This window comes from Dromiciops gliroides, chromosome 1 (assembly GCF_019393635.1).
Source record: "Dromiciops gliroides isolate mDroGli1 chromosome 1, mDroGli1.pri, whole genome shotgun sequence".
Taxonomy (NCBI): domain Eukaryota; kingdom Metazoa; phylum Chordata; class Mammalia; order Microbiotheria; family Microbiotheriidae; genus Dromiciops; species Dromiciops gliroides.
In genome coordinates this window covers 618,815,364-619,025,317 of record NC_057861.1, presented here as the reverse complement: position 1 = coordinate 619,025,317, position 209,954 = coordinate 618,815,364, and the positions used below count along the sequence as shown (strand labels likewise).

The 209,954-nt window shown below is 41.0% G+C and overlaps 2 protein-coding genes across 5 annotated transcripts; one reads left to right on the top strand and one right to left on the bottom strand.

Moving 5' to 3' along the window:
- The first annotated feature begins 12,717 nt into the window (after positions 1 to 12,717).
- On the top strand, positions 12,718 to 145,736 carry ARHGAP17 (Rho GTPase activating protein 17). Its single transcript, XM_043999715.1, is given in 22 exon segments — positions 12,718 to 12,934; positions 74,839 to 74,878; positions 93,266 to 93,370; positions 97,917 to 97,990; positions 103,165 to 103,219; positions 103,222 to 103,262; positions 105,521 to 105,683; positions 106,254 to 106,322; positions 106,511 to 106,555; positions 106,558 to 106,594; positions 113,269 to 113,396; positions 113,806 to 113,917; positions 115,250 to 115,331; positions 116,206 to 116,286; positions 119,266 to 119,379; positions 120,065 to 120,156; positions 120,301 to 120,454; positions 124,243 to 124,482; positions 128,970 to 129,139; positions 131,146 to 131,724; positions 131,727 to 131,780; positions 141,717 to 145,736. Coding segments are annotated over 22 exon segments (2,619 nt in total). The 5' UTR covers positions 12,718 to 12,881; the 3' UTR covers positions 141,848 to 145,736.
- A 2,734-nt stretch (positions 145,737 to 148,470) lies between these two features.
- Positions 148,471 to 192,877, bottom strand: SLC5A11 (solute carrier family 5 member 11). Of its 4 annotated transcripts, XM_043977419.1 has the most exons (17): positions 192,792 to 192,877; positions 191,018 to 191,231; positions 184,016 to 184,189; positions 182,949 to 183,020; positions 182,094 to 182,198; positions 180,462 to 180,521; positions 176,922 to 177,026; positions 176,110 to 176,215; positions 172,194 to 172,274; positions 164,239 to 164,444; positions 161,947 to 162,082; positions 158,354 to 158,461; positions 157,727 to 157,877; positions 156,821 to 156,989; positions 155,102 to 155,317; positions 154,570 to 154,735; positions 148,472 to 150,210 (listed from the first exon to the last, which is right to left on the bottom strand). In XM_043977419.1, exons 3-17 carry the CDS (start codon positions 184,148 to 184,150, stop codon positions 150,005 to 150,007), a joined length of 2,022 nt encoding a protein of 673 aa, XP_043833354.1. In that variant the 5' UTR covers positions 184,151 to 184,189; positions 191,018 to 191,231; positions 192,792 to 192,877; the 3' UTR covers positions 148,472 to 150,004. The 4 variants fall into 4 exon arrangements, with proteins under 4 accessions (XP_043833355.1, XP_043833354.1, XP_043833352.1 ...); XM_043977417.1 differs by lacking the exon at positions 192,792 to 192,877 and having other exon boundaries at positions 191,018 to 191,560; XM_043977421.1 differs by lacking the exon at positions 192,792 to 192,877 and having other exon boundaries at positions 150,072 to 150,210; positions 154,570 to 154,730; positions 191,018 to 191,562.
- Positions 192,878 to 209,954: the final 17,077 nt, after the last annotated feature.

Below are 209,954 nucleotides of genomic sequence, written 5' to 3'. Positions count from 1 at the left end.
TCTGACACTTGACACTTACTAGCTATGTGACCCTGGACAAGTCACTTAACCCCCATTGCCCCGCAAAAAAAAAAAAAAAAAAAAAACAACCAAACCAAAAAAAACCCTATGTGACTGCTTTACAGTGCACTGTTTCTTGGCTCTATGTAATGGCTTCAGATCCTTTGGATCAAGTTCCCCCATACCCTGGGCAACAGCGCTCAGTCATTCAATAAAAACTGATAACTGCCTAACTGTTCCTTTCCCTGAAAAGCCTTTTTGCTCCCTTTCCCTTCCATACTGCCTTGGATTAGCCAGCCAGGAAAAATATGTAGTTAAATCCTCCAAAGGTACTCAGTCTCTACTACAGCCTCCTCAATAGAATGCCCACATATCACACTGACATCAACAGAAACTAACAAGCCACCTTTGTTTTAAATCATGCACAATAGACTGTAGGCTCTCAAGGTCCCAGTACACATTGGTCCAATTTTAGCCAAAAGGTCCTATGTGTGGGCCTGACTCTATAAGAGTGATTCTTAAGGGCTCTATAAAATACCAGAATACTGAGGACAGAAATGGGGTCAAATATTATATTCCAAATCATTCCAGTTTTTTTCTTTCCTGATGAAACAACTATTGATTTATGACTCTGAATGTACTTAAAAAAATATACCAATTCTGAGCTGTAATAAAAATAAACAGATTCACAGGATGTTCAAGGGACCTTAGAGGTTTATAAGATCATATTTTTTATAACTATACTGGACCTTAGAGATTATCTAGTTCAACCTTCTCAACATATAGATTAAGAAACTGAGACCCAGAAAAGAAAAGTGACTTGACTAAAGTCACACATGTAGAAAGTGGCAATGCCAGCATTTGAACCCAAGTCTATCTGAATCCAGAGCTACCGGCCCTTCTATTGTAACCTACCACCTTCAGTAGGAATCCCCTCTAGAACACATACAGACTTTTGTCTTCATTTACGTAAAGACCTCTTCCGATGATAAGGAATATATTACCTTACATGGCAACCTAATCCATATGGGACAGCTCTAATTAGTAGAGACCTAACTAGTCTCCCTTTGTCCAGTTTTTCCTTTCTCTAAATCAGTAGTTTTCAGACTTTTTGGTATTGATACGCCTTTACATTCTTTTTTTTTTTTTCTGAGGCAATTAGGGTTAAGTGACTTGCCGAGGGTCACACAGTGTCAAGTGTCTGAAGCTGGATTTGAACTCAGGTCCTCCTGAATCCAGGGACAGTGCTCTATCCACTGCGCCACCTAGCTGCCCCCTTTTACATTCTTAAAATTATCGTGGGCAAAGAAATGGAAATTGAGGGGATGCCCATCCATTGGGGAATGGCTAAACAAGTTGTAGTATATGAATGTAATGTAATACTATTGTGCTGTAAGAAATGATGAGCAGACAGATTTGAGAAAAACCTGGAAAGACTTATATGAATTGATGCTGAATGAAATGAGCAATAGAGAATAGAGAATACTGTATTTACATTACACACAGATATTGTACACAGTATCAACAGCATTGTGTGATGATCAACTGTGATAGACTTAACTCTTCTCAGCAATAAAATGATCCAAGACAATGCCAAAAAAGTTATGGTGGGAAAAGCTCTCCACATTCAGAAAAAGAACTGAGAGGGACATAGGGATATGCCCCTCCACTGAGATGGAAAGTGCCTCCCCCCCTTCGGCCTAGTGATCTGATCTCAAAGTCTTAAAGTCCCTTAGAGCCCCCTATTTCTCTCTCTCTCTCTCTGTTTTTTCTCTAGAGACAGGCAATAATGGGAAGCTACTATCCCCCTTTCTAAATATAGGCATATCAACTTAAAAATTGCTTCATAGAGTCTGCAATGAGACATTATATAGACATGATACATTGTTGCAGAAACAGAAAATTTTGCAAAATAATCTAACAACCCAGGAGAGAGACTTATCGCTGAACATTCCAGGAGAATGATTTATTGCTGAACCCAATTACCGTATTTTGCTCAAATTAGATGTCTGTAAAGAGTATAAAAACTGCTTGGTTTCCTAATCCTGGTGTGTCACACCTCCTGGTTGTCCCAGTGAGTGTGGTGCATCTTTCTGTCGAAAGAAATAAAATCAATGCTTTGGCCTCCTTTCTCCTCGAGTCTCTATTACAGGGGTCAGTGGGTGTACTTCCCCTCCCACTCAGAACTATGGAGTCTGAATGCAGATCAAAGCACACTATTTTCACTTTTGTTATTTTCTTGTTGTTGTTGTTGTTTATTCTTTCTTGTGTTTTTTTCCTTTTGTTCTGATTCTTCTCTTACAATATGACTAAAGTGGAAATATGTTTAACATGATTGTAATGTATAACCAATATCAGACTGCTTGCTGGCTTTGGGAGGGGGGAAGGAAGGGAGGGAGGGTGGCAGACAAATTTGGAGCTCAAAAAAATATTTTTACATGTAATTGGGAAAATGTTTTAAAGTAAATTAAGTTTAAAAAATTATTGTGAACCCTCCAAAGAGCATATATATGTATGTATATATGTATATATATATACACTATAATATATAATATAAAAATATAATTAATTACTATATTATTATTTGATATATGTTATTAATGATATATTATTATATATAACATATGCTCTTTGGAGGGTTTGCAATTGGTATATATATTTCATATATACAAATATATAAACACATATACATATAGATAGATAGATACTTATTGTATTAGAACTTAAGATGTCTTAGTATTATCATGAAAATAATTTTGACCCTGAAGACTTTCTAAAAGGATCTCAGGTTGCTGCAATGGTTCCTGGACCACACTTTGAGACCCACTACTCCAAATCATCCTTCACAACAAAGTAAACTTTCTAAAGAACAGATTAAATCAGATCACTGCTTTAAACAAACAAACAAAATAAATAAAACCTTCAACAACTACTCATTGCCTATTTCATAAAATAAAAATTTCTTAACCTGGCACTCAATCTTTTCTCTCCTCCTCCCTTACAACCACCTGGCTCCAAATAATTTTTCTAACCTTCTTTTATTGGCCTGCCCTTTATACACTTACCCTTCCAAACAAACTGAACTACTCACTGTTCCCTGATTCTGTCTTATGATTTTCTTGGCAATTCTGCCAGAAGTAGTACAAATGTCTCCCACTTACCTCCATTTACTGAAATACTTCTCCTTCAAGGATCATTTGTTACCTCCTCTAAGAAATAAATCCCTAATCCTCCCCAATTAGAAGTGACACCTCTTGGGGCAGTTAGGTGGAGCAGTGGATAAAACACTGGCCCTGGATTCAGGAGGACCTGAGTTCAAATCTGGACTCAGACACTTGACACACTTACTAGCTGTGTGACCCTGGGCAAGTCACTTAACCCTAATTGCCCTGCAAAACAAAACAAAACAAACAAACAAAAAAAGAAGTGACACCTCTTTCCTTGAATATTTCAGGCCATTCACATGCACTTAATAATTTTCTAATTTATAATTAATATATGTATATATGCATATATAGAGAGAATATTAGGAAATACGGTTGGGAAGGAACTCTGAAGTCTTCTAGTCTAACCTCATTTTACAAATGATGAAACTGGGGTTGAGAGAGGTTAAAGAAACTTGCTGACAAAATGTAAAATAGATAATTTTGATTATATAAAAATTTTAAAAGTTTTTGCACAAACAAAACCAATGCAACCCAAATTATAAGGAAAGCAGAAAACTGTGAAAGAATTTTTGAAACAAGTATCTTTGATAAAGGCCTCATTTTTCAAATATATAGAGAACTGAGTCAAATTTAGAAAACTACAAGTCATTCCCCAATTGGTCAAAGGATATGAACAGGCAGTTTTCAGACAGAGAAATCAAAGCTATCTATAGTCATATGAAAAAATGTTCTAGATCACTGTTGATCAAAGAAATGCAAATTGAAACAACTCTGAGGTATTCCCTCACAACTGTCAAGGTGACAAATATAACAAAAAAGGAAAATATTGGATTTTGGAGGGGATGTGGGAAAAATGGGACACTAATTCATTGTTGGTGGAGTTGTGAACTGATCAAACCATGCTGGAGAGCAATTTGGAACTATGCTCAAATTGCTATAAAAATGTACATACCCTTTGATCCAGCAATACCACTGTTAGGTTTATATCCCAAAGAGAAGAGGACCTATTTGTGCAAAAATATTTATTGTAACTATTTTTGTGGTGGCTAAGAATTGGACATCAAAGAATGCCCATCAATTGGGAGAATGGCTAAACAAACTGTGGTATATGATGGTGATGGAATATTATTGGGCTATAAGAAATGACAAGCAGTATGATTTCAGAAAGGCCTGGAAAGACTTATATGAACTGATGTATAGTAAAATAAGTAGAACCAGGAGAATATTGTGCACATTGACAGCAATATTGTTCGATGAAGAACTGTGAATGACTTAACTATTCTTAGCAGTACAATGGTCTAGGACAATCCCAAAGGACAGTTGATGAAGCATACCATCCACCTCCAAAGAAAGAACCTGATATTGACTGAACATGACTGAAGCATGTTATTTTCACTTTCCTTTTTTTCTTTTTATTCAAATTTTCTTGTACAAAATGACTAATATGGTAATGTTTTACATAATTGCACATGTATAACCCATTCTGCTGTACTGCTTGGTGGGTGTGGGGGGAGGGAAGAAGGGATAAGATTTGGAACTCAAAACTATAAATAAAAATGTTCATTATTAAAAAAAAAAAGAAACTTGTCAAAAATCATATAGATAGTAAGTAATTCAGCCCTCTGATCTCAGAACCTGATCTCTTTCCACTCTACCACATTGGTTTATCTTAGTATTTGCTGAATTAAACTGAAAAAAAAAAGTTATTTATTTTGAGGCCAAATTTATTTATTTTGTTTAATTATTAATTTAATTGTTTAATTTTTTGTTTAATTTTAATGTATTTATTCAGCTTCACTGTAATTTTCATTCATTATTCATATTACCCTTTCTCTTTTCATCCTGTTGTTTGTTTTTTATTTAATGGAGTCTTAGGAAACTTTTATGATAGAACCCTTTTTGTGTCTCTGTCAGAGGGCAGAAGAAGAGGATGGGAATTGTGTTTCTTTTCCCTCATTTCCTAGCTTAGCGTTCTAGTGGGGATGGATTCTGAAGATAGTGGTGGTGGTAGGATCATAGACTTAAAACCAGAAGTAGTTCTTTATACTACTCTTCTCAATGTTGTTAAGGGTTAAAATTCTAGCTAGTCTGTCTAAAATATCTAATGAGTGGTCGCCAATCAATTACAAGCTTTAGCAAGAGTTAGACTTTTAAGCATTTATTAAGGAGAATAAGAATTTGGTAAAGAGAGAGAGAAAGGCCTAGATTCCTATCTATTAAAGGGAGAGCACATTTCTAGCTCCCTTCTCCACCAGAGTCCAGAGGAAAGAGCGCGCGCGAGACTGAGCGCCAGTCTCTTCCTTCCTCCTCCCACTATCCCGCGTCACTTCCTGACTCCTGGTCTTGCCCTCAAAGACCTTCCCTTCATGGGCAGAACTCTTCTACAGTAAGTATCCAGCAGATGGCGTCATTCCAATCGTTACAGTCCCCCCTGTTGTTCCTCAAGAAACAAAATGTTTCCTTGACGGAACAATGTACAGATGAGGCCCAGAAAGGTTAAGTAATTTACACTAGTAAGAAGGAGGAGAACCAGAATTCAAGAAGTCTGACTTCTGACTTCTGATGCCAAATTCAGCAGTCTTTCTACTGCATCATTGATGGCTGTATTAAGCATAAATGCTTGTTTACAATCTCTGTAGAAGTAAAGAATCACAGAATCCTTAAGACTGTGAGGGCCCTGACAGGTCAATTAATAAGACAAAAAAATAACATATCATATGTTGCCTTCTTAATTGTCAATGTAACGAGATAATTTTTAAACATGGTCTCTGATGCTACATTCCAAAATTGGTAGTTATGTTTACGTTATGATTAAAAGCAGAGCTTGAACATGAAAATAATTACAGTAATGAATTTTCTACTTCATATTTTTTTTGTAGTTGGGTTGTTTTTGGTTTGTTTGCGGGGCAATGAGGGTTAAGTGACTTGTCCAGGGTCACACAGCTAGTAAGTGTCAAGTTTCTGAGGTTGTATTTGAACTCAGGTCCTCCCGAATCCAGGGCCGGTGCTTTATCCACTGTGCCACCTAGTTGTCCCCCTACAGTAATGAATTTTAATCATTTATCTCATCAGTATTACAACTTCCAGAATGTATGTCATGAAATAACTTCATTTGGGGGCAGCTAGGTGGCGCAGTGGATAAAGCACCGGCCTTGGATTCAGGAGTACCTGAGTTCAAATCCAGCCTCAGACACTTGACACTTACTAGCTGTGTGACCCTGGGCAAGTCACTTAACCCTCATTGCCCTGCAAAAATAAAAAAAATAAATAACTTCATTTTAAACTTTAGTCAAGTTCAGATTAGTTGACTGTTTCACATTCAATAAAATCTGGATTATACAGCATTTCCTGTTGAGAAAATGGCTTTGTGTTCTTATCTAAAGAGTTAAAGCTCATATCTGTTGTACTTTGCAATCATTAAAGTGGAAGAGTGGTAAAAAAATAATCTGAAAGCATTTTTTAAAAAGAATGTTTAATGTATAACGATTCTTCCAATAAAATCTTATTCAGATACTTCATGGAGACCATAGAATAATAATAAATCTAGAACAAGAAGGGACCCCCAGAGGTCATCTGGTCTGACCTTCTTATTTTCCAAAAGAGGAAACCGAGGTCAAGGGAGGATAGGTGGTTTGGCCAGCTTCATACATGTAGTATCCAAACCCGTATCTGTTGATTGACAATCTCCTGGTTGATCTAAGGGGCACAGTGGTTAAAATGCCCTACCTGGAGTCAGGCACTCTTTCTGAATTCAAATCTGGCCTTAGACACTTACTATCTCTGTGACCCTGGGCAAGTCACACTGAGCCTGTTTGCCTCAGTTTCTTCATCTGTAAAAATGTGCTGGATAAAGAAATGGCAAACCACTTTGGTATCTTTACCAATAAAACCCCAAAAGGGGTCACGGAGTCTGACATGACTAAAAAATGACTAAACAATAATAATAACTGTTTTCTGTGAATGCAAAGGTAAATAACTTTGGCTTCTTTAAGAATAAGCAGAGTACAAGTTCTGATGGTACCTACCAAACTGGAAAGGCTTTGATAATGAACCCAGTGACAGATTGTATGTCCCTGTAATCTGTGGCCTGGCCTAGCTGAGTTTGGAGAGGTTGATAGTTTTCTTTTTGCTTGCATTCCCAATATTTAGCACAGTGCCCGGCACATTTTCTTTCTTTGTTTCTTTGTTTCTTCCTTTCCTTCCTTCCTTCCTTCCTTCCTTCCTTCCTTCCTTCCTTCCTTCCTTCCTTCCTTCCGTCCGTCCGTCCGTCCGTCCGTCCGTCCATCCATCCATCCATCCATCCATCCATCCATCCATCCATCTATCTATCTATCTATCTATCTATCTATCTATCTATCTATCTATCTATCTATCTATCTATCTATCAATCTATCATTACCAAGTTGACCATAGGGTCATGAATTTTTTGGCCACAGCAACCTTGGAAGACTATTTAATAAAGTTGTAAATGGCTATCATTTGTGAAAGTTAGAAGGAGAATCCACACCAAGGAAATTACAGGTCCTTTACATTTTTAAGTAGATATGACAATTATGGGAAACATTAGGGAAATCTAGAAAATGGAGAATCGTTCTTCTTAGAATTTCACATTGCCATCCAGGTCTTGAATATTACTAGACGTCACAATCCTAACACTGCAAGAGATTAAATGTTCATTATCAGATATCATTCTCTGACCACATTTTGCACAGGAGTCATTTCACAGTTAGCCAGCTCTCTTATTTAAAGGTGAATTCTAGTAAATGTGGAACTTTGAGTTTTTAAAATCATCTTAAAACCAAGTGAGATGCTATTTGTGAGAGCATTTTGTAGACTATAAAGGGCTATTCAAATGCATGGTATCATTATTATTAATAACAACTTATAGTCATCTGATGTATCACCTTCAAGTATTAGTCAACTTTAAATTACATCCTCTCTTGGATTTCTGTCACTCTTATGCCATTTGGGTGTCCAGGCAAACACAATTAATTAGTAGGAGTAGTAATAGTGATATATGTTTAAAGTTTATAGTACAACATCTATGCTTGCAACACATTTTCCATGTGATTCCTGTCAGAATTCATATCATTATCTAATATTGAAGGTAAACAGGACTTGACTAAGGCTCCTGTGAGTTAGTGGCACAGCTGTGATTAGATATTTTAGTTCCTGATTCCAATGTCTGAACACAACTCAACAGGTCACATTGCTTCCTACACCGAGCAGACAAACGTAAAGGAAAACTTACTTATCTTTTACTGTATTTCAGTCTTAAACCCATTTGCCTTAACACCTTGATTGATAAAGAGCTGAAAGTCTAACTCCTAGTTATATAGTACTACTCCTTCCTTTTATAGAGGAGGGGAAACTGAGGCTTAGGGAGACTAAGTGACTTGATCAGAGTCATAGTTAGGAAGCAACAGAAGACAGGACTCATACTTAGGTTATCTGACTCCAACTTCATTCTGTCTACTATACAATTTTTCTAGCTGTCTCTGGGTAGGATTCAGCTAGTGAACAGATTTCTGGGTCAGCAGTTGTGAAAAAGTTGTGCTTTGGGATGTGGCCCCTGCAATTTTCAAAACTTGGCAATGTTTTGCAGCTCTGACCCTTGGACTTAGATGGTAATCCCTTGCTCAAAAAAGAACCATCCCAGCTCTGACTGTAGTGTGATTACGATGGTTGCTGGCATTGCTTCCCGATGTTCCACAGAATTATATGAAGTTGTGTCTCAGTTTACCCACAAAATGGGCTGGGTTTTTTTTTTTTTTGTAATAAAATGGAACAAGTTGGTCAAAATGAGGCAGTGCCAAGAAGTTTTTGTTTGTGGGTTTTTTTTTGTGGGGGGGGGCAATGAGGGTTAAATGACTTGCCCAGGGTCACACAGCTAGTAAGTGTCAAGTGTCTGAACTCAGGTCCTCCTGAATGCAGGGTTAATGCTTTATCCACTGTGCCATATAACTGCCCCCTGCCAAGAAGTTTTTATTGGATGTTTTCAGTTTGGTAAGTCTGATTAATCAGTGTAGTTTAGTGGAAAAAATGGTGTATCTGGAGCAAAGACTATGGGTTCAAATTTCAGCTCTCTCATTTCCTTGCCAGAGTGACCTTAGGTAAGTTACTTTATCTCTCTAGACCCTAGTTTCTTCGTTTGTGAAATGGAAGGATGGGATTAGATGTCCTCTAAGGTCCTTTTGGGATTTACAGCAAAATCCAATATACTCATCTCTTTATTTAACAACCATTTATTAAGCAAATAGTCTTTTTTGCACTTAATAGTATTTTTTCCAATTACATGTAAAGATAGTTTTCAACATTTATTTATTTATTTTGTGTGTGTTTTTTTTGTTTTTTTTGTGAGGCAATTGGGGTTAAGTGACTTGCCCAGGGTCACACAGCTAGTAAGTGTTAAGTGTCTGAGGCCAGATTTGAACTCAGGTACTCCTGACTCCAGGGCCGGTGCTCTATCCACTGCGCCATCTAGCTGCCCCTCAACATTTATTTTTATAAGAGTTTGAGTTCCAAATTTGTCTTCCTTCCTTCCTTCCCTTCCTGCTCCCCAAGGCAACTACTCTTTGCAATGTGCTATATTAGGCAACCAGGTGAGCTATAAAGGTACATAAAACATAGCCTCTGATCTCATGGAGCTTACAGTTTAGTAATGGGCTATGTTATAATACTTATATAAATATCCAGTAGCCATAATATGAAATAAAATGCTATGTGAGATTGGAAGAAGAAAAGATAATGAATGTCTAATGGGTACAGTGGCTGGAACACAGTAGTCACTATATAAATGCTCATTCTCTTCCCCTCTCCTCAGTGAGAATAATCAGGCAAGGCTTCATTGAAGAGAGGGTATTCTATTTAATAGCCAAAGGTTGAGATGGGAGAGCTAGGAATGGGTGAATCTTTACTGAACATAGCAGCAAATCATTAAAACTGGTGGAGATATGGAGGAGGTGAAGGGCAGCTGTATGAATTAAGGCTGAAACAGGAGGAAGGTGCTTTGTAATAAATCGGGCATTTTGTGACCATCTGTGATTAAGGGTTTTGCTCTAAATCTATAACTGGCTCTGATTCACTCCAGGAAAAATCCCTTGGTGATCCAGTTTAGTCTAAATCTGTCAGAGCCTTTTAGAATACCTAAGGAGAAAGTAGGGCTTTCTAATTCTGAGCAGGGACTTAACAACCAACTTGTCAACCAAACAATAGGGAAGTTTGAATATATAGGGCTAACTTGGACTTGGGGTGCACCTGTAGGCCAGAGGTGATCCCTCTACCTCCTTTTCTTTATCTTTTCCCTCCAGTACTTCTATTTTTAAATTTTGTTTTTTTTGTTTTTTTGAAGGGCAGTGAGGGTTAAGTGACTTGCCCAGGGTCACACCGCTAGTTAAGTGTCAAGTATCTGAGGCTGGATTTGAACTCAGGTCCTCCTGAATCCAAGGTCAGTGCTTTATCCACTGCGCCACCTAGCTGCCCTCCCCAATACTTCTAAAATCCACCTTATACTACTGCCTCACCAGCAAGTTATTAATGTAGCCTAGATCCCACATCTATCTTTCAAAAAACATTTCTTTTTGTTGTTGTTGTTGGGCAATGAGGGTTAAGTGACTTGCCCAGGGTCACACAGCTACTAAGTGTCAAGTGTCTGAGGTTGGATTTGAACTCAGGTTCTCCTGAATGCAGGGCCAGTGCTTTATCCACTGGTCCCCTAAGTTTCCTCTTTTTTGAAACTAAAAATCCCTTACAGCTATTACTCTTTTAACCAGCTTCAATAAAAAGAAATGCAAAAGAAGCCCATGAGTTCCCTCAATTTAATTCAGAATTTAACCTCAGTCTTTTGAGATATGAATGTTTGCTTTGCCTGTAACTTAAACTCAACAGTCAGTAATACCCTCATTTTTTTCTCCGAAATAATATTTTAAAAGAGTACCGGAGGGCAGCTAGGTGGTGCAGTGGATAAAGCACTGGCCTTGGATTCAGGAGGACCTGAGTTCAAATCCAGCCTCAGACACTTGACACTTAACTAGCTGTGTGACCCTGGGCAAGTCATTTAACCTTAACTGCCCTGCAAAAAAAAAAAAAAAAAAGCATACCAGAGGGCCTGGATCCTAGATTGGAGGAAGTGGAAGATGGGACCTGGGCCACTGAGGGAAAAAAAAAAATCAAACTATTCTGCAGCTATAATGATTCTGCTTTAAGAAGCGTGGTGAGGCAGATATATACTTGTTTAACAGCTCCTTCCTTGAAGCAGCAAAATTTGCTTACCTAATAATGCTGTCAGTTCCATTTATAAGGTCAAGCGGAGCAGAGATTTACTTATTCTTTTTTTTCTTCTCCCCTCTTTTTCCTTAACTTCCTCGATTCTTTTTCCTCCTAACAATTTCTCACCTCCATCCAGCTCTTAAGTAGTCAGCCAGTCAAGAAAATTTTTTAAGCACCTACTGTGTGGCATAACACTGTGCTAATCCCTCGGGATACAAAGAAAGTTGCAAAAACAACCCCTGCTCTCAAGTCTCAGTCCAATGGGGGAGACAACACACAAACAGCTATGTACAAACAAGACACGGAGAAGTGGAGATAATTAACTGAAGGACAGGGGAATTAAAGGGAGATCAGGAAAAACTGGAAGGAAAGGCAGGATTTTGGCTGGGAAGAAGCTGACACAAAAGAATTCCAGGCATGGGGGAATTTCCTTTCCTAGACTGATATGAATAATCATGCATTCCAGTTGTGTAGCACTGAAGAACTTTCGAAGCACTCTGACATCCATAATGAACCTCATGATGACCCTCTCAGGAAACTGAGGCAAGCCATAAGGCTAAGGAAGGGGGAGGAGGGAAGCTGGGACTGAAACCTTCATCACCTGACTTCTAATCTGGTGTATCACACCACCTTTTATTACTGGAACAGAAGCAGGCCATGCAAATTGGGTTACAGGGTCCATTCAACCCAGGACTGTCTCCTTAACCTCAGAGTTGGGTGCCTCTAGAAAGCATCCTCATGGAGGGAAGGGACTTTTTTCCTCTCTTTTTGTATCCTCCGCGCCTGGCACATAGTAGGTACTTAATAAAATGTTTATTGGACTGATCTGTCCAGACCCCATTTCATTGCATTCCAGGGAAACCTCAAACTCGACTCCGGCCCTACATTTCTGTGCAGGGGCTTTCCTCTGAAGTCTTTGCCACGGTGTCCTCACTTGTGAATTAAGGGTTAACTCTCTTTCCGAGTGTGGGGAGGGAAACGTTTAAATGTCCACCAGGGGGAAAGTGCTCGCGGGTCAGAGCTAAAACTTCCTAGATCTAATTTTAAACCGTTCCTATCCGTGCATATCACCTCATGAGAAAACGAAACTGCCCCAACCCTCCGGCCGGCGGGAGGGAGGGGGGGCGTCTCGCGGCTTCTCGGCTCCAGCCCCGGGGCCTGGGGGAGGGGCTGGCGGGCCCAGTCTGCGGCTCCCCGGCAGGCCTCCCAGACTAGCTCGGAGGCGGCCCGACCGGAAGTGACGCGTACTAGGTCCCGGCCGGGGCGGACCGGGGGGCGGGGCCGGGGCGTCGGCTGGTCCCGGGAGCTCAGTGCGAAAGTCGCTGCCGCCTGGACAGTATGTAGGAGCAGGCAGGGCCCGACCGCACTCCCACCTCTCTGCCCGCGAGCACCGCCGCGCCCCCTTGCCCAGGACACGCTGCCTCCCCGGCCCCACCAAACGCCACCATGAAGAAGCAATTTAACCGCATGAAGCAGCTGGCCAACCAGACCGTGGGCAGGCGAGTGACCCCCCCCTTCCCTCCTCCCCGGGCCACTGCCCCGTACTGCCCCGCCCTGGGCCGGCGTGGTCCGGCGCCCCTGCAGCGGGCTGACCCGCCGCCGCTGCCCTCCCCTTCGGGCCTGGCTGTGGACGCGAGCTAGCCCCAGGCCGGCTCCCAGGCGGGGTTCCACCTCGGGCGCGCTGGAGCCTGGCGGCCCCCCTCGCCACCATCCTGCGCCCCAGGGATGGTCCATCCCCAGGGGCCCCTTCCCGGCCCGGGACAGGCACTGGGGCAGCCCGCCAGTCCTCCTCGCTTCCCGCGTGCACCGCGGTCTCTGACCCTTCCCTGCTGGAGTGTCTGGGGTTTTTGTTTTTCTTAAGAGGGGGTTTGGGGGGGGGACTACAGAACTTTGTTTCTCACCGAGAAGGAGAAGCAATGCAGCTTCTAGAAAGTTTAGTGTAGGTGGAGGGCAGCACTGGTGGGAGGGGGTGTAGGTATGAACCCGAAATCCATTAGAGAAAAAGTGAGGAGGAGGAGGAGTGTTTTCAGAAACTTAGATTTCTCTAAGATGCTGCCAGCTGATAGGGCCTTATGGTCTAGCGGCTCCAGTCCCTTTCTTGGGGCAGGTTCTTGTCAATTTCACGGTTAATACTTGGCAGTTTGAGAAATAACAACCTTACAACCACACACTCGGGGTCCCAATGTTGCATTCTTTTTGTTATTTGTTTTCTGGAGATGGCATTTCACTGCTTTTGAGTTTTGTACCCCACCCAACCACCCCACCCCTCCCCACCAGAAAGGTGAGACTTGTACTTGCCTCCCAAGAGAGAAATTCAACTCAGCTTTACCGTGACCTGATGTTTTTTGAGTTAACTCTCTGAGCTCCTACTTTGTGCCTAGGAGTACGCTGTTGATTTCTTGTGTCTTAATAGCGCCTGGTGGTACGAAGTTTATTTTTTAAAATTAAAGAAAATTCAGACTTTTTCCTCAAAATTTGGGGAGGAATTTTATAGCACTTTGGAAAATCAGACTGCTTCATGGTCATGAAGTCAGGACTGAGAATCTGTTTTAGAACTAACTGCTACGAATTACTGACTTTCGGAATTGCTGAATCACAGATATATCATTCAGAAAACTTTTAAGTGTCAGATTTGGACAGATTCAACTCTTTTTTTGCCCTTTTACTATTTTAGTGGTGATGCCAATGAATGATTAACAGGGAATACTGTAAATTATTAAGTGTCAGAGGATAAACACATTTGGAGAGGACAGAGATTTTGTGATCAGGAATCTCATCTGTACGTTCGTGTGTTGTTGTTTTTTTAACTATTGGAATTATGCACTTGATATTTTATATATGAAAGTGTCTTACTGCCCTCTAAGTTGGTGTTAATATTCAGAGTGAATACACAGAATGACAGAATGGAAAGGACCCTAGAGAACTGTTTGTCTAACTTCCAATTTTACAGATGCTGAAAACTGAGGTCTATGAAAAGGAAATTAAAGGTCACAAAGCCAATTAGTGAAAGAGCTAGGATTAAAACTGAGGTTGCTTTAATTTTTAAGTCACCACTCTTTCCACTACACCATACTGGTTGGCTTATAATAATTATATATTGCTTATTCTGACAAATTACCCAAGTCTGTTTTTTGTAAATATTGTCTTTTATAGTTAAATGAAATCTATGATTGGGTTAGCTGCAGCAAGCATGATAGACTTTTGTCTGAATTTAACATTTGTTTAAAAACTTCCTCTTTGTTTTAATTTGATTTTTACTGTTTCATTTCCTTCAACTTTTTTGCTTAGCTTGGTTGTTAAACTTTTCTCTTGCTCCACCCTGCTGTCTTGGTATGCTTCCATCTTATTTTCAGAGTTAACCCCTTCTTCTAAAGAATGTTGGTTCATTTTTGTGTTACCAGAAGAAATTCAGGCAGAGTACATCAACTATTCTGATCCTCAGTTTTCCTTGTCTGTATAAAGTGATGGTCTCTAAAGACCATTCTAACTCTTAACATTGTGTGTTGTAAGGTCCTTTTCACTTCTATCATTGTGTGACTTTAAGAATTTGGTGAGTTGCAAGACGTCCTCAGAAGCTCTCTTCAGGCTTTATTTATTATTTACACCAACTTTCAAGTGTATCATTGCTGGGTATTATGAAAACAGATTGTTTAATGATACAAAGAGCATCCAGGTCCCCTAATTACTCAATTAAATGCATATTGCCCATTTTGTTTGGGTTTTGTTTTGGTCTGGGTTAGAAGTATCATAATAAAGGAAAAAGAGTGCTGGACTGGGAGCTAGGAGACAGGTTCTCATCCCATTCTATCATTAACTAACTGTATGATGTTAGACAAATTGCTTCACTTCTCTGATACTCCCCTCCTTAAATTGAGGTTGGGCTAGATGGTAATTTAATTTAGCTCTGAAATTGATTGATTACAAATTTTACAATTTTCTAAAGTAAGACTAGTGGAAAGAGCAGTGAATTTAGAGGCAGCTCTACTTACTACATTTGTGACCCTGTTTGAATGACTTCACCTCTCTGATCCTCAGTTTTCTCATCTGTAAATTGAGGAAGTTAAGCTAGATGATCTCTAAGGGCCCTTCCAGCTCTAAATTCTGTGAACCTGTGAAGTCTTGTGTGAAGACATGACCTCTAATATTTTTTTGCTTTTTTTTTTTTTTTTGATGAGGCAATTGGGGTTAAGTGATTTGTCCAAGGTCACACAGCTAGTAAGTGTCAAGTGTCTGAGGCTGGATTTGAACTCAGGTCCTCCTGACTCCATGGCCATTGCTCTATCCACTGAGCCACCTAGCTGGCCTGACCTCTAGTCTTAAATCTGTTGTTAGCTTGGTGTGTGAACTTGGGCCCCTATTATTCTATAAAATCATGGATTGGACCACCTTTTCTAGACTGAGGATACATCTTTTTTCTCAATTAAAAAAAAATCATTCCTCACAGAGTAGAAATCTTATCCCACCCATAGTAGTAGTTACATCAGAATCCTTTGGTTGAAAAAACACGGTTATGAAAAGCAACTATGAATTCAGTAACACCTTTAAATGAATTTGTATTTTATCAACCACAAGGGAAGAAAACATTCATATTTCATTCTGAAAGACTAGGTGGGGGGAAATTCCCATTAGAATGAAATGGGTCATCAATAATATAGACTAGATACAAAATTCATCATGCTGCATATTTTGTTGGAACTAAATAAAGACCAAAATGATAATGATTGGTACTTATATGGATTCTCAGATCTTTTGCAGTAATTCCAATTGACCCATAGGTCAGGAACCATTGGACTAAATAATTTCCAGTGTCCCTTCCAGTGCTAGGATTTTGTGGTTATGTTCCTTAAGCATCTGGGAGAGAAGCCCAGATACCAGACTAAATTGGTTTAATACCCTTTTGGTAAGTGGGATAAGGAAGATGCTATGCTTTATGCTTCCTGAGAATTGGGACATTGTGGTGTAGTGGACAGGACCCAGTATTGACCAGCTGTGTGACAATTGGAACGTCACTTCTCACAATTTCCATTTTCCCATCTGTAAAATGGGACTATTAATACTTGTTCTACCACACAGGATGGTGAGGACAGTGTGTTTTAAAACCATCAAGTGCTATATAAATGTGAGCTGTTATTTCTGGATTAGTACCAGTAGTTTTGACCCAGCCTAATTGTGAGCTACTCTGGGAATATTGTGGCAAAAATGTATGAGAACTGTGGACTGAAGCCATGGAATGATTCATGGGTGGACCTGAAGCATAATTCTGGAACTTGACCTTTGACTGTTTCTATGAAAATAAATCTTTATTGCTAGATGCCAGCGGGAAGCTGTAGCCATTGGAAAGTTGTTAAGGGTGTGGCTCTTGCATTTTTATTTCACCAGGGAATCATTTATTTCTTATAAATTAGCATTTAGCAATTTAATTTAAACTATTCTCCATCATCTGCTAAGAGGATCAATAAAGCACAGAGCTGGGAATTCACCCAGATGTTAAGAAAGATGGTGGGCATCTGGTGGTCTAGAGTCATTGAGACACTAGGGTAGATGGGCAACATGCATTTAAAAAAGACTCGTAAGCATATCTTGAGATTAGTCATGTATTGTGAGACTGCCACTCATTGGTAAAGGGAGAGAAAAACAAGAGAAGACCGGAGAAAAAAGGTGTTGTGATGTAGCAGATAGAGCACTGGACTGATCATCGGGAGACCTGGGCTCTAGTTCTGGCTCTGCAGCTAATTCACTGCGTGGTGTTGGGCAAGTCACTTTACTGCTCGGGACCACAATATTTTCTGTAAAATTAGGTGGTTGGATTGATTTGAAGTTCCTTCCAGCGCCGACTAGGCTCTGGGGTCCTTTCCCAGTTCTCTCTGTGGTTTTATGCAGAGGTAATGGGAGGAGATGTCCACCGGGGTAAGAGTTTACTACTCTTTGTGTAGAAGGTGGCCAGTTCTTAGGGGTGTGGGGATTCATCTTGGGAATAACACAGAGAAGGGGACCAAAGAAGGCTGGAGCTGGAAGGGCCTTTCCTGATCATGTAGTCCAGCTGTCCTCAAAGGGTGGCCCAAGGGGCCTTGAGACCTTTTGGACGTTCCACAAGGGCCAACTGTTTTCATAATACTGTTTCTGCAACATTTTAACTACTAATACAGGAAATATCTCATCAGCAACAGCTTTGGGGGAGGGTCCTCAGTCATTTTTAAGAGGTTACAGGGACCCCGAGACCAAAAAGTTTGAGAACTACTTCTAGTTCCCTCCTCTTCAATGAAGAAACAGAACCCTTCTGAGATCATATGCCTTGCTGGTTAAATGACAGAGCAGGGATTCCTTCAGGTCAGAGCGTGCTTTCTACTCATGGCCTTGGTCCCGAATAGCGGGGGAGGTGTTGCAAGGTGGAGTATGGGTCTCCTTGATGGGAGAAGGCCTCTGTCCCAGAGGCTTTAGCCGGCCCGGGGTTCACATTCCTTCTCCTTACCTTCTCTTGTCTTTCTTTTCCTCCCTTTATCTTAAAGTCTGTAGGAATGCAAAAGAAATTGGCCCAGCTGATGGTACTTTGGGGAAATGGGTAATCCTGAGTAAGGGTAAGACTTAATAGGATAAGTGTAAGTGTAAAGTACCTTAGAGAGGGGAATAGATAGGTCATGACTGTGGATTGGGAGACCCCACGTGGGGTCGCGAAAAATTTGGCAACAGTAAAAGTGATATAGACCTATTTTATGTACTTGTTTACTTGAGTCACAGGAATTTCTCAGGCATAAAGGGGTTGCAAGTGGAAAAAGTTTAGGAAGCCCTAATCTAGTGGAAGGAATGCACGATTAAAGACAGCCCACCTAGATTCAAATCCAGACTCTGCTACTTGCTACTTGTTGGAATAGGCAAGTCACTTTCCTTCTGGCAGGTCTCCATTTTATCATCCAGAAAGTGAAACAATTGGACATGATGATAAAGAGGGTCTCTTTTAATTCCTTTTTTTTTTTTTTAGTGAGGCAATTGGGGTTAAGTGACTTGCCCTGGGTCACACAGCTAGTAAGTGTTAAGTGTCTGAGGCCAGATTTGAACCCAGGTCCTCCTGACTCCAGGGCCGGTGCTCTATCCACTGCACCACCTAGCCGCCCCTGTCTCTTTTAATTCTACATCTGTGATACTGTGACTTCTGGGCCAGGGATGATTCGGAGCTTCTCAGAATGGCCGGGGACCAAACTTGGTTTGCAGGGACAGAGATGGTTTTGGGGACTTGTGCATTAGAGAAAGTCTTGGTGAAGTTGAATGCAAGTACATATCCTAAGAGGGATGAAAGGCCCTTAGGCTTTGCAGCCTGGTGTTAGTAATTGGTGATCACAGGATCATAGATTTTAAGCTGGAAGGGAAATCACAGGCCTAGATCTAGTCCAGCTTCTTCGTTTTAAAGATGAAATGTGGCAGATTCATCCTTCACACCTCTCTTAGCCTTTCCCCTCCAATGGCCATTTTGTCCTGGGTGGCTCATGTGGCCAGGAGCCACAGCTGACAACTGGTTGCCTGCGTACCATTTGCCTGGTTTTTACCAGCTGGGCGGCAGTTCTGGGTAGTAGAAGTAATTCCTTTTGCCTAGGTAAGACATGTAATGTGGAATTGCAGGATGGAGATATGCCAGGATCAGTGAGGGTATTCTTTTTCCTACAGCCCTAAGTAAAGGGATTTTGTAGTAAGTCCTCAATACCAACCTCCACATCTCAGTGACTTGGAAATAGCTAGTATGTATGGGGCCTCACTTAATGAGGGGATGTGCTGTGTTTAGCTGAACCTTTCTGCATGCTTAGATGGGAGGGAGGGATGGATACTGGAGGCTGTCCAAAAGACATTGTTTCAGTAATTTTTATAATGTGGAGACCTCTCGATCGTGAAAAGATACTTATTTGGCTTTCCTGGGTCAAAGCGATATGTGGGATTTTCTTCTGGGGTTGTCTATGACAAATCCATGTTACTTGGTTTAGGGAGGCAGATGTGGTACATACAGTCCAGAGGTCTGGATCAGAATGTGATACACTGAGCTGTGTCATCCTGGGCAAAGTCATTTCCATTCCTCTGGGCTTCAGTTTCCCCATATGAGACTAAGTGAGCTCTTAAGTTCTAATATTCCAATTACCTGATTTTGATAGTGGAGAGTCAGAAGGTAGTGCTGTATTGTGTGCCCGAGAGCAGAGAATTCTTTTCTTAGGCTTGAATCCTGTTAAAAGTAAAGAAGCACCAGCTAATGTTGTTGGACATTGTTAGTATGTTTAAAAGCAACTCCACCTTTAAAAATTATGGCATTTTGTCTTCATGTTTATATAGTCCACTTTAACATGAAACACATTTTATCTTGGTTCTTATTGATCCTACTAGCAGTTAAGGATACTTGGAGCAGATCTTCTCTCTCTTTTTTATCCCACAGACTTCTAGCCTGTGCCAGGAAAAATGTGATGTCAGAAAAGAGCATGACTTAAAGAAGGAAGGCACCTCACCTTACTCTGGTGCTTTTGCATTAGTCTAAGAGGGAATTGTTGACTGCCCTCTTCCGGACAGCTTCCCAGCTCCTGAGTCACATCTTTGCATAGTGGTTTTATTGTTGCATTTGATGTGTTGTGAAGTCTTCCAACTTCAGCTTGGCTAGAGGTGACAAGGGCAAATAAATTTACTACTGGGGAGGGAGGAGAACTCCCAAACAGCTGGGTCAGTGCCATATATGTATTTCAAGATACTTTATATAGCACTATTTTAACATGCCAGTCACCAAGCATTTATTAAGCACCAACTATGTGCACCTATCTTCAATGAATTTGATTCAGAGGACACTTCTGGTATATACATTAAACATAGACAAAATAAATCAAAAGTCACTCGGGTGAGAGTCGGGGGAGGAAGGTAGGCACGGTAACTAGGTGGAATCTGGAAAAGTTTCATGGCTTGGGGGGCTCTTGAGCTAAACTTTGAGAAAAACTAGAGATTCTAAGGAGGTGAGAAGGAAGTGCATTTCATTGTTGTTTTTAGGCTTCTGAAAAGTCGAGGATCACTTTGTATTTGTAATTGCCTTATTTATCACCTACTGCATATTTCTTAGGCATTTTGTCATCCATGTCAGGATGTTCTTGTATCAGAAAAAAAAGATATAAGTGATAATTAAGTTAACAATTTTCTAGAATCTTTAACAGATTCCCAGTGGGTTATCTTCCAAGCAATAATATTTGCTTTTTAATAATATTTAAAAAATTTTTTTAGAGGCAATTGGGGTTAAGCGACTCGCCCAGGGTTACACAGCTAGTAAGTGTTAAGTGTCTGAGGCTGGATTTGAACTCAGGTACTCCTGACTCCAGGGCCAGTGCTCTATCCACTGCGCCACCTAGCTGCCCCAATATTTGCTTTTAATCCTGGCATTTATGATAGACCGAGAAGCAGCTGTTTCTCATATATCAATATTACACTCCTGCAGATATCAGTACACCTTTGGTTTCTCAAGAGAAGTCTGACAGAAACTTCTAGGTGATAAAAAAATGGTTAAGTGAGTATATCCTCAACCTTTTTTTTGTATTGAGGCTTTTGTTTGTTTTATTTTGTCTTTTGAAGCTAGATGTGACTTTAGAAGTAATTTAGGCAATCTTGTCATTTAATATATGGGCAAACTGAGCCCAGGGAGGAGAAGTGAAGTACTGTGAGCACGTAGAAAGTTGAGGATAGCTGTAGAAGAACTCAGGCCTGCCTATACATAATTCTTTCACCTTCACCCCAATAGGGAGAAGCTTCCACTCATTACAAGACATAATTGCTGGTTTCCTATCCCAGGCAGAAAAACAAAGGACATATACCTGGTACATCCCTACCACAGTTCCCTAATTTTTGTAATGCTTTGGATTTCCCAATGAACTAACAATTCTTCCTAGCTTCCTTTATAAACTCTTTCATAAATTGTCTCTGTGGGCTAGAATTTTGTGTTTTATGTATGTATAGGTGACTAATAATTTTATAATTAAATATTGGAGGAATACATTTGGAGAGATGAAAACATATGCTTTTCTCTTAATGTATCTTATAACAGTGATTAAGAAAGGACCAAGTTCTCTTTTGGCCCTAAGATCAGAGCTTTTGACTCATATCTCCTAACCTTGGGACTTAGGAGATATTCATCATTTGTCCTTTTCTGGACACAGAATTAGTTTTCCCACTAAGTGTGTTTGGTAGCTATTTACTCTAAAGATCAGTCGAGTAATTTTGCTCAGAAAACAGCATAACCATTTCATTTTACATACTTCACGAACATATGGTTAACTTCTTAATCAGGTTGTCAAAAAATATGTAAAATACATTAAGATAAAAGCAGTGTTTTGTGATCCTGGCTTTAGGGCTCATTTTCCTCCACTATAAAATGAGGTTCATAGATTAAGATGATCTCTAAAGTCTTTTTCAGCTCTTGATTCTGTGCTCCAAATTGAAGACTTAACAACCTTTGTTGTTGTGATACACTCCTTTCACTTGCATCTGTCATTTGAGCTTGATCTTGACTTAGACCCCTCTGTCTTCAGAAACTCTGAGGCTGTTTCCAATTGGTAATTAGACGTTGCTTTTAAAAACTCAGAATACTGATTCTGTGGTAGGAACACAGTGGACAGAAGAGCAGCCTCTGGGTCAGGAGACTTTGAGTTCAAGTCCTGCCCCTAACATATTTTAGCTCTGTAACCCCAGGCCAGTCACGTAAGTGTGTTCTCAGTGAGCTAGGCAAATTCTCTAAAGACTATAAATTACAGAAGTGTTATCAAGCTGCATTCTGCAAGGGAGTTTCCAGCCTATGAGTTAGCAGACTGATATAAGCATAGATTCAGACCTCCCCAAATGTCCTGAAACTTAGAGAGAAAATCTGGTTAGCTTTTATTTGCACGTTAGGGGTAAAGAAGGAATGGAAGGAGCAAAATGGGAAATGGTAAGAAATGTGATGAAATACATTCTTTCCCTTCCTCTTTTTTTTTTTGTATACAGTATATATGTTCTTCTTTTTAGGAAAGTTTTGAAAATAAATTATAATTGACTCTAGACTTTATATCCATCATTCCATCTTTGGGAGGGTTTCCTGATACTCTTCTATAAATTTAGAAAGATTAAAGAAAACCGTTCTATCTGTAAGAAGCTAGTGTTTAGATAGTCTAGGAGATCACATTAAGTATTGAAGCAATGCTTCGTTTCAATTTTCAAACTGTGGATTTTGTCTCCAGAGATAACAAGCCTGTTTACAGAAGTCTATCGGCTATCTCTGCTTACTCTTGTTAGGCTGCTAGTCTCCAAAACATATGGTTTAATTTTAAAGATGCACTTTCCACATGGTGAATCGAACTATGGTTCTTTCCATGATCAATTTTGATGAATTTTTGCTTAATGTACTGAGTTCCTTAGCAGCCAGTTCGGTCACTTTTAAAAAAGCTTTTAAGGTGGCATATTTTTTGGAAAGCCTTTTAAAAACAATATGAAAATATTTACCTAAGATAGTGTTCATAGTAAAATCTGTTTTTAATAGCAGAACATGAGGACTGTAAGCTTAGAAACTATCTTCCCTTCTAAATTGGAAGGGGTCTGTGGAATTGGAAAAGTGGGAAAATCTATTTTTTCCGGTCTATGAATAAGCGAGAGAGGAGAGTAAGATTAGCCACACAAACCACCATTAAATATAATAATCTGTAGAATATTAGCTTCTTGACAGTTACCCTGTGTCCTTAGTACTTAGCACTCTACCTTGCTCATAGTCTACCTTTTAATAAATGTTTGTTAAATTAAGCTGAAAAAAGTGTGGGGGTAGGGAGGTGTTTTTGTTTTTGTATATCCAGCACTTGGCATAGTACTTTGAATTTAACTGGCAGATTAAATATTGAATTAAATTATAATGAAGTCTCTTGTGTTGATTCTTTTTAAAAAATTGTGTTTAGGTGTTTATTCCACATAAGGTTTCCCTGCCCCGTGTTGTTTCACATTAACGTTTTTAGTGCGTATATAACCAAATTCCACCTTTAAGTCATGGGCCTTCTCTAAGTTCAAAGAACCCATTTATAACCTTGCTCCTATGGGACTTGTTGTTCCATGTAACATATTTCATCTAATGTGTTTTCCTAGATCTAACTGTAGGTATTAGATAGGGAATGTCTGTATGTATAACTTTCTTACAATAAATTAGAAATATTCTATTAAAAGTAGAAAGTCTATTCTGTTAAATTCTATTAAATATTCTATTCTATTAAAATAATTGGTTTTCTCTGCTTAAAGTTTTTATTAAATACTTAAGCTTTTTTTCCTTTTAAGTTGAGTAAAAATATAATTGAGAGGTTACAACATGTCTGAGTCAATAAGACCTGGGTTCAAGACACATAAATGATTTGTGACTCTAGAATAAAGTTACGCGATGTCCTAGTAAACTCAAAATTTCATTTGGATAAAAATCTCCCAAATATTACCTGTTGAGTTTGAGATGTTTGTCAATCAAACATTTATTCTCCTTCAACGTGCTATGATAGGAATTATATTACCTATACTATCATACAGTTTTATACACTCACATCCAAACACACCTTACCCCTGAAATAGTGGGAAATCATGGGTTTGGGACCAGAGGAACTGTAGTTCTCCTATTTGCTGTGTGATCTTTAATAAACCATTTTGGGGCTCGCTTACATTCAAATGAATAGAGTGAATTGAGTGATACGGTCAGCTCCTCTCAGTCTGTGATGTTATGTCATCATACCCCCATATAACTCCCATCAGTTTTTTTTTTGGTGAGGCAGTTGGGGTTAGGTGACTTGCCCAGGGTCACATAACTAGTAAGTGTTAAGTGTCTAAGGCCGGATTTGAATTCAGGTCCTCCTGAATCCAGGGCTGGTGCTCTATCCACTGTGCCACCTAGCTGCCCCACTCCCATCAATTTTAATAGAAGTATTAACTCTAATCAAGAGCAGTTAATGGCAAACTAACCTCATTTCCCTTTTAGACTGAATAACTATATGGTATGAGATTTAAAATTGGATATTAGATCATAAATCTCCCCTACTTAACTTTTCCCTTAATTTATCTCCCAGACTAGTAAATGGAAGAAGCTTCTGGTTTTCTAGATAGAGCCTTTATTGTATATAAGGTGTTGTTGATTAGAAGGATAGGAAAATAGAAATACAGTACAAATCGTCTTAAATCTAGGCTTAGTCTATATTCCTTATAAAAACTCACCAAACCGAAAAGGCCACCTTTGGAGTGAGGGAGACCGTCTGTGCCGCGCCGCCAGGAGTCCCGCCAAGCAGGCAAAAAAGGCTCCTCTCGTTCTCTCCACCCCGGAAGTCAAAAAACCCGGCAGGCAGTCTGACATGCGCAGCAGGCGGACTGTTCATCTCCTCCCCAAAAGGGTGGTCCTTGAAAAACTGGCGTCTTTCAGTTATCCTAACCGACTGTTAAAAACTTTCATATTTTACCACAATGAGTGGATAAGGGAAGTATTGGGGAAATACTGGCATTCAGTAAAACATTTGACAAAGTATTAAATGCTGCAGTAATGGACAAGATGGTGAGGTATGGACTAGAAAATAATAAATTTAGGTGGATTTGGAAATGGCCAATTCAAGACAGCAGGTGATTAATGCCAAATGAATTGTACAGAGATCTGGAAGTGAACCCTCCCTCTTCCATCTCTCATTACATTTCTGACTTTTCTGCATGTAGGATATTACAGCTTGTAGTTTAGTAAATCACGACTCTAGTAAATGGTGGATATGCCTCATCAACCTATTAGATTGCAACCTTCTTGAAATTAAAACTCCCCCTCCCCCTCTCCCCCATATTTGTTTCTCCAGTGCAGTCATATTGGTATAAGACTTGTATTATAGCATCTCTAGGACCTTGTATTATAGGCGCCATGTAAAATGTATTGTTCCCTTCTGCCTTCCTCACCAAGACATTTTGCAGATATGTCCTTGTCTTTAAGAATAAGCTGGCATTGTACAAGCATTGAGGTAGAGAGTCCTAACTATAAAGCATTGTCTTTATTGGGTGGGTTAATTGTTAAGAAGATAGGAACATGGTCTGAATTGCATTTATTATATAGGTTTCCTCATTAAAATAGTGTGGCATGAGGTAGGGGAAAGAGCCTTGGAGACCTTGATCTGCCATGTTTCCTCTGAATTTTAGCTTACCAGTTTGTAGAAAATGTAATCAAATTCAACAATGATTTATTATATTCCTACAGTGTGCCACATTACTGATCCTTGGCACTGGGACTAAGATAATGTCCTTGTCTTCAAGAAGTTTACAGTCTAATAGGAGAGAAGACAGACAGATAATTATAAATCAGAATGGAATGTGTCCAGAGGAGAAGGGCAGAGTTCTAAGAGAAAGTTGAGGAGAGGATATCTGGTGTCTCCAGCTAGATTGTAAGCTCTGTGAAGGCAGGTATTGTCATACTTCCTCTTGCACAATAGATGGTTCTTATTGTTTCTATCAAACCTACAGGACTCCTGTCTTCCAGTTCTGACAGTTTCTCCTCTTCCTTATTTCCCTACCTCCAGAAAAGTATCATCATATTCGAGTCACTAGTGACGTTTTATTTTACTTTTTAATCTGATTTCCTTCCTCACTCTCTTCTTCCTTCCTTCCTTTTTCCCTTACTTCCTAATTTTGTTTTTAAAAAATGAACTCACTTGTTATAGGAACCTTGCTCCATCGACATAAATTGCAGCCTGTGACTTAATAGATAAATCCTAGGGAATTGCCTGAGGAACAGAGAGGTTAAGTGACTTGTTCTGGATCACACAGCAACTAAATGTCAGAGCTTTTACTTGAACTCAGGTCTTTGTGTCTGCAAGTCCAAGCTTTCTTCCAGTAGAGCTTTCTACCTCTTTTAGTAAAATAATAAAATCTCCAAAGATAAGGTGAGCAAAACAGCACCAAAGAGTGATGTAAAATTGCACACCACTGTTATTTACTGATTACTGTAAGAAATAATGTAAAATTTTTACTTAGCTTAAGTTAGTAAGAATAGTTAAACTATGTTCATTTGAACAAAGAAACATTGCTTGAATTCAGATATAATTACCACTTAATGAACGGGCAGTTGTGGACATATTTGTTACATACAGTTTTGTTTTGGGGAGGAATGGGGTTGTTTCACCAATTTTACTGTTTTGATATTAACAAAGCATTGTTAGTGTACAGTCAGCTAGGACATGAAAATAGCTTCATTCTAAAGACCTGGATGTTTAGGTAATTTTTTTTAAACTAAAAAAGGGGTTCTGCCAGTATTATTAATTTATGTCAAAGTATATTTTCTTTTCATAGATACACGCTAGAAAGGGTTGCTTCAGACATAAGTTGGTAGGTATTCACGTATCCCCATGTTGTTGTTGTTGATGATGATAAAAGCTGACAGGAAGAGTAAAACACAGCACATTTCTTCCTCACAACAATCCTAAGCAGGAGGTAGTGCTGAGAAAACAGAGGTTTAGGAGGTCACAAGTGACTTACCCAGGGTCACACGACCGACCGTCTTCTTACCACTGAAATAGTGCCATTTCTCTCCACTCTATCACAGCTGTCTTACTTCTGAACATATTGCTCGTAAAACTCTTCAAGGATTGGCTTGAGGAAGAAAACGGAATCTTTTTCATCCATAGCAAATACTGCTTTCAGCATATGCTGTAATTTATTTGCTTATTCCAGTGAGGCTGCCTTCGTTCTAAAAATGCTTTGTAATTTATTTTCTGCTGCAGACCAGTAAAATCTGTAAAATCACTAACAGGGACTTTGCTCGGGAAGTCCCCAGGCCCATGGTGGGATGGGGTGGGGGTGAGGTGGAGGTAGGATTCAGAGAGGAAGATGAAGAAGTAAGCAGCCTTTGGTAGTAAGAGTTTTGTGGACTGTTTCAGCCTTGCTGGGGACTGTGGATGTGCAGTTGGGAAATATGGTAAGTATCTTTGGAGCTCCTCTTTGGGGAATTGCCTTTAGGGTTTGCTTCCTGTTCTTTTGAATAGACTCGGTGGCATATCTGGAAACATTCTTTTCATGTATGGCCTAAGAAGAATGTGTTAATAAATGGACAAGGACTGTAACTGAATTTTACCTTTGTGGTTCCGATGGGGAAGAGGCGGGGGAAACTTTTGGTAAGAAAATGCATAGAGTAGAATAAAGCTTGTAAGGGGACTGTTTGGTTTACTTTTATGGTATTACTAGTATTTAGAAATCACCTATTTATAACCAAAAGGTATGTGCCGATCACAGAGCATCAAAGTAGATCCCTGAAAGAATGATACTTGGCAACCCATAATTTGTTTCTTAGCTACAAGGGATCTATGCTTGGCCCTGTGTTGTGTAACATCTTTTAACATCAGTGATTTGGATGAAGATAGGGATGGCATGCCTATCAGACTGGCAGATGACAAGAAACTAAGAGGGATAAGGGAGATAACAGACGCAGGCTCCAGAAGATTACAAGCAGAAACATTGAGCTAAATCTAATAAGATGAAATTGAATAAGGATAAATAGAAAGGTTTTGAGGCAGTTGATCATAGTGGATAGAACACTGGTTTCAGAGTCAAGTCCTGGGTTCAAGTCCTAGCTGTGTGACCCCTGGGAAAGTCTCTGAACCTCTTATTACTCCAGGCAAATCTCTAAGACTATTTCTACTATGAATAGAAAGAAGGAGGTCCCCCCCCCCCATTCAAATAGGAGAGGGAAGTTCATTTTCCCCATGCTATAAGTCTCTTTTTAAAATCGACTTAAGCTCCATTAACAGAAGTGTAATGTCTGGCACAAGACAGGTCAAAAGTTCCACTTCCTTCTGATATAGTAAGAGCATGTCTGTAGTGGCTCCAGTTCTTAGCTTCTAGTGGGTTTCAGAGGTCTCTCCCAACTCCTGAGATCCTCTAAAATCCAAAGAATTTAAAGAGTCTGTTTAAATTTGTTTTGTTTGTAGATGATATATATTTTTTTTAAACTGGAAATTTTTTTTATTGTAGAGGAGTTTATTTAATAATTTTTTTTGCAGGACAATGAAGATTTAGTGAGTTGCTCAGTGTCCCAGGGCTAGTAAGTGTCAAGTGTCTGAGGTCACATTTGAACTGAGGTCCTCCTGAATTCAGGGCCGGTGCTTTATTTACTGCACCACCTGGCTGCCCTGGATACTGTTTAGATGATTCCAATTTTGTTGGCAACACCCAAAGCATCATAGTCTGGAGCCAGTAGGACATAGGCCTCCTTCTCTCCATTAGGCCTGATCAGTGTGTTGACCTTGGCCACATGATGTCGTAAAGCTTCTTTACAGCTTGCTTAAAATGATGCTTGTTGCCCTTGACATCCACAATGAAGACATGGGTGTTGTTGGCTTCTATTTTCTTCATAGCAGAATCAGTGGTCAAGGGAAACTTAATGATGGCATGGTGGTCAAGCTTGTTTCCCCTTGGGGCACTTTTCCGAGGGTCCCTGGGCTGCCTTCAAAGTCTTAGAGTCTTGGGTCACCCCGGACGGTGGGGGTGTTCAGATCTTCTTTTTGTGGCCGTAGACACCCTTCAGTACTGCCTTCTTGGCCTTCAAGGCCTTGGACTTGGCTTCCGTCTTGGGGGGAACAACTGCTTCCTTCATTGCCTTTGGCACCATCTTGGGGAAAAGCTGTAGATGATATTTTTAAAAAATAAAAAAGCTGTTAATCAGCTTTGAAAAAATATACACGCATATATTTTTGGGATTTGAGCCTCAGAAAGTTTTAGGGCTCCTGAGTTAGGAAGGACCCAAAATTCCAGAGATCTATTTTGGGGAACCTCTCAGTTTCTCAGGACATTTTTAATATTACCCCAGTCATGCAAGCAGGAATTATACATTAAGGCTACCCTTTATTTTGCCCAAATGAGATAACACATGTATACTGCTTTACAAATGCCAATTATCATTATCATTGTTGTTACTACCCCGCAAATAGGGGGCATTACAAAACGTACCCCAATTACCTGAGTTCTGTCATGCTTGGTGCTAGTTGGGAGCTGGAGAACCACCTTTTCTTGTGGGACAGGAGGGAAGGAAGAGGTAGAATGATTGAAAAAAGCTAAGATTTTCCACATCATTTTGAAGTATTTCATATTGTAAAATGAAGGGTCTGGACTCGATGAATTGTTCTATGTTCTAAGGTCCCTTCTACCTTGAGTACTCTGTGCTATGTACATTCCTTTTACTTGTGCAAATCATATTTACACCTTTCCTTTCATGACATTTGTCCCTGTCTTTATGTAATTCTCCATAAAAGATACTTTTAACATTCCCAGGATCTTTCTCTAATTTTTTGGAAAGCAGTACTGTGCATCTAGGTATCCATCTGGTAGTCCATTACTCACTCATGACTTTAATGATGCCCTTTTCATCACTTCTTTATAACTCATGTTGCTAATATGCTATAGCAAACTTAACCCTACAGTATCTCTTTCCATTGCCATTTGAGTACTTTTGAATTCGTGGTGTTCCTTAATCTTAGCTGTATAACATCACTTGGTGAATATTGGTGTTAAAAGATAGGCTTTTGGATCATTGAAATTAGTTGTTTCCCAAATGGGATCTAATCTGCTTTCCTCCTCTTATTTAATTTTGATCAAAGGTGCCCATGGGCACTCTCTCCCCAGAATGTATCTACTGATGGACTAACTCAATGGGGCATTTATCCAACCACATACAGTTTGGACACTCTGTCTTGTAACATCATAAATAGACAGGTTTCAGACTTTTAAATGGGATTTGGTCATTAACAATGGGGAATTTGCTTGTGGTCACTTTATTTTTACTTAATACAATAGTACCCTGTCCTGAGTGTTGTGTATTGACACAACTTTATATGGGGGTATGTCTGTTCTTTACTTCGACACTGTGCAGAAGCTGAAATTAGGCATTAAGGCTGCTCTTGTAGTTTACCCAAATGAGAAAACATACATAGCTTTGCAAACCTTAAAAGTGCTATATAAATTCCAGTTATTGTCATCATCATCATACCCAGAAGAATGGAGGAAGGCATTGTGATTTGTATGTATGTGGCAGGTTTTAAGAATACCTAAATTCTTTGTTCACTTATATATATTCACTCTCATCCAAAGTAAGCATTTGTTGCTAAAGGGCTTTAGGTGATAGGGGGGAAACTGTACTCAACTGTTCTTGTTTCCTTTAGGTAACTTTTAAAATAGAGAGCCTCTGAAGGCGTGCACAGAGTGGTTTGTTAAATGAGTGTTAGTTAACTGATTAGCCCCCCCCCCCCAAATAGCCTCCTGATAGGGGAAGAATACGTGGGTAGAGGGAGTTATTGGGGGCTGCCTGACAGAATCATAAGTTCATAGATCTAGAAATAGAAGGGCACTTGCCACTGAATCAGTGAAGCTCAGAGTGACTCTTAGGCCATCTAGTCTAAACCATTTGTGACTAATGATCCCTCTTCAGCCTTCTCTGTAAATGGCTGTCTTTACCTTGTTGGAAGACTTCCATTGGTGGGGAAACATGTTACCTCACAAGGAAGTCCATTCTACTTTTGGACTGGATTCTTTAGACATTTACATGTTTTCCTCTCAAAACTAGCTAGAACAGAAGAACTGTGTGAGGAGGGTAAATATGGTGACAAAACCTTTGCCACTGATTTGCTGTGTAGCCTCGGGCAAATCTCTGCACCTTTCTGGGACTCAGTATCACTCTTGGTAAAATGAAGAAGCTGGGCTTTCGCTAGATAGTCTTTCAAGTATCTCTGATGGCAGAGTTTAGTGCCCTGAGTCAGGGATGATGAGCCTTTGGGCTCTGATGTTTTTAAGCCTCTTGCCCAGAGTCACTGACCATCTCAGAGCCTCAGGGCTTTTGTGGACCCCATGTCCTTTCCAGTTGTAACTTCCTCTGATTCTGGGGCTTAGGAATGCCTTCACATCTTGTTTATATCATTTAAGTGTTTTTCTTAAGGGACTCTCTGTGAGCAAAATTGGGAATATGGGAAAAACATTAGCAGACAGTTGTGGTTTGGGGTTTACCTTAGATAAACATGGCGCGCCATTTGTTTTTGTTAACCGCCTGGACTTAGCCTTGAGAAGACACAGATCCACCCACTTTGACCGACAGTGGAACATTTGCTGTCCTTGGGAAAAGGATGCCTGTGGATGGCAGGGGATGTATAGGTTGGCCTGAATGTTTCTCTCTGCTTACACTGCTGCTGCCTCAGCAGCTAGCTAGCTGCACATGGGTGAAGATGATCCCAAACTGGGGACTTGCCAGTTTTCACACAGTTGCTCTTCTTCCTGTTTCTGCCTTTGCCACTACCCTTCACCCAGTCTCCTGTGTCAAAGTCTTGATGACTAGGTGAGTGTCAGATACTCTTCACCTCTTATATCCACTACTATATGTTATGAATCTTATCTACTTCCTTGTTGTCACCTGTGTATCCCCCTGTTGTCACTAACACCTATCTTAGATGGTAGGGATTACAGTTGGGTTTTGCCTACATAACTTTTCCCTTCCTGCTACTGCTAGGCTTAGCATCCTTGTCTTGTCATATCCTTCCTCTGCTCAAAAGTCTTCAGTGATTCCTTATTATCCATGAGCCAATTAAAGGATCCTAAAACTTAGATCTTCAAAGGACCTTCGAAACCATCTGGTTCAGTGCTCTTGCTAATAGAGATGAGGAAACTGAGGCCCAGAGAGCTACAGTGACTTGCCCAGAATTGACAACTATGTGGTACAGTGAATAGAATGCCAGGCTTGGAGTCAGGAAGATCTGAGTTCAAAGGTGACTTCAGACACTTACTAGCTTTATGACCCTGGATAAGTCACTTCACCTTTATTTGTCTCAGTTCCCTCATCTATAAAATGGGGATAATAACAGCCCCTTCATCCCAGGATTGTTATAAGGCTCAGATGAGACAATATTTAACTCTTAGCAACAAGCCTGGCCAACAGTAGGTACTATATAAATGACGAGGACAACGATAAAGATGTGGGGTTGGAGTTCCTCTTCACATTTCACCACACTGCTTCCATGCTGGCTTTGCCTAGACTTCAAGGCCCTTCACACTCTGCTAGCACCATACTTTTTTAGATTACTGTCATACTATTCCCCTCCATGTACTTTGTGTTCCAGTCCAAATTGAATTCCTTACTGTAGCCCCTTCCACTGTCTCAGAGAAGAACCTCTGCAGCCTTCAGATTCGTCATACTGTTGTCAATTCCACTGAATAAATATTAAGGACTTACTTTGTGAGGTACAGTGCTAAGTGCTAGGAATACCAAGATACAAACCAAGTAATTCTTGCTCTCAAGAAATTTGTACAGAGAGGAGATAAGAAGCACAAAGCTAAGTCAATAGAAGCTAATTTGAGGGGCCAAAGAGCACTATTAGCTGGTGTAATCAGGGAAGACTTTGGTAGGAATTGGCCCCTGAACAGATTAAGGTTTCCGATGAAGGTAAAGGTGGGTACCAGTGCATTGTAGGCATAGGGGACAACTTGTGCAAAGGCGTGGACATAGGAGAGGGGAGGCTCATGTGGGGCACCACTGGTGAACTCGGGGAATTCCTTTTTTAGGTATGATTTGGGTTGGATAACCATTGAGGTTTCTTATAGTTTGGGATCCTGTGACTCCCTATGGAATTTCTTCCCTGTTCTTTTCCCACTGTTGGTAGATCTGATGAAAAATAATTTGAGATAAGAGTTAGCATATTTACAAAAATATGAGCTTGAGCCTTTGCCTTGAAGTGGGGTATTGGTATAAGGTGGGGGTTTTTTGGCCCGGGCAATGAGGGTTGAGTGACTTGCCCTAGGTCACACAGCTAGTAAGTGTCAAGTGACTGAGGCTGGATTTGAATTCAGGTCCTCCTGAATCCAGGGCTGGTTTTTATCCACTGTGCCACCTAGCTGCCCCGGTATAAGTTTTTTTTTTTTTTTTTTTTTTTTATGGGGCAATGGGGTTAAGTGACTTGCCCAGGGTCACACAGCCAGTAAGTGTCAAGTGTCTGAGGCCGGATTTGAACTCAGGAACTCCTGAATCCAGGGCCGGTGCTTTATCCACTGCGCCATCTAGCCGCCCCCGGTATAAGTTTTTAATAAAGGCTAGGGGAGCGAAAAATCACCATGAATGTGTTTGTATTAGCTTGTTAAATGTAGTTTATTGAAATCATAGGTCCAAAGCAGTTTTAACTTCCTTGATGGGGTTTCACTTCCTAGGAGTGGTATTGTGTGCGACAGAGGATAGAGGGTGAAGAGCACCAGACTTGGTCAGAATGTCTTTGCTTAATCCCCGTGACTAGTCGCTGCACCTCTAGAAGTTTCTTCACCTAAAACTAGGAGGTAATTTCATTTGCACTGCCTCCCTCAAAGGGCTGCTGTCTCCAAAAGCCTTGGAAAGCTGTCAAGTGCCCCAGAAATGTGAACTGTTTGTGCCTCTTGACTACTTTAAGATTCATTGATGAAGACACTGTAGTTTTTCAATGCAGTGACACTGACTGACCTCCTTGCCTTCCCTCAAACAGGACACCCCATCTCTTGACGTTTTCACTCACTGTCCTCCATTTCTGGAATGCTCTCCACCCTCCTTTCTGCCTCCTGGCTTCAAGTCCCAGCTAAAATTCCACTTTCCGCACGAAGCCTTTCTCAATCCCTCTTCATTCTAGTATCTTCCCTCTGTTGATTATTTCCTATTTATCCTGTATATAGCTTGTTTGTATATAGATGTTTGGATGTATCCCCCATGAGACGGTGAGATCCTTGAGAGCAGAAACAAGCTTTTGTCCTTCTTTGTATCCCTAGCACTTGAACAGCGCCTGGCACATAGTAGGTGCTTAATAAATGCTTGTAGACCAGTTGACTGACTATTGAGATGCAGTGGAAAAATCACTGGATTTGGACCCAGAGGATCTGAGGTTGAATTTTGATTTGGTCTTTCTGGGATTCAGGATTGTTGTTTTTATCCGTAAAATGGAAGTGCTTGGACTAACTGAAGTTCTTTCTAGCTTATAATATATGATTTTAGGAGACTTTGGTTTTATTCATATAGGTTGTTGTTGTGCTGACAAAAGTCAAAATCACTCCCTGTGGCTGAAAGGATGCATAGCTCAGGGGCCATCTTTCTGGTGATGGATAATAATTCATTAAATTTAAGTATTAAAAAGAAAACTGAATAAATAACATTGAGGCTGTAGTTATTTATTTGGATGTTGTCCTTATTTACATTAAGCTTCCAATCTGCCTTGAGTCTTGAACGTTTCTTAAATAGCTAACTGTTGTCTTCTACTTTTTCCCGGCAGTGATCAATTTAATGGTCTTCCTAATTTCCTCTGCTTCTGATATGTGTAGTTTCCACTTTAAAAAAATAAAGCTAACTATCTGTAGTAGGGTAGGAAGTTAATATAGCAGTGTTTAAGCCAGCCTTCCTGCACAATACTGAACTGCAGATTACTTGATGTGTCTTGTCCAAATTGTAAAACGTTTATGTAACTAACCTGACTACAGTTTTAGGACATGACCCTGTGACAGACATTCAGGGTTAGGAGCAGTGTGACAAGCTCAGTCCAGGTGTATGGAGTCAGAAGATCTGAGTTCAAGACTTGACTCTGCTACTTTCTAGCTATGTGATGTTGGGAAAGTTGTTTTTGTGACCTTTCCTTCTCCCTCTGAACTTTTTCATTTGGAGATACTATCACCTCCCATAGTTTGAATGATCATTTTTATGCAAATACTCTCAGATCTGTTTGTCCAGCCCTAACTTATCTCCTGACTACAGCTTACCTTCTCTAACTGCCTATTACATGTCTTGAACTTCATGTCCTGTAGACATCTTACATTCAACATGTCCAAAACAGAATTCATTATTTTACTCCCTAAACCTTGCCCTATTACTGTGAAGGCTACCTTCATCTGCCGGTCATGGCGGCTCATAACCTTGGGGTCATCTTTGGCTCCTCCCTCTTTTGTCCTCCATATCCAGTCTGGCCAAGTCTTGTCGATTATGCCTATGTGACATTTTTCTTTTCTCACCACCCTGGTGTAAGCCCATAGAAGCTTGTATCAGTTCTCTTTAATTTTAGTGCCTCGTCTCTGAGATTATCCCCAATTTATCTTGTATATATCTTGTTGGTATAGTTCTTTCCATGTTGGCTCTCCCATTAAACTGTGAGCTTCCTGAGGACAGGAACTGAGGTGGGTTTTTTGGGGGGAGGGGGCTTTCTTTGTATCTCAAATATGGTGCTTTGAAAATAGTAGGCATTTAATCAATGTTAGTCTACTGACTTTTGCTTTAGTTTGTTCCTTCTGTAAAATGAGAAGGTTGGACTACATGGGGGATTCCCCCCCCCCCTTTTTTAATGGTCATGGCTCTCTGGCAGTCTGTTAAAACCTATTAGCCTCTTCTCTGAATAATATTTTAAAATGTATAACATAAAATACATAGGATTGCCAGATGAATCAAAGGTTAGTGAAAATACAGGTGTGTATTTTTGTGTGTATATGTGTACATATACATATATACAATGCATGGGCCCACACACATGTATATTCTTTCCCTCCCCACAATCCAACTGAAATCTTGGTGTCTTTGGACCTCAAGAAACACCTTCCATAAGATGTCTAGTTCCCTGTACATGGCCTGATTGTATGTAGTCGTTTGTATGTTGTCTTCTCTATTAGATTGTGAGATTCCTGAGTGCAGGTACTGTCTTTTACCCTTGTTTGTACCTGCAAGTTTTAACACAGTGCCTGGCACATAGTAGGCACTTAGTAAATGCTTATTGACTGACTGCAAACCTCTGAGGTCTCTTGTAGTGTGACATATTATGGTCTGTGTCTCAAAGACACAGACTCAGGAAGCCTGAGTTCCATTTTTGGTTTCACTTTTTACTGCTTTCATTCTGAAAATATTAAGCACCTGTTATGTTCTGGGCACCTTTTTGAGTACTACAAAGTACTAGGTCCTTTCCAACCTTTATGATTCTTGGTTCCAAGGTCTCTTCCAACTCATAGGTCTATGCTTCTATGAAACTGCTTTCTAAAAGTAGAAGCAAGATAGTTTAGAAGCAAGGATTGTCTCTAATTCACCAGCTTATTATTATTAGCATGTGTTGTTGGTCTCCTCATCCTGCTTGTAGCCCAGAGAGGCTTCTATTTTTGTATCTCCCTTGCTGTCTTCTCTGTACCTGTTTAAGTTGATTACACATAAAGGGATCAAAAACTTTGTTGTACTGGATGGGTATTTTCTTGTTTGCTAAGTCCAACATTAAGGTATTGGGAATGGTGTAATTTCTCTTCTCCTTTATAATATTGGGTTTTCTAGTGGTAAATGTAGTAAAGAAAAAAAAGAGAGAGCGCTCTGCTAGGGTTCTGTCTCTTACTGGCTCTGTGACTTTAGGCCATTTACTGAGCCCCTATGAGCCTCAGTTTCCTCAGGTATAAAATGGGCATAGTAATGCTTACACTATCTACCCTGCAGGAGAGTTGTGACAAGAGTGCTTTTAAACAGAACAGTATTTAGAAATGTGACTTGTCATACTATGAAGGTGATAATACTGACTTACCAGGGACTAGGTTCCATTAAAACTTCTGGGCTTTGTCTTCCTTTGGGACCAGCTGGCTGAGCCAGACTAGCGTTGTCAGGGAAGAAGCCTGTGGCTGCTGAGCAGAGTTTTCTTCCCTCAATCAACAAGCACTTATTAGGAACCTACTACCATATGCCAGGTGCAGTTTTTGTGCTAGGCAAGTAGAAAGAATGAAACAAGCCTCACTCACAAGGAGCTGGTATTATATTGGGAGTGCATATGCGACCTAAAGTGAATACATTCATGTTTATGTATATATGGATTGCACAGTTTGAGAGGGAGGACACTAGTAATTGGGGGAATCTAGAAAGGCCCCACACAGAAGGTGGTGCTTAGACTGGGTTTGCATTTTTTTTCGAGGTTATTATTTGGTATCCCTTTTATGTTTTTTTGTTTTGTTTTGTTTTGGCAGGGCAATGAGGGTTAAGTGACTTGCCCAGGGTCACACAGCTAGTTAAGTGTCAAGTGTCTGAGGCTGGATTTGAACTCAGGTCCTTCTGAATCCAAGGCCAGTGTTTTATCCACTGTGCCACCTAGCTGCCCCTTGGTATCCCTTTTAAAAATTCTTTCCAGGTCTTTATTCATCTTGGTTCAGACCTTAGTGCCGCTTCTGCTGAAGGAGCATCTCTGTTCATCTTGCCTTTTGCTCCAGCAGGCTCCCATAGCCCAGTGGAGCATCCAACACTGAGAACCACTGTTTGTGTGCCTGAAGCTGGTGGTGATTTGATAACAAACAGCCCAGCCGCTTGGCCGGCAGGAAGTAAGAGTTTAGTCTCTGCCTCAGGCCCTCCTCCTCCTGTTTTTGCTTCTCTTCGTTGAGGGGCGCAGGACGTGTTAGCATGGGGAGGTCTTCACTGCCAGAAACGCTTGAGTTGTGTCTTAAAGAAAAGAGGGATTCTCAGGTGGAGGCAAGGACAGAGTGAATTCCAGACACGTGAGATGGCCAGAGAAGGGAGATGGAGTGTGTGACGAGCAAACTTCAGTCTGCTTGGGCTGGATCACAGTCTATGGGAAGGGAAGTAATGGCCAGTAGGTCTAGAAAGAGAAGTTGGGGCCAGGTCATGTAGAGCTTTAAAAGTTTAACAGAATGTGAAGCTAACTAGCCCCAGAGGAGTCTGCAACTGTGGCAATAACCAGATCAGACTAGTCTGTTAGGAGAGATCAATTTCCTGAAAAATACCATCAGCCAGAACTGGTACCATTCATCCCCTTGCCCTTTGCTTCCTCCTCTCCCGCTCTTCTGCCTCTTTCAGATACTTGCAGGATGAGGCCTCTGAGAAAGGGAGCGGAGGGATAAGGGTCACAAAATTTTTTTAAAAAGCTCGAAGCAGCTCAGGGCTGTATATGTGGAAGCAGAGAGCTTGCTTCGCGTGTTGTTCTGCTGCATGTTCAGTCATATGATCTCAGGCAGGTTGTTTCCACTTTTTGGAAGGGGGGGTACAGTGGGAAGGTATATTTTCAGTGTGTAGAGCTGGCATTAAACAGGTATTCTGAGGATCGGATATTTAGGTCTCGGCAATCTGGAAGAACCCAGTTCAGCACCTGCTTCTGACATATTCTGGCTATGTAACTATGGATGAGTCACTTACATTCTCTGGGCCACAAGCAACTCTATTTTGTTGAGCTGCTAATCTACATCTGTGAAGGGAGTTCCTTATACTGATGACATAACAGCTCTAGGCCAAAAAAATTTGGGATGGCAAGGGGACAAGCACAAATCAAACCAACTGAATGTGTTCTTTGGGCATATAACGACACAGTTTTTCTCCCTACCTTCACCCCCCACCTCCACCACCCCCCTATCCCCCAAGCAAGCATTTTCTTGAAAATGGAACTCATTCATTTCTGAAGGACTCAAGATGAAAAATGCTCTCCAGTGACAGAGAAAGAACTGATGGAGTCTGAATGCAGATGGAACCATTCTGGTTTTTTTAATTTCTTTATCTTCCTTGTTTTTTTTTGTCTATGTTTTCTTTTGTAACATAGCTAATATGGAAATATATTTTACATGACTTCACCTGTATTATCTCTATCAAATTGCCTTCTTGGAGAGTGGAGGAGAGGGAAGGAGGGAGAGAATTTGGAACTTAAAATTTAAAAAAATGAATGTTAAAAATTTTGTACATTTGTACAATTGAGAAATATTTAATAAAATAAAAATATGTTGAGAGTTTTTTTTTTTTAAAGAAAATTGAGGTAATTTAAACATTGAAAGTTGCATTATATATTCTGAATGACCAAGAGACGGCATAATACAGGCTTTGGAATTAGAGGAGCTAAGTTTGAATGTAGGATTTGGTACTTACTACCTGTGTATATATAACTTGACTTTTCTCAGCCTCTTTAAAGATCAGGTGTCAAACTCTCTGGCTGGGCATAGGCAGCCCACAAAGCTCTGCAATATGAACTGAACCAGATTAAAATGTAATTGGGAAGTATTTAACAAAATAAGTAATAATACAGTACAACATAAATAATATTAATTTGTGGGTTTTTAAGTCATTGTCTCTATGTGCCTCCTCTCCCTCCCCCCCCCCCCCCATTTTGACATGGCTGGATTGGATGACTCTAAGGGTCAGATCTAAATCATCTAGGATCCTATAACCCTAAATATTACATGAAATGGGTCAGAAATGACTTTTCTTATCCACCCTGCACATGTGAACCGTGTTTCTACATACTTTTAGGTCCACCTTCCTGAAGGTAGTTGCCTAACTTCGCTGGCTGGGTAGATCAGGGATTAATGGCAGTGGTTATCAGTTCTAATAAGTAATTGCATTCAGGACCTATTAGTCATTACTGAGGCAGAGTTCTTTGGGTTTGTTGTTGTTTATTTTGCTTTGCTTTTGCTTATCTATAGTAGGGCCAGGTTGGGAAATGTGAAAAGCCCAGTGAATCTCCCACCAAATATTTGCATCACTGAATTTGCACAAGGCTTTTTTAGGGGTCTCTGGACCACTAAGGGAGTAGAAGTGCCTTTCTGGACTTGGCTCTAGTACCAATCAGTGGTGTATTTGAAGTTCCTATGTGAGGAGAGGACCTAAGCTTCCATTCGGCAAAAGATACCTGCAAAGCTTTGTCACTTACTGTCTAGGGAAGAGTGAGTTGGACTTCGTATGTGGTGGGATGGTTAGCTGCTATAGAGGTGGTGGCAGCAGAGCTGTTTCTAGTAGCTGGACCTGAATATGAACGTCCTGATGTCCTGAGCACCATGGGCTCATGCAGTTCCAACCACCAGACCTTGAACACCACTGAAGACATGACTGACCTTGTGAGGACCCTAAATGAGGTTTCCTGGTGGTCTTCTATCTGTATTTAAAATAGAATAGGCTTGTAAATATGGTATAAAATAAGTTCTCACCCTTTTTTTGTGTCATGTACCCGCTTGGCTGTCTGGTGTAGCTTATGAATCCCTCAATAATGTTTTTAAGTGTGTAAAAAAAATAACACCAGATTTCAAAGGAAACAATTTAGACTGAAATAGTTACCAGAATATTAAAAAACAAAACACAAGCTTGTGGGCTACAAGAACCCCTGCTCTCAAACTTCATTAAATTTTCATTCAACGTGTTTGTATACCTCCACTGATGATGGGTTTATTACCTTAGTAGCCTGCTGTTGGGCACATAGTTGATACTTAATAGCCACTTGTTAAGAAATTTATTTTGAACAGACCTAATTATTCTAAAATTCTCCTTAAATTGAACTGAAATAAACTTCACTGTAACTTGCCTCCATTAACCCTTTGTTTTGCCCTATGAGGTCAAGGCAAATAGAATCTTTCTTCTTTATGTCCTGAAGCTGTTTGAGTAGAGTGATCATGTCTCTCCCCTGTCTTACCTTTGCCAGCTGGGACATCCTTAGTTCCTTCAGTTTATTCTTTAAAATATGAATTGGGAGTGGGGGACTTTTGGTTTTTAGGTGTCTTTCCCTATATTCCACTGTATACAACTGGGACCCTACGTTGTAAGGCAAAACAGTTAAAGCAAACCGTGCTTTCAACAAAAAAGGATTGTTTGACATTGTCTGCAATGTTTTGCAACAATAGTTTCTGACCTCTTTTCTGATTGAAGCCTCTGATTAATTCTTCTGTGACATAGTTTGCTGTCCCAACTTTTGATTTTAGGTACAAAAGCTTGCATAGATTTGGGGCATTTCTGAGTCCCAAGAACAAACAACAGACCGTGCCACATTTCTGTTCTGAGAATCAAAAAAATGTCTGGGTTTCAACATTTACATCTATAAACACTTAAAGGAAATGAATTGGTACTTCAAAGAACCTAGGTTTTATTAGTGTGGTCCCACCTCCACCAATGCAAGTCTCATCTCCTCCATGCCGTAGCACAAGGTTCTTCATGAGTTGCTGTGACCGTTTTGTGTTTGGTTTTTTCCTAAATCATCCTCTAATGCAGGGCTTCTTAAACTTTTCCCACTCGAGACCCTGACCAGGATCACACAGGTGGTGTAATAGCAGTGGTTGAATTTGAACCCAGATCCTTTTACTCCAGAGTGAGTGCTTTCCCCATTCTACTGTGAGGATACCTTCCTGAATTGATGATACCTCATTAAATCTTACTTTTACTCATCTGTAAAATGAGTATGATAATATACTCACTTCTTGCTTCTTGGGGTTGTTTTGAGGAAAATTACATGACTTAGTGGATGGAGAGGATTCAGGGCCTCTAACACACATAGGCCCTGTGATTCTGAGCTAGTTGCTTAACCCCTCAGTGCTCTAGGTAACCCTCTAAGATTATAAATTGCAAGAGGCGGCTATGTGGTGCAGTGGATAGAGTGCCAGACATTACTAGCTGTATGACCCTGGGCAAGTCATCACTTAACCTCTCTTTGCCTTACTCTCCTTATCTGTAAAATAGGGGTAATGATAACACCTACCTCCTAAGGTTGCCATGAGGATGCAATGAGATATTTGTAAAGTGCTTAGCACAATGCCTAGGACAAGTAGGCACTTGGCAAATGCTTGTTCCCTTCTCTTTCTGCTTCTCTAGAGAAGATTTTGGCCTGCATCAGTAGGGGTGTTTCCTCATCCAGGATCAGGCAAATCCCAGGTCCTGTCCTTGTCCCTTATTCCTATGAGTGTGAATATGTTTCTGGGAGCTTCTTTGATCAGGTTGGAGTCTGAGTGTGAAGCTGAAATTCTTTTCAAAGGGAGTAAAAAGCTTTCTGAAGATGTTGGCTTCTGGGACTTTGAAGAATAGCTACCTCTTCCTTATTTCTATCTCCTTGAAACACTTAATGTTTAATGCTTAAGAGATTCTAAACTTAAGTTCTTAGACCTTTTCCTGTATTTTCTTTTGTCCTGGCCTTAGGTATAGTCGAGTTTATAATTATCTTTTATGTTTTATGTGGCAGAATGACATAATGGATAGAGAGCCAGCTTCTGTCACATATTGTCTCTATGACCCTGGGAATGCAATAACTTCCCTGTGGCCCAGTCAACTCTACGAAACTATAAATGGTAGAACAGCTGTCAGTCTGCATGGTTAGAGGGACTCTCCTCCCCAGAAATCCCCGATGCCAGCGAAATCATCAAATCTATCACCAGTCACCAAAAAAATGTTTATAATGAATAAATGGAAAGAAGGGGCCTTAGAACAGCCTGGCAGAGCTGAAAGGAACCTTGGGGCACGTTCAGTCCATTCTTTTCATTTTACAAATGAAGCCCAGAGAGGGAAAGAGACTTACCAAAGTTGTTGTATTTAAAGTTAGGGCAGAGTCAATAATAAAAATATATCAACTTAAGCTATTCTACATGGATGTGTTATTGTTTGCTCCGTAATTTGGCCTTTTTTTTTTTTAGTGCCAATCAGAAGCTTCCTATAGATTACCTGGCAGCTTCAAGGCTCTGATTTGAAGTTTACATTTGGTTGAAATAGAATCACTGTGTAAAACAGAGACTAGCAATGCTTTAAACTAGGAAAGCAATTTCCTCTTTGATTTCCAAAGGCTTACTAGTTTGAAGCAAGTTATTAGACTACCCCACCCATGAACTTCAGGTTAATCTAGAAGTTTGTGGGTGGAATGATGTGTGTATGGCACCTGAGAGGCAGGGATGGCAGGGGTTGAAGGAGAAGAGAAAGCGCTCCAAGGAATACATCACAGAAGTGCATCAGTGAGCTGAAGCTATGCAGTCAAATACAAGGCCTAGTGAAGGCAGTCCTTAGGAACAGTATCTTGCCCCGAGCAAGTGTCTGTCCTGGCCACCAGCCACCTCACTTAAGCTTCCAGATCAGAAGTCACACCAGGGATGTGATTGGTTCTTTAAGCTGAAGGCCTGCTATGAAGTTGCTGCCTGAGTCTTGGGCAATGGACTTGTCGGCTGCCTGCCTCTGCTATAATAATAATAATAATAATAATAATAATAATAATAATAATAATAACAATAATAACAATAATAATAATAATGCTCTTGTATTCTGAGGGCATTTTTCCTTTCAGAAGATTCCAGATTTCCTGTTAATATTCTCTTAAGTCACAAACGACTCAATGCAGTCAACAATTCCTCTCGCCCGGAAAGCAGCCGTATTTTGCCCTAATACAGCCTGTTTGTTTTCCTGTGAAGATGCTAATTGCATTGCAGCAAATGACAGAAATAGTACAGTATGTAGCACTGTCATTCAGCCTGTCTAGGAAGCCCAGAATTTGGCACGGTGCTTTTATTGACCTTTGGAGAAGGGCAGGTGATGATGGATGGACTTTGCCCCACACAAAATTAGTTTATCAACCCAAAGCAGCTTCATGCAGACTTCCTTTTTGGAATGTTTTGGTTTGTAGTAATAACAGCTCTCATTTCTATACAGTTTTTCCCTTTCCTCACAACAACCTTGTGAAGTAAATTGTGTATTGTTATTCCCATTCTCAAATGAGGAAACTGAGCTGCAGAGAGGCTAAGATACTTGCCCAGGGGAATACAGTAAGTGGCGTAGCCAGGGCACACACCGAGGCCTTCCAAATCCGATGATTTCTGCTTGTATACTAGGCTATCTCCTTATTGTTTGTCCTAATCATGAAGCTAGCTGAGCATTTGACAGTTGTAAAAACCAAACAGGGACACCAACATACTAGTAAATGTACAGTAGATTATGTCTAGTAGTAAAATGCATGACAGAATCATTTGTGAATAGCATATAGTTCTTAACTTTTCAAATTGCTTTGACAACTAGTGTTCTCAAATAGAGAAGCAGCTTGGTACAGTGGAAGGAGCATTGGTTCTGGGCTCAACCCAGCCTCTGGTGCTTACCACCTTTGTGACCTGGGCAAGTTCCTTCCTTAGTCTCCTGAGCCTCAGTCTCCTCATCTGTAAAGGGAGGGATTTGAACTAGGGGGCCTTTGAGGGGCTTTCTTCCCTAAATCTACCTTATAAGCTTCCCCATGTGAAGCTAGTGGAACAAGCAGGTTGTGGGTGGTCAGTTCATTTTTGTAAGGAACTGTGCTTGGCACCAGAAATGCAGAGAGTAAAAAAGTGAGCAGTGTCTGTACTCGAGGGCATTAGATTCTACTGGGGTACAAGCTGGAAGACATAAACAAATGCAGAATGGTTTGAGGGACAGAAAGCTAACAATTTAAGAGGATCAGGAAAGGCTTCCAGTAGGAGAGGATTCCTAAGGTGAGCAAAGCTTAGGCTTCTGATACTAATACTGATAGCTAGTATTTATATAGAGCCTTAAAGTTTGCAAAGTGCTTGACAGAGATCTCATTTTATCCTTACAAATCATCTCCACTTTACAGATTAGGAAGTTGTAGCACAGAGTAAGTGACTTGCCCAGGGGTCGCACACCTAATAAGTATCTGAGGCCACATTTGACCTCAGGTCTTCCTGACTCTAAGTTCTATGTAATACTGCACCCAGCTGTCATAAAGAGCAAAGGTGAGTGCACTAGCACATTGCAGGGTAGATCTTTCCTAGTCACTGATATTTGGCTCTACCATATTTTACTTTTGACTCAGGCATACACAAAGATATTTACCTGCTTTGTGCCTACATATTTCCCAGCTAGGTCCTGTTGATTCAGCTGGGGACCTAGATGGACAACAGAGAACATGGGAATTGTAGTGGATTGTAGGTTCAGTAGTCAGAAAAGCTGATGGTATGGCGGGTTGTGTGAGTAGTGAAGAAGGAGGGAGGTATCATTGTCCCAATGGAATCTCCCTTCCCTGGTCAGACACAGGTAGACCGTTGTGTCTGTTTCCCAGCCCCATACTTTAGAAGGGACTTTGACAAGTTAGGAGAATGTGAGTGGGATGTTGAGATATTCAGAACCATGTAGGAGTTGATGGAACTGGGGATATGGAAAAAACATTGTTTTAAGAGTCACAAGACATGGGTTCAAAACCTGACATTGATGCTTTACTGCCGGTGTGATCCTCATTAAGTCATTTAACTTCTCTGGGCCTTAGTTTGCTTTTGGAGGGGCGGGGGGGGGCTGGGCAATGAGGGTAAGCTAGTAAGTGTCAAGTGTCTGACGCCGGATTTGAACTCAGGTCCTCCTAAATCCAGGTTCAGTGCTTAGCTGCCTCCAGTTTGCTCATCTTTAAAATGATTGGCCTAGCTGACCTTGAAGATTCCTTTCAGCCCTGCTTTTGTTTAAGGGAGATATTTTATCCAAATTTTTGAAGGGTTGGCAAGTAGAAAGAGAGATTAGATTTGTTCTGTTTGGTTCCAGAGGACAAAACTCCAATGGACACAGGGACACAGATTTTTATTTACTGTAAGGAAAAACCATTTCAGTTATGTCCATCCAAAACTAGAATAATGTCAAGGATCAGAGACTTATTCCTGGAAGGGAACTGGGAGGTCATCTGGCCATAGATTCTGTGATGGAAGGGTACTGAGAAATCATGTTATTAACCAGGAACCGAAGCCCAGAGAGGAGCAGTGAGTGCCCAAGGTCACAGGCACTGAGTAGCATAGGTTGGAGTCAAATCCTGGGTCCTGATTCTAAATGCAGCTCTCCTTTTCCTCTACTCCACTGCCTTCCCTTAGGCCAACTCTCATTTTACACATGAGCAAACAGGCCTAGGGAGCCAAAATGACCTGGTTTTGGCCACACACAGGTTATTAGTGGCAGAGCTGGGTCAAGAGGCCAGTGTCTCTGATTCTAGGGTCATTGTTATTTTCACTCTTGTACCCTAGCCCGGCAGCACTTCCAGGTAATGAATGACCCTCTTTACCACCAGAGGGATTCAGTTAGAGACTGTATGACTTTGTCATCTGAGTATCATAAAAGAGGCTTATGCTTCTGATCTCTGAGGGTGTTCTCAATGCAGACTGCAACCCCTCTATGCTTTAGAAGGAGATTGCTTAGTGAATTACTCCAATTAAAATAAATGCATCTCTTGGTTGTAGACATACTATTAATAACCTTTTTTGCCCTTAGGTAGTGTGATACTTAAAAGGTCAGTTTGTCAGAGGGCTCTTATCCATATCCTTTTCATGTTGTCATAAAATCTGTCACCATTTGAGTTCCTGGCCATTTAAAGAATCCAGGATCACTTCCGTACTATGACGAAAATAGGGCTTTATTGGAGGATTTGGATACTTGATGATAGGTAACTGAGACTACATTGTAGGTAGTAACTATTTTTAATTTACTTGCTTGGAATCTTAAGTACTGTGTGATTTTAGTGTGATTTGTAGCTGCTAGTCTTTTTACAGTTTCCTTTTGTGCAGTCTGAGTCAGGGAGACCACAGCATAAATATTGTTTCACACTTAAGTCATTTTGGTTCATGTTCTCAAGATTATTACATTACCTATGAAGGTATTTTGCCAGTACTCATAATGAGATAACTTTTAAAATCTCAGCCATCTGGCTTAGGCACCATTTCAAATTTAAATTGAATTCAGTTAACAAAACTTTAAATGTTTATGGTTAGGGAGCCTTGTGTATTGGAGCACAAGACTTAGAATCACAAGAACTGGGTTCCTAGCCAGGCTTTATCACTAACTTTGTGGCTTTAGGCAGGCACTTAAACTCCTCAATCCACCCTCATCCATCCTTTGCTTAAAGCACCTTTAGTGGTAGGGAGTTTACTACCTCATGAGGCAACCCAGCCTTCTGTAAAGCCTCCATAATTTCCTTGTCTGTGAAATGGAGATATTAATACCAACTTTGCTTTCTTTTCAAGACTGTTGGGAAGAAACCATTTCCCAATACCTCCAATTGCTATATAAATGCCAGTTGTTTGTCTTATTCCTGAACAAAGATATTCACTTGAACCAGTAGGTAAGTAGATCTCAGTGACTGGAGATAGTGAAACCAAGTGGGATTAAGGAAGGGCTTCTTTTATTTTAATTTTTATTGATAACTGCAAAAAACCCTACCCCATTTATTTATTTTGAAGTGATGAACATTTTTCTTTATAGTTTTGAGTTCCAAATTTTATCCCTCCTTTCCTTTCCTCTGCCCTACCTGAGGTGGTAAGGTGATATGGGTTATACATGTATGATTATGTAAAGCATTATCATATTTGCCATTTTGCACAAGGAAACTTGATTAAAAGAAAAAAATGAAAGTGAAAAATAGCATGCTTCAGTCTGTGTTCCAACAATCTCAGTTCTTTCTTTGGAGGTGGATAGTATGTTTCGTCAATAGTCTTTTGGGATCATCTTGGATCATTGTATTGTTGAGAATAGTCAAGTCATTCACAGTTCTCTCATCAAACAATATTGCTGTCTCTGTGCACAATATTCTTTTGGTTCTGCTTACTTTATTATACATCAGTTCATACAAGTCTTTCCAGGCCTTTCTGAAATCATCCTGCTTGTCATTTCTTATAGCACAATAATATTCTATCACCATCATATACCATAGCTTGTTTAGCCATTCCCCAATTGATGGACTTTCCTTTGATTTTCAATTCTTAGCCACCACAAAAAGAGCTGCTATAAATATTTCTTTAAAAATAGGTCTTTTTCTATTTTGGAGCATGTCTTTGGGTTATAAACCTAGAAGTGGTATTGTTGGGTCAAAGGGTATATATGCACAGTTATATAGCTCTTTGGGCATAATAACTTTTTTTTTTAAGTGAGGCAATTGGGGTTAAGTGACTTGCCCAAGGTCACACAGCTAGTAAGTGTGTGTTAAGTGTCTGAGGCCGGATTTGAACTCAGGTACTCCTGACTCCAGGGCCGGTGCTCTATCCACTGTGCCACCCAGCTGTCCCTGGGCATAATAACTTTTGGTTTTACATGACCTTAATTTATCTCCTTCTCTTTTCATTACACTGAGTTTTTCCCTTTTAACAAAAATTTTAAAAGGATAGGGAAAAAAGTAGTTTAGCAAAACCAACCAACATATCAGTGAGTTTGAAAGTGTATGCCACATAACTTACCACATACACAAACCTCTCAATCAAGGGAGAGAGGTGTGGGGTTTTTGGGGTGTTTTTGAGGGCCAAACTTTAGTCATAATTTTAAAGCATTTTGCTTAATTTAGTTTTGTTGTTATTCTAGGAAAAATTTCTTTTAAAAGGCAGATTTTCAGCAAATATTTGAAAAGGAAAGATGTGATTTGACTCAGAAAGGAAAGCAAATATTCTTAGCAGAAGACTAGTGAACTTGAAGCCTTGGAAGTCAAAATCATCTTTAGGGACATCAGGATTTTTGAATTTGATAAGCATTGTTTGGAGCCATTGTAAAATTCTAACATACCTAGTGGCATTTGCAGGTATGTTGTCACACCTGACTTCAACCTTGGCTGTACTCTAAAGTAGGGGTGTCAAACTCTAATGGAAATGATTCTCACATAAGGATACACTTAGGGATCTTGGGCTGCAGTGGGGCCCATTGGCCACCTGGTTTTACACATCTATCCTAAAGCTTATCTAACAACCCATTTTATTTTTATTATTGTAAGTCTTGGCCCTATAATATAAACACCTGTATTTTCTGTACCAAATTTCATTTGTTTTACATCTTAGGCTTTGTAAGCAAAGCTTTCTTAATCCTCAAACCCTTGTATTATGTATAAAACTTAAGCAGGAAATAATTTGGAACAAAAAATTTCACAGATGGAAAAAATATGTTATATATCAGTATGTAGGTGAAACCTATGGGAAATTAAGTTTATTTTAGCAAAATTGGCCTGGGCCTATATTGGGTTAGGGAGAATCCATCTTCTTCAGAACTGTGTTGGTAGTGATAGCAGAAGGGAAGGAGATAGAGATGGTGTGGTGTGGTGTGGTGAGGTGAGGTGTAGTATAGGCTTTTTTGGATGGGTAGGGCCAAGGTCAGACTACAGGACAGTGAGTCTATATTCCTGGCAGGCTGGCATAGTGCCCAGTGAGTCAGATATCTGGATATGCCCTTTCTATGGCTAGCCAAAGGACCACATCCCCAGAGAGATAGGAATGCCTCCCTTGAGAACCTAGAGAGCCTCTGAAACTTAAGTTGGATAAGGGAGTATTGGGTTAATTGTTCCTCTTATGGAATCATAGAATGTCGTATTTGAAAAGAAGCTCAGAAATCATAGAGTCCAAATCCTAGCTGAAGAATAGTCCTGACAAGTGGCCCATCAGACTCTGAACATCTTTGGTGATAGGGAGCTTGTTCTATCACAAGAGAGGACAACTTTTGGGAACCAACCCTGTTACGCAGTTTCTACAAAGGTAGGGACAAATATGTCTCTGGAACACATCTTCCTCCTTAATGAAAGTGACTATAAAGCCATCACAACAATACATTCTTAAATTGTGATTGGGGAGATGGAAAGGTCAAGGAGAGATAGAGCTTCCAGAATATAAAGACAGACTCATTTCTCAGAGTAGGAAATGTCTGGGAGAGCTGAAAAAGAAAGCCTGAGATGCAAAACAACAAGATTGAAGGCTTTAAGTCATCTCAAAGTGAGTTGGAATGAAAACATTAAATCAGAAACTTTTGACTGTTCCAAGGGATAAGATCAGAAGTTAGGACAAGTCTAAGCAAAAGGAATGAAACAGATAAACAACAAACCAACGAAAAACTAGAGCCTGCCTTTTGTGGGGGATAGTAAGTTTTCATTTGTGTTTGCTCTGAAAGATCTTGAAATTTCTAGTGGTTGATTCAATTAACCTTTTGGTTGTTTTAACCACAGTTAATCACAGCTGTCAAAATTACTAAGCTTTTGGAGGCTTGCTCTTATTAAAATAGTGTAACACCTGTCCACTGTTGTCTTTTTTTTCCACTCTCTTCCTAAGTTACAAAAAGCACAAAATAATGCAGACCTAGTTTTCTGTATTTATTTTGTGCAGTGTTCTTTTATTCAGACAACATAAAATAATTGAGCTGACAGAAGGTTTAAAATCCATTTAATTCAAACCTATAATAAGAAAACTGAGGCTCACGGCTACAAATCTATGTTGTGGCATTGTTAGGCATATATGCTAGTTCTCTTCACATGTGCTACATGCTGTAAACTTCCTTGATCATTATTTTCAGTTTTTGGAAGGTGTATACCATTCTCCCTGCATGCCCCTCCTACCCAAACAATTACCCCCCCCCCATCCCTACACCCCTTCACACTTCTTTTTTCTTCCTAGCTCTCATAGGATAGCAAAATCTTAGAGCTGAAGGAGATCTCAGATGCCATCTAATTCAATGAATACCTGAGCTGGAATCTCCTCTACATTACCTTTGATAAGGAGTCATTCAACTTCTTGAAGATGTTATATACACTGGTGGGCAATCTGTAGCCTGTCAAGGCAGTCTATGCCATCCTGAACAGCCCTGATTATTGTTATTTTTTCTCTATATTGAGCCAAAATCTGCTTCTCAAAGCTTCCATGTTTTGGTCCTAATTTTGCCTTTTGGGTCCAAGTTGAACAAGCCAAATCCCTCTTCCAACTCAGTTTATTCAATGACGGACATTTAGGAAATGCCTACTGTGTGCAATATGCCACTCTAGAAGCTACTAGGAAGACAACAGTAGAGAGAAAAATCTCTTTTGGAGTTTACAGAGCAACGATTGCAGGAGAGCAGGTGCAAGCATGAGAGTTGTGTCAGAGTTGTGACATGTGATATGAAATGCCCAAAGATTTGAGTTTGACTTGGAAGTTCTGTGATCTTTAGAACAATTAGTGTGCTGGTGGATTATAGGGCAGTGATATGTGAGGTGGCCACTTGTACTTAGCTGTTTAAAAACTTATTTTTCAAGTTGCTTACCATTTTTTCAGAGGAGAAAGAAAGGTAAAGCCCTTTAAAATGTTGGGGAGGAATTACCCATCTAGTTAATGAATCATCCTTAATAATCTATGCAGAAAAACTTTTATAGCAGCTCTGAGCTCAAAGATCAAGGAAGGAGGAAATAAGTGAGTGTAGTCCCCAAGGAAACACCTTTCTGATTGGAATAAGTCTAATATGTGTGTGTGTGTGTGTGTGTGTGTGTGTGTGTGTGTGTGTGTGTGTGTTTCTCTTTCACTTTGCCATGAGAAAAAATAAGTAAGAGTGACTGAAGGGATTTTTTAATGTTGTACCATAAGTTGCAGAAAATAGTTTTCTCCCTGGAAGAACCTTAAATAGTTCTTCTTAGATCCAGGAGACTCTAATAATCAAGTGATTTAATTCCTTTTCCTCTTCTTAACTATATCCATATTATTAGGGGTTTTTGATTCTACCCGAAGCACTCAAGTTTACTAGAGTTGTCTAAAACAAGCTTAAGTAGGTAAATTTAAAGCAGGCAAAGGCGGACAGTTGAGAGCAGCTTGACCTCCAAATGTATAAGGGCACGAAAATGAGAAGCTTTTACTCAAAGTAAGAAAGAACAACCACTATTAGATTGAGCAGTGATGTGACAAGTGTTGAAGCTTGGTGGGGAAAATTACTTAGCTAATAGTTCTTTGAATTAACATGCTACTGATGGTGAAGCTGGATCTGGTTTAACTAGTTTGCAAAACAATTTGGAATCATTCAAGAAAAAATTGCAAAATTGTTTATACTTTGACCCAGTGATTCTACTATTGTATAGCTCAGGGAGGTTATTGACAGGCAAAGAAATATACGCACACAAAATATTCATAAGCAGTCTTGTTTGTAATAGCAAATAGGACCCAACAGTTGGGGAACGACTAAAAGAATTATGTTTTGTGAATGTAATGAAAAGTGAATAGTCAAATGAATGTGTAGAACAGTGGATATTTTTTGAAACATGAAGAGCTTGTAGGACATGATCCAGAATGAAGAAAACATAACCAGAACAACAGTGTGCATCGTGATTAAGAGGTGGTGTAATGGATAGACCACTGGAGCAAAGTCAGGAAGCCCTAATTTTAAATTCTGCTTCAGACATTTACTAGCTGTGTGACACTCATTTAACCTCTCCCTGCCTCAGTTTCCTAATCTGTAAAATGAGAATAATAGCATTTCTTGCAGAGTTGCTAAGAGGGCAAATTCACATACACTTATTTATCTGTGTATATGTGTAAGCTACTTTACAAACCTTAAAATGCTATGTAAATATTTGTTATTATAAATGAAAACCACTTTAAAATGCATCTAACTTCAGATCTAGGTCATTTGATTCCAGATCTTTCCATTATCCTCATACCACCTCTCCTAACACCAAGGCTATAAGGCAGAACAGATTAAATATAAAAAAGAAGCCCAGACAAACAGCTATGAGAATCTTAAGGAGTTATTCTCTTATCATTTTTGAATATTGTATTTATTTTTTAAAATATTGATTTTTCTTATATCACCTTTATCCTACTCAATCCCCCCCCCAAAAAAAAAAAACCCTTCCCCTCCCTCAAAGAGACATTACTCTAACAAATAATAAGGGAGGGCAATTCATCAAAATTAACCAGTATAATAAATGTCTGACAAATATATTCAGTTTCATACCCATAGTCCTCTGTATCATTCAGGGAGGGAAGAAGGTGAATTCCTTCTATTCTTTGTGGTTGGAGGTAGACCTATTCCTTGGGGACAGGACCGGGAAGAGAGGTGAGAAAGAGGAACTGGGCCTAGAACAGAGCCTTGGGGAAACACCCGCAGTTAGGGTTTAAGGCATGATGATCCAACAAAGGAGATTGAGGAGCAATTAGGTAGAGGGAGAAGTATCATGAAAGCCTAAAGAGAGTGTCTGTTCAGGAGGAGAGCATGGTCAGCAGTGCCAAATGCACCACAGAGATGAAGGATGAAGAGGCAGAAAAGACCATCAGCTAGGGTAGAAGTCACATTGCAAAGAGTTGAGGAATGACTGAGAGATGTGGAGGCAGCAAGTGTAGAAAGCTTTTTCTAGGTGTTTGACTGAGAAAGGCAGTGAGAGGTAAAGACTTCTCTCCCTAGCCTTAGCCATGAAGCACAAAGGTATCTGACCTGTTTTTTCTTCTCAGTTTTTTGGTGTTGTGACCTTTAATATTCTGGTCACATTTCCATTTTGAGCTTGATTGGGGTATATAAGGTATAAGATATTGGGTGTTTCTGATTCTTAATTTAAAAACCAAATGAATTGAGTAGTTTACCGTTTTTGAAAGAACATTTTTAAAAGCTAAATCTGATAGCTTTTTTACTTCACTCCTGGCTCGAGTAGTAGGAAGGTCAGGAATGTTGGGGAGAGGTGGAGAAGGGCTAGAGTGTACTATTTCACTGGTGGCACCAAATAGTGGAGTCATGTTATTTACCCCGAATGGGCAGGGGGAAAGTGAATATATCTAGCCTGTACTGTGTTCTGGCTTTTCAGATTGGAGAAGTACAAGCAGGGGAAAATCCTATCCTTCCAAAAGCAAGGTGTTTAAAAAGTTGTCTAAAGCATAGGGCTCTTTAGACTGGGGAATGATCTGGGCAGTAGATTTCTAAGGCCTAAGTGACACTAGAATAATGGTCAGAGAGAACTTCCTTCCTGCTTAGCATTGTTTTTCCCATGAAACATTGAAAGTCCTTGAGTAATATTATTGTGCACAACAGTGACCCTAAGGACTCTGACCAGAGTAAAAGAAATATTCACATGCAAAATAAATCCTAGTTATGGCGGCAAAACACCAAACTTAAAAATAAAAAATGCCATTGGATGAGATGGGGAAAATGATTTTGATTCTTGAGACCCCTTTACATTTTTTTTTTAAATCTTGAACTTATACACCACAAAACAGTATTTCTGTACACACAGCAAAATACAGAAAGAGAATTCTGTATGACACCATCAATCTCCATTTTGCACTGCTTTTTTTTAAATCTTAAAAGTATTATTTTCCAGTTATATGTAAAGATAGTTTTCAACATTTGTTTTTAGGAGATTTTGAGTTCCAAATTTTTCTCCCTCCCTCCCTTCCCTTCCCCATTCCCCAAGACAGAAAACAATCTGATATAGGTTATATATGTACAATCATATTAAACATTTCTGCATTAGTCATGTTGTGAAAGAGGAATCAGAACAAAAGGGAAAAACCTCAAAAATGGAAAACAAAAAACAAAAAAAAGTAGAAACAATATGGTTCTATCTGCATTCAGATTCCACAGTTCCCTTTTTCTGGATGTGGAGAGCATTTTCCATCTTGAGTCCTTTGGGATTGTCCTGGATCATTGTATTGCTGAGAAGAGCTAAGTCAATCACAGTTGATCATCACATGGCGTTTGCACTGCTTTAAAAAAAAATATGTAATAAATTCTTCACAATGCTTTCTATCTTGTCTTTGTTCTGTTTTGTGCCTTTAAAAATATTTGAATATCATTTTTGGCATCATTATTTTTAATTGCTCTTTTCTCCCTTTCCCTACTAAATATTGAGAGAAAGGAAGGAGGGGAAAACTTGAATGAATAAGCAGTCAAATGAAACCTTAGAGTGCCCACGTCATTAAATAAATAAATAAACAAACAAACAAACAAATAAATAAATGTATGTATGTATGTATGTGTATGTATATGTGCCTTATGCCTTGGAATCCCTTTTCCCCAGTTTATTCTTTTAAATAATGTCTTGACACGTCCTCTTTTAAAAATGTTTTATATAGAACATCATGAAGTACACTTGAGCAGAATAAGCCAAAAGATTGGGCATGGCTGCATCTGTGCATCACCACAGCCCTTTTTAAAAAAATTTTTTTTTTATTTTTTGGTGAGGCAATTGGGGTTAAGTGACTTGCCCAGGGTCACACAGCTAGTAAGTGTCAATGTTCTGAGGCCAGATTTGAACTCAGGTACTCCTGACTCCAGGACTGGTGCTCTATCCACTGCGCCACCTAGCTGCCCCACCACAGCCCTTTTAAAAGGAGAGAGGTATGTTTCATAACAGTCCTCTAAATTTGGAAATTTGGTGATGATTTCTATTCAGGTACAGGATTGATGAACTAAATGACCTCTGAAGCCCATCCACCTCAAATCTTTATGCATTTGTACATTAAACCAAAAGGCAGTAAATAATGTTGGTTTTGGAATTCTATTAATAATGTAGGGAGGATTATTATATTCAATGTTCCATGCCCATAGTCCTCCACTTCATCTAGGGAGGGAGGAAGGAAGGAAAGTTCATTTCCTCTAGGTGGAACAGCGGATAGAGTGCTGGACATACGGTCAGGAAGACCTGAGTTAAAATGTGGCCTTAGGTGCTAGCTTGTGTGACCCTGAGCAAGTCACTTAACCCTATTTGCCTCAGTTTATTCATTTCTTTCCCAAGGAAACCCAAAAAGGAGTCAGAAAGAGTCACGTAACTGAAATGATTGAACAGCAATTCTTTGTAGTCTAAGAGAGACCTATCCTTGGGAGGGGCCAACTTGATTGTTAGTTTTCTAGAATCTTATTAGAATTAAAAGAAGCCGCAGTAGTCTCTTAATCAAACCTTGTATCTCAGTAGGAATTCCCCTTATGGTATTCTCTACCAGGGACCATCCTGTCTCTGCTTAAAATCTTTAAAAAAAATTTTTTTTAGTATTAAATTTTATTGATATCTTTTGTTTTTTACCTCACCAGAATTTATCCCAAGATACCTTCTCCTTTCCAGAGAGCCATCCCATATAACAAATATTTTTAAGGGGGAAAAAAAAGATCAGTTCAACTGATCCATACACCCAAGAAGTCTGAAAATATATGTAATGTTTCATACCATTTGAATAGCTCCTTTGATCAAGACTTTACTTCCTTCCATTGCAGCTTTTTAAAAATGACTACCTGTTAAATTCATAATTTAAGAATTAAGTTGAAACTAGTTTCCTTAAAACTTTTACTTAATAGCTTAAAAGGATCTTACATATCATTTAGTTTTTTTTGTTTTGTTTTTGCAGGGCAATGGGGGTTAAGTGACTTGCCCAGGGTCACACAGCTAGTAAGTGTCAAGTGTCTGAGGCCGGATTTGAACTCAGGCACTCCTGAATCCAGGGCCGGTGCTTTATCCATTGCACCACCTAGCTGCCCCCTATATCATTTAGTTTTAACTCTCTTAATTGTAAAATGAGGTTCAGAAAGATCAACTTACCAAAGGTCATGTTTGTTTTCTAGTGGAATTTGAAAGTCGTTCTTCATTATAACTTGAAAGGTCAAATAAAGTTCCTTTAAGGATTCTTTAATTCCTGACAAGTCAGTGTACTTTAAAAAATGTTTTATTCCATATTGGTGCTATTCCCTCTTTACCCTACCTCAGCAAACAGACATTCATGTCCAATTACAGGCATGCCCTCACTTGCATGTGCACACAATACATTAACAAACTGACTGTCCATATAGCCCTTACTCTCTATCTATAGCCCACCACCTCTCTGGAAGAAGAAGGTATATTTCACCAGTAGTCCTCTGGAAGAGGTTATTTGTTCATTGCATTGATAATAATAATAGCTAACAAGAACCCCAAACCAAAAACAAACAAATTTTTAAAAAACCCCTTACTACATACTACTGTGATAAGTGCTTTACAATCATCATTTCATTTGATCCTCACAGCAACCCTAGGAGGTTAATATAATCCCCATTTTACAGATGGGAAAACTAAGATAAACAAGTGAAGTGACTTGCCCAAGGTCACACAGCTAGTAAGTGTCTGAGGACGTATTTGAACTCCATTCTTCCTGATTCTAGGCACAGTGATCTATCCATTTCACAGTAGAGTTATGTCTTCTGGTGCTCAGGCTGTGTATCCTTTGTGGAAGGAGCATTGTATTTGGTGTCAGAAGGCTTGGGTTTGCCTCCTGACTCTGCCATTTTATAAGTTAAATGATTTTTCTAAACTTTTATTTACTCATTTATAAGATGAAGTCAGTTGTGCCTTTGCAACAGAGTTCTTAACAGAACTCTTTACAATAGTGTAAAGGGCTATTTTTCTAGTTTTCTTATGCAAATGAAACATTTTCAGGGTAGTTTAAAAATATCCATCCAAACTTGTACATTTTATTTTTTAAAAATTTCAAAAATTTTCTTTTTTATTATAAACTATTTGCATATCAACAAACAGGAATATGCCAATGTACAAAGAACAGACAAGAGGATTATATATGAAAGTGAACTTGGTACATTTTTTTAAAGTATCTCTTATACTTGTAACAAAGCTGGCCTACCTGTTATTGTTCCCTTCTGAACTGGCTGCTTTCCTCCATATTTTACAAAATGGCAATCCTTTTTTTCCCCCTTGACTCACTGTCATTACCCATTGATTCCCTTCTTCTCCAAATAGGAATCCTCCCTAATAATGAATTAGTGTATTCAAGCAAAACAAATCCACCCATTCATTATCCATGTCTGAAAATGTATCTAAGAGAGGGGAAACATGCTTCTCCAATAATCTTCTGAAGTCACAGATCACAGTCATAGATTTAGAACTGGAAAGAACCTTAGAAGTCATTGAGCCCCACTCCCTCCCATTTTACAGATGAGGAATCTCAGGTACAAGTGGGTTGTGACTTGTCCAGGGTCACACATCTAGTAAATGTCTGAGGCCAGATTCAAAGCCAGCCCTTCATAGTCCCTTTCTCCCCCTCCCCACCCTTTTCTTTCTTTCTTTCTTTCTTTCTTTCTTTCTTTCTTTCTTTCTTTCTTTCTTTCTTTCTTTCTTTCTTTCTTTCTTTCTTTCTTTCTTTCTTTCTTTCTTTCTTTCTTTCTTTCTTTCTTTCTTTCTTTCTTTCTTTCTTTCTTTCTTTCTTTCTTTCTTTCTTTCTTTCTTTCTTTCTTTCTTTCTTTCTTTCCTTTTCTTTCCTTTTCTTTTCTTTTCTTTCTTTTCGCTGCAGGGCAATGAGGATTAAGCGGCTTGCCCAGGGTCACACAGCTAGTGAGTTTCAAGTGTCTGAGGCCCGATTTGAACACAGGTCCTCCTGAATCCAGGGACGTTGCTCCACTTAGCTGCCGCAAAAGCCAGCCCTTCATGACTCCCAAGTCATTACTTTGGTCATTGATCAGAATTTGGTCATTTGATCAGAATTCCTTTCCACATCCTGTTCTCTTTTTTTCTGTAACACTTCATATAGGTATTTTCAGGTTTCTCTGAATCCTTCCCTTTAGTAATTTCTTATTGTGCAATGATATTCTGTTAACATTTATATGCCATAATTTGTCCAATCAACTCCAGATTGATAACTTACTTTGTAGTTCTTCTCTACTGCAAAAGGCACTACTGTACATATTTTTGTACACATGGGTTCTTTCGTTCTCTCTTTGATTTCTTTGGGGTATATGCTTAGTAGTGATATGACTGGATCAAAAGGCATGCTCATTTTAGTGGCTTTTTCAGTATAGGTCTACATTTCTTCCTTGAAGGGTTTATAGCCCTACCAGTACTTTATCAGTGTACCTGTTTCCCCACAGCCCTCCCAATGATTGCCTTTTCTCTTTTATTTATTACCTTTGCCAATTTCACCTATTTTATTTTAATTTCTCAGATTATTAGTGATTTGGTGCATTTTCATGTATTTGTTGATAGCTTGCATTTCTTTTGAAAACTACCTATTTGTGTTTTCTGTCCATGTTTCTGTCTATTGGGAAATAGATCATATATATTTGTTTCTATTCTCTAGATACTTGGATAGTGTGTCTTCATCAGAGAAACTTGCTGCAACTTCCCCCAACCCCTCAACTATTTGTCTTTTCATTCAAACTGCGTTTATTTTGTTTGTACAAAGGCTTTTTAGTATAGATTTTCATCGTATTCCTTGCTGAGACATTTTCAGTTTCAAAACTTGCCATTCAGAAAAATTTTTAAATGGCTTCTTAACATTTTGTAAATGACCCGCTTCTACGTGGAAAAAGGTGTTTCCTGGAATCTGTTTCCTGGTTGGAAATCCTTTCCATGAGGAGTGCCCAAAAGTATGACAAGCCTGTCGCTGGTATAGTTGGCAGTTCAGACCTGCTATAAAGTGTGTGCTGGAGACACTAGTCATATTGGCAACAACTAGAGACATTTCTTTTAATGAAAGAAACAGCAGAAGCTGGGAAATGACTCGACTCCAGGTTTTTGTGAGGAAAGTGCTTTTAAAGCGTTATAAAAATGGGAGTTGTCCAGGTCCTTCTCCTCATCACCTGACTGTAGTTTGTCAGCTGTAACAGTTTCATCTCACTTTTTGTGTGGGCAACAAATGATTTGCCAGTCAGGGTGGTATTTAAAATCCCAGATGTTAAAGTCGTCTTTTTCACACAGTCAGAAAAAACAAAACAAAACAGCAAAACCTTTCCATCCCTTAAGCGCTCTTATGTGACTAACACTTAGGATGCCGGGTCCATGAATCACTGGTTTCCATGTGAAATCTGAACAATCACTTGTTCTCTTGTGAAGGCCTTCCAGATTCTTAAGTCCTTGGGACACATCAGAATTGAATTCTCTTTCTTCTTCCTAATAGAAGAATGTCCTCTGGAAGACCCTCTAGGAGGCAGCATCTGGGAGTACATAGAGTGGGTAGGATGACATTCAAAATTCATCTCTTATGGACTGGCTGTGTGGTTAACTTCTTCCCCCCAGCGCTTGGGAGGGATGCTTCCTTAGCTACTACTCAGGTGCCACGTTGTATCAGAAACCTTTCTTATAACACCCCCACCCACCCACCCACCCCCTGCCGCCCCTGGTTGTGGTTTTGTGTGTCCAGTGCCTACCACAGTGCCTGGCACATGAGAAATATTTTTTTTTTAATGAGGCAATTGGGGTTAAGTGACTTGCCCAAGGTCACACAGCTAGTAAGTGTTTAGTGTCTGAGGCCGGATTTGAACTCAGGTACTCCTGACTCCAGGGCCGGTGCTCTATCCACTGCGCCATCTAGCTGCCCCCGAGAAATATTTTTTAAATGGTGTTGAATAGTCCCTTAGATTTACTTTACTCATTGCAAAAAGCACTTAATCAGGAAGAATTTATTAAACACCTACCAAGGACAAGAGGCAGCTAGATGGCTCAGTAGATAGAGTGCTGGTTCTGGGGTCAGGAAGACCTGAGTTCGAATCCATCCCCAGACACTTACTAGTTGCATGATTCTGGGTAAGTCACCTAGCTTTTTTTTTTTTTTTTTTGCCTTAATCAGCTGTAGAAGAAAATGGCAACCCAGTCTAGTTAGTACCTTTGCCAAGAACACCCCATGGACAGAATGATCCACAGTCTCAAAGAGTCTGACATGGCCGAACAACAGCTATGTGCAAGGCACTGATCCAGGGTCTCAGGATACAAAGACAAAAATGTAGCAGGCCCTGCCCTCGAGGAGTTTTACATTGTCTTGGGGAAACAGCTCACAAGTCAGTGCAAAAGAGAAGCAAGGAATTTCAGAAGGGCAGGTAGTGGAACTCTCCACTTTTCATGGTTGATGTGAGAGTCAGATAGATGTCTCTAAAGCACTCATAGACCTTCAGACGCTATATGAATGGGCAGGACTGGCACAGGATGATGCAGATGGGGGGGGGGGATGGGGAGTGAGCACTCCCATCCATGCATTCCTTCCTCTGTGTCATTCTAGTTTATGTTATGTCAGCCACTTAGAGGACTCTGAAAAATTCATCAAATCATTTGAAAATCTGAAGCCCGATTTTCAAGTTCTAGCTTTTGACACTAACTTGTGGGATCTGTGGAAATTTATTTTGATTTGGAGACCCTACCTTTGGGCTGAGTAGAAAGCCTTAGGCCCTCAGGGTCTCTTCTGTGTGGGAGGGGCTGGTGTCCCTCCCCCATACCTTCAGCTGAGCCAAAAAGGCCCTTGGGCTGTATGAGATGCCAGGTCAGACAGCTGGGGGGGGGAAAGCCCCCAGCTCCCTCCGACCTGAGCGGATCTATCCCAGAGATCCTGGGCTTGTTCAGGCCGGGCTCTGGCGTAGCCTGTGCTAAGGCATGTGATGCTCAAGCGTCCCCCCAGCCCCAGCTGCAGCCCTGGCTGTCGAATTATCTTGGAGTCTGTGGGGGCACAAAAAGCCCTGAGATTTGAGTGGAGAAAAGGAAAATATATATAGACCTGGGAATTAGACTCAGGGGAGGCCGAAGAACTAGATTCAGGGGGACTGACAAGGCCGGTGGACAAGATTAAAGGGGGCTGATGAGATTAAGAGAGCAGAAAGGCTGGAGCACTAAGAGACAGGGACGGAGAAAACCCTGAGAGCAAGAAGGAATGGAGGCCGAAGGACAAGATTAGGAAGCCGGTGTACAAGATTAAGAGAGGCTGAAAGGAGGAGAGGGACAGACAGAACAGGAGGCAGCAGAGAGCACAGAAGCGGTCAGCACAGGGTACGGGTCGGAGAAAGCGAAGATTAAGAGAACAGTAAGGAGAGGAAAGTTAGAAGCAGGGGGATAGACAAAGTGAAAAGGGCTCAGAGTTAGAATAAAGGACCTGAGTAGTGAAAGTGGAACATACCCTAAGGCAAGAGGCTGCTAAGGCCCTTATTGTATTAAAAAAGTTCCAGGCCCAGCAGGTGGAAAGAGACCACAGGAACGCAGTCAGGTTGTACATTTTATTTCCCTGTATTCTTAATTTAAAATAGTATCTCAGGGGGCAGCTAGGTGGCACAGTGGATAAAGCACTGGCCCTGGATTCAGGAGTGCCTGAGTTCAAATCCAGCCTCAGACACAACACTTAGCTGTGTGACCCTAGGCAAGACACTTAACCCTCACTGCCCTCATTGCAAAAAACAAACAAATAAGATAGTATCTCATGAATAAACTCTGCTTTGATTATTTAGTTAAGAGGCTTCTTAATCTTTTGCTTATCAATTTGGGAGCCTTGTGGGGAACTTTTTAAATGGCCCATATTAAATTAATAGCAGTCAGATAGCCAGTTAGCCAAAAGTCCACAGATTAGTCATCTACACATTAGTCCCCCTCAAATTAGCCAAGTTACTCAAAATATTTTTACAGATCTAAAGCAAATCACTTTGCCTCTCTGGGCATCTGTCAAATGGGGACAGTAATACACTTGTACTCACCAGGTTTTTATGAGGTAAGTTCTTTAAAGCATTGCAGAAATGTGAGATACCACCATCATCATTATCATCATTGTACCAGAACAAAGTTAGTACTTGGCTAAAAGATGACCCTAAACTCATATTCTCTTTCTTATGTTTGGGAAATTGCTGTAGCTCAAAGTAGCTAGCTGGTCTTTTGACCCATTGTCTCTGTCCTTCCCATTTATGTAGCCCTGCCAAAGGTCCCCCGCCTAGTCACGGGTAGGTCTTGGCCAGTTCTCTAGATTTAGATTTAACCCCTGACACGTTTGATTTTGGAATGTACAAAGCTGACTTGGGAAAGCTGCAGGCCGCCAAGCAGTGTTTATGGGGCAGGAGGAAGGTGGGAAGTCTCAAAGTACAAATTGCCCTTTGTACAATAAAAACGGATCTGTCAAGCTCTGGAAATCAGCATTTCTGATTCCCAGCCCCTCCCCAAAGATACATCTTGAGGTACATTACACAAGTTTATGGCGTACCCATTCTGACTAGGCATCACAGTGGTCATGGAGGTGGCTCCTGAGATTGGGTAAGAGCTGAGCCTGACCCTATGGATCTTCTAGACCACTGGGGAGGATAAAAACGGGTAGGGAAAGATAAGGCCTATCAGTAACTCTAGTATTATGGTTGTGTGAATTTGGGCAATATACCTAACTGCTTGGGGCCACATTTTCCTCTTCCGTAAAATGAAGTTGGACTAGATCAGGGATTGGCAAACTGTAACCTTTGAGCTGAGAAGGGTTTTTACATTTTTTAAATCAAATGAAACTTATAAAGTGTAAAAACTGGGGCAGCTAGGTGGCGCAGTGGATAAAGCACCGACCCTGGATTCAGGAGGACCTGAGTTTAAATCCGACCTCAGATACGTGACACTAGCTGTGTGACCTTGGGCAAGTCACTTAACCCTCATTGCCTAGCAAAACACACATACACACAGAGTGTAAAAACCATTCTTGCTTACACAAACAAGACAAAAATAGACATAGCCAACTCCTGGACTAGATGATCTCTAAGGCAAAGCCTCTTAAACTGTGGGTCATAACCCCTTATGGAGTCAGGTAACTGAATGTGGAAGTTGCAAAAAATTTGGCAACCATAAAAGATTATGTATATCTATATTATATACCTATATACCTGGGGTTGGGTAAAAATTTCTTGGGCGAAAAGGGGTTGCAAGTGGAAAAAAGTTTAAGAAGCCCTAACATAAGGCACCTTCTGTCTCCATTGAGTGTGAAGGTGAAGAGGAGTGGGAAGCATGAAGAGCATTGGGAATGAGTGGTGAAGGAGACAAATCAGCATTTCCACTTCAGTTTGGAGAGAGGAGGGCATTAGAGATCTTTTTAGCTAATCCTCTCATTTAAAGACGTGCTTTAGGCCAGGGCTTCTTAAATTTTCTCCTTTTCACCTGAGAAATTTTTACATGACCCGGGGTATATTAGTATTTAACATAGGTATGCATAAACTTTTACTGGTGCCAAATTTTTCTCAACCCTCCCCTTCAGTTACTCACACTGGGGTCACAACCCACAACTTCAGAACCCTTGTTCTAGGCAATATTCTAAATGCTGATTTCCATAGCCTTTTCAAGTTAACAAAGTCTATCTGTCTTTCTCTCTGTCTCTTTGTCTCTCTCCCTCCTCCCCTCTGTACCATGCCCCCCCCCCCCCAACACCACCACCAGTCTAGCTTTGGGCAAGTCATTGAAGGTCTCTGGACCTCAATTTCCTCCTCTATGGAGGGAGCACTAAATGACGTTGGAAGTCCGTTTTGGGTATGAGCTGTGGTCATATAACCTTTCTTTATAACACAAACATAACCTGTCAAGTTCAGTATATCAGGAGCAAGCACAGTAACACCAAAGCCACACTATGAACACACTTAGAAAGAGGCAGAGTGGTTTATGCTGTGTTATCAGAAGGGGAAAACCAAGTCTTTACCCAAAAGCTATAGACAGAAAATTTTAGAAAGCAGACAATCTACAGGCGGTTTGGAATGCCTGCATTCTCAAACCTCTCTGCCTCTGATGCTGCTCTCTCTAATACCTCGGGCAGGTTACCTAACTTTGACTATGTCTGTTTTCTCACCTATTAAATTGGGATGAAAATAGGGATCCTAAGTATTTCCTAGAAACAAAACACTGAGTACTGGCTCTAAGTTACTTTCCCTATGTAAATCCTGGCTCTCTCAACTACTACCTATGTGACCTCTGGCAGATCAGCTAACCTGCTTGGTCCTCAGTTTCCTCATTTGTAAAATGAGGGGATTGGACTAAGTGACCTGTGAGATTCTTCTAGCCTTATCTCAGTGATCTTAGATGCTCTCTAAGGTCCTTTCTAGTTCTGTATCCCATGATCATGTATGAATCAAATACCATGCATCCCGAGCTAGCCCATTTTATTTTGCTTGTACCGCTTGTTACAACACCTTCCTGATATTGAATTGAAATGTGTCTCCCACCTGAGTTCCACCCTTTGACCCAAGTTAAGCCCTGTGGAGCAGAGCCGGGCAAGTCCAATCCACCTTCTGTATTGAGTGATTCTCTTCCCCCTAAGCCTTCTCCTTTTCTTCTTCTGTGCTCCTCCACCTCTGCCTCTTATTCTCTCTACCCTTGCTGGATGATGCACTCTTGCTTGTCATGGCCAGACTGTTATCACCTTTATTACTCTGAAAGCTTTTTGAATGCACGCAGCACAAACTCACATTGCTTTTTCAGCTGCCTCTCCACACCTCTGAGGCATCAAGCTTAGAGTCCATTACAATATTCAGGTTTCTTTTCTCCAAATCCCCAAATGTATGGCTGCTCCAGGCCCTTCCTCCTCCTGCTCCCTTGGACTAGTGGCTCTTTAGACCTTTCTCTTCAGAAAGCCTTCTTCCTCCCCAGGGCTTTTTGCATTTCCAGTTTTGCTGTTCTTTTCTTTCACATCCTTCCATGTAATCAGCTGAGCTGTCAAGTTGTTATTTCTGCTATTGCAAAAGTCTCCCCTGTGCTGTGGGTAGTTCCCCTGGTCCTGTCCAGAGAATTCACTTTGCCTGGCTTTTCCTTTCCTTTGCAATGTTGGCTTTGTGGCTGGCTTTTTTAAAGCTCAGTGGCTTCATTTTCTTTTGCACTCTGTAAGTCACAATGGTGGTTGGAGTTACAGACTTGGAATATTCTCTAGCCTTCCACTACACTGGGGAGAGGAAAGAAAAGAATGTCTTTTTTCCAGTTGTTGAAGGGACAGCTACTCTCCACGAGTTTAAAGATCAACTTGGGAGGCAGCAGGACAGGGTAGGATAAAAACTGTCCTGATGATCCTTGTTCAAGTCTCAATTCAGCCACTAGGATTGTGGGATTTTAGGGTTGGAAAGAACCTTGGAAGTTCATCTAGTCCAATTCTCCCATTTGTTAGATGAGAAAACTAAGAGGTGAAGTGACCCCACTGGGGTTCAAACAGTCTTCTGACCTGATCCTTTTCACTAAATAATTGAGTGACTCTCATTGTTATATAGCTGTAGATCTGCTGTGTGTCCTCAGAGTTGGTGAAGTCCTAAGCATTGGCATTATTGTCAGAGTTCAGTTGCTCATGGTTATGGGGGTCAGGCCCATCTCCCAGACTTGCCTGGGCTTCCAGCGACATGAGCATGGCTGGAATTCAGGGTTATAGATTTCTTCTGCTTGGCTTTTACCAAAGGTACTTTTTCTTTAGGGAAAACAGAGGCCCCAACAAATGGTAGCTGCAACCTGAAGGAAAGGTTAAGTTTCAGAAACAACTACTTCTGAATTCCCCCCTCTCCCCACCAAGAGACTCTCCAGAGTAGTCTCATTTACAAATTGGCATTCACAAAGCTGTAATCCAGTCACCCTTTTCTTCAACCTGCAGACAGTAGTTTTGAGGGGCCACAGAGTGATCATGTTTGTAAGACACTTTAAAAACTTTGAGAGGGGCTACAGAAATGCTAGTTCTCCCCTTGAAGGCCACATGGAGGGTGCGTGAGGTCCTCTCCCCTGGGCAGGCAGCAGCATGCTCCTTCCACCCCTTGTTCATCCTGCTGGACTCCTCCAGCCTTGGCCAGCACCTGTCCTTGGGCCTCTTGATCTCAGTGACCTTTCCATCAGACAGTGTAGACACTTCTTTTTTCTCTCACTCTCTCACCTTTCAGAGTTAGTTTTCTTAAGAGATCTTCTTTGTGGGAATCCTGACTTTTCCAAGAGAGCAAAAAGAGAGCCAGCTCTGAAGTCAGGAGGGTCTGGGTTTAAGTCCTCCCTGTGACATGTCCTGGCCTTTTGACCCTGGAGAGGTGTAAGACTCAGTTGTGGAAGCAACGGTGACCTGTATTAGTAGGAGTTGAATCATGGGGGAGCTCCCTCTACAATCCGAGATTTGGTTCCTGCCCTATGCAGCGGTAAGTATTCTTAGACAAAGAGGGTTCTGTGTTTTCTGGTCTGGTGTAGGGAACTGCAGGTGAGGAAACCCTCACTACCAGTGTTCTCTGGCTTACAGACTGGGAGAGTTTCCTGGGGGCTCTGAGAAATTCAAGTAGCCTGCCCAGAGCCTCTCAGCTAATAGTGTCAGAGGCTAGACTGGCCCTGTGAGGCCGCATTGCTGCTCCTTACTTTGAAGTAGCTTCAGTAAATGAGAGATGCAGAAGGTCCTTTAAACACATCTAATCAAATCCCTCTTCCCCCAGCTCCACAGAGGAGGAAGCTGTGGCAGAGGAGAAGCAGTGGGTTCCACTACATCTGACTGCTCTGTTCTTGGTGACGAGGCTGCTGGGTCCAAGGTTACAGCAACCAAGGCTAATAAGCCCCTGATGTGAATTTCCATATTAGGCTTTAAAAATTTCACCACTTTGTATTGGCACTGGAGGCAATGTATTAATGTGCCCAAATGCCATCCAGTGTTGGCCAACCATCAGTTTAATGAATGTTTATAGAATTGAATTTAAATCTCACATCATTTATTTATTTATTTATTTATTTTGCTGCCTTAATGGATGGGCAGTGCTCATTATGGTGGCTTTTTAGCTGTTATGCTTATTGATTGCTAGTGAGGTTGGATATTTTACTTGGTGTTTTTCATTTTTATTTCATCTTCAACAAAGAGGCTTATTTTCTGGTTCAGTGAACAGGGAATCGGGGGACCTGATTCCCTTCCCTCTCTCTAATGCCAGTTCCCTATGTGACTTTGGCCCAAGGCCTCAGGGTGGTATGAAAGAAAGTACAGTAGATTTGAATTCAGAAAGACTTAGTTTGAATTCCATTACCAATTCTTAATAGCATGGTGACTTTGAGCAAGTCACTTACCTTCCTTGGTTCTCAATCTCCTAATCTGTAAATTGGTGATAGTATTTAGACTGCATGTCTTACCAGGAGATTTTGACAAATATGTTTTATGAATCTTCAAACACTGTATAAAAATTGAATTTGGCTAGAAGTGTTCTGAGGATGTCATTGCCTTGCTCTCTCATCTATTTCATGCTCCCTAGAGTCTAGGTGAATAAAGTGACTATTTTTGTGGCTTAATAAGTGGTTTGGGATGTAAACTGATCTTCTCTAGACTTGTTGAATGAAAGTGTCTTTGAGGCAGGACAGTGGAAATGATATGTACTATATCTTTTTCCCATATGGTGTGAATTTTTTCTGCTTTATATTTGAAAACTCTTCTTTTTATGTAGTTTGGATATTAAGTGTTCAGTGTGGCAGCAGCTATGAAAAACAATATTCTTAAATTTTTATGAATTTTATAATTTTTGTAAATATTAAATAATTTTTATTCTTTAAATTTTTATATCCAGACACTTGTGAGCAACAGTTAGGTCTGTAATAATGTTCCTGTGCTGATACAGTTAGTTTTGAATTCTTAAAGCTATTTTAGCATCTGTATTTTTCATATGGAGATTTATCATATCTTTCTAGGTATTGGGGTAGGTAAATACTGAGATGGATTTTTTTGCAACCTTCAGTAAGAGGTTGCACAGTTTCCATTATTTCATTAAGTGTTATTACTGACAGTTACATGTGACACCTAGTAACTGTGTAATTTAAAAATCTAAGTGTGGGTTCTAATCTGTTTCCCCCAGTTTTGGGGGAAAACTGGCTAAAATCACTGATAAATGAGTTTAGCTTTTTAAGGGTTTATTAAAAGATGTAAGATAGTAAAGAAAGAGAAAGATTGGGGCAGCTAGATGGCGCAGTGGATAAGGCACCGGCCCTGGATTCAAGAGTACCTGAGTTCAAATCCGGCCTCTGACACTTAACACTTACTAGCTGTGTGATCCCGGGCAAGTCACTTAACCCCAATTGCCTCACCAAAAGAAAACAAAAAAAAAAAAAGAGAAAGATCAAGAACAAATTTCTTATAGCATGGAAATCCTAGCCTTCCTAAACCTCTCACTTCTGAAGTCCTCTGCTACCACGCCGATGTCTCACACCAAAAAAGCATGCCTTCCTCCTCCAGCGGCCACTTCCTCCTTCATGTTCTCCTCCTAGAAATGGGAGGTTCTTCAAGCTGATTGGCTAGCGTCATTCAAATTCATTGGTTCACTGGACCCAAAGGTGGTCTCGATGTAAAGTTCAAAGTTTTTAAGCTTCTGAGAACAATATCTTCTTAAGTACCAGCCAGATGTGCTTACAAGCCAGTCAGTTGCTCTCACCCAATTCAATCCGTTTAGATCAGTCTCCAGGTGGGCCCCTGAGTATCTGTTAAATCCCCTCATCTACCACATTCCATTATCTTGACACATAACCCAAGTACATTAGCACATGCAAAATCAGTCAGCATGTTATTTTGTCTATTGAAGCCTTAGTCTTTATGGAGGTAGAATTTGGCAAGTCTTTTCAAATGTAGAGTGTCACCTCTGTTTAAAATTGTGGGAGTGATAGACCATGTTCAGAAAAGTGGTCCCTTGAAAAATAGAAACAGTTGTATTTTTCTTTGTACTTTGCCATTTTCACAAGATATGGCTTGGCTTCCAGTGTAGTTCTCAATCTGAAATGGACAAAGCTCCCTTTTCAGGAAATACACCTGCCTGAGTAGCATTTGTTTATAAAAACAAGAACAGCTACTCTTGTCTTTTCAGTGAGCTGTGGGCCAGAAATAGGGGCTCCTGCCTTCTGGTCTTTTCACTGAGAACTACTGATAGAGAACTTGGTTTTACACTTAGGTATAAACATATGCAGAGATTGGCTGTGTCCAACAGCTTTGCATAATCCATTATCTGCAAAGAATTTGATCCGATAAAGTGTCTTGGACTCTCAGTGTTAAAAAATATACATCACGATATGAAGAGCCATCTACTCCAACCCATTCATTTTATATTTGTAGTGATCCATTTACATTTTCTTACGTTTACCCTTTGAAAGTTACTTGCAGACCTCTTTCGAAGTTTGTCCAGTTGTCCTACACTTTTTATATCTCTGTTGTAGATTAGTTTCTCTGATAAAGATCTGTTTTGCTGTTCGTGTATGTACTACTCTATAACCCGTAGCATTTTGTTATCATTTTTTTAATATTTTATTTTTCCCCCAATTACATGTAAAAACTTTTTTTTTTTTTGGTGATGAGGGTTAAGTGACTTGCCCAGGGTCACACAACTAGTGTCAAGCATCTGAGGTCATATTTGAACTCAGGTCCTCCTGAATCCAGGGCCAGTGCTTTATCCACTGTGCCACCTAACTGCCCCCTAAAAACAATTTTTAACATTTGGGGTTTTTTTGTTTTTAAGTTTTGTGTTCCATATTCTATCCTTCCCTCCTCTCTCCCCTCTCTGAGACAGTAAGCAATTTGATAGTCGTATCATTCTTTAATACTTCAAAAACCCAGTTATTTCATCTATAAGTATTCCCTTTCTGGATGCAGATTGCAACCTCTCCATGACTCACCAGTATCTCTATGATGATGAGGCATTGGAAAATGAGTTGAGGCAGAGGTTTGTACTGTCAACAAGAGGAAAAATTGAATTCACTCAAATTTTTTGAGAGGGGAAAAAAATTGAATTACTTTCAGTTTAGAGGCTCATCACATCTGTAATCTCTCTTACCTCCTGTTTGTGGTATTGTGTTTGGGGAAGCAACATGGTACTGTGGAAAGAGTGCAAGCTTTGGCGTGAGATGACCCAGATTCAGAAGCCATCTTTGACACTGGCTGTCTCTGTAACCTCAGGGAAATCACTGAGCCTCTGGACCTCCGCTTTCATCATCTATGAACAGAAAAGGTTGGACTAGGTGGACCCAGGTCCCTTTCAGCTCTGGAGCAGTGATGCTCGAGTCTGTGAGGCATAGGCAGAATGCATGCTCTTATAGTCCATAGAGTTGGGAGCTAAAGATGATGGTATCATAAATTCACATCATAGCCTGAGACTACTGTGCTTGACCTGCTTTGCCGCCTTCTCTTAGAAGGGCTAAGGATCATTGTTTTTTGTCTTCCGCTCCCCCCTTTCCCCCTCTCCCTTTGATTTCTTTGTCCTCCTTTGCCTTCTCCTCCCCATGTACTGTTATGTTTTGGTGTTTTCAGAAACACTGCAGGGACCTTGAAGGTTTTCTAGCCTAACCCATCCCTGCCTGAGGATCTTTGTAGCATTCTTGACCAGCAATCATCTAGTCTTCCCTTAGAATCAGCCAGGAAGTGTGGCAGAGTGGAAAGTGTGCTGGCTCTGGAGGCAGGAGACCAGGGTTCAAATCCTACCTTGGATACATAATATTTGTGTGACTTTAGGTGTCACTTAGCCTCCCTGGGCCTCAGTTTCCTCGTCTGTAAAATGAGTGGGTTGGAGTAGATGGCTCTTCCTTGGCTTTCCACCTCTAAATCTGTGATCCAGTCATGGAGAGCGGATTCACTACATAGAAAGGCAGTTAGATGGTAGGCTTGGCCCCGTCCCTTTACACTACTCAAAGGGCTCCTGAAGAGTAAAGCTTCTCAACAGTTTGGGCAGCCCTGAAATGGACTTCTGGCAACAGCACAACTAAGCTGACTCTAGAGACCAGTTCTTCTTTTCCTAAACTTTCAGAAAGTCCCTCAGAACCCTTTGCTCATTTCCTCCCAACCCCATGCAGTTCAGTGGTACACAGCCACCACCATCCAGACCCCCAGCCTTGCAGGACTTCCCAGAATTGAAGTCATATGACTGGTCTGAAACACCCATCGGTTTCCTCGTGATAGGCCGCCATCATCTCTGTTTATTTCCTTTACTTCCATGCCTCAGACATTCAAGCAATGACCAAATTGTGCTGCTTATAGCATCATAAGATTATCCATTTAGATCTGGACTTCAGAGGCCATCCAGTTCAACCCCCTTATTAGACATATGAGGAAACTGAGGCAGAGAGGTTCAGTGACTTGTTTAGGGTCACATAGCTGCCAAATATCTGATGTGGGATTTGAACTCAGGTTTTCCTGACTCCGGGTCCAGTGCCTTCTCTCCATATCATGTCCCATCATACTCAGTGTCATTTCTGCCTCCACTATTTCTCCATCCCTTCCTCTCTAGTTCCATTTTTACCATCCTAGCACAAGCTCTCAGTACTCTCTGCCTATTTTGTTCTTGTGACTTTCTTGTGCAGGAGCTGTGGCAATCTTATGTGATTTTAGTACTTTTAATATGAACTCACCTGTATTATTTAGTAGTCTCCAAACAGGGGTGCCACGCAGCTTTTATACATCTGCCAGACTTCCTTCTTTGGTTCTTATACCTCTGCTCAAAAGCTTCCAGTGACTTTCTGCCACCCAACAAATGGATTTCAGACTGCTTAGTGTAGCATTCCAGACCCTCCCTCCCCTGGCTTCGTCTGCTTTATCCATCTTACTCTCTTGCTAATCCCTTGTGTGCTCATTCAACTCCAGCCCAGCAGGTCATTTTGCTATCTCCTCTCCATGCCCTATGTTCTCCCTCTGTGCCTTGGCTGATGCTGTTCTTCATACCAGGAATGCTGCATGAGTGGGGCACAAGCTCTGACAAACTCACCATATACATGCACGCCTGGGCATGATGTTTCTGTCACCCAGTGACCGTCCTAGCTAATTGCATAGAGGTTTTTGATGAATATGTTGGCTTCTCGGTGACAGATTAACCCAAGTACTCTATCTGTTAAGGCTTAGGAGAGACACTGTTTTGAGTTAGTGAAAGGTTCACCAAATCTTTGTCCTTTGAAGGAGTTGAAGTCAATTCTAAAGTGCACTTGTGTGTGTGTGTGTGTAAATAAAAATAGTAGTTCAACCAGCAGTTGCAAGTGTTCTCTGTAAAATGTGAGTATGTTTAGTTTTTTGTCTCTTTTTCAGAATTCCTTTTCCTCTTTGACTCAAGTGATCACAGCTTTTGACTGTTTGGGAAGAGTTTGAATTTTAAGTGATAGGCAATAGGGAGATGATAGTTTTTGAAGAGAGGTTTAGTGTAAATAGAGGCAAGTTATACCAGGAAGCCAAATTTGGGACGGTTGTGACTGAATGGGAGGGTCTGAGGAGCAACAGTTGCCATTGTATGTGGTCCATGGACCTCGGGAGACTCTGAGACTCTTTCAGGGGGTCCAAGAGGTAAAAATATTTTCATTTTCATCATCATCATCATCATCATCATCATCATCATCATAATACAATGTTATTTGTCTTTTAAAATACTTCCTCCCCTTTTCAACTAAGTATGCAGGTAAGGCCAGATTTTCTCTATATACTTTAGTGAAATCAGCACACCAAAACTGATTGAATGCAGAAACATATATGAGAATCCAGCTGTCTTCTTTAAGGCAGACAGAGATATGCAAAATATATTACATCACTTTTCTTGCTAAATTGTTTTTGTTTTGAAAATATACTTATTTTTCATAAAAATGTTAACTCACGTTAACACATCGTGGTTTTATTATTTTTGATGGACTAATGAATATTTTTAAATTTTGTCATTTTAATTTCTAAAATAGCAAATATTGATAGCCCACATCTTTGAGGACTCTTGGGGTCTTCAGTAATTTTTACGAATTTAGACAGGTCTTGAAACCCAAAAGTTTGAGAACTGATAGTACAGAAAAATGTCTGCACTAAGGTAGCAGCAATGCACGTTGGGGAAAATGGGCTAGAGGAAGTAGAGCAGGAAAACGATGTCAAGAGCAGAATTGGAGGAAATTGGGGAGTGTGTTGATGGTGGGATTGGGGGGAGCTGCAAACCAGGATGCACATGCCTTCTTTCTTGGTTTACAGCCTTGAACACTGATAATTCTTTTTATCTAAGTGCTATATGTGGACTCGGTTTTGAATCCTGTTGTAGGCACTTGCTACTTGGGGCAGGTCATTTAACCTTTCTGACTTGTTTCCTCATTTGTAAAAGGGGAATCATGGGGCAGCTAGCTGGTGCAGTGGATAGAGCACCGGCCCTGGAGTCAGGAGTACCTGAGTTCAAATCTGGCCTCAGACACTTAACACTTACTAGCTGTGTGACCCTGGGCAAGTCACTTAATCCCAATTGCCTCACTTTAAAAAAGGGGGGGGGGATTGAGCACTTGCCTCAAGGTTTATTGTGAGGCTCAAATATGATAGTATATAGAAAATTCTTTGGAAAATTTAAAGTGCTATGTACAGGCCAGCTACTATTAAAATAATGTATATAATAATAATAATAATATTAAAATAATCTGCTGGGGAAAAAAGTCTGTTTGCACTCTCTAAAGTTTAGCATCTTAGTAAAAGCTCTGATTGTTCTACCCTTGTTATACTTGTCACAGTCATAGACAACTTTTTTAAGGTTGATCGCTTGCTAGAAATTGTTTTTAAGATGAGAAGGAGAGTAATTATGAGGAGTAAGTGTTATTCTTGATTTTCTTTTAAGTAGAAGTTGGGGTAAAACAGGAAGAAATTCTGGAGGAAATACATGACAAATGCCAGGTGGTTTGTATTTTTCATATATATAATGTAGAAGAATAGCTACCATTGTATGCTATTTGCCTTTAAGTTGAACTCTTCTACAAAAGAAAACCTCTAACGCTTGGAGAGGTGGGATTTAAAGTCCAAACTTTCATTTACATAGGGGTTCCCTACTTCACCCCCCCCCAACTCCCATTCTCAGCTGCTTTTCAGGAACAGTAAAAGTTGTTCAGTTTGAGGCTTCTTAAAATAATGAGTTCCCGTGGTTTTTCCCTTTTGTTCTGATTCTTCTTTCACAGCATGACTAATGAATGGGGAAATTTGTTCAGCATGATGGTACACGTATAATCTTTTTCAGATTGCTTGCTGTTTTAGGGAAGGGGGAGGGAGAAAAATTTGGTACTCAAATTCATACAAATGAAAGTTAAAAACTATATTTACATGGAACTGGGAAAAAAGAACCCACTACTAAGTTAAAAAAAAATTAATGAGTTTCCTAACACTGGTGATATTGAAGGAGAGACTGGATGACCACTTGTTAGGAATTTTTTTTAGAGGGAATGCTTGCTTCAGGTGGGGTAACTAGATAATCTCCTCTATTCCCTCTGTGGCCCTAGGGATGACTGCATTTTATTATGCCCTATGCCTCTTTACCCTCTCTGTTTGAAATTTGGAAGAGTTGTGAATTTTATTCCTATCTCTAAATGACTTTTTTTTTCTCCCACAGAGCTGAGAAAACAGAAGTCCTTAATGAAGATCTCCTACAGGTAACAAAACGTCACCTTTTTCTTGAATGCCTCATTGAAAGGCAGCAACTCTTTGAGCTTATCGGATACTTGCAGGAATGGGGTAAATGAAGTCCTGTGTTCTTCCCCAGGACCAGAGAAAAGAGGGAGTACGTTTTTGAACAGGAAAGCAAAGGGACTGAGCTGAATTAGGATAAAAGAGGATCGGGAACATTGAGGTCATGTAATAGGATCAGAGGAGATGTGAAGAACCTGCTCTGTGGGGAAGCAGAAATCCTCTACTCCTGCTGGACTTGTAGCAGGGCTTTTCAGTTGGCTGTATCTGCTACAGTGTTGTACAGGAAGAATCTTGTGGGTCCCCAGTGCCCTAGCTGGCTGTGCTACTCTAGTGTTCCCACTCCTCCCCACCAGAAAGAATCTCTAAATGTTATAGGAGGAAGAGACCTTTACCTCAACTTACTCATTTTCCAGATGAGGAAACTGAGACCCAGAGAGGTCAAATAACAGGTCACACAGCAAGTAAATGGCAGAGCGGGGCCTCAAACCCTGCTCATCTGAATTGGAACCATATTCTGATTTATACTGTATTTATTTGGTTCAAATATATATTGTATTTGTATTTGTTATATATCTGGTTCAAATAGCTACCGTATTTATTTATGGACAGCTAGGTGGCACAGTGGATAAAGCACCAGCCCTGGATTCAGGAGGACCTGAGTTCAAATCCAGCCTCAGACACTTGACACTTACTAGCTGTGTTACCCTGAGCAAGTCACTGCACCCTGTTTGCCTCAATTTCCTCATCTGTAAAATGACCTGGAGAAGGCAATGGCAAGCTACTCCAGTATCTTTCTCAAGAAAACCCCCAGTAGGGTCATGAAGCATTGGACACAACTGAAAATGACTGAACAACAGCAAACATTTCTGTATGTTTATGTTTTACCTGCCTTCTTTAGTTTGTAAGCTCCTTGATTGCAGGGATCAAGAAATCTATATATTCTTTTGATCTTTCTCAGCCCCCAGCTAGGAAGAATTGTATATGTGAAAAGTGTTTAATACATGTTTCAGTGAATGAAGCTTGAGGTCTCCTCCATATAACACCCTGAAGGGTAGTCATCCAGCATCAGCTTGAGTTTTAAGGTTTGCTACTATATGTATATGTAATTTATTTTCATTCCTTTAGCCATTCTTCATTCCAGCGGGTCTTTTGGCAAGAAGAATGATACTGAGATTGTCCTGACTTGATCTTTCTATCCTATAATTAAAGTTTGGGGAGGAAAAAATAATAGACAAACAGAGGGGAATTTCTTTCTTGTAATGGGAGAGATCTCTACAGGAAGGTACCTTAGGCAGTCAAACTCATAGCATACAAGAGCTTACCAGCTGTGTCACTGTAAGCCACCACCAAGTCTGACTTTGTAATTTGTACCCTGATCTTTCCTTGGGTTCTCCCCAACTGTTCCCATGGAAATAATCTACCTGCCTCAAAGCTACCTTGCTCCCAGTGACCCTTTTCATATCTTAAAAATCAGATACTTGTGCTGATGCCCTCAGGGGCTCTTAGCCTGTCCTCCCCTCTCCTGGCCCTCTTCCTCCTAAAGGAAAGGGGAGGGGGAGCTTTTTCAAAGATAGTTGATTAAAATATCTTATATTTGTTTTTGTTTTATGGGAAGGATGTCAGGTTATCATTTTGCAAGGCCTCAATTTTGCACACTAGATTATGCATAGTAGATTGGAAATAGTACTTTTTTTAAACGATAAAAGTGTTTTATTATTTTTCAGTTACTTGTAAAGATAGTTTTCAACATTTGTTTTCATAAATTTTTGAGTTCCAACTTTTTCTTCCTTCCCTCCTCAAGACAGAAAGCAATCTGATATAGGTTATATATGTACAATTTCAGCATTTCTGCATTAGTCATGTTGTGAAAGAAGAATCAGAACAAAAGGGAAAAACCTCAAAAAAAAAAAAGAAACCAAAAAACAAAACACCAAAAAAGGTAGAAACAGTATGGTTCAATCTGCATTTAGATTCCACAGTTCTTTTTTCTGGACATGGAAAGCATTTTCTATCATGAGTCCTTTGGAACTGTCTTGGATCATTGTATTGCTGAGAATAGCTAAGTCTATCACAGTTGATCATCACACAGTGTTGTGTATGGTGTTCTCCTGGTTCTTCTTACTTCACTCAGCATCAGTCCTCTTAAGTCTTTCTAGATTTTTCTGAAATCTTCCTGCTCATCATTTCTTATAGCACAATAATATTCAATTACATTCATATACCACAACTTGTTCAGCCATTCCCCAATTGATGGGCATTCCCTCAATTTCCAATTCTTTGCCACCACAAAGAGAGCTGCTATAAATATTTTTGTACATGTGGGGTCCTTTTCCTTTTTTTATGCTGTCTTTGGGATACAGATCTAGCAGTGGTATTAGTGGGTCAGGGTATGCACAGCTTTATAGCCCTTTGGGCATAGTTCCAAATTGTTCTCCAGAATGGTTGGATCAGTTCACAACTTCACCAACAAGGCATTAGTGTTCCAATTTTTCCATAGCTTCTCCAACATTTATTATTTTCCCTTTTTTTTGTCATATTAGCCAATCTGATAGGTGTCAGGTGGTACCTCAGTGTTGCTTTAATTTGCATTTCTCTAATCAATAGAGATTTAGAACATTATTTCTCATGGCACAGTAGCAATTTTTTATCCTGGTGTCTTTCTTAACTACTTATCTCTTCAGCTTTTGTTTCTGAACTGGAGCTTTGCACCCACCTCTGTCCCTGTACTGTACTTTGGTTTTCAGCCCTGTTTGTTTTTTTGTTTTGTTTTGTTTTGTTTTTTTTAGTAAGGCAATTGGGGTTAAGTGACTTGCCCAGGGTCACACAGCTAATAAGTGTCAAATGTCTGAGGTTGGATTTGAACTCAGGTCCTTCTGAATCCAGGGCAGGTGCTTTATCCACTGCACCACCTAGCTGCCCCTCATCCATGCTCCAAAATTAACCACTCACATCACATCTTTACTTCCCACTAAATCACATCATTCTTTCTCTTAGTGTAGCTGAACTCAGCTAGGTTTTAGGAGGAAAGTAGGATAATTTAACTGATTCATGGTAAGTTTTGAATGACTGACAGTGTCTTCGTTCTCCTAGAAATATTTCTGTCATATTAATGGATTGTCTAGTTAATTTAAATATATCTTTGGGAGAATTCCAGTAAATAAAACAAAAGGAAAACATTTATTATGGGAGAAGATATTTTGGGCAGGGGGAATACCACATAAGTAAGTTAGTTTATCTGGGAAAAGGTCCCCACGGTTGTTTCCTCTCCCTAAGAAAGCTTTTGAAAGTTTTTTTACCTTCTGCTTTGGAATCCATAGGTAGCATAAAGACTTTTCATTCATTGAACAAGTATTTATTGAGAAATTACTGCTTGAAGAGCTTGATATAAAAATTGTACCTGGCAAAGTCTTTGCCCTTGAAGTTAATACTTCGGAAACATAAGAGGGTGGGATTGCTTCATAGTCATACCATTTTTGTAATGAAGCTGGAGAGGGCCTGTGTGACTTCACCTTATCTCTTTAAAATTTCATCTTGTTAGCCTGAGGCCATGATTCCAACCTAGTGGTATCTTTTTGGATTCCCAGTTCTGCCATGCAGTGTATTAGTGATCCCTCCTGCTTTTTTTTTTTTAAATCATTTGTACATTTGACAAATGTACTAGTTGTGCTTTTGACTAAGTCAATGAAGAGCAGAACCAATACCAGAATCTTGTGGCACTTAGAGAAAGACATTCTTCCAGGCTGATGCCTGTCCATTTATGATTGATAATATGTGAGCTTCTCAAGGGCAGGGATTATTTTCTTTTTTATCTTGTTCCCAGTGCACTTCATAAATATTTGTTGATTATCGGTACCTTTTTGGTTGTGCACTGTCTTCTCAGGATAATTTGTGATTCAATTCAGTAATTCATTGAACATTTATTAAGTGCTTTTTATGTGCAGTGCACTGTGATAGGCTCTAATGATAAAAAGACCCCACAATTCCCAGTAGCCTCTGCCCTAGAGAAGGTGGCATTTGAATAGGGGGATCTGATGCATTTACAAATAAATAAACACAAAGTATAAAGCAAGCAGCATCAAGAAGGACAAAGTTCTTATAAGGGGCAATCAGGAAAAGCCTCATCTAAGCAGTGGGGCCTGAGCTCCAGCTCTGGGGAGGCATGGGTGAAGGTGGGGGAGGGTTCCATTCCAGACAGGGGAACCACTTGTGTAGCAATGCAAAGGTAGGAGGTGAAATGCACACACAATTAATGCTGGAAAACTAGGTTTACTGGATCAGAGCGTATGTTAAGGGGGGGAGAGTAATATGAAACAAAATTGATTGGCAGGGTAGGTGGGAGCCAGAATGTGAAGGGCTTTAAATAGACTCCATCCTTTCATCAATTCTTGGCAGACTCCACTGTTGGCATTTTTTCATCTAGCAAGATAAATATTTCTCCCCTACCTTTTGTGTTCTTTCTCTAAGCCAGCTCCTTAAATCTGAACAAATAAACTCTTAATCTCAAGTCTTAAATTTTTTTTAATGCCTTTGGTGAGAAGTTTTTGTCAGGGGTATTTTGAACTACTCAATAATAGTTCCCCTTCTTCGTGTGTATATTTACCTACTCAGAGAACTTTAAGAGAGATTAGTCAGGCCTCATTTCCTGTTGTAGAAACCACAGTGCCTATCTACCTTCCTTTAGGTTATATTTACTTCATTGCTCAGTGATTGGATCTCTATCACAGGTTCCACTAATTTCCCCAATGGAGAAGTGAAATTCATTGATCTGAAGTTCTCTGTATCAACCTAAAATTATCATTTAGAGCTAGATGTGAATTTAGACATCATCTAGTCCAGGCCCTTCTTTTTACAGTTTAGGAAACTGAGACCACTGCTTGGTGGTCAAGGTCAAGGCCTTTCACAAATTGGTACCATCCTATACTTCCAACTTCTTGCATTATTTCTGTGCTGGTTGTGCTCCAAGCAAACTGGACAACTTTCTTCCTCAAACATTCCCTGTCTTTTCCCTCTTTGCCTTTGTATGTACTGTCACCTGTGCTTGGGATGCTCTCCCTCTCTATATTACCCTGTTGAAATTCTGCCCTGCTTTTAGGAAGGCTTTCCTCATCCCCTCTCCCATTTGTAATCAGTGAGCAAGCATTTATTAAGTGTCTGCTGTGTGCCAGGAACTGTGCGAGGTGATAGGAAGAGAGAGAGAGAGAGAGAGAAAGAGAGATTGATTATTTGGAACATACATTCTTTTGGGGGAGATGACGTGTTTATATACATACCAATTTAGATCCATGTCTCTCTTTGGGAAATTACAGGAGCAACCTTTATACTCAGGCCTCACTAAACACTTATTTTGTAACTCAAATGCATGTATCGTGCAATTCTGTGTTAAAACTGTCTTTATTAGTGTCTTGTTTAAACTTTGAATTGCTCCACCTCCCAACACAATTCACAACATCAAGTAGGTGCCTTGTAAATGTCTCTTGTGTTGTATTAGGTTATATCTGATCTGAATTCCATTGTGGTGGAAAGATCACTGGACTTGGAGTATGAGGCCCAAGGGTTGGTCTTGAACTCTGCCACTTACTGTGTAACCACTTAACCTCTCAGAGCCTTGGTCCTTCACCTGTAAAATAAGGATTTTAAAAACATTGTTGACCTCGCAGGGTTGTTAGACCTAGAAACATGGTTTATCAGATTGTTTCTTGATCATGGAATGTTAGAGCTGAATGGAAACTTAGAGAATAGCGTCTAGAATGTTAGAGCTAGAAGTTTTTTTAGACATCATCTAGTCCATTTTCTTCTTTTTACAGATAAAGAAACTGAGGCTCAGAGAAGAGAAATGTTACCTATGACCACAGAATAAGTTACTGCTAGTACCATGTTTAAAACTCAAGCTTCTTGACTCTTAGACTGCTTGCACCTGAATTGCTAAGCTTGGGGGCCTTTCCCTCCCTCTAGATCTTTAGTTTTTTAAATATATTTTCCCCCTTGTGATTATCTTTTTCATTTTGCCAGTTAGTCATGCTGGGCTACTCTTCAAGCACCTGGTATTTTTGAGCCTCATTACAAATTCATGCTGAGCTTTCAATAAAGTATTTTTAAATAGTTTCCTATGAGTTACTAACCTTTTGAACTCTCCCTTTTAATTTTCATATCCCAGTGCTTGTATTTTGTGAAAGTTTTTTTTTTAATGGAATAAATCACCACACTAGGGATTTCTTTGGCTTTCTTGCCAAAGGGGCACTTGAACTTGCTTCCACTGTGATAACTAGCATCTAATGATTGCCCCTGGTAATCTGCATTTCTTGTTTTCTCTTTTCAGAACCAAGTTCAGGGTGCTTTCCTTTTCTGGGGACTTTGAGAACTGGAAAATGTCACTTTTCTTTAAAACCTTACCTTTACTTTCTTGGTTCTGATGTTTGAATTCCAGTTATTCTGCTATTACTCCTTAGCCCCAGTTTGGAGTTTTTTCCCATATCATTTACTCTCCCAGCCATCTCCTGACTAGGTGCTCAGTAATACCATTTCATGTTATTGGTGCCAAGTTGAGGTGTTTGTATTTCACTGTAAAAGCAACAGGGTGCCAATGAAGTTTCTTTTCTTTTTTTCTTTTTTTGGTGAGGCAGTTGTGGTTAAGTGACTTGGCCAGGGTCACAAGGCCAGTAAGTGTTAAGTGTCTGAGGCTGGATTTGAACTCAGGTCCTCTCGACTCCAGGGCCGGTGCTCTATCCACTGCACCACCTAGCTGCCCCTAACCAATGAAGTTTCTTGAATATGGAAGATGAGTTTGGTTGGGGATACTTTGTTAGCCTGTTAAATTCTCTACATTTGTGAATGGGCCATGAAAATGCCCATCTTTAAATCAGCATTTGAGAAAACAATGCTGTATACCCATATTTCTTTGAGAGAAGGCATGCAGTTCCTGTTCAGGTACATGGATCTTTTTTTTTTTTAAGTAGTATTTTATTTTTTCCAATTACATGTAAAGATAGTTTTCAATATTCATTTTTTAAATAAAATTTTGAGTTTCAAAATTTTTCTCCCTTCTCATCTCCCCTCCCCAAGATGGCAAGCCATCTGATATAGGTTATACATGTGCAATCATGTAATATTTCCACATTAGTCTTGTTGTGAAAGAAGAAACAGAGAACAAAAGGGGAAAGCCACAAAAAAAAAAAGAAAATAGTACACTTCAATCTGCATTCAGTGTCCATAGTTCTTTCTCTGGATGTGGAGAGCATTTGCCATCATGAGTCCTTTGGAATTGTCATGGATCATTGTATTGCTGAGAAGAGCTAAGTCTATCATAGTTGATCATCGTACAGGGTTGCAGTTACTATCTACCATGGTCTCCTGTTTCTGCACACTTCACTCAGCATTAGTTCATGCAAGTTTTTTCTAGGATTTTCTGAAATCTGCCTGCTCAATCAGTTCTTATAATACAATAATATTTCATTATATTCATATACCACAACTTGTTCAGCCATTCCCCAATTGATGGACATCCCCTCAATTTCAAATTCTTTGCTACCACAAAAAGAGCTATTGTAAATATTTTTTATACATATAAGTCCTTTTCCCTTTTTTATGATCTCTTTGGGATACAGATCTAGGTAGTGGTATTGCTGGATCAATGAGTATGCACAGTTTGCTTGCCCTTTTGGCATAGTTCCAAATCACTCTCGTGGCTCTTTCTTAATTCAAGCATTGGATAAGTAAGAGTATCTCTGTATTTATGTTGTCACTCACATAGGATCATAGATTTACGGCTGGAAAGGACCTTTGGTATAGTATTGACCAGCATTTACCAAGCCCCCATTATGTAGCACTCTGTTAGGCTAGGTGCTAGGCATATGAGGAAAAGACAAGAAAATTGTCCCTGCCCTTACTGAAGGAATTTACATTCTTCTACCTGAAAATGGGGACAAATGTGAAGGATACAACACATAGAGAGATAAGTAAATACATAAAAATTGGAGAGTGAGAAAGTACCGACAAGTAGGGACAACAGGGAAGGATTCCTTTGTGAGGTGGTCCTAGACTGAGCCTGAAGGAAGCTGGGGCTTTTAAGAGGTAATGATGAAAATGAACTTCATTCCAGACTTAGAAGATGGTTTGTGCAGCGGCCCAGAGACAGCTGATAGACTGTTGAAGTAGGAAAACAGTGAATAGGTTGGTTGGTAATAATGTTATGTAGGTAGTGTAAAATAATTTTATGTCAGTCTGGAAAGATGAGCTTGAGCCAGATTGTGAAGCTCTCTAAGGGCCAAGTTGAAGAATCATGGCTGAGATTGCATATGTGGGATAATGGAGAAAGAGAAAAGTCAAGGATGAGTCTAGGTTTGCATACTCAAGTGACTGGAAAGATACTGGCAGCCTAAACAGAAATTGCGAAGTTTGAAGGAGGTTATGAGTTAGGTTTAGTCAGTCTCAACCAACAAACATTTATTAAGTGCTTACTGTGTGCCAGATACTGCTAAGGACTGGTATTACAAATAAGCAAAAAAAAGGACAGCCCTTGCCCTCAAGGATGCTAACATTCTAGTGGGAGAAGATATCACCCAAGAAGGAGATTAAAATGCATGGGGAGAGAGGAGATAGCATACAGGGTCATGGTGTCAGGAGGGAAATGAAGGTTGTCACTTTGCTCTGCATCAGTTCATACAAATCTTCCCAGGTTTCTCTGAAACCATTCTCTTCATCATTTCATAGAACACATTAATATTTCATCATGTGTACAGGGTGGGCCAAAAGTCACAAATAATTACTCCTTTTTTTTTTTTTTTTGGTGGGGCACTGAGGGTTAAGTGACTTGCCCAATGTCACACAGCTAGTAAGTATCATGTATCTGAGGCCAGATTTGAACTCAGGTCCTTCTGAATCCAGGGCCAGTGCTTTATCCACTGTGCTGCCTAGCTGCCCCATCTTTATTTTTAATTTACAGTATTATAGCATCATATACAGTATATATAAGAAATGAACTTACCTTACAAATGAAAAATCAAATCTCGTAAATGGTGAAAAATAACTTTTTGAAAGTTATTAAAACATTAGACCCCTTTGTGACTTTTGGCCCACCTTGTGTATACCTTAATTTGTTCAGCTATTCCTTTCTTGATGGGTATCTCTTCAGTTTCCAATTCTTTGTGCCCTGCAAAAAGCTATAAATCTTTTTGTATACTCCTATTTAAAGTTTGTTTTGCTTAAAATCAATCCCTTCCTTAATGTAATCTCCCTCTAATTCCCACTTCTTCCTTTTTTTTTTTTAACCTATTCCCCTGTGTGTTTCCCTCTTTTGACCAGTTCAGATGAGATTAAGGTTCATGTGTCCACCTAATCCCCCACCTCTTTCCAGAGTAATGTAATTTTTCTAATCTTCCTCTTCTCCCTCTTCTTTCCATCCCTTATACCCCCAGTGTATTTCATTTTCCCTTCCTTTTCATTCTTTTAAAGTCATTAAAACATAACTACTCCCAGATCTTCTGTCTAATTAAACTCCCTTCATGACCCGTGGTGATGACGATAGGGTTCAGAGGTAACATATATCATTTCCCCATATTAGAATGTAAGCAGTTTGTCTATGTTTAGTTCCTTATGGTTATTTTTCCTATTTATGTTTGATCTTTCTCTTGACTCCTGTGTTTGCACTTCATAGTTTATATGTGACTGTTCCTTCTGTCAGGAATGTTTGGAAGTCCTTTTTTTCATTAAAAATCAATTTTTTCTCCCCTGTATGATTATACTTAGTTTTTTTTCTGGCTAAGTTCCTCATGCCTGTCACAAAAGCAGGAGGAAAGATGGTCAATATTGGTCAAGAAGGGTAAAGACTGAAAGACTGTAACATTTCCCAGTTATTTTATTTATTTATTTATTTTTTTTTAGTGAGGCAATTGGGCTTAAGTGACTTGCCCAGGGTCACACAGCTAGTAAGTGTTAAGTGTCTGAGGCCGGATTTGAACTCAGGTACTCCTGACTCCAGGGCCGGTGTTTTATCCACTGCGCCATCTAGCTGCCCCTCCCAGTTATTTCTAATGGAACAGTTTCAGTTGAGTGGTTAGTTCACAAACTAATGCAAGGAGTTGAGAGGAAGTGAGAAGAGAAGTGGAAGCGATTAGCAGTAGATGACTTTTCTGAGATACCAGTTATATCAAGGACCTTTCACCCTGTTCTGCCACCAAGGCTTCCCCTGTGGTATGGGAGGTGGGGAGGTCTCAGGCAGGAAAGGAAATGTGTTTGCCAGGCTCTTGTCTGTATAAACAATTTAACTTAAAAATATATTACACAATTCATGAGCCCATGTGAGGTGTACTGATTCATTGATGAAGATTTTGAATAGTTTACAACATTCACCTTTTTATTAGAAGCATTATGATTTAAAACACTGAACTACTGTTCATCTTACAACTAAAATGATTGTCTGAATCTGGAATGTTATGGTAGTTCAACCAACCATTTGCATTGTTACAGTTTCATGTAGCTTGGTCAACTATTGACTGGTTACAAAAATGAATTTCCCCTTCTCTCCACTGTTCACCAGATAGATAGTCAAGGAAAACCGTCTACAAGGTGCTGGCTCACCTCCTTCCTACTTTGCCCCATGCTGACTTGCCTCCCTCATGCTCGGCCCACAGTCCCTCAACTCATCACAAATAGCTGCAGCTTCGTTTTCAGAAAATGTTTTCAATACCATTTGAAAGCTAATATCTGGGAGTTAGAATATTTCAAACAGTCCACTGTCTTTATTATTTTTGTGTCACTTACGAGGGATAATAGCTCCTCCAAAGTTTGAGGCCCAGGGCAGGGGCCCCATTTGCCTGGATCTAAAGGCATTAATTATCACCTGTCACCTAAGAGTTACTGTCCTTAGCTTCTAATTATTCTAAATGTATCATAATCATCTTCTCTCTATGCTGTCTTCTGCTGTGATTAAGGTTCCTATTCTTGAGTGGAACTCTATCCCTCCCTTCTTTTCTTTGTCTCATCCCTTCCATTAACTTCATAGCTCTGCCCATCTACTTTAATATCACATCTCTCTGAGACACTAGCAGCTTATCCAAAATAACTCTGAGATCTGATCTGAGGGCAGAAGTTATGGCCAATAACGTATGTAGCAAATGCCACTCTGTTTCCTAGGTTATATTCCTCCAAAAGAAAAAGGGACCCTGATGACATAGCCAGTAAGTATTGCAAGTAAGATTTGAACCTGTCTTCCTAATTCTAAAGACCAGCATTCTATCCATCAGGCTATACTGTCTCCCCTGGAAAAAAATCTCTCGCCCATCTCCTTTTATTTTTCCCTTATTACCACTCACCTGGACTATTACAGCATTCTCCTGGCTTATCTTTAGCTTCTAGTCTTTTCTTTACTCCAGTCAATCCTTTACTCCTCTGCTTAATTAATCCTCTTTAAACCTTCCCTTGTTAACTGACAGCTATCAGTCAGTAAGCATTTAAGTGCTTACTAGAATTACCAGCTCGGATCCCAGGATACAAAAATTGAAGTAATCCCTGCTCTCAAGGAAGTTACGTTTTAATAACAGACACCTTAGCTTGACTCTTAACTCCCTCCACAGTCACCCCTGCAATTACAGTGTTACTTTATACTGTTCCCCACCACCTGACTGCACTCCAGCCAGACTGGATTGTTCTCAGTTCCCTTCTATACATTCTTAACTTCCCAGCTTCCTGTTTGTTCACACCCTTTTCTATACCTACTTGTGTGCGTCATAGCTCCCTTTTAGATTATAAGCTCCTTGAGGGCAAGGGTAGCCTGCCTTCCTGGCATAAAGGTCTGTACGTATAGTGGGTGCTTAAAAGTGTTTATTGAATTGGCTGTCTAAATTGAACTACAGAAGAAGCATAAATACAGCCATTACCTTACCAAATAGCCTTGGGTGGAGACTTTTCCCCACATTCAGCCACAATCTTCTTCCTCCCTGAATTTGTTGTTGAGTATACTGTGCTCCAGGCATTTTGTTGTTCAGCAGTTTAAATCCTGTCCGACTCTTCCTCACCCCATTTGGGGTTTTCTAGCAAAGATACTGGAGTGGTTTGCCATTTCCTTTTCCAGTTCATTTTACAGATGATGGTTAAGTGACTCGCCCAGGGTCACACTTAAGTATTTGAGGCCAGATTTGAACTGAGGAAGATGAGTCTTCCTGAGTCCAGAATTGATGCTCTATCCACTGTGCCACCTAGCTGCCCCTAAGCATTTACTTTAAGGTCAGCATGGTATAACAATACTTCTAAAGCTCATGACACTGAGGATGAAGTCCCCTTATGTGCTGCTGTGCCTGAGGCTGTTTTTTATCAGCTGTTAGCCTTTATATTCAGTCAGCTATGAAGTTCATCCACATATTCAAATGTCTTACTTCAGGGGTTACGATTTTTTTCTCCAACTACAGTATTCTTTATGGAGAGGAATTGTGGCATGAACATTTAAAGCTGGCAACATTGCAAAAGAGGAGACTGGGACATGCACAGTTTGCCTCCAGCAATAGCAGCCATTTTTGTTGAGTTCTTTGCAAGTTCAAGTTCTGATATGTTTTTGTAATAGATAAGTTTTACTTATTTTGCAAATGTTTTATTTTAGGTACTACAAATTCTAGATTAACAGAGTTTATGTTAAGCAAACTTATGAGTGGTATCAATAGCATAAGAAATTTTGTAGCCTACGTAGTAAAATTCATTACACCCTCTGAGAACCCCTGGCCTACTGTGCATAGAGCACTTTTCACGGAAGTATCCACATAGTTCAGTGGTAGGTGCTTAGTAATTAAGATTTGTTTCCTATTTCTAAGAATTGGATGCTTCACTTTACTATAAAGCGGCAGTCATCAAAACTATTTGGCACTGGCTAAGAAATTGAGTGGTAGATCAGTGGAGTAGGTTAGGCACAGGAGACAGAGTAGTAAATGACACTAGTAATGTAGTGTTTGATAAACCCAAAGACTCCAGCTTCTGGGATAGGAACTCAGTATTTGACAAAAACTGCTGGGAAAACTGGAAGATAGTATGGCAGAAGCTAGGCATAGATCAACATCTTACACCTTATACTAAAATAAGGTCAAAACAGGTACATGATTTAGACGTAAAAGGTGATACCATAGGTAAATTAGGAGAGGAAGGAATAGTTTACCTCTTAGATTTTTGGAAAGGAGAACAGTTTATGACCAAACAAGAGATATAGAATATTATGAAATGCAAAATGGATGATTTTGATTACATTAAATTAAAAAGGTTTTGTACAAACAGAAGCAATGCATCCAAAATTAGAAGGGAGGCAGAAAGCTGGGAAACAATTTTTATAGCCAGTATTTCTGATAAAGTCCTCATTTCTAAAATATATTGGGAACTGAATCAAATTTATAAGATCCAAGTCATTCCCCAATTGAGAAATGGTCAAAGGATATGAACAGGCAGTTTTCTGAGGAAGAAATCAAAGCTATCTATTGCCATATGAAAAAAATGTTCTAAATCTCTATTGATTAGAGAAATGCAAATTAAAGCAGCACTGAGGTACCACCTGACACCTATCAGATTGGCTAATATGACAAAAAAAAGGGAAAATAATAAATGTTGGAGAAGCTGTGGAAAAATTGGAACACTAATGCATGGTTGGTGGAGCTGTGAACTGATCCAACCATTCTGGAGAGCAATTTGGAACTATGCCCAAAGGGCTATAAAGCTGTACATACCCTTTGACCCAGCAATACCACTTTTGGGTCTCTTTCCCAAAGAGATCATAAAAAAGGGAAAAGGACCCACATGTACCAAAATATTTATAGCTGCTCTTTTTGTGATGTCAAGGAATTGGAAATTGAGGGGATGCCCATCAATTGGGGAATGGCTGAACAAGTTGTGGTATATGAATGTAATGATGAAATATTGTTGTATTATAAGAACTGATTGAGCAGGCAGATTTCAGAGAAACCTGGAAGGACTTGCATGAATAGATGATGAGTGAGATGAGCAGAACCAGGAGAACCTTGTACACAGTATCAACAATATTATGTGTTGATCAACTGTGATAGACTTGACTCTTCTCAGTAATACAATGGTCCAAGATAGTTCCAAAGGACTCATGGTGGAAAATGCTCTCCAAATCCAGAAAGAAAAAAGAACTGTGGAATCTAGATGCAGATTGAGCCATACTATTTCTTTTTCTTTTTTAGGTTTTTCCTTTTTGCTCTGATTCTTCTTTCACAGCATGACTAATGAAGAAATATGTTTAATGTGATTGTACATATATAACCTATATCAGATTGCTTGGTATCTTGGGTAGGGGGGAGGGAGGGAGAAAAAATTGAAACTAGAAATCTTATAAAAACAAATGTTGAAAACTATCTCTAAATGTAACTGGAAAATAATAAAATACTTTTATGGAAAAAAAGAATTGGATGCTTCAAAAATATTCCTGTGTAATTTGGGGGAGTTTTATTTGTATTTCTAGACTCACTATGCCATAGAGGCATTTCCTTACGCTCTTCATCACATCACACATTAATGATTAGGTGGAATTCCCCATCCTCTGCCCACAAGAACTAAATTAATAGGCATTTTAATAGAATTTGAAGAGAGTTCTACCCTAACTCAGTGGATTATCCAAAAATGAACTACTATTAGGTTTGATGCATTGTTGTGTGACATATGTGAAGACTGTCGCATCCACCTCATGATGCTTAATAAAAAAGTTATTTTAGGGTTGTTGTTTTTTTAAAGGAATGATTGGTCAAGAGAAATATAAACCAAATCATTAGCAAATAAATTCACCTTCTCTATATGTAGTTTTTCTTTAGAGTCAGAAATGATCTTAGAGATAACCAAGTTGAACCTACTCATTTTACAATTTTACAAATGAAATCCAGAGAAGGAAATCGACTTGCTCATGGCTCACAAAGTTATTTAGGGTTTGCCATACAATATAGTGGAAGAATCCTGGACTTGGAGTCTGAGCAAGGTGTGAGTGCTGTCCTGTCCACATTTAGCCATTGGTCTTACATTTAATCTGAGTTTTACTAAGGCCCTTGCTTAAAAAAATTGTTGTGGTTATTTTTTGTTCTATCATTTCCATTTCCAAGGCCTTTCTTCTTTCTTTCCCAGAAAGTCATCCTTTGTAATCAAAAATTTAAAAATTGGTCAACAAGCATTTAACACACTATGCTAAGTGCTAGGGATACAAAGGAAGGAGGGAAAACCAGTCCTTGTCCTCAAGGAGCATACGTTTTAATGGTTCGGCAACATGTAAATACTTAGATACATACAAGATGTATACAGCATAAAGGGAGGTGGAGGGAAAATCGGGAAAGGCTTCCTCTAGAAGGTGGGATTGGGGCTAATAAATACACGTTTAAAGAAGCTACTAGTGGAATGAAGAAGTGAGCATGCAGAACTTTACAGGCATGGGGGACAGACAGCCTGTGCAAAGCCAAAGACTTGGGACCCGGAGTGTTGTGCTCATGGAAATACAAATAGGCCAATATTGCTGGCTGGTGGAGTTTGTGGGACTAAGGGGAAAGGTAGGAGTGGGCTATCTTAGGAACAATTCTAAATGAGCCATGGAGAGCATTTTCTGTTTGGGCCTCTGTTCTCTCTTCTCCACTGTCACATTTAGCAGTTTCATTTTTTTGTAATGCCTCTTGCTGTAGGGAAGTTCTCCAGAACCATGGAGTACAAATAAATGGTTAATAACAAAGACATGGTTTATACATACTTTTGTGGGAATCACTCTAATCTTTTACCACTGTCTGTTATATTAGCTTATGCTATCAAATGGATACCTTTAGTCACTGCTCTGTGTGTGTGTCCATGAGTATACCAGAGTTTCATCATCTCTAAAATGAGTGCTTGGACTTGATTATCTCTGAGATCTCTTCCTCCTTTAATATTTCAGAAGAAGAAGAACAAGCATTTATTAAGCACCTATTATGTTCTACAAAAGTTCTCATTCTAAGACTGAGTTCTGACATTCAGTATCATAACAACCCCAGCCCCCCCAATCCCCTGCCAGTATCTTTACCTTCTGTGATACATGCACTACGCACTAATATTCTCTGACCTGTGAGACCTTGAAGACAGCCTCATTTTCCATATGCTGTGATGAGGAAACCCAAAGACAAGGCAGCTCTTGTAGGAAATACTGTAAGGTCTTCAAGTGTAAAATGCACTTTTTTTGTGTTTGACAAAGTAAACAATTTTTTAAAAATGTCTGGAAACCAGTCATTTTATGCCCCATGAAAATTCTCCTTTTTTTTTTTTTTGCAGGGCAATGAGGGTTAAGTGACTTGCCCAGGGTCACACAGCTAGTAAGTTTCAAGTGTCTGAGGCTGGCTTTGAACTCAGGTCCTTCTAAAATCTAGGGCCAGTGCTTTATCCATTGCGCCACCTAGCTGCCCCCTGAAAATTCTCAAAGATGGAAAATTAAATGACATAAAACTTGCCTTTGGAGAGCTGGGAAGCTAAATTGTTTTGATTTGGAAAAGTCGATTCTTTTGTAACAGAGCCAATCATTTGTGTTGGTTCTCTTTGTGTAAAAAGCTGATTGCTGTGGGTTTGAGGAGAACTGGCAATGCTAATCTTACCAACTGGTATTCAAAAAATGAACATAAACTTGCTTGCTTGGTAGGAATTCTAATAAATGGGCAGGGGCTGCAAAGATAAAATTCTGGTATATTAGGGATCTATTGACAAAGAAGCACAAAATCATCTCCTTAGTTCAAATGTTTATAGAGTTGAAATTTATTCTGTTTTATATTTTGGGATCTTTCTTCAAAATAGAAAATCATTCCCTAGGGCTTCCTCTTGGTTTTAATGAGTCATCAAAATGTAGATTCACTGCATTCTTTCTCCCAGTAGAGGCTCTCTTCAACATAAACAGTTTTCTCCCAACACCAGTGTTTAGAGCATGGGATCTTCATACATAGCTCTTCCAACTCAGAGACCTCATGCATTCCACAAATATTTGCAAGGCCCATCATGTCCAAGGACCTCCACTAGAATCTAGTAAATGAAATAATCTATATACATATACATACATATATATATATACACATATATACACATATACATACATACATACATATATATATATAACTTGGCAAACCTTAAAACACTTCATAAATTCAGCTCTTATTATTCTATGTGAGATTTTTTGTTAAAACTGTTTGCTTCCTTATATGTGCTGACTGGCTTTACACAAATACAAGAACAAAACAAAACCACAAAAAGGAATATGCTTATAATTTCTAGAATACATTCTAGTCCTTAGAGAATTTTTTTTTTACTTACCCCATTTCCATTTTTCTTAAGATGTGTAATTCCATCAAGAGGTGACAAGGAGAAACCATCTAATGATGACCCTAGTATTTTAACCCTCCGTGACTCATATTTTCCTCACCTGTAAAATGCCACTTGCATTATAGTTGGTTTGTCCACTTCCCAAAGCTGTTATGTTTGATATGAAATATAAAGTGCTGTGCAAGTGACAGTTGTTGCTCTTGTCCCAGAACACTTGACTCTTTGTACATAACAGGTTCTTAATAATGTTTGGACTGAACTGATCATAAGTGGCACATTTACTCAGGACTGAGTTTGGGGCAGTACTTTGGTTCAATAACCAACTGGAGGTGTCTTCATATTCTGTGGTAGATGAGATCTTTCCCTAATGTTATGGATAGGAGAGAGTCTACAAACAGAGGGGATTGAGAGCCAGCCTTCAAGCCAGAAAGGCCTGTATACAAGTTCTGCCCTTTACAGTTAGTGTACTGTGGGAAAGTCACTTACTCTCTCAGTTCTCTTAGCAACTCTCTGAGATTGTATGGAACTTTGAACGAGGGATTTTCCTCATCTGTGAGTGTTCCATATCAATGAAATTACATGTCTAGTCCCTATCCCTTTTTGTTGGGATTAGTAGGAATATAAATAAAAATTTTAAGTGGAAATACCTGGTCAAGTTGAAGATAAAGCAGACTAGAATAGCAATAATTTACAAGTATTTATCCAAATTAATCTTGTTTACTTAGCTACCTACATGTTTTATTTTCCTTTAGACTGTAAACTCCTTAAGATTGAGACTGGGTTTGGGGTTTTTTGTTTGTTTTGTCTTGTGAATACCCCAGCCTAACATAATGCTCTGTCCATACTGGCCTTAATAAATGTTTGGATTGAATGGAATTCAGTTTCTGCCTATTCAGTTTAACTGTGTCAAGGGATTACTTAACCAGAGAGAAGATGCTCACCCCACAAAATTTTGATAGCATTAGTTTTTACTGAGCTCACACAGACTTAAATGTATCAAAGGAAAAAAGGGACTCATCGAGACTGGGAAAATAACTTCTTTTTTTTCCCTCCCTTGTTAGATTGAGAGACGGCTCGACACAGTGCGGTCAGTGTGCCATCATTCCCACAAGCGCCTCTTAGCATGTTTCCAAGGCCAGTTTGGCACAGATGTGGACAAGCGACATGTAAGTATTTGACCTTTTGGAGATGTGTGTTTGCTTTCATCTCTGGCTTTCTCTTTCCTCTTGATCAGGTGCCTTGCCCCCAAGTCAGTAGAGCTCTAGAATAGAAGGGGTGGAGCCACCCCACATGTCGCTGTTTCTAGCCAGTAGGAAACTTGGGACATGAGCCCTTCCAGCAGCAACAACATTCCTTTGCTGACAGTGCTGTTGTGTCCTGAGCCCCACTCACTTGCATTGTTTCCTTCCTTGTCAGTGATAGGTGTTTGGAAAGACTGGGTTAGCATTTGTCACGGACAGAAAAGAATGGACTTATTCAGTTCAGAGCACCCTGGAGTTCCCACACGACACCAGCCGAGCACAGAGGTTGCTTTCATTCTCTTGCATTGTAATCCATCTGGCAGTTCTATCCCTTCCTTTATAAGTTCTTAGATTATACATGAACATTGGATCTTCTGAGCCTAATTAGCCTTCCAATAATAGTCATTTGTACATGGGAAAGTTAATGGTTGGATCATAGAACATGAGAGCTAGAGGGCACCCAAGATAATCCAGTCGGGGGGGGGGGGGGTCACCAACCTGTACAGAGTGATCCCTGCAGATGCAGATTGACTTAGAAAGCCACAGAGTGACATTGTCTTTGTCCTGTTCTGTTTTTACTTATTTTGTGAAATATTCCCCAATTCTATTTTAACCTGGTTGGGAGAGCAGGGGTTTGGGAGCATGTATTTGACACCTCTGACCTAGTGCAGCTTCACTTTCAGAAACTCAGAGAATGTCAGATCCTGAAGGGAACCATAGAACATGGAACGTCTAAACCAGAAAGGAGCCGAGATCTAGAATGCTAATGCTAGAAATGGCTTTGGAACATAGCAGTCCAACGTTAGAGCTGGAGGGGACCCTAAACTTGAGGATACATCAGGAAATGTAGGGCACAAGGGATCAAAGAGATGGAATAGTCCAATGCACTCGTTTTCAAGAATTCTCTGACTCTGTTAGAGCTGGAAGGGGACCATCATACACAGAATGTCACAACTGCTAAAGACTTGAGGCAGAAGATGTTCATGGAGAAGTGGCCTTGGAATAGAGAACGTAGAATATTAGAGCTAGAGAAGGAACTTTCTGGAAAAGGGCCTCAGTAATTGTGTTGTCTGCCCTGCTTGTTTTACAGATCAGGAAACTGAGATTCAGAGGTAAAGTGGCTTGTTTTCAAGGTCACACAGCTAAGTGGCACAAATGGTCCCCCCCCCCCCAGGGCAGTGAGGGTTAAGTGACTTGCCCAGGGTCACACAGCTAAGTGTCAAGTGTCTGAGGCTGCATTTGAACTCAGGTCCTCCTGAATCCAGGGCCAGTGCTTTATCCACTGTGCCACCTAGCTGCTCCACAGATGATTTTTCAAACCCCTGTTTTCTAAGTCCAGCATTTTACCCACTACATCTTCTTCTGAATATACCAAGAAACATGGAGTCTTCATCATCACAATCACTCACATCTGGAGTCTCTTATCTGTAAAATGGGAACACTAATATGTGCTTTGCCTCCCTCACAGGGGTATTGAGTATCATAGAAAACAAGGAATATGAAGGTGGTACCAGAGTCGTATAAACCCAGGATCTGCATTGTCATTTGCGCAAACCTTCTAGTATAGTGCTTATAGTAAAACTGCTCTGCCTTCATTAGCAATTTATTGAGTTGCTCTGGCCAAAGGTAGCCCACTGGAGTGATGAACCTCTTTGAAAATAGAGAACCACAGGACTGGTCAGAGTTTGTTCTCAGCTGACACAGGCCATCCAAGGTTGCCCCCACTCTGGGATGAACTTTCAGAGCAGGGCTTTAGGAGATCTTTACATGTCAGAAGAGCTACAATGTATTACAATGATTTTAATAGGTAAGAACATCTGTCTTCGCACTCTTTTCTTTAGTCTTGCAGATTAACTCAGTTCAACAAATGCTTGCATATCGTTAGGCACTGAGGATAGAAAAATGACAAGGCTACAATAGAAAAATGACAAGGCTATACTGTTGAGGAAGAAAAAGGGACCATACTTATATACTAATAATTCTATGAGGTAGAATGTATTACAATCATAGAAGGGACCCAGACAAAGTCCCATAAGAAAATTTGGAGAGAGAAAAAACGACTTTCAGTTGCAGGGCAGAGTTGTAGATCCAGGGAAGGATACATGGAGATGGTGGATTCTGATCCAGGCCCCTAAGGAAAGGAATAATTTCAACACATAGAAATAAAGAGAAAATACATCCTGAGTCTGGGGTTAGGGATTTGGGGAGAGAGATGAGGAAGGTACGGAGTTGGGAGAGGTAAAGTTCACCAAGAGAATAATACCTGGTAGGTTAATTTGGCTATTTTATGAAGGACTTGAAATACCAGGGAAAGGAATTGACATTTTATCCTCTGAGTAGTGGGGAGCCACTGAGAGATTCTGAGCTGAGAAGCAGCGTGGTCCCATTTGTGCAGTAAGGAGCTTGTTTTGGCTGCTCTTGAAAGAGGTGGATTAAAGATAAAACCTGGAGGCAGAGATTAGTGAGGAGTTGGTTACAGTAGTACAGATGGTGGAAAACCAGGCTACTCTCAGTGGGAATGGAAAAAAGATTGTGAATTCAAGAAAGGGATATTGGAGGTAGATAGGACCATTTGAAAGAGGAAGGCTGGACAGAGAGAAGAGTCAGTGGATTAAGGCTTCAAGCCCGGGTGCCTGGACCCTAAGATCTTCTTTCTGATAGTACAGACAGTGGGAGCCTGGAGTAGTCAGAGATGACTTCCTGGAGGAGGTTGGATTTGAGGAATGGCTTTGAAGAAGGGCCAGGCTTTTTAGGTGGGTGGGGAATGTAAACTATTTTTCTTACTAATAAAGTAATATGTGATTGGGGGGGAGGACGGGGCAATGAGGTTTAAGTGACTTGCCCAGGGTTACACAGCTAGTAAATGTCAAGTGTCTGAGGTCCTTCTGAATTCAGGGCCAGTGCTTTTATCCACTGTACCACCTAGCTGCCCGTGATTTTTTTTTTTTAATTTTTAAATTCTTCCTTTAGGCAGGGGTTCTTAAGTTGAGGTCTGTGTACTTGTTTAATATTTTAATAAATGGATTTCAATATAATTGATTTTCTTTGTAATCCTATATATTTTATGCACTTGAAGACATTATTCCTAGAAGGGATTTGGAGGCTTCATTATATTCCCAAATGGGTCCATGACACAAAAAAAGGTCAAGAGCTTCTGCTCTCAACTTATTTCTATTTATTTGGCAAACTTTTTACTTTATGCCGTGTATTGGGCTAAAAGATAGAAAGATAAGTTTTCATCCCTGTGATGTATTAGAACTCGTACTAGATAGAGTACAAATTAGAATATGATGGCTGAATAAGAGAAATCCAGAGTACTGTGAAGTCAAGTGAGAGCAAGCTCACTCTCACTTCTAGTAGTTAGTGCAGAGTTTATGAAGACAGTGGCACATGAACTATAGCTTGAAAGGTGTCAACACTATTTTCCAGGGCCAAGTCACTTTAACCACTCTGAGTCTCATACCTTTTGGGATTTAATAATATTTTTACTGCATACCTATTGTTGTTTTTGAAAGTGTTTGTTTTGAGAAAGTGCTTTCTAAACTGTAAAGACTAGAAATAGAATTTATTAATACTGATCATGTTAATACTCTTATTGCTACTAAATAATGGTAATAGGCAGAGATGGATAAGATGTTTGAGACTTTTTTTTTTGTGAGGCAATTGGGGTTAAGTAACTTGCCCAGGGTCACACAGCTAGTAAGTGTCAAGTGTCTGAGGCTGGATTTGAACTCAGGTCCTCCTGAATCCAGGGCCAGTGCTCTATCCACTGCACCACCTAGCTGCCCCTGTTTGAGACTTCTTATCAAAAGGCTGTCTTTGCATTGATCAGCTGCCAAATAGAGACTCTTAGAAATTCATCTGAAAACCAAATATTCTTACTCAAAAGCATTGGCTTCACTTGTGTACATATAGTGAAGGGTAGTGTGTGGTTGAAGAAACCCTGAACTTGGGTTCCAGCCCCATCTCCATCACTTATTACCCCTTAGACCTTGTACAGTGCCCTTCTTCTCTCTGAGCCTCAGTTTCTTTCTCTGTAACATGTGTGAGGGTTGGACTCTGTGTTCTCTAGAATCTTAAACCTAGAGTTCCTAAAGCTCTAGTGGCTTTTCTCAGCTCCAGTATTCTAAGTACTGAGGTTTCATTTAGCCCTAAAATTCGGTGTTGCGGAACCTCTAAGTATGAGAGTAGAGACGAGGTGAGACACAGCTTAGCGAAAGTGCTTTCTGAACCTCTCTTTTCAGGGTTGGAAGACAATGGATGTGGGACACTGCATATACTATTGGCTTGATGTATTGATTAATTTTACTGAAATGATTCTTTTTTTAATTCTATGTCTCTAGGTGTGGGGAAGGGAGGGAATATAATATTTGGAAGTGAAAGTGATATAAAGACAAACAATCAGTTAGTTATTTTAAAAAACCAAAGTGGTGCCAAATAATAATGAAGCAAAAATGTGTCTTCTTTACAGAAAAAGCTCCCTTTGACTGCCCTTGCTCAAAATATGCAGGAAGCATCTACCCAGCTTGAAGAGTCTCTTTTGGGGTAAGCATTCACATTCTAGAAAATGTGGTTCCATGAAGGAAATAGAACTGTAAGTGAATTGCAGGTGTCTATGCAAATAGGAGAGAGTGTTGGCATGCTTATGTGGTTCTTGTAAGACAAGATGTGTAATTCTCTAGGGGAATGAGCTGAGCAGCAGGGACAAGCAGAGGTGTCTTCTTGTTGCATGAGGTGTGGCAGAGAGTCCTACTAGAGAAAGCTGGCAGATAGGGCAACTGGCCTAGGGTGGTGTTTCATCTGGGAGCACTCTTGGAAAGTTCACTAGAATCAGAGTGCTATGTGCAAGTCACTTAACCTTTCTGAGCTTCACTTTATCTGTAAAATGAGAATTATGATCACGAGGGCTATTGTTGTAAGGAAGACTCATAAATGTGAGAGGCAATTCCTGCTAAACTATGAGGGAAAGCACCTGAGGGGTTCTTTTCCTTCCTCTGGGGTATTTTGGAGGGGGAACAATTTTAACAAATATAAGTGATCTCATGTCCACAGCTGGCAAAACATTAAAGCTATCATTTGTAACAGTGTGTATTGTCCACTGAGTCCACCTCTTCAAAGGAGACCTCCTGCCAAACCCTTCCCTCCTCTGCCTTTTGACTGCTGTAATTGCCCTGCTCTTTGGATCCCTTTTGATTGGGGTTATGCTCAGCTGGTGGTTTGATACATGCTCGAGATTTGTTACCTTGAAAATAAATTTTGCTTGCCGTGGTTTCATAACACCATTGTAGTGGCCTCTAGTTAGCTAGATCAAAGAATATTGCAGCAATTGCAAAACAAAATGACTTTTAATCTGCTGTAACTGAAAAACAGCAATCTGCTGCTTGTTCTTTTTCCTGTAGGAGAGAGGTAGAAGTTGGGAGGGGTCAAAGAAAGACTCAGCGATAGGTTCTTGCCATCCTGACAGGTTAGGACTCATAGAGCAGCCTAACGAGCTTATTTTCCTCCAGTCTGAATGTTTTCATCCCTTTGTCTGCTGCATACAATTGAGGAATATCATCAGCAGTTTTGGGGCATCCATCACCTTAGCTCAGGTTTAAAATGCCAAGTTATACCACTTGTACAAGAAGGAGAGCTCAGTTCTTAGAGCACTGACCTGTCTTCATTTACTACTTGTCATCATGCTCCATTTGCCCTTAAGGTTCTCTACTGTTCACTTTCCTCCTTCTTCCCCTTTTTTTTTTTTTTTTTTTGGTGGGGCAATGAGGGTTAAGTGACTTGCCCAGGGTCACACAGCTAGTGTCAAGTGTCTGGGGCTGGATTTGAACTCAGGTCCTCCTGAATCCAAGGCCAGTGCTTTATCCACTGTGCCACCTAGTGCCACCCCCACCCCCCCACACACACTATGTCACCACTATGTCACCAGCTCAACTGATGTCCATGTCTCTGACCCTTGGAAATTCTGTGCAATCTCTTTAGCCTGTAAGAAAGGTCTCGTTTAGGAGTCTGTACTTCTATCAGTCACCTCATGGTCATCATGTCTGTTTTCCCTGTCATCTTCAGTCCCTTTTTCTTGGAACTTCCTTGATGTTCCTTGCACAAGATGCTCCATCTCTTGACCCTGGGCATTTTCATTGACTTTTCTCCCATGCCTGGAACTCTCTCTGTTCATCTCCACCTCCTAACTTCCCTGGATTCTTTCAAGTCTCAGCCAAAGTTTCATCTTCTATAACAGGCTTTTCCCAGTCCGTTTAATGCTAGTACCTTCTCTCTGTTGATTATCTCTAGTTTATTCATAGTATGTTATCTCCCCCATTAGACTGTAAACTCCCTGAGAGCAGGAACTGTCTTTTCTTTTTATTCCCCAAACTTAAGCATAGTGCCTGGCATATAGTAGGTGCTTAATAAATGCTAATTGACTGGGTGGTATTTGGTTGCTGCAGTTAGAACAGTATCATCCACAAATGATGCCATCTGGAGAACCTTACCATCTAGAGAAAATCCCTTTCCAAAGGCATCCCTATGACAATGGTAGCACCTTTGGAAAATGTTTTGTCTCCCTCTTTTATGTCTCACTTGATATCATTAATTGACACAAAGTTTCTTCTCTAGTTACATTTGTCATGAAATCTTGTTTGATCTTCAGATGCATGGCAGACACCTTGTTGAAGGAGAACTTTGGGGCAGCTAGGTGGTGCAGTGGATAGAGCACCGGCCCTGGAGTCAGGAGTACCTGAGTTCAAATCTGGCCTCAGACACTTAACACTTACTAGCTGTGTGACCCTGGGCAAGTCACTTAACCCCCATTGCCTCACAAAAAAAAAAAAGAGAACCTTTAAGGTGGCATTTTGCTCTAACGTGTGTGTGTGTGTGTGTGTTTATATACGTATATGTGTGTGTGCATATGTTTTTGCATTCTAGGTCAAATTAACAAGCATTTATTAGCATGTAATATGTGAGATGCACTGTAACTAAATACTAGGGGTGGCAAAAAGGCAAAAGCAATAAACATATAGGTCTTATATTCTCTACACCACTCAGTGAGTTCTATAGACTGTGAAGATATGAACTAATAAAGAAAATAGATTTCAAAAGCCAGCCTTGTTAATTTTTGTCAAATATAGCTTTAATATATACATGTCATTACCATAAATATTTATAGAGTTTGGAAAGTTGGTGTGTAGGTTGGCAGTTACTGATCTCTGTAGTTTCTTTTTTGCTCACTGTGCATGACTTTATTTTCTATTTTTTTTAGTAACCTATTTGAAAATATCTTGAACATAGATTCCTGTCTTTAGCATTATGTTATTTCTAGTGCAGTGTCTCTTATTTCCTTTCAAGAACCATTCCTTGTTACAAAGAAAATGTCACACAGAAAAAACAAAACCACCTGTGTGGAATATTCAATAACTGTAGATACCAAGAGGAAGTGAAGGTCAAATGTTTTTCCCAGCTTATTTTCTTGTATGATTTCTACTTCCTTATATTTTAAATCAACTACCGCAGTATTCAAGCCCAAATGTGGTAGTTTCACTGCTACTATGATGAGAATTGTTCACTCTAGAGAACTAGGTCGTTTGTTCAATTTCACTTCTCTTTGTTGTTCTTCTAGTTTCATTTATCAATACTTATTAGGATGATCTAGTTTATTAATTGGGTCTCACACCCAAGTCATCTGCAAGTTCTTTCTCATTTCTACTGCTTTTCATTTTTTTGAGAAATGATATTACATATAATTTTCTGTCATCACCTTTTGTAATGTTTTACACATGAACTCATACCCTAATTTGTTGTTGCTCTTTTGTAATGTTTTTCAAATAAGCTTGTACCCTAAATTGTTATTGCTCTTGACTACTATATTTCTTTGCTTAACCAGGAGATTATTTGCTGTCTGAGGTGGTTTGGATTTATTCTTTTAACTTCCTCATTGGGGTGCTTGTTTTGCTTAACTTAAGCTTTTCTAAGAAATGATAGGAATGAGTCAGAATCTACTTTTGTCCACTTTCAGGGTCAGCAGCTTATTTTTGGTTAGGTTTTTGCATGCCATGTCTTATCTTCTTTCTTTTAATTTGCTGTTAATTTAGAACTTTGCTCTAACTATAACAATAATCTGATGCAGATATCACCAGTAATTCATTGCTTCCCATATATTAATATATAAATACTATTTTAAATATTTAGTGCTCACTGTGTCTGTCATCTTTCAACTATCTTTTTTTTGTTGTTTGTTTGTTTTGTTTTTGTGGGGCAATGAGGGTTAAGTGACTTGCCCAGGGTCACACAACTAGTGTCAAGTGTCTGAGGGCCGGATTTGAACTCGGGTCCTCCTGAATCCAAGGCCAGTGCTTTATCCACTGTGCCACCTAGCTTCCCCATAACTATCTTCTGAGAGAGAGAGAGAGGAGAGAGAGAGATGACTTTTGATCCTCTGTAAGCTTTTGATCTCATTTCTTTGTCCTGAACATATTTTCCAATTTTTTTATTTGTTTATTTTTAGCCTTTTCTTTGTACCCACATTCTCTTGGAAGTCACTGCTTATCATAATATAGTTTGAACCCTAGATTTAGAGGAGCTCGTTAGGTTCTTCCTAGAATTGAGAAGCAGCATGTTACAGTGGAATGCAAAATGAATTTGGGAGTCAGAAGACCTGTGGTTAAATCCCAGCTCTGGCACATGATCTGTATGGCCTTGAACAAGTGGTTTCACCTTTCTCGTCTTCATTTTCCTCAAATCTGAAATGAGGGTTTTGGACTGGACAACCTTTGAAAGTCTCTTCAGTTTCACACCTATGAACCTATGCGGTCTGCTTAACCAGATTTGACAAGTGTCGGTGTGTCACTGGCAGCTGGATTCCAGGTGTTCTGGCCAATATGCATTCTGAATGCTGTAAGGCAAGTTGAACAAGGGTCAGATGAAGTTAGATTTCTTGTTGCTCTTAGGCATGCCATGAAACAAGTTCTGCTGGACTCTTCATTTCTCTGAGGGAATCTGTGAACTTTCCTTCCTCTTAACTCCAACTCTATATTGCTTGGTTTTATTTTGAGCGAGAATATTCATATGGATATGCTTTTGTTCCTTCAGTTCTGTTCCTTTTGCAGCCAGAAGAAAAAGAGAGAATCTGAAACCTTGGACACTGAAAGCCATTGTAATTTTATCTTTCTTCTGGGAGCTAGGGTCAAAGAATGATTTATGACCCTTGACATGCATGCTGACATAGGGTCAAAAACTCAGTGCCATGTTCCTCTGTACCATGATGTAGTCTTGGAGCAGGTTTTAATGGGGATAGAATGCTATAGATTTTTTAAAAAAATGGATGCTTTTGTTTTGCTATCACTTTACTTTACAGATACCTCCCTCCATTTCCTGCCCAACAGACTAATCCTTTGTAACAAAGAATAAAACAGAAGGAGTGATAGGGGCAGCAATGTAACAAAACTAACCAATACTTATACAACTTGAATCTGATAGTATTTGTAGAATTCCACAGCCATAGTCCACCCTCTTCTGAAGAGAAGAAAAGGTTCAATTTTATATTCTTTGTAATTTGGTCAAAATTACACAGTGTTGGGTTTCTCTTTATTTTTGTTCTTTTCATTTACATTGCAGTCTGTATTTTATTTATATAGAGCACATTGTTAACAGTGATATCCATCTGTGTAATTTATTAGTAGCACTTAGTTTCTTAATGGCTTTTGTTTTACTTGAGGGTTTTGCTTTTAAAGGAAAATGCTGGAATCTTGTGGAGACGCCCAGAATCTCTTGGCTCAAGAACTCTCCTCAAACATGAAGTTTTTGTTGAGAAAGAGATTGTGGAACACTGGTAATATTGCAGAGGTAAGTTATTTTTTATTATGGTATCAAAGAAAGAAAGTGTAAAGATGAAAGCAAGTTTTATTTTTGAGGGGAAGGAAAAAGGCTAATGGACTGAAGCATGAATGTCTCAAAGTGGGTGAGCAAGTTTATTTTGTCATGCTACATATAAATAAATACATACGTGTGTATATATATATGTGTGTGTGTCTATGTATGTCTATGTCTGTAGATATAGATATATATTATGCACACACACAAACTCTTCTTTCAAATTGGCTTGTGTTACTTAATGTTTTAGCAAGCTGAAATTTTACCAGCATGGCTATTTGCTCTACCTACCCATTTTAAAATCCTTTGTACCTTAGTACAAAGTTTCGTTAAACTGTGGGTCATGTAACTGAATGGTGGGAGTCACAAAAAATTTGGCAACATAAAAGGTTATGTATATCTATTTTATATACCTGTACGCCCTGGCTTGCATAAAATTTCTCTGGCAAAAAGGGGTAGCAAGTGGAAAAACTGTAAGAAGCTCTGCCTTAGTATATGCTTCTTCATGATTTCCTGAAGAAAAAAACAATCCTCATGGGATGGGCAAACTTCATAGGCTACGTGGCTTTCTCAAGGCTAGTCTTTGGAGAGCAAATACACAGGACCATTGCCAGACCCGTACTTGGAAGCCTTGTCTTGCTAGATAGGGGCCCTTTGGAACCTTTGCCCAGTGGCTCAGCCTTCAAGAATCCAGGGCCATCCTCTGCTCCACTGTGCAGCATTAGAGGACTTTATTGGAAGTTTAAAATGTGTTGGTGTGTGTGAGTGTGTGTGGCAATTGGGGTTAAGTGACCTTCCCAGGGTCACACAGCTATAAAGTGTTAAGTGTCTGAGGCCTTAAAATGTGTTTTTTAAAACTTCAAGATCTTGACTTTTTTAAAAAATCTGAATTTATAACATTTCATTCTTCTTTTTTTCCAGGGTGGATATCCCAAACATTCAGAAACAAAGGAAACAACTTTCTAATTGGAATTAGACTGGGTTCCGGTCAGAGCTAGGTAAACCTTAGACAGTGCTTTTTGAAAAAATGCTAAATGCACCATCCCTCAAATTTCTAGCAGCTTTAGCCTACCTACAACACTCTTAGACGCATTTGCGTGTTCCCAAAATTCATAATATTTTACTTATAGATGAGACCTTTCTGATGTCACTTGGAACATAGGGATTTTCGGTTTAGACACAGTTCAAAAAAGCTTAGTTATTTAGTTGCTTAGTCATGTGGTTAGAAGTAGGAGAGTAAAAAGGGCTAGACAAGGAATAAAGGAGGATGCTTCTTACCTAATGATCTCCCATGATGGGAAACTACTTTTTAAAGCATCCCATTCTACATTCAAACAGCTCTGGTTAAGGTTTTCCTTCTTATCAAACCCAAATATGCCTCCCTTTCCAACCATTGCTTTTATTTTCTGGAGTCAGACCCGACCAAGTCTCTTCACCTGACCATCCTCTAAGGATCTGAAGAGTTCTGTTATGCCTCCTTTTAAGTTTTTCTTCTCTGAGCTAAATCTCCATAGTTCTTTCAGCCATTCCTTATGTGACATAATTTCCTATTCCATTGGTCATCCTTATCTGGACACATTCCATCTTTTCAGTGACCTTCCTGAAATGGGGTACCCAGCAGCAAACACATATTTCAGGTGTTATCCAACAAGGAACCGCTGTGGTGGAACTTTTGTTGTATGGGTGCCAGAATGCTCATGTACAGAAAGCAGGCCAGTGTCTCAAGAGCTGATAAGCCAGTGATAAATCCTTTTCCAAGAAAGGGGTCGTGAAAGGCTTGAAACTTGACATGGTTCTATGGTGATAAGGATTCCTAAACTCATTATGGGGGGCATGGATTCATGAGATGGGGGACTGCTTGTGGGAGGGGCTTTGAAGCTAGAAAATGGAGTGAGAGCAAATGGAACACTTGGTGGCTTCTGAGCAGGAACATGGCAGTCTTTCAGTAATGCCTGTAGGTAAGAGAAAAACGTTGTTGTTAAGGGGTTGTTTGTGAAGAAAAATATCCTGCTAGGAGAAAAAAAAATTGGACCTCAAAGTTGGTTGTCCTTGGTGGTGTTTATTTACCCCATTCCCCACATTTCTCAGCCTTTTCACAGAGACATTCTGAACTTTTGTACTCAAGAAGAAAAGACTTCTCAGGGTAGAGCATGTGTCCCAGTGGGGGAGGTGGTCAGTGAGAAGTTTGTCAGCATCAGCCCTCATTTATAAGCTTAGGTTTACAAGGCCAAGCTTTGATTTGCAGTGGAACCAGGCTCATAAGTCTTCAGGAACTAACTTTCAGGGACTTCCATCAAAGATAGACTCTTTAAAAGAAGAGATGGATGAGGCCGCGAATAAAGTGGACAATGCAAGGTACACTGGCTTCATAACAACAGCAGTCTGTTTTGTTGAGATTTAACGCTGAATGTTAGTACAAAGGACTAAATTTTCTTGATAAATATTTACGTTTAAATTGATTTTGATGCAAAAAAAATCATAACACCATATGTGTCACTTCTTGCTGCGTCCCTGTTAAGATTCTTTGTCTCTTTATTCTCATTCCTTTTCCTCATATGCTCACTGTTATATCGTGCTCCATTCTTCTATAAATTTTTTTGGGGGGGGCACATTATGTTATAAGCATCTTTCCAAATTTCTTGATATTCTTCATATTTTTCAATCACAATTGCATTGTATATTCTGTTGCATTAACATTCTACAATTTATTAACAATACCCCCTCTTGGACATTTACGTTCCTTCTAGCTTTTTTGCCTTCATGTATAATGCTACAATGAAAATTCCTGAACATTTGGCTCTTTTTTTGCTTTGTTTTGTTTTCTGTTTCTTTGTTTTCAGTAGCTTTTTTAGGATGTATTTTCCGCAACTAAAGTATTGGGCACAAAGGGTATTGTTATTTTTGTAACCTTTATCACAAATTCTTTCTTCTCCCTTTCTACTTAATCCAGGATCAGCTTGCTGCAGACATGTATAACTTTGTGGCTAAAGAAGGGGAGTATGCCAGATACTTTGTTACGGTAGGTCTGTTTATTCTCCATAGAAATGTGCAGTTTTACAGAAATGAACTGTCTTTGTTTTGTTTGAAGACCCGTACCATGTTTTGTCCATTGAAAACAAAGATCACATTTCTTTTGCTCAACCGTGTTGTGGTGTATTCATCAACGCTAACATTGCCTTTGTTTTTGAATGTGGGTTCTGTTCCCAGTTATTAGAAGCCCAAGCAGATTACCATAGAAAAAGCCTTAGCTGTCCTTAGAAAAGGCCCTCCCTGAAATCCAGGCCCATCAAGGTAATGTAACTTGTGTTCTTGCCTGAATCTTCTCTCTGCCTTTGCCCCCTCTGCAGTCTTCTTCTTCACCTTGCCTCCTTTGCATGCAGTCCCTAATAATAATGCCCCCTTTTGTTCTGGGAAGTGCTGTTCCCCAGCATATTTTCATCTCTTGCTGCTGCATACTCTAATTCCTTCTAAAACTAGCTTTACCGTACTAACAAAACACATGCTGTCCTTTCTGAAACCTACAACTTTTTTTTTTTGAGTAGCATTATGTTATTTTGTCCACCTCCTTGAGGTAGGTAAAGGTGTATGATTGCATTATCTCTTCCAGAATCTAACAGTTGAGTTGCTGAACTATTAAACCCTAGAATTGAAACTTCCAATCATTGTTCCCAAAAAATTACCCTGGATTTTTTTTTTTGAGTATTCTAAAAATCGATGTCATACACTGGCACAGCTGGTGAAGGCACACCTACCTGGTGAGGGCCAGATCAGAACCTTTTCTTATCTACTCTGTTTCTGCCTTTGTGCAGAACTTCTTTCCCAAGAACATCACATATTTGCTCCCTTGTCTTGGAGGCTCGACGAGCATACCTCCAAGTTATGAGGACTCTAGAAATTTACCCTGATGATCACTTTTATGAGGAGGGTGTGTGTGTGTGTGTGTGTGGTGTGGTGAGGAGAGAGAGAGAGAGAGAGAGAGAGAGAGAGGAGAGGAGAGAGAGAGATGCTGGGGGGGTAGACAAAGACAGGCAGACTGTGAGAGACGTTCAGAGGGATATGAATGGCTATGTGCCATTGAAGTTGGTCCTTGAATTAAGGTAGTGCTTTACTCATCCTTCAGCCTTAGCTAGACCAGGAGAGCTAAGCTGGACCTGAGCTCTAAATCTGGGCACATGAGCTTGTCTATTACATTTTGGAGAGTTATTATGGACTCCTGGCTTGTGCTGAAGCTTTTTGTTTATAGAACTAGAAAGCCAATGATAAACTTGCAGACCGGGCAGTTTGGCTTTCTTGGCTGACCAGTGTGAGATCTTCATAGACCCAGGGCTCATGTGTGTCACTCACCCTTTCTCCCAGAGATTTGGCAGATTTCTAAGATTCCTGTCCTCAATTCTTAAATGACAAAATTTTCCAAGTTTCTTATGGTGGTGGTGCTTAGAAATGTACATTAAGTTGTTGGGATGTGGTGAACTAATAATGTATGTAAAGTTGGTAGAGCAAGAGTCTAATAGAGAAAACTGAGCTTGGAAAAATACAGACTCATAATAGTAGTTTACAGGTATTGGTTCAGGCAAAAAAGACATGTGCATGAGGATTATGGCGAATGAGGAATGTTTGAGTGTTCATTGGGAGAAAACTTGGAGCCATTAACAACTGACATTTATGTTGAACTTCAGGGTTTGTTTACAAAGTATTTTTCCTCACATCAACACACTGCAACTACCATTATCTCTACTTTCTAGATAAGGAAATAGGCTTGAAATTGTAATTTACCCAAGGTCACATGGCTAAGTAAGTGTCAAGAACTATGGCTCAGACCCTGACCTTAACCCTAGTGGTCTATGTATCATTCTGCCCATCAGTGAAACATGGAATAGGAAAGTTTTAAACTTTCCTAAACTTTACTGCTCATGAATATAATTTGTTGACAATAAAAGATAAGTTTAGAGGTCTGGCACAGAAGAGGCTAGTAACAGTGCCCTCCATAGGCCTTTGCAGGAAGCACAGGTAGCCAGTTAGGAGACTGTTGTATGGTTGATGTACAAAAGGAGTTACTTATCTCAAGAGTTTGTTCAGAGATGATGGTGGGAGTCCTTCGCAAGCATTTGGGAAATCCTACACATGGAATGGCCATGTCTGGTCTCTGTTGTTGGCAGCATTACTCACTCCCTAGACCAGTCCACTGCAGTGGCTTTGGTTTTCATACCCCTCTGCTAAAAAGACTCCAGGCCTGACACTCTATCCACTGTGCCACCTAGCTGCCCTAATTCTTACCTGGTCTTCAGGGCCCAGCTCAAGTTCCACCTCCTCTGTGAAACCTTCCCTTACCACTAAAGCCTTCAGTGACCTCTTTTTCCTCAAAAATCCCAAGATCACCTACTATTTGTACAATCATTTGGCACTTTCCACACATGCCCAGTATTAATTTCTTTTCCTAAATGTCCTGTCTTCCTTACTAAAAATATCAGTTACTTGAGGGACAAAGACCAGACCTTCATCTTTGTTTCTTCCACATCACCTAGAATGGTACCTTGTATACAGACATTCAGTAAATATCATTTGATCATTGAAATATCAGAGCATTTCTATCAGAGCAATGGAAATGTAGAGACAAAAAAGGGAAAAGTTTTGGAAATCATCTGTTTGAGAATGATAATTGACCAGAGAGAGAGAGAAAAACAAAACGAAACCAAGAACTAGAAGTGTCCTAGGAATTATTCCTAGATAGAGGAACATGACCTAGGAGCAAAAAAATCTCCAGGCTTAACTTTGTTTTTGTTTTATTCCAAGAACTAGGGAGGGAGCCAGGGCTGAGTTATCTAAAGAAGGAAAGTCTTGTCACAAAAAAAGCTTGGCCTTGGAGTGAAGAAAAAGTCACCTAACTTCTCTAGACCTCAGTTTCTTTATCTGCCAAATGGGCAAAACATATTCACTTACTATACAGGACTTTGGTGAAGAAAGCACTTTGTAAATGGAATAATTCCTAGACGAGCGAGCAGGAGTATTGGATTACTTTTTATTGTCCCAGTAGGATCTGGTCCCAGCATTTTCTCTAGGACAGTGTGTGAAGTCAAAAGTTGAGGCTAGCTGGGCAGGGCACCATTAAGATGGGGGCTTCACAGAGTATTCCCTAAGCCTTCCTACACTCTTATTTTTCTTGCCTATCCATTTTCCCCACACTTCTTTACAATTGTTTTCCTGTCTTTCTGTGGTTAACATTTAATCTTTTCTATTTAGTTGGGGCTTTGGACTTTTGTGAGACATGATAGTTTTCTTTATTCACATACATTCAGTTCTTCTGAGGATTGCTGGGACACTGGCTGTCTGTATATAAGAGAGAGTTGGGTGATAGCTTGTGACTAAAGGCTTTTTTTTATTATTGAAGTTACCATAATCCAAATTGTAGATGCATAGCTAAGGATGTGAATGCTTCATGGTTTGTTGATTTGGTTTTTTTTTTTTTAAGAATAAAGTATTTCTAACAGGACCTTTCAGTAACTAGCTTTTGTATCAGTTATAGCTTCCACAAGCTTGTTGTTCAAAACTCTGGTTAGTCCAATACAGTTCAACAGATTTTTTTTTTTTTTTTAGTGAGGCAGTTGGGGTTAAGTGACTTGCCCAGGGTCACACAGCTAGTAAGTGTTAAGTGTCTGAGGCTGGATTTGAACTCAGGTACTCCTGACTCCAGGGCCAGTGTTCTATCCACTGCGCCACCTAGCTGCCCCTCAACAGATATTTATTAATCTTGCCTGTTATGTGCATTGTGCTACTCTCAACGATGGAAATGTAAAGACAGAAAAGGGAAAAGTTTTGGAAATCATCTGCTTGAGAATGATAATTGACCAGAGAGCTAAGAGAGCAGGGAGAGAGTAGAAGAAGGGAGCCCAGGACAGAACCTTGAAGGCAAAGTCCAGAGAAAACCAGAGAAGAGAGGAGAGTCTCATCAGGGAATAGGACAGCTGTTCAGAAAGGGGTGGGGTGGATGGCGGGTCACGTGTTGAAGAGAGTTGTAGTCTGAGAACTGGAAGAAACCTTTGGGTTTAGCAGGTTAGGAACCACGGATGAACTTGGAGAGAGGGTTTTCAGTCAAGGAAAGGAATTGGGAAGCCAGATTACAAGGGGCTGAGGAATGGACAGTAAAGAAGAGAAGATACTAGATAATTAAGAGTCTAGCTGTGAAGGGAAAAGGGGGGGAGGGGGAGGGAGGGAGGGAGGGAGGGAGAAGGATGACAGCTTGAGGGGGAGGATCAAGGGAAGCTCGAGCCCCACATATTTCATTCTGTTGTAAAACTCAGACCTTCAGAGCTATATTTCTGTTAGGGAATTATGTTCTCACTACCAGGATTTTAAAAGACCAAGTGCACAGTTTTTTTTGTTTTTTGTTTTTTTTGGGCGGGGGAATGAGGGTTAAGTGACTTGCCCAGGGTCACACAGCTAGTAAGTGTCAAGTGTCTGAGGCTGGATTTGAACTCAGGTCCTCCTGAATCCAAGGCCAGTGCTTTATCCACTGCGCCACCTAGCTGCCCCCCAAGTGCACAGTTTTTACTGACTCAGGAACTCTGTGTCCTCCAGATGGACCCCTTGGAAAAAGAGGGGGTGAGCCATGGATGAGAGAGGGTCAGAAAGTTCCAGAGGTGGGAGCACCTGCAGAGCCCATCTAACACACTCTGTACTTGGACAGAAGTCTGTTCTAGCTCCGAATCTTAAAGTTGGAAAAGTCTCTAGAGGCCGTCTGGCCTAATCTGCACTTGATCCAGAATCTTTCCTGCAGCACCCCGAACCATGAGCTGTCCGCCAGTCTCTGGGAGAGTGTACTAGTAAAGGTCTAACCCAGCTCCAAAAGGCTTTGTTAGTTCTGATGTCATATGTGATCCCTTCTAGTTCAGCGTACGAGGAAGCTTAAGTGAGACTCAGAGCGATAGAAACAAGATTGGTGCTTCTTTCAGTTTGATGAAATTATTTGCTTGCCTGCAATAAAACCATATTGAGATACATCTTTTCTCTAACTGGAAAGCTGATGCTAAGTTTTTTCTAGAGGAAAAAAATAAGTGTTGGTATTTTTCAACCCCCAAAATAAGATTATTGAATGTCAGAGCCGGAAATGACCTTAGAGATCACCTAGTCTGAACTCTTATTGTACAGTGGAGAAAACTGCTCCAAGTTAGGAGTTAAGGATGGAGCCAAGACTGGACCCCTGGTTTTCTGATCTTGATTCTAGGCCTGGTTCTTCTCAGTTCTCCGTTTCTGGGGCCTGAGGATCTATCTTTGGCCCTCCTCTCTCTGCTTTCTTCCCAGGCCATCTCTTTCACCACTTTAATTTGAAGTCCCACTGGGCAGATGGCCCTACTCCCCAAAGTCTGTCTATTCAGACCTGACCTCTCCTGTGTTCTAGATCTGTATCCTCAACTTTGTCCTGAGCTACTCCAGCTGGGTCTCTCCTCTCAGTTAAGGAGCAAACATTTATTAAGTGCCTGCTGTGTGTCAGGACTCTGCTAGGTGCTCAAGGTCAAACACAGATGGTCCTGCCACCCAGGAGTTTACTATTAAGGGGAGGAACATGCATGCTCCTCAACTTCAGTCTGTCCCAAGCAGGGCTCATTTTTCTTTTCCTCTGAACTAGCATTTCTGTCTGTGCACACCCACCAGTTCACGAAGTGAATGCTCATAACCTTGGAGTCATCTTTGATTCCTTCATCTCCCTCACCACTCACATCCAATCAATTACAAAGGCCCATTGATTTTACTTGCACTACATCTCTGGCACCCACACCCTCTCGATTCCCATTGCTGCCACCACCCTTATTATTACCTCCTTGGCCTGCTGGAATAGCTTCTTGAAGGTCTTCCTCCCTTCATTTTTCTCTCCTCTAATCCATCATTCAAGTGCTACAGGACTCATTTTCCTTATGTATAAGTCTGACCATGCACTCTTCTGTCAGAAGTCTTACTGAGTCAGGCCTGAACTCCTCTGGGTGGCATTTGAGGTCCTCCAGAATTTGGGCCCACCCCCTCCCATCTAGCCTCATCTCTTCCACACATCACATGCTCTAGCTCCACCCCACTGTTCCATCCAAATCCGTCCTCACATTTGCAATCCGTTTTTACATCTTTGTGCCTCTGCCCAGTCTGTTCTTGGTTCCTAGAATGTCTTTTGTTGTTACCCTCTTTCTTTGCTTGCTAACTCTTTCTGCCTGTCCTGGAAAGTCTAACTCAAACCCTGCCACCTGCGTGAAGTCTCTCCTGGTCCCATCTCCTCAGCCCAGTGTCAAGCAGCAGTTGGTGTGTGTCGCTTTCTCATAAAACTTAGCAGCATATGTTTCATGTACCCCTTTAGACTGTGCATTCTAAGGGGAGGGGGGACCATGGCCCATTTAGACTTTGTTTTTCCCCCAGCACCTAGAATAGTGCTTTATATACAGATAGTACTTAACAAATGTTTATTTTCTTTATATTTTCCCCACACCAGGCAAGCTAGTCCCAGCTTGCTGCTAAGCCCTAGTGTGTGCATTCTGAGAACAGAAGGCAGTGCTGACTGACACAACAGGGGCATTATCATTCCAGTGAGAGAGACTCAGAAAGGGTTAAGACCGGGCCCCTGTCTTCAAGGCACTTGAAGTCTTGTTAGGAAGGAAAAAAAGCATGGACACGAGTGATGATAATACAAAATAGGACATACTTGTATTTTAAAAGTACAGAGTTCTCTTTCGAGGGGAGAAAGACCATGGGTAATATATAGTTTTCTGGGGATCTGGGTTGGGTAGGGTGGAGTGAGGGAAAGCTTAATGAAGGAAGTGACATTTAAGGTGGGGCTTTCAAAAATGTGTAGAATCTCAGCTAGGATGTATTTTTCTTTTTAAAGTACATCCTCCTAATTTCCTGAAGTTCATCTCTGGTGGTACGGGAAGCAGATGGGTTTGTGAAAATATAAATGATTGATTGCCTTCCTGAATGTTATGCTGCTGTAGATAAATGGGCAGAAAAGCCTGCTTTTGGAACTCCATTAGAAGAGCATCTGAAACGTAGTGGACGGGACATTGCGCTGCCTATTGAAGCCTGTGTGATGCTGCTCTTAGAAACTGGCATGAAGGAGGAGGTGCGTGACTTCCCTCAGACCCTGCCCAGAGTGCTCTTGCCCTTCTCCTTTCGTTCTCTAAGTGCAGGGACAAAGACTCAGCACATCCTCTGTTGATAACGGATGCTCCGGTCTTTGGTTTTAAGTGTGTCCTGTTAGTTACATGACCTTGGAAAGTCCTTCCCCTTTCAGGCCCTCAGTTTTCTTGTTTTTAAACTGAAGGAGATGGTTTCTAAAGGCCCTTCTAGTTCTGAAGTCCTACGTTCTAGGGTTCCTTCATAAGACCTTTCAGCTCTGACAGCGTATCTGCTTAGGCCCCTTTTAGGTCTGACATCCCATGTTCTAAAGTCCCGACCAGGTCTGATATTGCATGTTCTCAGGTCCTTTCAGCTTTGACTCTTCTTGCTTCTATAATTGTTGTTTTATACAGGGACTTTTCAGAATTGGGGCTGGAGCATCCAAATTAAAGAAGCTAAAAGCCGCCTTAGACTGCTCTACATCTCAGCTGGATGAATTTTATTCAGACCCGCATGCTGTTGCAGGTAAACCTTAGCATATGCCAAACCAGTCACCAGCTAACCCGTGTTAGGGGTTCTTAGCATTCTTTATGTCATGGACCCCTTTGGCAGTCTGGTAAAGCCTCTGGACTCCTGAGAAACCTGTTTTTAAAAGCATAAAATAAAATGCATAATGTTACAAAGGAAACCAATTATATTGAAATCTAGTTACCAAAAGAGTCTTTAAAAAATTACAGACCCTGGGTTAAGAACCCTGTGCCAAGTGATGGCAGATGGGTGACACAGTCTTAGGCCATACTTCAGAGCTGGTGAACAGAGGAGAGTACCCATTTTAAACTATAGGTTTAAGCTCAATGGAAAACTAGTTTCCTTCTGGCCAGATTTCCTAGCATTCAAGGGAAAAATTTGCTTGAGTTGACACATCTGGCCACTTTATAAAAATTGAGGTAGTATAAAAATTGGGGGCAGCTAGGTGGCACAGTGGATAAAACACTGGCTTTGGATTCAGGAGGATCTGAGTTCAAATCCAGCCTCAGACACTTCACACTTACTAGCTGTGTGACCCTGGGCAAATCACTTAACGCTCATTGTCCTGCAAAAAAAAAAAATAATAATGATAATAATAAAATTGAGGTAGTCTTGATAATTGTATTGGGAAGACAGTGGGGAGAGCTCCAGGCTCAGAGTCAGAGGACCTGGACCTGGGACACAAGCCTTGGCCTAAGGACGGGCTGTGTGACCTTGGCAGACAGTTGCATATCACTGTCACTTTCTCATCTGAAAGGTGAATATGTAAATGAATAAATAAACAAGCACTTTTTGAGCACCTAATCAATAATTATATGGCAGGAACTGTGTTGCATTCTGGGAATACAAATGGAAAAGACAGTCCCTGATCTCAAAGAGCATTCTAATAAGGGGAGGCATTACCTGATGAGTAGGTGACCGACCGCACAGGGTAGTAGGAAGAAAGTTCTTTGTAGACCAGAAAGGACCTTGGAACAATGTGAGTGGTTGTTGTTCTGCCTCCTTTCTCAGAAATTCGGGTTGGGCTTGGGGAAATCATTGTCTCTCAGGAGCTGTCTCTGGAGCATACAGAGTATCTACTTCTCCCCTAACAGGTTTTCAAGGGAACTGAGGGTTTGCTTTATAAATTTGGGGGGTTTTCTCCCCATCCCACCCTCATCATGTTTTCCTTCTGTTTTAGAAAGAAACAAAGTAGTCAAAATACTTAAAAGTTTATTGTTGTTGTTGTTGTTTTTTTAAAGGAAGCCCCACATTGGGGGTGTGTGTGTGTGTGTGTGTGTGTGTGTGTGTGTACTCATATACACACTCGGGAAATTCATGTCATTTCAGGTGCCTTGAAGTCCTATTTACGGGAGTTGCCTGAACCTTTAATGACTTTTAACCTTTATGAAGAATGGACAAAAGTGGCCAGGTAAGGTCATGGAAGACTGAGGCCTGTTCAGTAGGGAGAGCCCTGGACTTTGAGTCAGAAGGCCAGGGTTTGCTTCCTGACCCTAATACTGGCTAGCTGTGCTGCCTTGGGCAAGGCCTAACACCTCTCTGAACCCTGATAGTCGTCTATAAAATCTCCTTATTGTCTCACAGAAAGCTAATTTTAAAACTGAAGTTCTATAGAAATGTAAGGTTTATTCTCCTCAACAGGTAAACACAATCAAAAATGATGGTCTCAGATCCTCACAATATAATCCTACTATCCCTTTACTTTTTTGGTGACAATTTATAAGTAAATCAGTGTTTTAATAACACTTAGGAGTTGTATGGCCTTGACCAAGTCTCCTAATCTTTCTAAACTTCAATTTCTTCATTTGTAAAATAAGAAAACCACTTGAAGGATTGTGAGGAAACAGCTTTATAAGCCTTGAAGTGTCCTGGAAACATGAACTATCATTATTAGCGATATCAACCAGTAAACATTTATTAAGTGCCACTTGTGTATTGGGCTCTATACTAAGTTCTGGAAATACAAAGAGGCAAAAGACAATCCCTTTCTTCAAGGAGCTTACAATCTATGGGGGCGACAGTTTGTAAAGAAATATATGAAAAGCAAGCTATAGATAGGATGAATAGATAGTAATTAACAGAGGGAAGTACCAGAATTAAGAGGGGTTGGGGAAGACTTGCTATAGAAGGTAGAATTTTAATTGGAACTGAAAGGAAGCCAGGGAGGTCATTAGTTGAAGCAGAGAAGGGAGAATGTTCCAGGCATGGGGGACAGACAGAATCCATATCACTTTAATCAAAATTTATTTGATAAATTTCATAAAATATGAACTTTTTTGCTTCAGTGTGCAGGACCAAGACAAAAAACTTCAAGATTTGTGGAGCATATGCCAGAAATTGCCAAAGCCAAATTTTGCCAATTTCAGGTTTGTATCGTTGCTGTGCTTGTTACTGTGATCTGATTCCTACCTAGCAAAAATGACAGCACACTGAAGACATTTGAGGGCCCCCCTGCTGGCCCTTTTAGCCTAATAGGACAAAATACTTGGGACTTGTCGCTTTCATTGTAGAGATCTCACTTTTACTGCTGTTTATTCGTATGCTATTTGGTGCCAAATAAGAATTAACATGAAAATGCTGATCAGCTGAATTTTCTGCTTAACTGTGGGCTAATCTATTCATTGAGTGAAATTTGCCTGTGAGTGGGAAGGATGTTCCAGTTGAGAAAATAGTTGGCTTTGCCTTTGGAATTTGTTTTGAACTATTTTGTTCTAATTTTATTCCAACCCTTCATTAATTCATTCATTTGTACCAAGGAACATGCTTCAAACCATTAGACAGTCCATTAGCTTCAGGTCAACACACTGTTTGAAAATTTTCTTTTTTATTATGTATGAATTTTATTAACAAACATTTACACACACACACACACACACACACACACACACACACACATACAGAACAAAAAGGAAGACTGAGTATGAAACTGAGATCTTTGATACTGGAATCAACACACTAGGAAAGAGGGTGTAGAAAGAAAAGTGCTGGCCTGGGAGTCAGGCCACCTGGACACCAGGCCTGGCTCTGTTGCCATCTGAAGTAGATAAAGCCCCTTTCTTTCTTTGAGCCTCAGCTCATTCATCTGTGAAATGAAAATAATGGATTAGATGATCTTGTAGGGGTCCTACTTGCTCTGTTAGTCTGTGTCCCTCTTAGGTCTATGTGTCTATTTTTCTAGGTAATGGACTATAGACTAATGAATATAGAGGAACAGTAAGCCTAGTAGAAAGAATAAAAGCTTTCCTCTAAGCTTCTTCAGAAGTCCCTGAGAAGGATGAGCATTTAAAAATAAATAGCAATTGGAAATGCTTCAATCTCACCAGTGGTCCTAAAAAATAATGGATCACTTATAAAATTCTTGTTAAAATAATCACATTGAAAGAAGCAATCATAAAAGTGTGAATCAGATTTCTTCTCCCTAATTGACTTCACTCATTCTTATTCTGTTAGCTTTATTGTACCATAATTTTAAAATTACAGAATAGTGCTTTTTTGGTATCATAGTAAGAAGTAAAATTCTAATGGATTAAGTATATTTTGCTTTGTGAAATAGGTTTGTTCCCCAAAATTTGTCTATAGAGCAAAATGTAGTAAAATGAATCGTGTTTTCCTATTGACTTCCTGTATAAAAGTAGTTATTTCAAAAGGGATTTTTAAAAACTTCCTAAAACAAAATATAGTCATATTAGAATGGAGAAAACCTTTTAAAAACCCAAATCTTTAAGCAAAAAGTGATTTGTTTGTCAATTAAACCAAAATGCTCAGAATAAGTCACAAGAGAGGCAGCATGGTATCAAAGTGCCTGGTTTCTGAATCACATACTGCCTGTGTGACCCAGGGCTAGTCATTTAAACTTCTTTGACCTAGGTTTTCTCACCTGTAAAATGAGGGGGCTGATCTCTATATGATCTCTAAGGTCCCCTTTCAGCTCTAGACCCAGTGACCCTATAAGTGAGATAGCTTTTAAAAAGTCTACTGGAAACTCTTTCTATAAGATGAGGTCACTAAAAGAGGAAGCTGAATTCCCTGTGTTTCCTAACCGTTTTTTTCTAGTTACCAAAGCAGACACTCCCATTTAAAATCCTCAACATTTCACTATTTCTTACAAGTCAGTTAAGTTGTGTATTTTCCCCATTTAATTAATTTAACAGCCCTGGCTTGGATGTTCAATTTCTCTCAGTGTCCCTTATATCTTTATAAGTTTGAAGCTGAGGACTTGCAAATTTTCCTCAGAAGATGAGAATTGGACTTTTCCTTTTCCTTTCTCCTTCCCTTCCTTCCTCTCCCTCCCCTCTCTCCCTCCCTAGCAATAAAGGAGACTGAGTAGTGTAGCAAAGTCCATGCTTACCTTGCTGCCCCATTCTGTGTTTGATGTAGTAGCCCTCCTCTGAAGTCTTATTGTAGAGTGAAGGCGCTCTGGGCTCAGGAAGGTTCTTTCAGCAGAGCACAAAGTCAGATAGTCCCTACCTAGGTGGAGTTCAGGTTAATGGCAGTGTCTGTGTCTGTCATCCGTGGACCAGCTAGCCAAGTGCAGAGGCTTATTGCCTAATGTTTGCTTATCAAATGGTGATATATTTTTGACCACAGCAACATAGGAAACACAGCCCCTGAAACCTGGAGTGAATTGCAGTTCACATGGGTGGGAATAATGTCACACAAATGAAATGACAAATTTTGTGAAGTATTTCCACATTTTGAAGTGTCGAACCTAGAGGGTCAGCATTAGCAGAGAGTGAGTGCTGTGCCTGGCGTCAAGAAGCCCTGGTTTCAAGTCCCATCTCTGACACTGCACAGGATCCTTGGCAGCTCATGTAACTTCTTTGTAGCTCGGGAAGATAAAGGGCTACTAAGGCATGGGTATGGGCACGTTCCAGGTTCTAATGGCAAGGAGACTTCTACTCCTGGAGTTCTCCCATGGTGAAGAAAGTATTTATCATGCATTTGTACAGCTTTGAAGGCTTCAAATAGAAGCTTTCCTTTGAGTACCACTTAACACTTGTGACTCCTAATGTTGCCTTCGTACTGTTTTGTACGTGACTGCTACTTATAGCTGTGGTCTTATAATCAATGAGGAGGGAGGCACAAGGCCAAGAAAAAATTTCTGCCATGATCATAGAATAGATACAGGCTGCTAGGGGTTCCTGGGTCTTTTCAGTAGATACTTGAAAACCTTAGATAGTAATCTCTTTTAAGTAGAAATCCAGCCTGTCTTTTGACCCACAGACCACAAAAACCATCTTTATCACTTAACTAATCTCAGTATTCTAGCTAAATCATGCTTTGTTATTTTGACCCCATCTAGTATAGAGCAGATCTGACAGTGGATGCTTTTTTTCCCTTGGCAGGTATCTAATCAAGTTCCTAGCAAAGCTTGCACAGACCAGTGATGTTAACAAGATGACACCCAGCAACATTGCAATAGTGTTAGGTCCTAACTTGCTATGGGCCAAAACAGAAGGGTAAGTGACTGGGTCTCCCCCCCCTCCCCCCTTACTTCACTTGTATGTTTGTTTCATCAAGGATGAAATTCAAACTGGAAGTTCAGAGTCTAATCCACCGAGTACCCAGAAGTTGATAGTAATTCTCAGGAAACATTCATTTGGGATCTGTTGCCCTCTTGTCCACAATAACCATTGGAGTGGCATCCTTTTCCCCACTACCTGGCTGTTGGATCCTTCATTTTTTCTTGTCCCAATGATTTGCCCTCAAAGAAGCTTCCCACCCATTAGACTACCTCCCCCTTCCCCCTGCAAACCAGGTCAGGTTCTAGTTAGGCTTAAGGATTCAGAGCTCTCAGGACACAGGGGTACCAGAAAGACTGGGAACTCCAAGCCATTTGTCCATGTGGCATCTATTTCCTTACTTCCTACTCTATTCTTAGCCCTTTGCAGTCTGACATCTGACAGAAACTGCTTTCTTTAAAGACGTGAGATAGAAGCTCATACAAAGGGGTTTCTCCCCATTATCTCTCTCCTTTAGAGAAGGTAGTGGGCCCAGTGCTGCATGGATTTAACATTTTCACTGCCTGCCCAGAAGTTTTTTCTCCTTTCTGAATTACTGAAATGATGCTGTAGTGATGAATACAGCCAGCATTGTAGTCATTATTCATCTGAAATACTTGAGCTGCTAACATTTCCTTTCTAGATCTCTTGCAGACATGGCAGCAGCAACATCTGTTCATGTGGTTGCAGTAATTGAGCCAATAATTCAGCATGCTGACTGGTTCTTTCCTGAAGGTAAAGATTTCTGGCAGGGGGAGGGGTGGGACAAACACTGACTCTGTCCCATACTCTTTTCTGGAGACCCTACTCTCAGGTTCTTTAGATATCTGGTGTGGGGGTCATGCACCTTAATTTGTTCCTGTATTTGTCTCTCTACAGAGGTGGATTTTAATGTGTCAGGAGCATTTGTAGGTCCAGCCTCAAACTCAAATCACTTATCCCACACTGGGAATGACTATGAAACAGGCACTCTGGAAAGGAAAAGGCCGGCCAGCATGGCAGTAATGGAAGGAGACTTACTCAAGAAGGAGGGGTAGGTTGAGTATAAGTTCTCTGTTTTTAAATCAAGAGCAGATTTGTTAACTCATATTTGATGGTATTTATACTACTGAACATAACAGATTTTAACTATTTCTAGGCCATTTGGCATCATAGAGTCTCAACATTTCAAAGGGTTCTTAGAGGGGCTCTAGTCCCATCTTCCAGCCAGCATATGTTTGCTATCCCTGTCATCCCTGCTGTCTCTGCTAGGTGGACAGCCTGCCGGTCTCTATGGAAACTCTTCCATACTGAATAATTGCTAAGGATGGTGCTTGTTTTGGCTTGCTCAGAAGAGGACTCTGATGAGTAGGCAAAATACCCCCCAAAGGTCTCAGCCCTCCTTATTCCTTTTTTCCCCTGAATATATTCCATATGATACAATTAAATAACGTTTTAAAGTTTATGTGAAGCAAAACTTGGACTCTGAGAGCACTGAAAATGTTAGCCTATGTCTCTACAAATAATTTCTTTTAAAATTAATTTTAAAAACTCTTGGAACTTCAGTATGGATGAATTATTTACATGTTCTTCAGTTTCATTTTGGAAGATACTGCTTTTGATCTCCACACAGTTTGTTTTATATAAATCTCAAATTGTCTTTGTTTTCTTTCTTCTTTCCTACTTCCTATTTTCTTTTTATAAAATAAAATTTTATTAATAACTTTGTTTTTATATTACCTCTCCCATTTTGTCTTTTCTTGCTTAAAAAAATTGATTAAAAAAAGTCTGATGTACTATGAAATACCATTACAACCAATTTAATTTATTTTTTCCAACTATTTATTTATTTATTTTTTTAAGTGAGGCAATTGGGGTTAAGTGACTTGCCCAGGGTCACACAGCTAGTAAGTGTCAAGTGTCTGAGGTCGGATTTGCACTCAGGTCCTCCTGAATCCAGGGCTGGTGCTCTATCCACTGTGCCACCTAGCTGCCCCCAACTATTTATTTTTAATAAATTTTAATCTATAAAATGTCATGACTTTTTAGTCACTGTCTAATCTTCCATTAGAATTCTTTGTTGGGCCATTCATTCATATTTCCTCTTTATTTTATATGTACTAGTTATTATTTACTGTTCTTGGGTTCTGCTTTTTTTCCCCCCACATTATTTCACAAAGGCATCTCCAAAATTTCCTCATTCCTGATTTATTGCCTTGTATGTGATCAGTTCTTTAACCATTTCCCCATAATTAATGCACTTAGGCTGTTTCTGTACCCCAACACACACTTGTTTTTTGTGTTTTTTTTTTAGTGAGGCAATTGGGGTTTAGCGACTTACCCAGGGTCGCACAGCTAGTAAGTGTTAAATGTCTGAGGTCAGATTTGAACTCAGGGTACTCCTGATTCCAGGGCCAGTGCTCTATCCACTGTACCACCCAGCTGCCCCACACTTGTTTTTTCAAATGACAAATAATGAAGCAAGTAGCAGCATTGGAAAGAAAGTTTCTTTTTAAAAATTCTCTCAGGATATATTTGCAACAGTGGAATTATTGGGTCCAAGGCTGTGGTTTGTTTTTTAAAATAACATTTACAGCCTACTGCCAGAATGCTTTCCAAAAAGATTCTGTGACTTTGAATTCTCCCAGTGAATAATGCATCCACCTGTGCTCTACTAAATTATTCTTGCCAATTTGATGAGTTTAGGGTGGATATCTCAAATTTGTTTGAATTTCCACCTCTGTTTATTACTGAGATTGAGAACTTTTTCAAATATTTATGAACAATTTGTGTTTACCCTTTTGAAAATTTACTATTTATGTTTTCATTGTTAATTCATGCATACTTTCAATATATAATAAGTTATTGATTTTTGAGGGGGGGGGGAAGGCAATTGGGGTTAAGTGACTTGCCCAGAGTCACACAGCTAGTAAGTGTTAAGTGTCTGAGGCCGGATTTGAACTCAGGTCCTCCTGAGTCCAGGGCTGGTGCTCTATCCACTGTGCCACCTAGCTGCCCCTCAATATATAATAAGAATATAGCTTCTGTTTTCAAGTTAGAATTCACATTCTATGCATTTAGGTATTGTGCTATTTTATATCAGTGAGTTAAGATTAGTTATTTTCTTTCTCATTCTCCTTCCTCTTCTTCTTCCTTTTCATTCATCCTCCACGGTTAGGCAAAGTAATCTTATCCGAAACTTAGTGACCTATCTAGGCCTCTTGAGGTTGGGTTCATGCTGCTTTTGAAACCACAACTCTCTGTTATAGGAGAGCATAAGGATTATCAAGGAAAGGTTGAACCTGACCTGTGATTTCACTGACATAGGGAACTCCTCATGAGGAACTCCCTTCCTGATGGAAGTTGGCATCCGCTCTATAATTTAGGCCTCAGTAGGCTCCCTGAGATGTCACACAGCCAGTATGTTTCCAAAGCAAGGGTTGAACCCATGTTTTCTCTCTATGATTCTGGCTCTCTATGTTCTTTGCCATACTACCTACCTTTCAGTAATACTAAATATGCCATGTCTTTCAGTAAACCAGAAATGAGGAGATGGCCTAAATCTAATTACTTTGTCTTAATACAAACATTACTCACATTTAATGTTTGCTGAGAAGAGCACTCCTTTTTAAAACCAGGTCCTAAGCTTGTTTGAGTTAACTACACTTAGAGAAAGATGATCTATTTATAGTGAAGAAAAATGCTTGCTTTCATCTGATACAGATGCTGTGTATAAAAAGAGACCTTACTTTAATCTCTTCCCACATTCAACTCTGTCCCCAGTGATAAGTCATGTTAAGAATCAAGTTTATTCTTAAAACATTCCAAGATGTAAAACTTTTCTTGAGCATCAGTGAGATGTACTACACATTTCGATTACATGTAGGTAGTTTGAATATAATTTTGTGATCCCAATGGATTTTCCTGCTTTGATACCTCCTTGTGCCCTTTTAGTATTGGTTTAAAGCCAAGTATCATTCACAAAGTCATAGAATTTCAGAGACATAGGAAGAGATATTAATAATGTCCATGTAGTCATATCTTGTCCGTGAAGCATGGATCCCATCTATAGCATCCTCAATAAGTGGTCAGAAAGCTCACCACCCTTTTCAAGGCAACCCATTCCATTTTGGAAAGTTTCAGGTTTAGGAAGTTGTTGCTCGGCTGGAGCAGAAATCTTTCATCCTGTCATTTCTACTCTATGGTCTTAATTCTTCCCTCTGGGGCTGTGCTTGAACAAATCTAATCCCTTCTGATAATTTGGAAACAGTTAATCCCTGCCCCCCCCCCCCCCCCCGCCCGCCCCCAAGTCTTTTCTTCTCCCAGCTAAACAGTCTTAGTTTCTTTATCCAGTATCCATAGAACATGATTTTAACAGTCTAAGCTGACATCATATGGGGAAAAAAAAGAGTGGACATCTCTGCATACCACTGGCAAATGGAAATTATTTTTGGACTCTTTAGGCTCTCGGTCTCCTCAGTTCATGCAGAGAATCTTGAGGTGACTGCATCTAACCAAACTGTGTTTCCGAATTTCGGTCACAGTTGAGGCCTAGATGTTTGCTATCAATGTGGCTCTGTTCAGCCTTTAAAGAAAAGGGCTATATCGCCAGTCCTCAAGGATTTGGGCTTGCTACTTTGTTTAAGGCCAGGTTTTGTGGCTTATTGTCTTCATCTCAGTGTTGCATTGTGGGTAGGTGGGTGCTTTTTTTTTTTTTTTTGGGTCGTTGCTTTATTGCATGCTAGGCAACAAAAGTTGCTGTATTCCGCAGTGGATTTTAACATGGGCTTCTAGCTTGTTAGTTGGCTCGCATGGTGTGTTGACTCTTTCTTCTTTCTGTAGCTTTGGTGTGAAACTTATGGACTTCCAGGCCAATCGGCGATCTGGCACACTCAATAGAAAGCACACATCCCCCGCTTTCCATCCGCCACTCCCGCCCACGGAGGGCAGCACCTTGGCTCCCCCAGGCTCAGAGCCGTCCTCTCACAGCTCTGGGGCTGAAAACAGTACAGGTGGTGTGGCTTTTCCACCCTCTGCTGGCTTACCTGAGCCAGGGTCCAGTCAAGGGAATGATGACGGCAGGTAAGGAGGCTGGCTCCCGCTGGCAAGGCTTCCCTATGGCTCTCAGCCTTTTAAAGTGGTATTAAATACTGCCTTCTAGCAGGATAGGACTTTAGAGTTAGAAGGAACCTTCAAGACTATCTGGTCTGCATAACTACCCTCCCTACCCCCATTTTACAGGTCTAAAATGTGAGGGCACAAGGAAGTTAAGGGATTTACCCAAGGCCACACTGGTAATAAACTCCGGAGACAAAATTTCAACTCAGATCATCTTCCTCCAAACCTTGTGCCCTCTGTACTGTACATTGTCAAAGCTGGAAGGGACTTAAGATGCTAGAACCAAAAATGCCACAGCTAGGATGACCCTTAGAAATAATCTAGTGCAACCTCCTCTTTTTTTTTTTTTTTTTTGCGGGGCAATGGGGGTTAAGTGACTTGCCCAGGGTCACACAGCTAGTAAGTGTCAAGTGTCTGAGGCCGGATTTGAACTCAGGTACTCCCGAATCCAGGGCCAGTGCTTTATACACTGTGCCACCTAGCCGCCCCCAACCTCCTCATTTTTCATGAAAGAACTTCAACCCAAAGGCAGGTGAATGGCCTGTCCAGGGTCACCCATTTAGGTAATAGTAGAGCTACAAGAAGAAACCAGTTCTCCTGCTTCATAGGCCACTGCCTCTTTCACTGTTACACAATATCATTAGTAGTTGTGCTAACTGATATAAAATAAACATCTTTGGAATTTGAAACTCAATTATTCTGGGCACTAGAACTTGTAAAAAAAATATTTGGTTGATGATACTTTTCAGATTAAACATTCCCCATTAATAGCTCATCATGAATGAGCTCTAAATGCCTAGGAACTTTAAGAGAAAATATATTGTTATCGAGGTTTAATTTTATACTTAAATTTACACAAATTGAATTCTGAGAATTGATTTCTGTACGTGTCCACTTAGTGTAATTGATGTAATACCAAGTATAATTGAGAGCATAAAGGTTATTAGCCCAGAAATGTCGTAGCATGAAACCTGTAGCATACCTGCTTGGAGAGGCTTTTGGGAAAGCGGGAAACGTAGCCAGCCAAGAATCAGAATGCCCAAATCTGCTTTCAGCTGAATTGCTAACTTGTGTGATTCAGGGCAAGGCATGTCACTGTCACTGTCCTGAATTTGTTTTTTGAGAGGTTAAATGGCAGGGTTAATCCACATCCTGGCTCCCTCACAGGATTGTTTGGGGCACCCAGTGAGATGAGGAAGGGGCAGGTGGTTGACAAAGTATCAGTGCTTAAAGATCATTTTAGAACTTGGATGGACCCAGGAATTTGTCCAGTCCATTCCCCTCATTTTTCACATTAGGATCAGGCCTGGAAAGGTCATGCATGGACCTCAGTGAGAGACACACATACATACACACTTTTTTTCTCTCTCCCTCCGAGTGCAACGGCTAGGATTCAAGCTCAGATTCTCTGACTCCAAACCTGTTTTTTCCCCAGTATTCCTGATAACGGATATAAGGAATTACTATTTAAATGTGCATCATACTGCTGGTTTACAGTGAAAATGATTAAAATACCAAAATGTTATATTTATCTAATGGCATTTTCTGTCTTCCTCCTTCTTGACCTTCCTACAGCATCTGGCACAGTTGATCACCTTCACGGCTCTCACTTGCTTCTCTTCCAGCTTGTTTGACCCCTCCTTCTCGGTCTCCTTCACTGGAGCTTCATCATCCTTCTCCTGCCCACTCACTGTGGCCATAGCCCACGGTTGTGTCCTGGGCCTTCTTCTCTTCCTGGACTCTCTCACTTGGTGGTTTCTTCCATTCCCGTGGATTTAATTGTCATTTCTGTCCAAGACTTCCCAGATTTATCTAGTGAACCCTAATCTCTCTGCTGAGCTTCAGTCCTCAATTACCTGTTGCCTGTGGGACATTTCAAATGGGATATACCAGAGGCACCTGAAATGCAACATATCCATAACAGGATTTGTCATCTTTACTCCCCAAACCCTTCTTCCTCTGAACTTTTTCATCTGTTAAGAGCATCATCATCCTTCCAGCTCCCCAGGAGGTTTGTAACCTCAGTGTCATTCTTGACTCCTCACTTTCACTCACCCCATGTATCCAATCAGTCACCAGATTGTCGTTTCCATCATTACATCTCCTGGCTCCCTACTCACACAGCCACAAATGTCTCGTGTGGGCCCTTGGTAGCCTCTTTCCCAGACTATTTCAGTAGTTGCCTGATTGGTCTCCCTGCCTCAAGTCTCTTCCCATTCAAATCTATCCTTTACAAAATTGTTAAAAATTTAGATCTGACTGACTCTCTGTCTGTCTGTCTGTCTCACACACACAGTTGTCAGTATACTCTAGTGACTCTGTTACCAAATATGAACTCCCTTGTTTGACATTCGAAGCTCTTCACATCTTCAAAAGCTGGCCAAGTGCTGTCTTCCCAGTATCCCTCCATTTTGCTCTTCCCTCCCCCCAATCTTGGCCCCTCTGCATGTTACTGTCTAGCAGTACTGGGCGTTTGCTGTTTCTCATACATCCTTCTCTCTCTCCATTCCTTATCCTGCCTGTCTTGCAGGCCTGGAGTGCTCTCCCTTTCACACCCTTGCCTCCTGGTTTCCTTCCAGATTCAGCTCAAGTACTGTACTCTTTTACACAAGAGACCTTCCCTGGTTCTCTAAGCTGCCAACACCTTCTCTCTAAGGTCACCTCCTCTCTGTTTCATATAAACCTTATATTACTTATATATGTACATATTATATCCCCCTTTAGGATGTAAACTCCCTGGGGACAGGGACTATGTTCCTTTTGTCTTTGTATTCCTAACAATTAGCCTGCTTATTTGTTGCTTTGTCATTATCATAGTATTCTTATTATCACTGTTAATACCAGTAGAAAATCTACCTTATTTACCATTCTTATTAGTATTAATACCATTGCTGTTAATATAATGGACATCTTGGTATTTATTTTCCATGTAAACCATCAGTAATATGTATATTAATATTATTAACAACAATAATTGACCATAGCACTTTATGGTTAAAAAGCCATTTTTCCTCTCCTTTCTAATCCTCACAACCACACTGTAAGGAACATAGTCAGCAGTTGTTTCTCCGAACTTTCAAATGAACCCCCTGAGACCCAAAGAAGTAATGATACTGACTCAGTGTTACATGGAAGCTAATAAGTGGTCAAGCTGTGCCTTAAATACAGGTCTTGTTGCTCCTAGTCCAGTGTTCTTTCTGTTATTGAACTCATACAGTACTAAATAATTGTATGAAAATAAATGTCTTTCAGTTTCAAATGGAACAGAATCATTCCCTCATCTCTGTATCCCACAGAGATGAAACCGACTAGGTAAGAGAGTGGGCCAGATGTCAGTCTCAGCTGTCCTTAGGTACCCGGAAATGTGTAGGCTACTCTGATGCCTTGTGAATCCATGGATTCATCTCGTAAAATTTCTTGAAGTTCAAATTAGTTTTTCGAGGGAGAGGCAAACTTCAATTTTATATTAGTGTTTTAGGCTTCTTGATTATTTGTTAATTATGTATACCTTACATAACCAGTTTTTATAAGCACAGGGCACATAGAGAGGTGCCCAGTAAATTTTCGTTTTAACTGAAGAACAGGTAGTAAATGCAGACATGTTTTCACTTATTCTCATGATCATCCATGTTCTTACATTCCAAGACAGTGATTAATTTTGACAGAAGCCTAAATGGAATCTAAGTCATTGATTTGAATTGTTTTCTAATTGTTGATATGACTATTTCTGTAGGTATTCCTGTTTAGATTTGTAAATGCCATTCACATTTGTTATTATCCTCTCTATAAAAATATATTCTGACCTTATCATTAGTCCAGTTTCATATACTATATAAAAGCCAGATCACATTAGGGTGGATGCTAAGGTTTTGTCTAAATTCTTGAATTGCATTTGAATTTGGATATATTAAATAGGGCTTAAGATAAGTGGCTCTTCAGTTATTGCTGAGAAATGCTTCTTTGTTAAATTGAGGCAATCACGGAAGTGGGCTTTGACCTCCTGAGTTTTTAGTAGTTGCAGTAAGTCTGAGAGAACAGTTAAGTCTTTTGCGCAAAAACATGACAGGGTAAAACACCACACTTTCATGCATACACACATTGGGATTTTAGATAAGTTATATTTTATATGCATTATTTAAATTTCCATGTGTTAGCCTATTTTAATTTAATTTTTTTTTTGGTGAAGCAGTTGGGGTTACGTGACTTGCCCAGGGTCACACAGCTAGTAAGTGTCAAATATCTGAGGCCGGATTTGAACTCAGGTCCTCCTGAATCCAGGATTGGTGCTTTTTCCATTGCGCCACCTAGCTGCCCCTGTGTTAGCCTATTTTGATAAAAGCTCTCTGGTTGGAATAAACCATTAAAAATTTCTGTTACTCTATCCCTGCATAATGTTTGTTTGTTCTTAGAGAATATCTTCTTTTCTTCTAATGCCACTTTTTCTTCCCCAGCCCCCCTAAACCCAAGGAGCCTATGACTACAACGACTGCGGCACCTACGAGAAATGGGAGTCACATAAGCACGGGGCAGAACCAAACCCAGTCAGCTGGTAGTTCTAATCAGCTTTCGGTTGGTCCAACTCAGAATTCAGCCGGCCCTAGCCCTCATACCCTGCGCAGAGGTACTGAATATTTTCAGTCTGTGTTTTTGATGTGGGGAGGATGAGGAAAAGAAATCAGATGAGGGGGGTAAAGTAGGGGTTTGAGGCATGGTGCTTTGACCAAAACTCATCCTTAGCACCTTGTCAGATGGCAGCTGGCAGAATCGTTTACCAGAAGGAAGGCTGGGGAATGAGGGCCTCAACTGAAGTTGGGGCGGGACGAACCTTATTAGAGAGCTCAGTTACACTGCTTCAGTATTACATTCTACTGTGGTCAGTGGCTGCAAGTATGTACCATCTCCATCCCAGTATTTCACAAGTCTGATTCTCTAAATTGAACTATGAGCCCACACTACCATTGTGTGTCTTCAGCTCACTCTTAATAAGTTCCCAGACATTGAGAGTGTGGTTTTCCCCAAGGATAGAATACTATTTTCTGTTTCTTTCACTCCATCTTGGTAATTCCCAGTGTTTTGTTGGCTTTTTTGCCACAGCAGCACCTCAGGCAGTAGTCTTCAGAGAACACTTTGCAATTGATCCCAGGTCATTTTCCTTTTTTGTAAAATAGAACTTAAAAGCACATCAGCCTCTAATTTACTTCTAAAGTTAGTTAGATTTTGTTAGTGTGGTTCCTATTTCCATTGACTTAGATTCCAACCCATAGACAGCATGCATGCCATGTTATGTTGCCCAGATTCACCAGGCTGGTGGTTTTACCCGATAATATCCACACTTGGCTAGGGTAGTGCCCAGAATACAAACAGGCAACAACCAGGCCACGTTCCAAGCCTTTCCATCTTGGTGGGTCCTTCCAGAGTTTGCATGCTACTAGCATAGCCTTCAAGAACCCAGGGTCACTTTCCCTTCAGGACAGTAGTGGAAGAGGCTTGAAGTGTAGTTTAGAGTAATTTCCCCAAGACCTATAAGCTTATACATGTTCTAGAGGAGAATGAGGACGTTATTATTACAAAAGCCATGGGGCAAGATACTTCCAAGAAATAGGGAGTGTTATTAGAGGGGTTAAGGAGAATAAGGACCGAGAGGAGGATATTGGAGATTTGACTTGAAGGAAATCTTGGGACAATTAAGAGTACTGTACTACTACTAAGTAGTTCAGTATCAGCTTTCTGAATACAGAGTTCAGGGTCCTTTCCACCTTTGTCTCTCTTCAGCCTTTCGAAACTCAGTTCTGTTTTTAATGTTACTGTTGCTTTTATTTTTATAAGAGCATCTGTGATGAGGTGCCTTTGGGAAAGCAGGGTGGAGGGGTACTAATGGGTTGGGTTTTTGTTGTTGAAGGAACATTTTATATAAAGGCTTCTTTGAATGACTATGCAATCAAGTACTTGACTAGCTGATGGCAACACTTAAAATTTTTTTTTTCCTGTTAACAAAAACTTATTTTTTTCCCCTCCCATCTCCTCCCCTCATTGAGAATTAAAAGGGGGAGGGGCGTATAACAAATGTGCATAGTCAACAAGACAAAAAGACCTGTGTCTTACTCTGCAGATGTAGTTCATGACTTTTCTCTCAGGGGCTGAGAGGGACTCTTTTGGCTAATCACTGCTTTGATCTGAGTCTTTAAGTTGCTTGTTTTTATAGTGCTCTTAGAGTATAATTTATTGTTCACTTCATTCTGAACCATTTCATAAATATCTTCCCAGGGTTTTTTTTTAAAAGCCATCCCCTTTCTCATTTCTAATGACACCAAAGTATTCCTTTACATTGATAGAGTTGTTCAGCCATTCTCCCCCCTGCCCAGCATGCCCTCAGTTTCAAATTCTTTGTCACTACCAAAAAAGCTGCTATAAATCTGTTTGTGTATATATGGGTCCTTTTCCTCTCCCTTTGATCTCTTGAGGTTATTGGTCTAAAAGTGGTATCACTGGGTCAGAGGGTTTTCCCAGTTTACTGACTTTGGGGGACACAACTCCAAATTGCTTTCCAGAATAGATGTACTGATCTCACAGCTCTTCTTATTAATGGGTACTCTGGTGGCTGTTTTGTTTTGTTTTCTCTCTATGCAGCTGTTAAGAAACCTGCTCCAGCCCCTCCCAAACCAGGAAACCCACCCCCTGGGCAGCCTGGCAGTCAGAGTTCTTCAGGTGCATCTCAGCAGCCTCCTTCCATCTCACCAAAGCCAACCACTCGAAGTCCTTCTCCTCCAAATCACCACACAAACCAAGCCCCAGGCCAGACACCTACCGCCCCCCAGCTCTCCACACCCAGGAGGTACTCCAGTAGCCTCTCTCCGATACAGGCTCCGAACCACCCCCCTCCACAGCCCCCAACTCAAGCTACTCCTCCACCTCAGACCAAGCTAAATAGTCAGGTGCCACCGCAGCCGGTGGCCCCAGCCAGTGAGCATGGACTGGAGCAGCCAGCTCACAGCCCGCCCCCGACACCTACCCCTCCTGGAACACCGCCTCTGGGGAAACAGGGTTCTGCTCTTCACACATCTCAAACCCAAGCAGCAAGCAACCCAGAGATTCCTCAAGCCCAGCATTCGCCTCCTCACACTGGTACCTTACCAAGACCAAGACCAGTACCAAAGCCAAGGAACCGCCCTAATATCCCCCCTCCTCCTCACCCTCCTGGAGCTCATTCAGTGGGGATAGTGGCCTTGTCACCTCAGCCCAGACATCTTCCAAAATAGTCACTGGTAAGTAGCAAACCAACCCAGGTGCTTCCTTCTTTCCTCTTCACTTGGGTTTGCAGACAGTGCCCAGGGTGTTAGTTCTGGATTTGTTTAGGGGCCAAGTAGGTCTTTCCGACTTGCTCTACGTTTAAATGTAAATTATTAGGTCACTGCTTTTACATAGAGATGATGGTAGCATTTGTGGCCTAATTATTCTGGCTGAAATGCTTCATTTCCCTGTAGGAAGGAAATACTTTCTTTGAAAAAGGAATACCTGTAGGTGTTGAAGGACCTTTGAAAAATCTTTAAAAAAACAAACAAACTATTCCTTCCATAGCTTTGAGGGCCCTAAGAGAAAATTCCTAGTCCTGGTTCTGCTTCAAAGTGCTGGTACCAGAGAGAAGTTGGTAAAGAGAAATTGTGGAGACCTGTTGTAATGTGGTTGGTGACTAGCACAGATTGACACGTACCCCTGGGAGGCCAGCACACACTTAGTGTGAGCTATGAGATATCAAAGCAATATGCTACAGGCAACCTGGAATGCTTGTTTTTTGTTTTCTCTTCAGTTTGGAGTATGGTTCCAAATTGCTTTCCAGAAGAACTGGACCAGTTTTACAGTGTATAAAGCACACATAAGTTAGGCCATGTTGATGTCTGTTATTCCTTTTTCTACCAACACCAAAAACCCGCTCCTCCTCTCTTGACTAAGTCCTCTGAAACTTCATCTGCATGTAATATATTGGAATGGAAAGGTAGCTCGGTGAAGAGCATTTAGTTAGGGGCATGTGACATTTCAGAGCAGGCTGGAGCCCTGCAATGTGGAATGATAGAACTGGAAGGACCCTCTTGTTTAATGGGTGAGAAAATGGGGGCCCAGAAAAGTTAGGAGGACAAGCTGAAACGAGAACCCTTGGCTCCCTCTCCCAGGCCACTGCTTTTTTGTCTGTACTGTGCTGCCTCCGGGCGAATGCTCAGTAAGTTTTTTATTGATTTAGTCCTTGACAATGACATTACTGAACTGAAGGGCCAGGGTTCAAATCCTTCCTTCGGTTGCACTGCAGCCTTAAGCAAGACAATCTCCAAGTGACCCAGGAAACCAAGACTATAAGTCAGTTTGGGGGGAGTTTCTGATCTGCATCAGTGTCAGGAGTTCCTATATCAGTGAAATCACAAATTGAAATCACAAATCTGGGGCTACTGGGTCCTTTACACCTGCCCCAAAAAATCCTCGGACTGATGGAAGTTTCATTTCAGGGTGATTATTTTTAGGTGTGTGTATATATATGTATACATATACATATGTGTGTATGTGATTGTATATATTTATACATACACAACACACATAGGTCGTTTAGGAAGCCCCAGTGCTTATCACTGGACTGGACACTTTGTGGCAGTAGTAGATACACAACATTTTTGTTTGAAGCTGTGCCCCTGAAAACTAGCCCTTGTCCATATTGTTGTCTCATGTAAGCCTGTGGCTGCCTCCTCTGACAAACATCTTTAAATGCATAAGGCAGGAAGGGATCTTTGAAATCATCTGGGCCCCCTCTCTCATTTTATAGGTGAAAAAACCTTGATCTAAAAAGCTGAGCCCGCATCTGGTCCCCGTATTTACTGAGCCACAATTGCTTGGATAAAAGGCAAAAACAAAATCCACAATGTCATTAACCTATTCCTTCATTAGAATTTGCATCTTTCACCAGCTTTTCAGGAGACGTGTGCTTTTCCTTAGAATGTACTGGTTTGGTTGTTAAATGATTGATTACTTTTTGATGACACTGCACCTTTCTAGAAAGAAAGCCAGTTTGTTTGGTGATGTCTAATAGATGTGCTTCCTAATGCCTTCACAGGTTGGGAAGATGGCCAGGACTAAGGTTTGTAACCACCAGAAATAGCCTGCATTGTAGCCCCTAATGCTCCTACTTAGCTATGTTGCCTGTATATGTATTTTGCATATGTGCTTTGGGAGTCCATGCTCACTGTTCCATTCCGTGGTGCCATATTGTGGTTCTTCTTGTGGCGCCATTCCCCCCCCCCCCCCATGACCAATAGGCTTTGTTTCTTTGATTTACAGCGGGCAGTCGATCCTAGTATAGGTACCTAAGTAGCATGAATGACACAACCAATTGACTGAGAACTCATTTCACCTCAAAGAAAAATGAAAATGGTCTCTCTCCTTTTCTGTTAAACAAGTTCCAACCAGCCCTTACAAGTTGTGATTTATCTGTTTTGGGCTCCCAGCTAAAAAGAACTTGGGTTCGGTTAGCACAGGAAACTGTGCTCTTTGCCTCTTGAGCTTTTTACCTTAACTTTTTTTAACCCTAAATTTGTGTTAACTGCATGGAACTTACCCATATGCAGCTTGAATTGCTCAGGACCAAAAAAACCCCACAAACTCCGTGAAAATTTTCTAATAAATCCCTTGCATTCTAAAATGCATGTTGGCATTTGCTTTCTTTTAAACCATGTGACTTTTGTGAAAAGTGTTATCTAGCTCAGCTGAACTATTCCCCGAAGATCTATCCACACTAGTTTCTGGGGGAAGGATTTCCATTATGTCAGGGACTTGCTTTAATCAGCTTTATGCAAAAATAGACCTCAGGTTGTGTGACTTTTATACCAGCTCTCCTTGGCCAGAGGAAGCGTAGCCTCAAGCCCTACCTTCATTTCTTATACAGATCCCAATGGGAAGCAAGAGTCAGTGACCTTTGTTTTTTTTTTAAAGCCAAGAGCACAGCAGGAAAGGAGATTAGCCCCCACCCAGCTCTTCAGTGCCCGATCCATATCGTCCTTACACCACCAACTTAGTCAAGGCATGGAAACCATTTATCAGTGTGAACTGGGCTCCTCAGAATCTTTTTGCTTGAGCTGCAAGCACCAAAATGATGTCCTTCTGTGTGAATGAAAATACAATGAAGTGAGCCTGAATCACCTTATTTCATGCCATTGTTGTGTGAGGTCTATTTATGTTGGGTATTGCTTTACGTGATTCATTAAAATTATGCTTAATTTATGGAATACAATTTCTCAGATAATCTATGGAAGTTTATCAAACAGTAATCCTTTGAAGCAAGCCTGAAAATCGAAGTGTTCCACAGAACCTCATTGGCTTTATATCACAGAATTAAGCATTGTTTTAGGAATTCTTTAAAATTCCTATTTGAGGCCATCCGCCCATGTCATACAAGAAATGCTTTATATATATACTATATATAAATCAGTCTTGTTATAGCTCTTCATAGGTTACTAGGGTGTAGGGCTGGAAAGAACCCTAGAAACCAGAGAACCTTTTCATGTATCATGGCAAACTACCCTTGCCATGCGGCCTCCTTTTTAAAAGCATTAAAATGTATAGAATTACAAAGGAAAACAGTTCTATTGAGATACACTCGGCAAAGTATTTTTACAAAACAGATTCATGGATCCAAGAACCCAGCTAGGGATCAACTAATTAAAGTCCCCCATTTTACAGCTGACGAGATGCTCTTAAAAAGGTCAGGTACTACATGGATAGTGCTGAGTGTCAGACCCAGACCTTTTGGATTCCAGATCCAGTGATCTTTCCATGAGATTACGCTGCAACCAGATAATTTAAAGATCAGGCCACTGTAGTCATTTAATGCAGTCCTCGAAAGGGCCAGTGTTTCTGAGTGATCTCATTGCTTATGAAGCTTGGGAGAAACATATCCCTGAGAACAGTAGGACTGAATTTTACAGCATTCAACAGAGATGTCCAGAACAAAGAACTGGGCCTCTGGGCAGAGTGCTAGCTGGTGAGCAGACATCGACAGTAGCGGATACAGTTCAGTGCCCATATTTTCTGATATTTAAATGGGAACCGTCTTTTAACTGTCCCTCAAGTGAAGCAGCCCAGAAAAAGAGATTCCTTGCTTGAGGTGTTTGCCCTCTTGAGAAGGATGGCAATGTATGGCATAGCAATGTTAAAGTAATAGGCTGTAGAAAAAGATGATTCTAATTGAACAATTTTATTAAATAATTTAGATGTATGACCTGCATTATTCAGTAAGAACTGAAATTGGAAGTTTAATGGTAAGGAAAAGGCATATGATTGGCCAGACTCTTTCTTGCTAATTCACGATCATACTTGTGCACAAGTGCCTGTTACTAACTGGTTACCCTAAGCCTGCTTGCCTGCACCCCCACTAATAGTGCATGTCCAGAGGAGCAATGGCTTTCTTCTCGTGCTTGCCCTGAGTTAATGCGGATACTAAATGTGTTCACGGGTCTGTTAGCAGGTGTCCCTCAGGTTGCCCTGATCGCTTCTGTAGCCTCCAGTCTGCCTTGTGTTGGCCGCCATGGATGGGAATAAATAGCTCCATCCACCAGCCATCTCTGGGCCGACCATGTAGCGCTAGCTGTCTTACAACAGCTAGCACGTGCTACACAGTCTGCCCGCTAACAGAGCACAGCGAAAGTCTTTGGGAATGTGAGAGCTGCATTAACACAATTACATACCCTGTATGATTGACCTGATAACGAGAATGATTCACATGTAAGGGGTGCTTTACATTTATTATCGCATTGGAGCCTCCCCATACCCCCTTTAAACTGGTACCCATTTTGCAAGTGAGAAAACCAAGATGCCCCACATTGGCTAGTATAAGAGAACCGTTCATTTTGTTGAGTCCTACTCATCCCCCCAGAGGTCTAAAGCCCTGCTTCCTGTAAATAGCCAGTGGGATAATACTTAATGGTAGCTCATATTTGGAATAGTGCTGTGAGAATTGCACATCACTTTACATGTGTTAAGTTATGGGACCCTCACAAGAACCCTATGAGACAGGTGCTGTTATTATTCACAGATGAGGAACTGAGGCTCGCTGTGGTTAAGTGGCATGCCTGGAGTCACACAGCAGGATGCAGATCCCATCACGGGGTCTCAGGCAGGATTTTGGACTAAGGTCTTCCTGACTCTCAAGTTCTGCACTTTTATCCTCGGGTATGGAAAACCACGAGTTCGTGGGGAAAGGCCAGTACCTCCATCCTTAGTTAAAATAAATGTTTTTAGGTGTGAACATTTAAAAGTCACATCATTGTCTCATTTTGATCACTGTCATTTTAAGGCTGTGTCTGTGAATGTAAGCAGCTGCTGAATAGTGATCTGACTTTGTTAAGGATTAGGCCTAAATCCAGAGGCCGTTTTTTCCATCTTTGGAGGGGGCGGGTAACTGTGCAGTATGCTCTGATAGTAGAAAATGGCCTTTCTGGTCTCTGAGGCCCCTCTCCTTGAAGGAGAGAAGCAGTTGTATACGGGAGTGGTCCAAAATCAGTCACTAAACTCTGCCCATTTTTTAGCGTCCACTCAGTTGTTGAAATCATTTTTATGTAACTGTCAGCAGAAGGGAGCGTCTGAATGATTAGAAACATGCTTGTCTGAAAGAGTGTTTCAGTATTAGAATATACACGATCGAAAAGTCATTCTTAAGGAGGAGGGAGTAGAGGCATGGAGAATTGCTGAGCCTCAGACACTTTAACACTTACTAGCTGTGTGACCCTGGGCAAGTCACTTAACCCCAATTGCCTCACAAAAAAAAAAAAAAAGAGCAAGGGGGAAAGGGTGACATGCATTTCTCTTTCTAGAACAGCAGCTCTCTCTCCGTCTCCCCACAGTATACCGAAGAGGGGAGCGCGATCTCTTCAGGTAAAGGCTCTATCTCACTCAGGCAGGACCTCATACTTATCCTTAGGCATGCCCAAGTTTGCCGAGGCATCACCCTTACTTTCCCTATGTACACAGATATAAGGTGGCCCTTGGAAAGATGACTCTGGTTGAGATGAAGGAAATCTGCTCATCTGCCTGACACCAGTCAGAGGGGGCATTTAGAAGGCTAGGTGCCCCTGTCCACCCACATGTTTTTGGCAAAAATAGTCACTGACATTTCTGTGGAGCTTGAAGGTTTGTGTAGCAGTTTGTGAGCATTATTCCATGTGAGTCTTACAACAGCCTTTCACGGTAGGTACTTCAGTGTCATCCCCTTCCTACAGAAAGAAACTGAATTTCAGGGAGGCTAAGTAATTTGACCATGGGCACACAGCATCTAGGAAGCATTGAATGGATACTGAACCCCAGGTCTTCAGACCTCGCGCCCAAGATTGAATACATTTCACTATTTGTCCAATTTGACCAATGAGGAAAAATGGTGAGAGTCAGTTGGCTTACAGCTAATTATCTAATTGAACCAACCAGTAGGAATGTACGTGGTCAAATGAATTCTGGAATGTGTTGTTGGTGAGTGCTTTGCACACAGCATAAAGATCTGTACCTGTGCTTACTGCAAGGTAGGCCCCTTGTCAGGCCCACAGGAAGTGCTGGTAGTCATGAGCCAATTGTAACCGTAAGCCAGCTGACTTTGTGTTGACACCTTTGAAAACTCTTCACACTTCTAAAGAACCCTTTGGCCAGGAGAAAATCATAGTGTGGTGCACAAGGGGAAAACAGGTTTTACTGCAGTGCAGTGAAGTGCCTACTTTTGTATGTGCTCTGTGCTGGAAACACAGGGGCAGCAGCCTGGGTTCTTGCACTTTAATTAATAATACATTTCACAGGGTCACGGATTTAGAATTGGAGAGTCCCTTATTGATCACAGAGCCATAGATCTATGGCTAGAAGAGGTCTCACGTCCATCTAGTCCAGTCTCTTCCAGCTCCCTTCTTTTACAGATATGAAAACTGAGGCACAGAGAAAAAGGGTGCCCAAGGTACTCAAAATGATTATATTTCTGTTAAAAAAAAACAACAATTGTAAGTTATTAATTGTCCAGAAGTCCAACAACTCGAAGCCAACAAAAATCTAGGACTTATCAATATCTGAAGACGTAGTGTTTAAAGAAGATGCCACAAAAGAGGGGTTAGTTTGCAAACCATGGGAAATCCGTGTTCTTAGTAGCTAGAATTTCAGGAACCCATGGACATGAAGGCTGGAGGGAAGGCAGAAGAGAAGAAAATAGAGAGAAGAGAGCCATAAGGAGAAGAAGCAGTGATCAGGGGAAGGGGAGAGCTAAAGGTATAGCAACAAGACAGGATGATTGGCCGTGGGGTATCTGGGAGCCCCTTTAGTAGCCCCAGCAGTGCCTGCATGCTAGTGACTTTACAGGTTCTTCTCAGGGTCAGACAGGAGGACTAGACTTCTGAGCAACAGACAAGCTGGGTTTTGTAGTAACTGAATTAACCTCAGATACTGTTTGTAGTTAAAGTGGAGGGATCTGCCATGCCAAAGCTTTTTTTTTGCACAGGATCATTGTGACTGAAATCACTCAGGACACCTTGAAGCAGACAGCTCCTTGTGGTCACCGATGGTCACTCTCACCTTGTCCAAGATGTTAAGATTAGGGGTGGGGAGTTTCCTCAGCTTTGTACTGAGGCTGTGGGACTGACTGCAACCATCTCATGTTCTTGTTCCATTGGGATGTGTTCGTACTTTCCAGAAGCTTTTTTATGATTTTTTTGGGGGGAGGGGGGAGCAGTGAGGATTAAGTGACTTGCCCAGGGTCACACAGCTAGTAAATGTCAAGTGTCTGAGGCCAGATTGGAACTCAGGTCCTCCTGAATCCAGGGCCGGTGCTCTATCCACTGCACCACCTAGCTGCCCCTCAGAAGCTTTCTGAGAGCAAAAATCTGGTCTAGAGTCTGAGAAATCTCAGCATATAAACTAAATCTGCATAGAGAAATTGTTCACCCTTATCACATGCTCCCACTCAGTATGCATAACATATAGGGCTCACTTTCCCCGAGTCACCCCAGGGTCTTCTGGAAGCCTTCCTCTCTTGTTCTCCCATCTACTCCCACACTTACAGGGTTTTTGTTTTTGTTTTTAGCACTTGGTAAGGGACAGGTTATTCTGGCATATGTTTTCATTTTGGCCTTCATATGAGGCTGACATGGCAAGTAGTATTATCCACATTTTACAGATGGGGAAACTGAGGCTTAAGAAAGTGAAGTTTCGGGGCAGCTAGGTGGCGCAGTGGATAGAGCACTGGCCCAGGATTCAGGAAGACCTGAGTTCAAATCTGGCCTCAGACACTTGAGGCTTAACTAGCTGTGTGACCCTGGGCAAGTCACTTAACCCCAATTGCCTCACTAAAAAAAAAAAAAGAAAGTGAAGTGAAGTGAAGTGACTTGCTGAAAGTCAGATAGCCAGTAAATAGAACAGGGTTGAAAAACCTAGATTTTCTGACTTCAGTGTATCTTTTGCAAACAACTCTTCCAAGACTTCTCAAGCCAGTGCCCCACTGAATGAAGGGGGTCTCTTCTAGGAGGCCCTGTGTAGACCAGCATATTGAACAATATCTGTTTATCTTAATTAAACATAATCATAGTTCAGCTCCCTTGAATCAGACCAGGCTATTAACTCCTTTTAGTTTAAGAAAGAGAAATGTAGGACAAATCAGAAAGTAGGCCTACTGCTTCCAATACAGGGTAGTAGAACTATGGATCACATTATTCTAAGAAGGTAAAACAGGAAGGAAGGATAAAAGATTGAGCTAGGGCTGTAGTCGAATCTGTAGAGGATGAAGCTCTATGGTTTAATAAGAGAAATTAGAATGTGGTTATTAGCATGCCCATCACTTTTGGAGGTGATAGAAACCCGGCTCTTGCTGTCGGTTTCAGAGCTAGAATCCTGGGCTGCAGAGCCCAGGAGTCAGCCCTGGCTTGGATATTCTGACATTCATACTGGGAAGTGTAAACCATTAATCCTAGATATCCATCCACCATTATCCCTAGATTCTATTCCCCATCTGCCCATGTATGGTGCGTTGCTGTCTTTTTCTTGTATCCTAATAACTTGTTCATTGTTATTTTTAGCTAGCACTTCCATAGCAATGTAAAACTTTCGAGCCCCTTTACATATGACACACAGCCTCTCTGTGTGGTAAGCTGAAAACGTTACTTGTTTTGTTCATGAGAAAGTTGAGGCTTAGAAGGAGGAATAGGCTTGCCCACTGTCCTGTGGCTGGTGAGTGAGCCAGTTCGAGGCTCTGTTACCTTTCTCCAAGTTGGGTGGGGTTTTTTCTACCCTACCATCTTCCCAAAGGACTTCCCTTACCCTAAACCTATGAGGTGGAGGTGGTACAAGTACCGTTATCTCCTCTACCACTCATTCTACAAGTAGTAGAAATAAGCCTGCTGGAGGTTTTTGAAAGATTTGTTAAGAGATTTTAGTGTATTCAGGGAGAAATCCTTTTTATTAGGACTTGTTGGCACTAGTTAATGCCTTTGTATACTTTTGAAGACTAGAGCAGTTCCATGCTATTGTCCTGCCACATTAAGGGGCCTGTTTATGTCCTGATAGCTATTAAGAGCATTGAGTTCCAGTTTCCTTTAGGGATTTCCACTTGGCATCTTAGCCAGGTTTCTTCTGCCTGTTCCGGAGTAGTACAGCATTAATTTCAGTATGGCAAGCCTGTTCTCAGGGGATAGTGTCTCACAACTGCAGTCAACCTTTTTTCTCTGGCAAAAATTGCCCTGGAAAGCTGATAGAGCAGTTGGCAAGAAGGCTCCCTGCTCCTATCATAACACATCTGAAGGACTAGTTTCTAAGGGTTTTCCCCCTTCACTGCTAAGATCTGCTAGCCTGAGCAGAACTAAGGGGAAACAATACCGCTGTTCAGATAGAGGAACACCCTAAGCACGCCATGTCTGAGGCCCGAGTAGTGCTTCACAGTGTTTTCCCATTACATAGGACAGGGATTTTTAGTTCCATTCTCCAGACTAGGAAACTAAACCTGGGTGGTGGTTTGGTGGTGTGGCTAAAGTCATGAATGAGGCTGGTTGATGCCTATGCTAGGAACCTGACTCTTCGTTCCCCATCCTGTTGGATAGGACAGCATGTGTGTGCATGGAGAGAATCCTAAGTAAACCATCCCCATTGTGCTGTTCTTTAGCAGGCCTGCCCTCTACAATTTATTGATGACCTTGTTTTTTCCTGTTTCTACCCAGACTCCAATTCTAATGTTCCAGAACAGCTTCGCAACCTCTTTCCTGAAATCCACATGGAGCCAGCGAGCAAGGACCTGGCCAGCCGCCTATTGCTGGACATTGAGAATGATTCAGAGAGCACTGCTTTGTGAAGAAAACCTTTGAGTGCTTTGACCCCTTTCCTTCCCTTTGAGTAGAGAAAGGAAAACTGAACTCCTCTCCATCCAGACCAAACAGTGAAAAGCTTTCAGTAGAGATAACGGCCCTGCTATGCAGGGTCTTTCCTGCTACGTAGCAAGAAGAGACAATGGGGCTGTCACTCAAAGCTAAATGATCTGGGTCTTGAAAAAGTTGTATTTTCTTTAGTTGGGAGAGGGAAAAAACCCCCCAAAAACAGGGCTGAAAGAATCTCGCTGCGGAAACTTACATAGGAAGCTTTACATGCTGCTGTTAATACAGCTGTTCCAAATGAATAAGAAGCAATGCATTAACTATTTAATAAAATACACTAATTATGCAAGCCTCCTACTTCCTGCCCCTTGGGCTTTTATTCCTGAACATTAGACCCTATGTTAGAGGAACTGTCTTATAAGAAATGTTACTCTACCTGACTCAGTGCAGAATGATTTTGTGCCCCCTGGTGGTGACTGCTGGATCTGTCACCCTGTCAAACTGGATGTGTCTAGTGCCTTCTGGGACTGTTGGACTGTAGAAAGACATGTATTGTTCCTTTTTTTTTTTTATTTAATCATTTCATTGCTACTTGATAAGGACTGAACATTATTCTAGCCTCATGGTTAATTTGAATTAACTGTACCCTTTGGTTTATATGAAACTCATATCTCAAGGCAAAATGTTGGGTGTGTTTGCTTTTGTTGAGTGTCATTTAAACATCATGGGATTTGACATCTTAGGGAATCTCTTGATTTCTCCTGGTTCTAAGTCGAATTTAAAGCATCTATAATAACAACAATAGCTTACATTTATGTAGCATTTTAAGGTGTGCAAAGCTCTGTAAAGTAGTTTCTCGTAACTATCCTGAGAGGTAGGTGCTGTTATCATTCCCATTTACCCAGGACAAAGCCTCAGCTCACACAGCTAGTAAGTGGTGAGGCAGGATTCAGCCTCCAAATGACCCCCTAACCGTGCTGTTTCTTTATTCCAATTTATAAGTTCCTAAATATCCCTTTTCTCTTCCTCCCCATCCAAAATAATAACATCATTCATTTAAGTGACATTACACTTCCCACACATAATTTGCTCTTCAGCACTCCGAGGTAGGTGTTTGCAAGTATTATCTCCATGTTCTATTCGGGCCCAAGGAAGTGACCTGACTTGCCCAGTCCCATTGCTAGTAAGTGGCAGAGCTGGGATTTAAGCCCAGATCTTTGGCCAAAGGACAACGTTCCTGTGACTTACTCTCATTTTTGGAGAATGGATTGGTAATTACTCCCATTGACTATAGAATAAACAAAGGTTATTCTGCCTGCTGCTAATGAGTATATAGTGCCTTCTTAGAGACATAGCTGTTCCTCTATATCATTCCTACGGGTAGATGTCTCAAAACAAGTTTTTCCCCCGCTTTTGTGGGGCAATGAGGGTTAAGTCACTTGCCCAGGGTCACACAGCTAGTGTCAAGTGTCTGAGGCTGGATTTGAACTCAGGTCCTCCTGAATCCAGGGCCAGTGTGTTATCCACTGCGCCACCTAGCTGCCCCTCAAAACAAATTCTTAATAAGTACTTACTACCTTTGAAAATGCTGCTACCTGGGCTAAGCCTAAGGAGGGAGTTTTAACCATTACTCCTGGAGAAGAAAGCATATTAGTCATTTAACCTAGTATTACTTGTTGTTGTTGAGTCTTTTCAGTCGTGTCTGACTGTGACCCCATTTTTGTGGTTTTCTTGGCAAAGATACTGGAGCGTTTTGCCATTTCCTTCTCCAGCTCATTTAACAGCTGAGGAAACTGAAGCAAACAGGGTGAAATGACTTGCTCAGGGTCGCACAGCTAGTAGTGTCTGAGTCCAGGTATTTTCCACAATTCATACTCCCTTACAGTTTGGAACATTTTCCCCTACCAGCCCAAAAGAGTGATAATTTTTTTTTCTGTTTTCCATTTTTGTGAAACTTGAAAACTAAATAAACTAACATCCTTTGCTAGACAACTAACAAATTTACCTTTCCTAAGGTACAGCAGAGCCTTTGTATTGAATTTGCTAATTATACTTTTCTGGTATAGGCTAAATTAATCTAGCTGAATCATTAGTTTATATAGCTGTGTATACACATCTACATATATGTGCATGTGGACACAACAGCCCCCATTTACTATACACATATTTATGTTTATATACACTTAGAAACCTAGACAGCCTTGATTACAGATACCAATACATTGAATTGTTAGCCTAGTTCCTTTTCAAAACAATTTCAGAACTTCAAACATGCTATCCATAATGGAAATTCTAACTCATTTGCATTCATTCAAAAACAGCAATAATATGCACTAATAACTCTTTAAAATAAATATGCAAGTCATAGAGGAAACATACAAAGTTCCTAACATTGGCCAGTGGTTCTTCCCTATTGAAGATAACAGTTGGTCTTATTTTATTCTAGTAAAATAATCTGATTTCATTAAAGTCCTTAGTTCTTGCAAAGATATGGACATATATTTTAACTTTCACAGGGAGCAAGATTGAGTCAAGAAATATTCAAGGTATGTAGTGCCACTTGCTTATGCTTACATAATGGACATGTAAACAGCCATGATTGATGAATTGCTGCTGCCCATGTGCGAGTGGGAATAACAACAAATACAAATTACATCAGCAACAGTGCATTCTTGAGTTTATGTGGACAGTCATGTACTTGGAGCAAAATTATTTCCCATAAGCTCCACTATTCCCCTTTTCTTAAGTGTTCACCTTTCTGCCCCCAACTCAGCCATTTCACACACACACACACACACACACACACACACACACACACACACACACACACACACACACACGTCATTCTCTCTCCCAAAATGAGATATGCAACACACTTCCCAGAGACCCCTCTTTGAGTTTCTGTGTTGTATCATCTCTTAGTGTGATTAATATGTAGGAAGAAGAAAATTTGAAGCATATACACAATGGTGATGAAGTCTGTGGCCAGAACAGAGAAGTAGCTGATATCTCCCCTTGTGGATAAACAGGGGGAGACATTCTTCTCACTCTTTGGAATGCTAAGGTGCTTTTCTTGCAGGATCTTTTATAGCCGGCTCAGTTATGTTATTTTTATTCTCTACCTTAGTTAAACTAACATGCTTCATGCTTCCCCTCTCAGGTAATGACATTTTAGTTTTTCTTACGAGAAGGGAGAGAAAAAGATGTGAAAGTAGCTGACTAGTTTTTATTTTGTTTTTTTAAAATGTAAGCTCACATATTCGTTTTTCCTTTTTTTTTCTTTTTAACATAGTATTACCCCCTCATTTTGTACTTAGTGCCACATATTTCTATGGAGAATGCATGGTGGCCAAAATGCAGACCATGTGTGGCCTTGCAGGTCAGGCAGGCCAGTGGCCAAATAGAGAAGTAGCAGTAGCCTTTTATGTATATAAGAATGTTACCAGGTTGGCAATCAACAATAGTAGCCTTAATTAGGCGTGTCCACACTTTGAGGACACGAGATTCTGTGATCATTCCATGATGACAACGAACTGTTGTAGAATCAACAGAGTTTCCGAGTTGGAAGAGACATCAGAGACTGTGTAATCCCTTCCCACCTCTGCTTGAACAGAGCAGTGAAATAAAGGATCAACAAATCAGTGATGTCCAAAAATTAAATGGGCTACCTCCTATACGGCTGGTCCTTTATTCCACTGATATGACATCAGTCACTCTGAATGTACATAGAGTAACCCTGCATATCAGTAATTCTGGGTGGTCGAGAGAGAGAGAGAGAGAGAGAGAGAGAGAGAGAGAGAGAGCGCGGGAGCGAGCACGAGCGTTTTGGCTCTTGGAAGACTGGAATATATACATACATATAGAGAGAGTTTCATATATAGTGCCATGAATGTGTGTGTGTGTGTATATACGGATGTGTGTGTATATATGTATATATGCGTGTGTGTGTGTGTGTGTGTGTGTGTATATCTCAAGAGAGACAATAATTTACAAAACTCTGAATTTTCCAATAGTCCCCACACCCCTACCATCTGCCTGTGCCTTCTGATGATAAAATATGCTGATACCTCCTCCGAAAGTAGTGAGGTCTTCCTTCCTAAAGGCCTTGAAGCAGAGATTAATAAACGGATGAGGATATTGTAGATGGCTTACTGACAGGGTTGGGTTAGACCTTGAGTCTAGATTATTGAGTATCCTTCTGAACTCGAGATGTTTTGCCTTCCCATCACTCCCATTCAGAAAAATGCTGAGATATTTACAATAACTTCGCAAGGATTTTGTGGTCCAAACTTGCACATTGGTGGCAGCATCAGCAGCTGGCCGGCATCACTAGAATAGGAAGAACTAGAGTATGTTGTTGATACTATCTCCAAAAGAATGTAATCACTACCCAGTTTATCATATCCAGGTCAGCATGCACAATAGGAGGGTGTTACACTGTATGCTTCTTTTCGTTTTCCTTAATGCTCTGGTGTTTCCATGGAGTCTACTACTCGGCTCTTTGGATTTTTCATCTCTTGAGGCGTTTTGTAAAAGCCAAATCAGATATGAAGCTATGTGTATATATAACCTTTCTCTGTGGTAACCTTACAACCTGTTCATTTAGTTAGAACAGTGTCTGGTAATAAAGCCTGTGTTCAAACCCTCCCTGGAGCATTGTTGAAGTGTACATAGTAGTGGGGAGTGCAGAGTAGGATTCTCCTAGAAGCTCCATCCCTTTTTGAAAACCACATCCCAGACAAATGCCTTTTTTTTTTTTTTTTTAGTGAGGCAATTGGGGTTAAGTGACTTGCCCAGGATCACACAGCTAGTAAGTGTTAAGTGTCTCAGGCCAGATTTGAGCTCAGGTACTCCTGACTCCAGGGCCAGTGCTCTATCCACTCCACCACCTAGCTGCCCCTCCAGACAAATGCCTTTTACAGTCATGAGAACTAGATCTTGACAAGTCACGGTTACTCACACAACAGAAACACTTGAATAAGACATACTGTGTCCTCTTTATTTGTTTTTGTTTTTTGTTTTGGGGGGCAAGGGGGGTGAAATGACTTGCCCAGAGTCACACAGCTAGTAAGTGTCAAGTGTCTGAAGCCAGACTTGAATTCAGGTCTTCCTGAATCCAGGGCCGATGATTTTTCCACTGCACCACCCAGCTGCCCCTGTGTTCTCTTTTAAATAGGAACAACCAGTAATAAATGTTAGGAAAACTGGGAAGTTCACTGAAACCAGTGGCAACTGCCTAGAGGAGATGCTGTCAGGTCGGGCCATGCTACAGTCATAGGAGCTTAACATCATGGAATCTTGGGATATCAAGGGACATGAGAGATCAGATGAGGAAACAGAGCCAGGGGAGTAAAGTGACATGCCCAAGGTCATACAGGTTTGAGCCTAGATCCTTTGATATTAAATGTAGTTCATTTCCATTGGACAATGGTGGCTCTTGGAAGACTGGAACACATAAGCAAGTGAGAGATTAGAAAAACTGGAGCTCCAGGGACAGAGGGACAGGGCAGTCAGTGAGCACTGGAAACATTTAAACTGAGCCTAGATGGGCACTTGTTAGACATATTGGAGAGGCTGCAAGATTGCTAGCATCCCCCTCAGCTCTAATGCTCTGATTTCAAGCTCCATGAGGAAGTCGATAATCCCACGGCATTGTTCCCCATTAAAGCTCATGATCCAAGAGAGGGAAGCCCCATCCAAACTACACAAGGTGAGGGAGATTTTCTAATCTAACTTCAGGGTGAAGGTGCCAGTGAAGAACACAGGTCCCCACAGAAATAGCCACGGTTGATGCCAGTTCTTGAGAAGCAGCTGGTAAGTACTTCTCCCCACTCTCCACCCCCTTCCTCATCTGTCTACCCCTGTTTGATTATTGTCAGCAGTAGTAATTGGAGATTTGACCATCTGCTGATAGAACCAAATGATTGAATATACCTATTTATTCCCTACTCCAACTAGGTCTTCTAAGTTTCAGGCTTAACAACCATAGTTTCTTCAATTGACCTTTATAAGGCACAGTCTCAATTTTTTTCCTACCATTCTGGATCTGGCAAGAGGCTTGAGACCTCCCTGTTCCATTCTGTTTCTTTTCCCCAATCAACCTGGGCCTTCAGCCTGGATATATGCCATCTCAGCTGGCTCAGTAAACCTCTCTGCCCATTCCAGTTATTTCCATCTAACTCCAACAGAAACGCTGGGGAACCATGCTCTTGGAATGGTAACTATAAGATGAGCCAACCATTGGGTTGGTTTTCCATGGAAAATGTGGGATAAATTTCCCATGTTTCCCTGAGGACCACAAATCGTGTGGATTGACTGGTCATTTTTACCCTTTCCTGATGTATCCCCAAAGAGCAAACAGGAACAGAGCATGGAGCTAGCCTTGAAAATATTTAGAATTCCTTGGTTTTCCTACAGCTCATACTCGCAGGAAAGCAACTCATCCATTTCTCACCATTCATTTCCAAGGCCCAAAGTCACTAAGAAAGAAAATGAAAACCTTCCTCTAAGCATTTCCAGCCTCAGCCACTTACCCCAGAGACCAGGCTGTTTAGGCTTAGATGTGAGAATACCCATTTCTCAGGTATGCTGTGTTAGAAGGCCAGAGAAAACCGGTATGTGAGCTGGTAACGATTTTATTTAAAAGTCACACAACACATATGTTCTTTACCATATGGATGAAACTAGAAAAAGGAGAAGATCTGCTCAGGAGGTCCTTTATCACATATGGGCCAAAGAATACAGTACCAATGTGAACATAACCTGGTAACTTATACATACACTTTCTGATGAGGAAGAGAGCCTGGATCATTGCTAATTTGGCGCTCTCTCTCTCTCTCTCTCTCTCTCTCTCTCTCTCTCTCTCTCAAGCGTGCGCGCGCGCGCACACACACACACACACACCCCTCCCTACCCCCCAAAACAATTAAGAAAGGAAGGAATTTTTGCTAGTTAAGTAGTGAATGTGTTCAGGCTAACATGGTGGCTAATCATTAGATTAATTAAGGAGATAACCCAGTAGTAGAGGGATAGGCCATCTTGTATTAAACATTTCCTAGAGGGTACAGAACTGTATCTTTGCCATTCAAAGTTATCCTAGACCTTTTTTTTTTTCCTGGGGAGAGTGGGGGGGGGAGGGAACTAGGTTTCCTACGTTAATATCTCTGCAGGCAGGACACAGCTTCTCTAGGCCCTGCAATCTTTTTCTTGGTTGTGATCAGGTCGGGGCCATTCCCCATCAGTTCCTCAGATACTTCTTAAGCCTACCTAGTTGAGGAGGCTGACTGATGAAGACCCTTGGCCCAATCCATAGAGCCTGAGGATACTGGAGCCGGAAAAAGGACTTTAGCCATCATCTAATCCAATCCTTCCCCCCCCCCCACTCCCTCCCTCATGGAGATGCTATTTTATAGGTGAGGAAAACAAAGCCCAGAAAAGGGAAATAACTTGCCCAAGGATAGGAAGAAAAGTGGACTTTCTGATTGGGCCCCGATTAGGGACTATTCTTTTGATTTCATTGATGGAGCCCCCAGATGAACAAGTTCCCTTCTTTCCACTTTCTCTATAATTTATTGTCTTAGAGTTGCTTCTCTAAGTGAGAAGCCCCAAATAACAACCATTATGTGTCAGGCAAGATTTGAACTTGGGTCTTCCAGGCTTCAAAGCCAGCCTACTAGTCCCTATGCCAAAGCTGCCTCTCAAACAATTAAATTGTGTAAAGCATTAACCCAATATGGTGCTCACTAACCCCATTCACTTGGCTAACCTCCATCTCATTTCACACCAGATTTGTGGGCACCCTTTAACAGAACAAGGATAAATATCAGCTGTGGATTTTCTTCTGTCATTTAAAATCTTTCAAATCACTGAACTGTGTGCATTTTTCCAGCAAAAGGACTTTAAAAATGAAGATGGCTTATCTTTCTCATATCTTTTTGTTTCCTCTCTCACAAAAATGCAGATCTAAAATTCATTTGTATTGAACATCTAGAAAACACCAACACCATAGTGGTTTTTTTAAAAAACATACAAACAAAAACACCAACCATTTTGTTTTCATGAAATTAAAAAAAATTCAGTAAGCATAAAACATTGAAACCCAGCTGACAGTCTCTCCCTTTCATCCCCCAATACCATCATTAGGCAAAGTAGGCCCAGAGAAAAATGCCAACACAAATACAGATGATCAGGTTGATATCCAGAATCCATTTGATAAGAGGCTTTTCTTCCAAGGAAATGGCAATAGGTTCGGGTTTCTGTACAGACGTCTCACTACCCTCAGAGCTCATTCCACAGAGCCACATGATGGTTTTCTTCACTTTGGATGACTTTGTAGTAACATCGCCTAAAGCAAACAAGTAACAGTTAAAAAAAAAAGTTTCTATGTTCTACCTCTCCTAGGTTGAAGACATAGCTGTGATGGCTCATTATACCTGTTCCTCTAACCGTAAAATACCAACTGTGCCTCTGAGAGACAGTGAAACCTAGGGATAGGAAGTGCAATGGAAACTTCAAGGATTCCTCACTTACAGCTCTAACTTATAGAGGCATGTGGTGTGACTTAGGGGCCTTAGTAAATAACCCCCTCTACAACCATTTTGTCATCCAGAAAGTAGCATGACCTTCCTGGACCAGGAGAGACTGCCAGAGGGAAGATCAAAGGATACTCTGATACCTTCTGAAGGATCAAACTCAAGGTCTTAAGCAAACCAGTGTGATGTCAAGGGACCCCAGATTAAGATCAGTTTTCCAGATACTTGAGAGGGGAAGATACAAAATGATTATAAAGAATCATGTATTATTGCTGGGGGTGGGAGTAATGGAAAGTGTTGGAGTATATATGACATATACTGACATTATATATACATATACATATGTTTTCCTTATCTCTACAAATTCTTTATGTGGGGACCAATTTTTAATTGGGGAGTGTTACCCAAGTGGCTTGCCACAATATTGGGGCAAGGAAGGAGACTGGCAGCCTCCCTCAAAACAGAACAGGATTTATTTTAACAAGAATGAACTTAAAAAAATCCCACACAAACAGGATCAGTAGGATCAAGGGAAAGGAAATAAAATGGGGAAAGGGAAATTATACAACCTGAAAAATACCACTGCCCAGGAATAAGCTGAGAATACACAGCAGAGCTGTTGCCTTCCAGCTTCCAGCTAGAATGGCAAATTCTTCCTGTTCCCAAAACCCCACACAGCCTCCAACCAATTGTCTGGCTGCTCTGACAGTCATATGACTGCCCTAACTAGGCTTCCAATCACTATAATTTTGCCAGACCCATGTAGGCATCAGTGAGTGCTGATGACGTGAGGTGCCAGCGCCATGGCAATGGCTACAACCAGTGGGTGGAGCACTGTGTGGTTTGTGGAGCCCCAGGCCAGTGCATGCCGAGGCATGAAAACCTCAAATAACAATTAATTCTTTACATTTAGAAACATATTGAAGGAATATTGATGAAAATATGAGAAGAGAACAAACTTTTGCAAATGTCACTCTAGTTAATCATATTTTTACAGTCAAATATTTGGTGCAGAAAACAAAAAATATCACTGTGCTTATATTTTGTTTATCACCAAAAAAACTTGACTCAAATGATGAAAATGCATCCTTAAATGTCCTCTTCCAAACAAGATGTCCTTCATATCTGTTAAGATCCTACAAGATTCCTAGCTCTGATATGTACATGGGCTCGCCACAGGTGCTGTTATGGAGGATGTCATGGGAACCAACTAGGAGTTCCCTATAAATTATGAGGTCCCTTGGTTGTTTGTTTGTGGATAACATTGTGCTGATTGCATTAAACCCTGCAACATTTAAGTGCCTCCTAAAAGATTATATTCACTCAAAGAATTTAAACAACATTCACACAGGAAAAAAAATAAACCTAAGGAGATGAAGAATGCCTATTGTCCATTGATAAGCAGTTAGATGGATGGTCTATTCAGCTGGTCCATCAATACATATATTTTGGAAAGACACTAAAGATAGCAGCAAACTAGGCCCAGAACTGAATAATAGAAAGAAAGTGGGCTGGATTACATACAAGAAATTTACAGCACTTTCAATGACCCCGAGCTTCTCCCTGAAACAAAATCCCATCTTGCTAACACCAGCATTCTTCCAGTGATGCTAGATGGCTATGAGTCATGATATAGTATAAGCTATAAGGAATAACAATTAGGCAAAAGGAACTGGAGAGATGCATGGTGGACATAAACTATGGCATATAGCTAGAGAGGAATAAAATACGGTCTGCCCATGTGCTGTACCAGCTCCCATGGATTGTTTTTGGTTTTTTTTTAGTGAGGCAGTTAAGGTTAAGTGACTTGCCCAGGGTCACACAGCTAATAAGTATTAAGTGTCTGAGGCCGGATTTGAACTCAGGTACTACTGACTCCAGGGCCAGTGCTCTATCCACTGCGCCATCTAGCTGCCCCTCCCATGGATTGTTAAGAAGTCTACAGGAAGGCAACCAGCCCATTGGATGGATGTCCTATGAAGCATGCACAGATGACAATGGACAAGAGTGCCAAACATCTCTGAGATCACAGATCCAGTGACGTGTGGAAGAATGAAAAATGACTACTAGTCAAAGGATTCCATCAGTATGGGTACTTCTATCCAGAGATGTAGAGTCCAATCTCTGCATGCCTTAGTAGATGGTTTCTTGAGTTGTGCCCCAAAGTCATTGTCAACTGGTCAACTTTCTCATGAAGAGCTTCTTAACCCAGAGACATAGTCCAATGTCAGGGTTTTAAGCAAAGTCTTTCTAGCTTGGTGTAGGTCCTGCTTTTGGTATGCTGGAGTATGGTTTAAGAACCTCTAAACACATTTGTCATATGGGTGTGATGCTTTATAGTTTGCAAGGATCTTTCATATATACAACCCAGTTTGTTCCTTCTAACCCTATTTTTACAAATGGAGAAACCGAGCCTCAGAAAGGTTAAGTAACTTGCTGAGGTCACACACACCTAGTAACAGGCAGTGCTAGGCTAGATTGAGCCTTGAGGACATCAAATTCATGGGCTTCTGTAGCCTCAAAGGTCAATATGATATCATTCATCATTGGTCAGAGGATTAGATGCAAAGCAGTGAATCTCCTCCCTTAGTGTAAAGAGAACCACTGGGTATCCATACCTTAGACCCCACATGAAGATCTGGTCTCAAGGTCAGCTAGGTGGTACAGTGGAATGAGCACTACTAGCCCTGGGGGTCAGGAGGACCTGAGTACAAATTGGCCTCAGACACTTACCAGCTGTGTGACCCTGGGCAAGTCACTTAACCCCAATTGCCTCACTACAAAAAAAAGAGAGAGAGAGAGAAATCACCAAATAACAAGGGAGTTGAGAGAAGATCCCTTAATGTAAGAATTCCAGGGCAAAAGGGGAAAGAGATGGAAGAGAAAAAAACTGCTGATATTTGGGAAGAGAATAAAGAGATTTGATGGATCAGACTATATAAGAAGTGGTCTGCAAGGGACTTTCTCAAGTTCCTTCCAGCTCATAGTGGTCACATTTGACTCTGGGTATCTAGGAGGTGAAAACTGCTGCCTGCTCCTCAGTATTATCCCTCATAGGACTGATTTATAAAATTATAAGCACTGTCTAAGAATTCAGTGGATGGAGAGGTAGCTAGGTGGCACAGTGGATAGAGCACTGGCCCTGGAGTCAGAAGAACCTGAGTTCAAATCTGGCCTTGGACATTTAGTAGCTGTGTGACCCTGGACAAGTCATTTAACCTTTCTTGCCTTCTCCTTCCTCCCCCCCCCCAAAAGAAAGCAAAGGATGGGCTCCCCTGATCCCAGAGGTCATATCCTCATTATAGGTCTTCAAGAGAAGGCTAAGTGATCACTCAAAGATGTTGTTGATGACTTTATATTTCAAATAGGATGAGAAATCATGCCTACAAGCTTCAGTATCTTGGGGTGGGATAGAGATGGGGGTATGCATGTTAGAATTTCATTAATTTATTTTTCCAGGTTTCTTGGTGAGGGGATGCTAAGAGGGGGAGAAAATCCCTGAATATACCTGAGCCTTTTGTCTCTGACTCAAGGCTTGTTTTGCTTTGTTTCAGACCTGTGATTTCATCTTATAGGCAACTCCTGGTGTGGAAACTTCTTCCACTGATGCAAATGAACAAGTCTTCTGTACCTTATAAACCAGGAGTTGCCTAAGATGAGACTTTACACTGGTCATACAGTGGGTATATGTCAGAGGCAGGATTCGAACCCAAGACTTCCTGATTCCAAAGCCATCCCACTATACTATTACACAGTGTTACCCGTAGGAGGAGGGAAACCTTAGCTTTAGAAAAAGATTGTGTCTAAGTTTGTGAAGACTTCTTTTTGTCTTTATTTCCTTCGACCCCAGGTGTCCCTTTTTTGAGGTCTAATTTCAGTCTGGACTCTCAGAGCTTTAGGGTCTGGGAGGTGGGAGCATGTAAACAAGGAACATTAGGCTCACTTCACAGAACAGAGACAGTGACTCCCCTGGGGAGGAAGACACTTGTCCTTTCAGGTCAGGCCCAGCTGAGGATCCAGGTGTTCTGACTCTAAGTCCTGGGTCCTACACCCAGGACATTCCCTTATAGCACAAACAGAAATCATTTGAGCCTCAGGTCTATGCTCTTAAGCAAGAATTGAATTAAATCAAATCAAATCATACAAAGATAGGAAGTTAAGGGTTAACTTACTGCTTTGAGGTTTAGAAGCAGTATCCTGGGTGATATCAAAGCAGGCACTGGTGCTGCTGCCCTCTGTGGTCAGATTCTTGGAGATGCTCGGAAGTGAAGAGTCTGCTAACACCTGTCCCTTCTGAATCGGGGGGTCGTGGCGCGTGAACCAGGTCAGACGACTAATCTAGGGAGAAGCAGCGGCCTGTGAGGAATTTCTCTCAGGTTTTCCCCAGCTCATATGGCTTTTGCATTTGACTGTGTCCCCTCCCTTAATGCCTCATCGGTGCAATGGGCAGTCGTGGGTAGTAGGGGATAGGGAGGGTTCCCGGGTCCACCTGAAGCCTCTCTGGCCTTGGCCAGCCTCAACACCCAACAGGCCAGTTGCCAAAGCCAAAGGCAAAGGCAAAGGCAAAGGCAAAGGCAAAGGCAAAGGCAAAGGCAAAGGCAAAGGCAAAGGCAAAGGCAAAGGCAAAGGCAAAGGCAAACGCAAACGCAAACGCAAACGCAAACGCAAACGCAAACGCAAACGCAAACGCAAACGCAAACGTACCATCTCTTTAGAAGGCGGCTCTGTGAACCAACTCACTGTGACCACAGTGATGAGCGTGATGGCGGACAGGATCATGGAGAAGTAGAGGTAGTGAACATACTTCACCACGCCCGGACGCTCATCGACGTGGTCACATTGAGGCTCTGGATAGATGAAGTCTAGCACCAGCCGGATCATGCCTATGAGCAGGCCAACCAGCAGGCCCCAGAAGGCCCCCTGTCAAGCAACAGAAAGTCACCTTAGAGTCCAGAAGTCCTATTCAATTAGCTTGGTTTTCTCAAAATGCAATGAAAGGGAGCTCCCAGCTCCCTTTGCCTTCTAGGATTTAAAATCTTTTATAACTTTGACATTCTATGGTAGAGGCATGTAGGTATCACAGTGGATAGAGCATTGGGCCTGGAGACAGGAAGACTCTTCTTCCAGAGTTCAAATCTGACCTCAGATACTTACTAGCTGTGTGACCCTGGGTAAGTCATGTACCTGTTTGCCTCAGTTTCCTCACCTGTAAAGTTCTTCCCAGAGTTGTTGTGAGGATCAAATGAGATTATATTTATAAAGCAATTAGCATAGTGCCTGACACATAGTTGTTATTTGTCCTTCATTCTCCAAGAGGACTATGACAGGAGGTGATGTCATGACTTGCAGGGAATTGGATTTAAGTGAGGAAGGGCTGTGCAAAGTCACCAACCTCACTCTCTCCTCCATAGAGAGTGGCAAGATATACATCAGGATGACTGGAGATGGCCCTGGATGTTTGAGGCCATTGGGGTTAAGTGACTTGCCCAGGGACACAGAGCTAGTGTCAAGTGTCTATGGCTAGATTTGAACTCAGCTCCGCCTGACTCCAGGGCCAGGGCTCTATCCACTGCATCACCCAGCTGCTCCATGGTAGATGTTTAATAAATGCTTGGTTCCTTCCTTTCTTCCTTCCAAGTTCTAAAATGTTCTGTCTTGAAATTCTGATTCGTACATTTTCTGCTCTACATTCCAAAGCCCCTCCTAGCACTGAACTCCTAGGCTCTATGTTCTGAAGCGCTTTCAGGGCTGACATTCTATGTTCTTAGTTGAGGGGAAAAAAAGAAAAATCCCCCCAAACTAGTGAACCATTCAACTAATCAGCCGACAAACATTTAGTAAGGGCCTACAACAGGCTAGCACTAGACCAGAAATACAAAGGTGAAAGTGAGATAGTTGTTGCCCTCAAAGAGCTTGCTTTCTCCTGAGGCATTCTTAGCACATTCACACACAAGACATATGGGAGTTAAATCCACAATGATTTGTGGGCATGGGGTGGCCCGAGGGAAAATCAGGAAAGTCCCCTTAAATGAAGTGGCATGTGGGTAAAGCTTTGAAGGGAGAGGCAGAGGTGAAAAGGTCTTAAGCAAAGTTTGGATGACCATTTGTCAGGTAGGTCATGGAGGGAAGTCCTTTTTTTAGGTACAGATTACATTAGGTAACCTCTTCTCGGATCCTCTCCCATTCTGAAATCCTGAGGTTTGATGGAGGTTTCATCCTATTCAGGATTTCTCTTTTCTTTTCTCTAAGGTCCCTCCCAGTTGTGATCATTTCTGTGCTATGTCCCCATGTCCCCACATCCCCATTGCTGCTGTGATATTCTGTACGCTAAGGGACCTTCTAGAGGCCACATTTGATGTTCTAAGGTCCTGATTCAGCTTTGTCGTTAGACAATTCTACAAATGTAGAACCTACAAACTCTACCTTTTCATTTGTTCTCTTCCAGAAACAGCCCATGATGAAAACAATGGCCACTGGAGGCTGCAGGTAAGAGCTGATGGACTGGATATAAATGAAGAGCTGACCTCCTTGGCTCGATTGCACCAACGGGATCCAGAGGATCGACACCACAACCAGTAGCAGCACAAACACTCTGGTCCAGCCAGGCCCCACCCAGAGAAAGGCCCAACATTAGTTCTCTCTCTTCTCCCATTACCCCTCCATGGGGAAAGGTCTCCCCTACCCACTGAACCAGAAATGTTCTGGCTTAGCCATGGAAGTCAAGATGGTCAGAGGGGAGAGTGGTATCATGGCACCTTCCAGGTCTGTAATGGTATCCGCAAGATATTTGCGTATGTTTCACATTTTTTTTTTTTTTTTGAGGAGCAGTAGGAGTTAAGTGGATTGCCCAGGGTCACACAGCTAGTAAGTGTCAAGTGTCTGAGGCCGGATTTGAACTCAGGTCCTCCTGAATCCAGGGCCAGTGCTTTATCCACTGCGCCACCTAACTGCCCCTCACATTATTTTTTTAAAGTGAAGATACAGACATCCCTTAGTCTCTGTTCCTTCCTCAGTCTCATGGTTAGTGGCCTCAACCCAAGATAACCTCCTAGTCAGGGCAACTGAACAAGATCTCCCCTATGACTAAAAGGACTCCATACTACCTACCCCATGATGGCAGGGGTTGTTAAACATGCCCATTAAACCATGATGAAAAAATTACTAATTGGGTTCTGTCTCTAGGAACTTGAAGTTGATTACTGTATCTTTCAGCTCTGTTTCTTCCCTCCCATCCAACGTGGGATTGCTCCCTTAATCTCCTTCCAAAAAGACTATAAGGCTTCAAAGAGGGCCAGGGTTTGTGGGGTGAGGTCAGCATCACCCCCATACCTGCCCACAATCATGAGTTCCATTTCAGAAGATTTGGGCCGGAAATGGAGCCAGAGATCCATGGTGAAGATGGTACTGGAACTATTAAAGATGGAGGTGAGGGAGGACATCAGTGCAGCCACCATCACGGACATCATCAGTCCCCGGAGCCCTGGGAGGCAGAAGAAAGACCACGGTGGACAACAAGGTCCTTCTTGGTAAACAACTGTTACCCCTGACTTCTTCCACTTATTTCTTCTCCAACAGCCCCCAAGCCCTGACAAGAGCCACAGCTCCAGCCCCTGCTTTTAGCAACCCTTGCCACCATGGGGTAGTAGGGGAGAGTCCTTGGCGGGGTGGGGGGGGGGAGCTGGGAGAGACTTGATCAGCTCCTCTTAGGGTGAGTTCACTAGGTTATCTTCTGCCTTTTGCCTTGTTCTGGGTAGAGAGTGGTATTTCTAAGTAGCTCAGTCTAGTGCCCAGAGCCTGAAGCCACTCCTTGAGCCCACAGCTGGGCCCAGCATAGAGTCTGGCCTATCTGGGAGTTTTTAGTTACTAGTCTATAACCAGAGCCCAAAACAGGACATTGTCCAATGAAGAGACCACCTCTTTGCTCCCGTCTTCATGGGTGGTGGGGAGGCCTCATACCTAAAGGCAGGAGTTCCAGGACAAGTTTGGGATATGCGATATCAGTGCATCCAGCTGGGTTGCCACAGATTTGCTGGCAGGTCTCAGGTGAAGCACAGGCAACCAAGTCTGTGAAGAAAAACACATGGGGAAGAGCTAGATAGACAATTTGGCCAAGACTTAGGAACCCTGAGCTCTGGGCAGGCCTGGTCTGTGTCAGGCCAGGGGCCCAAGATATGGGAAGTCTAGCAAGGCATGGATCAGAGTCCTATAGGACTGGTCCTGGATCCATGACTTTGTTAGGCTAACGTAAATGGGGATGGGGACACTGGCTGATTACACTAGAACTATAGAGCACAGGAAAATCATCACCTGGCACCCCAGAAGCTTCTCAAAGCCTTCAGACTTGGTCTCTATACCACTACAGTGAGTTAGGCCCAGAAATCATCAGTATCCCCCTTTTTACAGATGGAGAGACCAAGGCATAGAAAGGTTAAGTCACATTCCTAAAATGACAAAGCAAAGATTAGAACCCAGGTCTCTTGACTCCCCATCAGAACCAAAGGAAAAAATAGTTGAAGTCATTCCCATTTGTTTTCCCACCATCCTTCAAGGTCTGGACCCTCTAAGGTAAAGAGTAGTTTTTGAACATCACAAATGGAGTCTGGCCGGATGCCTGCTATTTGCCAACACCACGGGTAAGGGCTATGGGAAGCTGGTACTGAGGCCCCCACCAGTTGGACTCCAGTGATTGCCCCCTCTGGTATAAAACATTGCACCATGCTCGGCAATGAGGATGCAAATATAGAAAAGAGTCAGTCCTTACTCTCAAGGGGATTTTTATCAGGAGAGACAAGATGAACATATATCATTACGTACAGGATAAATACAAAGGAGGCTAGCAAAGGAGGCTAACTTGCCTTCGCGTTAAGTAAGATCGTGGGGTCATTTGAGTTTTTTGTTTCATCTTTGTTATTTATGTATTTTTGGGGGGTGAGGCAATGAGGGTTAAGTGACTTGCCCAAGGTCACACAGCTAGTGTCAAGTGTCTGAGGCTGGATTTGAACTCAGGTCCTCCTGAATCCAGGGTTAATGCTTTATCCACTGTGCCACCTAGCTGCCTCCCATCTCTGTTATTTAATTGGTTAGGCTGGCTGGAGTTCTCCTTTGTACTTTTCCCTATGCCTATATATCACCCCAATCAAGTCATCCCTCTACTCAAACATCTTCAAAGGCTCCCCATTGGCATAGTAAATAGAGTACTGTCAGAAAAATCCAAATTCAAACCCAGCTTCAGCTAATTACTAGTTTTGTGACTTTGTGGCAAGTCATTTAAACTCTGCCTTACTTTCCTCACCTATACAATGGGGATAATAACACCACCTACATCACAGGATTGTTGTGAGGATTACATGAGATAATATCCATAAAATACTTGGCATGGTGCTTGGATCCTTAGTAGGTGCTTTATAAATGCTTATTCCCTCCTCTTTCCCTTCCCTAAAGGATGAAATAACTCCTTACACTGTCATTCAAGGCTTTTCACAATCAGACACTGCCCTACCTTTATGGACCTATCTCACACCACTCTCTTTAGATTATTGACTATCCCCCAAATACATCCCACACTTTCCCGCTTTTGCACATCTGCCTATTCTTTTCCTTACACCCAAACTGCCCTTGTGCCATCACTTCCTGTTGATGTTCTTTCTCCATTTTTTTTTTGCAGGGCAATGAGGGTTAAGTGATTTGCCCAGGGTCACACAGCTAGTAAGTCTCAAGTGTCTGAGGTCAGATTTGAACTCAGGTCCCCCTGAATCCAGGGCCAGTGCTTGATCCACTGCACCACCTAGCTGCCCCACTTTCTCCAATTTTAAATACATCACCACATTTCAATGACCCCTCCTTTGTGAGGCTTTCCACATTCTTTCTCAAAGGCTGTGGGAAGACATTTAATCTTCATTGACTCTTAAAGCACCTTATTCTCTCCCCTCTTCTGTGTGTGCATCCTCTATTTATCTTTGCAAATGCAAAATGTTCTCTTTATTAGATGGTAACCTCACCCTGATCAGTTGGTGGACTACATCTTATTTCCCTTTGAGCAGCTAGATGGTACAGTGGATAGGGCGCTGGGCCTGGAGTCTGGAAGACCTGAGTTTAAATCCAGCCTCAGACACTTCCTAGCTGTGTGACTCTGGGCAAATCACTCAGTATCTTTGTCAAGAAAACCCCAAACGGGGTCACAAAGAGTCCGACATGACTGAAACAAGTGAACAACGATACTAGCTAGGTGTTGCAGGCGTTTGAATGGATGACTGAGCCAAGGGGAGTTCGCATGTGAGGATCTCTCAAGTCCTCTTCAGCTCTAAATTTTCTGATCCCCCTGACCTTATAAAACAAATGGCCTCAAGGAACATCAGAATTATTAGAGACCTTTCAGATCTTCCAATCTCAGCCTCTCATTTCACAAATGAAGAATCTGGTTGGCCTGACCTTCCAGGCCAGGCAGCTTTCTGGCCAATGGTGCTGGCATATTTCTGCCTGGAGGTTGGACCTTACCCGCACAGGGCTATAAGATGATAAAAATTGGGGAGAAGTTTCTTTTGGAGAAAAATTGGTGACACTAGTTTGTGGAAGCAACTGAATAAAAATTATTCCAACCACCAGGGAAATAAATCCAAGACCCCAAGTCCAATTCCATTTCACAGGATCATAGATTCAGAGCCGAAAAGGACCTTAAAGGATCATTGAGTCTATCCCCTCCAATTAAAAATTCTGAACTTAAACACCAAAAAAAAAAAAAAAAGCATTTCTATGCACACAGCAGAATACAAAAAGAGGATTAATTCTATAGGAAAACTTGAATCTTCATATCAGACTGCTGGTTTTTAAAAATATGTGTAATGATTCCTACACATTGCTTTCAAAAACGATCCTAATTCTTATGAATTCCTGTCCTTTCTTGTGTATTTAAAAAAATGACAATGATCCTCTTTTTCTCTTCATTTTTATTGCTACCCCAACCCTCAATTAAATACCAAGAAACAAGGCATGGGGTGGGTGGGGAACTGTTGTAACAAATAAGCACAGTTAAGCAAAAATGAATCCACACTGTGTCCATGTTCCAAAATGTTGGTCTCTCTCTGCACCTTGCATCCATCACCTCTCAGTCTGTAAGTGGATAACATGCTTCATCAGAGGTCCTTCGAAGACATGCCAACTCCCTCTATATGACATTATTTGGCCAAGGTCACACAGAGCTGGAATTGGAACCAAGATCCTCTGACTCCAAATCCAGTGGTCTTTCCAACATTTTTCTTTCTTTCTTTCTTCCTTTCTCTTTCTTTCTTCCTTTCTTTCTCTCTTTCTTTCTTTCTCTTTCTTTCTTTCTCTCTTTCTTTCTTCCTTTCGCGGGGCAATGGGGCTTAAGTGACTTGCCCAGGGTCACACAGCTAGTAAGTGTCAAGTGTCTGAGACTGGATTTGAACCTAGGTCTTCCTGAATCCAGGGCTGGTGCTTTATCCACTGTGCCACCTAGCTGCCCCCTCCCCAACATTTATATTTCAATCAATCAGCTCGATCAACAGCCCACCTATGGCTCCCCTCCCACTCACCTGGGAAGAGGACTCGGCTGATCATTCCGGGCATCACCATCAGGAAGAGAGGCAGCACCTTCATGTATGCAGCCATCAGCGAGCCCCCTTTGGCGTGCGAAAGGTTTTTGGCAGCAAGAGACCTCTGGACGATGACCTGCAAACCACAGAGGGCGCTTGGGAGGGCGTGGGAACAGCTTTGTCAGGGGCTGCTTGTTCAGCCTCAGAGCAGTCTACGCAGGTGGATTGGAAAAGATGAGCATGTTATCGCCATCATCTTTGATCATTCATTCTGAATGCAATGCCCAACCCAGCCAGGAAGTAGAAGAGAAAGAGGTTTAAGGTCTCCTCTCTAGGGGAAAATTCTTCTAAGTCAACATAATTAAAAATCCCATTCCCATCACTTCTCTCTTCCCACACAACTCAGCTGATGATAAAGAGTCCTTACTGTCTACTACAATGATTAATTTTGCTGCTTAATTATCTACAGACTTTCATTGGCCTCTACTTGCTTCTTCCGTGGCTTTATTGTCTCCACTAAGCAGGGCTTCTTAGGATCAAGGGAACAGACTCCCATTTATCTACCCAGTCTTATTTCATGGTTTTCCCCTTAAAGCAGGCTCCATTCCAAACTGGTTTTCTAGCTGTCTGTCGTTAGCCTCTGCACCTTTACACAGGCAATGCTCCGTGCATGGAATGCACTCCTTCCTTACCTCGGCATCATAGAATTCCTAACTACTTTCAAAATTTGCCTCCTATTTGAGATCTTTCCTAATGTGCTCAGTTGATCTCTTTCTTGAAATTACTTTGTGTATACTCTACATCTCCTTATCTGTGAATGGCGGTATGGAAGTTCCTCTAAGATAAGAATGGTTTCTTTTTGTTCTTTATATTCCTAGTGTCTAGCATTGTGCCTTGTAGATAGTAGGTACAGGGCAGCTAGGTGGTGCAGTGGATAAAGCACCTGCCCTGGATTCAGGAGGACCTGAGTTCAAATCTGGCCTCAGGCACTTGACACTTACTAGCTGTGTGACCCTGGGCAAGTCACTTAACCCTCATTGCCCCACAAAAATTTTAAAAAAAAAAGATAGTAGGTATGTAATAAATGTTTGTGGAATTGCATTTCATTGAAGCAGGAAGCTCTGATTGGGCTAGTGGTAGCCTTGTATCTAAAAGGTGATGTTATTTGTTCTTAGCAAAAGCATAATGAAGGAAAGAAACAGTTATATTTTTAAACACCTGCTATGTGGTAGCACTGTGGTAAGTGCTTTACAAATATTTCATTTCATCTTCAAAACAACCTTAGGAGGCTGGTGCTATTTTTTTGTAGGGCAATGAGGGTTAAGTGACTTGCCCAGGGGCACATAGCTAGTTAAGTGTCAAATGTCTGAGGCCAGATTTGAACTCGGGTACTCCTGAATCCAGGGTTGGTGCTTTATTCACTATGCCACCTAGCTGCCCCTGGTGCTATTTTTAATCATCATTTACTGTTGATGAAGTTGAGGCAGATAGAGATTAAGTGACTTGCTCAGGATCACACAGTAAGCTAGGGGGAGTCACTGCCATCTTGGCTCTGCCGCTGTAGCTTATTTTTTTAAAGTTGAGGTCTGCTCCTGGGGCACAAGGATCACTGACAAGGGTCACTGTTTCAAGCTTCTTGTGCTCAGGGATAGGGGCTATGTCACTGGCTTTCTACTCTGAGGCCTCTATGGCTTGTGGATTCCTCACCACCCTGGGCTTGCTCCCTGTGCTTGCTCCCGGTGCTGGGATGGCCAGGCCCAGTCACGCCTGTCCTGTGCGTGGTCCTTCAGCTGGCAGCCTGCCCTCTCAGCTGGTGCTGGCAGATCTTGCAACTGGCCTTCTGTGCCACCAGCTTGCTGAGCCAGGATCAAGGGGCCTCAGTTGCTCTACTATGGCCAAGAGCTTCCTTCTGACTTGCCCAGACCCCCTCTGTGTTGCATTGCACTCCCCTTTTGCCTGAGTGAGACCGACCTTTCCTGAAGTCTTCTAAATTATCTCAAGTTGGAAGATTGTGTCCCTCTGTCTTTTTTTTTAGGTTCTGTAGTTTCAGAATCCATTTAGAGGCTTGATTTAATGTTGTTTTTGAGGGAAACTTGGGAGAGCTCAGGCAGGATCACACAGTAAGTAAAGTGTCTGAAGCCAGATTTGAACTTGGGTAGATATCTACTGCAATACTTAACTGTCCCTAAAGGGGGAGACAGAGTACTGAACCGGCTAACTATTTTTTAAAAATTAATGTGCTGAAATCAAACTATACATATTGAATACACAACAAGTGAAGATGACCTATACCTGATCAGTACACCAGTACCAAAGTGAAGGTATTGACATTCCAAGAAGAACCCCTGGCCAGGGCAGATCAGAATTCAAAGGGTCTCGGAAAATATGGAAAGCATCATTTCTAGGCAGCCCACAGCTGCTGTTGGCACTCCGGTTGCTGGCCAGAGCTGTAAAGTATTTGTCCATCAGCCCTTCCATACCACCAACTGCAGCAAAACCTGCAATTTAGAGGAGGTGTAAGTTACCTGTGAGATCAGATTGACCCTTCAATCTTCTACATCTGCTGCTTGCAAGATGATGACTGAAGCTGGACAAATGTACCAATCCAAACCTCATGACCAAGTGCAGAAAAGCAGAAATATTAAGTACTTTTTTTTAGACCATAATGCAATAAAAATCAGAATTAATGAGGGGCCATGGAAACATAGATTAAAAGTTAATTGGGGGGTAGCTAGGTGGCGCAGTGGATAGAGCACCGGCCCTGGATTCAGGAGGACCTGAGTTCGAATCTGGCCTCAGACATTTAACGCTCACTAGCTGTGTGACCCTGGGCAAGTCAATTAACCCCAATTACCTCACTAAAAAAAAAAGTTAATTGGGGGGCAGCTAGGTGGGGCAGTGGATAAAGCACTGGCCTTGGATTTGGGAGGACCTGAGTTCGAATCCGACCTCAGACACTTGACACTTACTAGCTGTGTGGCCCTGGGCAAGTCACTTAATCTTCATTGCCCCACAAAAAATTTTTTAAAAAGTTAATTGGAAATTAAATAATTTAATTCTAAAGAATGAGTGGGTCAAAGAACAAGTAATTGAAACAGTCAATTATTTTATTAAAGAAAATATCAATGAGACAACATTCCAAAGGTTTTGAGGTGTGGCCCCAAGCAGTACTTAGGGGAAAAATTATATCTATTAATGCATACATCACTAAAAGAAAGAGCAGATCAATTAATTGTATGCAACTAAAAGAACTAGAAAAAAGGGCAAATTAAAAATCACCAACTAAACATCAAAATGGAAATCCTGAAAAACAAATGTGAGATTGATAAAATTGGAAGCAACTGAACTAATAAATAAAACTAGGAAATAGTTTTATGAAAAAATCCCAGCAAAATAGATAAACCAATGGTTAACTTGATTTTTAAAAAAAGAACCCCAAATTACTAGTATCAAAAATGAAAAGGGTGAATACACCACCAATGAAGATGAAATTAAAGCAACTATTAGGAGTTATTTTGCCCAATTATATACCAGTAAAACTGACAATCTAAGTGAAATGGATGAATGTTTACTTTGTGAGAATTCATATCAGGCAGCCCAGGTTTTTCTGAAATCATTCTTCTTCATCATTTCTTACAGCACAGTAATATTCCATCACAATCATATACTAAAACTTGTTTAGCCATTCCCCAATTAATGGGCATCCTCTCAGTTTTCAGTTCTTTGCCAGCACAAAATGCTGCAATAAATATTTTAGATCATATTGGTTCTTTTCCTTTTCCCCTGATCACCTTGGAAAACAGAGAGAGTTATACACATTTTTATAACTCTTTGGGCATAATTCCAGGTTGTTCTCCAAAATTGTTGGATCGGTTCAGGGTTCCACCAACAGTGTATCTGTGTCCTGATTTTTCCACATCACTTCCAACATTTGTCATTTTCTCCTATCATTTTAGCCAATCTGATAGGTGTGAGAAGGTATCTCAAAGCTGTTTTAATTTGCATTTCTCTAACCAATAATGATTTTAGAGTATGTTTTCATATGACTATGTATAATTTTGATTTCTTCATTGAAAAACTGTGTATATCTTTTGACCATTTATCAATTAGTAAATGATTCATATTCTTATAAATTTGTGCTAATCCACCTTTCTTAACATTTTTGTCATTTATCCCTTTGATATTCTTGACCTTTTATTTTTGCTAGATAAATTTTGTTATAACACCCATTCCTATTTAAAATACTAGAAGGAATATATTTGAGATGTGAGACCTTTGAGAAACTATCAATTTTCTACTTTTCTTCTAATCTTGGCTACATTGGTTTTATTTTTATAAAACTTTTAAAATTTAATTTAATTTAAATTATCCATTTTACATCTTACAATGCTCTCTGTTTCTTGTTTATTCATAAATTCTTCTCCTACCCATAAATATGACAGGTAATATATCACATGTTCTAATATTCTTATGATCTTTCCCTTTTTATCTAAATCATGTACCCATTTTAACCTTATTTTGGTAAATGGCGTAAGATATTGGTCTATAACTTATTTCTGCCAGACTGCTTTCCAGTTTTCCCAACAATTTTTACCAAGTAGTGAATTCTTATCCCAAAAGCTTAAATCTTTGCATTTGTCAAAACAAGGTTACTATAATCATTTGTTACTTTGTATTGTTTGTCTACTTATTCCCTTTGAACCACCTTTCTATTTCTTAGCTAGTACCAGATAGTCTTGGCAATGCCCCACCAAAAACAACAACAAACAAACAAAAAAGTGAATTAGGGGAACATGGAAAAATGTACCTGTCAGATCTATGGATAAGGGAAGAGTTTATGACCAAATAAAAAATAGAGAGGATTTGTTGTTGTTCAATCATGTCGTCTTCTTCTTCTTTTTTTTTTTTTTGCAGGCAATGGGGGTTACGTGACTTGCCCAGGGTCACACAGCTAGTAAGTGTCAAGTGTCTGAGGCCGAATTTGAACTCAGGTACTCCTGCATCCAGTGCCGGTGCTTTAACCACTGCGCTATCTAGCTGCCCCATGTCTGACTCTTTATGACCCAATTTGGGGTTTTCTTGGCAGAGATATTGGAGTGATTAGCCATTTCCTTCTTCAGCTCATTTTATAGATGAGGAAACTGAGGCAAACAGGGTTACGTGACTTGCCAAAAGTTACACAGCAACTGTATGTCTAACACCTGATTTGAACTGACAAAAATATCTTCCTGACTGCAGGCCTAGCACACTATCCACTGTACCCTTGCGGGTGGACTAGTCCAACCATTCTGGAAAACAATTTGAAACTATTCCCAAAGGATTATAAAACTGTGCATACCCTTTTACTCATCAGTAAACACCACTAGGACTTTATCCCAAAGAGATAAAAGAAAAGGAGAAAGGACCTATCTGTACAAAAAATATTTATAGCAGCTCTTTTTTGTGGTGGCAAAGAATTGAAAATCAAGGAGATGCACATCAATTGGGGAATGGCTGAACAAGTTTAGTATATGATTGTGATGGAATCCTCTTGTATTATGAGAAATGACGAGGGGGATAGTTTTAGAAAAACCTGGGCTGCCTTATATGAACTCATGCAAAGTGAACAGAACCAAGAGAACATTGTATAGAGTAATAGCAATATTGTAAGGATGATTAGCTGTCAAAGATTTAGCTACTCTGATGAAGACAATGATTCAAGACAATTCCAAAAAAACCATGATAAAAGATGCTATTCACCTCCAGAGAGAGAACTTGTGAGTTCTGAATACCGAGTAAAGCATACTTTTTCCATTTTATTTTTATTGTTTTCTCTGTTTTCTTTTGCAACATGACTAATATGGAAATGTTTTGTATAATTTTACATGTAATTGATGTAAAATTGTTTACCTTCTCAAGGCAGGGGACGGGTGAGAGGGAGGGAATTTTGAACTCAAAATTTTTAAAAACCAATGTTAAATTTTGTATGTAATTGGGAAATCTTTAATAAAATAAAATAAAAATAATTTAAATTATTTTTAAAAAAACAAGCTAATAGACCCCAGTTTAAGACTCTGTACTAGACAATCTCTAAGGTCCCTACCAGCTCAAAATCTATGCTACTATGTCACACTTGGTCATCCAGATACAGACAAAACAACAGAACACGTGGGTAAAGGCAATTAATAATTGGGTACAATAGCTCTCTGCACTGAGGGATGCAAGCAGTCTCAGCATCCAGGAAAAGGTTAAAAAAATCATGGTGTCTTAAATGGGGATCCAGTGGCCAGTGAAGGTCACCAAGGTCTTTGGATCCATGCCTGGCACATAATAGAGATATTTAATAGAAGCTTGATCTCTGACTGATTGTTAGATAAGAAAGCATGAAGGCCCTGGGACTAAAAGCCAGTGTTCTCTGGATCCAGGTCAAAGAAGTGCTGAAATTCTAGGGAAGCCGACCAAGATCAGCAATGCCAAAGGCCTAGGGTTGGATCTTGGTCTTGCACCAGTACAATTCCTACCAGAATTAACAGAAAAAAACCAGTAAGCTTAGGAAAGAATAAAGGAGCCTTTTATAATTTCTTCACATCACAGGCCAGAGCTGTTTTAAAGATGGCTCATGGGTGATCAGTCTGTGTAGAAGCAGAGATAGGGGAGGGTGGAAAAAAGAGCCTTACAGGAGAGGGGAGCTGAATAAGAGCCATATAGAAGGAGGAGAATTCTCTCTCAGGGCCATTCTGATCCATCTCTTGAGGAATCCAGGTGCCATGGCAACAGCTGGAGGTTCTCTTGCTTGTTTGTCTTAGTTACGCTTGTTAATTCCCCAGGAGAAAGCATCTCTCAAGAGGTCTGTTAGAACAGGGGCCTTATCTAAACTTTCTATCAGCTCCATTACAACATGCACAATACATACAGCAAGTGCTGGATAAATGTTTGTTGAATTGGATTGAATTGATGTGTTTCCCCAGAAATTAGTCATTTTCTTTAAGTAGTCAGTGAGACTTTTCAGGGTATCCTGACAAAAATTCCAGAAACCATGTTCTGCTAACAGGACCCATTGTAATCTATGTGTGATTGATTGCATGTGTCAATCACTTTCAGTCTCTGCTTAAGAGCCCTTTTAAACCTCCAGGGGTTTTTTTTGTGTGTGTTTTTTAAATGTTCCAAATGTAATATTCTCCAATAAAAGCACTTTTACAGAGAAGTTTCTGAGGATGACCATTTGAATCAGATGGCAGTTTGTAAAAGTTTAGGGTTAGAGCATACTGTTATGGAAGATATTGTATTTAAATTACAAGTGACATCTGGCAGAGCAGCTAGTAGCTAAAAACAGGGAATCTCAACAGTTTTTGTGTCAAGGACTCCTTTGGAAGTCTGGTGAAGCCTATAGAACCCTTTCCAGAATTATGTTTTTAAATGCATAAAATAAAAGATACAGAATCACAAAGGAAATCAATTATATTGAAATACAAAAATGTTTTGTTTTGTTTTTAAAGTTCGTGGACCCCCCCCCCATTATATTTGTTTGTTTTTTGTTTTTTGTGGGGCAATGAGAGTTAAGTGACTTGCCCAAAGTCACACAGCTAGTAAGTGTCAAGTGTCTGAGGCCAGATTTGAACTCAGGACCTCCTGAATCCAGGGCTGGTGCTTTATCCACTGTGCCACCTAGCTACCCCCGACCCTCCCCCATTATAAAAACCCCAAGCTAGAGTTTAAGAGAGAAATTATGGCCGAGTAGATAGATATGACGTGTCTCTACAAAAGTTATCTTTGAGCATTTGAAAGCTGATGGAATTCTGAAGGGAGATAATATAGAAAGGGAAGAAGACTCAGGAAAGAGCCTTGGGAGATGCTCTCACTTAGCAAGTGGGTAAAAGATGAGGATCCACCAAAGGATACTGAGAAGGAATAAGAGGAGATCCAAGAGAGAGCAATGTTATAGAACTCAAGGAAGGCGAGTATTCAGGAGGAGACAGTAACAGTGTCAAAAGTGGCAGAAATGAGGACTGAGAAAAGGCCTTAATTTAGCAGTTAAGGCATCAGTAGTCATCTTGGAGTTAGGGGAAATAGATTTTCCAAAGCCAGAATGCAAGGGACTAAAAAGTAAGGAAAGGGGCAGCTAGGTGGCGAAGTGGATAAAATGCTGGCCCTGGATTCAAGAGGACCTGAGTTCAAATCTGGCCTCAGACACTTGACACTTACTAGCTGTGTGACCCTGGTCAAGTCACTTAACCCTCATTGCCCTGCAAAAACCAAAAAACCAAAATAAAAATAAAAAGTAAGTAAACTGAAGCAAAGATTATTGATAAATCTTTCAGTGGTTTGGCTATGTAAGAGAGAAGAGATATAAGACAATAGCTTGAAAAGATAGCAGTGTAAATTGAAGGCTTTTTAAGGATGGGGAAAACCATAGCCTCTTTGAGGTGGCAGGGAAAAAGCAAGTGGATAAAGTGAGGATGAAGATTAAAAAAGAGAAGATATGATCTAAGAGGGAAAATTTCCAAAAGAAACGGGAGGTATTGAATCAAGAACACAGTGGAGGAGTTGGATTTGAAAATGATAAGGGCCACCTCTTCATTAGAAAATGGGATAAAGGAGAAAAGAATGGCAGTAAAGAAGTAGTTTCAAACTTTGTGGCCTGCAAAACTCATGAGGAAGGGCAGCTAGGTGGCAAAGTGGATAGAGCACTGGCCCTGGATTTAGGAGGCCCTAAGTTCAAATCCGGCCTCAGACCCTTGATACTTACTAGCTGTGTGACCCTGGGCAAGTCACTTAGCCCCAATTGCCTCACCAAAAAACAAACAAACAAAAACCTCATGAGGAGCCTAAACCAGACAAACATAATTGGGAAATGTTAATCAAAATTAATAAAAATATAGTTTTTGTTGTTACTGCTGTTCAGTCATGTCCTACTCTCCTATGACCCCATTTGGGGTTTTCTTGGCAGAGATACTGGAGTGGTTTGCCATTTCCTGCTCCAGCTCATTTTACAAATGAGGAAACTCAAGCAAACAGGGTTAAGGGACTTGTTCAGGGTCACACAGATACTAAGTGTCTGAGGCCAGATTTGAACTCAGGAAGATGAAGTCTCCCTGACTCTAGGACCAGCACTTTATCCACTGTGCCACCTAGCTAACTACCTGACATAGATAATGTTAATTTGTGGTTTTCTAAATCAATATGTACGGTTCCATTTCTATATGAATTGAATACCACTGGTCTGTGGTACAGAATAGGGAAGAAGAGGGAACTCACTAATCTCAATTACCTCAGTGAAAGAAGAGAAAAATTTCTCTGCCAAGAGAGTATAGGGAAGAGATGGTGTAGGAGCTTTAAAGAGAGAGGAGAAGCTTTGGAATAGTCAGGAAGAAGAAAATGATTTGCCTTGCAACAGTTAGGTATAACTGAGATTAGTTAACATTAACTGGAGTAAACCTAGTCTGTGTGGCTTTCTTCAGGAGCATTCAGCACCACTTACTAGGAATGGAGAAGACAGTTGATGACAACCCAAGTGGATTTGGGCAAGATAAGATTGGCAGGAGCGGGGAAGGGAACATGAGTTTCAAGAGTCACTGGTCATATAAGGTCAAAATGGTCAAAAGAAAGGTCAAGAGTATGTATGATGTGCAGAAAAGGCCAGCCTAAAGGGGATGAGAGAACAAGAAGAGGTAGAAGGGCTGGAGCTCATGGGGAGGATGAAGTATAAGTAAGAGGGAGAGATTAAAGGATGGAAGGTAATGGTCATTGAGAAGAACCTCAGAATCCTAGATCCTGGAAGTGGAACAGTTATGGGTGATGGGTATGACTCATCCCTCTGTGGAGTGAAGAGGAAGGGGCCAGAAATAAATGCAGAAGGTGAATGAAGAAGGCACTCATTCCCTAAGGATGAGGGCTGACAGATACTACTTTATGATTTACAGCCACTCTATGAGGTTGGCAGTACAAATGGTATTATTTCTATTTTACAAATAAGGAGAGGACTCAGTTCTTTCCACTAAGCCATTCTGCTAGTCATCTATTGCCACCTGGCTATACTTCTAAAAACAATTAAAAAAAATACAATAGTAGGGGTGGCTAGGTGGCACAATGGGTAAAGCACCAGCCCTGGATTCAGGAGTACCTGAGTTCAAATCCAGCCTCAGATACTTGACACTTACTAGCTGTGTGACCCTAGGCAAGTCACTTAACCCCCATTGCCCCGCAAAAAAAAAAATACAATAGTAACAGCGATTTAAGGATGCTTAACTTAGAATGCCTGGAATACTCACTGTATCCCACTAAAGTGAATGCTCCTCCCAGCATGATGACAGTCTGCAGGGCATCCGTGTAGATCACAGCTGCTAGGCCACCTGAAGGAAAGACAGAGAGAATGAGGATGGAGGTAGGAGGCGTTTACTCTGAGCCCTATGGTGACTCTTAGATACTAAAAAAGTATTGTGAGAAAATAATTATTAATAATAGATTTCTTGGGGGACCCAGGGATCAGTTTCTTGGTGCTTTCTCTTCCACACTCCACAAAGTCCAGTACTTCAGCAAATCTTATTTGGGACAAACCCAGGGGAATAAAAGAGATAGAATCCTTTGTCTAGCTCTATGAAGGACTGATGGGATAGCATCACATCTAGATAATGGACTCTGCCTTGAGCAACTTTGGGTTCTTTTACATTCTTTTCCCAGATGTCATCAGTAGAGTTCATTTTAACTGTAGACTACCCTCAAATCATGTCAACCAATGGAATAGAATGGTGCTAACCAATTAACTTTGAACAATGTATAATGACCTGCTTCTTTTTATCAAAAGAGGATAAAAATCCTTGGTAGATACCAAGAGCTCTCTTAGCTCTTGGCTCTCTGGCTTGTAGGTCTTCTGAACTCTCTTAGGTCTCCTTGAGATCACATGCTGGGAGACAACATGGGGTTTTGGGGGCTTTTCTCCTGCTCACGCTAACTGCCATGCTGAAGCTCTTTCCCTGCTTTCTCCACCATGTGGCCTGAGATCATGAGAAGTTAGGGAGACTCATGGTCAATCCTTTACTGGTATTATATTAATAAATTAGGGCAGCTAGGTGGCTCAGTGGATAGAGCACTGGCCCTGGAGTCAGGAGTACCTGGGTTCAAATACGGCCTCAGACACTTAACACTTACTAGCTGTGTGACCCTGGGCAAGTCACTTAACCCCAATTGCCTCACTAAAAAAAAATTAATAAATTAAAATATGCTTACCCCAAACTTTATATATATATATATGTATATATATATGTATATATATATGTGTATATATATATATATGCTTATTTTTAACAACACAGTATATTCTAAGCATAAGCATTCCAGCACAATTAATTTAGGCAAAATGTTGCCTGCTATTGACACTGATTTAGGGGGAAAATATAAGGGCTGGGCCAATTGGCTTGTTTTGCTTGAAGGGGCTAGCTGGTAGGTGGGGTAGAAGAATGGGATCCAAAGGCAGCACAGCGATACTTTCATTTATCTCATAACCTTGGAATCATCTTTGACTCTTCCCTCTTCCTCATTTTCTACATTTAATCTGATCCTAAGGTCTATTAATTCAACCTCTAAAATGTCCCTTATAGTCATCCTTTCCTTTCCAGTACTACTCTAATGAAGACCCCAATTTGGGACTTTATCTTTTGTCAGAACCTCCTAATTGATACACCTTCTTTAATTCATCCTTCACATTGCTTGCTGCTTGAGTAACCTTCCTAAGGCACTGCCCCCATTACATAACTCCTCCACTCAGTGGCTCCCTATTGCTAGGCCTAAGGTTAAATAAAAGGAGATTGGGTTGGATCATATTTGGGGAACTGGGAAGTCCTTTCACCGATTCCCAAATTTTCACTATGCCTGAAGTCTATCTTTTTTTAACACTGATATTCTCCTTGTATGGTTGTGAAATACTGAACCATAATAATCTTAGAAGAATCATAGTTTCAGGTGACCCAAAAGGCAATGACAAGACACATGGCGGCTATTACTAAGATGACTTGTAAAAGAAAAACGTCATTAAAGACACAATTAAGGACATGTTACTGGAAAAGGGTGTAAGTAGGTCATATAGTGACAGTGAAACAGATAGCAGAAAGATAACAGATCACCCATATGTTGCACTTATGAAGCATTAAAATAACCAAATGAAGGCCTCCAGTGCATTGGGCTCTTTAGTGGAGAATTTATATGAAGGAAGGATGGAAGGAAGGGACGGAAGGAAGGGGGAAAGAGAGAAAAGAAGGAATGATGGAAGGAATGATGAAAGGAAGGAAGGCAGAATAGAAAGAAGGCAGAGAGGGAAGAGAGAAAGAGAGAGAAATAAAAAGAGAGGGACGGACCGACAGACAGACAGACAGACACACACACACACATACACACACACAGAAATATTTAAACATTGTTAAGTTTGAACTATCTGCAATTCCTAGAAGGCCAAGGATAGACCCTTGGGGAAGGCCCATAATTAAATGCAATATTCAGGTAAACAGTGTGTGAATAGATCAGTGTGGCTGAAGTGAAGTGTTTTTAGGAGAATAGCAGAAGCTAAGGTTAGAATGCTATGTGGAGGGGGCAGCTAGGTGACACAGTGGATAAAGCACCAGTCTTGGATTCAGGAGGACCTGAGTTCAAATCCAGCCTCAAACACTTGACACTTACTAGCTGTGTGACCCTGGGCAAGTCACTTAACCCTCATTGCCCTGCAAAAACAAAACAAAACAAAACAAAAAAAGAATGATATGTGGAGGCTGTATTATAGAAGGCCCTGAATAACACAGCCCTGCCACCCTTTATTTTACCAACAATGGAAAGCTGTTGAAAGACCCTGACCACTACTTTAGGAAGATAAATCAGACAGCAATGTGTGAATAGAATGAGGATAGGTAGCAGGTAGGTAAGAAGGCAGGGATACACTTTAAAAGGACATTTGTTATAATTCAATAAAGACACAATATTATCCCGATTCTCCTTGAAACCATATTGTTTTAAAGTAGGAAGAGCTTTTGGAGATCTCCTAGTCCAACCCCCCCAACTTTTACAGATGAAGATCCTGAAGTTTATAGAGGATGAGCTACATCTGTAACCACATGTGCTCAGGTAGAAGGGCTAATTTTAGGGAAGGAAAGCACATCTCTTCCCCTTAGACTCTTAGAAGGGTGAGAAGACAGGGAGTTCCAAGCTTATCTAGGAAGGAGGTAACCAAACCAAAATCTTCCTGAAAGGATTGAAGAGGAATGTTCTTGGACCCTAAAAAAAATCTCCGAGGGCACTAGCTCCCTAGCTTGTACAAAGAAGAATGTAAACGGAGACTGGAATTCCCCCCGCCCCGCCCTTTTATCTATATTTCCATCTGGCACATTTAACCTCAAAAATATCTTTCATTTCCATACTCTCCTTTCTAGTCCTACTATAAATACATTCATTCTTGGCACATAGTGCCTAATAAATGATTGTTGAACTGAATGGAAGGTATGTGTATAATAGTGAACAAACTCTCTCTAAAGATGCACATTGTGTGTGCCTACTTTTAAGATAGTAGGGTGGAATGGAAAGAACATGGGATAATGGAACCTGGGTTTGAATCCCAGTTCTGTTAGGTACTTCCCTTGTGACACTGGAAAAGGCACCTCACCTTTCTAGGCCCTGGTATTGAATCAGATGATCTCTAAGGACTCATTCATCTCTAAGTTCTCTGAACCCAAAGCCAAATATTCTTTATTATACCAGGAGACATGGGGCAAATAAGTGGTTTCACTGATCTGAGCCTCATGTTCTTCTGGAAAAAAAAAAAAAAGGACCAGGTTAAATAGCTCGAACATTTCCTTTTTTTTTTTTTTAATCTTTTTTTTTTTTTGGTAGGGCAATGAGGGTTAAATGACTTGCCCAGGGTCACACAACTAGTAAGTGTTAAGTGTCTGAGGCTGGATTTGAACTCGGGTCCTCCTGAATCCAGGGCTGATGCTTTATCCACTGCACCACCTAGCTGCCCTCAAACATTTCTAATGAATGGTTTTGCACTTCCAATGTTGGGAACCCTGATTACCCATCAGATGATCGTGTTGGATAGAAAGGCTCAGAAGTCATTTCTGGTAGAAGTTGCTTGAGTAGCCCAGACAGCACCACATTAATTCTTAACCTTAGACTTCCCAGTATCATCCCAGGGGTACGCAGCCATACCTGCCACTGTATACACAGCTGTGATCGCCAACAGCCCCACCACTGCAACGTACAAATCCAGATGTAGGGATTGCTGGATAAAGATGGCTCCTGCATACATGTCCACCTGAGGAAATAAGATAAGGAAGATCACAAAGGTAGAGTTGAACCATCTAGTCCAATTTCCTCATCACATGACCTTACTAAGGTCACTCCTGGGGCACTAACTCATAGTATAATCAGCCAACAAAGCTGACCCTGGGAATGGTGTAGCCCCTATGAGGAAACTATATGCAGCTGATTAAGGACTGGAAATTAATGGTTGGTCAGTAGCTCATAAGGCTTCACTGAGTTTTGCCTTTTACGTTAAGCCAATGAACAATCCAGCTATCCAGCTACTCTTGGCCACTTCTTAGGAAGAGAGGAATCTCTGTTACCTACTTCCTTTCCCATCCTCTCTTCCCTTTCCTTATCTTTATCTTCCCTACTCCTCTCTCCTTGTCTTTTCTTCCCTTCCTTTTCCATCCCTTCCTCTTCCTTTTCCCCCTCCCTTCTTCCCCCACCTTCCTTTTCCACTTCCCTTTTAAGGTGTAGTTTCCAGTCCCAGATGGGAAAGGACACCGCTGGGAAAAGAGGAAATTCCCATAATATAGAAACTGCCAATGTCCAAGGAGCAGGGGAATGATTGGAACTTGACTTTTAATCTGGTGATCATGTATCCATACACCAGCACCAGTTGTGGGTGATCCACACCTGGTCTTTGACAGTGACTCTGTCTTTGTCCTTGGAAGGATGGCTGTTAAGGGAAGGCTTTAGGAAAGATGGCTTCTTACCGAGATCTTGGTGAAGATGTAGATGAACAAGTAGAGCGTAGCCAAGAACAAGGGAATCCGTTTGCCTCCAAATCTCTTTCGTAAGTACTCAGGCATGGTGGTGACCTGGGAGAGGAGGGAACAAAGATTTGGTAGCAGATGTTTTGTGGTTCTTTGGCAACATAAAGGCTAACTCACGACTCGATGACTGAAGTGCTCACAGCAGAGTTCCCTTGCTCCAAAGCATAGACTGATGGGCTCTCAGGATCTCAGAAAGACAGTAGGAGTTTCCCTGCTACAAAACTGATCAGACAGGAGGTGGGGGAAGTCAGAGGAACAAAGTAGCACCAACCACTTGGGTTCCATGCTGGACCAGGCGGTTGGGTAAAAAAAATTAGGAGAAGTGAGGGAGGACGTAGCTCCCCAACCTGATAAAAAAAAAAAAGGATTAGATATTTGGAGCTTAAGGGGATTTTAGAGGCCATGGATGATGAGAAAACTGAGGCACAGAGAAGTTGTGACTTGCTCCATCACACAGCTAGTAAGTGTCTGAGTTGAGATTGGAATCCAGGTCTTTCTGACTTCAGTCTAATCCAGAGTCCTATCCATTATACTACATTGCCTTTCAGAACAGAATCTTATAAACAAATAAGGGAGAAGACTAAGTGAAGTCCAAGGTCCCTTTCAATTTTTTTTTTTTGTGGGGCAATAGGGGTTAAGTGACTTGCTCAGGGTCACACAGCTCACCCTGCCTTAGAGATGGTCACCATTAGACACAAATTGGTGTGTGTGTGTGTGTGTGTGTGTATGTAGAATTATTCAATATATACTTCTATTTATCAGTTCTTTCTCTAGCTACAGAGAACATCTTTCTTCAAATATCCTTTTTGGTTAATTTGGGTATTTACTCAAGTCATCAAAATTACATATTTGTGGGGCAATGAGGGTTAAGTGACTTTCCCAGGGTCACACAGCTAGTAAGTGTCAAGTGTCTGAGGCCGGATTTGAACTCAGGTCTTCCTGAATCCAGGGCCGGTGCTTTATCCACTGTGCCACCTAGCTGCCCCCCGGGCAAAGTCATTCTTAAAACAATATCGCTGTTACCATATACAATGTTCCCTTGGGTTCTGCTCATTTTACCCTTCGTTAATCCTAAATTGTTGATCTTGTGGTTTCTTATTTCAGTGTGGAGAATTCCTAGTGTGGAAATTCTTTCCATCAATGCCAATATGACTTATATGACTCAGTAGATAAATCCCCGGGGAATTTCCTCAAAGAAGTCAAGTCAACAAGTATTTACTCTGTACCTTCTATGTGCCAGGCATTATGCTAAGTACTGGGGATACAGAGCAGGGGCTCTGAATGAACCTAATGGGGAAGACAACATATAGATAACTATGTACAAACAAGATTTAGACAGGATAAATTGGAAATAATCTAAGAGGAAAGACACTAGCATTAAAGAAGTCTGGGCAAGTTTTTTTGTTTTTTTTTTCCCCAGAAAGTGAGACTTCTGCTGAGACTTGAAGGAAGGAAGGAAGGGAAGCTAGGAGGTGGCGATGAAGAGGAAGAGAATTTACTTAGGTATGGGGGACAGTCATTGAGAATGTGAAAAAGGATTTGTGAGGGGAAGATGCTCATCGACTTGCTGCCCTGTTATGATCAAATGTTTCAGTAATTGGGGAAAATGTGATTTCCTTGATAAGGAGCTCTCCACAGAGGTAGATCTTCATCCTTCCATTAGAAGGCAAGGGCTTAATCATTGTGAAAAAAATTTTTTTACATGTAACTTGGGGAAAATTCTAAATAAAAATGAAAAAAAAAAAGAAGGCAAGGTCTTTGTGTGTAGGGATTGTTTCATTCATTGTCTTCGTACCCCCAGTGCCTTGCACAGTTCCTAGTACACAGAAGATGTTTACCAAATACTTGTGGATTAAATGATAGATGGCACTTCATTAATTGCTACGACCAAACAAATTCACCAGTTCTGGGGCAACGAGCCAACTTGCTGGTGATGGGCTTCTTTCTCCACAGTTAGATAATCAGGTTCATAGCTTCTCACCATATCACACAGAGTTTCCCTCAGCTCCAGGGCCAGAAACTGACCTCTCTCTGGCCAAAACCTGTAACTGGTCCTCTAGGTTGGTTAGTTTTGTACTCTCTTTCAGGAGAAGAGGCATCTTTGTGAGGCTCAGGGAACATTAGTTTCATGCTATTGATGCATATTTGAGAGATTGATCCAAGGTTATATAATTAATGACCATTCTTCCTCATTGCAGCAATGACAGGGAAGGCCATGTGGATTGGAGGAAAGAGCGCTGGAATTCATGGGAGTAGACCTGTCTGGGAGTCCTGATCCTGATGCTAACTTGCTATGCAAACTTTAGGATTAATGGAGTTTCATGTTGAAAGGATTCTGAGACCAGAGGAACAATGATGAAACATGCTTATCATACCCATCTTTGAAAGAAGGATGATGGATACTCAAGAGGCAGAAACAGGCATTTTTGGACATGGACATTGGGGGAATTTGTCTTGCTTGACTAGGTATATTTGTTACAGGGGCTTTGTTTTGGGTTTTGAGGTTTTTTCCCCATTTTGGGTAGGTGAGAGGGAGATAGGGATTAGTGATGGGGTTATCAAAAAGAAAAAGAAATGAAAGTCCCTGAAAACTTTATTAAAACGCACAGAAGAGAACAGAAAGAAACAGACAACAGCTTTGAAAGTTACATGAATTTATCCTATACTTAAAAGGAAAAGCAAGCTTTATGTAAAAGAGATGGGCAGTTTCATCCTCATTCTCTATTCTACTTTATGTATGGAAATGCTCATTTTATTGGTGTTAAGATCAGAATACAAAGCAAACACTTTTTTTTTTTTTTAGTGGGGCAATTGGGGTTAAGTGACTTGCCCAGGGTCACACAGCTAGTAAGTGTTAAGTGTCTGAGGCCGGATTTGAACTCAGGTACTCCTGACTCCAGGGCTGGTGCTCTATCCACTGCGCCACCTAGCTGCCCCGCAAACACTTTTTTTTTTAAAGGAAAGGGATCTTAGCAATTGGCCAGTTATTTTACAGATGAAGAAACTGAGGCCCAGAGAGGGGAAGTGTGCCCAAGTTCACATGGATAGTGAAGACCAGAGTTGGAATTAAGGGGCAGCTAGGTGGCACCATCATACACAGAAGGAGGGCCTGGAGTCAGGAAGGATCATATTCTGTGTTCAAATCTGGCCTTAAGACACTCCCTAGCTGTGTGACCCTGGGCAAGTCACTCAACCCTCATCTGTAAAATGAGCTGGAGAAGAAAATGGCAAAGCCCTCCAGCATCTACAGCCAAGAAAACCCCAAATGGGTTCACAAAGAGTCAGACACAACTGAACAACCACAACCACTACCTCTTACTCTAAATTGAGTTTTTACACTCCAACATGCTTCCTCCCTAGGGGATCAATAAATGCTTGTTGGACAAATGAACAAATAAATGGAACTTACCTATCCCAATGTAGTTTATCCTGAATCCCAATACCCTCCGCACCCCACCCTCCACCCCCAATCAGACTCACCCCTCCAGAAATGTAGATAGGAAGGAAGATCCAGCCCAGCATCAGCACGGAAAAGATCCCCTGTGGAGGAAGGCACAATGAACCTTGTTCCAAACTCTTTTAGAAACATACATGCCTGACCTACTGACTCCAAAAATAAGATGTTAATTTGCACTGGTAATTGGTGATACGCTAGGCCTAGAACTGAACAGGGGAAGGAGGAGAGTGGTCTAGATTTAATTTGGAAAACTACATTGTGCTTTAGAGAATCAGAAATTTAGAGCTAGAATAAAGAAAGAAACAAGCATTTATTCAGTGCCTATTATAATACAGGCACTGTGCTAAGCACTTTACAAATTTTATCTCGTTTGATCCTTACGACAGCCCTTGCATGTAGGTGCAATGATTATCCCTATGTTATAGTAGATGAAACCGAAACAGACAGAGGTTAAGGGACTTGTCTAGAGTCTTACAGTTAGTAAGCGTTTGAGGTTGGATTTGAACGCAGGTCTTCCTAACTCTAGGCCGGCTCCATTCAAGTACTGAGATATCACTTTGCATCTAAGGTAGGTGCTTTGATATTTAACTAATGTTAAAATAACTCCCACGGGGCAAACGCTCACATGGTGGTCAGAAGCAATATAAGGGGACTCTCAAGGTCTCTCCTAAGAACTTTGGAACTGATAGCATGACATGGGACACACTGGTACAGGACCAACATGGTATGTCCTCATCAGAGAAGGAGTCATGCTCTATGAGCAAAGCAGAATTGAAGTAGCTCCAAAGAAACATGAGATGCACAAATTTAGAGAATCTACCCCAAATGTTCACATAGACTATTTGTGCCCGACTTGTGGTAGAGCATTCCTAGCTCATGTTGGTCTAATTAGCTGTAGTCGGACACATTGTAACTTAACTAACATAGTGATGTCATTTTGGTCCTCTTCAAGAGCAAAGGACAACAACCAACCAGCCAATGTCAAACTATATCAGAAAAAACCCACATCTTTTGCTATTGATTTTTATCTCCCAATTTCCCAAACTTTCCATTTCATCTCAGTGATCTCTCTCACATTCTGATTTACGGATGATTTAGCTATGCACATGTCTCAGGTCTTCCTGGAAACTCAATGAGATCAGGGTACCCAACAAGCACCTACCAGTCCCCCAAAGCACTAGCAGCTTATAGCTCGTATCTCTAGCATCAAGCATAGCACATGACACATGATGTCCTATGTACGCATATTACACATTAATGCAAAATGTTGAAAGAACAAATTAATGGATGAATTACAGGGGCAAGAATCTGGGATCCTCTTCTTTCCTCTTCAAAATGATTCAGGTCATGATCTAGGGATACAGATGGTCCTACTTTAAGAAACCCCACTACAGAAAGGAATGGATTCAGAAAAATCTTGGAAGACGTGATGCAGATTGGAGTAAGAAGAGCCAGGAGGACAATTTATAGGATCAAAACACTGTAGAAGGAAACAACTTTGAAAATTTTTATAACTCTGATCAATGGCAAGAACCATTCGTGACTCCAGAAAACTGATGATGAATCAGAGATGGAAACTAAAGTGATGTTAAAACAGCAACAACAACGAAATCAATAAAAGTTTCAATAGTTTGTTGACTGAATAACATACTTACATTAAACTCATAAGCTGCTACGGAAATCCCCACAGCTGCTCCTGATCCAGCCAGGCCAATGAAATGACCACTCCCTATGTTACTGGCAAAGAGAGAAGCTCCCACCTATGGGGAGAAGGGTATATCATCATGGAAAGGCGGAGCCTTTGTTGTGTTCAGGGCCTACATAATTCAGCCTGGGATAGAAGGTTGAATAACATAACAGGCTATTGGATTTCTCTATCGCCGCTGGTCCTATCTTTATTGGTAGAAGAGGGTGATTTATAATCCTTGTTATGAGGAGACCCCCAGAACAGGCTACCCATGAAACACTAACCAGAGAGTTGACACTGGGAGAGGCACAGGGTTTAAACAGAATGACCTCCAGGAGCTACGACACTATTTATTACCCAAGTAGCCATGGATGTCATGGCATTATAGTGGGGCAAAGCCCCCTTGCTCTCCACTGATAAGTAAAGAAGCTTTTAAGGCCACTCCGACCCTGAGATCCCTAATGATAATACATTAGGATAGTATGGGGAAAACCAATCTATGGGTTCCAGAATGCTCTTTGAGTGTGTCTTAAGTGACCACCTTTAACCCTCACACTAAGTCATGACTACTTGGGACTACTCAGGATTTACCTGGGCTACCATCCTAATGTGGTGCCTACTCTTGGAGTTGGAGTCAGAAGAGGGACAAGTTTTCTCATTTCCCCCTTTTGCCCCAATACATACATTCCCTGGCTGGAGACGGAGATGCAGTGCTCATAGCTTGACTCCATCTAATCTGAGTCTAGGGGTTCTATAGTGCCAGTCCAGGGAGTAGCTCCCTGTCTCCACAAGGGAGGCTCAGCTGGGCCCCAGCCTTACTCACCGGCCACCACACCATGTCCCCTCCAGCCAGGAAGTAGCCTTGGACAGTGTCTCTCTTGGTCTTCCACATAGACTGAAACATAGGGAGAGAAAGTCCATTCTAGGTAAGGAAACTACTTCTACCTGAGACTAGTTGTCAGTGAGGTTCTGGTCCAAAACAGGGCAGTCAGGGGATGCCAGTACCCAGGCTGGCTCCAGGGAATAGGCATGCCTTCTGATGCAAGAGTGTTAAAGCCTGCTGAAATCAACCAGAAATCCAACCCTCCAAAATCCATTAACTCATAACACTTTTTAAGACCTAATGCAACCCCTGACATAGTTATGGGGAATAAAAAATTTAAGTAAACCAAGGAGCAAAAGGGGTAGTGGTAGTGATAGAGAACTTCTATATGATGTCATCTGTCAGATCCCACTCAGAGAACCACTGGGGGCTGAGAGAAGGGTCAATCCACCCTATTAAGCAACAGAGAATGGCAAAGCGGGTCACTTAACCTTCCTTCCAAGGCCCCTTTCCTTTGCTCTGCTCCTAAATGACATTGGCCCCTATTCTAACCCAGTGAGGGAACCCTGAATTCTGTTCCAGTCAGGCCCATTCCCAGTGGTGATGAAGGCTCCCTCTAGACTCCCCATGGCACTAGACATGGGTTCTCACAGAACTTGGATAGGCATGGAGCCATAACTTATGAGTCTTTGGGTAAAATGAAGGGTTTCCATGCTTACCTTGTGTCTGGTTACTATGCCCTTCTGACCCGGGTACTATTTGACCTGAAGCTGAACTCTTTAATATCTTCCCACATTAGAGTATGAACCCATTGGGAAGAGGGACTATCTTGATTTTCTATTTGTCTATCCTTCATCACTTAGCACAGAGCTTGGCACATAGTGAACACAATGGACGTGTTCTGTCCATCTGTCCATCCATCCACCCACCCACCTGTCCATCCATCCACCCATCTATCCATCCATCTACCCAGCCATCTATCCACTCACCCACCCCTTCCCTTTGGTTGCTAGCCAGCCAGGCTGGCAGAACCCTTGTGTGTGAAGGAACTACAACCCTTGCCTTACCCAAATTCCTACACCTAGCACGAACACGAAATAGAGGACGAGCACTACGATGTCCACAGTCTCCAGTGTCTTGTTTGGAAAGGCCTCCAGGCTATCACGGTGGGAAGGAAGGGAGTTACTTCCAATACTCTCCATGCTGGTTGTTGTTTGCCAGTCCTGCAGAGTTGTATCTATCTGTAATAGACAGAAGGTCACAGAGCCTGGTGTCTCTAGGCCCCGGCCCAAACAGTAGTGGAGGAAGCTTCCCAGCCTCTTCTAATTCAGGTGGTATTCACTCCACTGCATGCAACCATAACACAGGGGCTTGGTCAGGTTAGGGTGAGCCAGACAGAGTGGGCCATTTACCTTCTGGCCAGATCTGGAGAAGAATAGCCGGCATTTCTCTAACTCCTTATGGTTTGTAAGGTACTGTATATACATCATCTTATTTGATTCTCATGACTCACGACCCTCAATCTGGTCTCCCTGTCTGTGCTGTAGCAGCTTCCACCCTCCAGTATAATCCCTCTTTACCCTAAACCCTTTAAATCCCTTACTTTCTTTGAAATTTAGCTCAAGCATCACCTTCTTCACAAAGTCTTTCCTAAACCCTCCCCCTCCCCCAACCTCCATTACCTTCCTTCCCTTGACTACCTTGGGGTCTTTTTGTATATACTTAGGTATCTGTTGTCTGTTCCAATAAAATGTAAGCCTCCTGACAGCAAAGTCATTTTTGCCTCTGTAACTATTATGCTTAGCCCATAGTAGGTGCTTAATAAATGTTTGCTGATTCAATGAGGAAAGTAACATACACTTTACTAGCAGGTAGGTAGTACAGTAGATAGAGCGCTGGGCTTGGCATCAGGAACATATGAATTCCAATTCTGATTCAGGCACTTATTAGTGGTGTGAGTCTGGGCAAGTTACTGAACTTCTTTTAGATTCAGTTTTTTCATCTTTAAAATGGGGTTTACTGTCCCATTATTATTATCAAAGGTTATTGTAAAGAACAAATGATGTGATCTTTGTAAAGGAATTTGAAAAACCTTAAAACATTATGTAAGTTGTAGCTATTTATCAGAATGATGGTTATTATTATTATCCGCCCCAATTTTATAAATAAAGACATTTGTCTCAGAAAAGGTGTTACTTGTCCAGGATCACACACAATAAATGGCATTTCAACTCAGCTCTTTTGGCATACTGATCCTACTCTATCTCTGTTTGTGAGGATATTTCTGGGTTAGCAGAGCCTTCCATCTTTAATTTAGACCTTGGACATTTAAAGACCTCATCAAAGTCACCCTACTCAGGAGGTAGGCACTCCTAGTAGATTACAACTAGTTGTATTTCCAGGGTAGATTGTCCTAATCTGATACCTGACCAGTATTCTTGCCTCCATTCAATTTCCTTCCATTCTGTCCTCAAAACTGTTGCTAGATTCAGGTTCCTTTAACAGAGCTGATCATGTCTCTTCTCCACTTAAAATTGGACAAAGGCTCTTTACTGTCATACTTGAGTAAAGTTCAGATTTTTTTTACTCAGTCATTCAAGGTCCCCTAGCCTTTCCTAGGTTTGAAAGATTCATGGAGATGAATAGAGCTGGAGGTTCTTGGAGTTTGGGGGTTAGATAAATCCCTTTGCATGTCAACATTAAATGAAGAGCACATAGATAATGGCTGGAAAGTTGGGAGAACCAGGTCCAAGGTCCAGCTTTGTGACTTGCTAGCTGTGTGACCTTGGACAAGTCTTTTCACTCAGTTTCCTCATCTGACAAAAGAAGGGATTGAATGATCTCTAAAGGGCTTTTCGGCTTCAGTATCCTTATTATTCTGGAATGACCACTTCTTCCACAAAATTCTCAGAGCACTTTGTGCAGACTTCTCCTTTGCCTCACCATATTCTACCTTGTATCATAGTTATTTGTGTATATGTCTTATCCCACCTCCATCCCCAAAAGGGGAATGCAACCTCTTTTAGGGGAGGGTTTGTGCCTTAGATCATCTTCGGATCCCTAGCGCTAGGGGAAATGCCTCATGCATCATTGGTGTTTAATAAATGCTTTTTGGATTTCACATAAATCACACACAAATCAGCAATTTTGTGCTGTGCATCAGTAACTTGGGAATTTTTGTTCTGATTAAATGACTCCTATGCAACAAGTCTGCTGTTTGGCTGGTGAAGGGAGGAAGGCAGAACTTCAAGAAGTAGGAACTAGGCTTTGGGGAGGAAAGGGTTAAACACACACACACACACACACACACACACAAACACACCTGTTGTCTATGCCTAGAATGTCCTCCTTCCTCCTCTTCACCTGCTCAATTGTTTCCCTTCCTTTATTTATTTTTTATTTATTTTTTTTGGTGGGGCAATGAGGGTTAAGTGACTTGCCCAGGGTCACACAGCTAGTAAGTGTCAAGTGTCTGAGCAGATTTGAACTCAGCTCCTCCTGAATCCAGGGCCAGTGCTTTATCCACTGTGCCCCCTAGCTGCCCCTTCCCTTCCTTTAAAGCCAAATTCTAATACCACACCCTCCAGGAAGCCTTCCCAGATTCTCAGGCACCTTCCTTAGACATTTAGTCATCACCTCTCCCCTCTCAGTCTTCAAAGCACTCTCTGTTTCTTTTATACATGCTGTATCTCCTCCAGCACCGTACTTTGAGAGCTTAATAAATGCTTATTGAATTGAATTGACCAAGTACCAACTTGAGGTTTCAAGGAAGAAAAGTTGCTCATTTTCCAGGGGTTCAGGAAAGTAAGACTAAGGGGCCTGGGAACTTTGTCTTACTCCTCCACTGTCCCAGTTTCTTCCCCCCAGCTAGGATACAAGTTATCCCAATTATTCCAGTAAGGAAAGGGTCATTGAGACCTCACTGGGGCTGAGAGCCAGCCCTGTGCCACCAACACCACCTACTCTGCTGCTTGGACAAAATGTCATGGCAACTAATCCCTGGCCAACTGTCCCTTTTTCTTTCTTTTTTTTTTTTTTTGGCAGGGCAATGAGGGTTAAGTGACTTGCCCAGGGTCACACAGCCAGTAAGTGTCAAGTGTCTGAGGCTGGATTTGAACTCAGGTCCTCCTGAATCCAGGGCTGGTGCTCTATCCACTGCACCACCTAGCTGCCCCAATTCTTAATCCCAAATTCAAGAGCTCACTAGCAACATTTGAGCTTAGCTTCAGGCCATGAACCCCAACTGTGGAACTAGAAAAATTGGATTAAATCAAGAAAGAGAGGCTTCTTTGGGTCACGTGGGACCCTCTTCATAGACCCCACATCTGATCACCCTTTCCTGAGGGAAACATTCTTCTCCCTTAGAGCTGGGATTGGTTAAAGTTCCTAGAATCTCCTCTACTATTTAACATGAGTTGTCAGCCCATAAAACAGAGAGGTCCTGCTATCTCCTCAGGGCTGTCAGGCCTCCTGCCCTGCCCTTCATTGCCAGGGACCTAAGTCTAGAGGGCCCATCCATCCATTTTCTGAAGTGAAGGCCAGGTCATTCCTAGGGGAAGACCACAAATGGGACAAAGAGGAGGATAAGTCACTGAATGAACTGGGCTGAATGAGGCCCAGATCTTTCCCTGGTCCTCAGCATGGCCCAGAGTAGGCCTTAGCACCTCAGCAGGTCTATGAGGGAAGAAAGAAGGGGACAGAAGGAGGGGGAGGGGAAAGGGAAAGGGGCTGTAAGAAGAGGGAGAAGATGGAACAAGAAAGGGAAGAGAGAGAGTTGGAAGAAGGGAAGAACCTCTTCCCCACCTTCTCTCCCCTCCTGGCACTGGGTGAATGGGTGTGGGGGCTGGAAATCAGCTTGAAACACATAAACAAGTTAGTTATTCATCACTTCTTTCTTGGCATCCGAGCGGGCCTGGGAAGATCGGCACCAACTCCCTAAATCTCCAGGATGCCTCTCTGGGACCTGAGCCTAATTACGTAATGGAAAAGCCCTGCCCTGGTGAATAGTATGCTTGGATTCTAATCTTGGCTCTGTTACTAACTCATTGTAATTGGGGTCTCAGTCTTCTCATCTGTAAAATGAGGGGGTTGGACTAGCTGAGTTCATAGATCCCTTCTAATGCTAATACTCCATGTTCTATGGTTTTATTCTGCCCACACAGCCCTGACACAACGTTGAGGATGGAGTTTTGTCTCCTAGACATCCTTAAGTGGGGAATAAGAGGGAAGGGCAGGGAAGTGAGCCTGTTGCCACAGAAATGAGACTTTGGAGGGTATTTTCCAATTCATCTCCCTTGACTGCCCCAGAAGTCTAAAGGGACAGAAGGATCGCTTTGTGGGAGTCTCTCATGAGAGAAGATGGTGGCAGCAGAAATTCAGTGTGATGAGGAGAGGTATACACAGTGACGGGTGAACCAAGGGCAGGGCAAGTTAGCTCTTTCGTGTATTCTTTTTTTTTTCTTCCATGTATTCTACACGAAGAGTGGGCAGCTAAGTGGCATATAGCACTGCACTTGGAATCAAGAAGACTCATCTTCCCGAGTTCAAATCCAGCCTCGGTCACTTACTAGCTGTATGACCCTGGGAAAGTCACTTAATTCTATTTTCCTCATTTTCCTCATCTGTAAAATGAGCTGAAGAAAGAAATGGCAAATCACTCCAGGATCTTTGCTGAGAAAATTCCAAATGGGTTATGAAACGACTCAAACAACAACACTAAGACTGATAGAATTAAAGTTCACTGAGGCCAGGAATTATTTCATTTTTGTCTTGGTACCCTGCCCCCCTTCATCTCCGCCCCCATCATTTAGCACTGTGCCTGGCATAAATCAGGTATATAATAAATGCTTGTTGATTACCTTGGAAATTCACAATTTTATTCATAGTCTTGCTACTGTTAGACATGGCTCCTCATTCATACCTAGAAGCCCACATGTCCCTCTCACAGGTGCAGAGTCAAAGTTAGAAGGGACCTTAGATGCACCCACTCTAAATCCCTCATTTTACAAATAAGCAGAGCTAAACAAAATAAAAGCCCACAAAATGAGAAGTGTAACTAGGCCAGGGCAACTGGAACTTTTCCTTGGGCACCAAAATTTAGAAGGTGTTGACAACACTTCCTATGCAGAACTTCAGCAGCATAGAAGCAATGGAATTTAGCAACTGGTAAACAAGAATACTATAATTAGTCCAAGTGAGCTTCTTCCAACCCAGACTCTCCTTGCTACCCAACATGGATGGTCTGGCGTCCTGGGGGGGGGTCTCTCCTTTGTCCCAAATATATTTGTCTAAACTTCCACTTTTTTGTTCCTGCTACATAGGTAGTACTTAATAAATACTTACTGGAATGATTGATCAATTGACTAAAAAGTTGATTTTAGAGCAAACTTCATGCTTCAGATGCAAAAATAATTAGGGCTCTGCAAATGAGCAAACTGAGGCCCAAGGAGATTAAGCAAATTGCTCCAGGTCACCATAGTATTGAGTTACAGGATCAGGATTTGAACTCAGACCCAGTTTGACCTACTTTCTATGCATAGGGAGAAGATGTAGCAGACATTCTTGGAGAGTAACCAACTCCTAGAACAAGCAGTACACTGGGGGACTTGTTAGTTATTGCCTGTGAACTTTGGTGTTTTAGGCTTAAATTAGCTTGAAGATTTATCCTAGGGTAGAACTCCACTTTAGCCCAAACAAGCCTTGAAGCACCAAAGAAATGTAGTTCTAACAATGGAATTTCAGGGATCTGGATGGAGTAAGAGAGCACAGAGCATTAGAAGGGATCTTTGTGCCTTCCTGGTCCAACCCCTTCATTTTATGGATGAAAAAACCTGAGGACCCTAGAGAAGGAGTAATTATATCTCAATTACATAGTAAGTTCATGAGATGAGCTTGCTGGAATGAGGCCATTGTTGACCATAAGATTGTGGAATCTTTGACCTGGAAGAGACCTCAGAGACCATATTTTCCCATATTTCTTCACAGATTGTGACCTGGCATGTACAATCTTCAAACATTCCAGCTTGGGAGTGGCCCCAGACCAACCTCGGGGCCCACCCTAACCTGCTGTGGTTAAGCAAACATGGTTGAATTCAACATCCATCTGAAGTTTGTGGAGGGAGAGGGGTCAAACAGCAGGGCACCTATGATCACCTAAATTCCTAGAACTTCAGGAGGGATAAACAGGAGAGCTGCCTTTTACACATGGGTGTTGATAGGACTTCTGGGAAGAGGAAACTGACTGCCCATTGGTCAAGCCAAAGCCCCATCAGTACAGGGACCAGCTCCTTAGGAACAGAATCAGAGGTTCTGGCTCGAAGTGGCTGATTGTTAAATTTTCAGTGTGAATATTTATACATCAGAAGTCAAGAAACCCTACAAACATAGCTTGATTTCTTGTTTTGTTGTTTATCTAGAACTTAAGAAAGTAATGGAGAAACTGTTAATCAAGCACATTAAACTTAACAGCATTTTGGAGAGTCGGTTGTTAAACATTTACCAGCACACTACTGAATGTATGGAATAAGAGCTGGATAATAAGCTATAATAAGATACTAAGAGCTTAGGCCTTAGGATATCAGAACTGGAAAGGGACTATATACAACCTAGTCCAATCTTTTGTTGTTCCAATGAAGAAACTGAAATGGAAAATGACATGTCCAAGATGATACAATTATATGGTAACAGAGTCACTTAAATACTGGTTTTCTAAGTTTCTTAAGCTCCAAAGAAATGAATGCCTAATGGTGGATTTTCAGGAATTCTTTGCACTATATACTACAGATGCCCTTCTAGCTATGCAAAGACCACCCTCTGGGCAGAGATAACTTATTCTTTGGATGTGTTGAACAGATTTCCAATTTGGAAAAAAGTGAGCAGGAGGAATTCTATAGTAATTCCTGTTTCAAGTAACACTGTAGTTATCCCACTTTCAAGGCTGATGGGATTCTAGAAGGATCCCAAGGTAGAACTGAGTATTTTATCCTTGGAGTCGTTCTAACCTTAACCTCCCATACTGAGCCCCAGCCTGTGACAGCCCCACAGAGGGGGCAAAAAAGAGGGCTGCTTACCTTTCAGAGGACCTGTGAGCTGATCTGCCTCGTAAGTCAACAGCTCCACAAGAAGGCTGAAGAGAGCAAGGAGATGGGCAACGGAAGGCAGGCTCTCCTCTCCCCCCTGCCTCGAGGGACTGAGGACGCAGGTAGCTCTGGCGGCTATTGCTTCCACGATCCTGAGATGTTGTGGGTCAAACTCCAAACTCCAAACTCCAGCCTCTGCTGAACACTGAAAAGGCATGATACCATCCTACTTTCACAAAGGGGCAGGAATCAACAGGGAGTCCCAGGGTGGGGTGGGGGGGTGACAGGAACTTTGATCCCAGAAGCCATGAATCCATTCAGAAGGTTTCCACTTCACTTCCTCCATTCCTATGGTTTACTCAGGTCTCTGAGAAGGAAAGGGTCATTGCCCCCTCTACTTCCCCAAAGCCCATTCTTCCAGGGATCTTCAGGGACTCCAAATTCTATAGGCAAAACCCTTTCCCTGCCTACAAGGCTGGTACTGGAGAAACTGGCTGAACTAAAAGCACATGGCTTCTGTTTATCCATCTCCTTTCTCTCCCCCTCCCATCCTCCTCATGCTGGGGACAGGCAGGGATAGGACCAGGAGTGTGGGGGAGGGAAAAGAGCAGCAGATGTGAAGGAGGGAGAGATGCCTGCCTTTGAATTGGAGTCGGACAAGTCCTCTCCTCAAGGGGAAATTAATTCTATGTCACCTGTGACTTAGTGGAAAGAGTAGTGGTATTGGGTTTGAGTCCCAGCTCTGACATTAACTAGCTGTGTGACTTTAAGTTAATTACTCAACCTCTCTGGGCCTTGGTTTCTTTATCTTTAAAATGAGGAATTTGGTCTCTAAGTTTCCTTTCATTTTGAAGGAACTTCCAAATTTCTTTTATTCGAGTTACAGGACCAACATTTCTTTCTTACACAATAATAAACCCAAACTTAGTATGACATTCTGGGCTTGGCATAATTGGGTTTCATTTTTATCTATCCAACTTTATCTCCCATTGATCCCCTACATGTTCTTTTTTTTTTTAAATTAAAAAAAATTATCAACAAGTACCTGTTCTCTCTCTTTTCTACTCTCCCCTACACTCCATTGGGAAATAAAAATAAAAATAAAACCTTTCTAATAAATACACATAGTCAAGCAAAACATATTCTCACATTAGCTGTGTCTCACTCAAAAATGTGTCTCATTCTGCACCTCTCCTCCCTGTCAGGGGGTAGGTGTCATTCTAATGCATCCACACTCTGAAATTATGGTTAATCTTTGAGTTGATCAGAGTTCTTAAATCCTTCAAAAGAGTTCATTTTAGGATATTGTTGTTATCGCATAAATTGTCCTGGTTCTACTCACTTCACTCAACATCCATTCAATATGATCTTCAACTGATGTCTATTTCCCTAACCTTTTCTTCATTCATATAGACTTCTACCTGTTACCCATGATTTTGTGAGATATATACCCTATATTCCTCTCCTTTTCTTCCCTTGTGTATCTCCCTCCCACTGAAAGAGGGAGGGAGAGAGAGAGAGAGAGACAGACAGACAGACAAACAGACAGACAGACACACACACAGACACACACACACCTTTCTCCTTTTAAGATAATCAAGACATAACAAGAAACATTCCCAGACCCTCCATCTTATTTGACTCCCTCTATAACTCCTGATGATAATAACCCAGTTCTTAGGGGGTTATATTATTCCCCTTCCACCATTAAAATGTATACACTTCATCTTTATAAAGTCTTTTCTGATGGCTCATTCATATTTACCTGTATATGTTGCTCTTTACTCCCATGTTTGTATTTTAAAGATCCTATTAGCTTCAGCCTTTTCATCAAGAATAATTAGATGAACTGATGCTGAGTGAAGTGAGCAGAACCAGGAGAACATTGTACATGGTAACAGCAAAATTGTGTGATCCGCTGTGATAAACTTAGTTCTTCTCAGCGATACAATGATCCAAGGCAATTCCAGATGACTCATGATGGAAAATGCTCTCCACATCCAGAAAAAGAACTATGGAGTTTGAATGTAGATAGAAGTATTTTCACTTTATTTGTTGTTGTTATTTTCTTATTGTTTTCTTTCTTGTGGTTTTCCCCTTTTGTTCTGATTCTTCTTTACCAACATGACTAATATGGAAATATGTTTAACATGATTGTACATATATAATCTATATCATATTGCTTGCTGTCTTGGGAGGGAAGAGAAGGAGGGAGAAAAATTTGGAATTCAAAATCTTACAAAAATGAATGTTGAAAATGATCTTTACATGTAATTGGGAAAAAATAAAATACTATTAAGGAAAAAAAGAATAATAGGAAATTCTCTATTTTGTTAAAGATCCACTTTCCCCCTGTAGGATTTTACTAATTTTTTTCTGGATAAGTAATTTTTAAATTGTAAGCTGGACCTGAATTCAGGAAGAACCAAGTTCAATTTCAGCCTCAGTCACTTACTGTGTGACTTATGCTAAGACATTGAATCTGTCTATCTCAGAAATTATAACCCTGAGAGGTAGGTGCTATATTAGTATAGCACCTACCTCCCAGCATTAAAATGAGGATAAAATCAGTTAGTATTTATAAAGCACTTTGTAAACTTAAAATTGTTTTATAAGTGCCAGTTGTTTTTATCATAATTACTATTATCAATATCTTTTGCTTTTGGGAATTATCATATTCCATGCTCTCTGTTCCCATTATGTTGTAGCTACTAAATCTTGTGTGATTCTGACTGTGGTTCTTGAGTTCTTAAACTTTCTTTCAGGTAGTTTGCAGTTTTTTTCCCCTTTGACCTAGAAGCTTTGGATTTTGGATACATCTGATGTTCCTAGGAGTTTTGGGAAATTTCTTTTAGTAAATGACCAGTGAATGCTTTCTATTTTTACTTTACCCTCCAGTTCTAAGAGATCTGGACAGCTACTTTTCATGATTTTTTGAAATATTATATCTAAGCTAATGTTTTTGGTCATAATTTCCAGTTAGTCTAGTTATTCTTAAATGATCTTTCCCTGATCTATTTTCCTGATCAGTTGTTTTTGATAGCAAATACTGCATATTTTCTTCTTTTTTAATCTTTTGACTTTATTTCACTGTTTCTTGTTGTCTCATGGACTTACTCACTTTGGCTTGACCCATTCTAATTGTCAGGGAGTCTGTTATTTGATAAGTTTTTGTATCTCTTGTGCCAAGTTGCTAATTCTCTTCCCAATCTCTATTCTATAATACTCACTTCTTTCCCAATTTTTTCCTCTATCATTTAAATTTCATTTATAATATCATTTTAAATTCATCTTTAAAAAAACTGTATCAGTGGATAAAGCACTGTCCCTAGATTCAGGAGGACCTGAGTTCAGTTCCAACCTCAGATACTTGACACTTACTAGCTTGTGACCCTGGGCAAGTCACTTTAACCCTCATTGCCCCACTCCACCCCAAATTTTTAAAAAAACTGCATCATTTCTCCTCAGAATTAGAATTGATTTGGGCTACAAGTTCTGTTTAATTTTGAGGTTTTGTTTGTAGGTGTCAGTTTTCTTTCTTTCTTTTTTTTTTTAGTGAGGCAATTGGGGTTAAATGACTTGCCCAGGGTCACACAGCTAGTAAGTGTTAAGTGTCTGAGGCCGGATTTGAACTCAGGTACTCCTGACTCCAGGGCCGGTGCTCTATCCACTGTGCCACCTAGCTGCCCCCAGAGTTTTCTTCTTCTTCCAGGTTTGTATCTTGGGAATCCTTGGCCTCACAACAGCTCTTTTATATTTTCGTTCACTCATTTTTCCAGACATCTGCTCTAGACAAACTAGAATTGTTGACCTACCTAGGGCTTTTTTTTTTTTTTTGGCAGGGCAATGGGGGTTAAGTGACTTGCCCAGGGTCACACAGCTAGTAAGTGTCAAGTGTCTGAGGCCGGATTTGAACTCAGGTACTCCTGAATCCAGGGCTGGTGCTTTATCCACTGTGCCACCTAGCCACCCCTCTACCTAGGGCTTTTTAGGGCAGGAGTCTGTGATCCTGACCCTTCTGGAAGACATCCCTTCTTTGCTCTCCTGGACAGGGAATTGTATCTATAATCTGCTCTGGGAGATCATACAATATGGGGGGGGGGGGAGAATCATAATTGTTCACATTTATAAAATTTAGAAGTTTGCAAAAATACTTCCCTCCCCAACAACCCTGCAAGGTAAGAGGTACATGTACTATTATCCCTATTACTCCAAGAGGGAAACTAAGGTTCTGAGATGTTATGACTTTCTGGTGGTCTAAAGCTGTATTCAAATCTAGTTCTCCTGAATTTTTCTACTCCCTTTTAAAGGGCTCTGTCCTCATCTCTTCTTTCAAGGGCTCCTTATTCTCAAGATACCTCCCTTGCAACTTCTACCCCAAATTTCTCTCCTTTCCCCCTATTAAAAAGCTTCCTTCTCTTTATTTATTTATTTATTTTTGTGGGGCAATGAGGGTTAAATGACTTGCCCAGGATTATACAGCTAGTAAGTGTCAAGTGTCTGAGGCCTGTAAGGGGCTAAAATTTTAGCTATACTGTCTAAAATATCTAATGAGTGGTCGCCAATAAATTATAAGCTTTAGCAAGAGTTAGACTTTTAAGCATTTATTAAGGAGAATAAGAATTTAGTAAAGAGAGAGAGAAAGGCCTAGATTCATCTACCTGTTAAAGGGAGAGTGCATTTCTAGCTGCCTTCTCCACCAGAGTCCTCAGGAACTAGAGTGAGCCAGTGTGCCAGCCTCCCCCTTCTTCCTCCCACAAGCAAACGTCACTTCCTGAATCCAGAGCCCGTGCTTTATCCACTGCACCACCTAGCTGCCCCTGCTTCTTTCTCTTTAAAGCATGTTTGACTCTACCAAACATGGACAACCTCTCATCCTGTCATTTTATAGGGGATTCTTATTCAAATATGAATTGTACTAGATGACCTCTGTGGCCCCTTCCCATTCGGAGATTCTGAGATCCTGGGATCCTAAGTTCAAAGATTCTTTACACTATTAGACCTCAGTTGAATTCCTGGGTTCTCCATTCATTTAATGTATGGCTGTGGGCACATCTGAACCTTGGTTTCCTTATGTAAAAATGAAAAAAAAATATTTACATGATATACCTAATGGTAAAGAAACACCTTGTAGATCAGGACAGTTAAGTGGCACTACAAATAGAGGTTGGAAAGACCTGGGTTGAATCCTGTTGTGGATACTTACTAGCTCTGTGACCATGGGCATGTCACTTAACCTAAGCCTTATTTTTCTCATTTGTTTGTTTGTCTTTTGCTGGGCAATGAGAGTTAAGTGACTTGCCCAGGGTCACACAGCTAGTACGTGTCAAGTGTCTGAGGCCGGATCTAAACCCGGGTCCTCCTGAATTCAGGGCTGGTGCTTTATTCACTGCACCACCTAGCTGCCTCCCTCTCATTTGTAAAATGATAACAATAGTCTCTACCTCCTAGGGTCATCAGGATCAAATGAGTTAGCATATTTAAAGTGTTTTGAAAACTTTAAAGACTTGGATAAATTATAGCTCTTGTTATCATATTGTAAAGTACCATGTAAATATGAATTATTATTATAGAACAAACTTTTAAAAAGTTTTTATATAGATATTATATTATATCTCTTTTAATTAGCCTTTAACTTTTAGGATTATTAGTTCTTTGTTGTATTTCCTTTAGAAGCATCAAAGACTGAAGCTCTTAGCACCTTCTCTTACCTATTTGCTTTAGCCTATGAATCCCCTGTGTTTGCACATGGTTCCCCATTTAGGCCATAATCCAAATGCCTAATAATAGGGCAATTAATAAATAAATTATACCATATTTATGTGATGGAATACTTCATAGCATTGACAAATGACAAGAACACAGACTCTCTGTATGTACAAATTAACATAACAATAAAAATAGCTTGCATTTATATAATGTTTTAAGGTTTGCAAAGCACTTTACAGATATGATCTCCTTTGATCCTCACAACAACCCTTGGAGATAGGTGCTATTATGAGCTCCATCTTATGGAAGCTATTAGTTCCATAAGTTATGGAAACCGAGGCAGGCAGAGATTAAGGGATTTGCCTGGGGTTACACAGCTAGAAGTATCTGAGGCTGGATTTGAACTCAAGTCTTCTTGACTCTGGGTTTAGTGTTCTATACTGCCTTCTTATAATCTTAAATGTGAGAAAAAAATACAAATGAAAGATTATCTGTACACAAGAGATTATAATTGTAAATTATGTAAACACACACACATATAAAGACATCAACAAAGATCAGAAAACACTTTTTTTTTTTGGTGAGGCAATTGGGGTTAAGTGACCTGCCCAGGGTCACACAGCTAGTAAGTGTCAAGTGTCTGAGGCAGCATTTGAACTCAGGTCCTCCTGAATCCAGGGCCAGTGCTTTATCCACTGTGCCACCTAGCTGCCCCGATCAGAAAACACTTTGTAGGGATATTAATAGATTTTATTTTAGTGGGATCTCTCTTCACTGATATATTATAACACCTCTGTGCTTTAGTAAATAGTGAGGAAGAAAGAAGGGAACAAGCATTTAATAAGACCCTCCTATGTCCCAGGCACTGGGCTAAGAACTTTATAAATTTTATCCCATTTGGTCTTCGTAGTTATGGAAACTATAAGATTAAAGGACTCATCCAGGGTCACATAGCTAGGAAGCACAGTTATCCCTTCCACATTCAACTTTCCCCATTGTGGTTTTGATATGCTGCAGGTTGATATAAGAAATCGAATGGGAATTTTTGGGGAGTTTTCCAGAAGCCATAGGTGATGCACAAAGGCCAGAAGAGGACATAGAAAAAGTTTAGAAACTCAGAAATGCATAAAACATATGTAGAGTTTTATATTATATCAACATATTTTATCTTTTAATGCCATAATAATTCCTACTTCAAGCTTAAGCAAGGGCCAAAAAATGTTATATGGATTTTCCAGATCATGAAGGGCCATCTCACCCCTAACTTCTCCATGTGAAAGGAATAACTGTATCTGAGGTAGGATTTGAATTTGGGTCTTTCCAGTCTCCAGGCCCAGCACTCTGTACAATATGGTGCCACTTAGCTGCCATGGTCCTAAAGTTTATCATATAATATCCTACCTTTTGAGGAGAGGAATCTTCAAACTTAGCTAGGCTGCTCCACAGGGGACAGATGTAGCCATACTATATTTAAAGGCTCTCCAACCTAGTGGTTTTTAATTGGTAAAGTTTGTGTTCTACTGGCATAGTCTTCAAGAACCTGATTTGCTTCTATATCCCATGGAATAGGACCTTAGTGAAGGCTTTGATTAATAATGATTAATAACAATAACTGTAACTATAATAATAATAATACAAATGCCTGGAAAGAATATGGGACTTAACATCAGAGGGTGGAGCCTTAAATCTAGTACTTATGTAAAAGTGAATAACACTTGCAATACCTACTTCACAGGGCTGTTGTGAGAGAAGCACTTTTGTGCTATTAAGAATGACAATAATTCCACAGGGAAGAGGGTCAGTCATTCACCAAACCTTTATGAAGTACCTACTATGTGTCAGGAACAGTGCTAAGTAGTGAGAATACAAAGAAAGACAAAAGCAGTCCCTGCCCTTAAGGAGTTTGCATTTTAATGGGGAAGGAAACACACAAACCACTATGTAGCTACTAGATATTACAGTGTAAATGAAGATAACAAATGGGAAAGTATTTTGTCAAACATAAAATGGTATTGAAATTCAAGTTATGATGATGATTTCTTCTGTAGTTTGACTTTTTAATTGGATTTGCAGGACAATATAATGGAAAGGGAACTGGATTTGGAGTTAGAAGACCTGGTTTGCTGAAAGGATTTACATGAATTGATGCTGACTGAGAGGAGCAGAACCAGGAGAACATTGTACACAGTAACAGCAACATTGTGTGATGAGCAATGGTGATAGATTTGGCTCTTCTCAGCAGTGCAACAATCCAAAACAGTTTCAAAGAACTCATGATAGAAAATGTTCTCAATATCCAGAAAAAAAGAACTGTGAATTATGAATTCAGATTGAACCATACTGTTCCTACTTTTGGACTTTTTTTTTTTTTTAGGTTTTCCCCTTGTGCTCTGGTTCTTCTTTTACAAGATGACTAATAAAGAAATATATTTAATGTGATTGTACATATACAACCTATATCAGACTGCTTTCCATTGTGGGGAGGAGGGAGGGAAAGGAGGGTGGGAGAAAAAAAATTTGGAACTAAAAATCCTGTGAAAACAAATGTTGAAAACTATCCTTATATGTAACTGGAGAATAATAAAATACTTTAAAAAAAGACCTGGTTTGAATTTGAATTCTGATATTTATTAATTGTTTCATTACAAGCAAGTCACAAAAATGTTTGGAACAATCACTATGGAGAATGAGATAATTAACTGATTAGGGAGGAATAGAAGAATTGCCTTGTTATATAGTGAGACTTCAGTTTGGATAAGATAACACAAATTTGTAGTGAACCCAATAAGTATGATGTCATGATTTCTTCCAATTGCATTCCAGAGCAAAGGAGGTATTTAATGGGAGTAATCCAGAACTAGGGTTTGGCAAGGGGTGATCAATAATAGGACCAGAGAACAAAGGATTTGAGAGCAGAGAATTGTAGTTCAAAGGGTCAAGATAAGGAAGGGAGGAGAGTATAGTCAATGAAGGGGTGAAGGCCTGGGGAAGAACTGGGGTATGGAAGAAATGGAGATCACAATAAAGATAAACAACATTGGGTTTGGAGGTCATAAAGCACAGGGAAAGAAGGAATGATTAATGATTATGATCAGATAAAGGAATTTCAGAGTTCATAAACAAAGTAGAATACACTTGTAGGTGACAGCAAGATCAAGGTTGTTGTGGTTGAGTTGGAGTGGAGCCGGTTATGCCAATGCAGGCAAGAGACTGGTAGCATTTATTAAGCACTTGGTAGGTGCCAGAGGTATAAATATAAGCAAAAAGAGAGAGAATCCCTGACTGAAAGCAGCTTATGATCTAATGGGAGAGGGCAGAGATAACATGCTAAAGCTAGCTGACAAGCCTGGGAGCAGGTCAGTGGAATGCGCAGTACTCAGTGGGGACATAGTGGAGAGATCCACAGGGTCAGAAGCAGGCCTAGGAGAACAACGAAGCATGGCTAGCCTGGATCCCTTCCAAAATGAAGGCCCTGGGAGGAACTCACCCATGGGAAAAGAGGGCCACAGGGGCAGAGAGATGTTTGAGGGTGAGAAAGGTTGAAGGAAGTTCAAAGACAAGAAGGCAGCTGAGACATGGTGGAAAAGTCTAGGTATCAGAGCAGAGCCCTTATGAGAACTGAGGAGATTGAGAAAATGGGGAATTAAGGCATTTGAAAGACACTGATATATGCTAAAGTCACCCTGGTTGAGGGCAGGAGGCGGGATGGAAATACAGTGAGCCAGGCACTGAATTCATTAAGGAAAGAATAAATCTATACTTAAGATTCTTTTTATTTGACTGGTTACCCACCTTAGTTATGGTATTTGAGGTTTTATGATTTATGAATAGCTTTAGTTTTCTAACTGGCTTTAGAATTAAGACAAGTGGAGAAACTCTGGGATATCCAAGAGATTGAATAATCCCTAAATTGTACATCTCCTTCACTGATTTTCAATTTCAAATCTGAGTCTTGGCATTGTTGTTCAGTTGTGTCTTACTCTTCATGATCCCATTTGGGGTTTTCTTGGCAATGGTAGTGGTTTGTCATTTCCTTCACTAGCTCATTTTACAAATGAGGACACTGAGGCAAATAGGTTTAAGTCATTTGTCCAGGGTCACATAGCTAGTAAACGTCCAAGGCCAGATTTGAACTCAGGTCTTCTTGACTCCAAGGTAGATGCTCTATCTACTGAGACTCCTAGCTGTGGATCATCTTGGCATAATTTAGACAATAATATATCATTGGACTTTGAGGCTAACACTGTCCTTGGACAGTCATTATACCCTGCTCTGAATGACCAAGTGGCTCTACCTTGATCCGTCTCCAGTCTTGTCAATTGCTCTACCTTCTGCCACGTCTTCTAGTCATGGCTCAAAGCCAGCACCCCAACAATGTCAGTAGGGATGGATTAGTAAAGAACTTTTGAGCCATGATCTTTTACCACTGATACTGTTCTCAGGCCACTGGGAATTCTGCGAGGTATAGGCAGGCTAAATAGGCCTATCAGGGCTGTTCATCCCCACCCCCAAGCCCCTCACCATACTCCTCCATTTCGCCTATTCTTTCTATGGCTTCCAGCTACCTAAGAACTCAGTCCTGGTCTATATCTGTTTGTGGCTGCCATCTGCTGGCAGGATCAATAATATAACAGTAGGAATGGGAAGGAGGAGAAGAGAGAAAAGAAGGGAAAGCACTGTGGGAAGGAGGGAAGGAGAAAAAAGAGGCATGAAAAGAGAGGTACAAGAACCAAGGGAAAAAGAATTGGGGAGGAGAAGGAAGAAGAAAGGAAAAGAGTAGGAGAGAAGAGAAAAAGAAGAGGAGAGGAAAAAGAAGCATAAGAATGAGAGGGCAAGGAGTGAAAGAGAGAAGAGGGGGAGAAGAGAGGTAAGAGAAAGAGGGCAAAAAAGGAGAGAAACAGGAACGGGGATGAAGAAGGAGAAGAAGGGAGGAGAGAAAGACAAAAGGAGAGAAGGATGGAAAGAAAAGGAAAAATGAAAAAGTGGGAGAAGGAGAAGAGAAAAGGGAAGAAGAAGAGGGAGAGAAGAGGCAAGGGAACAGAAAGAAGAGGGAGAGAGAGGGAAGCGTAGTGTGGCTTAATCTGGCTGCTGCCAAGGTGGCAATGGAACAATTGGAAAGACTAATCCATATGCCGTGAGGCAAGTGTTGAGAGCATGCCAAAGGCATAAATTTAAAGTACTCATCCCAGTGGTAAACAGTGGCAGCCAAGAGCCAGTCAAGTGAGTGAAACTTTAGTAGAGCAGGCTTTGTTTGCTATAATCTGTTGCCTCATAATTGTTTTTATTAATATTGCCTATCCCTACTGTTACCCAGTACACTCTGTGTAGGCTCTGTTGCTAGGAATGTAAATCTTCTCAGCCTCACTAGATGTACTTTACTCAAAAACTGGTAATAGATTTAGGTGAACTAGCAGGGTTTTCCGTGCTATCATCCAGTGATTCTTAATGGTAAACTTCCTGCCTATCTCCCCACCTCAGAAGGTGGCCACAGTGCAAGTAGGCATCGTATAGTCAGTGTCATAACTAGCAATTTTTACTTCTGGGGCGAAGCAGAATAAAAAGTGCCCATAACATCTGTTGGGGAGGTTCAGGTAGATGCAGCTAGGGAAACTCTCACTGGTGGGATGGTCCTCAGCCTGCCATCTGGTAGCTTCTAATTTTAACTCATTATTCCTGCTCCCTTGATACTAAGCTTGGTTGTTTCTAAGGTATTGAAGGACTGAAAATTCCAAAATTCTGGACCCTATTGCAAAGTCTTGATCACCTTGCCCTGGTCACGGCTCAAGGTCTAATGCTGTATCCCCTTGTGCCTTCTGGAACAAGTGAAATACTAGATGTACTGTGTTGACAATCTCAGTGGAGAAGTTGGATCAAGAAGGGACACAAAAGGACCCAATCCATGACTTTCCAACATGATACACAAAAGATCTAAGATTTTTTTTAAAGTGAGGCAATTGGGGTTAAGTAACTTGCCCAGGGTCACACAGCTAGTAAGTGTCAAGGGTCTGAGGCCAGATTCTCCTGAATTCGGGGCTAATCCTTTATCCACTGCGCCACCTTGCTGCCCCAAGATCTAAGATTTAATGAAACAGATTCCATAAGATGAGTGGTTATGTTGATGTCATTCTGTGAGAAAAAAATCTTTGCATCAATCTTTGGATCTGGCTGAGTTTCTGATCAGCAAAACCTGGCTCCTTAGTTAAGGGTCTCTAAGTAACAGAGAGAGGGAGTCCAGCTTCCCAGCCACTCAGGGATAGATTCAAACAATGCAATAAAGCTTTCTCTCAGTTCTCGTAATTGAATATAGTTTTCTCACAAGACAGAAATTGCACTAGACTCTAATTAAATAGAAAGGGAACCGAGCCAGTTCCAAAATTGAGTCACAAGATGGAGTCAATGTGGTTCACTCAATTCCCACAATCCCCTCAATTCCCAGTAACATGCCTCCTGATCCTTGGCGCAGATCTACCTGAATTGAAAGCCCTGGCCCTGTTCTTTCCCAATTTTGTTCCCAGATTTTGGCATTCTGAGAAACCTTCCACCTTCTGACCCTGACCAACTTTTGTTTGTTGTGGGTTTGGTTTTTTTTTTTGGTGAGGCAATTGGGGTTAAGTGACTTGCCCAGGGTCACACAGCTAGTAATTATTAAGTGTCTGAGGCCGGATTTGAACTCAGGTCCTCCTGAATCCAGGGCCGGTGCTCTATCCACTGCACCACCTAACTGCCCCCCTGACCAACTTTTAGTCTACCCTCACTTTGGACTCCATGATGTATATGTGTATATTGGGATTGGGTGGGGTGTTCTCTTAGTTCCTGTGATAGAACACATCCCCAAACAAGGGGTGACAATGCAAAATAAAACATGTTGTTTCGATTACAATTGAATAGTTTGGGCCCAAACAATATTAATGCAACTAGGACAAGATGGAAAGTTGTTGGTTGCTTTGCATCAAATATCTCTGACAAGGCTCAACTATCCAAGATATACAATGAACTAACACCTATATAGAAGAACAAAAGCCATTCCTTGAGTAGAAAAGTTGTGAAAGGATATAAACAAAGATTTTTCAAAAGAAAAATTGCAAGCTATTACCAACTATATGAAAGATTGTCCCAAACTCATCAATAAGAGAAATGCAAATCACAATATTTTGAGGTTTCCCATCACAACCTGGTAAAGATGACAAAAGATGGAAATAATAAAAGTTTCAGGGGTTGGGAAAGACAAGCATGCCAATAGGACACATTCAAATTCAAAGGTCACCACTACTCAGAAAGACTGATGCTCAAGAAGCATGCTTCCCACCACCTGAAAGAAAGGTGGGACACTGAAGAGACAGACTGAGATATACATTTTCAGACATGGCCTATGTGTGGATTTGCTTTGTTTGACTATACTTGTTACAAGGGAGAGATTTTTAAAGAAAAATTGGGAGGGGGGTTACATAATTTGAGAGGGAGAGGGGAACTAGCAATAGGGATTGCAAAAAGAAAGAAAAGAGGATCATTGTAACATTTTTTTTAATGCCCAGAAGAGAACACATCTAAAGAAGATTCAGATGAAATGGGCAGCTTTGGGAAACTAATGGTGAATTTATTATACTTTTTTTAAAAAATGCAAGCTATATGTAATAGAGCCACTGTTTCATACATAATCTTTTTCTTCTAGTTTGCAGCAGGGGAGTCCTGAAATTATGCTGGGACACCTATTAGATTTAGAAATGGCCAAAATTTCAAAGTCCACTAGACCCACCACTAGTTAGGCTTGAGTGGTCAGACTGCACTATAACATGGTGCCATGGGATCTCTTAGTAATGGTGCCAGGTCTCAAAATCTACCCTAGGTGGCTAGGAGTTTCTTGTCCCAGATTGTGTAGTTGTGCTAGGTCATGGAGAGGAGACATGGCATTGTGAAAAGAGCCCAGGACTTGTTTTCAAATCCTGCCTTGAACACTTAACTTGCTAGCTATTTTAACTTTCAGGATCTCAGTTTCCTTCTCTGTCAAATAAGGGAGTTGGATTATTGTTCGTAGGCTCCCTTTCAACTCTGACATTACATGACTCTTTAAAGGCAAAGAGATGCAAGAAGGTATGAATGAATGTAAGTTAAGTCTAAGAGAAAATGGCTCAGCATCTGTATTGGAAGTATCTGTAAGTCTGGATAGGCCAATTAATCATTTGCTCAGCATTTATTTAGTGCTTACCATGTGCTAAGCACCAGAGATACAAAGTAAAGGAAATAATAGACCTTGACCTCAAAGATTCTGCTTTCTAATAGAGGAAAAATATGTATATAAGTAGGTACATATAAGATATATAGAGAGTGGATCAACAACAGCTTTTGGTTCATGCATGGATATTCTTCAATTTTTCATTGGCCTAATGTGTAGGCATTTGGGGGCAGCCTTTTCCATTAGCTGCATAGTCAAAATTGACTGCATTTTAAAAACCAGACTGTCCTACAGTCTGCCCCTTTCCCTGCGTTCATGTCTAAGGGCGAAGAAGTCCATTCACAGCAGGTGACACCTTGCAGTAAGGGGGAAGAGCCTGTGGGCCACCTCTCTTAGGTCTCCCTTAGGCCATATTACTTCAAGCAAAAGGCCTGAGGATTTGATCCATTTCATTTTTCCTTTTCAGTTTCAGGTGCAGGTAGGAGAGTCTCTGAACAGGAAACCAGAGCTGTCTGAAGCTATCCCAGAGTCCAAGAATCCAGTTCAAACGTCAAGGCAGTTCAGCAGGGAAGTCCTAAAAAGCCAGAGTCTGGGATGTTAGCCTAGTGGGGTTTTGGACTTGAACTTAGTGGGATTAATGCCATGTAAGAACTGAATTACACTGAGTCTAATTCCCCTCTCCTAGAGACTGAAGTGGTATGAGGGGAATTATGCCCCCAAGGTACTGGTTAGAGAAATTTTTATATGCTTGTTCTTGCTATATCTTTTAGGCAAATAGTTCTTTGTGAAAGCCAATCTTTTGTGAAGTGATTAAGTGCAATTAGAGTGCTGGTCACTGGATCCCTAAAAAAGGGGAACCTAACTGATGGAGGCTTGAGTCAATGGCAGAAGAACAGAGACTCCCCAACCCTGTCAGGGTACCAAAGAACCTTGTGGGAGGTGGTAAAAAGGAATACACCTGACCCTGAGAGAGTGGGGCCAGGGTCCGCCATGTTACGTTTGTACATAATGGTTTGCATGTTGTCTCTCCCATTAGACAGTGAACTCCTTGAGAACAGGGACTGTGTTTTACATTTCATGCATCCCCAGCACTTAGCATCCATATCTGGCATATGGTAGGTGTTTGATAAATGTTTGCTGACTTGACAAGATTTTGCAATTAAGAGATCATGGGCAGGGGCAGCTGGGTGGCGCAGTGGATGGAGCACTGGCCCTGGAGTCGGGGGTACCTGCTTTCAGGTCCGGCCTCAGACACTTAGCACTTACTAGCTGTGTGACCCTGGGCAAGTCACTTGGCCCCAGTTGCCTCACTAAAAAAAAAAAAAAAAAAGAGAGAGAGAAAGAGAGAGAGATCATGGGCAAACTTTGGATTAGAGACGCTTTGGACAGATTCTTCTTCAACAACAGGTACAAAATACTTGTACCAAAGTATTGTTTAATAACCATGAAATCCCTAACTGAAATTATGTACTTTTGATATATTGTGTACTTTTATTATTACATACCTTTTATTTTCCATTGTTGTGGAATTTCATCTTTTGTTTTACAATTATTATAGAAAGTAGGTTGAGAGCTGCCTGAAGTAAGAGGAGGGAAAGTCTCTTGCAGTTAAGCAGGATGAATTGACAATCAGGGTCTATGTCCAAGCAGATTCTTGTATGTGTAATAATAGCTAATGCAAGAATAGATTGTTGCTGGGGTTTTTTTCCCTTCCATAAGAATAAACTGAGGAGTGGGGGAATGACTGAATTACCTCCAGCAAGCCCTCATTGAGGCTCACCTGTCACAGCCTCCCTAGACTTTAGGGCATAGCTGGCTTTGGAGAAGAGTTCTGACCAGGCTGGCTGGCAGGATGAAGAAGTTTGAGTATTCTAGGCTTTTCTCCATTACACCTTATTGTAGAATTCTGGAGTTAGAAAGGGAAGCCCAGTGTTACTTCTGGGCTCTTAAAAATACCCTTGGGGAGGGGCAGCTAGGTGGTGCAGTGGATAGAGCATCGGCTCTGGATTCAGGAGCACCTGAGTTCAAATCCGGCCTCAGACACTTAACAATTACTAGCTGTGTGACCCTAGGCAAGTCACTTAACCCCAATTGCCTCACCAAAAAAAAAAAATACCCTTGGAGTGGTAGGGCAAGGCATCAAAACAACCGTGAAACCAGAAGTGCAGCTGAAGTTGTTTTACTGAAAGGCCTTTTCATAACAGGCTTGGGCCTTTACACAACCCAAACCCTCCTCCACCCAGGGACAGAACAAAGCGTTGCCACAGGACATCAGACAACAGGGTTGACACCAGACAAACATATACTTTCCTTGACAGTGAGAGCAGCAGGGAAAAGGCATGAAGGCATGCCCAAATTACATGGGGAAAATTTTGCCTCAGGAAAACCCAGATAGTACCCCTCACCTGAATCTTATTTTTCACTGTGATTCAGACCACCAAAAAGTGAACAGCCTCATTAATCTATGGTCTCTGTTATCCACCTTTCTTCCTTAAATAAAAAAAGAATTCATAATAAAAAAGAAAGAAAAGAAGGAAGGAAGGAAGGAAGGAAGAAAAAAGAAAGAAAGAGAAAGAAAGAGAAAGAAAGAGAAAGAAAGAGAAAGAAAGAGAAAGAAAGAAATTCCACTTCAACTCTTAAAATGTCTCTTTGGGAGGTATTGAAAATTTTGGAGGGTTTTTAAGAGATCCACAGGGCAGGGGTTCATTATTTTTTGTGTACCACGGACCCCTTTGACAGTCCAGTAAAGCCTAAGGACGCTTCTCAGAATAATGATTTTAATGCATGAAACACAAAGGATCACAATGAAAACAAATTTTAAAAATTAAAACAAATTAATCGAGTCCAGTTTAAGAATGCCTCTCATAAGAAAAGCCGTCAGGGTAGAGAGTCCAGGAATGGTGACTGCCGACCCCTACTTCAATAGAGGAACAATGCAGCCCAGCGGCTATCTGCCACTTCATTGCTGACCCAGACTGGTTGTCTTAGCTTTGCCACCCTTGCTGGCCATGGTGCTGCCGCTTTCTCTGACAATAGCCCTAGCTAGGGGTCATGTAATCTAAACTCCTACCCAACGGGCCAATCACCTCTCTAGCATCCTCAACTAGTAGTCATCCAGCTTCTTCTTGAATATCTCTAGTGACAGGGAACTCCTTCACTCTGAGTCATTCACGCCTATGCCAGTCACATCCCCATAAGGATTTTTAGTCAAAATAAGTCAACAAGCATTTGTAAAGTGCCTACTATGTGCTAGGTACTAAGTTAAGGGCTGGTGACACAAAGGCAAAAAATAAAATAAAAGAAACCCCCAAACTACAACCACCCAAATTCCATTCTCAAGGAGCTCATAGTCTAAACTAAGAATTGCTTTAATTTACAATTCTCTAATTATTAGTGACTTTTAAAAAATCTGGTTGGTAGCTTGGATTTCTTCCTTTGAAAATTGCCTATTAACCACTTATTGGGGAATGACTCATTCCTATAAATCTCAATCAGTCTGACTGACTCACTATCCACTCCTGCGGCATTTATTCCGAACTTTTTCTTCTTTCCTCAAACCACCTACATCACTCCCTCTTCCCTTCATCCCAACAGACTTCTCATATTTGATGGAGAAAATTGAGGTCATCTCTTCTAACTCCCCTCTTCCCTCCAATTCTAAACCTCTATTTTCTGCACATGAACCCATATTCTCTTTGCTCCTAACTTCCTCAAGATTTTGGAGAGAATCGTCAGTCACCAAGGTTTGGGAATTCGGAATCATCTTGCACTCTAACCAGTCACCTCCTCACCGTGATAATTGCTCTCCAATCATTGTCATCCGCTCTTTCTCCTCCTCTTCCTTCTTCCTTCCTCCCAAACATGGGCTCTACTTTTGGGTCCCCAGGCTCTGATAGATAAAACACAAACTCTTCTATTTTGCATTTAAAATCCTTCACAGACCACCTCCTACCTGCCTTTCCAAGGTTATTGTACATTACTATCCTTCACAATCCCTATCTTTCAGCCAACCTGCTCTGCTTGCTGTTCTCAGCAACATTCCATCTCTCAATGTGCCTGTCGCCTTACATAAGCAATAGCTTGGAATGCACTCCATCTATGTGTCTGCCTCATAGAACCTGTAGCTTCTTTCAAGGTTCAACTCAAATCCCACTTCCTACCAGAAGCCTTTTCTTCATCATACCAGTTGTTAGTAACGTCTTCCTATGGAAGTTATTTGTTTTTTTACTTATGATATTGATAACTAGCACTTATACAGAGCTTTAAATTTTGCAAAGTTCTTTACAGAGATTTTATCCCTGCAGCAACACTGGGAGACAGGTGCTATCATTACTTCCATTTTACAGAGGAAGCAACTGAGGCAGACTAAGTGACTTCTGCAGGGTCCCACAAGCAGTAAGTATAGAAGGATGGATTTGAACTCAGGTCTTCCTGTCTCTAGGGCCAGTGCTCTATCCCCTTCAGAACTTGGTTGTCTCTTTGTACATATTGTTTTCCCCAGTTAAAATGTAAGCTCCTTGAAGGAAGGGGCTATTGTCATTTCAGTCTTTGTATGCCCAATACCAAGCACAGTATGGACACATAGTAGACACTTAATGATAATTAGAACAAGCTTCTTTGTAAATGACTCCCAGAGATATGTATTTGACCCTAATCTCCCGAGCTCCAGTTTGGCATCACCTGTTGGATATAGAACTCAATATATACAGAAAAGAATTCATTATTCCCCCTCCCACCACCACCACCACTAAAGCCAACCTTCCTGCAAACATACTTGTTGGTGCTGAAGCCACCACCATCCCCATCCAGTCACCCAGATTGACAACCTTGGCATCACCTTCAACTCTTCCTTTTCCTTAATCCCTTCCTCCCCAATTTCCAATCAGCTGCCAACTCTAGTTGATATGACCTCTATAATGTATCTATTGCCCATCCCCTTCTCTGAAATGAAGCAGCCACCCCTTACTGTGAAGACCTTTTCTTCTGCTATTTTATCAGCCTCCTAACTGGATGCCCAGTTTCCATTCCCTCCCCTGTCCCAGTCATCCT

Coding starts and splice junctions, on each gene's coding strand:
- SLC5A11 (XM_043977419.1), bottom strand. CDS start 184,150: ATGGAGAGTATTGGAAGTAACTCCCTTCCTTCCCACCGTGATAGCCTG. Junction 177,027..180,461: donor CTATCTACATTTCTGGAGGG/GTGAGTCTGATT, acceptor CTCCTCTCCCAG/GTCACCACCATGCCTGAGTA. Junction 157,878..158,353: donor CCTGGAACTCCTGCCTTTAG/GTATGAGGCCTC, acceptor TCTGCCTCCCAG/GGCTCCGGGGACTGATGATG.